Source organism: Anopheles marshallii, chromosome 2, assembly GCF_943734725.1.
Source record: "Anopheles marshallii chromosome 2, idAnoMarsDA_429_01, whole genome shotgun sequence".
Classification (NCBI taxonomy): domain Eukaryota; kingdom Metazoa; phylum Arthropoda; class Insecta; order Diptera; family Culicidae; genus Anopheles; species Anopheles marshallii.
Genome location: NC_071326.1, coordinates 80,637,409 through 80,876,919, shown reverse-complemented (window position 1 = coordinate 80,876,919; position 239,511 = coordinate 80,637,409). Strand labels below are relative to the sequence as shown.

The 239,511-nt window shown below is 43.8% G+C and overlaps 10 protein-coding genes across 10 annotated transcripts; 5 read left to right on the top strand and 5 right to left on the bottom strand.

Moving 5' to 3' along the window:
- Positions 1-2,637: 2,637 nt before the first annotated feature.
- Positions 2,638-16,983, top strand: LOC128719603 (uncharacterized). Its single transcript, XM_053813230.1, has 11 exons — positions 2,638-2,712; positions 9,692-10,163; positions 10,232-10,349; positions 10,415-10,812; positions 10,886-11,068; positions 11,140-11,373; positions 15,197-15,809; positions 15,880-16,001; positions 16,074-16,200; positions 16,273-16,496; positions 16,832-16,983. Exons 1-11 carry the CDS (start codon positions 2,683-2,685, stop codon positions 16,981-16,983), a joined length of 2,673 nt encoding a protein of 890 aa, XP_053669205.1. The 5' UTR covers positions 2,638-2,682.
- A 606-nt stretch (positions 16,984-17,589) lies between these two features.
- On the top strand, positions 17,590-19,257 carry LOC128718672 (zinc finger protein 501). The gene is made up of 5 exons (XM_053812292.1): positions 17,590-17,691; positions 17,763-17,879; positions 17,946-18,590; positions 18,660-18,900; positions 18,977-19,257. Exons 1-5 carry the CDS (start codon positions 17,590-17,592, stop codon positions 19,255-19,257), a joined length of 1,386 nt encoding a protein of 461 aa, XP_053668267.1.
- An 897-nt stretch (positions 19,258-20,154) lies between these two features.
- LOC128706907 (kinesin-like protein costa) lies at positions 20,155-23,412 on the bottom strand. Its single transcript, XM_053801850.1, has one exon. It carries the CDS (start codon positions 23,410-23,412, stop codon positions 20,155-20,157), a length of 3,258 nt encoding a protein of 1,085 aa, XP_053657825.1.
- A 1,272-nt stretch (positions 23,413-24,684) lies between these two features.
- Positions 24,685-77,868, top strand: LOC128708532 (cell adhesion molecule Dscam2). Its single transcript, XM_053803510.1, has 22 exons — positions 24,685-24,772; positions 24,982-25,311; positions 30,453-30,620; positions 39,796-39,945; positions 43,218-43,341; positions 52,271-52,707; positions 52,779-53,186; positions 53,250-53,411; positions 63,247-63,531; positions 64,117-64,401; positions 67,760-67,879; positions 67,944-70,302; positions 70,381-70,547; positions 72,851-73,048; positions 73,252-73,425; positions 74,040-74,162; positions 74,681-74,883; positions 74,972-75,073; positions 75,150-75,465; positions 75,749-75,760; positions 76,871-76,928; positions 77,784-77,868. Exons 1-22 carry the CDS (start codon positions 24,685-24,687, stop codon positions 77,866-77,868), a joined length of 6,354 nt encoding a protein of 2,117 aa, XP_053659485.1.
- A 4,680-nt stretch (positions 77,869-82,548) lies between these two features.
- LOC128719272 (uncharacterized) lies at positions 82,549-85,192 on the bottom strand. The gene is made up of 3 exons (XM_053812897.1): positions 84,654-85,192; positions 82,898-83,153; positions 82,549-82,845 (listed from the first exon to the last, which is right to left on the bottom strand). The coding sequence occupies exons 1-3, from the start codon at positions 85,190-85,192 to the stop codon at positions 82,549-82,551; spliced, it is 1,092 nt and encodes a 363-aa protein (XP_053668872.1).
- A 4,788-nt stretch (positions 85,193-89,980) lies between these two features.
- On the bottom strand, positions 89,981-195,374 carry LOC128708809 (uncharacterized). Its single transcript, XM_053803790.1, has 11 exons — positions 195,061-195,374; positions 192,343-192,540; positions 191,878-192,031; positions 106,218-106,343; positions 99,061-99,418; positions 96,984-98,984; positions 96,696-96,916; positions 96,331-96,607; positions 91,703-91,853; positions 90,252-90,371; positions 89,981-90,170 (listed from the first exon to the last, which is right to left on the bottom strand). The coding sequence occupies exons 1-11, from the start codon at positions 195,372-195,374 to the stop codon at positions 89,981-89,983; spliced, it is 4,110 nt and encodes a 1,369-aa protein (XP_053659765.1).
- Positions 174,032-176,362, top strand: LOC128708810 (pupal cuticle protein 36a-like). The gene is made up of 4 exons (XM_053803791.1): positions 174,032-174,046; positions 174,135-174,550; positions 175,717-175,929; positions 176,002-176,362. Exons 1-4 carry the CDS (start codon positions 174,032-174,034, stop codon positions 176,360-176,362), a joined length of 1,005 nt encoding a protein of 334 aa, XP_053659766.1.
- A 5,497-nt stretch (positions 195,375-200,871) lies between the features above and the next one.
- Positions 200,872-201,627, bottom strand: LOC128718671 (transcription factor Maf-like). Its single transcript, XM_053812291.1, has one exon. It carries the CDS (start codon positions 201,625-201,627, stop codon positions 200,872-200,874), a length of 756 nt encoding a protein of 251 aa, XP_053668266.1.
- Positions 201,628-201,993: 366 nt separating this feature from the next.
- LOC128719900 (uncharacterized) lies at positions 201,994-207,815 on the bottom strand. Its single transcript, XM_053813539.1, has 5 exons — positions 206,547-207,815; positions 206,357-206,452; positions 206,046-206,209; positions 202,231-203,910; positions 201,994-202,159 (listed from the first exon to the last, which is right to left on the bottom strand). Exons 1-5 carry the CDS (start codon positions 207,813-207,815, stop codon positions 201,994-201,996), a joined length of 3,375 nt encoding a protein of 1,124 aa, XP_053669514.1.
- An 18,659-nt stretch (positions 207,816-226,474) lies between these two features.
- On the top strand, positions 226,475-231,898 carry LOC128710058 (E3 ubiquitin-protein ligase ariadne-1). Its single transcript, XM_053805097.1, has 9 exons — positions 226,475-226,678; positions 227,625-227,780; positions 227,878-227,934; positions 229,515-229,730; positions 229,856-230,131; positions 230,200-230,357; positions 231,292-231,415; positions 231,493-231,719; positions 231,817-231,898. The coding sequence occupies exons 1-9, from the start codon at positions 226,475-226,477 to the stop codon at positions 231,896-231,898; spliced, it is 1,500 nt and encodes a 499-aa protein (XP_053661072.1).
- Positions 231,899-239,511: the final 7,613 nt, after the last annotated feature.

Genomic DNA, 239,511 nt, shown 5'->3' with positions numbered 1-239,511 from the left:
ACCCCCCCAAGGCCTTGAGCATTCCGGTAGTTGTAGCCCACCAGTAGAGGAATGGTTGTTTAGAACATTGTCTTTGGAACTTGAAGTTCGGGATCTTGAATTTCGGAAGATCTTCCTTTGAGTTACAAAACGTTTACATGTACGACAAACGTAAACAATTTTTTATCTAACTGTCAAAAAAGTTCCCACAGCCATTTGTCATTTTACTCTATATACATCTACCTGTATCCATCTGTTACTAACTTTGCTCTCGAGGCTCAACAAGTTATGAGCAACTGGAAATAACTAACTGGACTAAGGACATTGGGAATTTTGGGAAGTGCACTTTAATAATACACTTAAAATGCATTTAAGCATGTGATGATCGTGAACCGAAGATCGACGCATTATTTTCGCTCACTTAGACACTTTGACAATGACGAACGAGGGTATTAGAGACACTTGCTTATGTCCGAAATCTTGATGGTTCAATTCTGTTTATAATTATCGAAATAAAGCATGAAAAAAGCATTTTTGTTTAATTCTCGTTTAAGTCTTGTCGTAGACGTTATCAGTTATCTCAGTTATCGTATTGTAGACAGTTAGGTTAAGTTATTCTATAAAGGTTAATCATAATATCAACAAAGGTTTAATGATCTTTTAACTATGGTCTAATTCATCAAAAGCCGTAGATTAAAGTAAAACTGAGTTAACTACTCTTACGGTCTAGTTCCTTTAAAAGAGCACATAAGATTCTAGCTTCATCACAATACTTTCTATGAAAACTTCTCTCTAACTTAAAGATTACCGTTAATTAACTGCCGTTATCTACTATGTCAAGGTCAAGGTAAGGTCAATGACATTGGGAAGAGATAAAATAGGAGTGATAAGACATGAAGTATCTACGCGATCTCGCCGATCAGGCAAGTTCAAGAATGAGATTTTCAAGCATTTTAGAGTCTCAGAATTACTGTTGTGTAGAATGTTTGTCCCAAAGTGCTATCTTTGCCCTACACTTTCCAAAGAATTCCAAAACCTCCCACCGTGTAGCTCAACCCTGTGGTTACAAATTTTATGGTACCACGAGGACCGGACGCATCCCTGGCACTGTCAACCAGCCAACCATAAACGTTGGTGCGGAAAACATTGCCATTGCGCAAGTCCCACCCAACAAATTGTCGTCTGATAACAAATGTGCGCAGGAGTGGAAGAGAACTATCGCCGAAAGGATAAGCGCCCGGCTGTGGCGGTGTCCCGTTCTGGCCCCCGAACCGGAACGGGTGTTGCAAGTGTCGGAAAACTCGGCCTCAGAAGCAAACTCTACTTGAACGGGGGTGGTCTGTCGCTCGCTCGGAGGTCCCGTTTTTTTCCGTGCTTAGACCGCCACCTCACCACGCACGGTGCAATCAGAGCCACCCAGCAGGGGGAAGGGGTAGAGCTTTGTGTTTTGTGCGAAAGTTACTTCAGCATCAGCAAGTTATCAGTTCACGCACCAAATTTGCCCGCACCGTCCCGCGGGTGCCACAAGCATAAAAGAGGAACCCCTTTGTGTGTGTGTGTGTGTCAGTCCGTGTGTGCGTTTGTGTAGGAGAAAAAAGAGCGTCACATAACTAGAAAAGAAAAATCCCACCGATTCGGGAAGTAGGGCTTTTTCGGGCACCTTCCTTAGCGTATTTGTTTCCTGTTTTCGGTAAAGCGGTGCAGTGTAGCAGGAGGTAGTTAGATAATTGTTCTTGTCGCGGCTCTTTTCAAAACGGCCACCAGGCCCGTATCAAGGCACCCCTGCCCCGTAGAGTAAGGCGGGTGAAACGGAATAAGGAAAGGAAAGGGACTGTCCCGTTGATTCTTTCGTTCACGGAACGAATCTTTTTCGACTGTTACGTATACGGTGGACATCAACGCTAGGAGAGAACCAGCAATACCTACGGGAAGGAATAGCGTTTGCCAAAAGCAAGGAACCAGAGCGGCACAGGTCGACCGAAAGCGCAGCTTTACCTACTGGCAGTTTTTTTGTCTGTAAGACAGTTCGGTGATAGTATTACATAAACTTGTAGCACGGAGTAGCGTCACGGGAACCTTATGTCCCGAAAAAAACCCCTTTAGCAAACTTAGTTCGGTATCGGTAGCACAGAGTGACTCCACCAGTAGCGCAATTACTAGTGCAGACAGTGGCAGTATTAGCGAGCGGTAGCAAATTCTAACGACAATTCTCCCCTAAAAAAAAAAGACAACCGTGACAATACGTTGGTAGCGAGAGCAGCAGTTATAGCGATTAGGCATCTAGCGTCATAGACACTCCACCGAGCACCGACAACAAAGACGACCGCTCGAACCGTGCGGAAGCGATCCAATTTCCTGCGTTCCGAAGCGAATGCGCGGTTGGACAGGTTGAACGGCAATCCAGTTGCCATTTCCCGGGTGCATACGGTGCTCCGGACACCGGACGAACGTTGGCAGCGGGTCCTCTCAGAACCTCAGAAGTTTGACCACAAAACGGACCCGGTGGTGGGCACTGTTCCGGAGCCTCGGATCTCGGTGGCATCACACTGCAACAAGGCACCCCAACCCCCCAACAACAACAAGCACAACCGTAAGCGTATCTTTACTGCCGGCCACACGACCACAGACCACAGACCAAAACACCGTTAGTCCAATGAAACCAAGTTTCAGGAACGGAAAGTTCGCCACATCCATCTACGAAAAATGTCTCTGCCAAAAGAATGGAATCTCCAGGTAAGTGGGTGCTGTGGGGGGACTTGGCAAGAAGGGGTGGGAGAGGGGTTTTACAACCCATTAAATAGGGCGGATGTGCTGAGATGGCTTGTCCCGGGTGGGAGTGTGCTGGCATTGTTTGCAGCAGCTGCACAAGTTCGTGGAAAATCGATATCCTTCTCCACTGCCTCCCCACTGTGGGCTTCTCTGTTTGCCTGCCTGTATGCCTTATCTGCCTACCACGCGATGCCGTGGGTGAAGGTATCATTTCGCGTACGCCTGACAATGACCATGATGATAAGGATAGGGGGGGGAGGGGGGGGGAGGGGGGAGGGGTCGATGATGAAACCAGAACCGGTTAGTGTACTTAGTGCGCAGGAACGTGCTCCCGATCGTGCAGGGGGCGGGAGGGTGGTGAGACGTTGCGGTGCGGGGTTATGGCAATGCTAGACAACACCAGCAGTTGGGCAGGATGCGTTGTGTCATTCCGCATATGGGCCGCGGGACATACGAAGATGATGATTACGAAACACTGGCAGTAGAGCCAGTAGGGGTGGTTTAAGGTGTTGCTCGGCTGGCTTTAAAGGAACGGGTGGTGGTGGTTGGGTATTATTTTCACTCTCAACACCATTCGACCCAGAGATGCATGGCAAACAGCTGAATTTACAACCACACGAAATAAAAATACAAGTTGCTATTTATTAATTAAAAAACCCCACCGCCGTCGTAAACTATTCGGTTCGATACGGAGTGTGCCCTTGCCCCATTCGTTTGCCTTTCTGCTTTGTGCCTTATCGTACGTACGGTGGGATGCTGCATAAAATGTGGGTCACAGACAACAACGGGGCAAATGGCAACGAATCGAAACGCTAGCAGCGCTAACCCACACACTCGTCCCATGTGCGGTATATGTGCCCCGTTTTGCTTGTGTTTGTTAGCGAAAGGAGTCGCCAGGAATCGTTCCCTCGCGTCACCGCATGGCTTGGAGGCTGCAGTTATCAGGAGGGGGGGGGGGGGGGGGGGTTAGTTTTTGTTTTTTCTTAGCTGGCTCCTACTGCAGTTGTTTCCGCGTTGTGTACTGCCGCAGTGTCTTTGTTAATAGGGCCGTTCCATAATAAACGATCATTATTTTGTGGTATCGTTTCGAGGCATTTTTGTATGTTTTTTATGCACGGTGCCCGGAACGTGGAAGCCGTATACATCGGGAAGGCTGGCAGGCAAACCAGGAACGTAATTAAATGATGCTCGGCTTGATGCCACTTTCGGGCGCACTTCAGGATATTCATCTTCATTTGAATGTTTATTTTTAAAAGGAATTTGCACAGGCACGGTGAAAACCCCTCATACATTGAAGTAGCGTTGCCTGAAATTGATAGCAAATTGAGTTCGTTAGGCACGGTAACTCGGAAGAAAGGCTAACAAATTGTTGCTATTCTAGGAATATTACACTCCTGGTGCCTTAAAAAGAGGTAATTTTGAGGATTGTTTATACAAATAAATAAGAACTTTTTCATACAAATGAATTACTTATGTATATGTAGCCGTTTTTCGCCTGCAAATATTACTTTTTGGACTATATTGGGGGACTGCTGTGGCGTAAAAAAATGAGCTGCAGCATGGTATCTCTGGCAACAATCTGCTCATGGGGAGGGGGGGGGGGGGGAAGAAGCATTATTATTATTATTATTTATTAGTCTTTTGTCTGACTATGAAGACTGCCCCATCAAAGCTATTGAGCAAAATGAAAGTTTTTTTTTTTATTAAATTAAAACAAATGTCTTGTCGTCGTACGTTAGAGTTTTTTTTATGATAATATTAAACATTAAACATTTAGTGTGACAAAGAAACAGGTTAAATTGGCCATTAAAACATGCATCTACTTGCGACGGCATGAGAAATTGGGTTACAAATCCGCGTATAGAATCGATTTAAAGTTCTTTTAGCATTCCAAATATAGTTTCGAGATGAGCGTGTTTGATGTCGACACTACTACTGACACACTGTTTCACTTTTTAACCCCGTACGGAGTATGTCATGATGTTCCATAAACGTCCCCACAGTAATGAGCCTTGACAGAAACGATAGTTTTATTGATCGGATTATCGTTTTGCATCAAATCAAGGGCAATTAAGATACGTTTTGCACATAATGTTATGTAGTAAACACAAAATGCTGGTACTGGAATCTATTTATAAAGTTACCCAAGTATTGTTTTCCCCCCAAAAAAAAAAAATAATGTTTTCCATCTGTCGCTGCCATTCACCATTGAAGGCTTTGTTAGCAGCGTTACTTCAAATCGACTCCATCAGAGTAGCAATGTGCTTTGATACTCTTTTCGCCAGAGAGAACACAAAGAGACAACACAGGGCTGTTGGGTGGCTGTGGAACCACGCCAAGGTGAATACAGGTCAGGTGTTCGGTCACTAGGAACACAGGACACTGGGCGCCTCCATTGCACCGTTGGCGAAAATTTAAAACAGAGGCTCAGTTCGGTCAGTTCCTTCCCGCCGATCTGAGTGCTTTACGTCGACTGAACTTGAATGTGATCGTCCGATAACTCGAAGCCAATCTAAAACCTGTCCCTAGTGAGCAGGGTTTCTTTCCAAGAAATACTTCAGTAAATATTTATTTTTTGTTGTTTCAACTGATTCTCAGCACTTGAATTCCTACCCAAACTCGATCCCCCCCCCCAAGTTGTTCCAGCCGGGATTGTTTGTCCACCGCTCGATGTCCCCAAAGACCAGAAAACCGAGTGGAAAAGGTTAAATTAGACCAGGGATGTAGTATTGCATCCTTAGGTGAGAGAATTATTTCCTTCTGGTTTAATTTGAAATTACCAATTGATAAAATTATTAGTCTTATTAAATGAAGTAAATACTCGAAGGCGTATGAAAACCCTCTGAAAACATTGAAGAACGTTTAGAAAACAAACATAAAAGTAAATAATGTCGTCGTACACTTACATGGTTGGAAGAGTCTATATACAAATTTTGCTTGAATCTAATTCAGATACATGAATCTGAGTGAATCTTTGAACTGATTGCATGAATCTCTATTTCAAAGATTCCACAACCCTCAAAGATTCATGGACCCTTAGTGATTCTATAGGAATTTTCTGAGAGTGGAATAAATCATCGAAGATTACTGAGTCCTCAGAGATTCTAGAGGAATCATGAATCATCAGAGATTCATTAATCCTCAGATATGCTATAGCAATCTTCTTAAATTCAAGAATAATAAGAAATTTATAAATCTTCAGATATTCGACAGGAATCTTCTGAGACTCATGAATCATTAGAGATTTATTAATACTCAGAAATGCTATAGCAATCTTCTTAAACTCATGAATCATAAGAAATTTATAAATCTTCAGATATTCGACAGGAATCTTCTGAGACTCATGAATCATCAAAGATTCACGAATGCTCAGAGCTACATGAATCTTTAGAGACTTTTAAATGGCGGCACGATTCGAAGTTTATTTTTATTCTTTTCACTCGTGAAGTAAGAATTTTTATACACTCCGCAACATAATCAAAAGGCTAGTAAGCAAAAAAGCTCATGTTCGTAGCGAAAATGATGAATCTTGATTGATTCATTATTCTGAAAGCAGAATCGAATTCCCGCGTTATTATTATTATTATTATTATTATTATTATTATTATTATTATTATTATTATTATTATTATTATTATTATTATTATTATTATTCGTATTCTGCAACGTGCGTATAGAGCACGTAGTCTCAGAGCTCTCATGAATCTTTTGAGAGTCGTTTCCTGATTTGAATGAATCCTCACTAAAAATTAATATTAATGATTCGTCTTAAAAGATTCGTGACATACAATTCTATTGATAAACCGAATAGAGTGCAGAAAGTTTTGCTTTATCCTATTTTTTTATGTAAGGGGCTACCTTTAAAAATTGTCTTCACCCTTGAAAAGAACGAAAAATGTATCAATCGATTACCGAAGCAATGTTCGTTCCATTCCATACACTTTATGTAGAAGTAATTGCAATGGTAACGATGACATCATTATTAGTCACAGGACAATGAAATACTGTCATTGATTGACTGTTATAATCATCGCTCGTTCTGCCCATTTCCCGATAAAGAGCGGCCATTAACAATGCAACTTGGCGACCCCGTACCATCGCCACGTGTGGGCTGTGGCAGTGCATGGCTGGAACTTCTGCACCGGCACGATGAAACCAGCATGCACAAAACAACTACACTTTAATGGTTTCGTTACAGGAATGATTCCGGCATTGTCCGGGTGCTGGGTGTTCTGCCCCCCCGGCAACGATGTGCCGTACAACCATTTGTGTGCTGTGTTCCGGCATAGGGAAATCAATCAATTTATCTGCTTGCTGGTGGGTAGACGACAGCACCATGCAGCTAGGAATGTGGCCGTGGCCGTGATCGTGTCATATACCGTCCCATCGCTTCCCGGTGCATACGGTCGCTGCGCTGTTGTTTTGCAGTGACAGGTCGAAAAGACGTCAGCCACACGGCAGGCGCGCTGAGTGGCAGGCGCTCACGGGAAAGGCACCCGAGTGCCCTTGGGATGATGATTGGTTGGGGAAGAAATTATGCCATGAGCGGTGGTTGTTTGGCCAAACAAAGGGGTTTTTTTTTTACTCCGGAGCCTGGAGAAATGTGGCACGATTTGGTGTGTGTTATTTTTAATGCTATTGCTAAATTTAGCTTTAAGGAAGGATGGACGTTACAGATGACGCAAACGAGGCTTCAAATGTTGCGCATTTGTTTAGCAGAACAATAAATCATCAACAAAACAGTTGTTCTGTTTCCGTGCAGTTCGATTATGATTGCACGTGGGAGGGAGACACACCGGTTCCACCGGTTAATAGACAAAGTTCCCCCAAAAAAAAAAACGTTGGGCAAAGTTTTAATGAGTTTAACTGGTAAATTAAATCAGCGCGACCTTGCAAACCACCCGGTTGGACGATAAATAAACTCTTCTTTTATGCGCACATTCGTGGACACATCTTCGTACGTTTGGCAGCGTGCAGGGCGGTACAGTTTTAAAGTTTTATCGATAATTCCTTGTCACCGGTCAAGAAATTACATGCTGCAGGATGGTTTCGAACTGCGCATTTTCGATACCATCTTACCAGTCTGCAAGCTATCGATCGACTTTCCTTTCGTTTGTGATTTGCTAACCGTGAATTTTTCTCCGCTGTGCGGTACATGACTGGTAAGAAACTTGCAGTGAGGATAAACAACAAATCCAGTGCCGATGGAGAAGCCTGGTACTTCACGTGGTGCAAATTATTTATTGGCATTTGACATTAAGAGAACGTCCATTCATTACGTAACGCTGATAGCGTGGGATGGTGGGTTAGTATCAACGGTACGATTTATTACATGGAGGGAGGGGGGTTCAATTTTCTGTAATGTAACATACAATAAGATGAAACTGATATTCACGCATCAGGGTGTATTTATGAAAAATGAACTTATTTTAGCGATTTTCATCCAAGTTCCTTGTTATCTATCTACTTACTAGTATTTAAACTATGATCTATTTACCTTCTGATGCTCACTTAGATGTAGATTTTTACGACAGGTGTAGTGGATCCAGCTTATATTCATTATCACATGTCGATTCATAAAAGAAGTATTGCGCTTAAAGAGCTTAAAACAGTCTCAGGCCGCCTCGTCCCAGCCAGCTAAAACAGTTGATTTTAATAATGCCAAATTGCACAATGCTTATCAAGCCATTTTAATGGTATTTTTTACAAAAAAAAAGAATATTGTTTTATTAACAGACGAAATTTATGTTTTTCCATCGCGTGGTAAATGACAGAATTGGAGTCACTAAAACTACTTTAACAACAAATGTAGTTATAAAACCGTTATTTTTTTAAATCTTTAAATTTGTGAGTGTTTCGAAAAAACGTTAGTCAAAATGAGATGAATAATGTGTCACATAAAAAAAAAGATGTATAACTAGGGTAAAGCGATCGTTTCATCGTTAGATCGGTGAAACCAATGAAATATAGAAGTACTACTAGCACTAAGCAACCTGAATTTAAATATTAGCCAACTAATCAAAGGAATGACTGATAACTGCCGATCAGCGGAAGGGGAATCGATCCTACGTTTGGGATAAGTGGTGATTGGGGGTCCTTGTGGAAGATGACTTTCGCATCAAGAACCTATTCTGAGTTTAGTTAAATTTAGTGGTCCATGAATGTTATGCTAATTATATATTAATGAAATATATTTGAGACTGGTTGAAAAAAAAAACGATGTTTATGAAGAGCAATCTCGAAAATTGAGTCAAAAAATTTGTCAACTTTTCGCGTTACGTAATAATTGCGCGAGCCCTTTCGGGTGGAGGAAAAGTTTGGCAAACTTTGTAGCAAAGGAAAAAGCAACAGACAGCGCTAAATATCAAAGCGTATTGTTGGCTGCTCCATAAAAAAAGGAACCGTTCTAGCCAAGTAAAGTTGTAATGATTAATAAAACACAACCGGGCCCTACGTCAACTCCCCAACAAAACATGTTGTGCAATCACGTGCTCCAACCGACTCTCCGGCCGAAACTGTCAAAGCCACGTCGGCAAGCAAACAAATCAAATGATTTGTCTTGGCATGCTTGGATCGTACGAAGCGAAGTGAAAAAAAAACCGTCGCGTGTTAGCAACATTTTGGTTGTGGAGCTAGAGAGAGAGGGAGAGAAAAAAGAAAGAGACCCATTTCCATTAGAAGGATGTTTTAACTTGTCATGCATTGTGGTGGGTTATTGATTAAATATTTCAAACAATTCGATTGTAAAATGAATCATGCTGGTGGGAACGTGCAAAAGGCGTCACCGGGATGGAATGTTGGGTTGGGTTATTCCAAGGATTTTTGCCTTTATGGCTGCACCGCATGTCCAGAGCATGAGTAATGTTGATGGGATAATTTGCGGTAATTGTGGTCCAAGCAGCTGGTAATGCTAACGAAATTCTCCTGCCAAACGATTTTTCAGACATCGCAGGAGTGTCTTAATCAGTACCTGCGCCCACAAAGCCTCTTTTCGGAGGATATCGAAATACAACCCCACGCGGATGATAACCGACTCTTCGATGGCGTCTACCATCCATCCATACCGGAACAGCGATGCCGGGCGCCTCTCAATGCCGCCCTGCTGGCCGAGTTCGAGAACAGCGGATCCATGTTCTCGATCCAGTCCGCCCCGGTCGTTACGGCGTGCAAGGAGCCCGCCATCAACCCGGACGATACCACGGCCATACCACCTGCGCTGGCCTGCACCAAGTTTACCGGTGACGGTGACGGTGGGCGACGACCGTACGCGACCGACGGTGCAACCCTGCTCGATGACTTCGGGCCACCGCCGCAACCAGTGGCCGGGGCGGGCGTCGCTGGACGTACCGACACCTTACTCCGACCGTCATCACTGGCACTCGATACGCACTACAACCTGGTCAAGCCACCCAGCGGTAGGTGACGGGGTGGAATTTGTTGAAGAATGCCAGTAAGCGGCAAACCGTCTTGCTCTTCTCCGCAGGTGTTGAGCCCCAGCCTTCGACCGAGCTGGACGAGGATGACAACGAGAACCTGTTGACCGTCTCGAGCTTAACCGCACGGCCGCTGATCGCGAAATCCCGCGAAATAAGGAACAAAAAGTAAGTAGCCTTAGAGCACAGCAGGGAGTTAGGGTTGGAACTCATACGGACACTCTGCTGCACAGACAAAAGCTTCACATCCAGCGGCAACGAAAGCAGGTAGCATCGGATACCAGCGAGGACGACGATGACGGGCCGCCCGACGGTGGTTACGGCTGGATCATCGTGTTCGGTGCATTCTCGGTCCAGTTCTGGGTAGCCGGACTGGTCAAATCGTACGGTGTGCTGTACGTGGAGATCATGGAAAACTTCCCGAACGCATCGGCCACGACCGCATCGTGGATACCGGCTATCCTGTCCGCACTCTGCCTGGTACTGGCGCCACTCTCCAGTGCACTGTGTCAGCGCTTTTCCTGCCGCATCGTGGTCATCATCGGCGGTGTGTTCTGTGGGCTCGGACTGACCCTGAGCTACTTTGCGACCAGCATGTACCATTTGCTCTTCACCTTCGGAATTCTCACCGGTAGGTGTTGGAACTTGTTGGATGTCGCTGCAAGCTGCAAGTATTAAGTGTCTCGTCCTCTCTTCTTCCCAAGGAATCGGTGGAGGTCTCTCGACCACGCCGGGTATTGTGATAGTGTCCCAGTACTTTGAGAAGCATCGCGCCTTGGCCAATGGGATCACCATCTCCGGTACGGCGGCGGGGAGTTTCGTGTTCCCGATGCTTATCGAACGATTGATACATCTGTTCGGCTTTCACGGTACCTTGCTGATATTGGGTAAGAGTCCGCTGGAGGTATTCCGACAACATCAGCACTAACCAGTTCTTGCATTCTTCCCCCCTCGAAAGGAGGCTGTATGCTGCACGTATGTGTATCCGGCGCACTCTACAGACCGCTCGAGAAGAAGCAAGACCTCGAACCATCGAAGGAGGGCACCCAGTTCTCGTCCCGCAGCGACTTCCGCGAAAATCTGGGCCATCTCAGCTCGTCGGAAGATCACCTGAGCAAGCGCTGCTTGGAGGATCTGTTCCTGGACGATCAGCATCGCAACAACAGCGTCACGAGCGAGAGCAACAAGTTCGGTAAGTTTCGGCCGCATACCGCTTGGTTCTCGGTGCAGTTTCATGCTTTACTGCGCGAACGTGTTATCAGTTTTGGTTACCTTGAATTAAAATTCTTTCCTTTTGTGCCACACTCCAACTAAGTTTAAAAAAGAAAAGTCACATTCGCGAGACACCTTCCGACACGGGACGTGCAACACGTTCTGGGGGTGTTTGGTGTGCTGCTTGTCTGCCTTATATTGCATCCATTGCTTGGCGGGAGCATCCCGCAAGATGCAATATGCGGTGGAGATACGGCCCCCCAACACCTGCGCGTAACGTGCTCTTGTACTGGGTTTCTAAACTGTGCGCGTTGTATGAGGAACATGTTCCTACATGCAGAAGGTACATTCGTTATGCTAACATAATACTGCAGATATCAGTTTCTTCTGTTCGGTGTTTCTGTTTTATAGTTTTCGTAACATGTTCTTCAGCCTGTTCAGAGCCTTTTAGAGCAGATGGTAGGATGGACGGTAGACCTTTGTAGCCTTCTGTTCGCAAAACTTCCTCTACCGATCATCATCCGTTTGTTTTCCACTCTGTCGCTTCGTGAAGTTCCTGTCTAGTTGTGAGCTGTAACCCGGGGCTGTATAGATTGGACTGGCTTAGCCTACTTCACCTAGCTCTGGCGACTCTGGAGAACCTTAAAAAGAAGAGAGACCTTAGAAACAACTGACGGATAGAAGATACGTTGTAGGATAGGTCTTTCAAGAATCACGACCGATAGGAGATCCGCTTGGATCGGAATATTCACCTGCAGGGTAGCATGTGCTCTATCAACCGCATTGCATCTATATATAGCTGCTGAACTCCTTCCATTGCCGACGACGAATTCTCACCCAGCATGATCAGTTGCGCATACTAGTGTTTGCCCGGGAGTAGAGTTATGTTTTACGCCGCAGGTTGGGTGTTTTCACTTCGCTGAGGGGCGCTTTTTTTTTTGGTTAAATTCACTGTCCACTGTTTCGGCCAAGTTCTTTTTTCTGTTTGTTCCGGTGGTTACCGGAGATCCGACAAACAAGCATGGGCTATCGCTCGGGGTTTGCTTTCACCGGGAAGTTTCAACGGGAGATGTCCATCCGTGCCACAATCCACTGTGGCGTGTTATCGGTTGTTCTTTTCTTTTTTGTTGAATCCAAATAATGCATACTGTTTTCTTATAATTTTAGCTTAAAACCATGAGCCTTCATCTGGGTAGTGCCAATTAGCACTGGCAATACACTTAACATCTTTTGTTTTGTCGTTTGATCAGCAAAAACCTTCCCGCGGGGGTGTTAAAATCAAGCAATTCGGGCTAGCTATCGGCACATCTGCATTACTTTCGTTTTGTCCTTTTGGTTGCGATTTTAACACAAACACTTACACACAAAACCTTAAAATCACACACACACCTACACGATCTTCAAAATTAAAACAAAAAAGTTTTTCACTTGCCAATCTGAAATGGAACCTAGCTAACAGAAACCAATTCACCTCACCTGCTATACATGGGTTATATTGATGAACAGCACATAAAATCGCTTCTAATTTTTTCTAGATTTTTTGCAGATAAAGTATCTCTCATCTGTACTTTGTTAAGAGTAGCTCCATAAATCCCTCAAAAATACCCAAAAACAAACGAACCGTGCCAATCAGAAAAGAACCCCGTAACCCGTTACGTTGAGACGTTCAGTGCCAAAAACAGTACAAAAACAAAGCACAAATGTTCGAACAAAAAAAAAATTATTAGAACAGCTAATATTGCCACGGCATGGCTTAGCATCGGTAAACCGATCCACTGTGTCCTGGTTCTTTTTCGGGGGTGATGTAACGCGTCAACGTGTTCAACGTGCGTGGCCAATTTGCATTGGCCGCGGGTTGCTGTAATGATTCCGTAACTGTGCCGTTACACAGTGAGCAAAAACAAAAAAAAACATGGCGTAGCAAAGCAAGCAAGAACAAAACCCCACGGGTACAGCAAGGTATGGGGGAAGGAGGGATGTGTGCGTGTGTGTGCATGTGTCGGGGTCCGGCCCGATCATGCACACAATTGTGCCCGCTTCAGCATCATTACCGACGATCTTCACGACGCGCCTTCAGAAGCTTTTACGCGCTCGCACTTTTATTTTGACAGCTGTTGCACAATGGGAATGGATCATGATGCTTAATGGTCATAATTCGATGTTCGATGTAATTTATACTAAAATATTAAAATTCTATGATAAAAAGCTGTTCATATCAAATATGGGTAGGGAAAACCCTTGTACAAAATAATAATGATATAGAAGTCAAGTTTAATTAACATTTACAATCGTTTCAATTAAATTGTAATATTTCAAAAACGCATTCGGACACTGATGTACTTTTCAGTTGAAGCAGAAAGTGCTGCACTGCAAAAGCGCGTCGTGTAGATCGTCGGTAACCGACCAATATCCAAACAATTGAATGAATAACTCTTGTTTCTTTTTTTTTTCTTCTTCTCCGTTACGGTGTCCTAGTATGCAATAGCGCACATACTAAAGCCGTACTGAACATATCGATCGTTTTACTTTCACTCTTGCGTTATCACGTTTTGTTACTACTGTGTATTGTTGTCATTGTTGTAATAGATTGTTTTTAAACTATCACTTGTGTTGAATCATGTTGTTTTGCCACCGTTTTCCGTTGTGTACTTTTACTTCTCTGTTGTTCTATCAGCATTAGTTTATTGATTGCAGGATTTATACAAAAAAAAACACTCTCCCAAGGCTTGAAACAATATCAGCGTTGTTTGTGTGTTGAAATTGTTATACATTGCCCACTAATAGTGCAATTTGTTGCGTTCGTTTTGGGTTCTGTTTCGGAAACGGGAGCATTAAATTCGGTACTAAAAATTGCGAAGCGTTATCCTAGCGTGGTCTTACACTACCGGTCATAAATGTATGAGATGTTTCAAGCCAACAAACGTTAAGTTTTTTTTTTCTTCAAATTATAATTAAGTTTCAACATTATAGTTTACTTACGAATGATTTTGGCAATAGCAAAACTCCTTACAAGCGTATTATTTGCGGGCAAAACGTGTGGTGTTTGGAGTGGTTTTTTGGTGGAATATTCATGCCAATGGACAGTGAGTTACTAACGTTACTAACGAGTGTGTCATGATGACTGTCATGGGGTGGAAACGAACTGTGGTAAAGAGGGGCAAATGGACGATGGACGATAATTCTACACCAAGAATGTCTTACGACCTGTACTGTACACCTTAAATTATCAGACTAGGAAGGTTCTCTATCAGCATGTATTGCAACTTAGCACGTGATTGGTGTTTTTTTGGTGATCCAGCTTAACTTTTCGGTAATTAATAAGTGTGTATAGTTATTGCGCCTTAAGTTGATAGGTACCGGTACAGGAATGTTATAGGAGGAAGAAAGCCTTCTGCCTTCTGGATTTGTTTTATTTTTTTCTCTCTCATATCGTCATATTCTGCCCCCAAATTAAGGATAGTGTGAATGAGAACCAGAACGAATGGGTAACTGCCCGAATAACACTAGGGACACGAACACGCCTTGTGGCCACTAGCTGATTAGTGTGTGTGTATGAGTGTACATCGTCAAATACCTTCATATAGCAAGAACCTAAACCAAACGATTCGTCACGTGTGGTGCGACGAATGGCCACAAGCAGTAGTCCGGTGTTTGGAACTCGTTACCAGTTACCACCTTACCTACCGTTAAGCCCCCTTTGTTTCTGTGTGTTTCTCTCTCTCTCTGTGTTTGTGTGTGCCTAGCAAGAGCGGATAACCTTACATTTTTTGCCTACTATGTATGCACCCCCTACCATTTTCTAGTCAACATAACGGAAAAAACGCTCCAAGAAAGTGAAGACGAACTGAAAGATATCCTCACGAGTGCAATCTTTCTTAAGCCCATTTCGTCGATCCGTAGCTGCAGTATTCTGCACTCGGTCGAGGATCTGAGCACCGATTCGACCTGCGTCTATAAGAACCGCGCCAGTGGCTATGACTCCAAGCGGAACAGTATGCGCTACAAGCAGCAGCACCTTCACCATCGGCAGGAAACGCAACCACGCCCACCGCAGCTGCCCGAACCGGTCGGATCGCAGACGACGCTGGGTATGGCCGAAGGTGGCGCGTGTGGTGATGCACCACTGTTGGGACCACTGCTGCTGGCACCGAACGACCTGGACAAATCGACGAATGTGACGCAGGAAGCGGTAGCAGCTGTTGGGGCAGCGAAAACGATTGCTACCGGCACGATACCAACGGTAATGAGCTCGAACAACATGTGCGCGATGGTACCGACGAAGGGGCTGGCCCAGAACAACAATCGGGGATTGAGCAAGAGCATGATCATTCCAACACCGGTAGGCGATCTGGACGAGATCTTTGACGAGGATCCATACACGGCATACAACGCAACGTGTCTGGAAAAGATTAGTCAGTAAGTACCGTTTCGGTGGACTTGTGTGGAGTAGTTGCTTCAGTAAGACTCTTCATGGTACTCTTCGCAGATATCTGGACATCACGCTCCTGCAGGACATCACGTTCATACTAATGTGCCTCTCGGTAGCTTTAATGTCGGTTGGATGTCCGTACATGCTTTACTATCTGCCAGCGTACGTAATTTCTGCTGGTAAGTAATGGACTGCGTTACTGCAAAAGGTATTGGAGGGCAGATCTAAGATCACCTTCGCTCGTTTAACAGGTTACACCAAATCGGAGGCAGGATATTTGGTTGCTGTCAGTGCGGCCTTAGACTTGATCGGACGCCTTGCGTTGGGCTGGCTGTCGGATTTGGATCTGTTCGATCGGAAGAAGGCTTACATTGTCTGGTGAGTGGTGGTACTGGTCGTACCCACGAACGGCAGCAATATAACTGCGGATATTTTCGCTTCCTTCAACAGCATTCTAGGTGCTGGAACGGCTGTACTTACCATTCCAACGAGCAGTAACGCTTGGTTTGTGATTGTGATCAGCGCTGGATGCTACGGACTGTGTTTGGGCAGCTGGTACCTACTGGTTCCGGTACTGCTGGCCGATCTGTTCGGGACGGAACGTATTAGCTCCAGCTATGGCTTGGTTCGGATGTTCCAAAGTATTGGTGCAATCTCGGTGCCACCACTAGCAGGTTTTTAACCGACGGAAACCAGAATTATCGATTCCGTCGCCTTCCAAAAAACCAGCCACCAACCCGGGCTTGGTGTGGGCCAATCTTCCCACCGTTACTAACATATTTCTTGCACTGTCTTTCTTTCTTTTTTTCTTGCTTTCTTCTCTCTCTCTCTTTCTCTTTCTTTCTCGATCTTCGCTTTCGCTTCGGTCTTCGCTCCGCTTCGTTCGATCGTTCGCTCGTTCGCTTGTCGTCCACGGTACCAAATTTCCGCCACCCAAATGTTTATAACCCATTTCACCTTCAATATCTTCACACAACATATAAAAAAACTCAATCACACTGCTATACAGGTTTACTGCGCGACCTATCCGGTGGGTATGAGATCTGCTTCTACTGCATGGGGGTTTGTATGGTGATGGGTAGCGTACCGTTGATTGCCATTATACTGCGCGATTCGATCGCCCTGAAGGACAAGCGGCTCCAACTGGGCCCGACGGCATAAAGTGGGACGGCGGTGGACAGGATGGGTCACCAAACGGACGGTATTGGAATATTGTAAATCCCGGAACGGATTTACGGGACTGAACTATCCGGTGACGATCTGCAGCTATAATCGTAATTAGCGTACACGGAGTAATGCATATTAATTCTAGTACATAAGCAATCTGAACCAAAACAAACAAACAACACAGAAAAGAAGAACAATAAAGGAATAAAAGAAGTCAAAACGTTTACAATTCACGTGAACATGAATAAATTATGTGTTTTTCTCTAGCATACATTTTTTTGGGAATTTTTCACTGTTAAAATTATTTATGTTAATCAAACACTGCAACAGTTTTTGAAAACAATAGGAACATTATAGGCAAGGAAGAAGTTATTTCCAATGGAAACTTTACTTTTATTCCCAATTGATATCAAATTTGATCCACTGTGCGTTGTGCGACTTTAGACCAGTTCAAAATTGAAATGCGGTGCTCGCTTAAGGTCATATCACACACTGTACCAATGTTTTCGTTTCACAAATGTCAAAGCGGTTCCAATCAGCAGCAAAGTGTAAACAAATACAAATGAATTCATATGGAAAATTTTCATAGCTCTAGCAAAAATGCAATTTACTTGCGTTATATGTGCAGAAGTGCACAGTGAAACGCAAATTAAAAAGCTGTTGGATGTTGCGACAATATTCTATAAGCTAACATCATTGGAGGTATGTTATCGTGGCTAATAAATTACTGTATACCATAGGAAATTTTCATGAAAGTTTCGTGTTCGCCACAGGTTACCCAATTAGACGATATTCAATCATTAATTATTTGTAACGGATGCAATCAGCAGCTGTTGGATTTTGATAAATTCCGAACGCTCTGTTTGGCAGCTCACGAAAAGCTTACGCAGGTAAATTGAAATGGGTGGTTTAAGCACCAAGTGGGTTGCAGCTTTATAACGTGTTGCTCTTTGCAGGATCGTAAAGAAACGTTACAAGAATGCACTAATAACAGCGACGAAATATATGATGAGGAAGACACTGTTTATGAGGAAGATAATAAAGGCTATGGATCTGCTGAAATTGAACCACTAGAGGAAAAACGAGTGGAAGAAATAATCTCTTTAAACAGTATTACGCTGGAAAACGTATCAGTTGATGGAAACGATGATAGTATTGGGGTGAAAGATGAAACCTTTGAGGCTGCCGATCAAACCATTTCCACGGAAGACGATACCAAAAATGAAGATAGCGAAGAAAAACGATCGCCTACCAAGCGTATCGAATTAAAATGCCATGTGTGTGACCAAAGGTTTCGGTCCCAGAATCGTTTGGACGGTCACATACGGGTGCACCAGGGTTTGAAGCCCGCGTTATGTAAGATTTGTGGAAAGGATTTTTCCGACTGGAGAAACCTGAAAAGACACAATGCAGAAAAACATTTGATGCTTGATCGTGGCAACTTTCGATGTGATTATGAAGGTTGCAACCTATCGTTCACCACTGGCAAGGGGTTTAAGAACCACAAGAAGAAGCACGATCCGAATTATGTAAGACCCGTGCCGAAGAAATGTATTTGCGAAATGTGTGGTAAAACATTTTCCTCTCAGGGAGCATTGAAGGTGAGTAGAAATGGGTAAAGGCGACCAAGGCCAAGCCGTTTGCTTACAGAAGATTACTTATTTCCGCAGAAACATGCATACATTCACACGGGCGGTATGCCGTTTCATTGTGAGAAATGCAACAAAAGTTATCCTACCACGTACAAACTGAAGGTGCATATGATGCGACATCAGGGTATCAAGAATTACGAATGTTCTTACTGTGGGTTGAAAAAAACCACTTCCGACGAACTGAAAATGCACATGAACTATCACACGAAGGAGAAAATCCATACCTGCAACTATTGTGGACAAAAGTTTTTAACTTCAGGTGCTTACAAAGCTGTTAAAATGCTAACTCTAATAGAATATATATTTTTAATAACTTTTTTTTTGTTCGTTTGTAGGCAATTTTGCGAGACACATAAAACTTGTACACCGTGGCATTAAGGAATTTAAGTGTACGTACTGCGAACGAACGTTCGGTAAGGCGGAAACGTTAAAGAATCATGTCATGACACATACCGGTGAAAAGCCATATAAATGTTCCGTGTGTTCGAAACAGTTCATTCAATCGTATGCATTCCAAACACACGTCAAAACTCACGATAAACAGAAGAGGGGGAAATCTGGCGGAGCAGCAACCAGTGGAATCGTCGAAGCCACGGGGTCCACAGACCCACAGTGATTCTAAAGTCCGCTAGAAAGAGCTCCTTGAAAACAACTTATCGGATTGTTAGGCAGTTGGCTTAATGCCGGAGTGCTCTAAACCGTTCACGTTCGTGGCAGAGTATCGTCGGGTTATCCAATATCTCAGGTCTTTGCGGCATCAACGCCATCACTCCATTTAATTTTAGTGCTACCACGTCTCCTTTTCCCATGTAGACGACCTAAAACGACTTTACGAGATCGGTCATCCGTATCATTCTCATGACGCGACTAGCGCACCGGAAACTGGCGAGTGTAATTTACTGTACGACAGTGAAGCTAGTAGAGATTACCATTGCAGCGGATCCTCCATCATCCTTCCACACAAACTGTTCAGTTTTCGACAAAGGCCATGTCTCAGAGCCGTATGTGAGTACTGGAACTTTATAAGTTCCATATAGTCCCAGCTTCGTTCATCGCGACAGGTGTTTTTAGTTGAGGAGTTTCCTCAGACTGTAGAAGAGCAGTTGGCAACCAGCATCCCAGCTTATCACAACATCAATGTTACTGTCGTTGCTGACCTTTGACGCATCGGATTATTACTTTAGATCCCACCGGGTATAATCACATCACACGCCAAGACCGTATACGCTTTCACTGACTTTATTAACCACAGAACCACATACAATTAAATGCATCTCTATGTGTGGGTGAACGGCATGCAGGAAGAAATCTTGTGTGAATATATTGCAATAGCTTATAATACACCTCAGTAACTGCAATTCTAACTCTAGCACTATCATCAACATTCACATCTACACAAAACATCCAAAAACGAAACGTTAGCCATACGTTGGCTGCCTACACATCTTACAATGCACGAACAGCAGAGAGCTGAGATTGAGATTCGATGCTACTACTTCATATGTGATCTACTCTATTTGCTGCCCCCATCACTCTGGATGATGATTTTGTTCTTTTCGCGCGTCACCTTCGTAAGCGAGGGTCTCGAAGCGCCCTGGAGCTGTTTGAGATTCTGTTGCGGAATGTCGGATTGGAAGATTTTCCGCTTATCGCTACCGTGGTAGCGTGACAGGACCTGCAACTTCGAGAACAGTTTACTCTTCGGCCGATGTTCTTTCTCGGCGATCGCTACGAGTGGTGTTTGTACCGTGCCTGCACCACTGTTACGATGATGCTGCGTTAGGGCGGAATTTGAGGTATGTCCCAGCACGCCGGATGGTCCCGAAACGGGAAGTGCGTTCGGCTTGTAGTGTGCCAACTGTTTGGAAGCGCTGTGTCCGGTGAGCAGTTGAGGTTCGCCGCTTGTACCACCGTCCGACTCGTACTGTACGTGATGGTGATGGTACCGTGCCGAGCCCGACCCTAGCACAAATTCCGTCTGCGTGTGGTACGGTGGAAGCACACTGTCCGGTATGGTGCTCGAGATCGATGCGGACGTATCGGCGGCAAAGTGGCGCAACATTAGATTCAGCTTCGTTTCGTGCTGCTTCTGCAGTGCCACGATCGATCGTTCCTTCTCCAATCGCGTCTGGCGGATCGTGTTGGTGAGGATCTTTTCCTGCCACTCCCAGGCGTCCTTTTCGCGCTCGAGCGAAATGAACTGCAGTTCCAGCTTCCGGCTCGCTTCCTTCAGATCGACCACCTTCTGGAAGTATTTGTACAACAACGTGCGCATCTCGTCAAGCGACAGCTTGTTCAACCGTGCCATCAGCATCTGTTCGCCCTTCTCGCGCTGCAAACTTTCATCCGTATCGATGCTCTTCCGTCCACAGATCAGCTCGTTCTTCATCTCGATCGCTGCATCGATCGCCTCGATCGCTTCGTCACACTCGACCAGCTTGCGCTCTTCATCGAACGATGGCATCTTGTCTTCGCGTATCTTCCGATCCAACTGACACCGTTGCTCGACCAGATGGTCACGTGTCCGTCGCAGGTTGCGTATCTCGCAGCGAAGTGACTCCTTTTCGGCACTCTTCTTGTTAACGTACTTTTTCAAATTGCTCGACTTTTCCTTCAGCACGTGCTCGATGTGCGAGATACGATCGTTCATGTTGCGAATTTTGCTCTTGCTTTCGCTCATCTCTTGCAAGCCGTTGTTGTTGTTTGTTCGCCCTGCACGCGACTCTTTCTGAGCCGTTTCCAGCTCCTTTTCGAGCGATTCTTTCCGGTCGAGCTCTTTCTTCAGCATGCGCTGCAGTACGTCGAGCTGCTTCTGCGAGTCCTTGATGGATTGTTGCAGCTTTTTCTTCTTGTGTCCCGATTCGCCGGCGATGAATCCAATCGAGTCGAGATCTTTTAGCCGTTGCTCGAGCTGTGATGTTTGGCTTTTCAGTCGATTGATTTCCTCTTTGTTCGTACCGTTCACGACAGCCTTGCGGAGTTGCTTTTTCGCTTTTTCGTATTCCGCCTCGAGCTTATGCTTTTTCTTGCTAAAGCGTGATTTAGCCACCGAGCGCGTCTCACTGTTCTCGATCAGATCCGTTATGTACTTCTGCTTGAGTGCGATCGTGCGGCGTATTTCTTCGATCTGTGCATGCAACGATTCGATGCTGGTTTGGCAAATGCGAAGGTTACTGTTCAGCGTTTCCAGCTTTTTGTCCAGCACGGTCGGTGCCGCTGGCACGGATTCACTTTTCAGTGGCATCATTAGTGCCATTTCGGTACTGCTTACCGTTTCACCGTCAAAGATTGATTTCCTTCTAGCAGGATTGTGAAAATTACTTCCCCCATCGGACGGATGCAATTTCCGCTCGTGATCAGCCGATTCCAGCGCATCAACTCCGGTGGGATGCGTTTGAAAAAAGTCCTGATACTTTTCCATGATCAGATTGTTCGTTTTAGCTTGGAAGGTTTTAATGTAACTCTGGATACGATCACTAACGTCCGTTAGATGTGTACAGATGTCGGAATCACTCTCATTGTCCGAGTGGTACGGGACCTTACTGCTTCCGTGCACCGTATTGTCTTCGGCTTCGTCGATCTCCTCGATCGGCCCGAGACACGCGCGGACGGGCTGGGCACCGGTTGCAAGGCTAATGTCGGTCGAACTAAAGCAATCATCACATTCCGCCTTTAGATACAACCATTCTTCGATCTGACTCCGTTCCGTTTGGTTAAGCTCGCACGTGCTGAAAAGCTTCGTAAACAAACATTCCGCATTTTTCAACAGTTTGGCCCACTGCTGGGAGGCAAAGTACAGCCCATCGATGTTGTTGTTCGGTCCACCGAGGAGATCATGCTCGTTTAGTGCCACGATCGGAACATTATTATCCGAAAAGGTGTTCATCACAACGTGGTTCACAATTTCTTCCGCTCGTTCGCCAAACTCCAGATCAAGCACGATACTGTCCGCTTCCAGTGCGGATGATGCCACACACAGTAGCAGCAGTGTTTGAGCCCGGCCGCCGAAAGAATCCTTCAAAAAAGCGGTCAACACTGACTCATTGTACTGTTCGTTGCGTCTAACAACGATGTCTTCCAGCTTGCGCAAACCTGCATCGAGTGGAAGCAGTTCCTTTTCTACCCTTTCTCGCTCAGAACCACGCAGGTCACAAAAGCTGATGGTAGACTGGCGGTGCTGGTTCATCCCTCCAACGGACGTCCACTGTTGCTCCAGCACTAAGCTAAGAATACTGTGATTTTCTCCATTGCGTCGGTGCAGTCCCAGCCCGAGCAGTGCGTACGTATCTTCCACCGAGAAACACTGTACCATGGCGGCATTCTCCAGCACATCGATCACATCACCACTGGCGGTGATTTCACTCCACGCAATGCTGATCGAAAACATACGCTCCGGGTGTGCATTCAGGCGACAAAACAGATCCCGCACAAAGCATAACACAATGCCGTCGTCTTCATGTGTTCCCGCGATGACATTTGGGCCGCCGTACAAGGTGTACGTTTTGCCCGTGCCCTTGGCACCGTACGTGACGATGGAAAAGTCGTACCCTTCCAGCACGGATTCCATGAGACCGGCGACGGACTCAAAGTACAGCAGCTGGTTGCTGATCGGTGTACGGTATACGTGCGAAAAACGGAACGTACGCCCTCCGGCACTTTTGAGATGGTTCTCATCCTCATCCTGCAGGTCATCGCTGGCACGGTTGCACGTTTTGTTATCTGCCGACTGGTCAGACCACAGACGCACTACAACCTTGAGCGGTATGTTCATACTTTACTACGAGATAAAGGAAGTAACGACACACATTATTGGGAGTTAACGATGGGTGTAACGCAATAAAACTACCTTATGGGGCATCAGAGAAATTGATGCGCGTTGCGAATGGCGCTGAGAAATGTTTATTTTTTTCGACTGCTGGATGTTCAAACATACTGAAACTGTCAAACAGCAATCGGATGATGATGGGTTGATGGTTCAACCATGTTCAAGCGTACGCAGCCAACGAATGTTCGTCGTTTTTATTAAAAAATAGCAGAATTTTTGCAGTTTTATAAAAAATAAAGAGCACAAATAGTACAGTTTATGGAAACATATTTAGTTCCTATCAATCGCTAGTTGTTTCACCAAAAACAGCGTATAAAATACGTTCCACCTAAATGTCAAAAGAGAGCATCAAGATGGCCACCCACAGTACAAACATGGCACAATTGCGCTACCGTGATGCATTCGAACTGTCAAATGTATGTGTTTTTTGCTTCTCCTCACTACGTCTGTCCGCGGCTTAACACAGGCAGACACACAAAACATAGCATTTGGTTCGGGCGAGGAAGTGGTTTGTAATATCAACCGAGCGGATTGTCTTGTGCAAAAATATCGAATTTTCACTGTGAAATACTGCACAATTGCATCGGATTTGCATAGCCAAGGGTAAGCCACAGTGAGCGTGATAGGAATTTCACAATCAGCGCCGTAAAATCCGTCTGGAACGCATCCTTTTTGCCACGGGAAATGAGCTTCCTTTTTTCCGTCTCGATTTGCCCGTCCCTTTGGTGGCGTGCGTGAAAAATTTTGCGTTTCCTTCGCTCTCTTTTACATAGTGCCAGCTGTAAAACGTGTTGAAAGATGGAAAATTCATCAATTCGTTGGAAAAATCATGTCCATCCCCTTTGCGATTGTGAAAAATTCAACGTCCTGTAGTGCTTGTGTGTGGTACAGCAAACTTCAACTAATCGATTTTATTTTCCATGCGTCAACTCTCGTTTCCTTGTACAGGCGTATCCTTCGTCGAGAGCGGCGTGCAAGGAGCCTCCACCCACCAAGGCTCTGGAGCTCCGGGGTGGTCCAGCAAACCATCGAATCACTGGTGTAGTGCGAATTTTCCAACACGAATATCCGTGAAATCATAGTGTGCCATTGTTTTCCGTGCGGGAGTGTGACTGTGTGCGTGCGCGCGTGTGAAAAGGATTCCGTTTTTCACTCGGTGTGATTAATATCCCCTACCCGAAAGCAAGCCGTTCCAGTTGCGAAAAAAACACAGCGAAGATGGTGATGCTGGTTCGCGAGTCATCGCGTACCGTGGCAATCGCGACCGCGTTGCTCTGCTTATTGAGTGGCTTCAATTGTCTCAATGGTGAGTAACGTGCGGTTTTGCACCAACGATGCGTTCTGTTGTGTTGCTTGCTTTGATTGGGATTTGTGAACCCCGGGTTAAAAGAATGCCAAGGGTTTGTAGATTGTTGAGAAGGTGCTACTGAAGCAATTGCACGATGGGAAAATGTCCGATGGTGCTTGAAAGAATGTGTATCGCTCTAATGAATGTTTCGCTTTTCTCGCGTGCAGGAGTGCTGGGCGCTGGCAAGGTGGACGACTCGAAGGGTCCCGTCTTCCTGAAGGAACCGACCAACCGCATCGATTTTTCCAACTCGACCGGCGCCGTTGTTGAGTGTAGCGCAACCGGCAATCCGCCACCGGAAATGATCTGGATCCGCAGCGATGGTACGGCCGTTGGTGATGTGCCCGGACTGCGGCAGATTCTGCCGAACGGAAATCTGGTGTTCCCACCGTTCCGGGCCGAAGATTACCGGCAGGAGGTGCACGCCCAGGTGTACGCATGCATGGCCAAGAACCAGTTCGGATCGGTTATCTCACGCGATGTCAACGTGCGTGCCGGTAAGTTTTGGAGGCTGCTGTTGTTTGCGGTGCCTCACCGAATGTAGGAAATGTGGGCAAAGTACGAAACATCTGCTGCGGTACTACAGCGTGTTGCAGGTAGCATAGGCACCAGCATACGGGCATATTCCCGTTTGCCTTGTAAAGGAGTTACACGCACACAAAGAGCCAAGTGTGGGTGTGTGTGAGGATGCAGTAAGGATAATCCGGATCTTCCTCTCCAATGCTTCTCGTTCTGTGGTTTCTAGATGCTCTGAATCTCGTCGAAATGCCATGTGTTTTTCCATACCATATTAGAATGAGTGTGAAGAAAATCATAATGCGTTCGAGCATCAATGTATGCAGTTCGGTGTGCGTCACATGAATTGTGTGTGAAGAGAAAACAACCGACGAAAGGTTGAAGTGGCAAAAGAATGTTTAAGCAAAGTGCACGACCAAAAATCCCATTCTTGCAGTGATGGTTGAAATGAAAGAAAACGAAAAAATGGGAGGAAGAGCGCTAGAGTACGCTTAAGAATGTGTTGTGCATGTTGCGGAAGGAGTGGCAAACAAATAAGTTGGAAAGTTTTTTAATGATCGTATGTGAAAGGATGCCGCAGATGAAGTGCATTCAAGTGCATCATATGAATGTGTCTATTAAGAGAGAATGAAAGAGCAAATCGTTTGAAGTGTAAAAGCACAAAAAAAGAAGAAAATGTTTGGAAATTATGCAATTATTCCTCTTGTGTGGCATGTGTCTGGATAAAAGTAGAAAAAAATGTGCGAAAAATGAGTGCGTAATGATCGATTCTCTAGTGAAAACTGGTGCAAATTTGCCTTGAAGTGGATACGGCGGCTACTTGGATCCTTTGTAAAGCAAATATTAGTTGAATGGGATCCCTTCCGCAACTCAAGGATGGTGTGATGATGTGCTCTGTACGTGATGATAAGAATAACAAACGGATTAACAGCAGCAAACCGCCGAACCTGCCTCCACCATGCCGGCCATCAACGGACAACATAAGGAGAAGAACAAAAACAAAAAGGAATATTCCATCAGATGTTTCGTACACAAGCCCCATTTCCATATTTATTTTAAAATTTTCAGCATCATTTTACAGCTCGAAAGGATGTTCTAATGTCCCATCGTTGTGTGGTAGAAAAGGAATCTTCTCCCAGTTGATTCTTGTGGGCAGGAGTTGTTGTCTTGATTGTCGTTCGCTTAAGGCTACTTTGTTCGGTAACGCTTCACCTCGTTCACCGTGTTGATGTTGTTTGCTCTGACCGGTTCAATAGTCGTCTCCCAGTACTACGAAGTCGACGTCAACAAGGAGCATGTGATTCTGGGCAATTCTGCCATCTTCAAGTGTCTGATACCCTCGTTTGTGGCCGATTTCGTCGATGTCGTTTCATGGACCAGTGGTGACGAACAGGAAGAAACACATGTCTATTCAGCAGATTCCTACGGTTAGGGTTGGAAGCGCTCGGTTCTTACGGGATCGAGATTGTGTCAAGTCGGATAGGATTAATCCTTCAAAGTCCCGTACATTACATCCTGTTGCTGTGGTCCTTTCCCTGTACCTTATCCCTCCAACTGCACTGAAGAATGTTACATATTGATTTTCTAAATTTCCTTCAATTGATTACTACCTTAAGTCCTGTTTATCTCCACAAATAATTTCTTGCAGGTATCAGTTTAATGTTTGAATGCCATAAATTTAATGACACTAGTTCTAAATAAGTCTAAAGTTCTAAATCTAAATAACATGTTGAATCATTTCCTAGTTTAACTTTCTCTCTCTGTGTAATCTGACCCCTTTAACCATTTTGTCCGCTTATCAGTGATTGCTCAGTATTACGATGTGGATGTAAACAAGGAGTATGCCATTCGCGGCAACGCTGTTCTGATGAAGTGTCAAATACCGTCGTATGTGGCCGATTTCGTTAAGATCGTCTCATGGCACACAGACACCAACGACAGCTTCTATGCCAATTCCACCGATGAGGGTGGGTCCCGACCCGACAGGCTAATTATCTCAGCAATCCTGGAACTTCCTTTCCCATAAAAAAATGTTCATACTCTTGCAAGTTATAGTTTTTGTTTACTAAATGCTTATGAGTTTTGCGTCTAAAGAGCTTCGTGTTACTCCCATGTCTCCAGTGGTCCAGCAGTACTACGACTCGGAGGTGAACAATGCGTACGTTATTCGCGGCAATTCGGCTATCCTGAAGTGCTCCATACCATCGTTCGTGGCGGATTTTGTCGGTGTCGTCTCGTGGAACGATGATGCCGGCAACGTCTATCAACATATTGACAACCGGTCACAATCTTCCGATTTGCAAGACCTTGAAGTTGGTTCGTCTCTTTGGAGTCTTAACAGTCTAAAACATTGTTGAAATCTTTCTCCCTCAAACCCTTATCCAGTTTTGTTTTTTTTTTTTCGTAACATTTCCCACTTTCGGGTAATTCGTTTGAAATTCTTCCGTTCCTTGAGATTATTGTGGATTAAATTAAGTTTTCTAACCCCGTTTCGTACAGTCGTCAATCAGTACTACGAGGCGGAGGTAGTGTCAGAGTACGTTATTAAGGGCAATACGGCGGTGTTGAAGTGTAACATTCCCAGCTTCGTGACGGATTTCGTAAAGGTGGAATCGTGGATTGGAAGCGACGGTAGTCTGTATAATGCTTCCAGCTTCGATACCGGTACTGCTCGTTGATCGTAAAAGGGTCGTTTTCGTCCTTCCTAATCCAATCCCCTTTATAGGTTTTTGTTTCAATTTAATTTGTCTCGATGCATTTTTTTTTCGGTTGCGTGCTCAGTATATCATATGTTAATGACATGGGCTGCTCGGGTGCATCTGTTTCACAGTCATAAATCAACACTACGGTGCGGATATACTGATGGAGTATGTCATCCGCGGCAACAGTGCCATCCTGAAATGTTCGATACCTTCGTTCGTGTCCGATTTCGTTCGCGTCGAAGCGTGGATAGATGAGGACAATAATGAGCTAGTTCCATCCGAAGACTATGGTAGCGTGTACAATGTCACGAGTTGTTTTTGTTCTCTCGACTCTCGAAAACCGTCCCGAACAAATCCCAAATACTCCATTTCCTATCTGTCTGCTGCCACAAGCATTATCAAGTGGTGTATCAAATTTTATGTTCCAAATTGTTTATTAATTGTTTTATGTTTTTGTTGGCTAAATCATTTGTTGTAACCTTTATCGCTTTGTCCATCTGTTCAGTCATCAATCAACACTACCAGCCGGAAATACTTACCGAGTACGTCATACGCGGGAACTCCGCCATTCTCAAGTGCTCCATACCGTCGTTTGTGTCCGATTTTGTCCGCGTCGAGTCGTGGATCGATGAAGATGGCAACGAACTTGTCCAGTCGGAGAACTACGGTTAGAGGAGATGTCGAGATTCTGCCTTGTGGACCACCAAAATTCCCTTTCCCCTCTACCATAACATTCATCCTTATCAACCCCGTGTCACATTTTTAAACAACTTTTGTCGGTTTGCAGTTAAGTGAAGCTGTTTTTTTTGGCAAACAGTAGATTATTTTTATGTTTGATGATTATATTTTATTGTTGATCATGTTCTGTTTGCATTAATCGTCCCCCCCCCGTGCATCCCGTTTCAGTCGTCAACCAGTATTATCAAACAGGTTCCGAGGATGAGTACATCATACGGGGCAATTCGGCCATTGTGAAGTGTAAAATACCTTCGTTCATAGCGGATTTCGTGTACGTCGAAACTTGGCTCGATAGCGATGGCAATGAGTACCACTATCACGAAGATGACGATAGCACTGGTGATTGTTAATGATAGGATACAAATTCTGACCGTCTGTTCCTCTCCATTCCCAATACAAATTTAGCTGCTCGATAAAAAACATTCTTTAGTTTACTGGAAATTCAAAATTTATGTTCTTAAATCGTTTCTAATGAGTTTTCCCGTTTGTGTGCCAGTTGTAAATCAGTTCTATCAGACCGACGGTGAAACCGACTACGCCATTCGGGGCAACTCCGCCATCCTGAAATGCAAAGTACCATCGTTTATTGCCGATTTCGTGTTCGTGGAGGCGTGGATCGATAATGATGGCAACGAGTATCATACGGGAGAGCAAGACTACGGTTGTTTCAAATGCTTATTAGGGAATTGATAAGAATCTCCGAGTCTATCCAGCAACCCTTTTCCTATTTATCAGTTTTTTCCTAGTGTTCGTTTAATATTTCGTCTATAGAGTTGTCGAAATCATCAGGAGCCCTTCAATTTGCTAAGTCTGTCGAGTTGATCTTCAAGCAATTAAGTTAGACAAGAATAATTTCAAGTCCTCCGCACCTCCGTTTCTTCCTTTGCATAGTTGTAAATCAGTACTACGTGACTGAGGCCGAGAATGAGTACATTATACGGGGTAATTCGGCTATTCTCAAGTGCAAAATCCCTTCGTTCATTGCTGACTTTGTCGCGATCGATGCGTGGATCGACGATTCTGGCGAAGAGTACAGCCGGGCAACGAATAGCGACCAATTGGGTTAGCATATTGGCAACTGGCTTTCATGTTTCACCAGCTTTCCGCTCAAGGTTCATCCATGAATATTCCCTATCCGGCCCACAACTCCCAGAAGTGAACATGTTTTAAGGTGTTTTTTTTTTTTATTAACAGTTGGTTACATTTGCTTTCCAAGATATATTGCTGTCTAGTTAACCTCTTAGCATGCTTTCCGGGTTTTTTTTCCTTTCCCCCCTCGAACTCAACAGTTGTAATTCAAAGCTACGAAGCGGAAGCGGATAACGAGTACGTCATTCGGGGTAACTCGGCCATTATGAAGTGCGAGATTCCTTCGTTCGTGGCCGATTTTGTCGCCGTTGATCTGTGGTCGGATTCCGATGGGAACGAATACTATCCGGGCGAAAGTGGAGATTATGGTAGTTTGAATTCCCCACAGCTTGAAGGTTTATGTACGGCATAGTTCGTACGCTCCGCACTCCATTTGTCTCTTGTTCCATGCTCCGTTTTGGTTGTCACGTTCCTTTCAGGATTTGATGTCTTGGTGAAGATTGAATATCTCGCAACCGTAATTTGTAATGATTTCGTTCTTTTCGGGTTTCACAAATTAGCAGCTCATTTTTATTTCCCTTTTTTTTGTTCAGTTGTGCATCAGCACTATCAGATCCGCGTGAACGATGAGTTCGTGTTGAACGGCAATGCGGCCATCCTGAAGTGTCTGGTACCGTCCTTTCTGCAGGATTTCATTACCATCGAATCGTGGGACATTGACGATCAAACTGTCATGATCGATGCGGATGAATCGACGATGGGTTGGTGGTTTCTTGTGCCCACAGTGACCGTGAACCATTCACTGACAATCCCCTCCCTTCACGTGCATAGTTAGTTCCCCCCGTTTGACAGTGTTCTGTGTTGATAGTAGATAGGCGATCGAGAGGATTTCGCAAGCTGCAGTTCTATGCATACGATAGAGCAATTAAGATTAGAACTTTTATTAGTTTGGTTCGCAGCATATTTTCATTTCTCATTCGTTCTGTAGTGGTTCATCAGTACTATCAGACGCGACTGACGGATGAGTTTGTGCTGAACGGCAATGCAGCCATCTTGAAGTGTTTGATACCATCGTTTATTTCCGATTTCGTGTTCGTCGACGCTTGGCTGACGGACGACGGTGAAGAGTATCTTCCCATCACTGATGGTGATTTTGGTAATTTGATGTTTGCAAGTTTGAGATGTTTGCCGTTTTTGAGAACCTCTGAGGTTCGTAAGACTCTGGCTGTCCTCCAAAGATGTCCCGACATGCTCCCTTTGGTCCTCTACTCTTACAGTCGTAGGAAGTCTATATCTTCAAGAACAATGATAATGATGTCTTTTTTTTGGAGATATAACTCAAGAACCTTCCAGAAGGACTCATAATAAAATTTTGTTGACAAGATTACCATCCTCTTACATCGGCACGAGTTAAATCGGTTTTTTTCTTCCTTATTTTTCGTTCCTTCCTCTTTCGTTCAGTGATCCATCAATTCTATAATACCCGAGTCATCGACGAGTACGTCCTGAACGGTAATGCGGGCATTTTAAAATGTCTGATACCTTCATTTGTGTCGGACTTTATTAGCGTCACCGGCTGGCTGGCTGACGATGGTACCGAAATTGAGCTACATGAATCAACCGGTAGGCGAGAATATGGTTGTTGTGTTTGAATCCTTATCCCATCCGTCTCATTCAGTTAGACATAATTTTGCGTTTCTCAGTGTGATTGAGGATGGTTTAGCAATTAATTTAAAGTAAGTGTATTGCATTTGTCCGTAAGTGTATTGCATTTCGGTGAGTTGAGGTGAGCATGTTCTTTCAAGGTGGTGAGCTACTACCCGTGCGGTAGCTCTTTATGTGACGCGACTCTCTTCGGCACCGGTTTCTAAGTGTCTCTGTTTGAAAGTCTTCTAAAGAATCTGTCACATAGAAGAATTCCCCAATAATCTGAAGCCTAGAGCTCGCGCTCATCTGCGACGTCTAATTTTCGCTCACCTACTCACTTTCAAGCCAGTGAGCAATTCCCTTTTTTGAGAAACTATTCCAGGTGGAGATGCTCTCTTCTGTTTCGGATCGTTTGATCTTGATGTCCCAATTTATTGCCTACTTTCAGTCGTAAACCAGTACTATGAGGCTCAGGTGTACGATGAGTTTGTGATACGCGGTAATACTGCCCTGTTCAAGTGTCAGATACCGTCATTTGTGGCCGACCACGTAGAGATAGTCGAATGGACAGCAACGGACGGCACTAGTTTCAAGAAGGACGATTCGTATGGTAATTTTCGTAACTGAATGTTTACTGCACTTCAACTGCGCCTTAGCGTAACGGTTGCAAAATTTCAACCAGCTTTGTAAATTGGGTTCTCTGTTTTTCTCTCAGTTTGAGATTTTTAGTACGTCGATGGTAAAAATTTCACGAAAAAGAGCCGATTAGGAGGTTTTTTTTAGCGTATTTAATTTTTTTTATTTGTCTAAGATGTTATCACTTAATTTGTTGTTTATCCTTTTCTTCTCATTTGAGTTTTTAATGTTTTTGGTTTTCTTTATTGGCACTTTTTCGTTTTCCTTCTTCCTACTCCTTTTCCAAAGATTCCATGGGCCTCACGGCCTACCATTTCCTGGTGATCCTCCTTCCCGATAGCTTGTAAGATAGCTCGTAAGTTCGTGATCCATTTGAAATTCATTTAATCTAGCGCAGAAAATCTCCGATTCCTTACGAATTTCTGAAGAGTAAAAATAAAAAAACATCATTGTGTGAGTTTTTTTTTTAAACAGGTGGTAATGCACCTCATTTTAAAGGAAGCAAACTTAAGCATCTTCGGTTTTGTATTATGGCAGGTGTTTGCAATGTTTTTTTTTATATGAAGCTATCGCCACTGGTTGAGTTTTACTTCTCCTTCACCCATCATCATCATCGTCTTTATCGTCACCGTACACAGTGGTCCAGCTCAGGCTAATGGGTGGACATCGCATACTTATGTTTTCTTTTATATATAGGTTTAGAATTTCGTTAGTTTGGTCGGTTCGGTGGTGTATTGGTAGCGGCGCTAGTCTCCACACGAACGGACCGGACCAAAATCCTATCCGGACTAATCCTCCGTACGTAGGACTGAATATTAAGCTACAGGTAAACAAAGTCAAAAGGAAGACAGACATGGGAGGCTCTTGAGAATGTTGTGCCGATAAAGAAGAAAAGAATTTAGTTCAATCTTGGATTAAGTATTAAATAACATATGAAAACACTTCATCACAATAATGTCCGTTATAGAACATCTATGGCAGCAGTGCATGCAACTGTTATATGGTGCGGGGAGTAATAATATTCATGATGTGATACACATCTTCAAGGTTTTCCGCATAAAAACTTGAGTATAACTGATAAGAAAACGGTTTTATGCAGCAGAAGATTGCTGCAATTGCAGCTTCTCTTACCTAATCCTTTTACATATAAACTTCCAATTCGCTGATTTGAAAACCGAAGTTCAAATGCATGAAACTTGGAGAGGTTGCTGAAATTGTCACTGAAGGTACAACAAGAATTAATAAAGAAATAAAATGCGAGATCTCCATACATAAAACATATACAGTCAAGTCGCTCTAAGGTATAAGGTATGTCTCCAAGATAGCAGCAAGTCTCCCTATGATGAACATTTTTGACAGTAACTTCATTTTCAATACATTTTATGTTTCTCAAAGTTGCAAAAGTCTCTCTAACATTACTTTCTCTATACATGATGTTTGTACACCAATGTCTCTAGAAGGTAGCCGTTTTTTGGTGTTTGCCAATGACAGCTCGTGATGGTTGCGTTTACAGAGCATGGTTGAAGACTTTGGCCATATATACATGGTATACCATCCAAGTGTTTTTATTCCTGCAAAGCTGCAAGTCTCTCTAAGAGCGGTCCCTTCAGTTTGCAGGTTAGAGAGACTTTACTGTAACAATTGCAGGTTTTGTTGGAACAATTTTGGTAATTACTCTTATAATATCAAGAGAAACGTTTGTTGAAACAAAGTTTATGAAAGTAGACCGAATCCCCATTTTAACGAGGTGCAATGTTCAAATTAAATTGTTTTATAACTATAACTTAGACTAACAATTTTAAGCGTCCTAATTTATCGACGGAATGGATCCAAATGAATTTTTGTTTATTATTTATCCTTTTTCTGTCCATTGTCCGCATTTGGACCATAGTGCCGCACCGCGGCAGCATAATGTTGTGATGAAAGTTTCGTAGTCGAATTCGTACGATCGAAGGTGATCTTGAATACTTCATCCGTCCGTCCGTTCGTTCGGTTGCGTGCGGTTCGGAAAGGCGATCTTCCCACTGATGGCCCCGTTTATTCAATCTATCCAATCGTTGCAGCTGCGTTATGCTTGATGTAAACAAGTCACTACCCTACGCAAAAAAAAAACAACCAAACAGCGGCAACTCCCGGCAAGATTGTCCGTTGGGAGTTGGGAAGTAAAACAAGAAAAAACAAATCAGGAAATTTTTATCGAACGCCAACGTTGAAACTACTCTAGTGAGGTTTTGGCCGCTTGGTCGCGCTAACTTTGCGTTTGGTGAACATTTGGCAGGCATGTGTTGCTTTTTGTCGAATTAAAACTGACTCACTGTCACCCATCCCTTTAGTGGCGCCTACGGTAGAAGTCGGACGGATGGTCGGAGGGTAACAGCGAGAGATTGAAATGATAATAGGGGGTTTGGGGTGGGTTTTGTTTCATTTTTGTCCGTCATGCCGAATGACGCGAGGATGTGAATTCGTGTACACCGAAACAAGAGCGAAAGCGCTTATAATTTATGTACATTCCGCGCTCCGGCGCTAGTGTTTGTGACCCGTCCCCGGTGATCGGCGGTTATGATGAAGCGTGGCCTAATGTTTTTTTTTTTATTTTTGCTCGTAAAACCGACCGTTACATTGCAATTGGCAAATAGCGTTTTGAGAGATTTGAAAATGTTTGCCTTTGTTCGCAAATTTGTCGTTGTGTTTGAATTTCAAATTTAAGAGGGAGTTCTTTGTGTTCTTGATACGTTGGGGACATTTTTTCGTTATGATAATGATTGTTAATGTTTATGCTACCCATAAAACTACTCATAAAAGTGGTCTAAATTTGGTTCTTTTGCTATCTTTTCGATTGTTCCAAGGCTTGCTTTACATTTAGACATTAAAATTAAAAATTATTTAGTGTAACTCCTCCAGTTAGAAGCAGAGCGGATATATTGGTATATTGATAACGGAACGTGCCTTCACAAGACAGGACCGATCCGAAATCCCATTCAAATAATAAATAATAAATAAAGTCAAAGAACTACAGAAATGGCAGGCTTAGACCTCTTGAGGTTGTTGTGCCGATAGAGAAGAAGAACTCCTCCAGTTTTCGGGAGGGTTAGTGCAGTTGTTTCGTAAAAAATAATAATAAACCTATTGATTCTCATATTTGTGAGTGCAAATGGTGTCATATCAGTTGATATACTATCGTAGTATCTTTCTGCATACAGTAGAACGCCGATTATCTGGGACCTGATTAACCGGCGAACGGATTATCCGTGAGGTAAAAAAAATGACAGTTAGTAGAATAGTTTTGACTTTTTCAACCGTTTAAAGCGGTTGGCTCGAGAGGAACTTGACGGTTTTCTATAAACAATTAACCAAGTTGAACACCCTGGAAAATGTTCCGTATTGTTTATAAGCAATCACTTCTCATATTAAAAACATTTAAATGCTTATAACGTTGACTTTCGATTTTCATCTTTAACTATTGCACGTACAAAGCTGAAGGGCCTATTATCCGATTAAACGGCATGCGGCCTGTTTGAAGATTTACGAATAATCGATGTTTTACTGTAATTCAAATCTTAACATCTTTAAAGTGAAGGTAGTTAACGTCGCTGTCACTCCGCACAAAATTACTTGTTAAATTACAATAAATCAAAACAAAATAAGTAATTTATCGAGAGTACATAAATACAAAAGTACTTCTTCCAAATTTTTCATGCGCTGTTCCCTAATTTTCAATACATGCCGAACTGGTGGCCGAACAGCATATCGGACGAAAATGTTTGAACTCTCGATGAAATTGTCTATATTTCAGAAACTATCGATATAAATGCTGCGAAACTTTGTATTTGAAGCATAAATTATAGTTTCTACGTTTTAAAATAGCGTCAGGTCTCGTTTTATTACATTTGTTTACATAGTTAGACTTCAATTCCGGCCTGTCAAAACTGGGGCAGTTGCCCTATTAGAATTTCTAAATTTTGTTAACAATAGTTGTTTTCTCATTGGATTCATTTTGTTTTAGGACGTACATCTCTCTGCACTTCCATTTTTGTTTTTGTTGGTAACCTACTCAAGCCAACACACGCACACACATAGCTCGAATATTGTATACATACAATCTCATTCATGGCAACCGTGTCCCAGTTTCAGGCGGTTTATGTTTCTGGGGTGAAGAGATTCACCCATTTGCTAGTGAGGGAGGTCCTTGGGACCGTTTTCGCGCCCAAAACATCACCGAACCGGTGCGCATGCGCCATCCCCCCTCTGTGTGTTACCATAGTAGCACAGAACTAATCGATGGCCGGGACAAGGAAGACATACGGTACGGCAAGGCTCGGCATCATGGTGTTCGGGGTGTTGTCACTACGGCACTCACCACGCTTGCGGTTGCCATGGCAGTGGGTTTGGCACTCACCGTGCGAAATCAAAATACGCAACCGACGTCGCCCGATTAACCGGGGCCGCTATCAACCGGCAACAGGTTGTTAGGGTGTTTGCCCCCTACTGGAGCAGTTGAGTGGGATGACACGCTGTAGGCTGAAGTCCTGGACCCGGGTGGAAGGTTGCAAGTTTTGTACGCTGGTGTGAAACGTGGCCGCCTTTTTACTATTCGACCGGTCGACTTGCTGCACTTGCGTGTGCGGCACATGCTCAGAACCGGGTTCTGCGTTCATACCGCGAGCCAAAACGGAATCGGTTCGCGAACCATTTGTTGTCCGATTGCTGGTGCTGGTTTGGTGTGTGGCGCACAGCCGGAAAGGTTACGACACGCTCGTAAAAGCACGTGCTTTTGGGGCTGTTTGCCCACGCGGATTTTCCTGTGCTTCACCCCTCCCGCACTGGGTGCTGGGTGGTTCAATGAACCAGGTCGGGTTGTTGCTAAAACCGAACGTAGTTCAGTTGGTTTATTTTCTTTTTGATTCTGTGGGCAAACATGGGGCAAAAAAAGGTAAATAAATCCCAACAGCTGCTGTTAACGTGCGACGATTAAAAGACGATGATGGTGTTTACAAGAAATGTTTCGCGCCTTTTGTGACTTATTTATTTTATTGATTTCGCTCCTTTTAAAGAAATCTTCGGGGTAATTCGGTGGTAACTTCTGACACGTTTTATTGTTAACGTATTTTAATTTGAATTTAAACTTGTTTTTTTTTTAAAAAAGGTTAAATTTAGCTTCATGGTTTTTTTGGTCTATTTTCCTAGCTATAATAAATGAATTTCAATGGATCCGGACAACATATAGCACAATTACAACGCTGTGTAACAAATAAAGCTGTTCGCCCAAAATACGATCCCGCGACTGACCGCTTTCCGCGCAATTATGTTACGTTATTTTTAACTTCACGTGTTTCATTCTGTTACCGGATAACATAATGCGCTGGCAAACGGCGTATGTTAGTTGGGTGCTATTTTTGGAAATTAAGAAAACAGTCCTATTTGTTTCCATCAGGAGCTAGTAGGGCAATAGTGCCGATACGAATCGAAATTGGGAGAAAGCAAAGATTTGTATTGTGTATGTGTGTTGGAGTTTTTTTTTTGTAAAGCCTCCAAACATGTAAATTCGGAGAAACGAGATTCGTATCGGTACACCAGATGAGTCAGTGGTGAGTGAATTCTTTTCCTCTTGGATGCAGTTTTTAGAGTACTTAACAACTGTGAGTAATGTTCTTAAACTTTGCTTTAAATCTTTAAACTAAAGTGAATTTAAGCTAAGATTATTTTATTTAAAGACCCTCGAATCTCTACTTTATCATGACTTTACGCATGTGTGTTTTCAGAGTTGAAAGTGTTGTATAGAAGTAAACTCACTCAAGTACTGCTAGGCTTCGATTGCGAAGACTATTTCTGTTGAAATGTTTGATTTTTTAAGAGATATGTACGCTTTATAAACGTAATTAGTTGTTGAAACAACATCAAATTATCGTCTGATCATTCATGAACCCTTGGAGATCATTGAAACCTTGAAGTTCTCTGGAAAACCTCAAATATCCAAGAATTCTTCAATATTTTTGGAATGCTACTCTCGAATCAATTGAGGCTGCTCTAAAGTTTCAGTGAACTCAACAAAAATTACAACCCATATTTTGTATTTCATTTGCATTATTTAACTTTAAATTAAGCTTCATTCTGACCAAGGTTAGTTTCGATTCAGCATCGCCACTCATTTCAGGAACTCTCTAGGAATTTAGGAACTCCTCTTTTGGGCAGTACAAATTTTAAGTCCTGATGTTTATTTGGTTTATGATGCTTCTAATCAGTTGCTTTGTATACTTGTTGATACTTGAAGGCTGAAACGCTACTAGCTTTCCATAGAAACTGTGAATTTCTGAAGAATTCAGCCTGTAAACTTAAGATTAGAAGCTGTTCTTGCTTGAGTAATGTCAGTATAAGTAAATGCTTTATAGACATTTGTTTCAAAGGTTTTCTAGACAGTTTTTGAAGTTTGATAAAACTAATTGAATAAAATTAGTGGAACTTCTTGAAGTTCTGAAAATATTTGTAGAGTCTAGGCACTAGGGTCTAGGAGTTCAAGACAAGCATTTTAAGTTCGAATTATTATTAAAAAAAAAAAACAAACAGATTGCTGCATCGAAGTGGAAAAGAACAACTCATTCCCGTTTCCGAACGACGGCGAACACCCGCGATTTGATCTGACTCTGCCGACGATTCATTTGCATACGCGCAACAGAAACAAAACGCATTAGCAATACCAGCAGAACTGCGAGAAGAAGCGTACTGGTTGTATGCTGTTCTTGCTTTTGCTGGTGATGGGTAGCGACAAATTCCAGCCATAATGTGATGCTAATGTTTACTCACGCGGAGCGTTAGCGTTATGTCGGGTTGCGTGGAGTTGTATCAACGGCACGCTTGACCATCGCCCCACAACCCCAACAAGACGGCGGCCAACTGAAATAGAGATGTCGTGCGTGATGCTTCTGTTGCGATGCAGTGTTCGTCGTCCGCAGTGTTCGGATGCGGAAACGCTTTCGACGGAGGGAAACAAATGAAACTCTTCACGGTTGCCTTTCGTGCTCCGGCGTTAGTCGGAGGGAAGTCGGGGCATACATTCCATTGCCCAACATGTTGGCGGCGCACTGTCAGTGTCAAGTTGCGGTTGCGGAAGACCGTCCAAAATAGGGAGCAAACGTACGGTTGTTCCACCCGCACTAAACACCGGGGTCACACCCCGGGTTTATGTGGGTTGTCGCCGTTTAATGTTGCTTCCTCTCTTGACGAGCATAGAAATGGATGGTGGTGTGTACATGCACGGTTCGTTTTGTAGCATAAATTATCTTCTCCGCATCTTATCTTTATTAGAACACAAGCTGCTTAACACTAGCGAGAGAGGTGCGAGATGGAAAGGAGTGTGGGTTGTTGTCCCCCCGCAGGTTAATTTCGTAGAAAAATCATAACCCGAAGCTGTGGAATGAGTGTGAAAATGGGGCCGAACAAGATAAATATCGCTACAAAACGAACCAAATGTCAACCCGCTTGTCTACGGAGGAGTCTTCTTCCGTCCCCTGGTTTTGGACATCGCCAAGTGCGTCGCATTGTTGGGTTGATGGAATTGCTATGCATGTTCGTAGTTAAGATGCGGTATCTAGATGTATATTTTCTAACAAATTTCTTCCTTATCTTCCCCATCAACACATCTCCTCAACGCCGTGGTAGATGGCAAATACATGGTTCTGCCCTCCGGTGAGCTGCACATCCGTGAAGTTGGACCTGAGGATGGTTACAAGAGCTACCAGTGCCGTACGAAGCATCGCCTCACCGGGGAGACACGTCTTTCGGCCACCAAGGGACGATTGGTGATCACAGGTAATTTGAGGCAGACCAAGTTATATGCAGTCCAGCATCACTTCGGCGATGGCACACTACCAAACGATTGGGGCCAACACCGGCAAAGGAGTTGTTGAGCGTTGTTCTACCTCGCAGGATGATTCCATTTTGGAAACCTTCCGCACAGAGTTTAAAATGCAGAACACGATCATTGAAATGTCGCGATGACGTTTGCCTTTGCCGGTAGTTGTGCCTCGGTTTTTGGATGTCCGGAATAATATAAAGCATTCTCACTCGCTCACCATCGCTCACTACTAAATTTGACCGCTAGTGTTGTTGTTGCCTGTTCGGACCGGAACGGTACGGATATATTAAACATGCTTCATCCAGCGTATGATGGCACCATCATTGGTATGCATTTTATCACCCACCCGCACAGCACAGCATGGTTGATCGGCTATCTGATCGCCTCTTAAGCCAAATTGATCACCACCACCACCACTGCAGCACCGCTTTGCGCGTTCAGTAATTTAATCCTACGTGGGATATGCGATATCTCGACCCCCAAGCACTTGCATTGGGCAAGATCCTTCGGGAGATGTGGAGCAGTTTCAGCTTCAGTATTGACTGCACCAATTTCAAACTCCACTACAGCAGCAGTGTGGACGGTTTAAAGTTTACTCACGTACCAGTTGATAATGAAGGGATTTTATGTGCTATTTAATTGGGGTGGAAGGATGATTTCGGATGCCGTTCAGCAGTATCTTTTGCATCAAAATGTTTTCTAATGTATGAGCATTAGTTTAGACGTGCCGTTGTTGTGTATTACGATCGCTGTAGATCGTCAATATTGTTGATGTGCTTTTAAAGGGGTTTTCTGGCATAATGTCGTATAATTATGCAATTTATTTTTAAACATTTTTGTCCTTAAATATCTTTAATTTATATAATTCTGCGGTGAGTGATGCTTTACATTATTTTCCGATTGTTTTTTTTTTTTGCCGAAGTGAATGGAGAATTATGTCGTAAGTGTTTGGAAACGTGATCGCGTTCGTTTCCCGCCAGTTTGACCCGTCACTTCGCCTTTAAATTTGGTGACGTTGGTTGTCACTCCTCAATTCGATCACGCGCTACCTCATCATGCTTCCAATCACTTGCTAATAAATCATCCGTCATAAAAGTAATAAAACCAAATTCCATCGAACCCCTTGCGGTGTGTTTTGGAGTGTCCGGATAGCGGACACTGCATGGTTTCGGATTTTTCAACATTTGTTACTAAATCATGCCAACTAATAACGTTCATGTTCATGAGTGTTATCATGTTTTGTTTCCCTACGGTTTGTTCGTGCTGTGAATTAATCGTTTTTATCCGTTATTAAAACAAAAAGAGATCAACACATCAGTAACGCAAGCATTTTTCTTTATCTCTCCTTCGTACATGGTTTATGGAATTTTGCGCTCATTAACGATGAAGTGTTGTTTCAGCTTTCAATTAAATCAGTAACCGATCAGATCACTCATAAGCTAGTTATTTAATGCAGCTCAAGTACAGATGAATAAGGGTACACATTAATACATTGTCAGATCAGACGAGAATTCAATTGGCAGAGTAGTTTTATATTTTATTCATACAGTAAATGCTCGAAAACATTAATATTTATTTCATTTATTTCCACCAAGTGATGGGGTTAGAATTAACGTAGAGATAGACAATCTTTTTGAGACATAGTTCTGCAGCTTTGCGGTGTTAGTATAGGGCTCATATCCTCGCTAAAATGGGGAAGCCGAATGGTTTAGCTGCAGTGGCTCCAACCGTCACACGACAGGACTGGTCCAAAATCCCATTCGGTCCGTTCCTTCAGACGCAGAAATATCTTTTCTAACTCTAGCTCAAGAAATTGTATAATTATATCGTTAAAATGAACAGAATAGCATTCGTAATCAAGGATGGTTGTACTGTTGAGCCTATTTAATCTTAATAAAAGCTTAATGAATAATAAATAATGAAAGAAGAGTCACTCATATAAATCTAAAATCAGGAATCATTCAAATCAGGAGTCAATTCTAAACAGATTCATGAATCCTCAATGATTTATGACAATTTTACTCGCTAAATTTAAAATCATATTTTATTAAAAAAATCTTTGATTCTCTTTAAGATTCTTAAATCTTTGATCACTCATGACTCTATGTGGATTCATTAATCTCAGAAGATTCAGCAATCTTGACGATTTATGAATCTATGAGGATACATCCAACTATGATTCACGAATCTTTGGAATAAAGATTCATATTCATTCATTTTTTTTAGAAGATTCATTCAGATTTATGAATCTGAATCACCCAACGCTGGTTGTTTGCCATAAAATATTCCTTTTATTGAATTAATTGCAATACAATAGAAGATATCACTAGATAATTATCCCCAATCATCACAAATGTTTGCAATTACAAGGTTTGGTTTTAATAAATGCAAAAATATCAAAAAAAAAACATCACTTCCGGAACTGACAATAATCGAAAGCTGAGCAAAAGTGTCTCCATCGTTAAGTTGATGCGTGTTTTAGTTTACTTTTATGACGTCGATGATCGCTGGGTAGCAAAATAAGCGATCGAAAAATGAGAACGGAACGCTTATTTTGCTGCCATCGTAATAACACTAATAAATCAAAACAAATTGCCTGAATGTTGGGATAGGGTACCCTGTGTTGCGTGTAGAAGAAAGAGTAGTGTTTTCGCTGGTCCGGGCCGTTTTGCCCGTTTGACGAAGACTTCGAAGTAGACTGTATTATGTGTAGTCCAACTAAAAACGAATGGAAGAGATAGGTGTCTCAAATTAGATCGCTCGTGTTTTAACAGGTTTGTGTGTTGCAAAAGAGCCCCCACCCTCCCCTTATAGGTCAAAGAATGTACGCGTTGGAAAATGGAAATGGTTATATGACATTTTGTGCTACTAACCGCGCTTCAAGTCATGGTCCACCCCGGTGCATGGTGTCACGTAAAAAGAGGAGAATTAATTTCCGTTTGCAGTCCAAGGGTGTAGAGCGTTTTCCACCAACACGATGATCACTCTTGGCTCGCTGCATCTGCCACACATGTTTTTTTTTTTATTCCGCACTAATAGGTGCTTTGAGTTTAGCACAATTAATATTAACTAACATTACGCACGCCGACAAACTGCGCCGTCGAATGCTGGACGAGTGAGATAATCGTGCTGTATGAGGCTCGGCGGCGGAGTCGACAGCTCGTTTAATTCCGTACGTGCGTGGCACAATTATTTCCATCTTCTTTTTTCCTTTCCCCACTTTTAGAACCACTTGGTAGGGTGTCTCCCAAGCTAGACTCCACTTCCAAGATCGTGACGGCAGAGGCAAGGCGTAGTAATACGATCGCCTTGCTTTGCTCCGCTCAGGGCTACCCGATAGCCGTTTTTAGGTAATGTTTTCCTTAGTTTTAGTGAGCATTCGTGGTGTGGTGTATGCGCAGGGTGCGTTTTTCTCCAAAGCATTCAGCGCACGGTTAGCGAACAGATGTCGGTGCGCTAATGTCAGCTCGACTTGACACGGATGACATTAATCCGGTTTCTTGTATCCACTTTGCTACCAGAACCACTGGCGAGCGTTGCGCCACGACTAACCACCGGAGACAAAAGCCGAAATGTTGACATCAGAGTAGCGCACAACATAGCACTGCTATGTCCGGCACAGTCCTTTCCGGTGCCTGCATTTAGGTGAGCTGCTGATGAAGTGTCGTTTTCCATCTGCGTGTGGAAAAATTGTCCGGCGTAGCATTGCGTTTCGCGGTGTTAAGTTCTTCGTCAAAGGTCAGATTATGTTAGGCAATTAGTGGAGACAGTGGGTACATCTCAAGAAGAATTGGCAAGATACTGATAACATGCAGTCGATTTGACTAGGGAAGGTTCGTGGTAAATGAAGTTGTACCTTTCTCCTTCAGAACCTATTGGCAGTGTTGCACCTCGGCTAACATCTGGCGATGCGATGCGCGTACAGGTGGAACGTTCCACTGCCAACCTCACATTGCTCTGTCCGGCCCAATCGTATCCGGTACCTGCCTTTCGGTAAGCCCCCGAACTCATTCCGATAAACCAATATCCCAACATTTAGATCAGAATCCTCACAACAACAAAAAAATGACATTCAACATTCAATGTTATTCTTGATGTGCTATGGCTGTGGGGTACGCCACAGAACCGGTCGGCAGCGTTGCACCCAGACTAACATCCGGCGATGAGAGTCGGAAGCTGCTCGTCCAAAGAGATGCAAATGTGACGATGCTCTGCCCGGCACAGTCGTTTCCGGTTCCGGTATTTAGGTAAAGAGAGCAGATATCATTGTAGAATCGTCCAAGAAAGGGAAGATATTCTTATACCAACATTCTAACAGCTTGTGAGCAGGTTTACTCGAAGTGGTGGTAGTTACGCGAATCGTAAAAGCAGTAAAGTCACTCGTTTTTTGTTTGCTTCTTTATTCTGACACTTTCAGAACCGGTCTCTAGTACCGCACCCAAAACTCCCTCACTGACACAGAAACCAATTTTTGCCGATCCGAATAGTGATCTGGCACTGCTCTGTCTGGCCCAAGGCTTTCCGGCTCCTAATTTTAGGTGAGAACTACAGGGATATTGAGGAACAATTGAAAGAGATCGCTTGCTGCTTGAAGATCTTCCGACAGTTTGTTTTGATTTGTTGTACAATTAGTCGCAGCCGGGAATCGAGGTGGTTAATGTTGGTTAAACTTTCCGTTTCTTTAGAACCAATCGGTGCTAAGCCTCCGGTACTGTCGGTGGATAGTAAGAAAAATTGGATGGAACGTCGAATGGACACGAGCGTCGTGTTTTTCTGCCCTGCTCAGGCGTACCCGGTAGCTTCATTCAGGTTAGCATGCGCTGTGCACTCCGCACAGAATTAGGTGAAGTAAAGTGCTGTATCTTAATTTCCCACGTTTAGAGCCGATCGGTAGTAAATCGCCATCGTTCTCCACTGATGCCGTTACGGTTGCGGTCAAAACGGCCGGGAATAGCAGTACCGCCTTAACCTGCCAGGCCCAAGCATTCCCAGTTCCGGTGTTCAGGTAGTTAGACACGTGACGGTAGATTATCGTATTCCAACATTTAGGACTTATGCTCGCACCATATGCTCGGGCAGATGTGATTGATGTGCACGTTGTATCTCCCATCAATCAATCTCTAACAGAACCAATCGGGAGCAAAGCTCCGTCGTTTTCGTCGGAGGCGATCGCGGTTGTAAGAGCTGCTTCTAACGCCACAATGGCATTGTTGTGTCAGGCACAGGCCTTCCCAGTTCCAGTGTTCAGGTATTGTTTGGGGGAATGAAATATGTATTAACCACCCGTCTATGTAGCTTAGTGTACCTAAAAGAGGTGTGTCCGTGTTAATTTGCTCTTGTAGAACCCATCGGGAGTAAAGCTCCTTCGTTTTCCACCACCGTGATCACGATCATGATGGCACGGAGGAACAGCAGCGTTGCGTTGCTATGTCAGGCGCAGGGTTACCCGACACCCGTATTCAGGTAGGCATAAGCGCCTATAAATTTAACTAAAAAAAACCGCCGTAGCGTATCGTCTTTGCGAGAGACGCTGCATATAATTGTCCTCCGTTTTGTATGTGTATTTTTTATAAAACTTAGAGCCAATCGGAAGTAAATCGCCTTCCTTTTCGACCGATGCCATGGCATTCGTAAGAAATGCTGTTAATGGAACGGTCGCTTTGCTCTGCCAGGCGCAAGCATTTCCCGTCCCTATTTCCAAGTAAGTTGTAGATCTCTCATCAACTGGGTTTGGGTTCCTTATCCGCAAACATAAAGGCAAGATTCGAGGTTGTGATTTGTGATCAGCAATCGTAATCGATTGAGGTGCACTGTTTGAATTCTTCTCTAGAACCCATCGGTAGCAAGGCTCCTTCGTTTGGATCGAATATAATGACCTTCTTGGATGTCAGTGTGACTTCGAGCGTGGGTTTGCTATGTCAAGCCCAAGCATATCCGGTACCGATCTTCAAGTAAGTGCAGTGTATCCTATCCCAATGTTTCTGGTTGCAATCGGTTGATGATTCGGTTTCGAATAAAACATAGCCATTTTCCAATGATCGCCCATCGTAGAACCGATTGGCAGCAAGGGACCGTCGTTTGCTACCCATTCTATGAACTACGTGGACAGCTTGCTAAATCAGACTGTGGCGCTGCTGTGTCAGGCTCAGGCGTATCCTGTCCCAGTGTTTAGGTAGGCACCAAGCAGGGGTACCTTGTTAAATTGGGCAGTTTGAAGGAATTCATCACGCTTGTTCTTCAACTTTTAACTTTTAAACAATGCAGAACCGGTGGGATTTAAGCCTCCTAGCTTCAATAATGACGCATCGCAGTTTGCGCTATCGTGGGAAATTGGGACGCGTGTTACGCTGCTATGCAATGCCCAAGCTTTTCCGGTACCGATCTATAGGTAATTCTCTGTTCCGAGCAACAAAAGATAGTAGTGTCTTCACAGGGGTATCCATTTCTTTTCTGGCATAGACAACTTTATTGACCGTGTTGACGATCAATCGAATGATTGCGTCGGGTTTGCTATATTTCTTTTATAACGCAAAAAAAAACCTAGAGCCCGTCGGATTTAAGGCACCTTCCTTTAGTAACGATGCGGCCTTGTTCGTATCTCGCGTTGAAGCTGGAGAGTGGCTCACCCTACTATGCAACGCACAGGCATTTCCCGTCCCGGTGTATCGGTAAATTTCAATGTTTAATAATGTCCAAACCTATGCACCCACCATTTCTAGAGCCTATCGGATCGAAAGCACCCACATTCGCTTCCGACGAGAACAGTAGATCTTACACGAAGATGAGCAATCATAGTTTGGCCCTTTTTTGTCAGGCACAAGCATTTCCTGTTCCCATTACTAGGTAGGTCTGGGACGATTTGGGAGATGTTTTATTGCAGTTTCTGTACTAGCGAGGATATTTTGGATTAAGCTTTTCGATTTCTTGAAGATTTCGTGGAATAACTGCCAAAACTCAATCCATCTACGCCATTACTGAGCCATCTTGAACGCTACTTCCTATAATTTGGCAAGCAAGCTCAAAACGCCTAAAAGTATGCAAATTGTATATGGAGTATACTTTTTTATGTGTCTAAAAACTATTTTTATTATTTATACCTCGGGATATTGGAGGTCCTGCAAGTCTTAAGGTGATCTTCCAATCCCGGCGATTAAGTACAGAGCTATTTAATTCATAAACCGTTAAGACGTTGTCTATTGAAGACTAATCCAGTGCAGTTTGCCTTTAAAAAGAAAAGAATAACTTGAACCGGTTTCCATTCGGAATTCTATCTCAGGGTAGCCCAAATGTCAATGTTCAGGATTGTTTAAAAAATGTTGGTTAAATATTAAATATATTCGATGTTTTGCAGAGCCAATTGGTTCAAAAGCGCCAACATTTCCTTCCGACTCTCGCAGTAGTACGTATATTAAACCGAGCAGCACGAGCCTAGCGCTATTTTGCCAGGCGCAAGCATTTCCAGTACCAATCAGTAGGTACGTCCTCCTTTATCATTGTTTTTCAAACGTGGTCCTATCCTAACAAGGTGATTTAGGCAAAGGTAGTTTCAGATAGTTCACCATCACCTGGGATACTTTCTTTTTCTTCCAGAACCGATCGGCTCAAAGCCACCAACGTTCAATTTTGACTATAAGAAACTTTATTTCGTTAAGCCAAGCAACTCGAACATTGCACTGTTCTGTCAGGCACAGGCGTATCCAGTACCGGTGACCAGGTAGTAAACCCATCTGAATTCCTCTCATTCGGGCACTTTTGGTTTTGATTGTATATGCGTCAGGTGGGAAGCACCAGCAAGTACATAATATTTGATTACCTCCTCAGAACCGATCGGTTCGAAGGCACCGACGTTTTCGTTTGACTCGAAAACATTCACCTTTATGAAACCGAGCAATACGAGTGTGGCGCTGTTCTGTCAGGCCCAGGCTTATCCCGTTCCGATCACAAGGTAATCGCTCATTCCAACACACGTCAGGCAGTTCGTTGTAGATTGATCTAGGTTTTTGATCGTTACCGTACATTGTTTCTCCCTGTTTAAGAACCGATCGGGTCAAAAGCGCCCACATTCCCGTCCGATTCCGGGACAAGCTCGTTTAAAAAGCCTGCCAATTCTACGATCACCCTCTTGTGTCAGGCACAAGGGTTTCCAGTGCCGATCACCAGGTAAAACCTCCTCAGGCAATTTGTTTTGGTTTAGCATCAACAATAATATTCTTAATGTCCACAAGAATGTAAGATTGAATTTCGTTTTGCCCAGAACCGATTGGTTCCAAGGCTCCCAGTTTCTCATCTGCATCAAGGACGAGCTCGTTTGTTGAGCCTAGCAGTGCAAGTTTAGGCTCAAGCATTTCCTGTCCCAGTAACAAGGTAACCCTCAGTCTCGAATAGCTTTCAGGCAGTTTGAAAATAGCATAAGGGATAGTTTTATCTGTTATATTAATTATGCACCTCAATATGTTCTGCAGAGCCCATCGGATTGAAGGCTCCTACATTTTCTTCAGCTTCCCTAAGTAGTACGTTCAAGTTGCCGAGCAATTCCACAATTGCTCTATTCTGTCAGGCTCAGGCATTTCCAGTACCGATCACAAGGTAACACGCATAATCTGGCATCCTCACCAACATTCAGGGCTAAACGTATGCTTAGGTGGCCATTTCATTACTATTCTACTGCTTGTATTACCATTCGTTAGAACCTATCGGACTGAAGGCGCCATCTTTTGCAACAGCACTCTTGAGTGGATCGTTCAAGTACCCTAGCAATACTACCTTTGCATTATTCTGTCAAGCTCAGGCTTTTCCGGTTCCAATTACGAGGTAGGCGGGGATTAGAAGGTGGTCGTCCACTGAGGTATCTCTAATGTACAGCATAACGGGCAATTTGTGGAGAAAGTAGGTTAAATTTAAGATGTCCCATCTCTTTTAATATGCAATCCCAGAACCTATCGGATTGAAGGCACCGTCCTTTTCCACCACCGCTCGAAGCAGTTCCTTTGTGGAAGCCAGCAATAGGACTTTGGCTCTGTTTTGTCAAGCTCAAGCATATCCGGTCCCCATTACGAGGTATGTTGTGCGTTGTTGAGTTATACACCTCTTGGAGGCCTTGAAGGCCCCAAGCATCCCGAGCTTCTTGGGCTTTACGACGGGGCCCCAAGCAGTCTTACTTTACCTATCGTGACATCGTCCAGATTCCTTGAGTGACCTAGATACTGGGGCTCCTAATAACCTCGGGGCTCCAAGCACCTGTACCGGTTAATCCGCCCCTAAGCAGGGCAATCAGTCTCCTCAACGTTCAGGCAATAAAGTATTTGTGTGTCAGAGTTATCTAAATTCTGAGCCGCTTCAATGATATTGTTTTTCCCCAATTTTCCGGTGTTTGGACAGAGCCCATCGGATCGAAACCACCAACGTTTTCCACTGACTCCAAGATTAGCATGTTTGTTAAACCGAGCGACTCAATTGTGGCATTGTTTTGCCAAGCACAGGCGTACCCGGTACCGGTGACAAGGTACCGTGAAGCTTTATTCTTTGTTTCCTTAAGTTCCAACATTTAGGCAGTTGGTGAAATAAGATTAGTTTTTTTTTTCTAAATGAAGCAACAGATTAATTTGATTTTGTATATTTACCGCATCTGTTTAGAACCGATCGGGTCAAAGGCTCCCACATTTTCGTCTGATTCGATGGGAAGCATCTTTAGGCGGTTCAGAAACACAAGCTTTGCTCTGTTGTGTCAAGCACAAGCTTACCCGGTGCCGATTACTAGGTTAGTGTTTAGTAGTAATATATTCGCGAAGTACAGAACATTCGTTCGACCAGCTGCATCATCCCCTCATACGAGTCAAAATTAAAAACGGCACAGAATTGATTGAACATACCTCACGCAACACATATCGCCAACATCAAAACTACGCATACGCGCCGACCTGTCGTTTATATTGTTTATTAAACTTTTTCCCACCGGCTCCCATCGACCGCAGAACCCGTCGGTTCCAAACCGCCAACGTTCTCGTCGGAATCGAAGGGAAGCATTTTCGACAAATCGGCTAACAGCAGCTTTGCGCTGCTCTGTCAGGCCCAGGCGTTTCCGGTTCCAATAATGAGGTAAGCGTGCGTGAAACAACACACACACACACCGGACACAATCAGCAATGCTTATCACGGTCTACTCTGTTCGGTTCGGTAGCACACGAACCTTTCAAGACGGTTAAATTGAAGTGAGCCAAACTGGAACGGCGACATTGGAATATGGTCCTTTGCGTAAAACGAATTCAAATTCCTGCAATGAAATTTAACGAATATGCGAGTCATGTGGTCACGGCTCGTCGATTTCCAACACCACTATGTAGATAAGCATAGCTGTAAACATACGCTTTACCTTTGTTTTTAGTTCGTTTTGTTATCAAGCATATCGTTACGTTACAATTTTCCCATTTTTTTTTTTTGAGTTACCTGCTCGAGTCTATCTCTTACACTCTCTTCTTTCTTTCCCCGCAGAACCTGTCGGCAGTGTTGCACCGAAAATTTCCGGAGACCGCCTTCAGGAAATGCGTGTAACAAATGCGCAGGATTTAGCAATACTCTGTCTGGGGCAAGCCTTTCCAACGCCGGCCTTCAGGTGATTGCTGACGAGTGCTTTGATTTTGATTGCGTTGTGTCGTTGTTTTACGCTTTCCGTTGACGTGATTAACCCGGCCGGCGCATTCAAATGTGTGTTGTTTGAGAGATAGTTGCAGAACCCCTGTGCGCAGGCGTTTGCTTTTCCTTTTCCATCTCCGTTACTGCGTTTGTTTGATGTTGGCGATCGTTTTGATTTGAGTAACACAGTGGTTTCTTTTCCGTTTGTTAACTGTTTGGTTTTGCACTGGAGCAACTTATGCTTTTAACACCGTACTACGCTACCATTATTCCACATTCAGCCGGGTATCGGGTCTATCGTTGAGGCAGTAGAAACCAACACCGGGTCAGTTAGGGACGGATACATTAGCTGTTTGTATTTTAATCTTTTAGAACCGGTAGGCAGTGTTGGACCCAAAATATCCGGTGGACGACTACAGGAGATGATCGTGGAAAGGAATACGAACTTTGCACTGCTGTGCCTAGCGCAATCCTTTCCAGTACCGGTGTTTAGGTAATGAAGATGCTTTACGGTCGTGACTTGTTCGATTTGTGCGCGGAAGGCAATTTGTTTGGATACGCTGGATTTGATAGCGAATCTTACTGACAAAATGATGAAATGCATTCTCTTCGCTTAGAGCCTGTTGGAAGTGTTGCACCGAAGATAGCTGGACATCACTTGCAAGATTTGGTTGTTAAAGCTGAGCATGATTTTGCTATACTTTGCCTCGGACAATCTTACCCGACGCCCAATTTTAGGTACGGCCCTTTTTCAAAAACGTCTAGCAAGCAGGCTGAATATCCCAACGATAAGGTTTTAGGTTTATTCGTTCGATAGATCTAATCTGATCTCCCTGTCGTATCCGTTCCTTGAATTTGCTTGATGTGAAACATCTGTTCAGAACCGATTGGCAGCGTTCCTCCGAAAATATCCGGAGGGCTATTGCAAGAAATGAAGGTGAAAATAGGACAAGATTTTGCCATCCTCTGCTTGGGTCAATCGTTTCCAATGCCTAGCTTTAGGTAAGCTAAAACTGTAGACCATTTGGGGACAGTGGGTGTCATTATGCTGTATGACACTGGGGGAAAACGAAGCATTATGATACTGACTTAAAATTTATTTGGAGATTATTGGTAAGTATGGAGTAATGAAAGTAAGATCACCACGAAATTTTACATTTAAGCGTTATTGTTTATGTGATTTAAAAAAAAATAGTCATTGAAGATAATCAATACATCAAAACATAATTACAACATAGCTCCTAACACTTCGTCACCCTTGTGATCTTACTTTCATTCTCTTTGCAGGTAATTATGTTACTTTAAAATACAAAATGTAGGAGGGCAAGACATTGATCGTCCATTTAATTGCAAAATATGCGCCATAGACAAAAGTCCCCATGTATCACAAGCTATATTCCATAGTCATTTGAGCTTTTGTGTTAAACTTTCTTGTGTGCTACTCATTGAATGTAAATTTTGTTTAGTTTTCACTTCGTTTCAATTGTTTCTTTATTACGCTTTCGAATTTCCTTTGTTCCGTTTGTATACAATTAAATTTCAGAATTAGGTTTGTTAAACTTTTTCTTTAAGCCGGACTATGGAAAACAGCTGAGCGACTCGTAAATCACAACTTGTTCACATGGTCCCAATATCTGCTTAATTTTCCAGATGGTACAAATACATCGAAGGCACTCAGCAGAAGAAGGCCGTTGTGTTGGACGACCGTGTGAAGCAAGTGTCCGGTACACTCATCATCAAGGATGCGGTAGTAGACGACTCCGGCAAGTACCTGTGCGTGGTGAACAACTCGGTTGGCGGCGAAAGTGTGGAAACTGTCCTGACGGTGACGGCACCGCTAGCGGCAAAGATTGAACCACGCACGCAAACGGTAGACTTTGGCCGTCCGGCAGTATTTACCTGCAAGTTTTCGGGCAATCCGATCAAAACCGTTTCCTGGATGAAGGATGGCAAATCACTCGGTCACAGCGATGCGGTGTTGCGCATTGAGTCGGTGAAGAAAGAGGACAAGGGCATGTACCAGTGTTTCATTCGCAACGATCAGGAAAGTGCACAGGCTAGCGCAGAGCTCAAGCTTGGCGGACGGTGTAAGTAAAATAAACGAAGTGGAGTAGTAACGTATTTTCGCTAACATCTTTCTAATGTCCTTTTATTGCAGTTGATCCACCGATAATTCGTGAAGCATTCCCCGAGGAAACGCGTCATCCAGGACCCTCGGTATTTTTGAAGTGTGTCGCCGGTGGTAACCCGACGCCCGAAATCAGCTGGGAATTGGACGGAAAGAAAATAACGAACAGCGAACGCTATCAGGTCGGACAGTACGTGACGGTGAATGGTGACGTTGTGTCACACTTGAATATTACATCGATCCATTCGAACGACGGCGGTTTGTACAAGTGTATGGCGAGCAGTAAGGTCGGTGTTGCGGAACACTCGGCGAAGCTAAATGTGTATGGTCTACCGTACGTCCGGACGATGGAAAAGAAAGCGATAGTGGCTGGCGAAACGTTGATAGTTACCTGCCCGGTAGCGGGATATCCGATCGAATCGATTGTTTGGGAACGAGGTACATAGTACAAGATTTGTTAGTATTTATCATATGCTAATCAAGCTTGTTTTATTATTGTAGACAACCGGCAACTACCCATCAACCGCAAGCAGAAAGTATTCCCGAACGGTACTTTAATCATCGAAAATGTCGAACGAAACTCGGACCAAGCTACCTACACCTGTGTGGCGAAGAATTCGGAAGGATATACCGCGCGTGGTACGCTGGAAGTTCAAGTTATGGGTAAGTTGAACGATTCATTACTACCTGCGACTGTACGAAGTATGTGAAAATGGTACTGACAGTGAAGTTTCACTTGGTTGTAATATAATTACAGCTAATGCTGATGGTTACAGTCACTACTATATTTCATATCTTTCATTGGTAAATAACAAAATTATAAATGTTAAATGTACGTTAAATAAGCTGAAGTGCTAGCAAAACTGCGTGGTTTGTGAATGGTTTGTTACGAGTAACTAATACTATTCGTTGGTCATATGTTGAAGAGGCAGAAGGGTAAAATAACCTCTACCCTATCATATGCTTGCACACACAGTTCTACCGCAAATCGTACCTTTCGGTTTCGGTGAGGAGCAGATAAACCAGTTTGATATGGTGTCCACTATGTGCACCGTAAACAAGGGCGATATGCCGATTGAGATCGTATGGGAGTTCACACCAACGTTTCCAAGCCCAGGAAAGGCGAGAAAGCTGTACACTAATGACGGGGTACTGATCAGTCGAACAAGTACGCGTATTAGCATGTTGAGCATTGACTCGGTGCGTGATCGGCATAGTGGAAATTATACTTGTCATGCCAAAAATCAGGCAGGGATAGTAAAGTATACGGCAGTACTTTTTGTAAATGGTGAATGAGCTTAGTATAAAGCATTATATTCCTATTTGTTTTTGCTTTTTCCAATATTCACCTTATCACGATAGAATATTTTCTGTATTCTTGCATTCCATAAGTTAGCTCAGTATTTCATTCAAAACTATAAGGGATTTCCTGAGACAGATTTGAATGCACAGCGAAGGTTTTACCAGTCTCTCCACAGATAGTTCCCTTCGATTTCGGCGAGGATGCGGTTTTCGCTATGGATATGGTATCGGCAACATGTACCGTCAACAAAGGCGATCTGCCGATCGATATTGTTTGGTTACTGAATGGACATAAAATTTACTCCAATGATGGAATACTGATCAGTAGACCGAGTCCGCGGCTGAGCACGCTCAGCATCGAGTCGGTACGGGATCGGCACAGCGGCAACTACAGCTGTATTGCCATGAATCATGCCGGTAGCATGGAACATGTCACACAGCTGTTGGTGAACGGTGTGTGAAACTTTGCCAATCATGCATTTCCCTTCAAGCTTGTCGTATATACCTTAACTCCTCCAATCGCCTTCTTTAATCAGTAATGTAGCAACGCGACGTAGTTCTTCCACAGATAGTACCGTTCGATTTTGGTAGTGAAGAGATTTTCTCCCTCGACACGGTGTCGGTGTCGTGCACGGTTAGCAAGGGTGATTCTCCGGTTGACATACGTTGGCTGTTCAACGGCAACCATCTGACCACGAACAATGGTGTACTGATCTCAAGGCAAACGCAGCGCACCAGTTTTCTCACGATCGAATCCGTGCGTGATCGTCACACGGGCAATTACAGCTGCATTGCCGAAAATCCGGCCGGTCACGCGGTCCATACGGCATCACTTTTTGTGAACGGTTTGATAATAATTCTATCGTTTTGCTTCTGTTTTATGATCCCATTTTCCAAAACATATTCGAACAGTCCTTCCCCACATGCTTCCGATCGAGTTTGGTAGCGATATAATCTTTTTGAACGATATGGTAACATCATCGTGCACGGTTAATAAGGGTGACTTCCCGATTGATATCTTCTGGAAGTTTAACGATCGACGCATCGCGTCCGAAGATGGTATCACAATTAGCCGAACAAACCAACGGATGAGCGTGCTCACGATCGAGACCGTACGAGATCAGCATAGTGGTAACTACACCTGCGTTGCACAAAACCGTGCCGGACAGGTGCATCAAACGGCTGTGCTGCAAGTAAACGGTTAATAGCGAATGATTACCCTCCAAAGCATATATCTGTTAGCCTTCTTCCTTGCGTCCCGTATCACCTATCCCGGAACTAAGGTTGTGTGTTGTATTTTCAAGTCGGACCCTCGGTGTTTCCGTTCGATTTTGGCGATGAACCGGTCGACATGATGAACACGGTGTCGATAAATTGTGTTGTATCCAAGGGCGACACACCGATCATGATCGAGTGGCTCTTCAACGGCGAACGGGTAACGACGAACGATGGGATTAATATCATGAAGAGTGGTGAAAAGATTAGTATGCTCTCAATCGAATCGGTTCAATCACGCCACGCCGGAAACTATACCTGTGTCGCGAGAAATAAGGCAGGAGAGTCACAGCATGCGTCGGAACTGAAAGTTATCGGTAATAATAATGTAGGATGTAACAAGCCCGATTAATTCCTCTCCCTCATCAGGTCATCCTCTCGATCTCATAGTAGAATTTGTTGGAAGTTAGGAAGCATGCAGTTGTTCGTAGACTAAAACTACAATTTCTCTCAACAAAACCATCAGCTGTACCACAAATAATGCCCTTCGAGTTTGGAGATGAACCATTCGATTCCTCCAGCACGGTTTCGGTCCAGTGCGTCGTAACGAAAGGCGATGTCCCGATCGATATCGGGTGGATGTTTAACGGTAGACGTATAGCGAGTAACGATGGTATAACCGTATCGAAACTGGGCCAGAAAATGAGCACGCTCTACATTGAATCTATTCGTTCGCGGCACGCCGGTAACTATACCTGTCGTGCGAGCAATGCAGCTGGTAGTGTGGAGCATAGTTCGGAGTTGAAAGTGATCGGTAGGAGTAATTGATTACGTTCCACAGACGCTTGATTGTTTTCCCTGTTCCTATCCCTCCCGTTGTGTCCTTCACTATTAAAATGGTTCACACGCAAACAGTGGTGCCGATCATACTGCCGTTCGAGTTCGGCGAAGAAGCGTTTGATAGTGGCAGCACCGCGTCGGTGAGTTGCATCGTTACCAAAGGCGATACACCAATCGACATTAGCTGGATGTTCAATGGTCGGCGCATAACGCTAGATGAGGGCATTCTGATTACCAAGGGTGGTGGCAAAATTAGCATGCTTTCGATAGAGTCGGTACATTCGCGTCACGCTGGCAATTACACTTGCTCGGCAAGGAACACTGCCGGCAGTGTGCAACATACGGCAGAGTTACAGGTTATGGGTAAGAGTCTGGGAAGTCGTCCAACACTTAATTCCGTGTTTTGTTTTGTTCCCACTCCTGTCGTCTTTCTTCCACTGTGTGCGTTTTTTTGTTGCGAGCGATAGTAATACCCTTGATACTGCCATTTGAATTTGGCGAAGAAGCGTTCGATACGGGCAGTACAGCGTCCGTGAGCTGTATCATTACAAAAGGCGACGTACCGATCGATATCGGCTGGTCGTTTAATGGGCGACGTTTGGCAGCGAACGATGCCGTTATGATCACAAACAGTGGTCCAAGGATATCGATCCTGTCGATCGATGCAGTTGACTCCCGCCACGCGGGCAACTACACGTGTCACGCGAATAACCGGGCCGGTAGCACTAAGCACACGGCGGAGTTACAGGTGATGGGTAAGATCGGTTGTTATTTTTCCCACCGTTAATGATTGTCCCCCCCCCCTCGTTTTTCGCTCCTTCCTTTCGGTGTTTTCGCTGTGCCAAAGTGGTTCCGATCATTTTCCCGTTCGAGTTCGGTGATGAAGCGTACGATACTGGCAGCACGGTTTCGGTTAGTTGCATCGTAACGAAAGGTGACGCACCGATCGACATTAGTTGGATGTTCAACGGACGTCGACTGTCCTCCAGCGATGCCGTGTTGATCAATCGGAGTGGCAACAAAATTTCAATACTCTCCATTGAATCGGTGCTTTCAAAGCAGGCCGGCAACTACACGTGCAGTGCACGTAATCAGGCAGGGACAGCAGACCATACGTCGGTGCTGCGAGTGATAAGTAAAGAGATGTGCCTTAAATCGATATACGCGTTTTTTTCCTTCCCTTCTATTCCATTCTTCATCCTTCTTATTGTCCGTGTGGGGCACGCCCAGCCCTGCCCATTATACTCCCGTTTGAGTTTGGCGACGAACCTTTCGACACCGGCAGCACGGCGTCTGTAAGTTGCATCGTTACGAAAGGTGACACACCGATCGACATTAGTTGGCTGTACAACGGCCGTCGCATCGCAACGAACGATGGTGTGCTGATTATGAAAAGTGGCCATAAGGCGAGCATGTTAACGATAGAATCGGTACACTCACGGCATGCCGGTAACTATACGTGCCACGCGGCAAATAGAGCCGGAGAGGTGCAGCACACGTCGCTGTTGCAAGTGATGGGTTTGTTAGCGTCTTGTTTCGATAAATTCGCCTTTTTTTTTACCATAACCCCCCTTCCAAAATGCTTCTTCCCATTTCAACTAATTGTTTCGATTGGGGTCGTTGATCGTACGTGAAGTTCTGCCGGTAATTTTGCCGTTTGAGTTCGGCGAGGATGCGCTGGACGAGTCGAGCATGGCCACTGTGCAGTGCGCTGTCACGAAGGGTGACACACCGCTCAGCTTCAGCTGGTTGTTTGACGGGCAGGACGTGTTGGTGGGCGAATCGGGTATACTCGTGTCGAAGAGTGGTCAGCGCATAAGCATGCTAACGATCGAATCTGTGCAATCGTATCATGCGGGAAATTATACGTGCGTTGCTAAGAATGTAGCTGGACACGCGAATCACACATCCGAGCTAAAGGTGATAGGTAAATAGTGGTGGGATTTTCAGATCTTCCTTTCGATTACACTTCTTCCGTTAGTCCTATTTCCTCGTACTCTGTTTTTACCGTCAGTTAAACCCCTCATAATGCCGTTTGAGTTTGGAGACGAACCGTTCGATATGCTCACTACGTCCACTGTGAGCTGCGCGGTGATCAAGGGTGATGCACCGATCGAAATCAATTGGATGTTTAATGGTGACGTTGTTGATTCTGGCGATGGTATTACGGTTACAAAGTCGGGTCCCAAAATGAGCATACTGTACATCGATTCCGTACAACCGCGACACGCAGGAAGGTACACCTGTGTCGCACGCAACAAGGCTGGATTCGTTGAGCACAGCTCGGAGCTAAAGGTTATAGGTTAGGCTTTCTTTGAGTTTATCGTAACCCTTTTAAACCCTCGTCATCCGTTTCTCCATTCATTTCCCGTCAAAGTTCTCCCGGTGTTGCTTCCGTTCGAATTCGGCGATGAGCCGGCAGATGTATTGAGCACCACGATGGTTAGTTGCGCGGTAGCGAAGGGCGATACACCGCTAGAAATTGAGTGGTTATTCGAAGGGCGTAAGATTGCAGCGAGCAGTGAGATATCGATTACGAAGAGTGGCCAAAAGATCAGTATGCTATCGATAGAAACCGTACAGCCGAGACACGCCGGGAACTATACGTGTCTCGCTACGAATCGCGCTGGTGCAGTAGAGCATACGTCTGAGTTGAAAGTCATTGGTAATTATGGGAAGAATCGTGGAATTTAATCGTTTACCCTGTCCCCAAGCCTATGAACCCTCAGAAGCTCCCTGATATTCCCTATATTTCTTCTCACAAGTTCCGCCCATACTGTTGCCGTTCGATTTTGGAGAAGAGCCTGCGGATGTCCAGAGCACCACCTCTGTTAACTGCGCTGTAGCAAAGGGAGATCCACCGATAGAAATCAACTGGATGTTTAACGGCAGCAAGCTGTTCACATCTGACGGTATTCTGATCACGAAGAGTGGTCAGAAGATTAGTTTCCTGTCGATAGAATCGGTGCAGGCACGTCACGCCGGAAATTATACTTGTGTCGCTAAGAATCGTGCCGGGTTTGCCGAGCATACGTCAGAACTTAAAGTTATTGGTAAATTAAGTGCTCTCATGCAGTATCACGTGTTTATTATTGCTCATATCCTTCTCCCAAGTACCTTCAATTCTACCTTCGTTCGTCAGCCACTGACGTATAACTCTAATCTTCCTTTTTATGTTCACACGCCTTTTCACACAAGTTCCGCCCATATTACTTCCGTTCGATTTTGGAGAAGAGCCTGTGGATGTTCAGAGTACTACGACGGTTAGCTGTGCCGTGGCAAAGGGAGATCCACCGATAGAAATCAACTGGATGTTTAACGGCAGCAAGCTGTTCACATCTGACGGTATTCTGATCACGAAGAGTGGTCAGAAGATTAGTTTCCTGTCGATAGAATCGGTGCAGGCACGTCACGCCGGCAACTACACCTGCGTGGCTAGAAATCGTGCCGGGTTTGCTGACCATACCTCAGAGTTGAAAGTGATTGGTAAATGATCTTCTTTCGTGTTGTGTAATGTGTTTGTTGTTGTGCAAATCCCTTTCCTCCAAAGTACCTCCAATTCTGCTTCCGTTCGAGTTTGGTGATGAACCTTCGGATATGGCTAGTACAACCACGGTCAGTTGTGCCGTTGCGAAAGGCGATACACCGATCGAAATCAATTGGATGTTCAACGGTGACATGATATTCTCAAATGACGGTATATTAATAACAAAGAGTGGTCAGAAGATTAGCATCCTCTCGATAGAGTCGGTTCAACCGCGCCATGCGGGAAACTATACGTGCATCGCTAGAAACAGGGCCGGTTTAGTGGAGCATACGTCGGAACTGAAAGTGATTGGTAATGGGCTTGTTTGTTTTTTCATTTGCAAAATGTGAATCTTCTCTCCTAATTTCGTTAAAACTTCCACAAGATCCTGTATATCCCATTTCAACTGAGTGTTATACACTGTTATACATTTGAAAGTGCCCCCGATCCTTCTGCCGTTCGAGTTCGGTGACGAACCGTCGGACATACACAGCACCACGACGGTTAGCTGTGCGGTGGCGAAGGGTGACACACCGATCGAAATCAACTGGATGTTTAACGGTAGCAAAATTTTCTCCAACGACGGTATAACGATCACCAAGAGTGGACAGAAGATGAGCTTGCTGTACATCGAATCGGTACAAGCACGTCATTCTGGAAACTATACCTGCGTCGCCCGAAATAAGGCGGGCTTTGTTGAGCACACGTCGGAGCTGAAAGTGATCGGTAGGAGAGCGCGACAGCTCAACGTTGACCATTGCTTTTAAACCCATTTCTTTGCCTGCACCCTTCCTGTTAACGCTCTCCCGTCAATGTTTCTTCTCTTCTTCTGTCCTCGACTGGTGTTTTGTTCTCGTTCTCTGAAGTTACACCAATTATTATGCCGTTTGAGTTTGGGGACGAACCGTTCGATGTGTACAGCACCACCACCGTAGCGTGTGCTGTCACCAAAGGTGACTCTCCGATCGAGATCATCTGGCTGTTCAATGACTACCGGTTGCGTACTAGCGATGGGGTTCTTATAACAAGTAACGGGCAGAAAATAAGCTTCCTATCAATCGAATCCGTACAACCACGCCACGCCGGAAACTACACCTGCATTGCGAAAAATCGTGCCGGTGAAGCGCAACACTCGTCAGAACTGAAGGTTATGGGTTAGTTGGGTTTTTTGGGAGCTATTATAACCTATCTTGTTTTTTGTTGAAGTTGATTTTATTTTCGCATTGTACTTCAATCGCTTTCCTTTGCAAACGTATCCTAGTCCTTCCCATTATCATGCCATTCGACTTTGGTGAGGATCCGTTCGATATCTACTCCACCACCACCGTAACTTGTGCGGTAACGAAGGGTGACTCGCCGATAGAGATTAGTTGGTATTTCAACTCGTACCGTTTGCATACCAACGATGGTGTACTGATCACACCGGGCGGGCAGAGGGTGAGCATGCTATCGATAGAATCCGTACAGCCTAGGCACGCCGGTAACTACACCTGTATCGCTAAAAATCCTGCTGGTTCTTCGCACCATTCCGCGGAGCTGATGGTCATGGGTATGAGCGTGAGAGACGTTGAACGCCCGACGTACTTTTAGAATATCTCCCAAGCTTCCTTCCACGTCACAAACCAAACCATTCTACTCATAGGGATAAGTGTCAGGGGTGAGGGCTAGATGTTTCTTGTGATCGTCCATGTATCTCTCACCAGTGTTGCCGATTATATTGCCGTTTGAATTTGGTGAGGAACCGTTCGACATCTACAGCGCCACTACAGTCAGTTGCGCCGTAACGAAGGGTGATCTTCCAATAACGATTGCGTGGCTGTTCAACGATCGGCAAATTCATAGTGGTGATGGCGTGTTGATCACAAACAGTGGCCATAGAATCAGCATGCTGTCCATCGAATCGGTTCAGCCACGGCACGCAGGAAACTATAGTTGTGTAGCTAGCAATAAGGCTGGTACTGCCGAGTACTCGTCCATCTTAAATGTGATGGGTTGGTTTATACTGTACTCACAAACAGTGCTCTTCATACGCGTTACGGTACTCCTATTCCACAAAACCCACACCGTTATCACATACTCCATTCCATTCCAAGTTCTGCCCATCATACACCCGTTCGAGTTTGGTGAGGAACCGTTCGATATCTACAGCGCGGTGACGATCAGCTGCACTGTCACCAAAGGTGATCTACCGATCAACATCAGTTGGACGTTCAACAGGCAGGTGATGTTGGCCGGTGACAGTATTTCCATTACCAGAAGTGGTCAGCGCAGTAGTCTACTGTCGATAGAATCCGTCAATCCGTGGCACGCAGGGAACTACACATGTGCCGCCCGTAATGCAGCCGGAACGGTCGAACATAGTTCCGAGCTGGTCGTAATAGGTTGATATCTTAGCTAACTGATATACTTTCACCTCATCACGCTCTCCCTCCTGGAATCCTGGAATCCTCCTAATATTCGCAATTCGAAATTCTGGTTTCTTTCAAAAAGTGGTCCCCTACATCATGCCATTCGAGTTTGGTGATGAACCGTTTGACACCTCCGCGATGACCACGGTTAGCTGTGCGGTGACCAAGGGTGATATGCCGATTGAAATCGTTTGGTCATTTAATGGGCAACCGTTGTACACGGGCGATGACAACGGTGTTATCATAACGAAGAGTGGCCATCGGGTCAGTATGCTGACGATCGAGTCTGTTGGTTCACAGCACGCCGGGAACTACACCTGTTTGGCGCGTAATAAGGCGGGCGAAGTGCGCCACATCTCTCAGCTGCAAGTGTTAGGTTGGGTTTGGTAGATTGTTTGTTAAATGTTATTTTTGCTTCCTGTTTTTTTTGTTGTCCATTGTCACTCAGTTCCACCCGCAATAACACCGTTTTCCTTTGGAGAGGAACCACTGAATTCTGGTGAAGGTACTGCCGTGAACTGCATGGTTTTTAAGGGTGATGCTCCACTGGAGATTCGCTGGTACATGAACGGCAATCAGCTGCCTACGAATGAGAACGGTGTGATAATAGGGCGCGTTTCGGAGCGATTAAGCTCGCTGAGCATCGACCCGATAGGGTACTTCAACAGAGGCACCTACGAGTGTCGGGTGAAAAATCGTGCCGGCGAAGCATCTCAATCTGCCGAGTTGGTTATTAATGGTACATCTTTCTTGTTGGTCGTTAGCTAACTAATATCGCTTATATCTTCCCTATTCTTCCCACCTATAAACACAATTGTCCCCGGCAGTGGTTCCCACGATCATGCAGTTTAGTTTCGGCGAAGAGATCCTCAACACCGGTGATAGCGTTGCGGTCAACTGTATGGTAGTGAAGGGCGATTCGCCCCTCGAGATCCGTTGGTATTTGAACAACGTGCCGATATCGTCGGAAAACGAAGGCATTGCGGTGGTGAAGCTGTCGGAAAAGCTGAGCTCGCTCAGCATTAATGCGATCGAGCCGCAGCACCGTGGGTTTTACGAGTGTCGCGTTAAGAACAAAGCCGGCGAATCGTCCTCAAACGCGGAGTTGATCATAAACGGTTTGTCTTTGGTATCTTCGAAATTAACAGATTGTACGTTGTTTTTCCATTCTCCATTAAACCAATTCCTGTGCGGGTGTTCGGTGAAGCTCTGCCGGTAATTAATCCGTTCCACTTCGAGGATCAGGTCGATTCGGAGGAAAGCGTCCAGGTTACCTGCCATGCGTCTAAGGGCGATCTGCCGATCGAGATCACCTGGTTGTTTAATGGCAAACCCATCCGTATTAGTTCCAACATTGAGATCACCTCGATCGGCAAACGATCTAGCTCGCTGAGCATTCCGTCGGTCGGGGCGGATCATTCGGGGGTGTACACTTGCACTGCAAAGAATGTTGCCGGTAGTCGCAACCAGTCGGCCGAGCTGTTCGTTAAGGGTACGGTGTAGGTTTGCTTGTTAAGGATTTAGTGCTAACCGCATAAGCTATGTATGTGTCATGCAGTGGGTTACCCTTTCCTTTACTGTGTCCTAAAATTGCATGCGTTTATTCCATTGATATTAAACACATTCACATCATTTCTTACTCTCCGTCGCGTTGCGGGTGTTAGTGCTTCCGAAAATATTTCCGTTCTCCTTCGGCGAGGACCCGTCCTACATCGACAGCTTCGTGACGGTGCAGTGTGCGGCGACGGTTGGTGATTTGCCGATCGTCCTCGAATGGCTGCACGATGGTGAGCTCGTTGCGAAATCGAACGATTACGGCATGTCGATAGTGCACTCCGGTCGCCGCGTCAGTACGCTAACGATCGAATCGATCCGGGATCATCATGCCGGCAACTACACCTGCCGCGCCCGGAATCAGGCCGGCACGGTCGAGCAAAGCACCCAGTTGATAATAAACGGTTTGTGATGATGCTGCAACTACATATCAAGCATTTTGTTCCCCCATTCTCTTTCTCTGCACCTTCACACGATCTCTTGGGACCCTGGGTGTCTTCGGTTCCGTAACGTCTGGAGCTAGTTCCGCCCAAGATATTCCCCTTCAGTTTCGGCGATGATCCCATGAACGAGGGCGATTCTGGTTCGGTGCAGTGTAACGTACCGTCGGGCGATTTGCCGATCGGCATTAAATGGTATTTCAATGGTGCTGTCATTGAGGATCTTGCCACTACCATCACCAATATCGGGAAAAGAGCAAAGGTGCTGACGATAGACTCTGTGGTGGCACGGCACGCGGGAAACTATACCTGCGAGGCGTCAAATCTTGCGGACGTAGTACATTACAGTGCCTCCCTGGTGGTTAACGGTAAACGCAACAAAATTTCATCCCAATGTCTTCGATTTTCCATCCACATCCACGCCATCCAGTTCCGCCCAAAATAGTTCCGTTCAGTTTCGGCGAGGAGACGATGAACTCTGGCGATTCGGGATCGGTCCAGTGTAATGTGCTGTCCGGTGACTTTCCACTAGCGATTAGATGGTATTTTAATGGGTATTTAATAGACGACCATACCGTCACGATCACCAGCATTGGCAAGCGGCTGAGTGTGCTTAACATCGATTCCGTGCATGGGCGACACGCGGGCAACTACACGTGCGAGGCCCAAAACAAGGCGGATGCAGTGTCTTTTACGACGGAGTTGCTAGTGAATGGTTGGCATAGAACTTAGTTATTCGTAACTATCCTTTTTATTTGTTGCACTCATTAACCTCTCTAAAGTCTCCAACTCCCGATTCGATTCGAATGTATTCTCAAGTGTCTTGAAATGTCTACAATATGTCTCCAAGCACAACACAGCTAACGAATATACTTGTCCAATAGTTCCAATTAATATCCTTGTACAGGCGCGTTGGCTCCAACTCCATTAAAAATGTTCATTTGGCCCCAAACATTTGGCACATTTCAGTCCCTCCAAAAATAGCTCCTTTCACGTTCGGTGATGAGCCCTTGAATTATGGGGATTCGGCATTGATCTACTGCAGCATAACGTCCGGCGATTTCCCCATCAAGATCGAGTGGTATCTCAATGAGGTCGCCGTAGATCAGTTGGATCCGTTCTACAACATTAACCAGGCAGACTTCGGCAAGAAAGCGAAAGCACTTTCAATTGACGGTGTGAACGAGCGGCATGTCGGCAACTACACATGTCGCGCAACAAACCAGGCGGAGGTGGCGACCTTTTCAGCGATTCTGAACGTGAACGGTTAGGAAAAACCCTGCTGGGAAGCGTTGTGCTTAGCTCTGCTTTTTAATGTTATGGTTTAAGATCCTCCTGTCCAAGTCCTTGCTTTCTCGCTGGTAGTTAATTCTTTTCCGGTTGCGGTGTTCTTCTCTTTCACAAGCTCCTCCGAAGATAGCGCCATTTGTGTTCGGTGAAGACGCACTCAACTACGGTGATTCCGCATCCGTCCAGTGTAGCGTCATCTCCGGTGATATGCCGATAATGATAGAATGGTTGTTTAACAATGCTTCCATCTCGAAAGCACCCTTTAGCGATAGTGTTAACATAGCCGACTTCGGCAAGCGTACCAAGGCCCTTGCGATAGACGGTGTCGATGAGCGATATGCGGGCAACTACACTTGCAGAGCTACTAATAGGGCGAGCTCGGCATACCACACGGCAGAGCTTATCGTTAATGGTTTGTAGATTTCCCGATACTGACGTTGGTTTTCCGATCTTTCTTCCTCCCTTGCATCCTTTTAAATTATGCCTTCGCTTGGTAAAAGTTCCACCCAAAATACTGCCCTTCAGCTTTGGGGCTGATCCAATGAACTATGGCGAATCGGCATCGATCCAGTGCAGCGTAATATCGGGCGATTTTCCCATGATGATTGATTGGCTGTACGATGGGCGTGCGATTAGCACGATCGACAGTCTGCACGGCATTACAGCAATGGCGTTCGGGAAGCGGGCCAAAGCACTGAGCATCGAAGGTATTGCGGGTAGTCACGCTGGCAACTACACCTGCCGTGCCACCAATGCTGCCGGCGTTGCCGAACATACGGAGCAACTAATCGTGAACGGTATTTAGATGTTGATGGCTGTCTAACCTCTCGTTGTCGTTATCTCCTCTCCCTGTGCTTAGTTCCACCTAAAATATCGCTCATCAATACGGGCGACAATCCGACGTTTGTCGACGAGTTCTTTCAGCTCATCTGTACCGTGGTGCACGGTGATCTGCCCGTCGATTTTGTGTGGTTGTACAATGGTGAAGTGAATCTTCATTCGAAGCACATCCCGGGTGTGCGGATTGAGACGCGGAAACGGGGCAGTACGCTCAGCATCGAGGCGGTACGTGGTGCCCATGCGGGAAATTACACCTGTCAGGCTGTGAATGGGGCATCTGCGACGATAGCTACTGTCGAACTGATCGTGAAGGGTTAGTGGGAATGTTTACTCTACTGATGCGTGTAATGGCGGCGGTATTATGTATTAGGTGTCCTGTTTCGTCCGTTCCCTGGTATCCAATTTTCAGTACTAAAATAAATTAAAATGTTCTGGCACGTTGGTGATCCTCGTCAGTATGATAGTATTCTAGCTGTTATAATCATCAACAGCTGTACGAAAACATGTTTAATAGTCTTGAGTTTAAAGCATCTTTTGCGGTGAATCTTCATATGAATCTTTAGTGAGTAGTTACTCAAATCAGGAGGCAACTCTCAAAAGATTCATGAATCCTCAGAGCGGATTCAGATCTGTCACTCCGAGTGGCGGTTAAAGTCCCTCGTGTCCTTAAGCGAAATGGCAGTAGGGGTCCACTTTTGGCAACTGAATTCTTGAAGAGTTATGAATCTTAGAGGATTCATGGCTCTTTAAGGAGTCATGAATCTTGGACGATTCGATGGATCTTTGAGGATTGATGAGTGTTTGAGGATGCATGGATCTTTGAAATAAAGATTCAGAGTCATTCAATCAGTTCAAAGAATCATTCACTTTCCTGAATCTGACTCAGATTCAACCAACACTAGAACTTAATGTTAGGAACTTTACCCTTTACTGCATCGTTGATCTTCTTTCTTTGCTGCAATAAGTGCTTTCGACATCCCTTCAACAGATCCCAACGAATCCCTACTCCTATCCTTCACAGAAAGCACTTCCCTTCGCTGTCTACTGTCTGTTGATAGGTCGAACTTGGGGCTCTCCTTTTACCCTCAAACTGTTCCACATCCCAGTTCCCCTTTTTTGGTTGTAGAAAAGCGTGCATTTCGAATGTGTGTGTCTCCGTTATTTCGCGCCTGTAAGATACGGTAACACTCATTCGCAATGGCACCGCCTTAGTGCATGCATATTCTCAAATTTCCCTCCCAATTTTTAGTTGTCCCAATTATTGCTTTCTTACAGTTAATGCGACCCACAATGGTGTTAGTTTGGTTTGATTCATTTATGATGTCGATATGTGTCGAACGAACATATATTCGCTCGTCCGAAGTAATTTTGTTTCATTTGAATTCTTTAATGATACAAAAGTCTTTAAATAGCATTTGAATTTCTTTGCGATGGCGCATTTGCAAGGAAGGTACAAGTGGTGAAACAAAATTAGCATCGTGAATGTTCCCCGTGGACCAAACTAATAAATGTGGGATGAAAAATGGAATGTCGTCTAACTATGTTTTGTTTATCTTCCAACCGCTCTCGGCTGCTGATCTGTTTACTGTACAACAGTACCTCCGAGATGGATTCTTGAACCAACTGATAAGGCCTTTGCACAGGGTTCGAACGCCAAGGTAGAATGTAAAGCGGATGGTTTCCCCAAGCCTCAAGTCACCTGGAAGAAGGCAGTGGGTAAGTATGCGGGAAGAAGTGTCCAATCAAGCAAGCAGTGTTAACAGATCCCATTTCATTGCAGGAGACACTCCCGGCGAATATAAGGATCTGCGGTCGAATGATTCAAGCATTCGTGTGGAAGAAGGTTCCCTGTTCATTCAAAACATCCAGAAATCGAACGAAGGATACTATTTGTGCGAAGCCATTAACGGAATCGGATCGGGTTTGAGTGCGGTCACGCTGATCACCGTGCAAGCGCCACCAGAATTTGTAGAGAAGCTGCGCAACCAAACAGCCCGCCGTGGTGAACCGTCCGTGCTGCAGTGTGAGGCGAAGGGCGAGAAACCGATTGGCATCCTGTGGAACATGAACAACATTCGTCTGGACCCGAAGTCGGACAATCGGTACACGATTCGCGAGGAAATTCTGCCCAATGGTGTTACCTCAAGCCTGTCCATCAAGCGTACGGAACGAAGCGATTCGGCACTGTTCACCTGCATGGCGACGAATGCGTTCGGTAGCGATGATACGAGTATCAACATGATCATTCAGGAACCACCAGAGATGCCGTACGCGCTGAAGGTGTTGGACAAATCGGGCCGCACCGTGCAGCTGAGCTGGGCCAAACCGTACGATGGCAACTCTCCGTTGAAGCGTTATATTATTGAGTTCAAACGATCGCGAGGATCCTGGGAAAATGATATTGATCGGGTGATTGTACCCGGGGACACGAATGAGGCTCAGGTGCAGAAGCTAAGCCCGGCCACTACGTACAATATTCGCATTGTAGCGGAGAACGATATCGGTGTGTCGGATCCTTCGGATGTGGTAACGATCATAACGGCTGAAGAAGCTCCATCTGGCAAACCGCAGGCAATCAAAGTTGAAGCAATTAACCAGGCGACACTGCGTGTCAGCTGGAAAGCTCCGGCGCGCGCCGAATGGAATGGAGACATTTTGGGATACTATGTAGGATACAAACAGACATCGCTTAACACTTTGTACGTGTACGAAACCGTGAACTATTCGCCCGAGGGTGGAGAAGGCAAGGAACACAATCTGGAGATCAATAACCTGAAGACCTATACGCAGTATTCGATTGTAATTCAAGCGTTCAATAAGGTTGGTGCTGGACCAATGAGCGACGAAGAAAAGCAATACACAGCGGAAGGTACACCTGATCAGCCACCAAGTGACACGATGTGCACAACGCTGACCTCGCAGACGATCCGCGTATCTTGGGTAAGCCCACCATTGGAATCGGCGAACGGTGTCATCAAGGGTTACAAGGTGGTGTACGCACCCAGCGATCTGTGGAATAACGATAAGAACAAAGATTACAAGAAGACAGCTTCCAGTGATACGGTTTTGCATGGTTTGAAGAAATACACCAACTACACGATGCAAGTGCTGGCAACGACATCTGGCGGTGATGGAGTACGCAGTGCGCCAATTCACTGTCAAACGGAACAGGACGTCCCGGAAGCACCGACCGCAGTGAAGGCTTTGGTAATGTCCGAAGGATCAATCCTTGTTTCCTGGCAACCGCCAGCACAACCCAACGGTTTGATTTTGCAATACACCGTGTACATCAAGAGTGGAGAGCAGGAACCGAAAAGCTACAAAGTGCCATCGTTCCAAATAAACTATGAAGCATCGGGGCTGGAAAAAAATCAAAAGTACGAATTCTGGGTAACTGCTTCCACTACTATCGGTGAGGGTCAATCCTCCAAAACACTGTCGGCCATGCCGAGTGATAAGGTACCGGCCAAGATCGCTTCGTTCGATGATAAGTTTACGGCCACGTTCAAGGAGGATGCTAAACTACCGTGCTTGGCTGTGGGATCTCCAACGCCGGACATTACCTGGAAGATCAAGGGCGTAGAGTTTGTACCGAACGAACGCATCCGTCAGCTGCCCGAAGGTTCATTGTTCATCAAGGATGTTATTCGTCAGGATGCTGGTGACTATACCTGTACCGCGGAAAATTCGATCGCCAAAGATTCGATTACACATCGGCTGATTGTACTGGCACCTCCGCAATCGCCACAGCTAACACTTACGGCAACAACCACAGATTCTCTGTCGGTTAAGTTGAAGCCTCATGAATCGGATACCGCTCCTCTGCAGGGTTACACGTTGCACTACAAACCCGAGTTCGGCGAATGGGAAACAATCGATGTTGCGCTGGAAGCACCGAAATACACGATCGAAAAACTGTACTGTGGATCACGTTATCAAGTGTACGCAACGGCTTACAACACTATTGGTGCAGGAGAACCGTCCGATATTTTGAACACGCGTACAAAGGGTTCGAAACCACTCCTGCCGGAAAAGTCACGATTCATCGAAGTGTCATCGAACTCGATCACGTTGCATCTGCCCGCGTGGAAGGATGGTGGATGTCGAATGTCGCATTTTGTAGTTGAGCACAAGAAGAAGTACGTACGATATATTCTTTATTTGACTTGATATATTCCTTTATTTCCAATGTATATGAACGCATACGTTTGTTTTAGGGATCAAATTGATTGGAACCAGATTTCGAACAACGTCAAGCCGGGTGGAAACTTTGTAGTGCTGGATCTCGAACCTGCCACCTGGTACAACCTTCGCGTGACTGCGCACAACAATGCCGGTTTTACTGTTGCCGAATACGAATTCGCTACGCTCACCATGTCGGGAGGTAAGACTTTTTCGTTACAACAATAGCGCTTTGTTATGTGACGGTAATTAACTTTGTAACAGGGTTATTATTTTATATTTTCGAGAAATGCTTATCAGATCGGTCATACAATGTTCATTAAAGAAGCATTAATACAGTATTTGACAATCAAATGTATCACATTTCACGAATCGGTATCGCTTTGATTTAACCGTTTCTTTATGGTCAAAACTGTTCAACAGTTTAATTACATTATTATTTCCATTTTGTTTACTTGTGGTGTTGTATCGTTGTATAATTTGCAGAAGTTAATATACTTTCAAATGATTCTATTTTTTTTCTTTTTCATTTTATTTAAATGGCTAGGAATATTCCAAATGTATAATCTATTGGTACCTGGTCGGGTAAGGCCAGGCAGTGTAGGCAAATTTAATTTTAAATAATTTGGTTCGACTTACATTAATCATCATTTCAGTTTTATTTTTGTCAACCATTGTATTTTAGATTTAATTAATTTTAATCGTCATTTATATGAAATATCTCTGAAACAACCATCAGAAAGCAAATGGAGCAAGCCAAGATAGTTTTCTGTTCTGTCCCCAAGAGAGATAACCCATTTTACAAACATACCCATTACACTAGTTGTTTCATGATTGCATTATTACTTTTGGTAATAGAAAAAAATAGGCAAATCAATTTTGAACAATTTATTGTGTAAAAGAACCCGATTTGAACTTACGAATACGCTTCACGGCTAAGCGCATCAAACTGTATTAAAAAATTCCCTAAAAGAACCCTTAACTCTAAAATCATTGAGAAAAATCTTATTGTATTTATTTGACAATTCAATATGCTTTTGGAGAACATTATCAGAACACACACAAACACCCGTTACCTCATAGGACTTTACACAATTTTCTAACATTACACAAGTAACGTTCGTAGTAATTTCTGAACATAATTCCCTCCACCCTAGCTGAGAATTAATTTTATCCATTAACAAAATTTCGCGAGCTCTTACCTCACGACATCCTTATTAGGCCTATTAGAAACGAAAATAGTTAATGCGGACAGTAAGAGAGGATGCTAAGAAATAATTTATTTGCTAGTTTTCTTTTTTATTTATTCCGTTTGCTATCATCATCCTCATCTTATCCTATAGCAACTTAGACAACGATGTGTGCATAAGTCACATGCAAATGGTTTTTTGTTGTAGTTTTTAATCCAACTTTTTTAAAAATTCAATTACTATTCCGATAGATGCTGCTATGTATGTTACGAATAGGCACGATTTACTCGTTACATTTCCAGTTCTATGCACACGTTCCATTTAGCCTGTCATGTTTCCTTGAATGTTTTTATCTCTATTAGCTCCGTTGTAGTTGTTACTAGTGTTACGTTAGACAATGTTACTATAACTTAATATTTATTTGTTACTGTCGTTACATGTATGTCATGTTAATAGTTTTTTTTTATCTGGAAACACACGTGCCCATAATGGCGAAGTAATCTGTAGCCTTACGATCCGAGGGACTCCCAATGAATGCCCTTAATATGTTTAAAATATTTGAAAACTTTGATTCGACTCAACAAAGATTGATGGAAATTCATGTACACACAATCGTCGAATGACGACCAGGTGACCATTGTTTTCTTCCCGAATTAGTCCATTACTTATTTTCGAACGTCTGTGTAGTGTGATTGATATGATGTGTAAAACCGTTTCATAAGCCAAAAGCAATTGTGTTCAGTTTTGCCCGTCAGATCCAAGTTGTGTTTTTTTTTAAATCAGAAGAAAAACTAACTATTAATGTATCCCCTCAATCTCTCTTTCTTCTTCTCTTTCTGATTGGTTGTTTCAGGGACAATCGCACCCACACGCGATATACCCGAGCTAACGGCTGAGGACACGATCCGTATCATCCTTTCCAATTTGAACTTAGTAGTGCCAGTCGTAGCCGCTTTACTTGTTATTATAATTGCGATTATTGTTATATGTATACTGCGTAGCAAAGGCAACACTAGCAAAGGTATACTGATTTTAGACCATCTCTTTTTTTCTCTTTCTTTTCTCTTTCTCCTTTTTCTCTGCATTTATTGCATCATTATCTAAATTATCTATTTCGGGCGATTCTGTCACTGCACTTGCAATTGGGGAATGTCATTATGCGTTTATTTCGTTAAACATGGATGTTCCTTAACGGGAACCATTGTTGGATGCGCCACTTGTTTTATTTGTGAATGTTGTTGTGCTATCCTTTACTGCGCATACATTGCTCCCAATTGTAAACACCAACGAAACAAACAATAACGTACCGACGCAGGAACGGTTGCTCCCAGCTTCGGCTCGGTTCAGCCTGGTACCATCTACCCGCCGTGGATACCGCACTGGATAGACCTGAACGTCATGGTACCACTGATCGCAACCGTGATCGTGGTGGCGGTAGGTGTACTAGTTATTTGTGTAGCAATCTCCCGACGCCGAGACGACGATCCCCGATGCGGACCGAAGGATGTATACTGTAGGTTTTTTCTTAGCTATTATTGTTTGTGTCGTTGGGTGTGTTTCTGCTGTTGGTAAGGTGTTGTTGCAATTAAGGGACGTTGTTACATGCACCTTTGCCTGCCCAGCCGCACAAAAGTGACAGAATTCAACCCATGCGTAGATGTTTAGATAGGCACAACTATTGTTGAATAACGTGTATTATTTTACTTCACCATCAAGACGATGTCGTGTACAATCAGTCGATGGGACCGGCGGGAGCTGCTACACTGGACAAGAGGCGACCGGATATACGCGACGAGTTGGGTTACATTGCACCGCCGAACCGTAAGCTACCACCGGTACCGGGATCCAACTACAATACCTGTGATCGTGTGAAGCGTGGAACAGTAATAAGTGAGTATAACCCCTGTAGCTAAAGTTATACTGGGGCGCATTTGGTTGAGGTTAGGTTATGGTAATTTCATTGGTGCCTTGCATTCTAAACCTGTTCGAACGAAACGTTATCATCATCGTAATTGTAAGTATGGTACAGTGCGAAATGTAATTTAACAGTCTCTCGTAGATTATTGCCATTTTCTATGTTTAGGTGTGACGCTTGTTGCGACTTTTTCACCATTTCCACTGTCGGGTTTTTTAAGAACCGTGGCAAGTCTTTCTATTTGTTTTTGCTTTCATCGTGAATCTCAACGTCGTTTAATTGCTGCATTGTTATACTTCGTATTTATTTTACTTTAAACGATGAATCATTGTAAATGTGATGAGAATGTGCGGTTTTTTTTATCATCAAAGTCTATAAAAATGAATTCTCAATGTTATTGGATCCGGTTGCTTTTGATATGTTGTTATCCTATATCATTAAGTTGTGGTTGCATTATAGTGTTTGTTTTTTATTACTGCTGGACCCTTTTGTTATTTGGACATCCATCAACATATTATTTAACATTTCGCAATTATAAGTTTTCATCGTTCATAAATTTGAATATATAATTTGTATTGTGTCAAATTAGGCCATAATCCTTCCATAAAATCGAACCATACCACTTGGGACCCGCGACGTCCGTTGTACGAAGAACTGAAGAAGGCTCCACCACCATTGCCAAGACGTTTCAACCATCCGCCGGCGTGTTATGGTAAAGTTTTCTATGATCCTTCCGGTGTTTTATTCACGTACCCATCACCCTGACACATGTATGATTGGTTTTTTTGTAGGTGTAAAATTGGCATTTAGTTCGATTGGTTTCAATTCCATTGTTTCTACCTCCTTTATTTAACATTGCTTGTTTGCAACACTGTGACTTTATAAATCTGTATTAGATTACACGTTTTAAAGCTATCTTTCTATCTCTCTCCTAAATGTTCACTGTGTAAACACGTCTAACCGATTGGAAAAAAAAAACAAATTAACACATAAATCACTCACCGTTCGTAAACTATCCACTAACCTCCTACCGGGCGTAATAAAGACAAGGGTAAGGCGTACAAAACTATTGGTCTATTGTGTGATTTTACCAGATACTAACGATATATTGTAAGACAGTATAGTTGGGATGTTTTGTGATACTAACCACCATATGTTTAGCGAAAAGTGTTACTAAGCGTTACACGCAAAATAACGGTTCGTTTGTTTGTCGTCATTGCGTTACACTAGGCATGGAGGATGAGATTTGTCCGTACGCAACGTTCCATCTGCTTGGATTCCGGGAGGAGATGGACCCGACAAAGGCAATGAACTTCCAAACCTTCCCGCATCAGAATGGTATGGGTGGTCCCGGACACATGGGCACAATGGGATCCAGCATGGCCATGCAGGTTCCCAGCCACGTACATTCACGATCCGGTTCGCAGTCAATGGTAATGTATAACCTGCGGGTTCCAATCGATTCACCGGTTCCCATGCTAGAATAATAAGTTCCTAATGTTTTTTTTTCTGCCACGACAGAATCGCTATGCACGCAAAAATAGCCAAGGAGGCCAGAGCAGCATCTACACACCGGCACCGGAATATGACGATCCGGCCAACTGTGCTGAGGAAGATCAATATGTAAGCGCGATGTAAACCCGTCGTCTTGACGCTGAAATGTTAATGTTCGAATTGTGTTTGTTTTTTTTTTTTTTAGCGACGTTACACACGCATCAACTCTCAGGGCGGTTCGCTGTACTGTGGCCCGGGACCTGAGTACGACGATCCGGCCAATTGTGCACCGGAAGATGATCAGTACGGTTCGCAGTATGGTGGCAACTATGGCACACCGTATGAACACTATGGCTCCCGAGGATCCGTAGGCCGCCGTAGCGTTGGTTCACCGGAACCACCACCACCGCCACCACGCAACCACGATACGAGCAACTCGTCCTTTAACGATTCCAAGGAGAGCAACGAAATATCCGAAGCCGAATGTGACCGCGACAATGGTCCGCGTGGGAACTATGGAGGTAAGTAGCGAAAGGGAGTAAATTGCAGGAACCGGTTTTCATTTCATAAAGGAAACAAATATGCGGAAGCGAGTATACAACCCAATCACAACACAAATCTTCAACCGTTAGCAATCCGCTCAGCAATTGCCCCCGTCTAACGCTAGCTCTGTTTAACTTTTTTATATCTTTTTTGGCCCGGTTTTCCACTACAAAAATGACCAATGATCTCACAATTCCAAACGATTTCTAACGCTATGTGATATCGATATGCAATCCTTCATATTGGTGACACTATTGGCAGAACCATCTGAGGGTGAGTTGCCGGCGTATTAGTTGGTTTGCCTGCAATACTATTTCACCAGTTCAGTATGATGCATTTTCCCTTTCATGATGTCGACCGATCGTTCATAACATTTTGTGCTCACCCATGGTTTACATCTGTCGTCATTTAGCTCACAATCATACCTAGTAATCAATCCAATAGCAACTCATGATCGTTCGTCCTGTTATGAATCAACCGAGCATTGTCATGTCGCTACGCAATCATATTTACTTTACGAAATTTTTTTTGTTTTGCATATCAGTCGTTTGTTTAAAATGCATTTTGTTGCAAAAATATTACAAAGCATACTACAGCAACTAATTAGCTTAAAGGTATTTAAGCTATAAGTGAGTTTCTCACTTCGCTTTTCAGTGAAGTTGTGTCTTATAATCATGTTAACGTGTAACATATTGTTCATACACGTTCTAGCTAAAGAAATATTCTTTCTTATTAAAAAAATTCCACATTAATTTATAAAATTATTGAAACAGAAGCTTAGAAAAGGCTTTCAGTAAGCAGAAATGTTTATTATTCGTAATGTTTTACGGTACTATTCAAAAGAAATGTTTCATGTGAATCCATAATAACAAACAATACCCAACGAACGTTATAATTTAAAGGCGTTACTCTGTCATATTACCATCTCTTCATGTTTGTGTTCATGTTTATCTAATATCAGTGTTAACATTCCTCCAATTAGAGATTATGGTTTTAATTGCATCCCCCGTTTTTCTTGCATGCATTTGCGTTTCATGTGTAGCAATACTGCATAACAATATGTGTGTGTGTTTTTTTAGAAGATAAACTATATTCTGTAATAACTCCTATGCTGAATTTTATTAAATTAAGTTTTAGTTGTTAATGTTCCTCAGTCACACCCTTACCATAATATATGGAGTATAGTCACATCATATCGCAGAAAACATCTGCTGGTGCCGCTCATTGTCATATATATACTGTCAAACTTTAACAAACACTTATGGGTTTTTCAAATCTCTTCATATTTTATGATTTTTCTTTCTTTCTTTCTTTTGTGTTTTCTGTCCACGTCCAAATGTATCCGTCTCTTTGTAAACACGAAATGTTATTAAATCAAAACAGCTTCATCGAAATCCAACGATGCAATTAACGGTGACGAAACAGAGAAATTATTGAAAAGGTAATTATGTGTTTTATGTTTTGGGAAATGGGGTCGGGTGTATGAGTTTATGTGTAGTTAGATTATTAGTTTTAATGGTTTAAATAATGGGATGTGGATTTTGTTTCGTTTCGTGCTTTCACAGTGCATGGCCATACGGTTATTAATTTCGTTTTTTAGACTATTCTGGTAAACGCTAATGTACATATTAATGAAAGGATGTGCATTAGGCATTCATTTTTAGAGGTCCTTCATTTGTCACTAATTGCGTAAGTATTAGCTGGAAAAACTAGAGAAAAAGGCATAGGATTATTTAATTAATCTTTATATTTTTGTTTTTTATTTGCCTCTTGCTATCGTGTTTCTTGTGTTCGCCCATGTGCGTGTGTGTTTGCAATTCCATTTTATTTTCGTCGTTGTGTAAATATAAACTGTTTTATTTTAATGAATGACACACTTATGTGTAAAGTGTAAAAGAAAACTTTTTTTTGAATATTTGTTTGTGGTTTAATTAATGTTTTGCTGTGATTATTTAAAAGATTAAATACGTGCAAAGGAACAAGAAACCTTCTATAAAATGCACACAAGTGAATAATACTAGGAAAAGGTGATCAATTTTGTACAAAAATGCTGTTTTTAATACGATATAAATAACACAGCATTATGAAAAATGTATCGATCACATAAAATCGGATCGTTCCCTGAGCACATTGTAAGTTGCACACAAAGAAAAGAAATGAAGTGACAAAACATCTTAACCTCTCTTTGCAGTATGTTATTTTGGAGAATTTTAATTAATCGTTTATATGCAAGAGGTACTAACATTTATTTGTTTTCCATTTTTCATTCCCGTCTCCCGGTCGGCATCGACAACAGAAACGAAGTCAAACCCAAGTACACCAAACAAACAGCAGCCTCCGGTAGCACAGGACTCACAGCCTACGATACTATGGCAGTGTAATCTGTAAGCCACTAAGCTCCGCCGTGCTCAGCAGCACTCTTCAACCCATTCGTCAACTGGCAATTGTTGAGCGAAAGGAAAATACGATGGATGTAGCTGATGTGTGTTGTACCCAACCCAAAACCTAGAGTATGATGCTGCCATCAATATGTGAGCGGGTGATTTTGCATATAGCCCGCGGGTGAACGTCGGTGCGGTTGCGTGTAGGTTCAGCAAAACCACTTTACCATTGAGACAAACGCCAACGCGCTGACAACGCTTCTGGAAACATAATTTCTCGTCTCACTGTAGTAGCTGTGTGTCGATTGTTCAATGCGTTCATGTCGATGGTTTCAGCATGATCACCATTATACCCGTTCGTTACTGATGCTGCAGAAAGAAATCAAACTGCAGTGGTTCTTACGTTTATTGTGCATATTTTTTTCTTTAGTGATATGACTAATATTTTTTAACAAACACAACCGATTTTACTTCGCATTGATATTACTATGAATTGAATTAGGCAAGCGAACCAAACAATGGGAAGCACCATTTCGATAAGTTAGCGTTACGTAATGCAACAGTTGCGCACACTTTTTAAGTCACCAAACGATAGCAGAGGAGCTGTGTGAGTCTAACACTTTTACGACTATATATAAATATAGCAAACTAGTATTTAATCCCTTATATCTAGACTATACCCTGGTCAGCTGTGTGTGTGTGACATTGTGAAGTAATGGCAATATCAGCTATATGCGATAGACTATTATACAGATCGTTCAATTTGACTATAGTTGCAGCAGAACTTGTAATACGTTCAGCCTTACTGAGTACCAGTAATTGTCCACCAGTAATTTCATAGTAAACAAGTCAATATGAACCAAATGTTTTATTTGAATGTATGGAAAGATTTCTTCCAATGGTTTTTTTTTCTATATAAAGCTCGCGTATAAGTTAGTGCACTTTTCTAACAAAAGAAACCATAACAATGTTCTATAGTAAACAATGCTAACCAGAAGACCCGGGGAAGCTTTAATTGATGCACACTTTCTTAAAAGGTAAAGGTAAAAGACTACTCGGTACGCATGTTTAAAACTCATAGTCCGTTTTTAATACTTCACCGTAATATATGAGATGCAGCAATACATGTCAACGCATGTTGTTCCATCATTACTGTCCAGGGAAAATAGAGTATAGGCTACAGAGTAATTTGTAATGTATTAAGAGTCTGAGCACCGTGCTGTATGGCATCTGATTGGAGAAAGAAGAAACAAAGGAGTAAGCGCCAAAATGCTGAGGACGCGCGGTATTTGTCTGCGACAGTAGCGTTTGTTCTGACACGAAACCATTGTCCGGTGAAGGCTGCCAACCAATTAGTTTGTTTGTTTCAAGCGTACTGAGCGGTGTATCTACCGGGGATAAGAGCGTTTTCATGCGCGTAGTAGTAATAATTGCACCGCCAGCCGAGGAGAACCTCCAAAAACCTTAGTTTAGTGCATATGTCCACACTCTACCGCGTTCGACCACCTGTTGCGTGAATAGAAACGGAGATCAGCTTTGGATTTTTTTTTTTTCGTGGAAGCTTCGTAAAGCTTGCATAATGAGCAAAAACACACACCAACACTAAATCCAACTGGTAGCTAGGTTTTAAACAAATTAGACGCGCCACTGCCGGTGGTCATACCGGTCGCTTTCGGGATTGTTATGTTAACATTCACGAAACCCACACCAAAGGCGCCGTTGTTTGCTCAATCTATTGCGGAAAGACTTACTGGGTTTTGTTTCCTAGGCCTGTTTGCATACATTTAAAGGAAGTGTGTAGGGAGTTTTTTTTTAATGTCTCAAGTAACTAAAAACTTTTGTATATCCAGAGGTAACGAACTCGCTTTTTTTGAGCAGGTTTACGGCTAACGGCCTCACGGTTTAGCTACGGTCGCCCGGTAGAATTCTGTAACGTATTGGCCCTTTGCCATCCTATCGTCTGCGTGTATCGGTGTGTTTATGTAAAACGCCAACCCAGCATACAAATCCATTTATGGTTTGAATGGAATTTTTCAACAAATTAATATACGTTCGTTGGTACGCTTTAACGCCGTTGATGAACAGCCAATGTAAAGAAGGGGGAAAGTAACACGAAACCACCTAAACAGCCGCCTAACAATTGTTTTCCCCTCAAAATCGCGATCTAACCGCCATGGCAGCCAGACACGTTTCATTATGGTTTACAAACGGGGATCGTGTGGGGCAGGTGCGACGAGAATGTGAACGGGATCGGGCTTACATTTTTTGGTAGGAGGACAGTTTTTTAAAGGCAGAAATAAGCAAAAGAAGAAAAAAAAAACAGAACAGAACGGGCAAGAAAAGTGTAACTTACCAACTTACATGTCGTGTTTTCCTCAACTTATAAAACTACTAAACCAGTATCAGTGTGAAACGTAAATAATGCAGTTAATGAGAACAAAAATAGCCACTTAGTCATTACTATTCCACCCTCTCTAAAACCCCTCAACCACCCAAAAACAAAAAGCATAACGAAATGATAAATCGATTAAGGAAAATTAAACCAAATTAGTGGTAGTGAGTAAATTATAATCAACACAAGGTACAGGTGCATAAATGTTTTCGCAAACGAAGAAGGGAAAAAAAACACACACACGCAAACGAATGATATTGATGGATACATTGGTTTGAGCGAAATGTGTTATATATATATTTTTTTTTTACAAACCCATTTCACAATCAGTTTGCTGAACAATGAAAATGTTGAAATCAGCTTCTAGTCATTTTCTTCCACCATGGTTCAAAATTAGCCGTAACATTGTGTTTCCCGTATCGGTTTGTGCTGTGTGTATTAAGCCTCTAAGTCAAGTGCCATAATTTGTGTCTGAAGCTTTTTGCAATCCGTTCTGCATTAATATATACATGCCCCGCTTATGTATCAGTGTACGTCGACAGTGATTATGCCAATCTTCTTCAAACAAGCTGAACAAATTCAAACTGCGGACAAAGGAAAAATTAATCAAAATTATGCAACAATTGTTGTACAAACCAAATAACAGAGCATCGGTACGAAATAACTGCTTTCGTAACGTATAATAATATTTAACGGATGTAGTAGCTAGTAGGGTGAGACAAAACCAATGCATTTATTTACACTGTTTGGCAATTGAATCACAGTTAGGGTGCGGGTTATGTTTTTGTTTTTGCTTTACCGAAATGTGGATTGTGAGTTTCGTGCACGAAACCCGCAATGCCATCATTCTTTTGCGCTTTCACTCAATAAGCTTCATGCAAACGTAACCGAATAACCGATTAGACGAAAGGTCTAACACAAACACACACAAGTAATTCTTTGAAAACATCACAACAACCACAACAAAATAACAAGCTCTGTAGTATAATCCCTATGATAAGCTCGCAAAACATGTAATCAATGTAATCACTTATGGAAAAGGTGTGTGAAACTATGTTTAAGAAAATTGGTAAGCTGATTATTCAAAGCGTTGCATTCGATTTGCAAAAGATCAACACCCCCAAATCGGATGAGGAAAACAAAACCGAAGAGCAAATTAAAGGAAAAAACATACGCGAACAATCATTGTTCATTAACGAGAACGAAACACAGTTAAAGAAAGAGAGAAAGAAAGGAAAAAGAAAATAACAAATTTCAGTAAAATTACCCATTAAATGTAGTGATTGATAATTGCTTGCTTGATATTGTCAAACAGGAAAAGCTTAGATCGGAACGTGAAGTACTAATTCCACCGTCAAGGAGGGATGAAAATATGAGGGTAATGAGGGTAAAAACCAAGATGAGACGGTTCGTACAAACACCGGAACCGAATCGAACCCTTCTGGTAGCACTAGTAACTGCATATTGGCAAAGAAAGGAAAAGAAAACAAAAGAAAACAAAAACACGCAAGAACGCAAAGATGCAAACGTAATACTTCACTAATAAGCATATACTCTTTAACTTTAAATATAATATTAGACACCTAAGTAAGCTAACTAATGAAACAAAAAAGAATCAGAAACAAGGAAAGCCAAAATCAACTAACTAACACAAGCAGCATACGAAAACATTGCTAATCACGAACTATTCAAAACAGAAGCAAAAGAAAACGCAAATTAATGCAAAAACTATACAGATTTTCAGAACTACTCAAATTATTACCGGACAAAACAAAACAAGGAAAAACACATACAAAAATTGAAATAAAAATAGTAAAATAAACAAAAAAGAAGGTTTGGGTGTTGGGTAATTTGTACGCGGTTAGGAGAGATTAGCATTCGAAAAATGATAGTCGCGGTACCTCGAAGGCGTCTTGAGAAATAACTGACGATGTCCTCTAGCGCACAATGGAAAAACCACAGGAACAATGTCACAGACCTTGCCGTGGTACACATCCGGAAAATGACATCATACGACCAAGGTTTATAAAGGTCGTGCTCAAGAGAACACGAGATGTATTAAGGCATTGCCCCTGTTATTCCTCGGCGAAACCTTGAAGTCTGTAAGAAGTTGTCGGATAAACGATAGCCAGACGATGGCACTTGTCTGTGGGATGTTTCGGACATTCTTGTTGGGTAAGACTCTTTAAATATATCAATCATATTAATTGTATAAGTTTTGGCTAAACCCTTCTAATACTAGCATTTTATTGAAGTAACGTACCTTCAAGTATCTTCCCTTCCACGATTTAAAGCTTGCTGTAATAATTCTCGTGTACCACATAGTCCTTGGTGATGTCTGCGAGCGTTTTACAGCCGGCGAGAGCCATCGTCAGGTCTAGCTCGTTGCGCAATACATCCAACACGTGCTCAACACCCGCCTGCCCATTAACGGCCAATCCCCAAAGTGCTGGTCGGCCGAAGAATACCATCCGTGCGCCAAGTGCCAGCGCCTTGAACACATCCGTTCCCTGGGTAATGCCTCCGTCAAGAAATATTTCCACACGGTCTCCAACCGCCGCCACAATTTCCGGCAAAGCTTCAATCTGAAACATGACCGGATGGAATATAAATACGTCACGAACGATCGCCACTAACCGAGGCGGGAACGGAATCCAGTTGCCGGGCGCCATGGTTCGAAACGAATATACCGTGTACGCCGAGATCGGCCGCAATGATGGCGTCCTCGCGCGTCAGAATGCCTTTCACGATGACGGGCAGTTTGGTGAATCTGAGCAGCCACTTCACGTCGTCCCAGGACAGTGTGGGATCGAGCTGTTCGGCAATGTACTCGTTGATGCCCGAACCACCCTGGCTGCGAATGTTCGAGGCTTTTCCAACGAAATTCGCCATCCTGGAAGTAATCGAAGAAGGTGCATCATCAATGAAGGTGAATTGATCAAGAAGAATCAATCATTGACATGACTGTTAAGGCTTGTCAGAATTCCAAGAGAATACAATATTGGATCGGGTTCTACGCAGTTGTGAAGTGTATGAAGATATGTGCATAATGGCGGATCAAGCACCTTGAAGACCGAGCAAATTCTCATTCATTCGGCAAACAATTCTCTCCGTCGTCCAAACAAAAAATCCTCTGAAATTGACCAGATTTTTAATGTCCGATACCAAGAGAGCATCCTCTACGTAGGTAGCGTATATTCCTGTTCGTCGTTCTGCTACATAATATAGCTATTCCACTTACAAATGTTACCGTGCAATTAGACGTCTCGGAGACTATTTTTCTCCGACAGAGCTCGCGCTCATTTCGTACCTACGGACGTCGGAAAACTAAAAAGCGAGTAAGACGTACGTAATTCCACAGGTATCCGCAATTCTTATGTAAATTCCATTTTGCGCTCCCCACAGACTCGTCATCATCATCACCAACTGCTTGACAATCTGCCACATGATAAGTGTTTGATTTTCCACACTCTACGAATATGGCAAATTAATCTTAACCACCAAAAATATCTCGAGAGTGTCTTAAAGGTAATATGCAACATTGCAGTAACTCTGAAGTTAGTGCTATTCTTGTAGATGGTGGACACAATCAAATTGATGCTTTTTCATATTTCTACCACTAAATGTCATACTGACCAGGGTTGGGTGAATCATTAGCTTTGTATGAACTTGAGCGTACCGGTTCGTTCTTTTTTCTAAGGAACTGAACGAACGGTGCAGTTCTTTCGTTCTTTTGTCTATCATAAAACGGACACGCATAAATCACCCGACCTGTCTGTATAGATAGTTCAACCGGAAGACTATTCGCAGAACTGCAGCAACATAATTAGACGAACGAAGATCGTTCGTTCACTCAAAAGAACTGATCGAACTGTACGTTTTTAGTTCTTGTGACGCATCTCTAACACTGACAGCTATTTTATGACAGTGGGTCAAGAAGAATTTTTTTAAAATAACACATTTTTCACACTCCAGGACAATGTTGTATGTACAATCACTATGATGTAACGATCCAAACTCACCGGGATCCGATGGCCTAGTCATGTCATTAGAATATTACCAAACAATCTAGCTCGTTAAGCCTGTTTGGACCGTCCTTATGAACATATAAGGTCTTGAGACTCAATATTAAGATGGATGATGTCGTTGGTGAAGTCTCCAGAATATCGAAAAACTGGAAGAAAACCAACGCTTGCCAGAGAAATGGAAGTGTCAATCAACTTTTAAGCACGTTTGAAGTATTCAACTTCAAGCTCCTCTAAGAAAACCCGCTCGCGTTTCTTGTTGCAGATGAAAAAGCACCATCAACCAACGAGTTTTTCGAGTTAATCATCGAGCCATCACCCCATCCACCTTGCGCGGAAAAAAATGGCAGTACAAAAGTGAAACTTACGTCAGATGGGGCGGTAGTGAAAATTTGTTGCGCATATCGGCCCGTCGCAAGCCAAACAGCGGTGCGTCGACCGTCAGCACGATCGCCCGATAGCCGGCCTTTTCCGCCCGGCGCACCAAACTCTCCGTCAGCTGGCGATCGCGGTAGATGTACAGCTGGAACCACTTCGGTGCGTTCGGTGTCGCATCGGCCACCTCCTCGAGCGAGCTCGTGCTGATGGTGCTTAGCGTGAAGAGGACCTGCCTGTTGGCGGCCGCCTTCGCGTTCGCCACCTCACCCTCGGGATGGGCCATCCGCTGCATGGCGGTCGGGGAGATGGCGATGGGCAGTGCGAACCGTTCGCCGAACACGGTGCAGGTCAGGTCGCGCGTGGACCCACCCTGCAGCATCCGCGGCCGGATGCGCAAGCGATCGAAACCGGTTCGGTTGAGATGGAGCGACAGCTCGTCGCCGGCACCGCTCCGATAGTAGTCCAGCGCATTCCGGGGAATGATTTCGTGCGCCCGCTGCTCGTAATCACGTACCGACACCAGCGCCATTTAGTGGTTGCTGATAGGAGGTGGTTCCTCTGAGGCGATAGCGCGATAGCCACACACGTCCGGACGGTTCGGTCGACCAGTTGGAACTGCTTGTCGACTTGGCATTCATTCAAGTGACTTTGCTGTTTTTGCGTCGTCTTCGTCCGTAAGAAGCCGGTGGTGGATGATAGTGATTATTGTTTACAATCGGGTTATTAACTGATAAGCGTCGGGTGGGTACACATGCAGATGGAGAGCCACATGTTGATGCTGTGTTTGTGACAGTAAAATGAGTTGAAGAATTATAGAAATTTTTCAATTAAATATTAAAACAGTCCACTAAGACAGTCTACCGCATGAAAGGTTGAGTGATAAGCTTTGCGATTGTCGCATTAAAAGAAACGGATGGAAATAGCATTATCGATCACCTTTCTCTGATTGATAACGAACCAGTGAGTAAATCGTAGTTGCAGCATTTACCACCAGGGGGAGAGAGAACACCGTAGTAGCCAATGACATAAACATAAAAACTCTAATGCCGGAAAACCCTGCATATTGAGAAGGTCAACGAGATGTTGTTTTAATGTTGGGCATATAATTGACTCCTTCGGCGAGTTATTGAATTTTACAGAAGATGGCGTTGGCAGAATGTGGTTGCTAGCCACGCGGTTGCTATGGATTTGACTGGAGCTGCGTTGCTATTCGCTGGGCGCTTTGCTAGCAGCAGTGTTGCCAGCAACTTCATTCGACGATTGCTCAATAGTTCTGCGGAACATGGCAACGCCATCTTGCGTAAAATTCAACAACTCACTGAAGGAGTCAATTATGTGCTGGAACAAAATAACATCTCGCTGAACTTGCCTATATAAATCCTCGAAAACCCTGTATGGAGAGTGGTATGAAATGTCACTCACTAGTCCGCAGAATCTCTCGCTTAAATCATCTCTTAGCAGTGGATATTCGCAGACACGAGTTGATTCTGATAGCACTCCTTTGGTTAGCTTTTTTGGTCCGTTTGCACAGATTTGTGGCAGGCTCAGGGCTTCCAGACGTACTTGAAGGCTTGTCGAACGCAGTCCATTTATCTTTTCGTAAGTATCTCAGTGACTCTTGTATTGGCAACCAACTACCCCAGACTACGATTTTTGACGACTGTAGAATCAAACAAAGTTCCAGTACTCTCATACGCCTCTGAGACATGAACTCTGTTCAAAAGTGACGAAACCCTCTTAGCCACGTTCGAGAGGAAGATGCTGTTGTCTCGTATGTGTGAAAGAACCACTACAATGATAAACTCTATAAACTTTACCATGAACTCACTATCTTGTAGAGAATTAGACTCACCAGGTTCCGGTGGACTGATCATGTCATAGACGACACAGACTGTAAAGTTCTTGTAGGTTGTCTTCTTGGGCAAAGCAGGTTTGATAAGTCCATCCTGAGATGGAAACATGACGGTGATGCGTCCGCCAGAAAGGCAGAAAGGTCTTGCAGCAGATCTAGGCTGTAAAGCGATAGAAGCGCCGGATAAGAAATAAATTATGGCAAAGTCGGAATAAATTCCTCAAACCAAGGGTCAAAGAGTTAAGTTAACGGAGTCAACGGAATCAACGATTATTTCCAACCGTTCCGACGTACTGGAATTACTCCATGTACCATGTATTGATCGTGAGGCGTTCACCATTGGTAGTTAATGGCTGTTTGTGAAATGTTTCAAAAAGCTGTTTGGAAAATCGAGTTCCCCAATCCCCATTCGACACCTAACAGCCATTTAAAAACTGAAGTTCATAACTCCACGAATCTGGCATTTCCATTGACAAATGAACTTCCAAAGAAACATAAATCTTCAAATAATGATTACTCCTTAAGAAATCGTGAAAAAATCTTCTCATAAAAGAAGAATCATAAATCGTCAAACAATATTCAATGAAAAATAACTCTTCAAGGAATCGTCAAAGATTGCAGCGTCCCCAAAAGAACAAAAGTCCTCAAGGAATTAGCATAAAACTAGTTCGTCTCTGAACATTCACGGGCATTGTTGCATACATTCATTAAGTTAATGAAATATGTCAGAATTTTCAATGACTTGTCGAAGAATATCGTAGAATATTCGTGTTCCTTCAAAGATCCTCGCATCTTTAAAAATTGTGGTATCGAGCAAAAGCAGAATAAATAGAAAACAAAATTCTTTGAAAAAATTCATTAATCTTCATATGAGTTTTCAAAAATGGTTAAGGATTCCGGTAAAGCTTCAGAATTCTGACGAACCATTGCGATTCATGAATCCAAATCAAATTCACCCAATGCTTGTAGTTTACTTGTTCTTTCGGTGGTGAAAAATCTATATTTAGAGAAATCTGTTGTAATAATTCGACCATATTCGTCACATTTTTATCTTCACGTTTGACGCACTAGGCGCCTCCATTTTGCCACAGAACAAATGCAATTCGTCGAAAATTCTAGTTATTTATTTCAACAACAGACCGAAGCGAAATATAAGAAAAAACTACAATTGTATTTACAAACTGTTTTTGTTTTCGGACAGACAAGTAACTATACGCACCATTCGTGTTTGTTTAAATGTTTAAATATTTTCATAATATATTTTATCAATGTCTATAATAGCCTTTTTTCATCACTACGTGATTTGTTAATATGTGAAATGAGAGAGTGTGTATGTGTCTGTCTGTGTGTGTTTGTGTATGTTCATGAGAGACTTCCGTGTAATGGGAACATTGCGGCAATTGTTTGTTTTCTTTTTTCCCTTGCATTGGCTGCAGCACTAACGAACCTAATGCATATTAAAGGTAGGTAAATTATATTACTGTTTTACCTTACGATAATGTCTATTTTACGGTAGGAATACATTCTTTTACGGCATCTAGAAGAGTACTGAGGGTTGCTTTATTTTCTCTCTCTTTCTCTCGTTTTTTTTGGTTTGTTACGAAGGAAAGAAACTATTCATTACCGACAATCATTTAACAGAAGTGTAGACGGAACCCTACAACAGTTTCGTGTTGCTTTTGTGCTTTGATTACCAAGAATGAAATCTAAATGAATGATTGGCTGGCCCGCTCTATTGGCCCTCCCATTAGAGTGTCGATTGCTAGGGTCGAACTAACGAACTTCCACACTACAAGTAGGGATGGCTTTACTCTACCGGACTAATACACAAATCGCATCGTTCCTATCGCTACCAGCTATATAGTCGTCCAGCAAAGCCCACCCGTTCCGGCGGCCATTTTGTGCCGTGCTGGGGGGTTTTGTTTTTAGGTTCGGTATTGCACTCGATTTATTGCGTACCTAACACGATACAGACTAACCAACGTTAAAAATTATATTGCACCACAAAATTTAAAAGAGAAAAACACAAAAAAACGCCCAGAGAATGTTTGCTTTGTATTTGCGATTATTAGTACACAACAGCATGATGGAAGAAATGTGTTTACTTTACCCACCCTAAACCCACCTGGACAGTGGGTCACACGCGAGTTCCACCGTCAGTTTTGGCATTCTGTTTTTTTTTTGTTTTTGTTTTGTTTTTTTCCACCCTTCGTCATCCCACCTTCTACATGCAAATGTGCTATTAAAAAGGTTTTGTCTGACTGACCCGACCTGTGTACCTTCCGAAGCGGAAGGAACTTTCGGCTTACAATGTACATTTACAGCATTCATTAATGGTTAGTTAGATTAAATCTTTACCCTTTTCGTTTACTGCTATCTTCCCAATCAGCGCATTTCTTTTCTTTTTCGCTTACACATTTATATGGAACCGATATGAGGGCGGGGGAAAGATAAGGAAAGAAGACCCTCTATACCTATTAACGGAGAAAGTGAAGGAAACCAGTGAGTTTTTCTTTTTAAATCCATTTTTTGTGTTTTTTTTTTCATTTTTGTCAACAAAACGAGTACCGCGCTCATTGTATCACAACATTTGAAACGACATTTCTACACTGCTGTCTCTACATCGTTTATACCACACGTGGTATCACTAACCCACGCACCGAACTTCCCTACGCTATATAATGCCCCGCAAAATGCAACTAGTGCTGCAACCGTTTCTCTTTCCGTTCCGTTTGTTTTGCGCGAACAAAACAATTATTGTCACCAATGGAGGAGGAAAAAAAAACAACAGAAGGAAACAAATCAAACAGCCAACCAAACCATGCGCATCCCTAATGCCCACCGTAATGAAGTGCTAGTGAGAGAGCTGTATTTCTGCGGTTAGTGCCCAAAAAGTGTGCTACCGTTTCCTGTTGCCAGTTACTCCGTGTGTTAACTTCTGCATGAACGTGCTAAATGATGCCCAAATTATGTGTGTTCGCCACCTTATCAATGGAAAAGTTATAAAAAGGGGAAGGGGAGCAGAAAATTGGTTTGAGGTTTCACGCGTCTATTTTTCTTGCATTTAGCGATTAAGGCCGCTACCTGTGCTACCGGATGGGCAAAAGTGTTGTGTGTTAAAAATGTGTCCTTGTTCAATGGCAAATCCCAATTTAAAAACCGAAATGCGCTACCAGTTGCATACATTCGGGCGGGCAATCTTCCATTTGCGCGCCTACATCTTTGCAATCGCGTAAACACCTTTGTGCGCCTGCATCTATGCAATCGCTCCGAACAAATGGTTGCTTTTTCTTGTTCTACGATTTCATTGACTTGTTGGTTTGCTTAATTTCTAACAAGACTCTGTTTTACTCATTGTGTGTATTTGCGTGTGTGTGTGTGTGTGTGGGTTCTCGCACAAACTTTAAGTTTCTGTCACGTACTGTCCAAAAAAAAGAGCACACCTGTTCCTTATAGGAACGCCGCTCAGAGGATTTGCGCAATGACCGGTTCGAGAAGACACATGTGCTCGGCACCACGGACCGGCAAGCGGTTCAAACAGAAGTGCCGTATCATGTCCGGTATCGTTGGAAACGGGCGGCTAAACTGGCCGAGTATGAACTGGCCCGTGTCGGTGTCGCGCTGTATCCGCATGTGCATGAAGCCTTTGGCGCTCCTAAAAAAAAGATGGACATGGAAGTAACGGTTAGTACAATGCGGTTTATAGCTGCAGTATTTCACCTGTGGCAGTACGTACTTCAGTGTGAGAGAGTAATCCTGACGGGTTGATTCACTGTTGCGCACCAGGAAGCTTCCCTCCGACAGTGGTCGAAGGATCTTTTCGGCATCGATCCGGCTGATGGAACCATGGTACCAGCTGAAACGATTGGAAAGAGAGAGAGAGAGATAAAGTAATTTTAGAGTTAGTTACAAAGGCCTCAAAGATTTTTTCTGAATTTAAGTCGGAATTTAATGGTCATAATGGTTATGTTTAGTTAATTATATCAAATAATTTCTGTAATACTGAAGTTATCTGATTTGTTTGTCTCGTACCACAATTATTTAAACAAAAAACCTTAACAATATTAATCTTTTGGTAACAGGAACTCAAAGATAACTGGATAGCAAGGAAACTGATATAAAACTGTTTGACTACAGGAAAGATGGATCCAAACATCCAAAGATGCACGCTGGAGTTCGAAACTACAGTTAACAATTGAAAATGTCAATAAAAGAGTTACTGTAGTTAAATGTGTTCTAAAACACAATAATTATTAAAAATAGTAAACAAAATAAATTACTAAAATTACCCTTCATTATCACTGACGATCTAATAAAGGATTATACTTTCCCTAGAATGTATTCCTTCCAACAAACTCATCGAATCTTCGAAAAGTATTTTTAGGTGCAACTGTGTGGTGGGACCAATTGGAAAATCTTCTACTATGAGCCACGTACAAAAAAACCAATATCAACAGTTACAATAGAGGTAAGCAAAAGACAAATCAAGAAAACCAAAATAGCCCAAGATAGATGGATGGATTATATTACCAGAAATATAAAATTATTTTCTAAATTGTACACAAAATTGACATATTGCGCTTTAGGTTGCAATTTAACTTATTTGTACCAGAAAGTAACGTTAAATCAATAAGATTGAAAATAAAACTACTTATTGTTAAAGCTTTGCTATCGTATCAGCTTATAATTTTCAAGGCGTATATAAATTTTAACATGAGTTCTAAGCAAAATGTTCAACTGGTTTGCTGAAATTCATTCTCGGTACGTTTGACGTTTGCTTCAAAATGATGATATGCGGTACGGACACGAAAAATTAACAACTAAATTTAAAAATATTCAACATAATATTACATCTCTTTGAGGTCGAATAATCCAATTGTATTGAAATTTAATCGGTTTTCGGTTAAAAGTTTACTAAAAAAAACAATAACAATTAGCATTAGCATTGAAATAACTAGCAAATTCCGTAAATAATCGTCAACAAATATCTAATTTGAAATTTAGAAATGAATCGAAAATGAACATTAATGAACACCGTTGACAACTGCAACGAACGTTCCCGGAACGAACAGAACCAATCAAAACGCTTGTTTTCAATCTGTTGAATTCTAATTATTGAAAATTGACAATATTCTACTGAATTCTAAATAAATTCTAAGGAAGTGAACATCATTCAACTTTACTTACCCTTGCCGATCGAGTGGAATGGATGCATCGATGAGGTCCACATTTGGCCGATTCGAGCCCAGATTAAGACCCAGATCGAGTGTGCCAAACTTCTTCGGTGGCCGACTGCCACACTCGTTTAGGTTAAGCGTTAAGCTTTGCTTGAAGAAACCTAAAAGAAACAAAGGCAACACAACACAGGAGAATTAGTAAACTGACATTGGAAAACGAAACTTTCATTGCGAATTGGTGGTTCGGTGGACACTCATTACACGCCTGATTGGGTCGCAAAACTTGTGTTCACTTTCCAATTAGAATACAATGCATCTTTTCCGCGCGGCTGTATGAAATGTCCTACAACTCATCGTTGATTGGCATCGCACAGACGGTTGGGCGCCGGATGAAAACGTACCCATTGTCTCGTTAATGCTTCGGTTAGCATAATCCGTGCAATTGTCTATTGGGCCCCCCGAACCCGTGCTGGCTAGCTGGAACCCCCCTTTCCATCAACTCGTTATCAACCCGACGGCTCAATGCTATCGACCAGCAGCACCAGCTGTGGACGCAAGATCGCATCGTTGCTATTATCGGTGCTAATGCTGATTGTTATTGTTTGACATCCAGTACACCCCCTCTCCGGGGGGGGAGGGTTTTGAAATATTTCAACCGTTGTTGTTGTCGTGTTGAGGAAGCAAACAAACAGCAAGCAAAAAAAAAAACGAGCCACACGGAACGTGCCTGGAATGCACAAACGCTTTCCCAAACAACACACCGTCGTCGTCGTCGTGTGCAGTTTTCCATCGGCCCCGGGAGTTTTGTGGTACCACCGCCAATTACTTTCTAACTGATTAATTCATTATTTATTCCCCGCACATATGCGGCCGACGTGCGGCTCGATGGTATGATTTAAATATCTCACACTGTGGCCCAGTGCGCCGCCGGTTCGCGAAACCTGGTAACGACTAGCTCACCCTTGGGTCTCTCCGAGCGACGGTGACCGTGGCAATACATTAAACATTAACAATTGCTTGTTTCGTGGAGCGGTAATTACTTGCTCGCTCGCTGGGGCTTGCAAATGGGCAGCGGTCAGTCGCTAGCTTCGCGCCGGGGAGGTTTTTTGTCTAGCTCATCTCTAGCACACGTGCGACATGTTGTAACATCCAGTGCAGTGCGGCTTCTTATTCGAAAACGGTCCCCCAAAATACGTCAGCATAGCAAAAACCTGAAAGTCTACAATAAATGGAAGAGAATTGGAAAAAACAGAACCACCCCGCTAAATACATCACGTCAGCCGACTCACTCCCGCGTGGAACAATTACTTCCAACAGCAATATATCCCCTGGCTGCTGCGCCGGATGTCCGGCATGTTCTGGTGACGAGAGGGCGAACAGCGATAATGTTTTACAACACTTTCCACTCACAACCGGTGTCCACTTGGTACGCCCCAGCGTCACCAGCACCGGTGTGGTATAAAAACACACCGAAACTTGTGTGCAGTGGCTGTCGTGGAATACGAAATCGTACGACCGTTTCCGTACCAAGGTGCGTATCAAACACCAGAAGGGGTCAGCTTAAACATGGCCTGCAAACAACGTGCTAAACGATTGTTTACCCGCAAAACGTGGGATGTAGGAATGGTGGAACTTGCGACTTCTCTGTGGACATCCACGAGTTTGGACGACTAAACCCTCCGACTGCTACGAAGTTGGACGCGAGGATCCCCAGCGTGTATTGGTCATTTTCAAAGCAACTGTCAAATCTTTGTCAACTTCGCGACAAAAGCGCACAGTTTAGGGGAGGGGGAAAAAAACTTTCCTCCCCCACGATGTTACGTTGCGTACGTTGAATTAATTCCTTTTACCATCACCAAGCCTGTGTCCGAGACGAGCTGCGAGTACCAACACGGATACAGGCGGTTCGATGCATAATTTATAGCATCCCTTCTCTGCCACGGTGTGGGCCAGGATCTCCGTCCGGGATGTTGTACACAATCGCGTTTCCATTGTGCTCGCACCCGTTTGTTGCCATTGCGGACCGCACACATCGCATCGATGATGCGCTACCATGTTTGGGCACCGCCAAAAGCCAAGCGAAAACTCTCCCGCAATTCCAAAGTACCGGCCTGCCGTTTCCTGCTGTGCAGCGCTTAATTAAGTTGTTGCCTTTCTCTGTTCTGCTTGCGTCAGGGCTTTCCGTCAGGGGAATCGGAATCGTAATCGGAATACATTCCCCATCGAGCTGTCTGTGGGTGCGGTAGAATTCTATTTACTACTGCGTGATCAGCGGTATTGCTTAGTTTATAGCGAAATAAAAAGCACTTATCAGCAAAGGGCTTTGCGGAAAAAGTATAATAAATTGCACATTATTAAAGTAGACTGGAGTGCGGAGTAGGAATGGAGTGATTTCAGTGGTTGGATTGTTGGAATGTTGCCTGTCTTCTGCCTGATTATTTACGTCTATGTTCCTCAAGGTCGAATGGATCTAACATCCTGAGTCCAATATGTTCTTTACTGACTATTCAGGCCTACAACTTGATCAGTAAATTTGAATACAAGTTCAAAACAAAAACAGTAGATAATCCTTTTTGTTACTGACTTTTGCTATTGGAAGCTATTGTTATGTAGAAAGTTTGCAACATATCTTTAGAAAACACCCGTTCTTCGTAATACTTCACGAGCTTCACATGTTGCTCAAGTCAGAAGTAAGCGGCACCCACGACTTGCATGGGAAATTCGGCCGAGATTTGAGAATTACCGTCGTGAGCTGGTCCAACATCGATGTTCTTGTACTCGTTGAGACTCGACATCTTACATAACCAAACAAAAAGTCGTTATGATTCAGATCCGGGGAGCTGGGAGTCCACAAAGTAGTGCCTAAAAAGTCAATTAAACAGCTCAGAAACCAGGGTTGCACTGAATTCCGACTGGAGGCAATAACCTGCACGAATAACTAAGTGTTAAAATGTTAAAGAAGGAAGAAAGGGAAGTGTCCACATTTGTGGACTGCCCTGGAAATGGTAACGGACGATGCATTTGTGGAGCGTGGGATGTTCATATTGGATTCAGGAATGCTGTCGCAGGCTTCACCCGGTCATGATGGACATCGTGTATCTACTGTAACACGAACATCATCTTGTACGAAAAAAATAAATTCTTGACCCTCGGACCACACAAGGCCCAATCTATGCCCGATTCAACCACCTTAGTGTTGATCCTTTCGAAAAAAAAACAACTGACAGAAAGTAAACACACATTAACATTTTAAAGTAAACATTTTAAAGCGAATCTGTGTTATTAAAACTGGCATCTATATCAGAAACAGTAACAAAAGTAGTCAACCACTGGGTTTAGTTGACGATGCAATTTTGTATTCGAATCTCCGGATGCTGACTGACGCTGAAACTTCTTTTTTCACAGTTAAATTCTTTTACCAAAATATATTAATTAGCTTCAAAATTAAAGAGCGGTTCTTGAAACAAAAATATTTTATTAGTCCCTCGTCTTAAAACGCTCCTTTACTTCATATTGTTCAGCGTTTTTAGCTACAGCTCTAACATATTACTAGTTTGTCTTTTGTTTGCCTACCTTCAGGCGCATTCAATTAATCAGAATTGCGATGCCGATGCCTAACAACAAGTCTATTTGACTACACCAAAAATATTGAAATTTCTTCTCAATTCGTGTAAGATTTTCCATTTAATTTTTAGGTTTTAAATGTTGTGGTTTGGGGCGGCCCGGTGGCATGATGGTAGCGGCGCCGGTCTTCACACGAACGGACCGGACCAAAATCCCATCCGGGCCAATCCCCCGTAGCAAGGACTGACTATCCGGCTACGTGGTAAAATAAGTCGATACGGCCAGGCCGTTCTAACGAAAAAAAAAAAAAAAAAAAAAAAAAAAATGTTGTGGTGCATCCAAGTATGGTTTAAAATACTTTTGGTAACTTGGTACATTTTCTAACGATTTCCAAACACTCGATAATAAAGCAATGTCAGTTCGTTCCGAGCACAAATCTCATGTGAACATTTGAAATTACATTTTCCCTGGTGTAACCCATCAACCAACGTCGTTCACTTGTATATCATACAAATTAGGCAGTGTTTCCTTCCCATTAAATATTCCACCAGCACGTTTTTAATCCGTTAGCATGGTCTTTATCTGCTAATGGAGCCCCCCCCCCTCCCCGTTTTTTCCTGATACCTTCCCCTATTTAAAACCGCATCATATGCCGGCAGGTGTGTCCTTCTGCACCATAAATCAATTACCGTTCTGGCGGTATGCAACTCCCCGTCCCGAATCCTTTACAACAGCGAAACGCAAAACGGACGTGACGAATGTTCCAAGTAAACATACATCATCCATTTATCTAGCTAGCAATGAAATGGTCATTACAAAGATTCGACCGGACCCCTTTGCGCACAGCAGTGCCGTTCGTGCAATGTCCGCTCAAGCTCAGCAACAACGACACGTACTCAATCCCAAGTGTTACAAGATGAAATCGATGTTACCCGATATCCCTCGGCTGGAAATTAATTATTAAAATGAATGTACACGATGCGTACGGCATGCGATGTGTGCGTGGGGTGATTGAAACATCACTAGCCTAACCGCAATCGGATAGGCGGTGTTGGGACTGGGTTTGAGACTTACCACCAGCCAGTGCCAGCTTGCTGTCGGAGTCTCGCATCGACAGGCTGGACGACGCCTGTGACAGGCCGCTCGATTCGGTGCTCGTCTGCAGCAGCATACCGCCCGATGTAGACGCCACCGTGCCGGGGTATGGGTGCTGCAACTGATGCTGCAGCAGCTGCTGCTGCTGCTGATGTTGCTGATTTTGCGACATTCGCAAACGACGCCTCAGCTTCGGCATATCGAAGGGTAGCTCACCCACGTCCACCGACGTGACACTGCCAGATGTGCACGGTTCCTGGTCGGTAAAGAGGACGAACAAACGAATGCATCAAAACAGTATCCAGCGGACGGTGAATGTTTGAGCCGGAGTTGCTCCCACCTACCTGCTGCAGGTGTGCCCTTCTTCGCCGCAGCTTTGGCATATCGAACGGAAGATCGTTGAGGTCCTGCGGCAGTCCTGCCTGTCCCTTGCCATGGTCGCTTTGCTTTTCCTGCCCGCTGAGCGATGCACGCTGGATGCCCATGTTTAAAAAGTTCGTTCGCGACTTCAGGTCCTCGCGCGAGTGAAGTGAAATTCCACTGTCGGAACCTTGGATTTCGGGACCTGCAAGAGGCGGAGATGTGTTACGACACTGTTCCACAGAAAAAAGCTGATCCACACACACACTTACCGGTTATTAGCAACAACGCCTTGTTCGGTGCGGAACGTCTCTTTGTGACGCTCGTTTTCACAGCCTCCGTACCAGCGCTCTCATCGCCCTCCTTCTTGGTGGTCAGCGTGCCTCCAGCAGTGGTAGTGCTCACCACATTCACACCCGTACCGTCCACCGGGGACTGCTTCTGCGAGTTGTTGTTCCGGTTGTTAATGTCCGACGTCTCCGAGCCCGGCTCCTGGGACGATTTGTCCGATATTGGACTGAGAATGTTCAGCTTGTTGTGCACCGCCACCGGCACACGCAGCGGGAACGCCAGCGATGGTCCCGAATCGGAACTGTGCGAACTCAGCGACGAGGAATGGCGCGAATCCGAACTGGACGTGCTTCGGTTACCCTCGCTGGTGCTGGACTTCAACGACTCCATGCTGCCGCCGCTGCTGGACGTGGCCATGCTTTCCGTGGACGAAAAGTTCCGCCCACGTTGCGGATGGGCCGGCTGCTTGCCGTGATGATGGTGCGACGTCCGGTGGCCACGCTTCAGCTCGAGCACCCGCTCCGGTTCCAGGCACAGCGTCGATCGGGGCCGTTCGCCCACCTTACCGCCACGGCTGAACGGGGCACCATCGTTACCGATGCTACCGTCGCAGCTGCCCGATGGAACCTCATTGTTGCGCACGTTCTGTATGTCCAGCCGGAGGTCCTTGAGCCGCGGATGCTGGGCAACCGCGTTCGAGGAGGGCAGGTTCGGCGCACTCTTGATGCTGTTGATGAAGAACCGCTCGTGCTTGCCGGGGAACTTCATGGGCAGGGGCGCAGTTGACGGAGGGGACGGTGTGTATCCCCGCAGGGGAAGCTGGGAGGAAGACGTTGAGTTTGCGTTCGCGATATTGTCCATTTGTTTGTCGATCTGCAGCTTCTCCTGGAGGTCCTGCGCCAACAGCTGGTCCGCCTTGGCAACCTCATCCGTACCTTCAGCATCTGGCCCACCGATCGCTGCCGGCTGGTGGCTGGCGGAAGGCGTTTTACTGGAGGCCGCTTTGCTTCGCTTCGACTCTAACCGCTTGCTGCGGCTCTGGCCGGAAACCATATTGCTCGCGCTGCTACTGTTGCTCTTGGTCAGCTGCAACAGCACGCTCTGGTTCGTGATACGATCCACCTCGTCCAGATCATCGTCCGAACGGGTGATCTTCGAATCGAACGCCGTCTCGTAGATCTGGCGCGTCCGCACATTCGCCATCTCGTCCGGTACGGCGGCACTCGGGGCTAGGGCGGCAGGGTCGCTCAGGGCACAGTCAGCGCAATCTTCGGCGCCCGGCTGGTGCACGTAGAAGATGCTGCGCGGACGGAAGAGCTCATCGTTGTCATCGCCGAAGGCCGGCGTCGCACAGGCACAGACTGCCGCTGGTCCGAGCAAACGGTGCGGTGGCATCGAACTAGCATCGACCGGTGGACCGAGGTTACAGCTTGCCCGTGTAATGGCTAATGCTTGCGCATGCCAGGCCCGACGCTTGCAACATTCGGAACAGTCCGAATCGTCCGAGGTAGTGGTGGACGGTGAGTCGCACCGGATGATACGCACGCCCTCCTCTGTGATGGAGTAACGCTTCGGTAGGCAAACTTCCTTCTCCGCTCCGGGTGTGTCGAGGCTGCTACTCTTCTTGTACCGCACCCCAACTTCGCGCCCTTGACGTACGCTACTCCCCCCGTCGCCGGGTGTTTGCGATGTGGCGGGCTTTGGAGCTACTTCTTCCCGATCTCCAACTTCCTGACGGACTTCACGATCCGTTCCGTCCTTTTCTCGTTGCTTATTCTTCAGTAAATCGGAGTAGTAGTAGGGTGAAGGATTCCTTTTCGCCGTATCCGGCCCAGTTGTCTTTACTGGACTCTGGCGTACTGGAAGTGCTTGGACCAAATCGTCCGAGATACTATCCGGCGAGTTGAGCTCCGGTATCTTACTTAGCTCGTCCTCCTCTTCGTCGTTGTCTTCCTCCTCAGAAGAAACCGGTGCGGATGAACCTTTAAATTGAGAAATTCACAAAGAATAACGGGTTTGTCAAATATCCTTCCTCCGTAAAACCTTCCACTCACTTACCGGAACTAAAATTTTGATTTATATACTTCACCTCCGAACAACTGTCCGGACGACGGGTACGGCTTCTCGCACGATGGCGCCCGGTTGCCTTGTAGCTCCGATGTGTATCGAAGATCTCTTCGAGCGTCTTGATGGCGACAGTGTTTGCCGCCGCGGTAGCCGCTGCGTCCGGTGCTGGCTGCGGCTGGCACAGCGACGGACCGGAAGCGGATGGCACTAAGGGAAGCGATGGGCGACCGATGGTACCGGCTGTCGGAATGCCGGATGTTATTGTTGCACTCGCCGGTAGATTATTGTTGACGATGGTCGGAACCGCTGACAAGGGTTGTTGCAGTATTAATGGTTCTAGGAATGAAACCTAACGAGAGAGAGAGAGTGGACAAAACGTTGAGAAAGGTAAGCACATGTTAGTGTTTTTATAGCACTTTTATAGCAACTTTCATTCATATACAGGCAGTTCCCAAGATACTCGGTTCCCTTTTATACGCGGATTCGGAAACACGCGATTTTTGGAAATTTGACAGCTGAGTTAGTTTATAATACAAAATCTAAGCGAAAAGGTGTTAAATTTATCTAAAATAGCTGTCTTTGTCATATAAAACATTTGTTTTTAATTAATTTTAATGTATTCTATCAAAAAGTAGCCTGGTTTGTTAAATAAATTAAGTGCAGAGAAGTAAGTCAACTATCTAACTTTGAAGTATAAACGATTTTACTCCCGGATTCGAGTTACGCGGAAATTTGAAATACGCGGATTTTTCCCGGGTTATAGCGATCCGCAATAATAGCGTATCTCTGGGACTGCCTGTACATGCAGTCCCCAAATACTCGGTTCCCTTTTATACGTGGATTCGATTATACGCCGTTTGTTTTAAGGATTTGACCGCTACATAAGTTTATAGCACATAATATAAACAAAAAGGTGAAAAATTGGACGGTAAATGTCTTCCTTTGAATATAAAACATTTGTATTAACTTTTGGTAATATTTTCTTTCAAAAAGTAGCCTGAATTACTGAATGATAAATAAATAATAAAAATAAATAAATAAACCATATTGCAAAAGGACTCGACATACGCGGAAATTCAAGATTGGCAGGTGTTACGCGGATTATAGCAGTCTACTATAATAGTGTATCTTGGGTACTCCTTTTACGCAGGTCTTTAGCAACTTATAGCAGTCCGCTTTAATAGTGTATCTCGGGGATTACCTTAGTTTTTATTCAATTTTTATGCTTGAGTTTTGTGCTGCAAAGTATCTCTGCTGTCAAATAAAAAAAAAACTTCCATCTCTAAAACTATCCTAGCTACGGGTAAATAAAATCAAAGAAAGCCAAAAATGGCAGGCCTCTCGACCTACTGACGTTGTTGGCACAACGGGTAAAGCCGAAGAAGAATGGTATCTCCAAATCCTCGTATCGAAAGTACCGAGTCGATCTCGAGCATTACCTGTATGCGCGAAGAAGAATTTATCAAAAAATCTATTTCAAAGTTATTTCCAAAAGGGCTCGGCAGTAAAAACACTGTTCATCCCCAAAAGGTACGTTACGGACGCACTTACCCTCCTCGTATTGAATCCCAGCTTACCCAACCATAAACATTTCAAAAATCGATTATCTCCTCGAAGCCCCTGGAAACGGGACACAGACGATACGGTATCTCCCCCGGGGCGGGGGAACCGTTTAGGGAGGTGTTCGGAGGAATATCTCTCGCTCATAATCCCTACCCACCCTTTCGTCGATATCTACCCTCAACACGAGATTGCGAGGACGGGGAGGTAGACGGACACGGTCGTGCAGTACACAACACACCCGGAGGCCTCGTGGCGTTATAGACAACCCGTACCGTGGTCGTGGTCCCACATGTGTGAATTGATGGATCCGTTGGGGGCTTCATTCACGCGAACCGTCAACTCCGTGCTCCGTGTAATGCCAATAGTGCAAAACCTACAGCCCCGAGATGTGTTGTGCCACAAAGCACAAGGTGACAGGGCATGGAATTGCATGCACCTTCTGTTAAAGTCCCAATGCTTTCGATGTGTTCCGGTGGGAAGTGTCTCTGGGAGTGTATGTTTTTTTTTCTCCATACTTTCCACACGACTTGAAAGCACGCCAAGCGTACCTGAAGGTGACATCTTGATCCCATCGGCGTGAGAGGGTGGTGGCCCCGAAAAACGGGACCGGGGTGGGTAATTTATGACAATTTTAATTTATGGTGTAAACAGAAACATGCAATCCGCCAAAAACACACCACCACCCTAGGCGAGTCACTTGTGGAAGCACCCGATCCCATGCCGTGATAGCGTGCGCACTGCACGCGGCGAAACGGGTGAATTTGCCAAAAGCTTGCAATTTTTAAACTCCATCACCATCAGGTTGGGTGATCTCGCCCTCCGTACGGCTGTGCCTTCCACGATCGGCACTGTGTGCACTGTGTTGTGCACAAGGGAAATTGAATAAATTTCCTCACGTTACATCGGGTTAATTCGATTAGGCTCATGAATATTTAGACACCGATCACAAACACCGGCAAGACGCGGACAGAGGGCTACAATATTTTAACACCGAGACCAAAAGTTTTCCGATATTATCACCCGATCACCGAGAGCAATGGTGCTGTAGAAGCGCCAAAAAAAAACCCGCTCACAGTCGTAAGCCTGCCGCTCAAATCCGAAACACTGTCACCAACACAATTTACATAAATTTAAATTGAAACTCGGGCGCAAAGTTAATCCCTGTACCGAGACCTGTCCCCATTTGCCGACGCCGAAGATAGACGCGGTGTGTATTATTTGGCGCTAAAAATTTCCCCAACGGTCAGGGCAGAGCACACGCACATATGGGTAGAATTATTTAATCTTTTATTTAATTAAATTTCTCCCCATTTGCGATTTCTGTGACCAAAATTCTTTAAAAAAAAACCTTTGTCGGAATGTGTCGGAAAGTGTCGGATGGTGTGGTGTGGGGAAGGTACTGAAGCGACTCATTCAAATTAGCTTCCCACATTTTCCAGCAGCGAACGAAGGAATGCAAAACCTCGAGTTCTCATTATGAAATATTTATCGAACATTATTTCGGATGACTTTTCCCATACCCACCCCTGAGGGTCGTGGTGGTGAGCAGTCTCAAAGGCGCATCTCCTATTTAATATTCAGCGTCTGTATCACAACACACAGCAGCCGGATGAAAGGGAGGACAGAAAGAAAAAAGTATACACTACATCTCGATAAGGGGACAAATTTTAACAAAAAAACAGAATTGCCCTTCGGCCGGCTAATGGCAACCGAGAGTGGAGAATGGGTTTTATTTCCGAAAAATTCTCCCTTAGCCATTGTAACGAATCTAGCCGATTCGTTTCGATTGGATTTCGGCCGGCGGGACATGGGACCGGCCGTGTGTAAAATATTTAAAACCCAATATTGAACGATTATAAATTTTTGCGCTAACAAAATTCACCATCCAAATACCGAAAATTCATCGAAAGTCGAAAGCCTCTGCCTGTTGTTTCGGTGAAACGACGTCTAAACGGTTGGTAGTGCTTCTGTACGGTCGGAATAAAGCGGAAAAATCGAAATGGGACTTCAGGTCCCATTTAGCAAACAGCAACAATGTGCACATCGGGGCCCCATCTCCGGATGGGGATTTCGATTCTACGATATCAGCCCGAACATCAGACGCAAACCAATAACAATGAGGAGAAGAAAAAAACGCAGAAATTACTTCTCCACCATCGGGTGGTCCCTCGACTCATGCTGAATGTGGCTTCTTCATAGCCATACAGTCAAGTCAGGCAGGCAGGCAGAACAAAACAAAAAATCGCTTCGTAGCACATTCCAAACGAGAAATACCTTTTGTTGGTGCTTCCGGGCCGATTCGATTTGGTTCGCAATGGTTGCGTTCGCGAATAGCAGACTGAACCGTCATTAGCGACTTCGATTGCACGCGGAAGCCACTGGAAAAGTTGATTCGCTCGGTGCGCGCTTCGGAAATGCCAACGTCTAGTGCAGTACCGAAACACTCCTGCACAGTCTCCTGCCATCGACGGTCGGTTGCCTAGGCTTTCCAATCTAATCGGGGTGGAGTGAAGTGCTACTACCGGATAGCATCCAATACCTGGCCAGCAGACACAGACTGTACCGACAACAATTTTTCTCGCCCATATTCACAAACAACGAACGGAACGGAACAATTTCTTCGACGAGGAGAACACATATTACCAGTGGAGAGAAAAAAGGGAGACTGCATATGGTTATGCTACTTGGCCATGTTGATTATTTCTAGCAGCAACAAAAAACTCCACTTCACTGCAACCGTAACAGCACAAGTTGGACATGAGACACTCCAAGGACTCTCTGCAACTTCTGGTCGCTATATTTAACCGTCGAAAAAAAATCAACAACAAATGGATTGTGAGGCACAACCTAACAATGGTGGGAAACATTGTGAAGTCCGCTGATGATGTGCATAACGATCGAGCAAGTGCAGGGTTGATAAGGGCATTTTAGACACTTTGCCCACTTACCTGCATGTGTTGTCTTTCAAATTTCAATCGATTTCGCTAAACGAATGCACACAAAAACACATTTGCGTCATAAGAAAATATGCGCACTCTTACGTTTTGGGCCGAGACCCTGTCAGGGAGTTTACCTTGCTTGTTTTCGGAAACGTTATATTTCGGTGGCATGCATCGAAGACTAAATGCAATATAGGTTATCTGCAATATATACACATTTAGTGTCACAACAATATTCACTCAAAGCTATGAAATCTATCTGGATGTATCTGCAGGATTACCTGACTTATGACTAAATTAACGCCTAAAGATATGCAATTGCGACCAAAAACTGCTTGGTAGACTCCATACCATCACTGTGTTTCGCACAGATGAAACATCCATTTAAATTGTCCTTCAGCTTCATCATGGCTTAACGACCTGCAAGGTCATAGCCGAGTACTAAAGTCATGGCTTAGTAGCCTAATTTTTAACTTCGTTTACTCTACGCGACGACTTTTACGCCTAAAGGTATGCTTTTTTATTACTCTTTCCATTCCAAGGCATGCATAGGTCAGTATTTTCATGAATGTTTGGACAATTTTCGAAAAATGACCAAAATATTATATTTGCCTACATTTGGGCGCTTTGGATTTGAAATACATCCAGAAAGAATGTATCACTAACGTTTAAAATGAAAGTGTTATGCATGTGAAACTTAAAACCAGAATTAACCCCATAAAAGTCCACAGGAAAATCAATCGAATCAATGGAATTCATTAAAAAAAAAGAACTCAATTCAATAATCCAGCAAAACCGCGAATCGTGTTAATCTCACACAGCTTATCAAAGCTTATAATACGAACCTTTCACCGACTCGACATAAAAACAAATCCATTCCCCATTCCATTAACGTTGCATCATTGGCAACTAACGAAATACAATGAATATTGATTTTTACGATTATTAGCGGGATTTGGCTGGCCACCTTTTTTTTTTTTTGCAAACCCAACCTACACCGACCGTCCATTTACCGAGCAAGGCGCAACAAAATTATCAACCCCGATCTCTAATGAGTTTCGCCTTTGAGTGGCGGAAAAAAACTTTTCCCTAACCGCTAATTCCGAGAGTACTGGGTGTAATAGAGTGTTGCACGGTGGCATCGAGTCTGTCGGAAGCGATTAACACGGACCGTGTGCTCATCGTTGTCATTGGGGCAACGTACACGTTCACCAGGTGACACGGGCTTAATCTAGCTGACATCCAATTAAGGGCTTTAATTTCTTCACTGTGCGCTGCCCGTGTGGGTTGGTGGATTGCAGTAAAGCCGCGAAGAAAATCACCGGTTTTATCGGGTTGGATGGGAAAAGTTGTGCTCATACTTTAACGTATCCTTATTGCTTGTTCAAGTTGAAACCATTCCAAGCCACTCGAACGATTACGTTGTTCCGTTGCTTGAGAGCTTTCCGGCGTCGAGTAGTATTTTAGGAACGCATTTGTTGTTGAGTGCTGTCAGTAGCGTTGCTCGCACAACTTTGTATCTTTAGTAAAGCAGTTTTTAAAGAAAACTACTATGAATAAAACCTTCCCTTTTAGATCTTGCTTTAACTCACATTCAAATGCATTAGGTTCCCGCTTTTCGTGAATAATTCAACCATCCCATGCTGTACCTTCGTGTTACTGCTCTGCACAATCGACATTCCAACGCTGCTAGACCTCCATCGTCTCATAATTTATTTACAATCACCTTCCTCGTCCAATGCGTATTTGCCCGCAACGCACCACCAGCCCAAGAAGTGTTTCAACTTGCCCCAAACCAAATGGTCGAATCTGGACGGAACCATGTACCAAAAAAACATCACCAACCAACATCGACTACAGTCGAACGTAGCGTATAGCCTTCAGGTGTACATACATCTCTCCGGTGTACGTATATATCTCACCTAGCCACAACAAACGACGACGCAACGCGCAACAATAACACAGCGGCCGGTCTCGCATCCGACTGGGAAAGTAATTTATTTGCGTTTTAATTAAATTCTAATTCAATTAAATTATGGTAGTTCAATTTTTTGTCCATTTAAAAAGTAATTATTTGCACCACGGGCGATCTCGGGCCCCGGATGCATGGATCGTGCTGCTGCACGAAGCAATCAGCAACGCCGAAAGACTTGTTCAAAGTGCGGCGAACGATAAAATGTGGAGTGTTTATGATTAAATGGTGTCTTCTGCCTTTACAAGTGGTTCGAGGCAATCGGGACATGGGCGAAAAAAAACTTGTTTAACCAACCAGGCAATGATTACATTTTCAACAGGCAGCTAGACAAGCTACCATTCATGAGTTGCATGCGCTACGTTTTGCATAATTTTTTTAGTGCATTATGGAGCATGAATGAAGATGCTATTTCGATGTTAATTTAATCAATGGAAAGTTATTCAACTAATTTTAGTTCTTACTATTAGTAAATAAACTAATTAAAGATGTATCTTTAATATCTTTTGAACCTACTGGGCTCTTATGAACTGTGAGCGCCTAACAGTATGCAATTTCATGTTTCCAATGGTTATTAACTACACAGCCAAAAATAATAAGCGATTTATACATTGAATTGCATACTTTCCGGCGTATAAAAATAAAATCTTTCCAATTTTACACCGAATACTTACGTGGTCTGATTGTGGACTTGGAGAGGCCCAATTGGTTGGTATATGCTGTACGAGGCAGGGATCAAAACTGGACGGTCGTTTCTTTACAAAGTCAATCGGTAAGCTGTAGTCATCACAGACGGATATCTGAAACAGAGTTAGGAAAAGCACAATAAATGGTTAAATTGCATACAATACACTATACATTTACAGCAATAAGTTCATAATAGTGAAATGGTTTGTAGCTTCTTCTTCTAGTGGGATCTAACTCTACTCTTTCTCTGCTTTTCAGCACAACATAAATAATCCTTTCCGGTGGGGTTCTTTGGAACTGCCGTAAAAGATTTTCCCGCCTACAACAATTTCCATATTGTAACAGCGCTGTCAACGGAAATTCCACGGCTTATAGCGCTCGCTACCCAAGCTTACTGCGGGCTGCAACACGTACGCCGTTTTAAGTTTGTCACCCCGTTCACGAATATATTCGGACCGTCTTCAAGTATGCATAAATTTCAAAATTCTATTGTTTTCGTTACATAATTCATATCGTACCAGCACGTAACAGAAACAGATACGCAGACAGGCTCGGCTATTGGAGAGGGCAATCGCGTTCAACCTGAGCGAACCTCCCACCATCCCGGAGTTCCCAGATTTCCCAGAATGCCTCCAGCGCTTGTGTAGTCGATCTGGGGCTGGGGCTTCCTCCGTTTCATTTCAACGTTTACATTAAATTCAATTTTGCTGCATGGCGCTAGGCTGTGACCACACATTACGGCAGTTGGGCACGGGGATTCAAACCCCAACCGTGCGCCTGGATTGCTGCAATCCGGTTTCACCCTTTTAACGCTGGGGGAAAACTGTTTGCCAAAGGGGACCGTAGTGGTAATGATACGACGATTAATACCACGGCCGGGGCAAAAACACCAGATCGACGACGTATCGACAAGTGTTTGCGTCGGTGCGTTTTGTTTAAATACTCACATGCATCCACTTCAAAATCAACCCTTATTTATGGACCTGCCTGACTCCATCCGATCGGTCATTTGCGTGGAGCATTTGCAGGGAATGTGGTCAACAATGTGGTTGAAAAATAATCAATTATTTACAGGATTTTTATGTGCACCTCGCAATGTTTTCATGTAACATTTAATGCCATCAGTTTGATTTTAGTAATTTGAATAGTAAAGATCTCTTCATGTCCTAATTTTAATAAATGGCAACAAATAGATTTTTATTACTTAAATATTCTTTACCTACCATCTTCCACAACTCATAGTGCAATCACACATTGGGAGCAAAAATCAAACCCCTGGAAGTTCCCTTTTTGCTTCGGGACAGTGAACCCCTCGGGTACCGGAAGTGACTGGTGCCGGCCCAACAAAACGCCGGCTATCGTATGCACAAGTTTTGTCCGCACAACCACCCGTCACATATTATTCATATTCATGATTTACGGTCGCATTAACCTTAAATACGTACGGATGCGCCGAACACGTTCAGGTTCACCGTCATGTTCCCTCTTTCGGCAAAGGGCTAGCCCCCAACACCGAACAAGGGTGGGTGTTCACATATTGGAATGCCGGCTAACCCATCCCAATGAGGTGAAATTTATTAAGCCGTAATCATTGCAAACAATACACCAACGCCACTCGCAAACCCATTCACTTGCCGTGCCGTGTGTGGCACGGGACACGGAGTGAGAAGCCATCGACGTACAACAGGGGTATCATAATGTTTGGTTTTCATTTCCCGGACAGCTTTTTCGGACCCTACGGTACTGAGGGTGGCTGAGGCGGGCATGTTTTTCTTCTCGTGAAAAGCAACGACAACGACAACAACAAAAAAACGCCACTGAAAATGAAATGTTGGTCATCGTTCAGGGGTGGCTTATTGAAAGAATAATTCATTCCAAATGATTTCGTATCAATTTCAATTATGCCTGTATTTGTTGCTTTTGATGATGGCTGCATTTTATTACCCGCCCATTAATTACAAGGATGCGATAATTATCGCTAGAAGATCTGTGGAGCAAATGACAGTTTTTTTTTAAGTTTTTCAGTATGAAGTTCACTCTTTTTTACGGAATAAAAATATAAAAATGAATTATTTAAATATTTACGGTACAGTAATACAAGGCCGGATACTTCAAATATTTAATGTACTGGCAAACATTTTTACAATGTACGGTTTGAATAAAAAGGTTGGTATGTGGTAGTTTATTTTCAGTGGACGGAATGCAGAGCTCTACAAGCTGTACGATGAACCCACTGTCGTACAGCGAAATAGATTAACAAAACCCCGTTGGGCTGGTCATGTCATGAGAATGACACCGGACGACCCAGCCCGTAAACTCCTCTTAAGTCGTCCACATGGACAGAAGAGGCGTGGTAGGCCCAAATTGAGATGGAGTGATGGCGTTGACGTGTCCGCCAGAAGGGCGAGATAATGGATTGACAAACGACGGCGCTTGATCGTGAGCGGTTTAGAGGACTCCTGCAGCAGGCCAAGTTCACGAATCAAATGTAGCACAGGATAAGCAATTAAGTAAGCATAATGACGAATGGAAATTAATGTTGTACTAGTGTGGTGGATGATCTATAGAGTCAAAAATGGTTAGTTCATCCGTATTTCGAGCATGTTATATCGCTAGACTTAACCAAATAATACGGTTAAGTATAGTAGAAATATCTGCAAACCTAATCCACATTTTTACATGCTTGAAATATTAGGATAAAATCATCAATAAATCTAGACAGAAAAACCCCATAATTTCCACATAGTGCATGGATGAAATGCAACAGATACTAAAACTAAATTTATTCTAAACAAATGCGGTCTATTTCTCCACAACACAAAGAGAAAACAACATAAAAATGTTCGCATCCGTTAAAACTCATCAAGCTGGAAGCGTTTGGCGTGATTTATTCCCATCTCCCCCCTCCCCCTTCCCCCCCCACGTGTGCTGATCTATGAAGATTCCTCCAACAATGCAATACAATCAGCCCCATCCCAGCAATGCCGGCATGCCATTAAATTTTCATACATAACACTGATATATTGTATCTTTACTGTTTGAGCAACGCTCGAGCAAAAACTCCGAAAAGCAAAGCAATGTTCAAATAAAAATATTCACACCTTTACACAACCGTCCCAGAACGAGCGGACATAGATTTCACTTACGTGGGTGGGTTTCCTAAGGTAACTCCCGGCCACACCAAAGCGCCTGGCAATGTAAAGTCGTCGGATTCTTCGAGCGTGGCAGGGAGCAAAAAAAAACTCAACAGTGCAACATCCAATTCGTAACGGGGACCGGGTGAAAATTCAATAGAAACCGCACACGAGCCGTTTCGAACAGGTACTACAATTTGTTTCGCCACCCTTTCGCTACACCATGGCGCATAAATTCGACAAATTACGGTAGCCTAAATGGAAGCGGGAAGAAGCGACATTGCGCGAGAAGAAAAAAAAACGATCCAACCAAGCCACCATACAACGTCTTGACACATGAGACTCGTTGAAGATTTGTGTTGAAGAAAATCCTTCCACCCGGTGTACTACTCCAAATCTTACTGGATGCTGCAAGACTCGCTCACACACGCGGTGGATAGCAACGAAAAGAAGGAAACCGGAAGAACCAAATCAAATCAATTTCCGGCTATAAATCAAAGGTACGGTCGGGAGAGATGATTCCAATATCTTTTCTTGCCTTCCCCACAGGTCGGCCTCCGATGTCGCATCGGGGCTTATGTCGCATCGGAGCACCGTTTCTGGCTGATCGGCGTAATGGCCACCGTTGCCATTTGCACGGATCGTTCCATCGCGTGTCCCCAGAGGCCCCCGGAACGTAGCGTTTGGAGAATCGTGCCGTAGAGAATCCTAAACCACCCACTAGACGAGCCGGCGAGCGTCAAGACCGGACGCCACTCCGTGTAACAGTTACGCTAAATCCGGTTCAACCATAAAGACACAGGCTTCCACACACGAGCTACACAATTGCGCACTGTACGCTACTGTCTTCTGGCAGGAAATTGCTCGTTTCATCTGGCACACGCAGTGAGCGCAGGATTCCGTCCGTCCCATCCGTTGATCTTTCACCGGCGCGACATTCGCCATCAGCCTGCCAAACGATCGATGCTTTCACTTTTTTGCCCAACCAAACACGGATACGGTGTTGAGACGGTGAAGATTTATGGCATCTCATTTGAATGCTAGTGTAAATGCCTCGATATCTGGTGGGGAAGGAAAGAACGCATCTCGCCAAATGTCTAATACGGACAAACCATTCCCTTTTGTTGTGTGTGTGGGGAATGTAAAGAGGGTTTTATTTATTGAAAACACTATTTACATTTTATATTTATAACATCTAATATGCATGACTCTTGTAGTGAAGAATTTGGTTGTTTTTTTTTTATTTATCCTCCCCTTCTAGACAACCAGGACGCAGATGGAGCTTATTCACACACGGCCAAGGTTGGTGACGGATTGCGGACAATGTATTCAAGACGTAGCAAAACCCGTCTTCTACTACGATAAAGCATTCTCCCTTCCCGGGCATGTAGGTAAGAGCCTCCGGTATCCACTGATTAGATTTTCCACGTCTTCCTTTTGATTTCTGATGCGAAATGCGGAAGTGCCGCAAGGTTGATGAAAGGCGCACCGGCAATCACGGCTCCATCTTGCGGCAAAAGCTAGCCGCATGTGCCGTACGCGCCTCATGTGTGTCTGCCGCAAGCAACAAATGGCTGCTCATTTCCTTGGCATCTGTATATCGCCCCCCCCGAACGCTAACGGCTATTCATCGATCTGCTTGTCCGCGGGAATGCAATATATACCGTACCGAAATTGATTCCATTTACACGGGCTTGTGCCGTTATTGCGCGCCATTTGTAACGCTCCAGTCCAATCGCCCGACTTGGGTGGATTCTGTGAGAAGTAAGGCATAATGTGGAGCCATCCCATTCCAGGGTGTTCCCAGGGAAACTCGTGCTGCAGAAACACCGCGAACTCCACCCGGAATGGCACAACTTTAATTAAACCACTGTCGAAATGGAGAAAATTTGCATTTTACACCCAATCAGTGGCAACATGTTGCTATAAGCAGATTCAATTACTTCTCCATTAGTGAGCAATGACGGGAGGTTAAGTGTAAAAAAAAAACCCAATTCAAACACACAAATAGATACTTCAAAACCCTCCCTTCGGTGTAATCGTAACGTAGCAGCGTGCCGAGATTAATAGTGGGACATAAAATTTAATTCACTTCCCATTGTGCAGGACGAGATTGTTATCCTCTTCCCATTCTTTCGATTTCGCTTCCTATATTTCATCTGTAATGGTGACGATCCGAACCACCGGTGTTCCGAAAGGATGTACCGACTAGCAGCCGGATGTCGTTACTGTAAGGTGTAAAACTGCAGCTACTACCCAACGCTCTCCGTCCGCCTTCACACAGCACAAACGTCCACTGGGTGCCCCGTTGCAGACAGTAAAAATTCATTAAAATAGACTTTTATAGACGATCAATTTAACGCACTGACAGTCATTAACATATTTGTCCCGACGATAACTGCCCTCTTGCGGTTCATTGCGCTGTCGTATGTGTTGGACGTGGTCGAACAGTCGCTCGGCGATGGCCAACCGCCCACTAAGCGGGGCAGCGAAATCCCATTCACGCCACCTTCGGGTAATGGTGATTCTGCGGTGAGCTTTTATTTCTTCCAAGGTGCGTGCCGGTCGTACGGCCCCGGGGATCGAAAAGGGGTTAACTTTTATTGTCACCTGGTTGGGGCCCTGGTCGTTGCGAGTCGCCGGGACCTGACAAATGGTTATTTTATCGTGGGAATGTGTCTGTGTGTGATATCAATAGGATGTTGGTGGCATTGCACCGTGTAGTTTGACCGGTGTCTGGTACGTGCAAAGTGCTGCGTCGGTTTTTCGGGTGATTATTTGCTCTTTTTGTTTTGTAAGCTGTAAACACACCCCTATTACACTGGAAGAAGGGCAGACTTGAGTTGAAGCAGTATTAGAAACCATGCATACAAGCAGTCAGCAATAACATTTTACTGAAAGAAAGCTATTTTGATGGTACTGTTGGTTCATGGTACTAAAAATCCTTACTTCAATCAGTAGATAAATATCACCTAAAATCTTAGTCTGACCCATAATACCAAGGTTTTTTCTAATTTGTTTAAAAATACAAATTTGTTTGCAATAAATAAATCGAATTCGACAAAAACTCGTTTATTCTCTGTTTGTTTGTGTGTTTATGCAACGCCTACAAGTATGCAATCATTATTTTTCTAATAACGATTCTAATAACGATAACCCTATGATTCTATTGATATAATTACTCTTCGATCATAATTAGTTTATTGTATAGGACTTTTACAAAGCAGAACACACAAACAATGAAAACCTGTCAGTAATCCTGGAAGTCAAAACGTCCTTGTCAAATAACTGACAAATTCGAAAATATATTACATAACTTTAGGCGCGAATTAATAGAACTCATTGGGCACTTGCAAATCATTTAGGTTGTTGTAAGTTAATTTTTAAATAAACTATATAATAAACACTAAACTATAAACGCTATAAAGTTTAGCAGCAGCGCCATACAACAGCCTGCTGTTGTAGGGTTTCAGTATCAGAATAATAGAGCCCGAAACAGTGCCAACCATCATTATAGCAACGACTGCAATGGCGAAAACGGATTAGTAGGCATAAATAGAGCCGCCTTCGCCCTTTTTTATCGCGAACCATCAAATAAACACACTAACGCTGTGGTTTTTCTAAGTAGAAATTTCAATGCTAGAACAACCATAACGTTAAGCAAACCTTAACAGTATGGGATGCTATTCGAAGTGAACACATTTGCACACCTTAAATAAATATTAAATTCCAGCGAATCGAATTTCGACATATTTCCTACATCGACAAAAAATGCAGACAAACTGCAGACTTTTCACGTATTTAGCATGGTTTCAGTAAACCTCGTCACGTAAAGACGGTAAATCTGCCGACGAAACGAGTCGTGATTTCGACAAACATGGCCCTGCTTTCCTCCGTATTTTTTGCTTCGATTTATCACATTTCGCATAGCTGAGTATATTTTCCTTCCTTGTCGAACATCGCCAAACACTCACATAAGGAGAAAATAATTTTCTTGCTTAAATGCCTGATTGCTACTTGAAACGAAGTAGCTAGACAACCGAATTCCTGCGCGCACACCATGGCCCAGCTGTTCAGTTCGTCACATCTGGCGTGGCAGAAGGTAGCAACTAAAAAATGTATACATCGCTTTCGACATTCGTTCCATTACATACGCACCGGAAAATCAATGTGCTGAAAAATGGTGCATCATTACTCGCTCGCACCGAAACAATCGTTGTCACGATACGAAACAGGCCGCCACTCATAATTCCATCCCTGCGCACCACCCGGGGTTGTCGGAGAAATAAAGAACTGTCTACGCGTCTTCTACCCGCCAGCATGGCCAGATAAATCTCAGACGCGACAGGTTCTGCAAGTTATTGCTCTTATTATTACATAAATTGCTCCTTCACTTTAGCCAACCGTGCGAATAAAAGGCAAGAAAGAGCTGGCCGCGATCTGGGAAAACGTTTTGAAATCACTCAACTTTTCACCACACCCCACACGTTGGGAAGGTTGGCTTTCGAGTGCACCCTCGCAACCGCCTCTGACCAGAAGCGATAAATTATGCTTAATGTATCTCCGGAACTCCAGGGCTCCAAAATCCACGGTGCTGCCAAATAAAGGCAGAGTTGCTTTTCGCATTACACCGCCCCAGTCCCAGTGAAGTTTGTTGCTGCTGGAACGCTGGCGAAGAATAACAAGGAGGGGGGGGGGGGGGGGGGGCACAAAGTTTCCGGGCGGAGAGAGACGTTAACCACAAAAGCAGACACCGTGACGCCATTCTTATCACCTCGATTATCGCGCCAGCCCAAAACAAACGGGCGGGTTGTCCGGCTGGCAGTGTTTTTATCAAGCGGCCCAACCAATATAAGTATGGTAAAATCTTTTCCTCTTTCTATTTACATAAATCCTAGCGCACACCCTGAACGCTTCAAGGCCGTTTGCCGTTGGTGGTTTCTACTGCCGCCGAAACTGCCGAACGCAGGAATGGAAAGAGTCCGCAGCGAAAGAAAGCGTAGGGCGACACCAAATCGAATCAACATAAACACTGCCCAAAAGGATTTACTATCCAATCTTCTCCCAGCGGGAAGGACATTCCTAGCGAGAGAGAATGATTCAATAATAATCATAATTTTCTTTGTCATCAGACGATTTTGTCTCTTGGTTCTGCATTAGCTTGGTAGGGTTTTTTTTCTGTGGGGAAAATGGATGGGTTCCAAATATTTAGCTTTCGCCGACGATGTGCCTGACAGAACGGTGCGCGAAAAACACCGAGAAGAATAACAGAAAACGGGAAATGGAGTTATCTTCAAGGACGTTTCCTTACCGAACATATTGGACCACACCACACCCCTAAAACGCTGGCTCTGGTCCAATAGATCCACGATACGCTACGGTTACCTCCAACCGAAACTACTTCTCCCATTTCCGAAAACTACAATCGTAACTATTTATTGAAGTCGCTTACCAGCTCGGACATCTCTTGCGCACACACACACATACACCCCCAACTACCTGCCAGTGTCAGCATCTCGAGCATATTTCGTTTGAGTTTTTGGTTATGACAGTTGTTCCCCGTCCTTCTACCTCTGCTATCTCCAAACATACTTCTTTATCCCCAGGAAAATGTGAGGTTTTTTTCTTTTCCATGCTGGACCATTTCCGTTGATCCTTGCAAAGCTCAAGTTGTTGTCGGAACGGAAAACATGAAGACCCCCTGTCGATGTGATACTGATACGATGGATACAGGACGGTATGTCCATCCGTTCACGTTATGAGATTGACGGTGCAGCATTACGGACAAAATGGGATATTTCATAGGCCCATGACGCGCCAGACGAATTTTTGCTCCAAAACCCCAAGAAAGGCACATGACTATGCCGTGGTTTTGATTACCTTTTTCCCCCGGCACCCCCTGGTAGGTGGCCACGAGCGCCATATCGGTAGTAATAGCCGAGAACAAGACCCGGTAATGTTATTGACAAAACGTACACACCCGGCCACATGCTCCCACGTCGAGATGTCTGGTAAGTACCTGAGCATACGCAGCCTAGCATGACCGGTTTTCGGTACATGATTCTAATCCGAGCAGGATTTGTACCACAACCACGAGCGGCTCGACTCCGTTTGAAGTTTTTCTCCCGCAAGTTCTCGCCGACCGGTTGCACGATAAGATTTATTGGGCGGCTTATCTGTTGACGCAGTGATATGGTCCGAAGTTTTGGCAGATTTGTTGAGCGGAAGTCGTAATAGGCAGAGGCATAATCTGATCCCCTTGCTAAACCACTGAAACCGGTCCCGCCTTAGCGTTCCCATTATCCGTTTTTTTTTTGTTGGGTTTACTCCCCCGGGGGAGATAGGCTCTCGGTTTCCGGGTAAGGTTCTTCTAGAGTCACTGATTTTCCTGGACAGGCAACACACAAAAAAAACACACACACACACAGCTTTTCTTTTCAACTCACAACTTTGATGAAGTGTGCCCAACGAAAATTTCGTATTCATAGAATAGCGTAAATCCCAACCGCAGTTCATGTGATATGAGCCTACATTCTAGCATCGGATGGTTTGAAGATACTGCATAATTTTTCTCTACGCCATCTTCAGCGAATGGATCGATACTGGAGTGCCTTCGGATGCAAAGGAAGGCATACTCGATGTTCAAAAGTGTGGAGCGCATGTGAAGAAAAAATAAAGAAATTCCTCAACATTGCACTTTAGGACGTGGATATAAATGACATCCAACACCTGCAACACTTCAAATCATCTCACCATCGCATCGCCACACCTGTACCCTGTCACCCCCAAATGGTTCAAATTTCTCGGGTAAAAGCCTCGCTCTCAAATTCGTCCTACCACATCCTGACGTCCTATCGTAGCACTGCACTTGCCACGATTCGTCAAATATTCATGAACCTCTCCAGCTTTCACAGCCCAAAAACAATAGACCATGGTTCCAAGCCACTGCCAGTGAATGCCTGAAGCAATCGCAAGAGAAGAGAAGGGGGGAGAAAAATACAATACGTATACGCATATCCTTTGTCGGGCAAAAAGTCGCCCACGTCAAGACCTCCTCCATCCAACACACTCTCCACCAGCAAAAACCAAAAAAATACAGCTACGTTCTAGTAGCTCACATACTCACAAAAAGAGCAAACACCTTCATCATTCCAAGGCACCATAAGCACCATAGACACCGGAGAGGGGGAGGAGTGGGTAAGGATTCGGTTTCATTTAGTCCCCCATCGCGCATAATTCGTCCGCTCTCAATCAAGGAAATGGAAAAGGACACTTTTGTTGTGAGGCTGCGAGTGGTGAGCGGATACCAGCAACCGGGGTGTGATAAATTAAGATGTGTACGAAGTGAAACTTTATATCCTTCTGTGCCAGAAGATGGATAGGGAGCTAACAAACAGCCATTCCCCCCCAACCCCCCCAAAAAACAAGGAAAAGGATGCATAAAGTCCAGCGAGACGTAAATGTCAATAGAGGTGATTGTTGTTCGCGTGATGGAAGCGGGACGGCATAATGATGAGATGTTTTGACAGCTGCGGTTCAGTTAGCATCAATTAGGATCAGGTTCGGCGTAGGATGGTGTACCATCTCAATTTACCCCCTGCTCATCCCGCTCAAATTTTACCTCATCGAACTCTCCGGCGGTACATCATAAATATTAAATTCTCGAACAATTCACACCACGCTCCGGACGGTTTTGTTTGGACTTCTGGTTTTTTTTCGTGGTTTGCGCTACGGTTCCCGTGGCGAATATATGGAGCACAATTTTGCTGACAAATTGAAACTAATGATTCATCTATCGGCGTTCCGTGGTTAGTGCCGGGATGCGAACACCTTTCGTGACCGCAATCAACGCTAATGAAGCATCGGGCAAGGCGGCGTTCGACACTAGTGGTCCGGGGAACCGTATCTACACCGTCCTGTTTCACCTTCCCGGCGAGTGATACTAACCTGAAACGAAGCGGAGGAAAAAAAAGCACAATATTAAAAATCAATATTTCACCAAAATGGATGTCGGTCAGCGAGAGAATGGAGACCCCAAAACCGGCAGTACTCCTAACAACAAAATGTATATATATGAGCTCCCCAGAGTTAGACCAATCCAACTTTGTTTGCTTCCGTGCCAACAAAAAAAAAAACCTTTGCGAAATTCTAACCTCAATTGCCAAATTCCTTGGGGAGGTAAACAGAGGGGAGAGAGAGCAAGAGAGCTATAGAGGAAGATTCAGGAAAAAATGTAAAATTCATAAGCTACCTCGAATACACCTTTCCAACTATCCTGAGGTTGGTAGTCCTCGTTCAAGGTATCCCAAAGCCGAAGACCCCTTTTGGGACTCCACACCACCACCGGGAACATTTTGGTTTGCGTGTTAGATTTTTTTGCCCCCCCTTTTTTTTGCACGGATGTCCTTTTTGGCAGTGAAACTATTTCCACCCCGAGGTATATATCCCTTTGACTTCTGCTCCCAGTAACGCCCCTATCTCAAGGGCCTTTAGTGAGTCATTTTTTACCATCTTTATGTGGGCGCCTCTTTACGGTTTGCGGGTGGAAGACTGCCGACTGCCGGCCAAAGTCACCCGGTGTAGATGTGAAGACATTCGAAACATAAACAATTTTATGGGCAAACTTTCCTTTCACCGCAGATAAACAATCTGTTACGGGCCCGTGTTGTTGCGAGGCAAGCCAGTGGAGTTGCCCGCTTGTGTTTTTTTTTTTTTTTTTTGTTTCTTGTGCATTTTTTGTATCTTGTTATTTTTTTTTCGTTTCTTCATGTTTCACACTCTTGTAGCTCGGTCTATTTCGGGGTTTCTTTTCGCCCTTTTCACAGGTGTACCACCGTCTGCGGAAGGTAAGTGGTTTCCGGTGGCACAATCATATGGGCCGAATGTATCGGCTACCGTCAGTACGAACCAGTCCTGAGACTTCTTTAACGTTCCTTACAACCACCATGCCACCCTTCGGCAGTGGGGGTAAGTTTAGCAAAGCGATCCATAAAGGAATGAACGAACGCCGGTTATTTTTCCTGAAAAACAACATTCCTGCTGCGCATATGTTACATAACCATAAAAATCAAAATGAAGGTACGTTGGAATTTGAGGAATTTCCGGCACTTATCCGTAAGGCATTTCGCGAACGGTCCCTCCTTTGCGTAGTCGGGGCCTTTTGGTACTGTGGAAGTGGTTTTGCTAGGCGAAAAGAAAATTAACATTGTTTCCCCCAAAAAACCCGTTTCTGTGGTTGCAACGAACCTCAAATCCGCTTGGGTTGCTCAAGCACTCCTTCGGCAAGGACGAACTCCTTAACGCCTCCTCCAAACAAAACCACAAACACTGTTGCACTTCGAATCGTTACTATCGCACGCAGCTTAAATTGGCCGTTCGGGTTAAATTATTTTACAAACATTCCTTACTCGAAATATGAAGCATTCCTGTTCGAAATCCCTTAAAGTAACAATGCTCCGGCTTTCACTGGAACAAAAAGCGCAACAATATTCATTCCTTATTTATTCTCCCAACTTACAGTAACCGAAACGCGGTGTGAAAAAGCGTGTTAGAACAATAAATCAACCACAACAAAAGCGTAATACTCCACTGACGCACGGTAGGCAGCGTTGGGTTTGGGCTTTTTTTTCTGTATCATAAGATCTCGGAAGAGTCCTCGCTTTGTGATTTTTAACCTTATCGCTACATAAACGGGCGCCGTATCGCGGATTGAACAACCATCAGTGCCGTGGAATGGATTTTTATTGTTTCCAAAAGCAAAAACCTCTCTTTTTTTCCTCTTGGAACGCCCCCAGCGGAGTTTGCCTACGGAGGTACAGATGGTTGTGATAGCGCACTGAAAGCACATCCGCACGCAGGTTTTTTTGCAATAAAAATATAATTTTACAACTCACTCTCGGTTGGGTGGATCTCCTGCTTTATGGCGGTAGGGATGCGAAAGTTTTGTGCAAAGGAGAGTATGGGACGTTGGTGTATTGAATGTTTCCAGCAGCGAAAGTGTAACGTGTAAAGGCAAACGATTTCAGCTGAGGCGCCCAAATGTGTGTGTGTTCTGTTTGGAAAGTTTTTTTCTCAGTGATTTTCAAACAATCTTTGATCAACAACAACAAAGGGTACGTTGGACGGGGAGTATTTTACAACCTAAAAAATATGATTTTAGTACAAAGCACAAGTTTGAAATTTAAGACTTTGATAAGCAAAGATAAATACTTGATCTATTTGTCCAATCGTCAAATATTATCATTAATTATTATTATTATCATTTCCTAAGAGTGAATTAAATCAGTAAAACAACTTGGACTTAACTCTGCACGCCGATCATCATGCCGAGTTGTGTACCACTCGAGTGAGTCATTTTGGGAATTTGTTTTTTTATGAGTGAGTTAAAGAGTTAGATCTTTATTCTAACTTATTGACTCAAAATTAAATCCTTTAAATGACTCCACAATCAGCAATCATAGTTAGTGTTTGGTATGCAGATTCAGATTAATTAACCTGAATGAAACTGTAAGCTAAAGTAATTAATTAATCGTTCGGTTCAGAATTCGAATGATTCATGATTCCTCAAAGATTCATGAATTCTCAGAGAATCTGAATGCCCATGGATCTCAAATTAAATGCTGGGTTATTTCTTCTTCTAGACTGATATTCTTATATGAGGAGCAAATATATGAAGTAAAACGTAAAACCAACCATTTTTAGCGATTCATCAAGAAAATTTTATGATTCATGAATCATTCAAGAATCATGATTCTTTGAGGAGTTATGAATCTTAAAAGAATCATGCATATTTTACGAGCTGGCTTAAGCTTTCATGAGAGTCATAACGAGTCACGATGAAATTTCATTAAAATCGAGTCATAATAAGTCATCTTGAACTAAAATTTATAAGAATAACTCTTCTCAAAACATTTTTTTTTTTTTTTTTTTCGTTAGAACGGCCTGGCCGTATCGACTTATTTTACCACGTAGCCGGTTAGTCAGTCCTTGCTACGGGGGATTGGTCCGGATGGGATTTTGGTCCGGTCCGTTCGTGTGAAGACCGGCGCCGCTACCATCATGCCACCGGGCCGCCCCATTCTCAAAACATTAATTAGACATAAAACTTGAAATAGTCATAGCCCTGTCGGATTTTTAACTCAAATGACATAAAAAAATCAACTTTAACTCAAATTTAAATATCTTTAATTCAAGTATTTTAGTTTTTCCTGGAAGTGGATTGAGGCATTAACATATTTTGAAAATTGTGTCCCGATAGTTTTTTAAAATCTGGAGCCACTGATAGAAACATTACGCAACCGAAAAAAAACTCCTCCGTGTGCTTTTCGTGACTTTGATCCGCCTGATTCGTCCATTCCAGTCACACTTTCAACCAAATTTCACCCATATGGAGAGTAAACTGTCGCGATAAAATAAAATTTAACAATCTTCAAGCACCATTTACTTTCATTCCTATTCCGCGCTTAACACCGTTGCTAATGGCATGCGCGGATATGACGTTTGGAAAGGCTTCCACCAGATGGTAAGCCATCCCGAAAATCGCGCTCGCTTCGATGGAGCCCAATTCGCGTGCTGTTCAAATTGCAATTGCCATAACATACGCAAAATGAAGCGTTTTACATCAAATCATGGCCGTAGCACGAAGCGGCAAACGATCGTCCCCCGCTGGGCGATGAGCGGCGGGCATTAAATCTGAAAAATGGAATATTTAACACCTTCGGGCGTTCAGGTGGAAACAGTTTCCACGATTTCCACAACCGGCACAAAGAGCGGTCGGTGATTTCTGTGCGCAGTTAAAATCGTCCAAAAATCACAACTGAACAGAGCGAACGTAATTATCATTAATCTTTCGGCCATTGCGGCATCCTTCGCGGGGCCGCTGTTGGTTTACGAGCATTTTGGGTGAAATTTTCCCGGACAAGATTAAAATATCTCACCCCCCTCTTCCCCCCCTTCCCATTCCGTGCCATAATTTACGCGCTAATTCGCGGGGTTTTTCCTTCAAGTTTCGCACCCATAAAGATTTACGGTAGTGGCGCAACTGGCAAGAAACACACACTCACGCAACAAGCCGGACCCCTACCCCGCGGGGGGGGATGAAAAGCTACTCGGAACCTCGTACGCGATGTGCATAAATACGATTATGGGCGGATAAGGGCTCGGAAAAATGAATGATTAATGACTCCATCATCCCGCAGACAGACACGTCAACTTGAGATGAACCCCATTAAATCCCATTTCCGTCCCTCTTTTTCCGAGGGTAACACCCTCGTTGCTGCTCAAAAATCGAATTAAGACGATATTTATTTCCATCCCACCACGCAGAATCGTGCAGAAGTAGCGCGATGAGTTGAAAGGTAAATATTACACATCACCCAAATGAGGTACTAAAACCGGAGGGAGTCTTTGTGGCACTAAACACTGCACTCTGATCTTCCCTGTTTACCCATCCACAGTGTGGTATCATGTGCACCCGGATGGAATAGTGCTCGTAGAAGTAGGAATTTAAACTTCATTCGTACACGTTCAAGCGTATATGGCTGCAACCGCACACGCGTTCGAACCGAACCTTCTGGCTCTGCAAGTGATCCACATCATCCATTCAGCCACCATCACAGTGCCAGTGCGAAATACCGAACGGAAAAACAGGCCCATTGTCCGGCGCGGTACTGAATATCTAAGAGCGGGGAAAAAACCCCCATTATGCACCGGTGCCATAGCAATGTCGATGGACTTTCCACCAAAGCGAGTTTCGGCCACTGGTCCGATGCCGGGCTCCGGGCCGCAGATGGGAGTGTTTCACCGCTCAGCAGCTGGGCCCAATTTTAATATCCTTTTTCCTCGAATCCCTTACAAACGGAGCCCCACCGTCAGCATTGTCTTCCTGTTGGTGTAATTTGAGCTGCGCTACACCGGCGTGAAGCGTGCTCTTTCGCCAGTTACATAAATTCTGCACAACATATTTTATAAATTTCCAACCAGCAGTGAAATTGTCTGCACTTAAGCGTCCATCGTTGCTGGGACCCTTCTTCCTATCCTTCTTTGGGATGGGCTCAGCGGATGAGCTCGTGTGTGTGTGTCCGGCTAAATGAACGATACAGGAAAAAAGGCATCGCCACTACCTGTCTTCGCCGCTTGCACCACATAATGAATTGCAGGTGGTTTTTTTGTTGTTTCGGGCAGGATTTACCGTACACCGGGAACGATTAGTCGAGTCGCGTTAAAGCGAATCGTTGTTTTGGACATTTGCATAACATTATGAGATAATATTTGCATAAAAATTACCAACTGATGCAGTTTCTTTTGCCGGTTTTTTGCTATCTTGGTTTTGGGGGATTGAAGATGCAGGTGTTTTATCCACTGGTGGTGATAGATAATCTAATATGTAAGTCAAACAAACAAGTTAAAGCCAATTAATCGTTATTGTAAAAAAAATCTAATGTAATATACTTATCATTATCTAACTTACGAATCCCATTAAAACCCAATTCTCCATCACAACTCTTGAAATGTTCGAAGTAGCTCATAGGACATCACACTCAACTAGCCCTAACGAACACACTGACATGGTCATTTACTGAAGAATGTGTGCGCAAGTTAACAATGAACGGCCAATACTAATAATTCCATTCGAGAAGAGGTTTCCTCTTGGAATACCATTTTTATGCAGCGCCCTCTACTGGATTCGCTCAGAAGTGCTCTGACAGCTAGAAAACATTCAATTTGACAATAACACTTCAAGATGGCAGTGTTGCCAACCGAAAAACTAAACGAATAATAAGCTAGTAGCCACAGCCGGTATCAAAACCGTTCGGAATGACAGATATTACGGAGAGTTTAATATCAAGGACACTTCAAAATCATACTTGTAGTGTTATAAAAGGGACACTACAAGCAAAAAAATGTATTTTTGTTTTGAACTAATAATTGGAATTATGGAACATATTGATGATCTTATCAAACACCAACTTATGTTTTATGTCACAGTTTTAGCCAAATTACTACCAAATTAAAACATTCATTCATTCCTTGCCCACTAGTTTAATGGTGCGACTAACTGCCAATCACTTTTACTCTCGCCATGCCTTACTAACAATACTAATCGACAATGACAACCGTTAACACTATTCAAATAATGGTACACGCTCGTACGCGTGTACATTTCGTGCAGTTTACAGGCAAACATAACGAGGCGTGACCGTAAACGATGTGGAAACATCGTTAAACATACAACAAAAAAACAACAACAACAGCCGGCAGGAAAGCAACAGATTTCGTGCGGCCCTAAACACCATCGCTCACCAAACTACTTCACGCTATTACATCGTTTCAGAATAGCAGTACGGTTCTGATTACTATTTCCTGCGCCACGTCACCACACGCGTCGGCGGTGTGCTTCGTCTCCCATTACCATGCAAAATTGAACACGTGAAACAGGCTTCTTCTACACAGCGCGTTGCATTAGTTTGTGGTTCCCACCGTCACAAAAAGAAACCCGTCGCTGCTCGGCTCATAACCGTTGGATGGATGGAGCAGCGCGCCAGGAGATTGGTGCAACGGTTGGCCAACTATTATTATCTTATTTCACGCACCACTGACCAGACGAGTTCGCCAGACTGCCTCCATTACGGGCCTTGATTTTCTGGCCAACTGGCATTGGTCAGTTACGAGCGTTTCGGAGCTGCTAGTAGGATATTACAATGGAATACACAAAGCAGCTTCACTATTCTAACAAAAAAATAAGCTGAATTAAACCCCACCCATACGACACACGTGCATGTACCGGGCCAAGCATAACTAGCGCACCAGTACCGGAACCCCAAACCTGGTATGGGGCCGCAGTTTACACAGATTGAGATAATTAACCGGTAGATGGATGATTTACCACACTCAATCCACACCACCAGGCGTGCCCCGTGTACTCTATTAAACTGCCAGTTAGCCAATCCGGGGACTAAGATTCATTACGCTCGCATTACGCAGAGGTCTTTGAGGTTAGGAGGAAAAAGGAACGCTCCAACGCACCGCACGGGACGGTTGGGACAGCAATCTGTGGGTGATGTCGAACATTGCCAACACATGCTGCCAGAGAAGATGATAAAGACATCCCCCTGCCCTGTTGTCTTTTGTTTATGTGGGTTCCATCCACGGTGGTGACTTTTACCGAATCACCTTTTCGCAACCAGTCCACTCAGTGCACATTGTTTCACCGGATGTGAAGAAACATTGTCATCTAATTCGGATAAACTGCGGAGACTCTGGGAGATGTCTGGAGAGACAACAGCAAAAAAAAAACAAGGCGAAACACTTTCTCTAAGCCGAATTTACATAATCCACCCATATGTAAGTGGCGCTGATGTTCATTAAAATCACTTTCGGTGCGAATCTTTTTCTCCTGCCTTAGATTCATTGGAAGCCCACACACCCATAGGAACGCGCACGCGAACAGGGTACGTTGTATACGTCCAGACGAAAAAGTTTATCGCAAGATAGATCCCATTTGTAGACGACTCCATCCGGAACTTCCGGCGTTGTCCCACAACCATACAACACACGTACACATACACGACCTGGCTGGAACAAAGACTTCGCCGGGGGATGGGTATAATTGACGAAAAATGGTAATCAGCCAAAGGTTCCCAGACAATAAACGAGACTAAAACTTCCGGGTGAGGGTAGTTGACACTGTGTGTCGTGTGTCGTCTAACTCTTTCGCCCATAGTTAGACGACATACCGCAACCGGGAATGCGATGGGTTGTATTTAAATGAGATTATTATTAATTTCAGTAAGCCATTTTTAACTGCTTAAGGAAAAAGTGATGTGAAATTAGTCCCTTGTTTGTTGCCAACTCCACTTACCCCGGTCCTGGCAGCATGAGCTTAACGAAATTGAAGATTATCCTATTTTTGGTGGTGCGAAAAACTCTCTTCAATGAGGGAATTTTTGCATTTCATTTTCTTGCGGTTCTCCAGTACATATTGTATAACACTTTTAGAACAGTTTTCGTGCTACATATAACAAAATAAATGACATGTATCCCCTAGGCGACATTTACCCTTTGGTTGCACATGTATTTTTTCATTAATAATAAATAAGCTCGGTTGGGCCTTGAGCAAACTTATTTGCCAACCCAGTTACAGATTGTTGAACATGTATCCATGAACGAGGCTTGTGTACTCAGCCGACGGTACTCATCCGGACCTGGCTGGGTGATGATTCAGCGACAGAAAGCGCCAACTTTTTCCACCACATACTATCACAGCCTAACATCAAAGCCATAATCAAGTCATAAAAAGTGGATGATAACGTCACTGGGATGCTTTTGTTCGTTAGGGATAACAGTTTTCCCTCGCAATAGCACAGGCACCGTCCCATGTTGATAGTATCGTCCCCTCATCTTCCTTGCATCGTTAGTACTTTTTCCATGCTTTCCCTCGACTTTTTTTTTGTTGCGGTTCGGTTTGCTTCATTCAAACCGGACGTAGGCTCGAATGTGGAATTGACGACATAAACGGGTAACCGGGCCCAGGACCGAGGTAGGTAATGCTGGGCCGGGAAAGTTCAACGCTCGTTTGCTGCTGTTGGATTTCAATCCTTCACAGCATCGGGTCCACTCTTATCTTTCCCGGTGGATCGCAAAAAAACACCAACACCACCACCACCTGGAGGAACTTATTTTTAGAACCTTTCACGTTACATTAGGCCCAGACCACCAAACACCATGTTTGACCTCAAAAATGTGTCTCCTTCCCCCTTCCTGTCACTCACAGTGTAACACCCATGAGGAGTCTCCAATGGCGACGTTTCGCCAACCACTCGCTCAGCATAATGTGGCCGCCAACAGGCCATGGGCTGGTTGGAAACATCAAACCCATCCCGTGACAACTTTGGTAGCAACGAAAGCCGCATCCATTTTCACGGCTTGTCAATTTTTCGCCCGTCCTGTCACTCGATGCGTCAGTGGCAGATGGAGCGGAAACGGTCTTGAAACAATTAAGACATCTTTATCCGAACAAACTGCTTACGCTCTGCCCGCACGGGGCCTTGAGCAGCAACATTGATGTTTTCCTAAATGTTTCGGAACTAAAGCTTCTTACCGCGTGTACCACCAATCAGGTACTTAAAGCATCAGCACTCTGCACTCCATCAGGCTATCGATCGATCCATGGTTAACGAAGCAGAACTGGAACACAAATTCTCTACCGTTGTCTAACAATCTCTCAAACTTTGTACATGGTGGAATGAGTTAAAACAAAAAATTAACATCACCATCCCTCCCCCCCATGCCTCCACTCCATGCCAGCATAATGAACGAACATGGAAATTCGAGAAACGACCTCCGAGGGTTGGTCATTTGATAGAACGGTTTGTAAATCAAATTCCAAACTTTGCCCAAATTTCTGGAACATTGAGTGCCCCGCGGCGCTTACGATGATGCTGATGCTGATGTCGTTGCCTTGGATACGCGATGATGGCGCTATCACCATCAGGAACATAATCCTTTGTCAGACTTCATATGGACGTCACTAAAACGGCACATCGTGCACGTTTCCCACCGGTTTCTACACTGTCGGTGTAATGTGATTTTTGCTGATTTGATTTACACTCTAGGTTAATATGTAGCTCTCTGTTTAAGCTACTCATAACCGAACCCCATCGAGCAATTTCTATAAACATTTTGAATATCAAGTTAAAGTTCTCGTTTTTAAATAATGTTACCCTCGCAACATCCACAATCATAAAGACCCGAGATCTTGCTTCAGACAAAAAAAAAAATCCGGGGACTAAACATTGGAAGCTGTAGTGCCTCCAGGGCTGGAAACAAAAACCCCCTTTTCAATCCGTACCATACAATTCCATCAAAGTTGTCTATTGATACAAACAAACGGTGATGAAGAGAAGAAAAAAATCCATCGCTTCCTCCGACTTTCTTCAACTCTAACTTCCCAATTACAAAGATTAACGATGTCACGGCGGGAACCGGTACAGATGCTTCTCTTACCCAAAAACGGAGTTACTATATCGACCGGAATTATCTCTCCGTCCCGGGCAAGAACGACAGGAATCTTTTGAGTGAAGTGAAACTTTTTTTCCGCTTTGATCCTTTCTCTTCTTTTATTTTCCTTCCATCACTCGAATCATAGGCTGATTCAACTTCAGGTTGTATTATGCAAGAATAAGACGATGAAAATGGTGATAGACAACAAACACACTGAAGTTTTTTTAGACAATACAAATACAATCTATCGCTTCATTCTAATAGCGTTCTTTGTGGCGGATGAAACGAACTTAGTAGCAAAGACTGATTGGAAATGATTGTCAAATACGTAACTATTTCTAAAATTTGAAAACAAATGTTTTAACTTCACCATATTATTATGCTGTGCCTGTGTATCTATCAACAAATAGAACTTCTTCCTGGGAAAATACATAATTTTTTTTAATATTTCTAAACAAAGCACATCATACCGCCGTTACTTACGGAAACACAAGTCAAGCGTGCTGACCGCACTCCCTTAAGGGAAAAGACAGAACCATAAATCATACTTTCCCATACGCTAATTGTGAAGCGTTCGTTCGGCCGTTGAAAACTCCACTTGACATAGGTTGACTACGGCGCTGAAAATGGGCTGCAGGAACGGTACAGGTCCGCTCCTCTCGCATGAAGTGTTATCAAAACGATGAAAAGCGGTTAAATAAACAAATAAACAACCGACCCGGATAAACTTCCAGCCTTACGGTACAGCTTTCCAAGGGGTGATTAGAACCCCGCCAGCAGTTGGTCCGGCAGCAACTGGTGTTTGGTGGAGACGTGGAATCGTATCGAACAGTTTGATAAGGCAGGAATTCCACTAAAGGGCTTTACTCTAACCTATCGTTCATGCAGGAATTCAATATCAAAACCCGAATTGCCTGATTTATTGATTTGTAATGCACTTCACATGTCCGTTTGTGGCGCCTGGATGCAAATCCCTTCTCCGAATGGCATTTAGCATATAAAGCATCCTTTTCCATTCGCTTCATCCCTCAACTTTAGAATCCAGCAGGAATTCTAATTTTGCTCAAAACCTCCTCTGTCACACTCGCCTCTATCCATCTCGTCCCGTTTGGGGACTAAAATGGCGTACCAAACAGGCGTCCCCAGTTGCTTCAAAGCATTTCCGCTCGAGCCGGTATCACTTCACCCGATGGCGGGAATTTCCAGCCGGACATTTCGTTGTCCTGGAAACGGTTAGGGTAGCCTCCACAACCCGGAACGGAGGGATCGATGAAAAAGGCATTCTACGTATACACTTCACGCAGCTCATGAACCAATCGGGAACCTTCGACAGAAGGATGCGCCAGTTCGCACCGAAAAGTTAATGATACTAAGTGATGCTTTATGCTTTGCTTTTTGGGTGGAAATTTGAAGTGCCGGTGAACCTTTTAATCATTAAATCACGAAAATGTTGATAGCCGGGAGGAGGTAATTGGACCAAGCATAGTTTTCCTATGGATAGACAAGGCTTCAATTTCATCGTTTCCAATTCATGAAGGGCAATGAATTTGGGAATTTTTGACAGCAATTAGTGAAACAGGCATATAATTACAGAGTTTTAGCAGTGACGAGAACAATTTGTACAAAATAGAACGGAATTGATTTCTTTGTTAAGCTGAAACGGAATATGTAGAGTCGTTCTTATTGATTATCTTTTGTTTCTATGTGTTATATAATTGAACTCTTGTCCATTAATTTCCATTCCTTTTACGTGAATTTTACATTCTCTTTCGTTCCTTCTCCGTTTTTCCCGTGCTTCTTCGTTCTGTTTCGTTTTTTACTGTTTTTATCACGTTTTCTTTGGTCTTTTACATTCTTTTTCGGCATTTCTCGTTCTTTTCCGTTCTTTTTCATTATTTCTTTAAATCTGTTTCTTTTATTTTTGGGACATAAATCCATAAATCTTCTTTGTTTTTTAGGGACTTATTTTTACTTTTCTTTTCATCCTTATCGTTGCTATAACGTTGATTTCGTTGCATTTCTTTTTCATTTATTTTTGTTTCTTATCAAACAAAAGACCTTGCGCAACCTTCTTCTTACTCTTGTTCTGTCGTTAGTTTTCTCATCACTAGAATAACATTTTTTCAATGGTAGTGTAAACTCAACTGTCTTGATTTTTAAAACAACAAACAATTGTAAGGTATAATCTAATTAACTACAGCATAAACAACACGTTTACAAACGGAACTTCAATTTACGAGTACTCAAATTTACATGTGGTTCTAAGTATTTAGAAATCAACATAAAGTACTTATTTATTTCAAAAAGAACGGCCTACACACTAACATTTTTGAAGCTTTAAATTCTGTGCTTAAGCATTCAAACATTACAGCTCAACGACCATCGCTTTTTAGACCATGTTTTATACACATCAAATTCGCTTCCCTTCGCGTCAAAAAAAGATTAGGTACTGCATTTTCTACACCGAAACTCTATTTTAAACTTTTACCCTCATCCATCTCAGCTTTAATGCCGTAAACGTAAAACAAAACATAATACCTCTTATGTGCATTAAACATCTTCTTCACGGGTCGGTTTTTGCAATCTCCTATCCTCACCACCTTCAAACGTCAGATGAAAAATGGCAATTGCCTTTCTCCCTTCCAGAAAAAAAAATAAACATGAAAGCAAGTGTGGCCTTCGGATGACATTTCATGTCACCACTCCTGTATGTGTGTATTTGCAACAACAAAAAATCCAGCATCCCCCTTCCAACACCAAGGAGGCTTGAAGAACCCTTTTCTTTATAAATTCAGCCTTCAACCCACATGTGCCAAAGGTCGAAATCAAGAGGCTGTCGTACGGTTTTCGCTCCGTTTGCCATAAGCCACAAAAACCACTCAAAACCCATAAGGAACCAGCTTACCTTTGGCAGCCGGCCCGTGATGGTATGGCGAATGTGCGCAGTCCGGATCCGACCCCATCCGTTTCAGCCATTCCAGACGTCAAAACTCTTTCTCTTTTGCCACACACACACACACCCGTGCGCACACAGTTCGTACAGATTGTGCCACGAATCTTTATGCATTTTGCAGAAAATTAACAGGAAACATTACCGGGCACTTTAGTGCACCGGGTGGTAAATGTCTTTACGCTCGGTACCGCACTTGACGACCCCTGCAGTGGCAAAGTGAAATGCTGTTCTTTACATCCCAAAATTTCCATTTCGCTCTGTCGGGAACTAAAAGCTGCAGGAAACATAAATACCACATAAGCTTGAATTAAGATGGCCAGAAAAATATCTTCTATAGGATATAATTGCGGACTTGTTTCGTAAATTAAACAAAGCGTAAAGTTTTCGATATTAAAACAAAATTCACAAAGGAAAAATTAGAAACTTTCCGTCCATAGTATTTGCTCACCCTCGTTATCAACTCCATCCAACGCACGGGTTTTACTTTTGTTTATCCTTCATTCGTCCATGCGCTCCCAATTTTGGGGGGGATTTTACTGTCTTTTTTTTTTTGTTTCTTTTTGTCTCCTCTTTTGGGACACACGTAACGAAATGATAAAGGAATGAATGTGCCAAAGAATCCCGAGAGCCGGCTTTAATTATTTTTCATAATTTTTCATTCTATCGAGTGCACTGAGAGGCTGTGAGGCAGACGGTATGAAGAGCTCCGATTATCTGCCCATCTTTCCCTCAGTCTCTTCACGACTGCAAAACAAAAAAACATAAAATAGAAACTTTTGGTCGTCTTTAGGAGATGCTTTTTTTTTGTTATTTCCCCATCACCTCACGCCAAGGGAAACATTAGGAAGGAAGTAGAAAATGGAGGGTGCAGAAAAGAATATTCAATTTACAGTGTGTGTCTATGCTTCTCGCAAACTTTCGTCGGCTCTCATTTTCGGGTTTCAATAATCATAGAAATAAATGTTTGTCTAGCGCTGAGCGAACCAGAGAACAGCATGAAGATTTTGGATGAGATTGGAAAAAAACCCCACGATTATCGGGGTAAAACGATCGCACTTATCGATTGACCTGCGGGAAGGGGGGCCTGTGTGTGTGTGTGCACCATCAACAACCACAAACACAGGAAAGATTTTAATGTATCAATTAACTTTTACGGTAAAACTCAACTGCCGAGCTTGCAACGTGGCCATCATGCTTCACAGGAAAGCAGAACATAAACGAAGCGAACAAAGTTCCATCGCCAAAAGATGTGTACGGTCGATTACGATCGTTCCTGCAAAACAACTGTGCAACGGCAAAACAACTTTAACTTTTCTATCAATTTTCAGCATGAAGTGTTAACAAAGCAAAAGCAAACGGTAGCGCAAATCACTTGCGAACGGCAAAGAGCGAACTTTGTTTTAGGGTATGGCAAAAAAAGGCTAACAGCTGCAGCTAAAAGCTGCTTTCACGTTGAGCAATCTGTTTATTTAGTTCTTTTAAAGCTTGTTTTTGCAGGGAATCAATTGCAGTCAGAATTAGCTACACATACAAAGAGATCTTGCACTAACGTAGCTTAATACGCATGGTGAGAAAATTATGTTAATCAGAAGTATGCTGGAATTCGTTCGTTTCGGGCACGTTCGTCTCTTACTTCAATATGACAGTATAACAGTTTTGTCATACAATAAAATTTTTCCTTTAAATTACCAATTTTTGCCCGCATCTGTTTTCCGTTATCTCTTCTCTATAACTTTCTAAAATTCTATAAATTAGAGTGATACTCTCACAATGAAATTTTACTTATTGTTTGTTATACTGCAAAGGTGAAAGGGCCCATGTTTGACCACTTCTAACTGACAAGCTCCTTAGAGATAATTAATCTTGGATGATGCACAAATCTTATCTTACAATCGCTTATACTGATTGTTCCTGTTCCCGTCAGCTCATTTTACAAATAAACTTATAACAGATTTCTGCCAACGTATAACAGATTTCTAAAATTGACAGACAAATGAATAAAAATGAATACTATACCCTTCTTGAATACCATTACGTACGAAAGTGGAACGAACGAATTCAAGCATAACATGAAATTTCTTTTTCAAACATTTACTTACAGGAAACTAGTCTCATGTTTCGGTTTGATTTATTTAAAAAATGTTCATACAAATCGGCAACAAACATAGATAGGATGTCGTCAAGAGAACGATTAAGAATATGACCCAAAAGCACATTATTCGGTATTTTTTTACTTACAATACCTTTGGAAACAACGCACGCGTTTCGTTTTGTTGGAAGCACATTAAAATCATGACATAATTCCTTAACTGTACTAAAAGAACACATTCCAAAAATGCTGATAAACTCAAAAATACTGGTAATTTTAATAGCAGTTATCAAAAAGTCGTAAACAATCAACCCTCGCTGTCGAAGTACTGTCCCGAAGGCTCCAATGACGGTAACAAACGCTGGACAAAAAACGCACACACGCCTGGAATGCTCTGGGCTATCTGGGCAGGCGAGGAAAAAAAGGGATATGGTGATTGCTTTTGTTCAATAGCACCCCGGTGGATTTTCCACTGATTTTTCAACCAGCTCGGCTGATGACCGTTCTGCTGCATACCGTAAGGGGACACGGTAGCACGACAAAAGGTGTAAATCATCACAGTGTCTGTAGAAACGCTGGTCAAACAGCTGTAACCCTTACCCGGTTTCAAACAAGCAAACAATTAATTGAGGAAATTGAATGTGGTTTTAGTGTATGAAACATAAGAGACCGCACCGGATCGGAAATGCACGCACCCACACCCATGCCCTTCAAATTTGATAGAAATGAATGTTAAAAGCCCCATTCGCTCGGTTGCTAAAGCGAAGCGTGAGGCAAAAGCCGACTGGTCAATTTATTATCCCGCCTCATATCACCGGCTATTATCCGGCATTGGGTGGCTACCGCAGCGAGCCTACGTGCGTACCGCGTTGGGCCATAATTTGCGTCGCACCAACTGGCCGAAAACATAATCCACTAAATTAAAATAGCGGATTATAGTTAATTTTTACGACTAACGGCTGCTCATAACATTCGCCCCCACCGGGTGGTGGATGGTGAGTTTTCCCACCATCGGCCGTGGTTTATCGCGTGGTGCAAAACATGAATGTACGGTTGAGGTGGGAAATTCATTTTAAAATCAAGCACCTACCATACCGGTACAAGCGAGAAGCGTGTTATAGTCGGCGTAATTAATTACGCATCGCACTAGTAACGTGGCGTGGAAGTGGAATTTGTCTGTCCAACTCCGAGCTATGAGATGAAAGGAAAACATTGCCAGGATGCGACTGCAAGGCCATATTTCGTAACGAACTTTTATTCGTCACCATATGTGGGGCCTCTGTGCGTTTGCGGGAATGTTTGGCGAGAAGTACAAATATTAACTTTCTATCATCATGACGTCTTCCCGCACCACGTCATACGACTCTTCTAGACCACTACGGGGAAACCAATGGCACCACTTGGCGAAAGTTAATGCGTTCCACTCGCCTGGAAGCCATCAATCAATTTTGGGCCGAAGGAAAATATTTTTCCAACCCCCAGCCCGAAGCACCTTTACTAATGCGCACACAACACTCGCATCCTTCCAGCCAGCCCCAGCGGGGTCGTCGTCATCTGTTGATGACAGGAAATACTAGTCGCATTGGGGTGTAACGTTACCCGGAGTGGCGAAAGAAGCTACTTTCCTACGCTATTTCCCTTTGGCGTCCTTTTCATCTTTTTACCCGAGCAGCGCACAAGAAGTAGATGTGTCGCGTGACGGGCGTATGTTTGCATTGGAGCTCGCACCAAAAAAAAACGCAAGTGCGAACGATAAATCGAGGGTAAATGCAGCGCAAATACAGAAGAACCTTGTGTTCCACGGGTTGGGCAAGCAATGAACCAGCTGCTCCAACGCGCCATCGTCAGCCGGTTGGCGGAATAGATAATAAAGTAGATTCCAGAAAAATTCATCCCTATCTTCATCTTCGGATGTTCGGAACATTTGTACACGTTGCGTCAAATGGTCGGTGCGATGAAGTACAAACGCTATGGAAATATGATTTTTGGATGAATAAATAAATAGCAGGAATATTACAATCTCTTAGCGATTATGTACCCAGTGTTCAACACGTCCCGCACCATTGACGATTCACCGCGCTACTTCCGCTTTTCGCAATCAAAGTTCGATCGATTGGAAAGTGAGTGGCGCTGGGAAAGGAAATTCAAATCCGATCAATACGCGGGACCGGTCGGTTTGCGAACGAGAATATAACCGATAAGCCGCGAAGCGGAAGACATGATGATGCTGCATGGCACCATGGGGAGGACAGCAGGCCAGAGTTTTTCGGTCTTCAATGTGGATACAACAGCTTATTAATCTCATCGTTACTTTGTTTGCCCACCGTCATACAGGCTTTGTTTGATTTGACGCGGAACAAATTTAGTCCGGTGCTTAGGGGTGCCCACCAAATCATTGTGATGAATTATGATGGATGACCTATCGCTTCCTGTTGTTTTCAGCGAATAAAGGGGATACTATTTAGTGAGTAGCAACTATGGCAAGAATAGTAAATATTGTGTCTAAAGATCTTAGGGGCATACAAATAAACGTGCTACGGTCATTAAACAGTGATATTTTCATCCCTCAAAGCGGATCTTGATAAAATGAAATAAAAAGTACAATTTTCTTCCACAAAAACAAGCACTGGCGAGGTTCGATACTTAATTAAAAGCATTAAATGACAGCAATTCGCTCACGCGAGATGCAATTATTTCTAATATGTTTGGCTTGCTTCTTCCATTCGTCTACCTGTAAGTAATTGATTTTATTTTCTGTTTCTTTTTTCCCAATCAATGCACTAACGAAATTGATTCATATAGCTTACAGTGGTCGGCAAGCATACACATATATAAATTTCAGATGGCCTAAGCTTAACACGTTCGACGCCCATATTATCAATTATCATTAACAACGTGCGTCCAAAACGTAAAAAAATATTATTTTATTGCAAAATACAATATTTATCTAAATAAGGTGAAAATTACGGTTCTATTGTTTATTCTTATTTCACACTTGTTTGTTTTTGTTTGCTTGTTTCTTTTTGTTTCCATATCAAAAATTTCTAACGAATTTTTGAAGAACTTCCACGTTTTAAATGGAAAGTGAAATCTAAAACTGATCCATAAAACGATTTATGCCAAAAAGCTGATGTGTTGTTGATGAACAGGGAGAAAAATCAATGGCGGATCCCTTCAAATACCAACATGTTCCTTTTTAGATGTCACCTGCACTAACTGCAGTTCCTTGACTCGACTGGGCGTACTGCTATGACATCAGTACATTGGTCTTAAACGAACCTCTAGCAAAGATTTTAGAACATTATTTGTATCGCCTTATTAGAAAGCATGCATATTCTATTCCCCAAAGGATACTCTACTTTTCGAGCTTGTTCTAGTAAAATCAATCAATTGAATTGAAGAAATCACTCATCTTGACATCATTCCAAAATCTGCTTGTATTAAATTATAGTACCTCAGTCTTGATATTAGCGCCTAAATTTATTTTTTATGTAATATTTAATCTCTTTAGAACAATTTCATATTGCTCAAATCCATTTTAATCTTCTACGTTCAGCACTCCCAACAAAGGAAAGAAATTATCCATTTCTCTATTATGTCTATGTTTGTCCACCCCTGACATGTTGAATGCTATTTTTAAACGATTTCCACGACTAATCTCAAAAGCACCGGTTGAAGTCGAATAATGAAGGACACAATTTAGACGTACAATTGATTCATCTAGTAAGCACATCTCCCTCTCTAATGGGGCTTGCAGCTGGTCATTTCATTAAGCCGATGATGATTACTTATGTTCATCATTTTGCGCTCTTTTATTTGTTTTGCGTCATCGTCTATACAATATGGTTGTTGTTTTTTACTACCCTCCACCATAATGGTTTTGTTTCCTTTACTCTAAAAAAAAGCTACCAAACATTATGAAGACGCACCGAAAAAAGGCCACCCAAACCTTTGCACCATTATTTTTCCTCCTTAAGTGGGTGCTCCATGCGTTTCGCCGAGGCGCACCTGTTAAATTATTTCTCCCTCGGGAGATGCTCGCGAAAGTGGGTGTTGCCTCCCGCTGGGAAAGTTGCCCATTACCGTAACTCATTAAAACATTTAACGCCATAAACAGAGCACGTCATTGTCAAAGTTTTCAGCTGTGGCCGAACACTTACCCGGCACCTCACACCCCTAGCGGCCCGCGTCTTAAGAGCCGCCGCCTCACCAACGCACGCTAATACGACGCACAGCATTATGAGCCAATAATTATGATTAAAATTAATATTTAAACAGACATTAGGCCACGAAAGTACATCGGTGAGGTAATAATAGCCGATGTTTCGCCGTTCGTCGTGCTGTGCCGAAAACGTGGCACTCGGAAAGGATTGCATCGGTGACATCAACCGGTGACGCTATGCCAGGCCTTCAACGTAATGGCATTAGCCCGTTAAGCCTCGGGAAACACATTGTAATTAGATCGCGAACGTTTCAACGGGCAGCAAAACATATCGGCAGGGCTTTGGGACGCTCCGACTGTGGTCCGGACCGAAAGTTGCCCCGCGCTGCAATGCGCCACCAATCGTGACGACGGCCAACGGGCCACATCTTTACACCCATATTTTGCCCATCGTAGAGCGGAACGTCACCGGGCGCGGTTTAATTCAATTAGAAACCATTCTGCCAGAATGGGTAGAGAAATTTTAAGGTTTCTAATGCACTGCAACTAACCATTCCCAGCGGTGCGACCATGTTGTTTCCCTCCGTCCTGTGCTCCGAAAGATCCAACGCGAAAGGAGTATAGCAAGCACCACGGCACAGCAATGGTTTGTGCACGCTACGAGACAACATTTACGATGGCCCTCCCGAGACCATCGGCAGCGTTAAGTGTTAAGCATTATCCGAATGTCAGGTTTTTATTGTTATTGAATGAAGACGGAAGCATGCGCTTTCGGTACCGTCGACAGGTCGAATCCTTTTCGGATTTTATAGTCGAAACAAACCAAAAAAAAAACCTTTCGTTAAACGCCTTGATTGCTGACGCTCTCCAACCCCAAACGGACCTTCTCCCAACCTTCCGCATCCATACTGTCGCATCTTTATTTACCATTCCGCACGAAAAACCACGCTTTACACCAAATCGTGCAGGGAAAATATTATTTATGGCTAGCTTTATTTGTCTAGCCCGCTGGAACGATCCTTTCTGCCCCGTTGCATGCATAGCGAGCAAGTGCCACTTTTACTAATAGACAGAGCAAAGCGATTCTTTCGCTGGCAAAAACCATCATCCCATCCAATCACACTCAGCGCGGGACACACGCCGGGCCGTGGAAAACGCGCCTTCCAGTACGTAATCCCGGGCACAATTTCGCATAATAGTTTTATGCTTCAGCCTTCGAAATACCAGCAATCCTCATATCCGGGATGAAATGTCTTTTCCTCCCCCATCGCTGCCGAAGATGCCTGCTTCAATCGGGACACCAAAGGGAGATGCAATAATCTTACACACTTTGTGCCTTTGCCGACACACACCGACATGTGGTGAAGCGCGGTGGTTCATTCAATTCCAATGGCATGCTACATTACGAACCCGGCCGGCATATAGTTTTCCTGCCGAGAATTCAACCACGTTGAATATTGTTTGCAGCAAACTGGTCACGCTGTCCATTTACGAGTATCAATCCATTTTCCCAGGCGATTTTCCCCCTTTTCCTTTTTTTTTTGTTTTGTTGCCCAAGCAAAGCAACTTTCCACGCCATCCTCATGGCACGTGCACGAAGCGTGTTTGTGTGTGGAAGGAGACGAGAGTGAATTTTTGCTGTTCGTCAGCAGGCAGCGCAAGAGGCATGTCTTTCTTCGGTTTTGTAAGAAATTGCCTGCATGTGTCGCACATTAGTGAGGCCCATTTGATTATCTTCTATTTAGATAATTGCATTCATTTGTCTGGATTATTGTGCTAAACTACTGTCGGCTACTGTCAGCTGCATCTTAACGAAAATGAGCTCGTAACCTTGTGCTGACGGCTGTACAAATGCAGCTTAAATATACCTTTTGTGGAAGCAATATTCGGGATGGTCAAGTGGATTACGAAGAGTGATGTAGGTCTTCGATGAGACTGGACAGGTAACAGATCTCATTCGCACCATTGCTTCCCATGAAGGAAGACGCCACCTGGATGAGTTCTCGTATCTTTTACTAGAGCCTAACATAATGTAACATATCTCTAGTCGGTATTTAATACGTGTTTGATCTTTTGCGGACTCTTTTGGAGAACACTGCCACACAAAGTCTAGTCTGTGAATAGAAGTTCAAAATAGTTCTCTCCCAAAACTATCGTTTGTTCTGGTTTAACGAAAATCAGAACAAAAGTTCAATTTTGGAGTGTTGGAATGAAAATTTTCCACGACTTTGCTACAGCACGTTTTGCACTTAGTACTTACTTATCGGGCGCTACAACCATTACGCAATCTTGGCCTTCTGCAGATAATCTCAATTTGGGTCTACCACTCCTACTCTGTTCATGAGGACCCTCCAAAATGACTTTACAGGCTGGGTCGTCCGGTGTCATTTTCATGACATGGCTAACCCAACTGACCAAGTTTGGCGAGTCTAACGGGTGCTGTACGATAGGGAGTTCGTCGTACATCTCGTACAGTTAATCATTAAAACGGCTCCCTCATAACCCTTGCACATATACTTTCAGCCAAAAATCCTTCTGAACATCTTCCTATCGAACGCGGCTTAGAGAGTCAGTATTGGACAAGGTCGTTGTCACACAGACGTGTGTGAGTATTTCGTTCGTCGCGAAAATTGTTTTGAGTAGAGAAGTTTCCTAACACTGTTCCATCCTTTGACTAAAGATGGGTGAAATTTGAGACGACATTATAGTTGCAGTATCTGTATCTCCTTCATTTAGTTTAATTTTTGTCAATGATGCCTATAACATCATCATATGCCAAGATCTGGACTGAATTACAGAAGTCCTGGAGTTTGCCACCTGCAAATCGCAAATGGCCCTAGCTAGCGCTAGGTCGCAGAGCAGACATAATAGCGCATCAAAAATTGATTGATCTAAGCAAAACAAATCCTTCAGGATTCGAATTCTTAATACTTTAACGCCCATTTAATTTAAACGCCCAAAGACGTCATTATTTTCTTTTGGAAACTTGTCAATAAAGAGTAATCGAGGTACGCTTTCTTATAAATCATGTTAAAAGCTTTAAGACATATAGTTAAAGCGTCTAAAGAGAAAGCCACCCACCCCAGTCCCATTTCTCGACCAATTCGTTGGACATTCTTACGTATATTGTCCATCGTGTAATTTATCGAATGCAATTAATTTTCTTGCCACTACCATGGTCACTAATTAATTTTGAAACCTGGCTCGCAAGCACCAACCACAAGACGATAAAAGTTTGGTGAACGATTAAACCTTACTGCTGCAGAACTCTTCACGGAAATTCACTCAGTACCCCCTTTCCTGGCCGCTCGAGGCTGTTTTATCATGTACTCCAGTGTGCAAAGATGAACTTTGCCAGGCGGGCGGTGATCACCAATAATTCTTTCCAGCTTTCCAATCGGTTCTCCACCCAACACACCAGTACACATCGATACTGACTCGAAGTCCCGGGCGAAAGAGTTATGCGATGAGCGAAAAAGACATCGCCAAAGGTCCGGGAGAGTGGGCAAAAATTACGATCCCATTAGTTACGTGACCGAGACGACATTTTCACGCAGCAGTCGGAGTTGTTGGACACTGGAGAACAAATTAGTTTGATGTCCAAAGTGTCCAAATGCTGGGTAGAGATGTGAAGAACTTCCCGAATCTCGCAAGATCAAACTAGACGATATGCTTGATTTTAGTTCACTTGCATATTTTATGACTTTATTCACTTACATCCGAACCCCAGCGAACGTTGGCAGGCATCGGAAAAGTTACGGCACGGTATTTTTCCGGAATTTAGAAATCAAATCTACCACACTGACACACCGGTTACCCGAGATGCCTGGGTACGTCAAGATCTAACTTTTCGCAAAAACATACACTATTGTAGTAATTTGCGACTCCGAATTCTATTTCGCCCTAATGGATTTGCCAATCCTACCTTACCCACCTGCACGGTTCATCTTCCCCGTGTCTACGCGTGTCTATTTTATTTCGCCTAAAGGTAATTTTACGATTATGCGTCTTATCTGCAGGGATCACGTTTGTATATTTCTGTTTTTTTTTTCTTCGTGAATCTTTTACACACGCCACAGCAGGGTATTGGTTTTAGGATATCCCTTTGGTGGTTTCGAGCGTACCGCGTTCGGTGGCTTTTTACATTATTGTTACGGGTTTTTGGCAAACCGCACAACCCATCGTTGGCCCCCCCCCCCATACACATCCTGCTGTACTGCTCCAGCAATAGGACCGGTCTGGACGAACTCCATTTTCCTACCAACTCGTAAACAAACCCGGTCCTAATCCCGCGCGAAGAGGGTGTAATGGTGTCTTTTATGGTGTCCCGGTAAACGTTTCACCCAAGCCGGGCGCAGTGCTCTTATTCAATATTTATATGCAATTTATAAGTTATCATAAATAAAAGCCCAAGCTTGCGTAAGGGAGCCTGCATATCGGTGAAGAATCTTCACATCCACACCCTGGCTGCAGATGGGGGCTGAACTGACTGATTTCGTTCTGGCACAACGAGATAACAGGGCTGGTACAGCATGGATGGAAAGAATTTCCACAGCAGCGCGCAGGGTGTGATGCATGAATAATGAAAACATGTTCCACCGCAGCACGAGACCAGCCCCGGAGAGACGGAAATGTCTTCGGGGTTTCCTTCTTCTTTTTTTTTGCGTTGAAACCAGGAAAAGGCGTAACACGCAAGACACTCCGACATCGCACAGACAACGCCTGGAGCTTAGCCCCTGATGGGGACAGTTGAAATGTCAGCAAAACTGACGACCGGTCGGTTAAAGCGGAGAACCCGGAAAAGCTGCACGTCAACACTCGAAAATCTACACCCCGAACGCAAGGGATCGAGTGCTATCGTCGCAATTTTACGCTTCCGCTCGAGTGAATGTCCTCTTCAAAAAGTCTTACACACATTTCGTCTTTGCATCATTTTTTTTTTTTTGGGGAGGACTCGGCTCCCCGTCCGTCCTCCTGTTTTCGTTGCGAGCTATTTTTTAATGATCGAATCATTCGACGAAAGCCGGAAAGGGACGAGTTCGGTGGAGGCGAAATCAAATGACATTGGACCTTTCGGTGGGTGGGTGCGGTCCATTGTAGACGAAGACGAAAACCTTTATCCGCTCTCCGGGACTAAGAAACTTTCGGGCGCACATTCGTCACCCTGTAAAAGAGGAATTGAAAAATTCCAACAAGCTCCACCGACGGGTTCGCTCTTTATTCCATTCAATAATGTTGAAGTACTTGACGGTAGCGTGCACGGCACGCTGTCGCTGGATGGAGTTTCAGATCGAACCAACGCTGAAGTTTTTATTTACAACTTCGCTAGAAGCTAGGATGGGCCTCACCAGCAAACAAATTCAACCGTGACTATAGCATTAAAAACTTTTCTCTTACACCACCCTGATGTTCGACGGAAAGAATTGTTTCCTAAAACATTGTTAAGGTTACTTTAGCCAATCTTGGGAGGCGAGAGGCCCGAATGGCCCAGAAAGTTAATTATCCTCTTCATAAGCGCTCATCAATATCAAATATTTACAAACCAGACCAGCTGTCCCTGCAGTACAGCGCCGATCGATAATTGCTGCTAATCCAAGCTTTTCAACCGGTTTTAAGACGGAAGGTAGGAAAACAAAGCGCAAAGTCTAATAAAATTAAGAACGCTGCAGTGTATTTTCGTGAGCCTTTTGCCCTATGCCTGCAATATCTATGGCGCAAATCCCGTACTATGTTGGCCCCCACCCAACGCTTGGTAAGTATCCGTCTCAAACGCTACTAAAATTGTGCTTCATGTGCACAAGGCAAGAAATTGCCCCAAAAAACCCCCCCTCATGTTTGACCGAGATTTATCAAGCGAAATCTTTTCCATTAGTGAAATAGGCGAATCGGCAATCGTTTGCAGCATGCACAATCAGGTCGAACACAGTTTTTGATACCTTTTTTTGGGCACTGCGATTTTCTTCTGTCCCTCCCGAAAATAAATGACAAAAAACTTTTATCTGCTGACACTCATCACTCATCTGCGGGCGAGGATGTGTTGCTGCCGCATACAACCTTCGGGACCAATTGCTAGGGCAAATTCATTTATCAAATGCCGTTTTAGAATTATTAAACGGCTTCACCTACTTTCCACCGGAGCGCCTCAATCGAATCAGCCCCGAAAAAATGAGGATGAAAAAGAAACCTCATAATTGAATGACATTTGTCATATTTTATACTGCTCGTCCGAGCAGTAGCACGAAGCAGTAAGAAAACGAAGCCTACAAGGCTGACAAGCTACACCTTCGACCAGCCCTGCTCGAAACACGAGCGAATGGGGAAGCGCACGGAAGTCTATTAGAACGGTACCAGGGACGGAAAACCTATAGCTAGTAGACAAATCTTTCACGACCCTTCGTGAAAAATTGAGCGAAAAATGTTCTTATGCAATTTCCCATCCAACGATGATTTTCGGTTTCTTTTGTTTCACGACCGGTAAGCTGAACGTCCAGGGAAGACGCAAGGGAGAGCGCTTAGTAGATTGTGTTTCTGCTTGCGGAGAAATCAAAATAATCCCCCAATTTGTTGGACACATCAAATCATCTTGCAATTTTTATTATTTGATAAATCCCTAAATTATATTACTCACTGGACCGATACGGCCATTTCGATGATTTGAGGATAAAATTTGGGAAGGAAGAACAAAGAACAAATCATGATGCTTTCTTGTTGACACCAGCAACATAAACATTCACAGTCTATCAATATATTTTTCATTCATTGTTAAAATGTTGACTATTCTGATTGATGATGATGATTGCTCGCATTTGAACTGTAACTAACTGTACTAATTATTCGAACTTTTTAAAATACAGAATTGATGATTGAATTCTATTGAAAACTTATTAATACGTAAAAAAATATTAAAATCTTCAATTAGCGTAATAATTAAATAATCTATTTAGTTCTATTCTTTAAATTTATATATGAAAACCCAAACTAAAACAAAATATTTTTAACGTAAAAGGCGAAGAAATTTGTCATAATTTCTCACATATTCTCACATATTTGCATAACATATTGATTGCTACTATTTCATCGTGCTATAACTAAATTGCTATAAATTATGGAAAGTCCATTTGTAGCTATATTCATAGTGTCTGTTTTACGTGTTATACACTATCATTTTAGCTATTTGTACTAAAACTTTGATCCTTCCCATATTTCCCATTTTTCCTCCTCCTTTTAGGAAACATAGAAACCAAGTAGGTTATTTAAAATTTTGATAAGAATTAGAGTTAGAACCCAAAGAAATTTGTTTAATTTTTGAGTTAGTTGATGAACATTCGAACATTCTATTCGTCTATGACTATCTCCTCCCAAGGTTGGATATCTGAGACTTGAATTGTCCCTAGTGGTATTTTAATTCTATGTAAGGATAAGTTGTGTTGTTGTGTAATGCTATGTTTGTGTAATGGAAAGAAGTCTAATTGAGATTTAAACTTTTACTAGAAATTTAGATGAATGTTGTATTACGGTCCCCACAAGCCCCAAACATTGTGTCTGAACTAAATGCCAATTTCTGAGACAATTTTAAGTTTTTAACTCAAATAAGCAGAAATATATGGAGGAAGATATATTACATCTGAGACATAATTTCCAAAAGAACTCTTAATTTAACAAAAAAGCTAAACAATCATTCTTTTACAACAACTTTTCAAAAAGAACCATAAAATTGTGGTCTACGGTTGAAAGGCATTGCAAGAATAACAAAGCAAACGCTGCACAAACCAGACCGTGTCTTTTCTTTGCCAAAATAAGCAACAAGAACCATTCCATCACAAGACCCAAAACAAACGAGTTAAATTAGCTTCATGCTTCGTAATTCGCCAAAACGGAGCTGACTTCCTGCAGGCGGACTACAAAATCAACTTAAACGAACCCAATTTAAGCGGGAGAGCGTGTGTTTCGGTTTATCCAGTAGGAATGAAATACAAAAAAACGCTTCCAACCAGCGCTGTCCTGTGATCGCCGTTTGCCGTTTCGGAATAAAGAATTCTCACCACCACGGGTTTCACCGCAACGAAACATAACCGTCAAGTGCACACAAAGCCGCCCCCAAACGGGCACACAATGCCGAAAGCGGACAAACAAACCGTGAAACTACCCGGACACGGTACGTCGCGTGAGTGGACAGCGGGCCGGGAGCAAAAGCTAAGTTTGTAAATAAACCATAAATTTATAACACTCATAAAACTCTCACGCTCAACTTGAACGTTAAAGTGAATTGCACTTGAATGGTTTTACTACCAGTTTTCCAGTGGAGTTTTCTGTGTTTTTTCTCTCTCTCTGTCAGTTTTTTCGTACATCATCAAACGACTGAGCAAATGCTGTTGTCGATCGTAGTTACATTATCGTAACCACATTATGAAGGCCACATTACATAAAGATGAAATGTACCATGATCTTAGTGCTTTTTTGTTCCACAGCGACCAGCATGTATTGGGGCGGATTGGAAAGCGCTACTATGATTTCTATTGGGGAGTTAAAACGAGTTTGGGTATAATAGAATGGAGCCAACTGTGGTGTTATTGAACGATACTACTATGTTATGTTTATTACTAGACACAATTTTAAACACTTTTATAAAACATATAGATGATCATTTTCCAATAACTCGTAACGTATAACACGTATAACAGATCCCAAAATATTGAATTGCTATTTGAAGTCCTTCCGTATTGAGGTAAATTCACATAAATGAACATCGGTATCTATCGCTGTTGCTGGAACGATTCTGGAATACGAATTCCAGATTCTGATGGAACGAATTCTGACGTTTCTCCTGTTGTCTCTTCCTCATTAAATGGCTTATCTAGTACTACTTGTATCAGCATACATCGTATGATTAAATTTTGATACTAATCTATCAATCATTGATTAGAAATAAATCACTGCTTTCATCTCGAAAGAAAACACAAGCTTATCCTTTCATTCCCTGTACAACCCTTTATTCTCATCAAACGTATCCTGCATTAGGCGGACTTTTCGGTTTCCAAATTGCTTCTTTCGGACCAACCATGCGTGCTTCTTTTTCCCGTCTCCAAAAATCTATTTGTCCTTTATTGACTTAATGCTTTATCAGAAATCCCATCAACGTACACATATCGGCAGCAACATTTCGCTTCATCCGAACCATAGCCAGACTGCAGGAAGCAACAACGGCAGCTAAAAAAAAATGCGTCGAGCCAACCTTAATACCAATCTTACTCCGTAACCCCCAAGAGGACATTTCCCGCTGTTTGACTAAGACGAACATAAATTTTCCCTTCCGGCGATGGGGTTCTGCCCTGTATTGGCTCGTAATTAAAATCCTATCGATCCTTTCCGGAGCTACCAACGCTTCACTGCGCCGGTGGAAGCAAAAATCAGTTCCACTTTCCCTCCTGTGTTGTGCCGATGACTTTCGGTCGTCTGACGATGCCCTTGCAAAACTCCCTCAGCGGTGGTGCTAATCGCAAAGGAGGAAAAAAAACGCATGTTTACTGTCAAACCAACGTCGCTTTATGTAGCAATTGTGAGAGAACTGATTAAATATTGAACAACGGCCACTGCCACCCCTAAAATCCCGGTGCGCTCTGCTTTAGCCCTGTTGCTCTTCACCGCTGTTTGTTGGTTTTGGAAGGTTTACCGTTCAAGAGCATACTTTTTCGCCGAAGATAACGCCGTAACGTTTACACGCAAATGGGCGCACTCTGCAGGATAAGCAAGCAGATTTCTCGTCGAGACAAAACAAAAAAAACAGTCATTCATCAAATCACCCCTACAGCGATGTGTGGAACCGCCCCGAAAGGACTGTCGGATGACATCTTCCAGATGGCCGGAATGGTCGCAATTCCCTCAAGCCGCCGATGGTACGTCTAGTGAGTAAACAAACTTGCGGTGCATTCACGGTGACAGAAGTACCTTTCGGACGGTCTCAACAACGGGCCGACATGATGACAGGACTTGGATACAAGGATGAGGCAGTCGTAACACGTGTTGTGTTCCATTCGTGCAGAGGCCGGCCAGAGCTCCAGAAAGGCTCCCGAGAGAAAACCCTAACATGCGTACGTGTTGAGACGAATCGCAGAATGCAGAGATGGCGAAGTCCTTCAAGCACAAACCATGGAGCTACTTCTTGAGACCCTATTTCTTTCGTCTACTCCCACTATATTAAGATATTTCAATTTCCACTTTTGAACGAGGGAACCCGCTTTCCCGGCCATAAAGCACCAAACTTTGCCCTTACACCAACGCTAAACTTTGCACCTTTCGCACAACATCAAAATCTTCAAGTGCAATCTCACTAATGGTCGGTGGTACTTCCGCAAAAAACAAGCACAAGTACAAGTGGTACACCTGCACCTGTCCTCCGGTCCACTTCAAACGCCCTGTGTCTCTTTATTGACTTGCTTTTTTTAGCGAATTCTTCCTCCCCCCCGGCCAATGCTACTTAACTAACAGAATAAAATGATGAGGATTTTCTAAATATCTGCAACTTTATGAAAAATACACCCACGTGCCAGGTTCGCTGCTCTGTCTCGCCCACTGCTCAAAAATCCCAACCAGCTGGCAGGAAGTGCACATTATTATTTATAATGAATTTTAGCACCAAAACCACACAACCTTCTTCCGGATTCTTTCCAACCTTCATCATCATCCAGATCATCATCCACGCCCAGAGGAGCACTCGTCATCACTTCGTCAGGTTGGGAGTATATATGTCCTAGCAGAGGGAGAGTGTCTTGGTGGAGTAGCTGCTGCTGCTGTGTTGCGGTATTAAAGTTTTAACATAACAGCTACATACAACCGACCAAAAAAAAAAAAACACCCCAACGATTGACGCAGTTTCCAGAGACAAAGTCATCTCTTACTGTTCTGGGTTGTCCAACAAAAAATGGGAAGGTTTTTCTAGTCATTTTTTTTTTGGTCGGTTCCCTCCTTCTCGCCGTGTCAAAGCCGTACAAAAGAAGCTTCAAGAAATTTTCAACTAATTTGCATGTTTTTTACCCAATCCCTAGTTTGCTGGTGTACTCCACCCACCGGAAGGACAGTTCCTACACGGCTCCAAACAGGCAAGTGCCGCGGTCGCATATTAAGTGGAATGAGTTTTATTTCTTTTCCCATTAACAAACACGTCTTCCGCACCAGTCGGCTCGGGAGTTTTACCGGCCTGGGTAAGACACCCTTAGACGAGACCGGTAACCGAAGCAAATGGGAACAATCGCGCCATCATCCAGTACAAGTTGAGTGAATTCTTTGGACGAAACTTATTCTTTTTTTATCATCGCTCCACCCATTCTGCAACACTCCGGTTTTGCGTTAACTGGCTCCGGCTGGTGGAATTGCCTGATTTGTTTCGGCTTTTCTTAACGTTGCTTATTTTTACAAACTTTATACCAACGAGCTTTCATCCCCCGAGGAGTCTACCCGAATAATGGCCGTTGCGGAATGTGCCAAACGGGGAGCGAGAACACAGACTGTGTTCGTATTTCTGCTGCTGCCAGCAAAACAGCGAGTGCCTGCCCTGGAAATCCCAAGAGATCCAGCAAGATTGGGAAGAATAGTCGAATGGGATTATTTCAATTATATTCAACGACAAATGACAATGACAAATGGTCGCTTTGAAGTTTGCCAGCGCATGCAAAACTACTTGGCAAAACATTAGCTCCAGCCAAAAACCCTGCAAAGAAGCGCTGGAAAATAATAAATCCCAAATTTCCACCAACCAAGATCCCTTGCGGTCATCGTGTACAAACCCAACCCGTGCAACAGCATAAGTACACCAGCGTCTTCCGGGATGTCTTTCGCTTTTGTTGGTAAAAATATTCCTTTCATCAGGAAAGTTTTGCGAGCAGCAAACAACCTCCCATCCAGAGGTTGATGGGATGAGCACATTTGACAGCACGTACCATACAAGACAAAGTACCTGAAGCCCAAGCTTTCATACGTACTGAAGAATTTCCTTCCGTTGCGAATAAACAACAGTATGCTTGACGATTTCGGCAGCCCCAAAACTTCATCCCACAGACACATCCCGCAATGGAAAGTTTTCTTATCCCGATTCGGCAGCGTGTTCTGAGTCGGCAAGCGAAAAACGATCATTATCATTAGGTTAATGGATTTCGTATCTTTTCGACGCACGGTCGTGCACAAGAAGAAAGGTCAGCTGACAGTTGTCGGAACAATCATTAGGAGCAATTTGGTGGAGAAACATCTGAATTTGATGAAGCAAACAGGGAAAGGATGCGCATTGCAGAGGATTTCAACGCCTCTGCCCTACGGTGGCTAATTGTTTGTTGATATCTACCATTCGGAAGATAATGATGATGTGCACGGAAATAAAGACCCCCTGAGCAGCTGAAGATACGGAGAAGCTTTACATTTACATCGGAGCCGTTCTCCCCTGAGGAGCGGCACAACGATGAACGGTTCTGACAAAACGTCCAACAGTAGTAGTTTCTGTTTGTGGTTAAACTAGTACACCTTCTCCAATCACTCTGCACAAACTGTTGCGCACAGAGTTCGGGTACGCTGCTCCGTGGTTTGAAGGGTACTTCGATTTCCTTACCAGGTTGTAAAGGTTAACGCAACATTTCGCTCCGGTAGTTTCTTTTTATTTCCTCGTGATGATCACAAACCGGCGAATCTTCCGTTCCGCTTCGTTTGGGGTTGTGCATCGAGATCTTCTTAACGCGATACAAACGACCACGTTACCGCACCAGCTATCGGTTCGTTGATCGGTCACAGATAAGCGTGAAGGCATGATTGATGAAGGGCACTCATGCCCGCCTGAAACACCGTAATCTGAAGAACGATTCCTACCGCCAAGGGCTTTTGATCCTACCCGACCGTCACCCGTTCTCTTCGGCGGGAGAGTTCCTCGACAAAACCCCCATTCGCCCACCAAGGTCGTGGGCAAAAACGTGAAATTGTACGGCAATGCTCCTAGCGCCTCGACTAAGTACCCGAAATCATTCAACAACAGCCGAGGCGCGTGAGCAAATTCGCACAATAAGAAGATGATTGATCCGCGCGGAACCATCTTCGTGGGAGATCGTGTGAAGAATAGGAACTCCAGAACTCCGGCAACGACCGTTATGCATCAAACCCCGAGCTCACAAAAAGTGAGCGTCAGCTCGAAGGGACCAGCCGACCTTCGCCAGTCACTGTCTCCAAGCGTGTTTTTTTGAAACAATTACACCGATGACATCATGCCCAACCGACGACACGAACCGCCACGAGATATTTGCGATCTGCCCAAAAACTGTTGAAATGTCGCTCTGCCCCAGAGTGAAGGGCTCCAAAAAGGGAGCAGCAACGGAGCAGCATCGTGTGGTTCATTAAATGTAATGCTTATGTTGCGCATCCTTGCGCAACGCCTGACCCGTTTCCTGTCCGGCGGCGAACAGATTTAGCACTCCCGCGTGCTTCCCTTGTGGCGAATGTTGCCGGGGCTAATTAATTCCTGCCCTGGCTGCGGATCTTGCCCTGGCCAGTCTAAATCGCACGAATTGTTTCCTGTTCGCTGCCGGTACGCAGCCCAGTAGCTCCGCGACGCGACTAATGATTCAATCGGTCGGCACATCATTACGCCTCACAGACACTACACCCGGCGCTTCCCGAAAACCGTGTGCCGTTCCGACGTCACGAAGTTCGACCGCTAAAGCTAATGATATCAATAGTTGACCCCAAGCGAAATGGATCTTTGTACCAGTGATGGGCACCGGTACCAAAAGGCACGGCAGCGCCGAAGCGGCTGTGGTGCTTCACGGGTTTAATTTTACACCCCCGCCTAATCTCACCCAACCACCCCGCGATGGACATGCTCTTGATGATGGGTTTTTGTTGAAAATTGAAAACCTTAGCATCAAATCAATCAATTGCGACTGGTATGGCTAAATATGGTACAGAAATCGAAATGCCCGAATGCTTCCTGAAATCGATTATTTACGAACTAACCTTGAGCGGGGGTTTGGTTCAGTGCTGTTGCCGATGGTTTGCATAACCCCGCTATTGGTTGTTGTTGTTTTCGGTACACATCGTCGTTTGGGGTGCTTACCTGCAAAAGGAATAAACATGAACGCAAACAACATTATAAACGGTTGTCATATTACTATTTCAAAATTTTTGATAAATGTGGCAGATAGGTCCAAAGCTGTTCATAAACTTCATTAAGATCATTATTGACTTCTAGATTATTTTCTTCTACAACGAACCGATTATTACGCAGTGTTTATTAGAATGCGTATGCAAATAAATATTACAGATTCTATATTAAAATTTTCCACATCTGCAGTAGACACACGTCATTTGATTAAACATTCAAGGTGCGTCTCGATTTAAACACCCATTGCTGCAAAAAGGAAACCTTTTTCCAGAGAGGTCAATGGCCAAGTCACAGTCTGCAATGACCGTTAAAAAGGGGGTCACCCCATGTTGTCAATACGTCAATCATCGTCGCCATCATTTTCATACCCAGTAATCAAAATCGTCCCCGACAGCATCCGGACTGTGCTGTGACTCACAGACCCAATCAAGGGAGATGCAATTTATTCATGATTTATGCATCAATGGATTTTATTTCACGCCCATAGCCCACAACTCCAACGGGTATTATGGGCAAAGGCGAAAATTATGCTCGTTCGGACAGAGTTTGACAAGAAGTTTCTACGGTGAACGGATTTTATTTCACATTTAACGAGAAGAAGGCGAATAAATGGAGTGCCGTATGCATGAGTGACATATCACAATGTGTGATGGTGTTAGTTTAGATTATAATTGTCATGTGAACGAACATTAAACAACAAAGGACAGAAACCAATTTAGCTCAATTCCATCCATTCCAGCTGTATAAGTTCCACAAAATTCCTTCCGACTTCTTCCCAACCTGCAAGCAACACACTTCCAAACGCAATTTCACCACCAATTGACCTTGTTCTCGCCTTAAACTCTCACATTCCCATTTAAATAAAGGAGGATAAAGTGTTTATCATTTGTTTTGATTATGTAACAATATATTATGCAAATTCGTCACCATCATCGCCTGAAAAACCACAACCCACGGACGGTGGGTATTTGTGTCCGCTACACAGAAGAAGTCCTTACCGAGCACCCGTTACTCCGTTTTGCCGTTGACCTTTCGCCAAAGGGAATGAAAATTACCTGTAAAGCAACAGAACGGTTGCCGCTTTTATTCTGGTTTTATGCAAATGAATAACACCGTTTTTACTGTATCGAAATGTTTTTTTTTTTCCTTGTAGGACTTACTTGGACATTCTGAACGGTACGACACTGATGACGGCAAAGGGTGACTCAAACGTTAACAACCCAAAAAAAAAACCCCCGATGTCGAACAACTCCCCAGCTCGTTTGCCAAATGGTCAGACTTTTCCAAATTACTGGCTACTCAACCGAACTCTTATACATCCTGATCTACACCAAAAGCGAGAACAAATGTGTGTGTGTGTAATTTATCCACCCGGAATAGGAGTTTCTGGTGTCCATTTCTCGTCCGACCATTCGGACGACTCTCCAAGTGCCAATCTCAATTCGAGTGTTGCTCATCAAGACCCATCGAGCTGGTTGGAGTATCAATTTCAATTAAAAATAGAACACACGCCCCATACTCCGGTCCCCACTCGGAACCGACTAACTTCAATCCAACAAATTGACACCTGTACCTGTTAGCACGGCTACCACTAGTGAGGTTTTTTGGGGTAGTTTCGCCCTCGCCCTGTTAGATTATCCCGCAATACACTTCTTCGCCAGCATTCAAATTGAACAACAAAGACACCTAAAGCTGTGTCAAACTCTCGTTCACATGTGAACAGCAACAAAAAAAAAAACAGTATCCTCACACTCCCGTGTTTTTCGAATGGTTCCACCAACACTCGTCTAACCAACGCTTGGTAAAAAGGGATGCACGAAAGGTCCTTCGCTAGTTAAAGCTAACGATAGAAACTTTCACTTGCTGCGTGACCCTTTGCGTGACATTTACAAAACCGTCGTTCAGCCATGGACGGCAACACCACTTACCGCCAAATATGCTGAAGTTCATTGTTCTCGCGTTGCAGAATAATTTAATGAATTCATAACGTATCACCCAAGACGGCCGCTGTCTATCCCGATGTTAATTAAATATGATATTTACAAATTTGTTCCACACCCTTGGCCCTTGGATGAGTATTCGATTTTTTCCACAAAGACTTCTACACCTCTTTTGCCCATTCTAATCCTTTTATCGGTCGCCACCGTGTTTTGGACGTAAGCGAGTGAGTAGTTCCATCTCGTTGGGATGGTCCACTTGAAAACCACACGAACACGGAAATAATTTTCTTCCCAGACACTAACATCCCTGGGCGTTGTGATGGCGTTTGAACGCTACATCAACACCGGTCCTGCGAGCAGAAAGTACCACCGAAGAAATTGAATTTCCGTCAATTTAATGATCCTAATAGAGATTTATAGACAGACACTGGGGTAGTTTGTTGCCTGCTGTCTGTGTGCAGCGGCCACACTAGTCCTGTAGTGGGGTTTGCACAAAAAAAATACAACCCTAAACATAGACGACCTTTTTTAAGTGGAACTCAACGACGAGTGGAACTCAAACTGCTATCTGTCTAGAGTTTATTTTTTACTTTCCAAACGATAGCCATTATTTCTACTTGTTTAAGGTTCCTGACAGGATTACAGAGGTGTCGCTATGAAATACTTTCAAGGCAAACGAAATATGCTCACTTAAATCTGATCCCTTTGATGTTTTAGGCGCTTTTGTATGGCTTTTTAAGAGTATTTGCGGTGGATTAAGCACTCGTAGGTGTTTGTTAACGTAACGGACAAAAATTATTAGGTATTTCGGTTAGTTTCCTCCGTTTTATAATAGATGGCGCTAGTATAGGGTATTAGAAATCAATGTCCAGATCAACCCGCTTCAATACTGATTCGAAAATCTGTTCGAAATCTGCTGAGATGTTTGCTAATCACTTACCATTCGAAGAAATACTACTGCTTCAGCTCTTTGTTAAGCAGTAAGATTAACTACGTTTTCCTCCAACATAATATTCTTCTTCAGCTATCAACTCCAAAAACCGATAAAATTATAAACATCGGAAGGATGTACCACTAATTTACATTTACATTTGGCCATTAAACATAAAAAAAAAACATCAACAGCACACATTTGAACATTCGATAGCATTTTCCCCAACTCTACCGGAAGCACCTGTCCGTTTCGGTGGTGTTTCCAGTACAACACAACCATTCGTTACAAGAAACTTCCTCAAATAATCCCCACAACCACCGTTCGTGTATACGTTCGGTAATTATGCTAAGACCATCGTTAGGCGTTTTTCTCAAAACCGAGAGGCAAAAAACAATAAGAACATCTAAGCCGCCACACTCACTCGGAGGCGCGCTGTTTTCCCGATGTTACCATAGGCATTCTAATTTTCCACATTAGCCATTCCAGCCCCGCCACGGTTGCTAGGCTCGCCGTACTGACAGTTTGGCAGGTTGGGAGCATTTTTCCAAACCGTACAAAACTTGCCATGGCACCTCCACCCACCATCGTGTTGCTGTCTTCGACATAATTAATTAACCCCACGAGAGCAATGGGAAAAGAAAACCGTGGCAAAATATGCGCACGGACAACATCTTGTGCTTGCGGGAATGCTGCTTAGGAATAGAAAATGGGATAATGTTTTCCTTTTTTTTTTTGAAAAGCGACGCTAGACACAGAGCCATGTTTCTTTGTGCCGTTCGATGAGCGCTGTACGCGTTTCAGGCTAATGATTTGACGAAACCATGCTTTCGCATAATCCGTGCATTCATGATAATGGTTCGCCTTTTTTTTTGTATAACAACGAAGAACATCCTTTATAAGCTGTACTCGCGCGAACCTTAATAATCCTGAGCTGGGAACTCTGTATGCATGTGGGGTTCGTTGTAAAGAAGCATCTTACTTTTTGATGTTTTAAGCATCCGGATCATCCTGAACAAGTTGCTTCATTTCAATGGAGATTGTCGATAGACATCTTGAGTAGCGTGCCTCGGCATTCGGTCTAATACACTGAAGGTCGTTGTACGAATCTTATCTGATAGTATGGCCGGATAACATAACCTTAGCAAATCGTTATGCTAAGCAGTGTGTACAACATATCTTCAATGAAGGTCCTCAATGGCTAAAACTTATTCAAGAAAATGATACTTTGTAACTCTGTCTTTAATTTATCGTCTATTATTTCGCACGATTCAACAGACATTGAAGTCAATTTCTTAGAATATCATTACCACACAACTGAACATCTTCATCATTTGTCGCAAGCCTCGCCTGCGAGTCATCTCCAATCGGGTCCTTAACGAACGCCGTCATGTCTATCGTGAGTCCAACCACCATTAGGCAACCCCTAAAGGAACTAAAGGAACCCTTATCCCCTCCCCGCAAGTGTGTCAACGTATCGTCTTACACTTTAGTCACGCATCGCCAACCACATCAAACGAGTTCATCAATCCACTTCGTTGGTCACCCAAGATCAAATGGGCAATCTCATTTCGCGACGCTCACCGATCCGATGCGAAACGCGCCTGTTGTATCTCCCGCTGGAGGAGCAATTTGGTCGCATTGCACACGCATTACCCTCGTGTTCTGGCGCACTGGTGCCGCATCCGTACGCAAACCCGCTCCGCATCTACAACATCAAATTACATCATTAGGAACCGATCATGCTGTTGCATTAGGTTGATTATAACTCGTCCTTGAAAGTGGGTAGTTTATTGAATTTTTCACACCGGACGTGTCTCAATAATTAATCTGAAGGACAATTTTACACGCAGGAACTCTGATGTTACATGTTTTGAGGAACATTTTTGATTCGTCTTGGTGTAACGACCACGCGCATAGCTAGATAATTTGAGATCACTAAGGGTTTATAGCTGCCAATTCAACCATGCAAGAATGGAATAATATAGTGTGCAACTTTCTTCTCATATTAAGATTTTCTTCACGTGCACTACATCAAACCTATTCCAGTGTCTTCTTATTAACATAATAGTTCATGTGTGAACATCCCTGATAATCCTCACATCTACGATACGTCTATAATTTAAATTGTGCCCTGATAATCCTCACATCCTACGATACGTCTAAAGTCTAAGTTGTGCTACGCTTTCCACACTAATCTATGCTACACCTGTAATTTGTAATCCTCCACCAGATACGGGCACAAGTTCTGCGTGAAAAACAGTTCCCTTTAGACAGTTTTCCAGCTCCAAAACACACATTAACGCATTACACTATCTGTATCTCCCGGACGACGTGTTTATCAAGACCATCTACTGCACGGGACGACAGTGGAGTGGAGTCGCTATCTCTCCCTCTCCAGCTCTTATCAGATTTTTCTCGTCTGAATAGGCGAACGTGCTACGCAATAAATAGGCCAACGCGGACGATACACGCAAGATGCGGGCGGTGGATGTCTACCGGCAGGTTGAAGAAGAAGGATGCCGGCGATAGCATGTCTTGCCAACATTAACCCAGAAACCATGGCCAAAAATCTTGCGACTCCCCACGACCACGTGCGTACGTCGATTTGTCGTATTCACAAGGTACGTGAGCCATCGGCAAATGATAATGATGCTGATAGTACCCGAACGAGTTCATAGATATCCCAAACTTCTCCTCCCATTAGGGAGGGTTTTTGCAACAAAAAAAAACGGGGGTTCCATTGCTGTCAATCATTAGGCAAATAGTAATGGCGAATGGTGATACAGGGGGGCGAAAAGGAAAATTTTGACATTTCCCAAAGTCATGAAACGATGTTACGAAAGAGGATACAGTGCCAGGGTTGTGAGAGTTATCTCGCAAACGACCTCACACACATTTACGCTCCAAAGATAGACTCTCTGCGTACGAGATGAGATGTGTTTTTGGAACAGGGCTCTCCAAACGCATTGAGAGTGTTAAGGAGATGTTTCACTTCCTTCAAGGATAATGGATGTACAGGAATTCTTGATGTTCGTGCACCTCCAGGTAGACCAATGTTGTCCACGAATTGCGTCTTGCCTTCATCGCCCAGCAAAGTAATGCGATGTCGTTGGCCTTGCGGAGCACGCCACTTTCGGCCGGGAGAACGACCCGAGAGAATGCTCCCTTTTGCGCTGATACGCAATCACACGGGAGTGAATTTTCCCTCCAATAATAGCGGGAGAATAACAACAAAAAAAAAGCTACAACAACAACAAACAGGCCCACTTCGGGAAAGCCCCATCGATGGCCCCAAAAATACGACGTGACGATGACTCATAGGTCGGTAGGTCAACACGGGTAGCTATATACATACCTTGTGTTATTTTTATGATTTTCACCTTCTCATGGCACGTCGCGGCTCGGTGTGCCCCGGTTTGAAGCACCCACGTGAAAACCCGGTACCGATCGTTACCGGATAAGCTGGCCCGGGTGAACCCCCCCGTAGTGGATGACACTAATTCTACACCGACGTGGCACAACTCCAACGGCACACACACACACACCGCGATGGAGCGGGTAACCAGCACAGCTACAGGCAAACGGTCCGTTTTAATGACCCACAACGACTATTCTGCCCGTGAGTCACACGACAACTTTTCCAGCTGCACTGCTGGCCGGGCGCGATGGGACAATTTTCCTACGCGCGAAACCGTTTGGCCCGGTCTCTTAACTCACAATTTAGCCGCACGCCACACAGTTTTGGGCCCGGGCGAACGGTACGCACCGAAGCGTGTCCTTTTGCCCTGTGCACTTTCACCGATTTTCCTCCCGTCCACGTGCTACGGGGGGAGAGAGATAGCTTTTCCACCAGCGTTTTTTTTTTTTGTTATTCAACCCAGTCCCGTGCAACGCCCCGTGGTTGTTTTGCCGTGCTGCTGTTGTGACTAGTAGCACTGACGGCACGAGGGTTGATGATTCATCCTTGCAACATCGCACTCGGAAGGATATCCCGAGAACGTTAGCGTGTCCCACCTTGCCCTCCACACACTCACCCTTGTTTGTTTCCTCAGCTCGTCAGCTGCTGGGTGGCTCGCCTGGCTCACAACGTTACTGTGCCGTTCGTTCGCATGCTCAGTGTTGTCGGCTGCCTCATGCTCGATTTTTCACTCTCGCACGCTCGCGGCCCGTGCGAGAAACATTTCCCTTCGCAGGCTAAGGAAAACGCCGGACGGGAAAACCGGTGGACGGGAATGGAAGCTGGTGACAGCGATGTCCTGTGCGAGTCGCTCTCGCGTTTTAGAGCAAATCTCGGAGAGATGGAAGATTTTCTTTGGTTTGTTTTGCCTGCGGCCGACACTTCGGTGCGACGGAGGCTGAATGCGGACAAGTTTTTCGATTTTACAAACACTAAACACACACTTTACATATCTCCTTATCGGGACACGGTTTGTTAGGCTACAAATTCAGCGCGTTAATACATCCCCAAAACTTCATCACAAACAACCCACTATCTACACGACTCTAAAAAACACCTCTCTAGCAAACGGTTGTCTCCCGCAAGGTCGTATCTTTGGCGAATTCTATGTCACTTTTGCGTCACCGTTTGGTGAGAGTAATACCTTTTTTCACGCACCTCTGGGAAAATTTTCCAATAGGACACTTTATAATTAGACACACTAGAATTTTCCTTCTAAAGATGTACTCTGGGTGTACACACACCCGCCAACAGCGTTCAAGATGTCGTACGCGAGATGCTTTACAGTCCTCCCTGGAAGCCCGTACTCCAGGACGGCCCTTAGGACATGACCAGCGCGGTGAAAATGTTGCGAGCAACTAAATGATGTCATAGGAGCGGCTGGAGTTTTTAAAAAAACAGCACCATACCCCCCTCCCAGCCAGTCATCTCCTGGTCGTTCGTATCTTTTCGCCTTCGTCGAACGGCAAGGATAAACGAGTGGCAGTTATCTCTTCTTCCACTGCCCATGAGTCCCCGAATCACTCGCCGGATCTCAACAACCGCTTTTACCACTCGGGGAAGCGTGTGGAAAATGCTGGCACTCAGCCGAAATATTTCCGGATTACTCATCGGAACCGCTAAAACACCAGCGAGCGCCGAAGTCTGAGTGTCTACCGAAGCGAAATACCGTGTGCTTGATGTGACGTAAATCGGAGAACTTGTTTTGGGGGGGTTAAAAAAAAAACCACCCGACCAAAGGCGACCGTCAGGATTCTGCGCACTGCGTGGAAAACTCGCCGTGCGGCACTACGCTCATACAGTGCCGCATCCGTACAGTGGCTAGTGGGCATACAAAAGCGCCTAGCATGGTTTATGTTTCGAGTGCGACATCAACACGATTGCTTGGGTTTCAGCTATCGATTTGCTTATCGGGCAAACATATCGCGCCGATGCTGTCAGTTTCAGCATCCGCTTCTGCTTCGCATAGAAGCGGAAGAGCGAGCGGTTTGTCGGTAGTGGCTTGTCGAATCTCTTGGCTGATTACGTAAATGGTGCTGTCAGTTGTGGCTGCTGACAGTTTTGTTGGGATGGCAATTGCCGCTGGAACGCGCAGCACTGCTGTACGATGGGACGATACTGTCACCGTACGCTGTGTGAGATTTGTAGATAACAGAAATTTTAATTGTTTTAAGTTGAAATTACATCAAGGGATTTTAATTTATACCACGAATTTATTGAATTTTTAAAAAGTATGTTATGCACTGTATAAGTATTTTTTCGTCAAAATATTAAATTTGTATCATCTTGTCAAACAAAGCAGTTAGAGAGTCGAGTCTAGTAACGTATATTTAAAAGGCAATAAACAAAAGGAATTAAATGAATTAGATCAATATTTTTTTTAATTATTTAACCACAAATAATTAATATTACTTTTTCTTGGCGTTACCGTTGCACCGCATGAATTAAATCTGTACAGTTTGAACAGTTCTTTTAAATGAACGATCGAACTTCGTTCTTCAAATTATGTTACTGCTAGATCACGAATAATCCCCCTATTGAACTATCTTTATATAAAGGTCGGTAAACGTTAAATATTTACATAATAAAACGGGGATGCTCAAGCCCAAACTGTGTACCAGGTTGAATGACGCACGTTGAACGACTTGTAACGCAGGTTTAACTGCTCGTAACGCAGGTTGAACGGAATGTAACACAAATGGAGCGAACTAAAACTGCAGGTTGAGCGAACTGACCGTCGAAGAAAGCAACACTATAACGAGCGACCTAGAACGACATGTGAAACTAACTGCCCGTCCAATGAAGGGACATTTGATGAACGACCTGGAACGGCAGGTTGAGCGAACTGCCCGTCGAATATAGGAACAATATGACGAGCGATCTGGAGCGGTTGATCAAGAGAATATAAGAGCATTTAATGAATGACCTAGAGCGGCAGGTTAAGCGTACTATATGAACGAGAGAAATGACGAAAAATACATTTGTATGAGAGACAAAAGAACGAAAGACCTGTACCGTTTCGTTCAGTTCTTCACAACGAACGATCCAGTTCGCTCAAGATTGATAGAACCTGATGATTATGATTTTCCCAACTATAATTACTAGAACTTATTTTACCACGTAGACAAATAGTCTGCCCTGGGATGGGATGTTGGATGGGATGTTGGACCAGTCATGTCGTGTGACGACCAGTACCGCTAACAATACATCACCGGGCCACTCCGAAATTTAATACGAAATTATTAATACTGATACCATGAAACGACGCCTATTGGCAGTCTAATGTACTTCAATAACTTCGCCAGACTTCGGCGGGTTTGTCAGACACCATAAAATGACCACAGAAACATCAAACGACTAGGGCTATAAAGTTGTATTAGGCCATGTTCAAGGACATAAGAATGGATCCCTTGCAATGCTTCGACGTTATTAATAGGTTCACTATACCATCCGCACTAACTACGCACTAACTACTAACTAATCCGCACTCAATATATCGTTTTTGGTGTTTTAGGTACATACTAGTGACATTTGATTGCAGGATTGAATTAATGATGTCCAAACTCAGTGCATGCAGTGTCAGTAAACTGATCTTTAACTAACTCCAAGAGAATTTAGTAATGAGTATATTTTGCTTTGCACTCTACTCTAAATGCTAGTGCTCAAAGGTATGAAAGTTCTCAAAAGATCTAATACAGGACATAAGTGAAGCTGCTGTTAATGATAAAATCCTCGAAACATTTTGAGTATGTTGTTACAAAAGTTTCAAGTACTTTAACCATCATCGGTGGTAAATCACGTCCGACTGCTGCAGGACATTCAAGCTTCCTGCGCTCTAATTGTTTACCAGTTGTTCCAATAGAAACCCCACCCCGCAGGCGTCTAAAGTAAACAACCCACTGCCTGCTGCCGAAGTATTCCCAACGGGCAATCGAAAGACTATTTTTGGATCCATCGCACAGCGCTACTCTCCGGTTGCCCGGTTCAAGTGTGTAGTACACGGTAGCAAGGACAAGCATGACTTCTACACGCCTTTCCGGGCATGTTTCGCACCATCACAACCGTTACCCGGCACGTGGGCTCACTGCGGCTCACAACCAGGCCAAGGGTACCGCCGGCAATCGTTTACTTTGTAGCGAGATATCAACCTCAACGGATGAGTTCGCACCTAACTTTAAGGCGATACCTTTCACCGTATCACCGTCGGCGGGTTTAGTTTTCTCGTCCATTTTCTCCCCATTCCCGGTGTTTTTTGTATCTTATTCAACGCCAAAATACACACACACCAACACGACACGGTACGGTGAAGGTGGATAAAAAAAAGAAAACCATTACTACCTCCTTTCGCCCTTTCCAAACATCCAGCTCAAACCGTGCACGCCGACGGTCCAATCTCTTATCAAATATTTACACTAAATTTATTTGCTTGCAGTGAATTATTAAAAGCACACAAAACAGAAACTCATTTACAACTGTGGTGCGGCCGAGCGATTCCGTCAAACTGCCAGGTGAAACGCACCGTAACCAGATAAAGCCCGGAGCCACTCCGGGTGATTGCATTTTCTGCGGATGATTTACATTTGAATCCTGCTATCAAACTGCCACCCTGCCACGCGTGATGACTTCCTGTTTGTAAAGTAAAATATCGAGATCGTCCCATCAGCCCGGAGCCTGGTGGACACACGGGATGCTAAAATGGAGTTGTTCTACATCAAGCTGCCTTGCACGCTGGAGGTTGCGTTTATTCGCACCATAATGATAGCTATTAAGAAATATTTGTATGCAGATGCGGCTCGTGCCGTTTTGTTTTTATTAATGTTTCTATTTTGCCTTTTTTTTCCACTGCGCGCTAATGTGCCCGCCGGTGCATATGAGGTCTCGCGGCCGCGTGACGCATTTGAGTGGCTCTCGCGTATGAAGAATGCCAACCTAACCGACCAGTTTTATGACCACTTTCAAAATACCGCACACAACCAAGTGTGGGGCAGTTGGAACGTTTTGCTAAAATCTGCCTGCCACACCGTACCACAGTGGTGCGTGGTGTGCGGTGCTTAAAAAATGCATTCGGTGCATCTACGGTCTTTGGAGCGGTTGTCATAAAAATGCTGCTTATTACGATGCACTTGAAAAACGTCCGGTATGTACCGAGAGCAGGTCGCTCTCGTATGCGGTGGAACGATTTTCTGTTGTGGTGATTATTTATTCGTCTCACGCAATCTGTGATGTCATGGTTATTCTTTTGAGGTGATGTAAGACAACAATGTTAGAAGATGGTTCACCGGTTCACAAGGAAAACGTTTTGTGCATCGTGCCATAAATATTGAATGTAGAATATACCTTCCCAATATGCAATTCAAAGAGACTTTATATACGAGAACAATATTTGTCATTATTATCACAATAATATCATAGCTCACAAAGGTTGTTAATGGAAAGATATGAAACAAAGACGATCATAAAATCTATATTTGAGACAATAAATAAATTGTGTTACACTATACGCATAGTCAATGCCATAATTAAGATGTAGAACCAGAACCTGAGGTCTTTATGAAGTACTTTACTCCGCATGTAGCCATAACGACGGTGCGAAGGCTTCGTCTCTTGTAAACATAATTTATTTAGTACGAGCCATCAACTGTAGGTTGTTCTTTTCATTATTATTAGCAATGAGGTCTGAAATGCCAGGAAAACATATGCTATAAAACAAGACAGGAACATGCGTTAATTTTAATTGCGATTTATTAGTGCAAAGGCACCATACGTTGCAAGGAAAACTTCAAGGTGCTCTTCGTTTATTCGTTTACGGACATTTTTTGGAGGTATGATTGAAGTAATAAATTTAATTCATGTTTATGAGGACTTCTATCTGTGATGTTTAATAAACTTCGTCAAGAATCTCTTAAATTAGGTGTTTAAAAAAGTCGTGTGGATTTGATAATCTATAGTAAAAAGGGAAATAAATACCGTACGAACTAAAGCCAAGGGATTTTGAAGAAGAAGGGGATTTATTCCGACAATATAAAGCGTATGCATAACAATCAACAGCCAAGCCGAATATTCATGGTGAGTAGATCGTGCCTTACATTTGGTGGGACCATCCTGTCGTGTTCTATTATGAGCTGCAATAACCAAACAAAACAATCAAACGAAAGACCTATACGACCAAGACTTAATAATTGGCTGATGATTAGTTGTTGATTAAGACGTATTAGCTTAATAATGGACACATATTAGGGCGACCCAGTGGTGTATTTGGTAGCAGCGCCGATCCCACACGACAGGACCGAGATAAAGTCCCATCCTGACCTTTCCCACGTAGCAAGTGCTGACTATCCGAATACATGGTAAAATAAGGTCCAGTAAACCAGAATTGACACACATCACCTAGTACGTCGCACGCATTAAAACTTAGGCAGAAATCAATTCTTAAAAATATATCCCCTTCTCCAAAGTGACAATAATACTTATTTAAATTCAAGAGCATAGTTCTGTTAAATCCTAAAGTTTCTTAAGCTAAATATTGAGCTAATATTGAAACATGAAATTTCAACACTTCTACCTAAATTAAAAAATGTTACTTCATGTCCAAAACCCTATCCAAACCTTGATGTCTAAACCATCGGCAATTGTTGGCTAATAGATTTAAAGCTTATGTAACTATCAGCCTATTTTACGAGTTTTTCTCTCAAACAATGCTATCAAAACTACACACATCACGCTATATAACATTTTTGCACCACACAATACCAACAGCAAAAAAATGTATCTCATCACTTATTATTACACGTTCGGCACCATATCGACACCCAGCACATCATCATCGATACAGAGCCCGGGGGTTCGGTTGCTAAGAAAACAATTATTTTGGACCACAACAAAAAAAACAACCACACGGCCAACTAATCAACCCATTTCCTTTTCGTGACTTGCAGCACGAAAAGACGTCACCCATTCATGTGCCCGTATGGTGTTGCTTGTCTTCCGAAAAACCTAACATCTTCCCGCACACGATACACTCCGTCTGCGTTGGAATTTCCTACCGCCATCGGAAACCCCTTTTCCCTGTTCTGTCGCAAACACCACCGCTGGATCCGGGTTATATCGGGCTGCAAATAACCGGAATAACCCCAAAAACTTAGCACGATCCAGGATCTGGCCGGGCGCTGTACAGATATGCCACCTCACGACCTCACGCTCGACACCCGATGGGGCTGGGAACGCATCCGATGTGGCAAAGCTCACGATTTGCTTTTGGCCGGCGCGTTTTACTGCCCTGCATTCATCTCACTCGCTGTGTATTCTTTGTGCAGTTCGTTCCTTGTTCAAAAACCCGAACACTATCGTCGAATCTTGCGATTCTGGCAGCATCCCAGCAGTGGGAGTCGTAAGAGCGGCGAAACAACAACACCACCAAGCTCTCGCACTACGTAAGCGGCCATTTATTAATAACATCCGGAATGTAATTCAACCTGCCAACACACTTGTCTCCCTCCCTCCCCCGCAGGGGCTATCTATCTACAGTCTCGCATCGCTTGTGAGCTTCAAACCCGTCGACTAATTTCATTTATGAGTGAGGCACTGCACCGTAGACAGCATGATTACACTAATCACTCGCCAACTTTATTGGTACCACTTTTCATTAGCATCGAGCAAAGCCGTACCACGGCGATGCAACTTCGCCATACTCGAGGGTTGAAGGTGACTTGCATGTCAATTGAGCACCTCTCAACATGGATCTCGCCGGGACTCTTACGAGAATACCTAACGAGACGATGGAAGACATTGCTGCTCAAATCCTGGAGACTTCCCGGAGAATGGAGACACCAAGAATTCCTGTGAGGTGTGAGAACAAGTCACTCCACCTTCCAGAGTTAACTGAAAGTCTGATTATCTGCATCTCCTCTAACTTCCACTTCCATTCCTCGGCTTTCTCTCGTTCCCTACCCGCCTTCAGCTCTCATGATATAATTTGAAAAAAGGGGTTTATCTCGTTCAGATTCACTTTCAGCATAAAAGAACTCTTGCAAGAATCGTGGGTGCAGAAGAAAGAACACACACACAAAAAAGCACACACCTCGCAAATGATTATTGCTCAATCATCTTCCTTCATTTATACACATTTCCTCCATTTAACGCTTTTTGGCTTCCTAAAGCATCATGGACCGCATCATCATCATCGTTTCCATCATCCAAACCATTCATCCGCTTTTTTCTTTTACCCTTTTAGTTTTTTTTCTTTGCGCACCGCTAAAACCCATTTCAATCGCAGGTGGACGGAGCGTGATTATCTACTTGAGATTGTACACCCTCGCTGATCCTATTTTGCGTGTATTTTATAATTTTTGTTTTGTTATTGCACCCTGCCAGCGCTCTATTCCCGCCGTCAGCTTGTTCTCGTCTGCTTTACAGCTTCAACTGCGAACTTCATCGCACAACAATGGGAGCTCTTTGTTTAGCCACGAAGTGACGCGCACGACGACGCCACATTGATTAATCAATTCGTTTGTTTCCGTACCGAGCACCACTCTGCTGCAAATGCAATTTGCGTGTGGTGCTGAAACATGATCACATATAGCAAGTGTATATTCCTGCAACCCTAAACTGTACGAAGGGAGCATCGCAAATGGAGTGGTTACAGCAGTTTTATTTTGGAAACAACAAAACAATGGGTTTAATCCAGCCCCGATTTTACCCTTCACAGCATCCTGTGACTACTCCTGTCTCCAAACCATATGGATCATCCCTAACAGCTTTCAACCCCCTCCCGAAATAGCTCCTGTTTACGATTGCAGCACGACGGCAGGGAACGGGTTCTTCCGGGGCAACAAGCAGTCGGATTATTTCCAACGCTATTTCATAGACATAAAGACGCCCGAATGGGGGACGGTTGTTGCCATGTGCTTAGCCCCGTTCCGTCCACGGTCAGGCTGGTGGATCACTGGTGGGTAATGATTTACGCTCGAGCGTTGAATGATCCCCACAGCCGTACGAGCCTTCAATTAGGTACCAGATTATGACGCTTCCCCGGTACGACCTCCGGGGCTTAAGCGCCTGCGAATCCGGCGAAACGACGCGCATCTTCGGCGTACGAGAAGAAAGGTGCTTATGTTCAACCGACCATTGCAGTGACGCTGTTTTACAACGGGCAAACCCTCGATGCTGTGCTGCCGTGCGGAAACGGAACATGCTGCTAGAGTTTGTGTAATGGTCTCCCAGAAATGTTCCATTTCAGCGATGGAAAGTGCCTGCAGGATATGAAAATGCCTGCTCCAGGACACATCCGCACAGCGGTGGAAACACTCCATTAGCAAAAAATTATGGACAGTAAAAAAAAAACCGGGGGCTCACTACAAATTTTAATGGCCTTAAAGATTATCGTTTTTTGCAGTCCGATGTCACGAGGGTTCGTTGCTTGCGTGTTGAGAGTCTTGTTGGAGGTGTCGGAGATCCCGACCATATGGGGTTATGACAAAGTATTCAAATTAAATGACGGTCCTGGTTTTGATATCATTCGAGGTCGTTTCTACTTTATATCATATGTTTGTTTTTAAGTGCCTGTTTGTAATCTGGGAGTTTGGATCCCTGTTCACTTCCGCACTAAACTCACACATATTGACGCAGTTTGACGTGCTGCAATACGTCCAGCTACCTTTGTTGTGGCTAATTGTTTCAACCTTTAATCATCGTTGCGCTAAAGACATCAAACACATTCCCTTATGCTAATGAGAAGAAACTCAACGGTTCAACTCTTTCGCAACATTAAATCATGTCTCCCGCATACATCAAAGGGCGCATAAAAAAGGGTTCGTCGTTTGTTGCAAAAGCGATGCAAACGATTGAACGAGGGCGCTAGAGATGTTAGGTGTCATTGAAAAACTTTTCGAATCTTAATTTCGGCTGACCGTACCGGCCTCCCCGATTCGGTCAATTCCGGGCCATTCGTTTTGACGTCGGTACCCAGTTTGGCCATTTTTCGACAATAAACTTACCCTTTTACACAATTTGCATATTGTGCCACAAGCAGTGAACCTATCCATCGCTCATGAGTGAGGGGTTTTTTTTAGTGTGCAATTTTGTGCAAAACCCTCGTCCATGTTGATGTTTTGTTTGTTACAGAGTTTAGAATTTGCCAAATGTTCTCCTGCCCCTTTTTCGGGAACGTTTGTATACAGAAGGACAATTTATCATCACTTTTGGTGTGTGAGTTTTGGCGGAAGATGTTCCTGATACAGTGTGAAACGTTACTATAAGAGCAAATGAGTTCGTAGCAAGGACAATTTGAAAAATCCTTGAAGAATTAGTTCAAAATGCCAGCTCACTCTCTTCTTGAAGTAACGACTTTCTAAGGTCATGCCTACCATTTCCGGCTTACTAGACTTAATTTTATCACGTAGCCGAATAGTCGGTCTTTGCTACATGTGCTACAATACGACCATGCACCCAATTATCCTCCGAACTAAAGTGGTTCAACTTAGTTTACTGGCCAATTTCTCCAAGGTTTATGGTATTTAGCATTCAAATTGATTAAAATTAGTGTTTAAGCCAATTGCCCTCTAAGTTTTATCTAGTTCTGGCACTTTGAAGAATTTAATTTTGACTATAAACCGATTACTCTATAAATTTGGAACTTCATATTGCTTTATGGGCTTTTAACGCCGATGTATAAACGTATTTGGACCTATTTGGATTAACAATGTTTATTTTTTTAAGACTATTTCTTTGTCATTACACATTATTGGTCCTGTCGAGTGACGACTGACGCCGCTGTCAAATACACCACCGGAACGCCCCAATTTCTCTTCCATTTTAAATTACCACACAAAATTGTTCAAAAATTAATATAAAATTAAGCCAATATTGGAGAAGAAGAAGCAGAAGTAGTATAAGGCTGACAGTACTCCTGTTTTCTAATTGAAATGCAATGTGATTGATAGTCCCTAAAAACAACACAGGCTAGGATTCCTATTCCAATTCCTATAGCATTTCTAAACAAATGTATTCTCAAAAAAATGACAACAAAACAGAATATTATTGATATCTTTCCCAAATAGCAATTGATTTATTAACATTACGCAACATTTTATAAATTTTTTACCATCAAATACTCTTACTGTTAAGTAACCCACTGTAGCAATGCTGAGAGCGGAAGAGAGCACACACTAAACACACAACCCAAACCAAGTCAATCAGCCGGAAAATAGTCTCATCCGAGCAGTGCTTACGATTAACTTCAGTCCACTCTGCCGAAAAAGGTCAGAAAAACCCTTCAGTATCGGTAAGATGAAATGTTTCATTTCACCACCCCCACCCCCCCCCCCCCCCCCCCCCTCGTCCGGTGCCCAATTGTCCGGAACTAACATAGCCCATCCTGCAAGTGGTTTCAGAAAGCCTTCAAATTAGCCAAAACACGGCACACCGCAAATTCGCCGACGCATGCCACACAGCCGTAACACACTTTCAGCCCACCGAGTGCACTCGACCAATGATACTTCAGGCACCATCTAGCACCACCCGCCAGTGCCATCCACCGGTGGGTTTCGTGACGATTGTGACTGATCGATGCAGATCAGTCATCGCTTTTGTGAAGGCCCACGCGCATTGAAAGTTGCTTTTCATATGATAAACGCATCGCACGCCAGAGTGCAGGCAATGGGTGGACAGCACACACAAAAAATGGATTCCCTTTTACCTCCTTGGGGTGCTTCCCCCCCTCCCCCCTCTTAGTACGGGCCTTTGGGAGACGACTTTTGCTTACCATTTGCATATTGGGGATGCGCACTTTCAAGGCAATGCGTTGCGCACACCGATTATTCGGCACGGCCTTGACATTTTGCACCGCTTCAAACGGATCAGTACAGTTCTCCGATCTAGATGCGACGCACTTTTTCATCCGCTTCGGGTGATAGTTGCAAACGGGGGAGGGGGGATGTACATTCCCAGCATCCGACCGGTGCGTTTCAATCGCGCATGGTGAATGTTGTTGCCTTTTCCCACCAGCCTGATGAGCCCGTCGGAAACACGAGCTCACTATCGAGAAGCGCCTTCCAAAACCGTAATGCACTCTGGTATGTTTTAATCGTCCGCTGGCGTACCCATCAAATGTGCATCATTGGCATCATCATCCTTCTCGATCTAGATCGCAGGATGGCGTGCACCAGGCCCGGTAAATTATAATTACTCGCCTCGCGAAAGGTGAAGCGGGTTTTAGTGCCGATCCTACCGCTCACATACGCCATATGCCTAAGGTTACGTTTGAAAGTCCGCACGGCAAAACAGTAATCCAAGATCGATTTTATTTATAGAATGTCCACTAAAACTCCACGCCACGTCGCAAAATGTCAACGGCAAAAATTTATTTTTCGGATAAACCTCAATCATCCGATGATATCGGCAACACTGGACGGGCAGTGAATGGAATTCCATTACATTGTACGGTGTAGGCAGGGGGGTGGTTCCTAGCGTCACTCTAGTGGCAGTGACGGATCGGTGTATCGCTTTACGACGATCCCCCGGAGGTAATGATTAAACTACTTACCGACAGCTGCAACTGCTCACCACCGTCCCATAAAATGTCCACACGCAAGGAACAAAAAAACACGCAAAACCTCAAACACCAGTTAACCGTCGGGTGCCGGTCCAGAAATAGAACCCTGGAGACATTAATCTTACGCGCGCACAATCTATAAAAACCGATCACCAGCGCGTCGTGCGTCCGGTAGATTATTGATGGCTAGAATACAGACTCCCCACGCTCGCAGATGTTTTCTCGTGTAGCAACAAACAGATTTCAATTTGTTTTGCGATTAGAACTTCATGAACACATTTCCTTCTGCTTGAGGTGCCGTTCAGAACCTAACTGGCAATAGCAGGTCTTTGCGAATCGAGAGCGTTCGCTGTGATATTGATATCACCTCACACTGACCGCTTCGAATGATAAAGTCTCAGCAAATCGATTCCAGGAGGGAATATTGTTATAATTCAACCGACCGTGTTTTACGTTTTTGCGAGCTGATCTTGAAGTTCTCGCCAGACTGAATTCCTCCTCCTCACGAGACATTCACCTTCACGATTACACTTCACTTCTGCCTCTTGCTAAAGCACTTGTGTGCTTTATGAATTCATAACTCATACATAAATTATTACTTTCTTCATCACGAATTTTATCCCGACGTTTCACTCGTCGAGTGATTTTCCCCCGCGACTAACGCACCGTCCGGAATAGGACGGCGATGGGCACAGACAACGAGCAGAAGAAACAATTTCTGTACGAGCCACATGTTCACCGGTGCTGTTGATCCACCGGGAGGGAAAAACGGATCCACTACGGATTGTGTCCCGTCTCTGCGCTGCGCGCCAAACACAATTCGTTCTAAGACGATTCTTTGCAGGGCGTTGTGCCATAAATTTCCCTGTATTATATCGTACACGCTCACGATTTTCCTTCCTCGCACACACACGCACACAAACAAAAATATGGCAAAATGGGTGTGGAAAAACTGTGCAAAGTATTCACACCGCATTTTCGGATGGTACCGCCCGGTGCTGCAGGTGTGCCGATGGTTTGTAAATTCTCATCCGTACGCCGATCTTGGAATGGTTGTCGGCCACCGCAAACACACGGACACCGCTGAACCGCTTAAAAGAAAATGCCACGAAATAAGTTTAAAATATTCCCGCTCCACGCGAACGGTTACGATTTTATAAATATTTATCGGCCATTCGATACTTGGCGAAGGATCACGTCTGCTGTTGGGCGGAATTTGTTTTCCACCCGGCGCGGAACCAGAAGCCGGCCCCGGACCGATGTGCAATATGTTGTGCGGATTTTCACCACGCTCCAGCATCGGGACCAAACGCCAAACACGCAAAACAACAGCATCCCGATTTCGTGGAGTGTATCAATGGAATCCTTGCATCCGGCCGGGCGTTGTCTTTCCCGATCGGGTTGGGAAAAAAGCAGTCGAATTTATGACCACTATCGGTCCCGGGTGCAACATCGCTCTGCACACCTTTGCCCGGCATCGAAAGGTTACAACGTTTGATTCGTTCGTAGCAACCCGTAGCGAATGGAAATTTATTCACACTAACCGGGCTTTGATTTACTTTATGCCCGCATTCGGCGCGGAACGCGATACAGAAGCAACAGTTTGGCAATTGATACCTCGTTAAGGGAAACTGTTGTGCTGCATTTATTCCTGTCGGTTACAAATTTAAAATTGTACTTTACATGACAGTTCGATTAGTTGTTTATTTGAAATTTATACAATTGATCGTATTTATAGGTAACGCGTCCTAATGTTTCCTTCTTTTCCATTCCAGTGTTTTGAACATGATGGATAATTTGATTTCCCATTTTATTAGAACAATAAAAGGAAAACATCAAATTACGTTTAATAAGTAAAATAAAGAAAGCCACTATAAAAATTATTATTAATAAAATTATTAAAATTATTATTTATAAAATTGTTATAAATTATTATAAACAAAACTAAAACCGAAGACAAAATAACAATAACGAACAAATATATTAAAAAGTGATTAGTATCGACAAATTTAACCAAAAAATAAGGCTTAAAAATGTAAATAAAAAATGAGTATAAAAATGAAGAAAATTCAAATGGAATTTATTTTTAATTTATTATAATGAATTCTTTCAAAAATTCGAAATGGCTTGGCTGAAAAAATTAGGGGCAGAGAAGGAAATCCACTTTGTAACTTACAAGTATAAACGTGATTTCCGTGTTTTTTCGGAGTAATACAAATCAGCTCAGTGAAATATAATCGAGCAGTATGAAATAAAAATTGATGAAAATATTATTTTACACAATTCTGAATAAATCAAACACAAAACAAAACAATTGCACAATTTTGTAACTTATCATGTGCACATTTAAAAAATTGTGGTTTTAGCATACAAATATAATATATTAATTTTTAAAATCTATGAAATCAGTAAAAATAATATTAAATACTTAATATGATAAATGTAAGAAAATGACATCGAAATGAAGAAATATCATTAAGAAATCTCATGGAAAACGAAACATCTTCCGTACAAAATGGAGCTATTGTTTGATATTTATTTACACCATAATAGAACCTTAAGTATGAAGCTCTCTTAATCTACACGGCTCTTACACCAAAATAAAAGGGCAAACGCTTCAAAAAATATATCTATTTTATGAATTTGAATATAAACACTATTTTCCATAATTCCATAAAGAAAGATAAAACATTAAGCCAATTATCAAGTTAAATTAAAAAATTTACACGTTTCAATATGGATCGTGTTTAAAAACTAAGTTATAGTCAGGAACAAACATAACAATTGTACAAAAAATGCAAAACTGATTAGCTTCTATTATGTTACAGGAAAAGAAGCAATTAATTACTCTGTTCATTCCCTCTTTAGTTCCCAGACAGTAGACCTCCAACATAGGGAACAAAAAAAAAGTGTAACATTGAACTACAAATACCACTGATTATGTCAAATCAGCAGGTATACATCAGCATTGGCCTTGACATTCACCTACCGAGGAGTGAAAGTGTTTCATGAACAATTGCGATAATACGAAGATAATGAGACTGAAAAGCAATAAAATGCCTCAGGACGTTATATCCTTTTACAATAAAGCCCACTTTAAGTACACAGACGTGCTTCACGAAGAAAAAAAACCATACGACCTCATCGATTAGTACTTTTTGGGAATATTACGTTTGCAAAACTGCGAGCTTCAGCAAACCTTCACCGCGTCCACTAATGGAATCAATAACCTCAAAAACGTTACCACTTCCCCAGGGGGTGCGCCAGTGCCCCTATTGCCCAAGACCAAATCCCATCCGATCGACGCACAGATTCACCTGCTTTATTTGATCAGGTAATTTTTTCACTTAATTTCACCACACTGCCCACTCCTCCTCGGGCATGGTCCCACACTCTCCCCAAAGAGACCCATCTCGAAAGGCGGATCGAATTGAACGAACGAAACAGCTCGGCTCGGCCGCAAAACAAAAACCTAATTCCGCAAGGGCGCAGTTTCACAGCCGGAGCGGTTCAATCACACACACACACACACACAAAACAACAGCAACAAAAAAAAGTGACATGAAATTGAACGCGGTCCGGTATCATCTTCGGCAAAAGTGAATGTACTCGCATCGGGCGCTGCCATCCCGCGTACGCAAACAGGGCTAAAATCGCACGCAGCGAATGCTTTTGGCTGGTGCGACGGCACAAAAGGGGTTCCGGTGGTTTGGTGATCGAACTAAATTTCTAGCCGCCAGCTGCCGCACAATACCGCTCCGGTCCTCCGGTCGGACCGATTACCACGGACGACGCTCAACCGGAACGATCACTACGCGAACGATCGTCGGTGGCCGTACCAGATCCTACCGAGTGGGCCACCGATCCAACACAATCGATAATGACGTCTTGAGAATCAACCTGCCATTGTTAGCGGTGTGGGGGTTGTGCACCACCACCACGCAGAAGACACACGAACGCACGGACACCGACTGGCGGTGGGGCTCGGTAGAACGCGTTCATCTCCATGCTGGGCTCTTCACCTTCGCGTCACCCGAACCGGCCCCGAGCGGTGGCGACGACGCACGGCACTGTGGCGGTTTTGGGCCATTCGATTATGACGGGGGAGTCTTCAACATTGGCAATGGCAACACGACACGGCGCGTACGACGGCACTCGAACCGAGCAGCCGCTGCCTTCTACCAAACCGGCCGAACACCGGCACCATCATCATCATCATCATCGTCCGCAGTACCATCGTCACCGTGTACATCACCACCATCCGGGTGTTAGAATCGATGACGCGCGATGCTTGTGCTTATATAAAACCGCAACTCATCTTCTACAGCATTAGTTCAGTTCGACCATTCCACGAAGCTTGAAGCTTCTCCCGCACTCCGCAGCAAGACAGGTGCAACAGAAACACTGCTCACTACACCTTCTTGTGGTATTCTCGAACCTCCACCGCTCTAATTATGGTGCACAAGACGGTAATGTCTCGTCGGCGCGTCGGGAAACATATCAAAACCCCCCAGAAATTCCAGCAATTCTAACAATTTCTCCACCTCCGTTGCGCAGGTCCTGCTCTGTGCGTTCCTGGGGTTGGCGAACGCTGCCCGACTCGATAATCTCTACGGTGCTCCGGCACCAGTCGCGTCCTACCAGGGCGGTGCCGGTGACGGAAACCTGCTCAGTGCACCACGGCGCGATGGTCAGTTTGGTGCGCCCGCCAACCAATACCTTCCGCCCACGGCTGGCGGTCCCCAAGGATCCCAGGGTGGCTACCCATCGGTAGCTCCCCTAAGGCAGGGACAGCCGGGCTTTAACGCGTACAACCCGCAACCGTCGGGAGCTTCGTACGGGGGCTCAAGTAACGCGCTCCAACCGAGTGGACCAGCAGGCGGAAGCTTCCAGGGCAACTTCCAGCAAACCACCCCCATCCCGATACTGCGCTACGAAAACATCAACAACGGCGATGGCAGCTATCGATTCGAGTGAGTATTGCATGGACGTGCTCAGTGCTTACCCGACTACGTGTGTGTGTGTGTGTGTGTGTGTGTGTGTGTGTGTGTGTGTTATGGATGGAGTTCCTATCGCTGATCGATCGGCAGGTTAAAGGGTTAAGACTTATCAGCACGAGTATCTACTGATTATGACTAATTAATCACCTCATGAGCTCATCGCTCATGATTCCAGTGTGTACAACGTGTTACACTAGAAGTTGGTACGGTGTTACACAGTGCGCTATCGGTTTAAGTGTTTCACAATGTCAGGCGGTACTTGGATCAACGTGCTACGGATGTGGAATGGATTGCCAATAGCTGGTGCAATTAGTGATTTGTGATGAATAAAAAATCGTATAAAAATACGATCACGTACAGTGTGAGCCAATCTTCCAGCACCATCCAGGTCGTGTTGATACGTGGACAGCTGTGATGCGAAATGGCTCCAGGAAATAATGTTACGACTGCAACCTATACCGCACGATAAGAAGGGTTTAAAACATAACGTAATGAATGCTCTTTTTAATGGAACTCTAACAGAGTTTGTTAAGCCAATTTATGCTCCGTGAAGGTTCTACCATGAGAAGTGAATATTTTAAAGACATTTTTAACTTTGAAAAACTACTTCATAGTAGACTTGATTGTTGTTACCACTAAAAGAGTTGGTAAAGCTTTCAAATTCAAAATTAACTAGGTAGTTCAAACGATCGAATATTATTCCGAGAGTCCTCAATTCTTATGTGGAAGTATGTATTGAATTCGTATGGAGATGATATTGAAGATGTCAAACTAAATGCCTTAAGGGACGATCGTGTTATTGAATATTTTAAGTGATTTAAACTTAAACCTGAAGCATGACCAACTAGGTCATTCAAATTAACCGAAATACTGAAGAGCCCATTAAGAGAGAAGATCCTTAGGAGACTGTCATACATTTTCATTCAAACAACTGTTTTGATTACCAACTATTTTTCGTATTTTAATTTATTATTTATTATTTATAAAATTATTTATAAAACTATTAAGTTTCCATGGACTTTATTTCATCGTTTCAATCATTGACTCTGCTGAAATATGTTGGAGATGTTAGATGTCTACTGTTATAAACTCTCTGCTCTGTGAATAATATACATCCAATGGTTACATTTGCTTTATAGTTACGCCACTGGTAATGGTATTCAGCATCAGGAGGAAGGATTCCTGCGTAATCTTGGCCCAGAGAAATCGGAACAGGTTGTCTCGGGCGGTTACTCCTACACCGCTCCCGACGGTCAGCTCTACAGCGTACAGTACAAGGCGGACGCCAACGGATTCCAGCCCGTCGGAGATCATCTGCCAACCCCACCACCACTGCCACCAGCACTGCAAGAGTAAGTATACGCTGGTGCACGTTCCCTTTTCCGCGACTCTTACGGACATTTGTGTTCCAACTTACAAAACAGAGCTTACGACCTGCATGCCCGTCTTCATGCCGAAGCCGCCGCAAGACCGCAGAACCCCGCGTACCAGGAACCCCAAACGCCAAACCGTCAGTACGGAGCACCGCAGCAGGGAGGACCCCAGCAGGGTTCGTACTATCCTCAGCCCCAGCAGCAGCAGCAGCAACCGCAGCCCCAGTATCAGCAGCCCCAGCCCCAGTATCAGCAACCGCAGCAACCACAGTACAACCAGCAGCAGGCGCCCCAGTTCCATTCGAGCTCCCCGAACGCCATCCAAGGCTATCCCTCGGCACCGGCAAACCAATATCTGCCACCGAACAAGCGGCAACAGGGTTTCAACCCCAACACCGGCTACACTTACTAGGGCCGCGCTACTAGGGAGTACTTTTATCGATTTCAGTATTTATTTGCGCCCACAAAACGAAACACGCTAATAAACCAGAGTGCTAACACACCCTCAGACAGGCGAAACTCTTCCACCACCCTCCGGGTCTGGTTCTAACTGTCCTACTTTGACGAATAGGTTCCGAAATGGTAAGGTCTTGAGGGTCCCGCACTTGGACGACCTTGTCAAGGAATTGTATCACAACGAGTTGAAGTTGGTCAACTCAAGAACTCCTCCTTTCTTTCGATTAGTTGGACATTGATACTATCTCCAGTTCGCACGCGTACTCGTGTAGGTGTATGCACTTCTGGCGGGACCTTACCTTCACCTGCGCTACTAACGGATCGTCGGATCGGAGTCATGAAAGTAACCAAAAGCCAAGACCATGACCCTGACATTCGTCACACTTTTTGCACTGTACTATGCGATCCGTGCGGTGTCGCATTTCCACCAGAAACCAAAACTCCCCCCAAAACCCCCAGCTATTGGTTGGTTGTTTTTTCGCGAAAAGTGGCACACACAGTGGCCTGTCACAAATCTTCTTGCAAAATCCAAACGCTACTACATCACGGTAATGAGCTTTTGTGCCGGCCCGGCCCGGGGCATAAAAAGCAGGGAACGGTGGCCCTTTACCTCGCCGATGGGCGGCGTGTTGCCTACTTTTCACGCTCACGCTACTACTCACTGGTCGCATCAGGAAAAAAAAACCCGCATCAGATGCATTATGCAAACACCCGAAGCTTCCCTTCCAAAAGCATGCCCTTTCGACCTCTTGGCAACAGAGGTTTTTGCATGGAGAATTGTTGTCATAGCTACTGTGTCGCTTCAGTGCGTTATGATGACCCCAAGCAGACACACGGACACCAACCGACAGCAAGCCAGCCGGTGCGCGAACTGTCGAAGCGCTTCTTTATGCACTTCCTAAAAACGCAGCCAACGCGTGCCGAAGCGAGCGGCCAGAGCGAGCGCACCGCACGACCACAGACGCAAGACAAATACAAATCAGTCACCTAGCTCCCGCGGGGCGATAAATCAAAGCACGGCCCATAATTATCATAATTTATGTTGTGAAAAAAATTTACGACCCTGCACGCTAATCCCAAGCGTTCGGGGGCGCGCGCGCGCACTCGCTCCCGTCCAGCCGGTCGGAGTTGGATTTGGACCGATAAGATTGGCTTCTTCTGAAGCACTGTGGCAATTCGTACTTCGCCCACTTCGTTGACAATAGTGGTGCGTTTTTTTTTTTGCCGATGCTGCTGCCGGTTGCATTCTCCTTCAAGCAGTCCGCCGGGAGATTGATGCGGCGCGGCGAAAGGCACTGGTCCCTCACTTTGTTCGTCATTACTTCTTCGGTGGTGATACTCGGGGCGCGATTGTGCCGCGATAATAATGGTGGCACTGATGAGTGATAAAATCCGCCAGCACTCGAATACATCAAACGCAAGGTGCGAGAAACAAAGCGGTTGGAATTGTTTGGGTTGATACAAAAGCGATGTTGTAGACCGCTCCGGAGATCACGCTCGGAAGATACCTTCAAAGCACGGAACAGAGTTCCACACGACCATACCGAGGTTAATTAATTTAATTGACTCTCGGCGATGGGCGGCTCAGGCGATATCAACGCCACACACTCAATCACAATGCGACGCAAATGCAATGTATCAATCCGAGGCACAGTTTTTATCATCTTAAATAATGGCGCTAAATATTTCACTTCAAAACCACCAGCGACGATCAACAATGATAGTACGACCTAACCATACTGTTGCATCCAGCACGTCAATCTGTTTGCGGAAATCGTATCAAAGTCCGCACCGTTTCTGCACACGATTTATGATGTGACCGTCGGAAACATTGTTGCTGTAAGTAGCTTTATCTGGTGTCATCATCTTAGCATCAAAGGTTTGTATACGTGAAATATGCACTGTGTTCAAGACAGCAGATGTAACACATCATTATTCACCACTCCATTAGAAAAATAGAACTCCAAATTTCGTTCTCATCCCCTTTACTTAATATATTTGGAGCAATTTAAAACTAACGCATACTTGAAAGTTATGCCACATACATCCTGAACATCTGAGCTGAATACTTTTTTCCAACAAAATGGACAAGTGCATGACTTCTTTTATGCCTAACATAGCTATTGATGTAGGATTAATACCTAGAACTGCAAAGAACTTATATTCGTATAGTTCCAGTATTCATGTACGCCTCTGAGGCATGAATCTTGTCCAAAACTGACGAAACTCTCTTAACTCGCCGAATAATTTTTACGATTGGAAGCTTTAATGAGGAGTCGCTACAATGACGAACTATATGAACTGTACGGCGAACATACTGTTGTACGGATTAGACTCGTCAGGTTCCGGTGGGCTGGTCACGTCATGAGAATAACACCGGACGAACCAGCCCGTAAAGTCCTTTTAGATCGTCCACATGAACAGATAGGCGAACAAATAGGCCCAAATCGAGAAAGAGTGATGGCGTTGATGCGTCAGCTATGGGTAAATAAGGTCACACAAGGCCAGAAATGGCAGGCCTAGACCTCTAGAGGTTGTCGAAACCGTGATCGGTTTAGTGAACTCCTGCAGCAGGTCAAGACCGCGAAACGGATTTAGCGTCTGATAATTAAGTAAGTTAGTAGCAATCTCTGCAGTTAGCCATTAGTATATTACATAGCTCAGTCTAGACTAGGGTGTCTACGATTAGTTGGAATATAATTGGGAGCTTATACACGAAGATCTTCTAAGGTAGACGGAAATATAATATTTCGATTTGGAACAAAGATTTATTCTTCAATTTTTACTTTTTTGGGGGCGGTGGCATGATGGTAGCGGCGCCGGTCTTCACACGAACGGACCGGACAAAAATCTCATCCAAACCAATCTTTCTTACGCAGGACTGACTATCCAGCTACGGATATATAAAGCCAAATAATAGCAGGTCTAGACTTCTTGAGGTTGTTGTGTCGATAAAAAAAAATTTCTTGGTAACCCAAAATTGTGGTTCGTTGTATGAATAACTTTATCGCGGATGTCCAACATAAGGAGACGTCAGGTATTAATAAGTTATCAGTAAGCATTTCCGTCAAAGTGGAATTTCACTTATGCGATTACTGAAATATCCATAACACAAACCATATTAGAGCTGCACTATGAACTGTTATTTCAGGATGGAATGGAAGGTAAGGATGAAAATATTCTTTTAACATGCAAAATGTTCATAATCTTGAAGTTGACCATCAAATTCCATCTTTAAAAGTTCAGGAATGATTTAAAAGTTCAGGAATCTAAAGGCCTGAATCCAAATTCTTACAATTATGACTGTAAATCAGGCTGATGTTGATGGGACAAAAGTTATTATGTTGAATTCGTAGAATTTATTATATTATATTATATTTTATTATTTATAATTACATTTAATAAACATTCTACTCAACCATTGTTTTATTCATTAACTAGTTCTGTGAGCGACACATTTTTCATTTGATATAAAGTCTTAAATATTGGCAATTTCTGAAGGTCACTTTTAAAATATTGTTTATTAGAGCTTCAAAGATCCAGACAACATAACTTCAGAGTATCTTTATAGCATTGAAATGCAGTAAATATGACAGTTTAAAAAAATATAATAGTTAAGGCAATTTGCAATAAAACCAATCTTTTCTGAATAATATTAATAAAACAATAATATGGTTACCATAAACAAACAAATTTATACTTCAAAAGCACTCTAATCCAAACTCCATTTTCCGCACAATTTGGCACCTAACGATTAGTTAGTAAATCAACTTACAGTTAGCACCAGAAGGCAATTTTTCTTGTCAAAAACGATCTTCCAGTCGAAGCAAATGATACCGTTGCCTAAATTCCGACGCAAAATAGACTACCGCAGTCCTATCGCACTGACCCAATCTGAAAACCACACGTTTACTGACAATTTAAATTGGACTTCACAGGACCTATGCTCGATCGGCCAACCAATAGTTGGTTGCGTTGGCTAGCTTTTCACTCACCCAGGCAAGGGAAGCTTAATTTATAACCGACCAGCGCGAAGGTACGCTCACCTTCAGGACAGGACCAGGAACAAAGTAATCACATTTGCGTGATACATCCATATCAATTACCGCCGGTTTCGCATCCGACACTTGGCATCGGTTGAGAGCTTTTGGGGGGGGGTGGCGGTGAGAATGTTCCCCGTGCCCGATTTTTCCCCGATCGGAACGGAATGAAAGTTCAATTGCTTAGCACCCCCGCGACTGGTGGCACTCGGAGGTAGTGAGCCAAAGGCACCCAAAAAAAAATTACAAAACAAAGTACTAAAACTCACTCGCAGCAGAGCTCGTGGGAAAGAAATTACAAAACTCCCATTGAGCGGCAGAACTAACCGACGTGGTTTGGGGCCTTTGCGGTTCCGCACACGGGTGCACCGTTGTGCCTGACAAGTCGTCGGACAAAGCATATAACTCAACATCGTACGTGTACAAGTGGCCACCGGTTAAGAGAGTAATGATCTGGGAAAAGCTCGCCTGATGGATTTATTATGGACACTGCCGGCGTGTCCTGGTGACGTGGCTGGGTGGGGGTGGTGAAAACGCCACCGGGGGTTAGAGGTGAAGGGCTCAAACGGCCACACCGCTTCACCAAGCACCTAGAGCTAAGTTCCTGCCAAGACGTCGGGAATAGAGCCGCACACCAACGCACGCAAGCTGGCATGATTTATGGTAGTCTTGTTGCAGGGACTTACTTTTCCATTAGCGAATATTGCGAGAAAGAGTTTTCCCTCCTTTGAAGGAAACCCACCGAAAACGACTGCCCGCCCAGTTTCACAATTTCGGTACCAATGAGGTTAAGTTTGCTCGGTAAACGATTGTTTTAAGGGTATGAAATAAACTCCCCGATGGGCATTAGCACGCATACGGTGCATCTACAAATAACACATGTTCCAACCACCGATGGCAGGACCGTCCGGGCAAAGAATCAATTGCTCAAACTTTCCACTTCAATTGACCATCTCCCGTGATTTGTGGCCAACTGTCTTTTACGCGCAGATTAGAAAGCGGTTCACCCCCGGTGTGGTCTGGCAACAAAAGGATGCATTATTCATATTGGAAACTAGAAAACTTTTCCACACCGTTCGATCTTCGGGAGCGCTTTCGCTTCCGCCATCTTCGCCGGGAACAAAGTTGCATCGTAAAATGACGAAAAAAAGGCACCTCTCTCTCTACATCTACTATTTTTACGCGAATATTCTCCACCTGATAGATGATTCGCAGCGAGATTGCAACACAGCAGGAAATGTGAAATGGAATCAAGAAGGAAACTTTTTCAATACAATCCAACCACACGGAATTTTTTGTTCTTGGTTGAGCAAGTTCTGCCCTAAAGGCGTACGTGGCAAAAGGTGCACAACCTTCGCTGTTGAATCCAATTTGATGTCACAGCGGCTTACTTATGCTCCTGAGACTTGCGTCTTGCCTTTGTGATTGCATTTTCGGTTAATATCGGCTAGGTGTGTATGTGTGTGTGTGTGTGTGTGTGTTTCAATGTTGTTTCTACGTTTGACTCCTGGCAGTAGAGGTTCCTTTAGAACTTCCTTCTTTGCTTCATGGATGAATGGAAGGATACCGTCCGCACAAACGTATAACCCTGTCAGATTTTCTTTGTCTGTACCTTCAGTATGTTTTTTTTTTAATTTTGTGACACCTTACTCTTTTGCGGTACAATCAATCGCTTGAAATTATTTTAATGATAACCACTAGTTTACAGTTTTACCATTAGATAGCGCTAGCAAATACAGTCGTTTCCCGATCATTGCAGAATTGAATTTTTTTATTCATCAAATTTCATATTTTCCCAAAAATACGTAATTTTTTTAACATTAATTTTGGTAAAAATTTACTCTAATTGTCGTAATAAACGTAAAAGTATCAATTATAAATATCCTTCATAACATAAAAAAATGAAATCGATCACTGAATACTAAATATAAACAATATTATAAAGGGAATTTGAGTTACACGTATGTCTCTGACACGTATTATTCACGTAAGTTGGGAAAAGACTGTACGTCACTTACATTAAACGAGTTGAAACTCGTATCATCGATCAATTAAACAACTTTTTTGTTATTAAATAAAATACAAATTACTATAATCAACAATTTTAAGTACATAAAAGCTTCGTTTTTGCTTACAAAATTCAGTAAAAATGCAAAAGTGTCAAACGTCTTACGTTTAAAACACTTAGAATTGTCCTAAATGGCCTTATAAAATAGATTTTTCTTCAATCATTTATTGTATGTATTTACTTCCATTGACGATCGGCAACTTTTACAAATCAATAAGTTTGATATAAATTTTATTTTTCAGCTAATAGCGGACACACGCTGTCGTTATATCATTAAAACACAAAAAAAATCACTATAAAATGACAAACTTCAAAATAGCGCCATCTTTCGTTTGATATTTGTACTACCCAGGACAAGTAAACGTCAACATAAGTAAACATTATTATTAGTAAAGTAAAATGTAAAAAGATGTTAGTTTTTATTAAAAAAAAAACTTAACTTCTCGTTTGATTTGTTTTAATTTATGCACATCGCTATCGCATCTTTGGAAAAAATACAATCAAAAATAAAATTTTTAGCCAAAAAAACTAAAAGGATCGAACGGCTAGTGCCTTAGGGTGTAAATTAATATGCAGACAACGCATCCACCTTACACATCTACGGTGGTTCATGCGTCTTTTATATATTTCGAACTTCGTTTCTGTTCACATTGCACTGAAAGAATTGGAGACTTCAGGTGACTTGCAGATGATCTATTATGCCCTCGACGGCGAACGAAAACTGCACCGTAAAATATCGCTTAACAGTGCAATAATAGGAAGCAACAGCAGCAGCAGCAAAAAAATGGCTATCAAGTACGGTTCAACCGAACGTAATAAACATTCGCTGACAAAACCAACTCCATCCCCCACCCAAACTCATTCACAATTCACCGTTTTAGCTTCCGAAACCCCCGGAATGGTCGGAAATTCTCTGCATTTCCTGCAACACCCGGCATGAATATGCAATGAGCTTCGGTGACCGTGCAGCACTGAAACAGCATTCATCCCGGCTCAGCATCATCGTCCCAGCAGCTTGGAGTGTTTTTCTATAAAAACAAACATCTAAATTTCTAACACCACCAGACTACAGGAACGGAGAAACCCGGCACGATATCCTCGCACTCGCACGTTTCGGTAGAAAAATGATACTTGAGACCTGAGCGGCTACCCATTTGCCAGCTAAACATTTCGTGTTAAGAATACGGCTAACCGTTCGCCCAACGGTAATCGTTTGAGCCAGTAGCGACAAGTGTCGAATCTGTTCGCGAGACGGTCATCGACATCGCGCCAAAGGTATGGTACCGTATGCCCACCCATGGAGCACTAATTAAACGGAATGGAATCGTATAACTCACCCGATTCGAGCATACGAGTAATGAATAAATCCGTCAGGTTTGGTAGCAAGGGCAAGCGTCTCTCGAACAAACAACACATACGATCTGTTTCATTTTAATCCATTGTCGAAACATGCGGTAGCATATTTGTGAAACCAATATTGAACGTTAAAATTGGAAATATATTTCTTACTCCCTAAACAAACCACAACAGTGTATAACTACCTTTATGGGCAGAAATCTAGCTTAAAATTTTTTATTTAAAATATTTTTTTTTATAAACAACCTATAGATTGACATTCTTTTGTCTGTAGTCAAATTTATGTACTTCAATATCCTATTAAAAGATTCAAACATTATTTAAATAGTTTAGAGTTTTTCTGGAGTAACTCTATCAATTGTGACACATTCAAAGCAAAACAAAATATTAATATGTTATTAAAAATTTCACCTACTTCACTCTATTTTAATTTGGACAAGCCATTTTAACAATTTCAATATTGCCTAGGTATTTGTTCAAACTTCGACACATTTGGTTCCCCATCCAGCTTCTTGTAATTCTTTTGTTTGCTGAACCAATAAATCGACCAAACGAGATTAAATTCCATCCCACGTCAATCTATTTGCCATTCGGCTGGAAAAGTTCGCCTAATTTCAATCAAAACCCTTTTTTCGATAAGTTCCTATTGCTTATGTACTTCCACTGCTTCGTATCACAATTCGTCACGTCTGGCAAATTGATTGAACCTTTTTCTGCCACAATTCGCTTGCCTCAATTAAAGGACAGTACAAATAACAGCCTCAGTAAATATCGTATTCACGATCTATGGCAAATAGCGAGAAAATTAACATTTACCTCAAAACTCATCATTTCAACTGTGGAAGAACTCCCCAAACCCATGATCCTGTTGCTTGATATGACTTGACACACACGCACACACCCAAACCTCGCACATCCCGATAAGCGTGGAACTGAGCAGTAACGAAAGGAAAGCCAATGAAAAGAAAAAAAAAATCTCATAAAAATGTAAATTTTCAATAAAAATCCGGAGTCTTAATCCTATTGCCCCGACATTGCGCTGATTAGGACCCGAACCGAAATTGAGCCAATCGTTATGCGAATAACAACGGAGACAGCGGTACCTTTCTTTGAACGGTTTTTTTTCTCGTCTCCATCTTTTGCCGTTTTTGTCCTTCCTGCACCACGATTCGGTTTCGGCGAAGTTTATCACCCCGTCGAATGAAAACGGCGGCCAGGAAATGCCGTCAGCGTTACAGGCTGACAAAGCAGACATAAAAATCTCATTTATACCAGGCAATTTTATTACCAACGTTACTGGTAAAGCAATGTTATTGATTCATCATTGATCTTTCATGTTATAGAAGTTGTTTTGTTTTCAATTTCATTAATCCATAGCCTTGCCAGCAATTTGTCTTCTCTTCGGTGGCAGACACAGACACCAAAAAACAGGCGAAATGAAATCGAACATAACGACCAAAAATGTGTTATACTGTTATACTACCGTAACGCTGGTATTGAAGAGCGTTACACACATGACGTCACGTACAGTGCGTTCAAAATTAACTTTTCTAGTGTTGAGCTTGGGGCGAAACGGTGGTGTATTGGTAGCGGCGCCGATCTCCACACGACAGGACCGGCCCAAAATCCCATCCAAACCAATCTTTCGTACGCAGGACTGACTATCCAATTACGGGTAAATAAAGTCCAAGAAAGCCAGAAATGGCAGCCATAGACCGCTTGAGGTTGTTGTGCTGATAAAGAAGAAGTGTTGAGCTTAATGATTATTGCAATAAGAGTCATTCATACGAACCTTTAGTGAGGAGTCATTCAAATCTGAATTCGACTCTTAAAAGATTTATGAATCCTCAGAGCGTCATGGCGGATCATGCTCCATCGGAGGACTTAAGCGGAATGGTAGTTGAGTCCTAGTTTGGCAACTGATAACGGACTAGCCTATACTTGGAGGTCATAAATCTTAGGCAACTTATTAATGTTAGAGAATTAAGGAATCTTAGAAATAGAGATTCAGTTTCATATATTCAGTTCAATGATACATTTAGATTCGTGAATCTAAATCAAATTCACATAAATTGAAATTGCTTACTCGTAGACAAAAACTTAGAATTATTAGATCATTTTAAAATATCTTTAAAATTGTAAAAAAAAAATTGTTTATAACTAGGATTTATATTATCCAATATCCGAAATCATATCCATGTTAAGCAAAATTGTATCCAACAGATTCATCCAAAAAGCCTAAGACATTTCTATTCCACATGGAATACAATATTATCCCCAATAAATGACAAGCCGTACAACGTTGATCGTCTACTCAAAGTGTGTATCGCATATGCTCTCAGTACTGGATGAGTAAATGGAAAACAGAAACCTAATCGCAATACCTAAACGATTGCCCGAGTGGAAATTCCCAGACACGCACGTACGCAGCAGTGTCGTGGTTACGCTCACCCTGGAACCCACTGTAGACGACCGTACCATCCGACAGCCCACCGACCGATCCGGGATGCGGTGAAAAGCTTCCGGAAATCCTGTCCGTTTACTTTTTGCTGCACCAAACTGTCAACGGGTAGATCATTCTGGTTTTTTTCCCCCAGCTCGCAAAATAACTCGCAAAACACGGCATTCGTGATGCAATCCAATTCACCCGACCGCCGGTGGGACAGGGCCCGGATAAATTGTTGCCCACCGTACGCGCCACCGTAGATACGCGGCCGCTGCATCCATCGGAAGCAAAAATCCGTGGTCGGGCTCAATGGCTGACTTACGGCTTAAGGGACGCAGAAGTTTATTTACTGCAGCAGAGTACTCATACTGCTCTGCTCCAGGCTGCGGTAGTCCCAAAGCGTATCTTGTCGTACATCGTTTCGGAGTGGGTATTCCTAGCTAGCGAAACAAAAGCACAAAAAAAACCGCCAGACAGCAAACGTTTTCGCGTACAAATACGTATCTGTTGCACCATTCGAATTTTAAATGGGTCCAGAGGATGCCTTGTTGCGTCGTTCAGCTTCCAGCTGTATAACAGTTTGATTAGTTAGGGGGGTGGGGGGTGGGGGGGTTAAAGATCATGTAAAAAATATGTTTTAAAAACATTCTAAACATCTATGCCCCTCGTTAGAGATAAAAATCATCTAATGTGCAATATAGACATCCCACTCAATCCTAAACACTCACAGTCCTCCCTCAAAATATCCTTATCATACCAGCAGTTGCACTGCTTCACACCTCATCTTCGACCGGTGTTTTGAAAAGCTGATGATGTTTCCAGACATCAGCCCGATGATGATCCCCTCTTCCCCTCAAAAAAGCCACAAACCACACGACGTTATGCACATGCTGTTCCGAGCGTTTCCCAACATAATTTCTGCTCTCCAGATGTCCAGAGGCTATCCCTGTGCCGTACAAGCGAAATCGACAAATGGTGTCCTTTGTCGCATGCGTCTTTGCGAAGATGACTCCATGCAACCCAGAAACAGCGGCAATACACAGACCGGGACAGGAATGGAAGTGACACATGAAACATTTCCATATTTCATCCCTCGCACCAAAGGACCCCCGTCCGGAAGTCACCCAAACCTCCCCCGTTCGAGTGGAGAAGAAACGCACCCGGAGTTAAAAATAAGGGGGAAATAACACCCAAAAGGTCCACCCCCGGGGGGGGGTAGGGCATCCAACATCGTCGGGAGGGACAGAAATTGAGAGCATAAATAAAATAAATAAAATTATTATGCAGGCGAATATTTGATGTTTTGCTGTCGAACTCTATTCCCTGCCAGGAGCAAAAAAAACCAAAACCGACCACCAACGTTCGGGTAAAGGAAAACGGACATTTCGGGACGGGTTGTTTGGTTTTGAATATTAAATGGTTTCTCCCATGCCATCCAGCCATACACTGTGTGTGGTTTTTCACATTTTAACTTTTGTGATCACGGGTCCGACCGATCAGCGGAGAATCTGTTTTAGACAGTTTAGAGTTTTCTCTTTCTGCTTTGCGGTACATGACGGTTTCGCTAAACGTTTACTATTCGTGTATGCCGTGTATGCATCACATGGAGTTGGTTGGTTTGTAATATTTCTGACGTGTCTGTTTGTGTTTAATTGTTCATAAATAAATCAACATTAACAACAGTCAGCATAATTCACCACTTTAAAACGTTGTTGGGCAGTTTAATGTTCGCGCGAAGGGTTCGAGTCGCTTTTGTATCTCGTTTATCGCATGTGTTTGGGAGCGGCACGTTAGTGTAGTGATAGCATTGCCAACTTCCACACAACAGCACCGCTGTAAAGTCCCATCCGGAACCTTCCCCCAATAATAGACCAAAATATCTCCTGAAGTTGGCTGCTATTTCTTTATCTGCTTAATAACTACAAGAAGTCTAGGCCTGACATATCTGGCTTTCTTTGACTTTATTCAACCGTTGCTGGACAACCCGACCTGTGATTGATCTTCTTCTTCTTCTTGGCCCTCTAAAGGTTAAGCACGCTGTGCTGACATGGCCAGGTCCCCAATTCGTTTCCAGGAAATTCGTTTCAGGGCTGCTCTTCGACATGGTTCTGCTCTACTTGATCCAGCAAAGGAACTCGCAGCGCTTCTCTACGCTTCGTGTCGAATGGGTCGCTGTGAGGATGACCTTCCTAGGAGGGGATGCCATCATATCCTTACGGCCTTGGCCATCGTCAGGATGGCTGTTCCGCCAAACAGCCTTGCTAGCTCGTGGTTCATTCTCCTTCTTTACACGCTCTGCTCACAAATACCTCCAAAGTCGAGAGTGTTGGCGTCCTCCGCCCCCTATCGTCCAAGACATTTGACTTGTAGAGGAATACCGGACGTATGAGGGTACATTACATGCTGCATTTCGTGTCTTTTTGGATTCTTCTGGATGTTGGGAATTTCTAAGATTCCGCTTCCGGATTTCGTTGTTTAGATTGTTATACAAAGTTACGATCGTACCAAGGTAGCAGAACTCCTCTACAACCTCAAGATCGTCACCGGCAACTGATACTCTGCTCCCCAGATGGGCTCTATCGTGATCACAGTCTCTGGCAAGCAGGTACTTTGTGTTAGTCGCATTGATTCTCAATCCAAACCTTAAGTCTTCACGTTTCAGTTGGGTTTACGCTTGGCACACCGCAGTTATTCGTCCGATGATGTCGATGTCATCCGCAAAACCAAGGACTCGAGACGACCGAGTGAAAATCATGTCCTCTATGTAGAAACCCGCGCTTCTCTTGAATATCAGACAGGAGAGAATCGAACGGAATCCGACTGGATTTTGGAGAATCTCACCCTGCACTGCGCTCAGGACGAACCTACGTCGGATGGGATTTTCGACCGCATCTCTCGTGTGAAGAACTTGACAACGAGGGTTGCTTGCTTTTATGGAATTTGAATTATTTGAGGATTTATTTCAAAAATCATTTTAAACCCGTCGAGAAATGCCTCAACACGATGCACTTTACATTGCGCACTACGGTAACACTCAATTGTCAAAAGCACTCAAACTCAAAGCACAAGCTGCGTTGTTCTTTCAATACAATTTTCTTTAAGATCGCAAAAAAGCTACACCCGAACAGAGAAGGAAAGACACTTCAGCCAAACAACTTACACCTTTTCTTTTCATCAACTGCACACGAACTGCAAACATCATCAACTAGCCTTCTTTGATACACCTTCTACGACCACCATCTTCAAGATGTCTGAAGCTTATTGTTCTATAAATAATGTAAATTCTCGAGAGATACACCGGATCCACGCGAGATCCAACACTAACCCAGCGTGTTCCACCAACGACTGTCGTTGCACCCGTTCCAATCAACTCCCTTTCTTACAAGATGAAGCTGATGTAACAGAAAAAAAACCCCAGCTTACCTCAACAAGGAAAAAGGGACACTGCGAAACGAGATCAAACACACAATTTGTTCCCCGCAACCGGAAGTACACTAGTCGCTCGCCCACGCAATCACTATTTCCGCTATGCGAGCGCGAAAATGCTATCGACATTAATAATGCATCCACTAATATTCTTTTGTTGCGTTTTGTACGTTAGCGGTGTGTGTGTGTGTGTTTGTTTCACGTCCTTTCGGCGAGTACTTCCACGGACTTGAAGGAAGACTTTGGTAGCTTCAATGTTTCGCTTCGCCTTTCCGAAACTCCCAACCGTTAAAGACAAACACTAAAGTGGGCGATACACGGGCCCAATATCGTTCCGCAATGTTTCGACGAAAGAAAATGAGTTTTGCTCAATGTTTTAGCGTGGCAAGTGCAAACAACACGGTGAAGCAGCTGTGGATGTGGATGGAGTAAAAATAACGATGGCGAGAAATAGTTACGCGTTGCCTTTTACATCACGCTTTGTGCCGTAGGATGCAGCGACGGAATGGGGGAGCGGTTCGGGAAAATTTTCTTCAAGACGATAAGCGATTGTGTCGAAGTTTATTTTCGTAAATGAAAAGCTGCTTCTTGCTGCTACACGTCACCCAAAGTGTTGCCAACAACAACCACTGCAACAAAAAAAAAACGATACAAAAATAACGTGGGAAGGATGAAGAAAAGCACTACCAAAGCCTTTTGCCCTTTTGGCGAGTCATCCTAAATGTGTGTGTGTGTTAGTGGTGGAGCGTTAAAGAAGGTGTTGTCATTTATCAAAAAAATAAAATAAAGCACGACAGCAGCAGCACTTTGCCATATTAAAATATTGTCCAAGTTTTCCAAATCTAGGTTCCACTGCGATAAGGAAAAGGCCTACCACTTCAATATTAACCGAGAGCCGAGGGATTCCTTCAGGGATTCCTCGGTACAAGCAATTCGCGCGAGTGATAAACCCAGTCGCTCCTAATTTGACCTCGCGTCAGTTCGAGTGCAATCTTATGAATTCTGACAATATCTTCTGTAACGAGCTTGAATATGATATGATACGAACTGTGACCTGCTAACGAATGGCGTTATACCTCGTCTACATCAACTGTTAGGCTTTTAGGATCTCAACCATCCTGGTGGTCGGCTAATTTCTACGCAAACCATCATTTTGCTATGGTCAGTAGCAAATTAGCAATAACATGTTTGTGGCTGTTGTAGAGTTTCATTATCTAGACAAGATATTGGAACTCCTCAGGGAATTCTCAAACCTTTCACAACTGAATGTGATTTGAAATGAAATGATGTTTCACTGTAATGGAGGTTGATGGATTGATAATGAGTGTAGTTTAAGGGTAAATTCTAACTATATAATATAAATGCAACCCTGTTTCTTCTGATCTTTTGTTTCTAGGTCCAGTGTCAACTCTCGGTCTAAATAGCTGGCTAAATCAAATTATGCAGAATATGTAAACATACCAATAAGAGACACTTCCAACTTGAAACATTAATCACTTTACAGTAACTTCATATTTGATATAAAATTAGCAAACTGGTTAGCACACTAGTTGCTTGTGAACATATCGTGATTCCAGCATAATAAATGTATCGTGTGAGAAAAACGAAGGTTTACACCTTGAGATGTAGATGGCGCTAGCACTGTGGATTTCATTAAGCCCTGGTTGTATGCAATTCGCACAACATTCCGCCGAAGAGCACGTCCGCGCAATACGAGGCCATGTTTGATATTTAAAAAAAATAAATTCAAATTTGTTTTTTTAAACTTTGAATTTAATTAACTATTTTTAGATAAATTCATATTATAACAGATTGTCAATAGAATACAAGCCGAAGTCCTCATATAAGTAATAAATTAAGTGTCATTTGTCAACAATTTTCTTTTTGTTTTAAGTGAAAATATGGAGAAAGCGTATAGAAATGCATTATAAATTTAATCAATGTAGAATAAACTTTTTCTGAAGTTTACGCTTCCCAACACAAACCAAATCAGTGTATCAATTCTTACTATCTAGACTTTATCAGCCATTGGGCTATGAAATTAATACAAAAAAGGCGACAGCTTTAAAAGTTTCCCGTCGGATAAGTAAATATTCAAGCTTTGTATTTAGCTAATAAACCGTGGAGCAACATACCTGTTTTCGCAGCATTGTCCTGGCTCCCGTTTCCATCGGATCCTTTCGTTCGAACCGCTCGAACTTGAAGCTGTTCGAGCGGTAGAGTTCGTTGTCCTCGCCGCGCCGATTACGGCACAGCCTGCGAGTGATAATGTTGCCACTGCTCTTAGGCCTACGAGCACACGAGCGGCAGCGAGAGTGGTCCAAGTGAAGAACGAGCCCGAAGAAAAAGAGAAAGAAAAAGTCACACACACACACAAAAGCTTGCTCGTGAAAACATGAAGGCGTCAGGTTGGAAAAAATAGGTCAGCCCATTACGGAAATTGCAGCCACGGGCAAAAACTAGACAGAACCACTCTAAGGTAAAGGGCTTCGAGAAAAAAAAAAACAGGTGGCCAGCTTTCGTTTGCCTGCAAGTTTGCAAGAAAATTTCGGCCCACCCAAACACCCAGAGGGAGGAGGAAAGCGAAAGGGAAATCTTACCCGCACGGTTTGCACTGCGTCATGTGAAGGTCCCAGTTGAGGTTGAAGTTGAACATCTTCAGCCGGGCCACGGCTCGTTGTCGAAGCGACTGTTCGTTGGACTGTTGCGCGATAGTGACGGTTTGGTTGTTGACCCGGCGTCCATTCGAGGAATGGCCCTTGTGGTGACCTCCCGACCCATGGCCACTTTGTGATGCGCTGCAAAACGGGAAGAATTTGAACGGGGACATTTTGTGAACATTGCTGTGGTGAGTTATGCGCGGCACTGTACTGTCGACAACGATTTGACGGTGTCTCTTCCGGGCGAGTTTGGATGTCTTTCATGCGATGATGAAACTAGGCGATGATGAACCAAGAATTTCAAAATATTCCGAAATAGTTCCCAAAATTCAAGATAGCGCTAGATAAAGCGTGAATATTTTATGCAATTGTTAATGCAAATTTTACACGTGATTAAGGTTGGTTACTTCGAACAAAATAGTTTCTGGACACCGCATGTGGTGCTTAGACCGTCATTTGGGGACTTTTGGTGTAGAGATTATTGGGTTTATGGTTCTCCAACGCAGTAGCTGCTTGCCGAAAGATTTATTAGACGGTAGAGATTTTCCCTATGTATGGCGTCGTGAAATGTAGGAGATTAAGGTGGTCATCCCATGTCAGTCGTCCTAAGCTCTGGTACTACCGTTTACCTATACGTGTGTGTGTGTTTTTAGCAGACCTTGTTCCGCTGTTACCAGAGCTCCTTGTAAGGGTATATAAGACGTACGTACCCATGACTCACATACGTTCTTACATCAAGGACCAAGTTCGAAATTGTTGGAATGTTCTTTCCCAAAAATTAGATTCTCTTTAGATTTTTTTCCAAGCACCTGAGAAGTATTATGACAAGACCTCAGTAAACAATAGTCTGTGCTGTACAATATTTCCTATATTAAGGAAACATATTGACGTCATGAGACTGACATCGGTACTTCAGATGACTCACAGTGGCCATCGCTAACGATTCAATACAATGCCATAGTACAGGGGTCGGCAAACTGTTCAACTAAAGGGCAAGGTGACCTTTTGATGCTGCTCTGAAATTAAAATTCATACAAAGTTTAAGAAGGTATAATATGTTGTACTCAAATAATTAATTTATATTTACGTTTGTATTCTTTTATTACTGACTGAGAAATAGCTACATAGCTACAGTGCCGACTTTCTTCTCTGGTCTCTATTTATTTCAGCATTTCGGGCATTTTTTTTAATAACAACATTAACAAAAAAAAATACGAGAAAGGAAGGCACTCTAGCCCAATTGTCCACCTTATTGACTGAATTTTGGGCTATAAATCAGCTATGAAATTTACAAAATCCGCGTATAACCGGAACCGTATATCTCGGGGATTGCCTATATATCAAATGTGCTCGTCTGCTCAAATGCTCACCATAAAAGTCCTTAAATCCTATCCTATTCTACAACAATAAATTGGATTGGTTAAATTGGTTAAATTAAATTGGTTAAATTAAAATAAAATTAAATTTGGTTAAAAGTAATTTATTTGCAAATGTACTACCGAGTATCGTACTAAATCAATACATAGCTCTTTTAAGGTTATTAGTTTAAGTCATTAGTTATTGAAATTTATATTTCACATATTTTTATGTATATAACTGAATTTCTAATTAACAAATTTTTAATAACCCCAAAACCACGTTACATTTTATTATTATAAAAAAATTACTTTAAAAAACATATGATAAATTTCGAAAATAAACATAGAAATATATATGTTTAATAATGCTTTGTAGCATGTAAATAAGTATAAGGTATCGTATACTTATTCTACGACATATAAACGATGAATTAAAGGAAATTCGAGATACACGTTTCTCTTTTAATGAATGTTTCCTTGCAATGAAGTTTAAACATATTTTTGGTAGTGAATGTTTTAAAAAAAACCCTTTAAAGTTAAAGTTAGTGTTGGTTTTGGCTTTACGTAAACTGTACCACAAAACCCTAACTCGCCGGCCATAAAAAAAAAAACAATTATATTAAGAGACCTAAACATCTTCCGGAGAGCCAGAATTTGCCCACCCCTGTGGTGTTGAGGTGTCCACCAGAGAGGCAGAGATAAACGATTGTCAGGTGACGGAGTTTGGGCAACTTCCGACATTGTTGAGGCAGTCCGAAAACCACCAAATGATTGCAGTATTTAAGGTGTAAAGTGAGGGAAACTCGTACTTACAGCAGCTTTTGTAATCTAAACCAAATGTTAGACCAACGATTTAACGTTTGTTTAACTCACATTGTAAAAGAACAATTTCTACCCTATCGGGTATAGACTTTTAAGTTGTGCAATCTCCAGAGGTTTAAATTGTATCATAAATATCTTACTTTTCGTGTAATATTACATAAGAAGAAATATTGTTAACACTTATTTTAGAACGATTTTCATATTATAAGTACAAAAAAAATTCTTAAAATGCAAAGCTATAAATATTAAACTATTTAATTATCGCTCAAGTAATTAAAACAATGTAAATAATATTCAAAACAATCGAATTGTACAAAAAAAAAGCCAAAAACAAACGAAACGAGTGACAAAAACAACAACCAAAACAAACACGAAAATCATAAAAAAGAACTGTTGATTCATCGCCTTACAGCAAAGTGTGTTCGTGCGTGGGGAGAGAGGAAAAATGATGAAAAATTCAACAAACCGGTTCACTTACCCTTCCCTGCTCGGCCGGCTGCGTCGTCGCCGGCGCCTTCGCTTTTCCGACGAGGCCGTACTTGCCTGCGGTACCACCGAGCGGCGCCTCTGTACGGCCACCACCTGCGATTCGCCGAAACCGGCCGAACTTGTCGTATCCGTCGAGTGGGGCACACCGGAAGGACCGGCCGTACCCGTGCCGCCCGACGGTCCTGCTGGTCCAGTGGCCGTGGCAGCATTTGGCACCGTTGGTCCACCCGCGACGGTGGCACTTTTCGACGAGGAGGATCGTAACGTGAGGCCCTGGTTTACTTTACGCCAAACCCGTTCCATTCTGCTCGATTTCGCTTCTCCACTGACAGGAGTGGGTTCCTTTGTATCGTACGAAGAACGCTTTACCAACGCTAAGCGTTGCGAACCATAACGGTGCGGTAGATTTCACTGCATGAAAAGCAACACAACCACGGCTCAACACATTTTCTAAACACTGCTCGTACACGTATTACTTCACAAACATCCACACACACCTCCAAGAAGGTCTTCAAGAAGTCACCAGCATCAGCAGTGACGGATCCAGTGCGGCAATCGCATGGGAAAATTTTCATTCAACATCACTCACTCATATCATTTCACCCACTTTCTTGCAATAGGCCATGCTTTTTCTTTCACCATCAGTAGGACGAGGACATTCGCGTATGTATGTATGTGTGAGTGTGTGTTATCAAGAAGTTTCCGCGAGCTTCAAAACGTACCAGTCGTTCTGACACACCAAGGCGCCTCCATTGTCTTGGGGGTATTTTAGCGCATCTGCCACTAGATTCGCGGTTATCCTTCTTATCCAACCGACCAAACCAAAGAAATCACAAGCGTTATTCTTCGCGTCAGAAAACAAAGCAACCGTACCATACACACTCACACACGCACACACCAAAACACGGGCACGTTCTTCCTCATTCTTCTGCCTGTGGGTACGTGCTAAATGCTACCACCGTTGCTGGATCATGATTCCTCTTTGCAGGATTCTTGACAACGGCAGCTTCCGCGACGACTATTCCGCACCAATTTGACACATCTCATTGCACACACATTCTCACCAGCGAGCGGGGACGGGGGAAGATCATACCGTCACCGATTGCTTCGATTAGTTCACGGTTTGACGTACGCACACACGCCCACACGGGCTGCACAATACACAACTAATCGCCTGCTTCGATATTCCCACGCGCGTTATCTCCGCCGCGTTTGACGGTTCTAACTAATTTCCCCCATACACACGGCAAACGCAACGGTTCGGATTTCGAGATTTTACCCAAACACCGTTCTTCGCCCCCGTCGGTGCCATCCATATCTTTGCGCTCTCGCGCACAGTGCGTGTGTGTCGTGCTCGTGCTTGATAATTGTATCCAGAAACGATCAACCAACATCCATATGCTATCGCCACCAAATGCACTCGTCAACGACGGCGAATCTTCTCACTCCTACACCGAACACGATGCACACACAAAAGGTGCAGTGGAAAACGTTATGCCTCACGGTACCAACGAAACAAAAAAACACGACGACCCCACACAAGATACGCGGACCCACAGGGATAGAGCTCCCCGAAAACTGGAAACGTCATGAAGGGAAAATTTTTGACAATAATCAAATCCATTTTGCTTGGCGTGAGAGATGAACGTGTGCGTGCGAGAGAGCGAGAGCGTGTGTATGCGTGAGAGACAGTTTAGTGCATCTCTCTTCAAAGGTAGTAGTATATACATCTCGCTGTACGGAGAAGCTGAGAGATGTTCCTTTTTATTCTGCTGCTACTAAACTATCTGTGCTTGCTGCGATTTTGGTACCTCCGGGTTGTTGAACCTCCTGTTGCCGATACACTGTTTCGGCGTGTTTCGATGTCAGTTGTATAACCATGTGAATTAGTACACGAACGCACGTTGACAGTAGCAGAAGCGTGCGTGTAACAGCCCACAGTGTAAACAATTTTCATTTACAACACTGGCAAGAGCACTACTCTCAGCAGATTTTCTATCCTAGCGCAGAGCACAGATTTAAACGCGCCTGCTACGGGGAACCAAAACCCATGACTCAGGATACCGCGGGGGGGAGGGGGGTGGGGGGGTCGTCTCTTTATACGCTCAGACTCCACCGTTGCTTGGTTCCGGATGGGAGTGACGGTTTCCGTGAGATGGAAAATGAGAGCGCGTGAGAGCACATTTTCCGTGCGAGAGGCAAAACGACCACGTGTGTAACGACGCAACGGACCAAATGCCAACACTTCCTGGAAACGCGAGTCGAGTGACCCATCACTACCGGTACACCGATGGAGTGCGCAGCTGATACCAAAACAACACCGAACGGTGCGCTTGGCTGTGTGAGTGGCGAAGTTTGTTCAAGAAGGTTTTGTTGGCAATTTTTTAAAATAACGATTTAAGTGCAAAAGAATTTGTTAATTGTTGTTTTGTAAAGACCGGCAAAGACAATTACATTGGAAAAATATACTAAAATCCATTTAGAATACAACATACGAAATGTGATTATAATTGTTTTTTAAAATATAAAGTACCATTCAAGAACTTTAACACATTTTAAAGTGTTCTTTAAACAAAAGGAAGAGCTGAAATACAAAAATTGTTACGAAAGCAACGATTTTAGATGTTATTACTCGTTATATTCTATAAACTTACCAAGCTTTTGCACACTAACTTTTAATAATGAAACAAAATTTAACATGTTGAAAGAGTTTTTAAGTAATTTAGTATCTTTGCTTAAGTAATCGGGTCATGCCAGCGTCTGACGACTGAGGGGGTTTAATTCAGACAAAGAAACCCAGAAATGGCAGGCATAGACATCTTCATGTTGTTGTGCCGGTAAAGAAAAAGAATAGCTAAAATAATCGAGATTGTTTGAAAAAAAAACTGTGTAAATTTTTGGGGTAAACTTTCTTTTCTTTGGAGAATTATCAGTTGCCAACAGAAAATATATGTTCCTCGTAGTTTTATATGTTTAATTTATTCTAATTTCGCAGTTTAACTTTGCTACGCTTTTCCAACGAAACAGTTTTAAGATTGTGTAGGACATTCGTTAATATGTGTTAATTAATTGATACATTTACAAAACTTTAATCCATCCAGTTAAGGATGTAACATACTTATAAACTAAATACAAGAAACCATTTAATTTCCAGAATTCCAGTCAAATTGTTGAAAATATCTGAAGCTACAAAGTATGTAAAGTACAGGAACTACAAATATGTAGTGTTTTGCAGTGTCCAAAGTTTGGGAAAAATTTGGCTAAATTGTGATAGATAGCTAAATAGATTAAATTTGTGATAAAAAAAATTAAGGCAAGCTTTAAAATATATGTTTTTGAAAAAAGGCCAAAGATAACATGAAAAAATTAAAAAAATGTATGAAAACATTTGAATTTCCGGTTTTCAGATACCTCGAGCTCTGAAGATGGCCAAGGGAAAATAATGCCCTAGCCTCCCATTTTGGCCCATTTCCAATTGGATTCAGATTTCATAACCCTGCAATGTAATGGATTAAATACAAGAATAGATGAAACAAAGTTGTAGACGTATTAATTTAAAAATTGTTGAAGTTATATCTCGCACCAAAAAATAATCAAATTAACCCATGTAAAACAAAAAAAACCTAAAGTGAAAAGACCTCAATGAAACGTAGAAGATGAACCGAAAAATCTATCTCTTTGAAGAAAAACTTAAACTACATTTCTTTCCCATTGAAACAATATTTAAGCCATAAGTAGTAAATTTGCAAGGGACTGCTGCTGCTGCTGCGGCTGCATTAGAGGTTATTCTCCCCCGTTCTTCTCTTGTTCAAAGCGTTTACTTTATTGTTTGCTTCAGTTTTGTGTAATAATTCTCAAAAACTGTTCACTCCGCCTTCAACTTTGCTGATTCAAAGACTAACTAGTTCGAACGTTTACAGACTGACTGACTTTTGCCGGTCTCTGAGCGTGAGTTCCTTTGCCTAGGACTGCGATTCCGAGCGTTTTCTCTACCCTTCTTTGTATTCTGTTCGTTTAACTTATACTTTCCCGGCGAGCTTATGATTTGTATGCATGGTATGTTTGTATTATGGATGAGTTTTAATGAAGTGAGGAAAAACAGATAAACAATAAACAAAAACAACTGTAATGCCACCATCATCAGCAAAAGTGCACTATGCATAGAATAGCGCGGATTTTTACGAATCTATCAAAACATGAAAAACATGAAGTTCCTACAAATGATTCGTACAAGGTGCTAACTTATATTGCTAAAACGGGAGTTTTTTGTTCGCAAACGCTCGTAAACGCTAGATGATGATAATCACCCCTTCCAAAAGTTTTCATAACATTCCGTGTGAAAAATAAATAATCGATAATGATAAAAGTAACACCTAACCTAACCGTACCTTAGTCTAAACAAAGAAACGAAAATACACAATAACCGTCCAACTTCCTAACCGGTGTATGGTGGTTTTTGCTCTTAAATACGCAATACGCAGTTCCAATATTACTTTTTACAATTCGGTGGTTAACACAGATTCGGAAGGGGTGCGCGGATTGTTCGGTTTGGCTTGATTTTGCCTTGACAACAAACCCAATCTTAACTCCCGATACGTTGTATTGCTTACACTCCATTACGGTGATACGGTGTGTACCACGCTCTCGGGTCTTAAATTTCACCAACAATTTCCATTCCATATTTCGGATAAACCCAGATTCATAGGTTAACCTTCAGGCAGGAGTTATTATTTCAAGTACCTCTCGTTTCGACCTCTTTTCAATTGGAATCTCATTTTCTTCTCGCCGTTCTGTCATAATCGCTCAATCAGTCTAATGTTTTGCTTCGAAGTTTCTAATATTCACATCCATGTTTATGCAAATTCACACACCAACTTGCATCCTCAAGTCCATCCTCTACACGCGATATTGGATGCTGTTTTTTTTTTACGCTGTCCTGTGTTTTAATATTTATCCAGCTGAAAGTACGCACTCAGCTCACACTGCCTCCTGCGCTGGTGCCGCTCTCGTCAGTCATATTTCATATGCGCTAAATATATATGATGTTCGTTTGTTCCGATTAGCGAAAGAAGTTTTGCGAGACAATGTTTTAAAAGGTTCTCGAGTCCCTTACAGTTTGAAGTGAATTTTAAAACACCTAATTAATTCATTACTAAGAAATAGTTCATTATGACGCTACTTATCTTCACTAGGGGTTTTTTTTCTGCTGTTTTTGTTCTTCGTGCTGCGTGCAAACACCACGACTCGCTCGGAACCTTTCTTTTATGCCTGTTTTTCGTTTGAGCATCCAATTGCAAGCAAAATTACGAAAACCAGCACTTGCAGCACTAAACGCTAATGGTGGTTCGAGCTCCTGGTTTGGAGGAACGCGCTCCTATTAAGAATAAGTTAGTTCTATGTAAAGGTCGCCTAAGAGCGATAGTAACTTTTGTTTCACATGCTGCCTCTGCCTGCCTGCTGTTGAATGTTCCCTTCCCCTTACGAAATAATGTTAATGTAATCTGCAATATTACAGTAAGAGATTTGTGTTCTCATTGTGCTCGTTGCTTTTCCTTCGACAGAAAAGCATTTAACACAAAATATTGGAAATACAGCAAATTTCTTCTCACAATAATTACATTCCACTTTATATGTTAACCTGCTGAACGCTAAGGGTAGCGGACAGAGAGCGTTTGATTTGATCTTTCGTACGCATACCATCGCCGCCGCTAAACGTGTGCAGTTCGCTCCGATGAATAGCAGTGCGTCCCGAACCAAAGACTACGACGCACACCTGCACAACAAGGAACTAGAGCGTTGACTAAAACGTATCTCCTCCATACCAAGGATGGATCCAGGGGGCCGATGGTGGTGGGGTCGGTGGGTAAATGGTAGGCGAAGGTAGCGCGCACGATCGGGCAGCTGTGCTCGTTTCGTACGCACTGATACTGCTGCCACTGCCGCCCGCACCACTCGCACCAACCTGCATCGACGGGTGGTGGTACGGTGACCCCGTTGCGAAATGTGGCGAAAATAGGCTGTTGTTAATTGCTACCTGCTGCGACGGCAGATGGTTCTGCTGTGGTTGCGCTTGCTGGTGGTGGTGATGATGCGCATGGTGCGTGTGATGTTGGTGCTGTGCCGCGGCGGCAGCCGCCACCAGCGCCGACTCTTGGAATGACGAATATACGGAGGGGGGTACTATGGACGATCCGTGGCCTAACATGCGGCCGGCTGCAGCGGCAGCTGCTGCAGCTGCCGCAACAGCAGCGGCCGTGCTTCCTCCCACGCCCGATCCACTATCTGAGTAATAGTCGGCGATCGAGGAAGAGCTTATCTGGGGTGTTGTGGCGGACTTTTCTTGCTGATATCGGCAGGAGGACAAGGCCTTCTTGTCGTACATACTTCCACCGGAGCTAGAGCCACCAGCCGCACCAAGGCCGCTGGAACTGGCGTTGCTAAGGGCGGATCCAAGTCCTCCACCTAGCGTAGGTGTATTGAAAGCTCCGCCGGAAAACAACGCTGCTGCTGCACCCGTCGGAGAAACTGCCGAGGACGCGGTGGTGGTTGAAGACATGCCTGCCATTGCTAAGGCAGCAGCTGCTGCTGCCGCCGCAGCTGCTGCAGACGATGTACCGGATGATGACGAGGATAAGGATGACTTTCTTGCACCGGTGTTGCTCGAACCAGCACCGGATCCTCCGCCGTTACTGTTACTATTACTGCTGCTGCTCACCAATGAAAACGATGAAGATGACGGTGATGGTGTCAGGTTGCTCCAACCAGCAGCTGCAGCCGCCGCTATACCACCACTACCAATGCCGCCGGTAAACGAATCGCCAATGCCACCGCCAGTGCCAACACGACTCGACGTAGATGATGATATTAAATCCGGTACGATCGTGCTCTGAGGGCACTGCTGCTGTACCCCCCACCCCAATTCCTAGCTGATACGGGCCCGCTTGTTCGCCTGCGTTTCCTGATTCAGGTTGCTGCTGCGGATCATGTACTGCAGCTGCGGCATGTACGTCATCACGTCCGTCACCTGTATCATCGGCATTTTGTCCACGTTCGTGCGGCCCGCTTCCTGCAGTGCCTGATATTGCAAGCTGAAAAGAAAAGCGCATGCGTTCAATGGCTGGCCCGTCTTCCCAGAGACCCAACGACCACGACCACTTACCTATTGCCTTGGAAAAGACTGATATCTAAAGCGTTCAGCACTCGCCGGCACACATCCAAACTGATGTACGGGAAGAACACATCCTTCAGGTCGAATATGGTCATCAGATACTCCGTGTTCCGGTATGGCGCTTTGTTCACACAGTAGATGATCTTGTTTTCGACCGGTTTTTTCACCACCTCGTACGGTTTGTACTGCGTCACGCCAACATTCATCTCCGGCAGGACGATCATGTTGCCGTGCCTGGTTTCCGCCGCCAGACTGTTGATAGCGGCCGCTGCCGCAGCAGTTGCCGCCGCATGCTGCTGATGCTGCACTTGCTGCTGCTGGGCCTGCTGCTGCTGGGCTTGCTGTAGCTGCTGCTGTATCGCGGCAACGCTAGAGTTGCGGTAACTGTTTGCACTTGCTCCATTGCCGCTGCCACCGGCACCGCTCGCCGAGCTGATCGAGATAGATCGGTTACCGGACAGGGCAGCCGATGCGGATGCTGCCGCCGTTCGACGGCCGGATTGTGATTGCTGTTGCTGTTGTTGCTGTTGGGCAACTGCTGCCGCTGCTGCCTGCTGAACCAAATGCTGCGGCAATGATGCACCTGCCATGGTAGACCTTGGGGTAGAAGATAGATCGATTACATCCCACGATCCCGCACCGAGCAGTAAATTCAGGTAGGGAGATCTTCCGTCACTGGCACCGTTGCCAATCGCAAACTCACTGTCACCAACGGCTGGCCGGCCGCCAGCAGCACTAGTGATAACGCTCTGATTTCTCGTATACTCAACCCTACTATTACTACTACTACCCGGTCTACTTCTATCGTGTACAATAACACTCTGTGGAACTACTACTGAGCCAGTGTTACTGCTGCTACTGCCGGTGGTGGTGCTTTCCCGGTACGATGGTAAATGTTTGCTGCTGTTACTGCTCTTCCCGTGCCGGTGGTCACTGTCCCCGCTACCACGACCCGTCGTTTCCAACAACCGTTCGTTTATAATCTCGATATCCTTACTTAGACGCAGATGGGCCAACAGATCGACACCGTTGGTAACGTAGCCATCCAGCAGCTCGTTACCACCACCGACCGGTATCAGGGCCGGTGGCGGTTGCCTTGCCTGGCCACCCTTCGGTGAGGCACGCGTCGGCGAACCAACCGGTACCGCGGTGATTGAGATCGGATTCTTCGGGTACGCTACCGATTGCTGCCTGCCATTCGCAGCACTGCCATACCCGGCTAGCGATGCAGCGACATTTGTGCGCGCAGCAAACTCTTCAAGCGCACTGGAATTTCGCTTAGATGCCGGCGTGATGGTTACGTTACGTCCTAAGGAAAATCCATCCAGATTGGTGGTGGTGTTCGGCCTGCTGCCACATGACATCGCGGCAGTAAGGGAAGCAATAGCTGCCGCAGTACTAGCGGCGGTTCGATTCGTGCTAGTCTTTGCGGGTGCTGTACGGCCGTTACTGACGCCGCCACCGTTCACCATACCGGGCGCACTGGCCATCGTAAGTTCGCTTATCTGTTGCTGATTCAAGCGGGATAGGTTAACAGTGCCGTTGGGACTACTGGTGGTTGCGAATATGGACAGAGCGGGGTTTAGGTTCGGTAAGGTATTGCCATTGCCACTACTACCGGAGTTCGTGCTCGAGCGAAGGACTGAGGATGCGCCACTGCCACCACTCGACCTGTAGGAAAGGCACATTACACAATCGGAGTACTTTATATGCAGTTTCTTTGACTCATGGGAGCAATAGGAAAAAGAGAGAGGGAGAGAAATTATATGAAACGTTCACTAACAAACACACTGAACTCTATTCGCTTGGCTCAACTATGACGTTCGCATCAGAGCTGTAACTGTTTAAAGCTTGTTTCCCAATGCTTATTCGCTTAAATTGTTAAAGTTAGTTTAACAGATGTTTCATTCGCAACAAGAACAACACACTCTGCAACTGTCCACTGCTGTTTACTGTCTCCACGAGGGCCATTGAACGTGACGCATCTCTGAGAGCTATAAACGACACACGCACTAAAGAAACCAAGTAATTCGACATTTCAATTTTACTCTACACTCAACTGCATTTTCTTCCAAACAACAAGGTGTAAAATGGGATCTTTCCCATCGAAGAAAACTAAAACTCTGCCACTCATAATTAATATTAGTACCAAATGTTGGCCAATCTAAACCAGGTCGAATGAGGCAAAAGAAGGGGGAAAGGTGACGGACGAGTGGGGGCGAGTGGGGAAGGTAAAGGAGTGATTATGTTTCGAGATTCTTCCTCCGGGTGGTAAATAACGCAAGCAACAGCAACATTTGACCATGTCCATCGCAGGGAGGGGGGGAAAGCACACACCACACAACAACGCCACTGAATCTTTGCTCTGTTCGTTCTGCAAAACGGAGGAGAAAGCTAGCTCTGAATGGGAAAACTAAGAAATAGTTCATATGTTAGGCACGGCTTTTGTTTTTTGTTTCTATAAGATGGATAAAAGGACCGTGTGGGGATAGGTCCACAATGAAATGAAATAGTTCTACCAAATAAAGGGAAACATAATCCATATGTTTTGTGCAAGATTGTTTGCAACGAACAAAAATCTTTAATACTAATAAAAAAGTACGTTGCTGAGCGATTTGCGAAGAAAGGAAGCAGACGGCAAAGAGATAAACAAAACAAAACAGTAAAATAATCAAAAATAACGAGATGTTATTCATACTTTTGAGAATATCTAACAGTTATAATACAAACAACGAAAGTTACTTTCCGTTTTTCATAAAGTTGTCAAAACTATGTTTGTGTTTCGTTATCTCTAGTCTTTGCGTAATTCGTAGCGTTTCCCGGTAGATGGCGTTTCAGCTTTGACAGATGATGAACTGTCTACAAATTTTGAGCTCAATTACAAATGTTGCAACACACCGATCCAGATCAATTCTGGGCAATAGGAAAAATGTGATAAAACGACATTTAAGACCCATAACATAGATCGGTTCTGATGAAAACATAACTATATCTTAGAGATGCATCATTTTATATATCTTCCAAAAGGGAAATGGTAAAGAATTTTACTTGGAACAAATTCCATTTTCACTACATTCACGCATTTAGTTGATATTTTGCTTGTGTTGAATGAAAAGAAAACGCCACGAATTAAGTGAAAGACCCAAACAGTAATAACATGACGGGTTTTTGTTTAAATTCCCTTACTCTTCTTCTCAATTTTAATTTTCTATTGCTACATTCGCTTAGCAGCAACGGGCTCAACAAGAATTCCTTACGTTTAGCTACTTCACCAACAATCAAGATCTTTTTTTGTTTTCACACCAAAAACAATTCAAAACAACAGGAAAAAAAAACCCCTACGAATAGGAACTTTAGCACGTCCCAAACCGTCAGTTTTAGAACATTTCAAAAGCAAAAAAAAACAACGAATGGCATTTAAAGGAAACAAACTAAACATTACAACAGAATTAAATGAACAAAATGCTACTCACACGTATAATTCAACTACTGAATAGTGTACGCAAAACCCGGTCGTCTATAGGGGTCTCCAAAGTGAGGGCCGTTTATCAAACGGTGTGACTAGATACATTTGGAGAACCCTATGACTAATGGCCATAGTAGGCCAGTGTGTGTGTGTGTGTGTGTCTGACGGAAGAAATCCCTCATGATCATTTCTCAGGAATGCTGGCTGTTTGGTAATTTGCCAACTTGCGACACATCCCCAAAACACACAACATTCCAGAGCGATCTGGCTATGGAAGCGCGAGGACACTCTCATCCTCTCGCCTCCATTTTTGCGTGTCCTTCCACGCGAAGGTACTTACAGATGAGCTTGAACCTGTGCCGATCGCACCAGCGGTGGCGGAACCTGTTGATTTTGGGACGACCGGGACGTCAGTGACATGGCGGCATTGTACAGGGAAGAGTTGTACTGCTGCATCGAGTGCATATTTTGGATGTTGCGTATCTGTGCCTGCGCCTGGGCCGCCTGAAATAGGGAAAGAAACTGTAATTGTTTAACCCCCGTTTTAAATGGAATGTATTTTTTTTTGGGGCAAGTGATACTACGTCTGTTTGGGCATAGCACAGCACCAGAACACACAAAAGCTGTCCGGTGTACCTGTGTAACTCGTACCTGTTGGGCTTGACTAAGTCGTAACAGCTGCTCCTGTTGGGCGGATAGCAGGTTGGGATGGTTCGATGGCACCATGTTCCAGTTGTTGGTAAGGGCCTGGATGTAATTGTAAAGCAAAAAACAAAAAAAAAGTGTTAGGGGAGCTTTGTCACGCAGAGTTCCAACACACGCTTACGCTAGAGGAACGAACCTGTACAGCGGCAGTAATACTGTTCATTTGGTTGTTGGTTTTGGCAAGATTCTGTTGCGTTTGCAGCGTCTGGTAGACGTTGTTGCTGGTGCCTTTCCGTGCCGGCGCACTGTTCATCATGGTCGGTGCCTTAGGTGGTGGCTGTGCAGGTTGCCGCGTCCAGTGGATGGTGTTCGTTTTGGGACCGGACAGCAGCTGCGAATCGACGACCTTGCTCGGCCAGTAATCCTCAAACTCTGTCCCGGGCGGAAAGTAGCCCTTGATGTCGGTCAGACTAATTACCGCGACCGAATCGCTGGCGAACAGCTCATTCCGAATGCCCTGCACCTTGCAGCAGAACTTCAGGTACGACAGATCCCACCCGGACAGATTGTCCGCCTTCAGCTTCAGGTTATCGGTTTCGCCCTCGAAGTAGAACAGCGGCACCATCTTCTGGTAGTCGCGCACCGTGTACGGTACCACCGATTCCTTGTTGATCCGGATGAAGCCACACTTGTCGTTCGGTGTGCTGCATCCCATCAGCAGCTTCTTGTAGCACACCTCCAGGAACTGGTAGAATTTGTACGCATCCGACACGCGCACGACGAGATCCTTCAGCGTGAACAGCTCCCGGCCGAACTGCATGTCGCTGTGCTTCTGGTTGATCTCGTTCAGCAGCTTACACTCCGCATCGGTGATGTAGTACGACCGGACACACGTGCACGTGTAGATGTCCTGATGCAGGTAGTTGAGATATTTGTTCAGCAGCTTCATCTCCACCATGCGCACCGCACAGTACCGTTCCTGCTGGCGCAAGATGAACGGTATGTGCACCTTGGCCGGGAACACCTCCCAGCCGAAGTGGCCCTTCTGGCTTTCCTCGTCGTTCGCCTTCTTCTCCCCGCTACCATTCACCTCCGATCCGCCCCCATCGTACGCTTTCCCACTGCCGTTGGATGCGACACTTTGCCCACTGCCCAGTGGCAGGGCCACGGTGGTTGCTCCGCCAGCCGCTGCCGCCATAACATTCGCTGTTGCGTTCACCGGTGCGTTGGTCGGTTTGCGCGTCAAATAGTTCAGTATGTTCGTCTGGCCGGGTGTGACACCGTTGACCGTCACTGTTGTGGTCACGGCCGTCGGTCGGGCCGGCACCTGTTGCTGCTGTACTGCGGCCGCTGCCGCCTTTGCCGATTGTTGCTTGTGTGCCTCCACTATCTTTGCCGCCATCTCCTTGATTTCGGCTTCATCATGCCTCTCCTGTTTAACCGTTACCGGTGCCGCGGATGACATTTCTCAATTGCGTCCACGTGCGCGCAGGCCTTAAAACAGACACCTACTGCCCACGGGCGGTGTGTCTCCTCTACGCACACACAGGACAGGGGTTGTCGTCTGTCGAGGTTATTTCTTCACAGAGTCCAGCAAAAAAAAGGGGAGGGGGTCGGCGTGCCCCGGTCTACTTTGTTGCTTTGTTTGGGGAGATTCACTTCCAAAAACTGCACCGATGAACTGATGATCTTCATGTAATCATAATAACTTGCATATCACCTTGCAGTAGAGGTACACTACGGCGTTTGATAACACAAACATACAAACGAGGAACTCTTCACCGGAAGAATACACTGGGGATTGTTTTCACCAAGAAAAAACACACGCAGAAAGTAAACAGCACTCGCCGCTCCTAAATTTTGTGGCAAAAGATGCTGTTGCACTGGATCTTATGGAAGACACCACAGCTAACGACACAATATTAACACGAGACTCACGTTGCTTTTGCTTCAAAAAACAATAACACTCGTCTCTTCTGCTTCGGATATATGACAAATTTTGTTTCAATAAAACCACCCCACGGTGGAGTTCAAAGCTTATCGCACGAAAATTCCAAAGGATGCTGCGTGGGGGCACAGCATGCAGTAGCTCCTAATACAGCAGATGATGAAGTACTGACGGTTTGTGCTGTATATCTTCCTGCCAACACTTCACCTCTTATTATTGCTTTAGTGTACACACTCACACACAGTCGCGCACGTACACTATTCGCAATCCGCGTGCACACAACACACACACACACATCAACACACAACACCAAGGTTGTTTTCTTCTGGTTTTGCGTTATTATTTACCCGTGCCAACTTCTATCTTCACCGCTGTGTGTATCGGACAGACGCACACATCTACACGCAAATGCACGGGTACAGCTTATTCGCACACGCACGCACACCACTGCTCACGGGGAATGCTGGAATCTCACGATCTCTCTGCCAAATGTTGCCCGCTACGGGCACACACACGCACACTCACACACACACGTGCGCTCGCTTGTACACTACACAAAGCACACTATGGCAAGAAAATGGTGCAAAACTTTCCACCGCACACCGTTGTGTTGTTGTTGTTGCTGTGTTTGCTGGCTGGTCACAGCAATGTACACTTCCAGCACGCACTTAAAAATATTAATAATCAAAGCATTAAAGCACTGCCGCCATATCGTTCGAACCGTGGTGAAACAACACGAGATTATATGCTAAGATCGTTGGTAGTCACTGTATATTATCCGTTTCAACTGCTACCACCACACCACCACTGTGCGCGTTTCGTCGTCACAGGCTGACACACTGCTGGCTTTTAGCGCTGCTGCGTGCTGCGTGGTATTTCGTTCCTCTCGCATCTACACGTCGTTATTTTGTGTGGCGACGGATGAACGTAAAACACCGAAAAACCCCCGGATCGAAATCCCAACCGTGCCACCGCGGTGCGACAGGGAGAGGGCATCCGAGCGCGCACACACACGCACCGCTGGGCCGAGCGAGACGGCCCGACAGCGCCCGACGTCGCTGCTCGGCCGTTCGGCGAAAAGACCGTGAAGCGGTAGTCTCGCATCACCCGTAGCAGGCTCCTCTACTGTCTGCCATTGCTTCGGTTTGTGGTCGTAACCATGGTGTTTGGTTGTTCAATCTAGTGGCGTTTGTTTCCCGCTGTACGGGGTTGTGTGAAACGTACGAAATAAGTCATTGAAGGAGGGGGTTTTCGGTTGGGCAGGGGATGCGGGAGCGGGTGATGAAGATTGGAACGAGAGATAAAAGAAGCAACAACAAAAACTACACACACACAGCATGTACATACACGTTTGTTCGAAAAAGCCAGTAGTACGCCCTCATTTCTCTTCTTCGTGTGTTTTTTTTTTCTTCTACCCCGTTGCTCCACGTCCTCAACACCCTTCAGACCCGTACGCTTTCCCCCTCCCCACCCTGGCCGGATCAGTATATCAACCCGGCTAGAGGCTAAACGGAGAAGCGAGAAGAAATAATAGCGTGAAGAAAAAAACTAATATAAACGAAAACATACTTTGGCGCCTTCGGCCGTATCGGAAGTCTCTCTTTCCCGTTCGCTTTCTTTTATCTTCTCACTCTCGCTGCGGCACCATGGCCGTGTGCGGGCCAGTATGCTGCACCCGCTTACCAACCGCCCCTGCCCCCTTTCGAGCTCCTGTCTTTCCTTGAACCTTTTACGATCCGTCTGAACCACCCGGCGCAGCCCTTCCTCGCTTCTCCGCGCGCGCTCTTCCACACTCTTCGCTAAAACACCGCTGCTGCGTGCATTTGCGTATGTGCTGCGTTCGTGCGCTTCTTGTTTTTGTCTCTTCTTTTCCTTCCCTCCCCGGACACTCCTTCACCCCACCCGGCAACCCTCTTCTGGGCCATATGTGTATTAAAAAAAAATATATATATTTTCGCTGTTCGTTCGATTGGCCAAACCCCACCATCATACGGCGATGCTTGGGGCTTTTGCTTTTGCCGAGGGAAGGGATATGCATTTTGGGGCTTTTGTGCATATGTCTCGTCGGAATTGTTGCTGCACAGCGTCACCGGGTGTTTCTAAACCGTGCAGAGACCGTGCAAGGTCATCCACAATACAATGGTAATGGCGAGTACATCGAAGTGTAGCCACCCAAACGGTTTGGATTTGCCAACCAATTTCCAAAGATTTCACCCACAAGAAGGTTCTCAGTGTATGACACATGAAAGATTGTGCTTGTAGTTGTTATCGTTCAAAGAATTCCAGCTTGAGATATTACAAAGAATCGTAATTGTTTAGATATTTTGCAATAACACCGAAGCGTTACATCAAAGTAGGCAATTATCGCTATACGCAATCGAAAGAAGTTCCCAGCTGCTTACCCAATCATTGGCATTGTCCCGACAGCGATCACGCATACTTCGATTCCGAAATAGTTGATTGTCTCGCCACATACAGCAGTGTGCGCCGTGTAGAGTTGTTAAATAAACACCATTTTCTAAAGGCATCGGCACACAACTACCAACGAATAAACAATACCATCAACGCTATATACACCGCACGTTCCGATGGGCAAGGCTGAGGCGAAAACGGAACCAACCGAATCCAGCAGAGACAGAGACGGTCGGATGGCAAACAAATTTCATCGCTCTTCGCACGCTCGCACTGCCGCACTACTACTGCTGCGTGCAGCCAACGTATACACCGTAGCCTCTGTACGCGAGGGAGACTATACACTGGGCGCTCTCGGTGGTATGCGGCGCGATAGCCTCACGGAAGTTTATTTTCTTTTATTACACAAAAAAAAACCCTCCTCTTTCAGTGAATAATTTGTGCAAAGTGCGGCTCCTTTCTTCGGGCAAATAAATCCTACTAGACAGCACGCGCACGCTACTTCACTGATCATTCGCGACGTAGTGTACGCATCCCTGGCGTTGGAGTCTTGTTGTGTTTTTTTTGTTGCCTCCACCAAACGCAACTACTTTCTCCGCATGCGGTTGAGGAGTAAAAGAAACAAATTGCTCGTATCAGCGATAATGCAATGCATGCATGTGTGCGTCGGAAGTACGCTGTGGTTATAGGATGTACATTCCACCCACTTGATGGCGCCAACAATTACTTCTAGTAGTCTCGAATTCAACACATCCATAGTGGTTATGCTTCATCCTTCAGCGCTCCAACACCGTTCCCATGCCCATAAAGCGTAATTGCATCCCAATTTGTTCTGCTAGTGCAGGAAGAATTTTAACCACTCTCAGCAATAATTTTATAGTCATCTTTAAAAACATTTATGGGCGCCTGCGGACGAGACTACCGACCAATAATACGGTTTCGCCTTGGTTTATTTACGTTGCTAAGGGGTTTTCTTTCTATCTGCCTTTTGTTTCTTATTTTCCTTCCTACCTTTTCCACAACTTTAATCGCGCACTGTTGGTCTCTTTCTTTCCTCTACCCCATACGAAGGTTGTTATTCTTCCACACAGCTTTATCTGTGATCTCTTGCCATCTCGCTCGCGTGCGGGCTGTCTCTCTCTCTCCCTTCGTTAGAATCGGGTAGACCGGCTTGTCGGTGTGTCTGTTTATTGTATAAAGTTTATACGGGGGTTATTTACCAAATACCTTAAATACGTCTTTCGTACCCGTTTATTTTTTTCTGTGCCCGAAGCAGAGAACAATAAAGATGGGTAAAAAAGAGACTATTATAGATTATGGATACTTAGGACATGCGTGGTAGTCGTGGCTCTACGGTAGTTGACATACCTGCTAGCCGTTTTCCAGGCGGTACATACAGGTAGTCAATATGTGTTGATGTCATGGCGACCTTGTTGTAGAAAGAATTCGAAGGTTATGTTTCTTTTTAGCAAAAAAAAAAGGTTAACACAATCATCTACGAGAAAATTTTCAATTTAAACTAACATGTTAGTGCTCTCTCTTTCTTTATCTATAAATCCTTGTTCGGGTCTTCTTCATACTCTAGTAGATCATGGTCTACTAGTTATATTTTTGACCCACAGGAAGAATAGATTCGATCCACGACCTACCAGTATATCGGTTCAAATGCAGATTTAACCGGACCATAGCGATTAAATGTGGGTCTTTAGCACTACGAGTGAGTCTGAGTTGGACTCATGAATCGGAATGAATCTTTGAACTGATTGAATGAATCTGAATCTCTTTTTCAAAGATTCATGAATCCTCTAAGATCCTCCAATCTCCAATATCTTCTATCAGATCCTTTATCAGTTGCCAAAACTGGGCCCAACTACCATTCCGCATAAGGTCTCCAAGACCTCCAAGATTAAGTCTCCAAGTGGCATGATTCACGCTGAAAAGTGATGAATCTTTTGCGAGTCGATTTCTGATTTGAATGATTCCTCACTAAAGATGCATATAAGAATGACTCTTCTCAAAAGATTCTTTAAAGATAACACTCGTTTTGACACTTTATCGTTATAATACTCAGAGCAACGGTAATAGTTGACTAAAGCACTGCCATTTAAGCGTCCACACCGCCAATAGTTGGTGTATTTAGTTTCAAAGCGACCTTTAAACCTCATAATGTCTATACATGTTGTAATAGGTTTCTGAATTTGTGAATACAGGTAGGAAGAAGGAAGTTTAAATAGATCGATCGAATTGGGGTAAGAGAACAATATCAATATATGGGAATACACAACGGCAGGTAGTAAGCATTTATACCTGTGCCATAAGTTCATGCCACGTCGTCGAAGGGATGTGGCGCGTAGGATAATTTTTACACGTCTTCGAACAATCCGGTAGCAAATTATCCTACGGTTTCGACTCATTGTCCTCATATTCAGGTATAATTACCAAACTCATTTGCCTGCACGCGCCAGGGTAATAAACAATCTGAAGTACAGCAAAACAGCAAACGAAGTACAGCAAATATTCGGCGGTAGTGATGCACGAACTGTTATGGCCGGGTAGCCAATGGTATTGCACATCATTCCAGATAATAGATAGTCTCACATGTTGTAACGTGCGTCGTCAGTTCGAAGAAATCCATAATCTTGTGATGAGCAGTGAATTATTTTTTTTGGTTCCTGTTCTGGGTGATGGCTGTCACTTAATTCTACTTAATTCTAATCTAATTCTAATTCTAATTCTAATCTATACTTAATTCTACCACGAAGATTTCGTTTCGGTGGAACGGTGTACATATCAAGGTCGTTTGCATCTACAGGTAAAAGGTCGATGTATATAGAGTAAAATGACAAGTAGCCAAGGGGACTTTTTTGACATTTAGATGAAACATTTTTTACGTTTATCGTCCATGTCAAAGTATTGCTACGCAGATACGGAACTTCCGAGGAACGAACTAAGCGACATCAAGGGACCCCCAGCGCCAACAACCATTGGTGCTAGAGATGAGAATAATCACTCTTTTCAATGATTTGAATCGGAGTCAAAGAGTGGGTTTAAAGATTTGAAACCTTTACTCACTCTTTTGAGATTCATTAAAAAATATTACACTGCATTTATGTTTTTACCACTCTTTTGCGTTTATACTCACTCTTACTCTTTGTGCCGACTAGAAACTCACTCAGGAGTGAGTGAGTAAAACTGTTTTATCACTCTTTGGATTATAATCACTCTGTAAGAGTGAGTAAAAGAGTATTATCACTCTTTGGATTATAATCACTCTGTAAGAGTGAGTAAAAGAGTATCATCACTCTTTTGGGATTTTAAGCACCGAGGATGAGTGAATGATGAGGATGAGGATGAGAAAACGTGTTTTATCACTCTCTTTGGATTTTATTCATCGCCCGCCAGGGGATCCCCTGTCGTTTCCTGGACGTTTTCTCACTCATCCTCGGTGCTTACAATCCCAAAAGAGTGATGATACTCTTTTACTCACTCTTACAGAGTGATTATAATCCAAAGAGTGATAAAACAGTTTTACTCACTCCTGAGTGAGTTTCTAGTCGGCACAGAGAGTAAGAGTGAGTATAAACGCAAAAGAGTGGTTAAAGGAGTCATAAAAACTCTTCGTGCTGATTTATATTCATTCACTCTCTCGAAGGTTTCAAATCACTCACTCACTCTTACTCAGCGTGCACATCTCTAATTGGTGGATCCTACGGCATTCGATGTAGGAGTCCGCTTAAGTCCCCCCGTCTTCAATGGAGGCTCTAAAGTAAGCTAGAATGTAAAAAGTATTTTTTATCCGTCTCAGTTTGTGCGAAGCGAACCCTGCAAGTAGTTAAATCCACCACAGGTGCTACGTATTGTGCGTACTTTATTACGTATTTGTTTACAAACACTTCTTCGGCTAAACGTCAGAATGTCAAACGTCAAATGTCAATGTCAAAAGATTCACCCAACACTACTTATTACTCAGTCAGACCTGAGTGCGGATGGGACTTGGTACCAGCATAGTATTGTAAAAGACCCTTTGGATTCCTGAGGGATTGTTATATTTTGACATTTGTTATTTTCCACATCAATTCTACTTAACACAAAGCCACTAATATTGATCTCTATTTGTGTGTGTTTTTTTCTGTATTCCAGAAGAACTGCCAAGTCATATTGCTTCTGGTTATGTGGCATAAACAATAATAATTAGTTCGAATAATAATAAGCACCCAGAATTGGCTTTGATGAAAACGTATTAGGTGGATTTAATCTCTGCTAAAGCGTCACACAAAAAGGGAGGGTCCAGGGTCACGGGATCCCCATATAGTTCGGCCCTCGTCGACCTTCCTTACGCGCCCAGTATTTCTGTGTGCTTCCTGAGTGTAGTATATACACTTTTTTGTTGGTAAGAAAAACAGTCACCGTTCGGGTAGGGTTTTAATCTCCTCCTCCTCCTCCTCCTTGAACCCCATCGGTCGCCCCGGCCCGATTGGCGTTTGCATGAGCACGCACCGCACGCGTTGGTCCCCGGTTTTGGAGGTTTGCTAGTGTTCGTTAGCTAGGTTCGCTAGTATTCCAATCGGGTTATCGGGTGCTTCTTTGCCGTGCGTGTGGACCTTAGGTCCTCCATGGTCACCCGGGGGTGGTCCGCCCCCCCTTCCAATCGAAAAGCGTTCGCTCACTCCCTCACCAGCACACACACGCACGTGCAGCCACGCACATGGGAAAGGCGAGATTCGCCAAACTCCCGCGACAGGATGGTTTTCGCATCGCATTTCGTTGTTTCGTACCGCAATGTTTGGTGAAGTTTTGAAGGAGGAAGGGAGGGGGGGGAGGGTTAGTGAAGGGAAGGGATGAGGCATGAGGAGATGGCAGTGTTTGCTGATGATGGCATTGATTGCTGCGATCACAAACGATGGATACCACCAAGCATGGTGGGTGGGTGGACCAAGCTTTCCTTCAACCTCCCGCCCTATAATTTAGCACGTAAAAGCGACCCTTACCTCCTCCCATCTAACGCGTGCCCTTCGCTCGGTGCTCATCAGGCTCCCTCCCTACGCCGGCCCGGTAGATAGGGGGGGGGTAATGCTTTAAAACAACGAAATTTCGTCATCGTGTGCTTGTGTTCCATCGCATGTGTGTGTGTGTGGGTCGTAGTCTAGCAACATTCGCTGCGAGTCGTTCATCTTTCATCGCAGCAGCCCTCGCTTTTCCATCCTATCTATCTCGCTCTCTCGCTCTCTCATCTCACCCTCAACTAGCCTCTTTTCGCTTCTATTGTCGTTATGCCGCCCTATCGTTCACTGTTCAGCTGTGCTTCCCCTTTCCTTCCCTCCCTCAGCAGCTCGTGCATCCTGCTTCTCATTCACCACACCAACTCCCACCCGTGCATGCGTGCGCGCCTGTGTGTGTGTGCAGTGCAGAAGAGAGCCGTCTGCGCTAGCCAAATAGCTTCGCACCAAACGTCTCTCCGCCATTCCGTCTCATTTGCACGCGCTAAGCCTGGGGCAGCTTTGGATAGAGCAAACAGATGCGCAGGCTATAGTGTAGTAACCAACGCAAGCAAGCGGTGCCGAAGCGCAAGAGGAAGGAGCCGCAGGGCACGTTGGTGTGTGTGCGGCCGACGCGCTGCCGATTCGGTAGGTCCGTTGCCTGTGCACGCGCGCTAAGTGGTTGGTGTGTTGGCGTTGGAATGGAAGCACGGCTGAATTTTTCCGGTGCCTTCGGTGAGTATGCGAGACTATTTCAGGTTTCGGCCACCGGACGGACGGTTTTTAGATGGGGGGGTTTTTTTCGTTCGTACAGCATTCGTTCGACGCTTCGCCCGATGCTGCCGTTCACACCGTACTGCTGTGAATACGTGTGTATGTGTGTGCATGCGTGTGCAGGGTTTCGCTGCTGTCATTTCTTCCCACCGTCCGCTACATCTGCCTCCTCCACCGCACACCCGCATGCTCCAAGCAGCGCGATTCGTTGTTCTCAAACGTTCCGTTCTCCGCATCCTGCCCGCTCTCCGCCGTACGCCTTTTTTTTTGCTGCATTTATCATCACTTCATCGCAGATGTTTTCCTTGTTTTATGGTGTTTCATGGTAACGCCCCTCCGCGCCGTGCCGCTTCACCTTCCCTTCAGCCAATTTTCATACTGGTATTGCAAAGATCGACGCTGTTGTGCGCATTGTGCAACTGTGTTGGTACGTATTTGCGTTTGTGCGAGAGTATTTGTGTGTACATGTCATTTTGCGAAGCTTTGTCCACTTAGACCTTAGCGCGCAGACATGTTACAGGACCCCGCGACATTCGTTCATTTGTTGTTGCACCAATTCTAACACAATCAAGATATGGGGAACATTTTCCTTCTGTTTCCAATCTATCTCATGCAATCGTGTGCGTAATGCAATTCGCTGCGCTGGCAATGGTGGGCTGAATGCAGCGCCAGAACTATGCGTGTGACCAAAGCTATATTGTTGGACACATTTTCCTTTTTTGTTTGCTTGAAACTTGAACTTTTTGTGTGATAGTTTGGGGCCGATTGCTGCGATCGCACAAATATCACCTCCCTCCCCTACTCGCCATCGCCTAGCAACGAGAGCAAAGTTCCTTTCTATTTTTCCATCGATTTTACCCAACACTCTCTGCCACCGCCGGCTTCTAATCCCACATTTTTCACAGCGCCCACCTCTCCCTTTCTACCCGCCGTTGTCTTATAGTGTAGTTTTTTTTCTCCCTACCGTAATCAAGCCAGTTTTGTGGGACCATCCGCCTTCCCTGCCCACCGTTTCGCAGCTGCCGAAACACACAGGTACGCAAACACCTATGTATCGCAGGCTGTATAGCGCGAACGTACGACAAAACGCTGCCCAGCGTGTGTGCCCTTCACCTGGTTTCCCATCGTAGTTACCCGGCAGTGTGCGCTGCTCGCAGCGGAACACGGTATCGTGATGAGGTTTTTATGGCATCTTGTTTATTTTGTTGTTGATGTCGTTGTTGTTGCTTTCATAAACTATCCCGATCATTGGCATCCCTAGTGCATCAGTGTGTGCGTATGTGTTTGTTTCCAAATTGTGCAAATTTTTGCACACAGTCAAAATATGCTGTTTGTTAACTGAAGTCGTCAAAGTGTTAACTAATTTATTAACTTAATGTTAAGTTATAAAGACATAGAGGTTCGAGATGTATGCATTACTTTGTTGTACATTATATAGCATAGGAATAGGTTTAACTACTTTAAGCTTATTATGGTTATTTCTAAATCAAAAAGAGCAACAAGGACCCAACATGCCGGCACTTCTCAAAAGTGGTCTAAATCATGCAATATCCGAAGTCTATGGATTAGTCTTCAAACTAGGTAAGGCACAAGAATTGCAGGGAGTTTTTATATATTAAGATATCTTAGAACAGTTTAAAGAATATTGTATTAAGCCGATTCAATAATACATTATTAGTACATAAATTAGATTAGATTAGCTTAGATAAATTAGATCACTTTACACAATACAACTTTAATAAGAGTAAAACACCTAGGTTAAACAGCTCCAAAATTCCTTGTATGTCACTTAAAATGTTAAAGAGGGCAAAAATACGAAGCACGAGGAAATTTTCCAACCTACCGACAAACAAGGACAAGGATCTTCTGGAATGCAACTAGGCTGACACCGTTGGGAAAAGCTAAAATATGTGTACACTGCAAAGTCCTCAACTCGCCATGAGTGCAATGTTTTAATCGTGTGCTAGGAAGAACATTGACTATTCTTGCAGCCAGGTATTTCCCATGTCCCTAAAACAGATTTCACACATTGCATCATCCATCAATACACTGGCAGAGTTCCTGAAGCTTCATGCGCATACTAAACGAAAACATAGTCCTGTCGAGTTGAGCAAATTATTCACGAAAATCAAGACTCCAATGTAGTATTGTGCTGTATGAATCTTTTGAGATGAGTCATTCATATGAACCTTCACCGAAGAATCATTCGTCGTTCGAGGAGGAGGGTTTTAATTTTAGATGATCCGTGAATCTTTGGGGATTCATACAGATGCAGATTGAGATTGAGATTCATTCAATCAGTTCAAAGATTCACTGAGATTCATGAATATGAATCAGATGTACCCAACACTACTGCAGCATGATGTCTACTTCACTTTCAAATACCCGAAAATATCATAACAGAAGAAAGACCAAAGCTATCACTAACACAAATGTTAACTTAACTATTGTCCATGAGTTAGTGAAACGTTTCAACTTGAAAATGGCACTGCTCATGGACATGATCATGCTCATTTACAGTCTGAGCAAACTTCTCCAATTCTCGAAGCTGGGATTGTTATGGAGCTATATAGTTCCAGTACTCGCATACGCTTCTGAGACGAGAACTTTGTCCAAAACAGACGAAATTCTCTGAGACGCGGACTTTGTCCAAAACTGACGATACCCTCTGAGATGTGAACTTTGTTCAAAGCTGACAAAACCCCCTTAGTTGCGTTCGACAGGAAGATGCTCAGAAGATCTTTTAGCCCCGGGTGTGTGGTAGGAAGATGGAGTGATGACGTTGATGCGTCCGCCAGAAAGGCCGGGATAATGGATTGAAGACGAAGACGAAGGCGCTCGACCGCGAGCGGTTTAGAGGACTCCTGCCGCAGGCCAACACCACGAAGCGTTTGTAGCGCCGGATAAGTAATTTAGTAAGTTTGGTAGGACAATGGAGAAACCTCTACATTGAAGAATTCTATATGGCTACTGCGATTGTCGTGTCATCTGTGACATCTTTAGATGTTATGTGCTGCGAATGTTGTATTTGCTTGCGGTGTTCTATTACTAAAGAACTCTGTAAAGGACTGGTCACAGATCTGTCGCATGCGACTTATAGCAAACTTGTTTAATATTGCCGCACGGCAACGTGAGAGCTGCTGTCATGAACGTCATGAACTCCACACAAAAGCAAGCATGCGGCTGCGACAGAGCTGTGACCAGTCTCTTAGAAAGATCTCATTTACTGCTCTGTCGCACGCATTTGTACAGACTATGACGTTGATGACAGTCAATGCTAATTCACCGTGCGGCAATATGTGTCAAATCCCATACAAATGCGGATGGTGGTCTGCACACGACAAGACCGGTAGAAAATCCTATTCGGACCAATCGCCTGTACGCGCGACTTGCTATCTAGCTGTGGGTAAATAATGTCAAATGAAGGCAGTAATAGCAGAATTAGACCTCTTGAGGTTGTAGTGCCATCAATAAAGGCCGGAATCATACTCTAAGCCAGTTTTTTTTTGTATGCGTTTTGACGTTTCCAAGCTTATCCGCTCGCCATACAAATGACGAGGCAAGCTAAGCCTAGGAATCATGGATTGGATTGATGTCCCAATGAAAGCAGTTGACCGAAGCTCGACAAATGTCAAAACAAACAAATCTGAACCAGATTAGGCCATGTTTTCCGTGTGCGAAAAATGTAACTAACAATTTTGAACGAAAACAACTGAAAAAGGATGATTTTAATAATCATACATATTTATATTGTTTCAAATTAATTCAATTAAAGCTAAAGCCTTTTCTCAAATTGTCATTCCGCAAAAATGATCCCTTGCGCTATGTCCTTTGCGAATCTGAACATAATGACACAGGTCGGTGCCTGTATTATTTGCCAGATACAGGCCACAAGCTCAAGTTTTAAAATTTTAGTAAATCCTTCCAATCTCCGGATGACCGGATGACGTCTTATGCAGACAATTGATCCAGATTACTGTTTGATGTTCTCGCGAACACACAATTAAATTGCTGTCAAAAACACATTTGACCCATTGCGGGTTAAATTGAGTCTGTCCGTTGCATTGAAGGGTTAAACCATGCTCAGTACAACCTTTCTGCATCCATATAGCCACAACGGCTTGCAGCTTTCGCAGAAACTCCCGGCTGGGTTCTTTCTCCGCCTTCGTAACATCGCACGCCGCCTGCTTCTCCTGTTCATGTACAACCCACCTCCCCCTCTCCTTCAACATTCTGATGTTCAGGTCCCGGATGATCGAGATGACTGACAGCACCGTGCAAGGGCGCAGCAGGGTTTTCGACTAACAGCCAACGCACTCGGACGGGCTCGAACGTGTCAGCGATGTCGGCTGTGGGTGCGGGGAGTAACACCGAATGTGCTGGTAAATAATAGCCGCACGACACACAACAGAAGTAGTCTCGCACGGTACCGAAGGGCTCCCGTGTGCTGCGCTCTGCTCGCATGCGGTGGTTTCGGTTTCGGAGAACACAGCACACAACACAACATACACCACGTACCACGAAGCACCGATTTGGCAGCCCGGAGTAGGTGGTGGCGGTGGGGTTTATATGCCGTGTTGGTGGATGTCGGTCGGGGCGATGCGGCGTGTGCAGACTGGATGCGCCGAGAAGGGTCGGCTTCGGTGGGGGCGGGGGGGTTTTGGGGCTTTCATTTTAGTTTGGCGGTCACTGGGTAGCACCGGACGCGCCAAATGTCCCCCCGTCTCCCCCCCCCCCCCCCCCCCCCCCCGTCCTCCATCCAGCCCTGCAACTCCACCAGAAGTTGTAAGGTGCCCTTTTTTGTGGTGCACAACCGGGTACGGCGAGTGACAAAAAGGCGTGCTCTGGGCCCCGGGACCCAAAAAGCAATGGGGCTACGTCAGTTCGCTCTCGCCAAAATGCCCTCCCCCCCACACTTTGCACCTTCCTCCACCACAACACAACACCCCGGCTGGCTGTGGTTGTGCTGTTGTTTGCTAATGTTTGAAAGGTTTTTTTTTGTTAGTGCGTGTTTGCTTACGCTCGCAAACATTGCTAAATAATGCCGGTGGTGGTGGTAGTGTGATGTTTTATTTCCAGCCTCCTCTTTCGTGTGTATGTTTTTTTTTTCTCAAACACAAAGTCGACCGCTACACTTCACTTAAGTTATGTTTTTTTTTGTCGTTGTTGTTGCGTTCGTCTTCTCTTTCTAACGTTCGTTATCTTGCCTTCGTTTAGTTGCCATCAGGTTCGGTTCAATATTTCCAACACATATATATATATACAACACCTCAACACACACTCTTTCTCTCTCACTCTTGCTCACACACATACACACCTTTCTCCCTGTTATAAATCGCGTGTTAAACCGCGTCCCGTTAACATCGTCTCCCTCGATCCACACCCTGCCGGGCTGCGGGGTTGGGTTCTATGTTTCAAATATTACCATCACCCACATCCGTACCCGTCGCCCTCGCTCCCTCGCTCCCTCTTCGTTCATTACTGGTCTCTTCTTATTATTCTTCCCTCTTCGCACCGCACCTTCAATCTTCCTATCGTTTGATCTTGTAAAATCGAAGGTATACAACCTTCCGCCCTATACGTACCTCAGCGACACCATCACCCTAACCAGCTGAACTCGTCTCGCCCCGTCCCGGGCTGGCTCGATTTTTCATGCATCCCATGTTATTTGCTACCCCGCCCCTTCACACCCCTCCCATTGGTCTAAATTGTGTAGTATTGAATTTTACTTGCCCATCGCCCTCCCTTCCCCCCCACCCCCCTCGCGCTACTACACTTGTTCTCCTGCTCTAGTCGCTGAAAAGGATCCATTAGCTTTCCATCTCTTTCCCACAGTGTAGGTTCTGTCCCTCTTCGTCACACATTCCTCACCTTCGCGTGCGCTCCTTGTGGAGAGATCCTCGTTCGAGTATTTTTTGTTTTGTCGTTTTTTTTTTTTAGTACAAAGTCTACCGTGTTGGTGTGTACATAACGCACTCACACATACACGTGCGAAACCAAATAATACGGCAGATATGAATTTTTTGGTAAGCACACATACATACAACGGTACCACCCCGTTTTTGGGTCCGTATCGTCATCGTACCGTCATCATCATCATCGGCGTCCAAAAAACCACCGCAACACAACAGGATAAAATTAAACCATTCCTGCTTTTGTTTTGCTCTAGAATTTTCGTCCCCACGGTCTCCGCTGCCGCTGGGTACGGGCGGATCGAAAGTGTTGTTGGGGCAGGGTGCGTGGGTGGAGGGAGGATTGGGGTTATACCGGGCAAAAGTAGGGATGGGGGAGGGGGGGGGGGGGGGTTTTTCCTGAACCGGTCCCCACACCCTTCCGGTTATAAATACCGATAGTAACCCGTGGAAATATTGATCATCCGATGTACAGCCCGCTACCGGGTCGTTTTTGCAATGGAATCTTTATTAAATTTAAGGTGTGTGATTGCATTTTGAACATAAATAAGATGAAAAGATATCAAATATTGTTATAATTTACTATAAAAACATAAAAACAACAGGTGAATCCACAAAAAATAAAAAGACAAATAATACAAACATGTTAATAAATAATAATAAATAATAATGACGTAACAATTAAGTGAAAATGATGGAACTTAATTTTTAAAACATTAATTAATATTAAGAAACATTCCTTAACATACAGTTACTCATCTGTTTGTATGTATTATACCGAAGAAATAAGACATATTACTTAGTACATAAAGTGTTAAGTTTAGTACATTGGTTTTGTGTGCTAAACAAGTGCTGATGCAATGACGTCATGGGTTTTTGGTGCAAGTAACTGTAGTTTTCCTTCTTTGTAGTCGCACGAGGAACGAATGCGAAACAAATTCCTTATTACTCATCGGCACTTGCAGCATCGTGTAGAAAATGTCCGTCAGTTTCATTATACACACACGCATTAACAAATATGACGCAATGGAAGTTATAGCAGGGCGCTTATCAATCGATGATAACACATATTTGCACGAAAAAAATCTGTTTTGTACTGCAATCAACGGTACAATATGCACTGCCCGACGTAAAGTAAACACAGAATTTCCTGTTCGAAATCCTTGATGATTTTGGAGTTAGTAAGGTGTTTTTGAGAAGTCGTTATTTTTTAAATAAACCTCACACGAAACAACAGGAATGTGTACGAAATTCAAGCAAAGAAAGATGTGTGTACAACATCGCCGTGGGGGAAAAAAAACAGTGACGATGAAACGGATAGTCTCGCACTGGGCGCACAAAATTTGTCGCTTTTGAATCATGCGGCCGACGTCGATGAATAAGCACCAAACCGGATTCGATGTGCTGTGGAAGGTTACCCGCACTGCTGCCGGCGGCATTTCCTTCCTTATTACGGCCCCGTTGCCAGTTTCCTCCGTTTACGCGAGATTCCTCTGCCGGAATGCATTACGTCGCGGTGGATGAGGAGACGAACTTGCAGCAAATTGCAGGAGATTGTTGCTAGTTTTAAGTCGTTTTGTTTAAAGTTGATTTTGTGCAATAATATTTATAACCTCCTCTAAATGTGCGCAAAATGCAGCTGAATACGTTTATTTCAGCGATGGTGATTGCGTTTTAATTCGATAAAAAGTTGGGTCCTTGGCATGAAAAAAACCCTTCCCGTGAATATTTTGCAGTAACGCTACCGTCCAACAGGTGGCGCTGTTTTGAATGTTGCTAGCAGGTTTCGCATTGCCTTACGGGATGATACTAAAACGAGCATAGAATCTTTCCTTCAGAAACGTTTGATGCATTGGCGTAAAATTAACAGAAAATCGAGTACAAATAATGACTGGAATTAATCTGAGTGTGAGATGAGATATGATTTACTTCTTGATTGTTGTTGTTTTTAAAGGATTTTAGAGATTTTGAAACATTAAAGTTTCTTTAATCTCTAACTTCTTAATTAAATTAGCTGCTAAACCATGCCAATCTATGTTAAAATGCTTATATTCTGATACCTATTACACGTGTTGCTCGTACAAGGTTTTGCAGCGAAAGAGCTGTATCTGGCTGTACTGACACTTTTGTTATTCTAACGCTATTCATGTTAGTGTCGTATTTTCACTACTCACGCGTTGTATATATTTAAAAGTCATTTCTTGAGTTACTTTGCTATCACTGATTGGATATTAAATAAGCACGCTTACGAAACTATCAGGAGTTATTTGGTAAAAATTGGTAGGACACAACTTAAAAAAAATCTTTTAATAAGTACTTTATTATAAAAATTTTTACATAATATTTTTATTCAAATGCTTCGAAAATATCTCTCTTATTGAGAAAAAAACTCGTTTCCTTTAAACTCAGGTGACTGTTCACATCGATGTCACCTGTTGCAAACGTTCGGATTTTTTGGCGCAATATCTTTAACAACTCCGAGTAAGGTGAGAGCAGATATTACCAAAAAATCCGAACGTTTACCACATTTCAACCAAAGATTCAACTATTAATGAATTAGTAACTTGGATTGAAGAGTTGAGAACTGAAAATGCTAAGATGGAAGGGCTTCTAACAAACTTGGAATTTGGAAGGCTCTTTCACCGAAAAAAAAATGGAATTACTCACGGAAAAAATGTAGTAAAATATAACGCAAATCCTCAATCAATTCCTTTCTGCGAACCCAATCGCAATGCGAAATAGTTAGAATCAAGTCGAATTCATCATTCAAATGAATACACCATAAATGTAAATTAATGTATTGTAAATTAGAACGTTAAAAAAAATTGACCTTCCATCGTATTAAACAAACCTTCAAGTAGAAAACAGCCTTTATTTCATATTCAAAATTCGATTCATCGTTCATGTTCGAACACCGAAAAAATTCTGATGTTCGAAAACCACACTTCGGCTCCACTTCGGCAGGCGTGCGTTTACACGCGATTTGAAGGGTTGAAATCTTTCCATTAGATTTTCATCAGCAGTACGAGAACAAGAGTGCGAAATAAATTGCATTCGCATGAGGTTTGCGGGTGTGAAATCTTTGGTGGCGATACGCACAAATTCCAAAGTGGTCAGTGGTTGTGGTTTTTGTTTCGGTTCTTGGCAGCAACATCCCTATCAGCAGCAGCAGCAGCAAGTACGGAAAGGAAAACAAAAACCCAACATTTCGTAGGCTGCTGCTGGCAAAGTAGTGTGTGGGTAAGCCTGCTGTGTGTGTGCGTGCCCTACATGCGCCTGTGCTGCTGTATGTAGTGGTTTGGTGCGGGAACGTTTCTAGAGCCTGTGTTTTATATTGTCGTTTTTCGTATTGCCGTTTCGTATCTCCCCCTCAACTTGCAGATCTCGTGCGTTCCGTGAATGTTCGATCGTTGGTTCGTGCGACGGTGAGCTTCGAATTGCTACAAATCGTCATTTTCCGTGTACGTGCGGACGTGTGTGTGCAAGAGAGAGAGAGAGAGGGGGTTTCGAAATGTCACGTCGTCGTTGTTTTATTTGCGTTTTTGTTTTTTCTGCTTAATCCCCTCGTTAGTGTCTGGATGAGGGTGGGGAGCAGCACGGAGGGGGAAAATCACAAGTGATTCTCCACTTTGCAGCAGTGCAGCACCTTGGGAGCAGCCAAGCAACAACCGATCGCCCAACGTATATTGGAAAATTGAAGTGAAAAAAGGTGTAGTGTGCGAGTGCAGTGAGTGAGCACTTGTGTGTGTGTGTGTGTGGGCACTGTATGCAAGGGGTGTCTCGTAAGATTTTTCGTCGTGGTCGTCGTCCCCCCACAACAAGTCGTGAATCGTGAGAAGCAATTCTGCAATTAGAGGAATCAGTTGCTAGCTCCACTTCCGCGAGTTTCGAAGTGTGTCATTCAAGTGGCGCGGCAAAGCTTGTGTCCCTTCGAATCGGGACGTTCGCTGAGTGTGTGAGTGGCTCAAGTTCGCGTACGCTACACGTAAACAGATCATCAACCTGAGTAGGCAGTAACAGCAGTATTAGCAACAACAGCAGCAGCAGCAGTCCGTGCGTGAAGGCCTCGTCGTCGTCGTTGTTGTTTGCCCCGGAAGTGAGAATGGATTCCGATGACGAAAGCTTCGAGGAGCACGATTCGGGCAACGTGTCCAGCGGAGATGACGACTTTGCGATGGACGTGGACATCAACAATCCGCGGGACCGTGGCCAAGAGACGGACGAGTACCCGTACGATGTACTTACGACCGACGAAATCGTACAGCATATGGTCGACTGCATCAAGGACGTGAACAGTGTCGTGGAGGTGAGTGCTGTTGGCCACCCTATTTCCCAGTGGAAGAAAAACCTACACACAGACACACGCATAAGAGGGACGATTTTTCCATCCTTTCTTTATAGTGTGCCACTTCTGTAATGAGGTCTCTCTTCCAAATGCTCATAACGAATGCGGATTGGATTTTGGAAAAGCAGATATTCGAGGTCACTAGTGTATGACTAGTGAGGTGTGGAACCATTGTTCTACATTCTATCGTGGAGCGCGCGCTATTGTCGTTTTGCGCTGCTGCTTTGTAATGCCTCGGTGACGATATTTGTTCTCTTTCCTGCATTTCACCAACTGGTGTTGTGGTCTCTTTGTTTTGGCCGTTTTGGCTGACGGAGGAACTGTCAAATTGTTGGTACGGAATGGGGTTATATCTAGGTCACCGTGTGTATAACGCCTTTATATGCTTTTGGACGAGCATATCATTTGCATGTTGCTAGCCTACTTTAATCAAAGCCCTCTTAAGCTCTGTGCTCCGTAAGTCGAAATTAACGTATTTTCGTCGTCGCGATATGATGATTGCGTTATGATTTTTTCCGCACCTACTGCTCTTCCTCCCCTAAGCCCCTTGGGCCTGTCCTTCAATGTTTTCTCGACTCCCCCCACCCAGGCAATTTGCGTATCATTTTGGTGCGTGTGTGTGTGTATGTCTTATTACGTTGGTTTTGTGAGCTGGCTGGCTGGCTGGATTGGTTGAAAATGCGTGTGTGCCTGTGGGTGGTTGTGTGCGTGAGCAGACAACTGACTGACGGTCAAGGTGTTTGTAAACGAGGGTGTTACCCGAACTGTCAAAGTTGCAATGTTTTGTTGTGAGAGGGAAGTGAAAAATAAATAGAATTCAACATGCATCTACAGAGGGAACGAAGAGCGTTAAAGGGCTTTTACGGTAGTTAAATAAACTTTTCTTATTTCGTTGTTTTTTTTACAGATCCCTGCCACCATCACACGTATTCTGTTAAACTATTTCAAATGGGACAAGGAAAAGCTGATGGAACGGTTCTACGACGGTGATCAAGATAAGCTATTTAAGGATGCGCACGTTATCAATCCGTTTCGGAAGCCAAGTTTAGTACTCAAGCCAAAGGTAGGTTCGGTAGAACGTTGGTACCGAATACCAGCATAATTCCAAGACTCAGTCACACAGAACTATAATATCCTTTTCTCTGCTTTCCCACTTCCAGATCAAAAAGTCCAGAACGGAGGATTGTGAAATATGCTACTCGACGTTTCCTCCCAGTGTAAGACCCGCTTGCCGTTTTAGTTCTTTGTCTGTTGAACGTCATCAGTTTATACGGCGCATTGAGATTGTACAACACACCGTTTTGACATTGGCCTTTGAAAGTGAATCTTTCTCCTTTTAGAGATTGGTGGCGTAGATTTCTGTTCTACCGTTCCGTTTGCGTCTCTTCTGTGGTGTTATTTTGAACACAGCGCTCCGTCCCGTGCACATCGGGGCAGTTTAAATTTAAAAGCGTTTCAGTTAGTTTGCCAAACGTTTTTTTTTTTGTTTTCCCGGATACATACTGTGATGTTAACCGCCGTGTGGTGTATCAAAACAAAAACACACTTCGGCGAATGTAGCCAAAAGTCTGGCCGTTCGTTTCTGGTGTTCGTATCACACACAAGCAGCTTTGTCGCACGGTTTACGACGAGTGACTTTCAAGGCCATTCAGAGTTGCATTCGGTTGGGAACACTCAAGTCGATGCTTTTTTTTCGTATGTGTCGTATCAAATTGTTCCAATTGATTATGTATTAGCTTGTGAGCGATTAATTGTGTGTTTTTATTTTCGTTGTTGTGTGATATTACAGGGTTTTCGAGTAAAAGTGAATAAGTTGGGACAGGATCCTTCTAAAGTTGAAATGGAATATATCGAGGGGGTAGGTTGCCCAAATGTGATGCGCTCTACGGCATTCAGTGGGTTTAATTGTTTAATGTCAATTGTTAAACATTACCCGTATGTTGTATTTGTGAATCCAAAGCTGAACACTTTCATGTGTAAAATAATTCAGTTTTCAAATATGTCAACAAGTGTCTGACAATTCTTGAAGCAACACAACAATCATCATTAGTACCCAAATACGGTGCATTTTACAGCTTCATTGTAAAATTTGCCGGTATTTAATCGAATGATCCAATCCTTGTAGCATGTGATATTTTTATTTTATGAAATGTGTTTTTTTTTATATGTTGTGCCGTTTGTTTTGCAACCACAAACACTTTCCACAACAACCTATGTTCACTTCATTTCACGGATCGACGATTTGCTATAAAGATATACGACTTACAGTCTATAGTATATAGTACAGGCTAATAGTATAGCCATGCCAGAATCATTTTAGCGGAATGATGAAAACCCCAAACAACACAGATGTTCCTGTTGTACAGACTTCAGGATTCGAGAAAAACATATTGCACCGCACTATATTTTTGAACATTAAATCTTAAATTAGTTAAATATTAAAAGACACATTAAGTTAATAGTATGAGATGAGCTTGTTAGTTGCATATAAACGATTTCAGTTTGCATTAGTTCTTAAAAGATGGAAAGATTTTACTTCTATCTCAACATATTATACTTCAACTTGAAACAATTCCAAACATTACTTTAACTTTTACACTTAAACTCGAAACCTCTTTAATTTATGCCACACTAATCCGCAAGCTTGTGGCAGCTTGATGATGGAATACACCAAGACTCAAACCAATACCTGTTGCATTTGCATGTAGAGTTCTCTGACGAGATAGACGAGACATCCCGTACATCAAACGATCGTTCCAGTTGACATTTGATCCCGTTTTTCCCCCATTCTCTACAGATGATGACCGGTTTGGAATGCGGACACCGTTTCTGTACGCAATGCTGGCAAGAGTACCTGACCACAAAGATCGTCGAGGAGGGGCTCGGTCAGTCGATAGCGTGTGCGGCTCATGGATGTGATATACTGGTCGATGATGTAACGGTGATGCGATTGGTGCAGGATTCGCGAGTCAGACTCAAATACCAGCACCTTATCACCAATAGTTTTGTCGAGGTAAGCGCAATCAGCAATCACTTTGGCATCGCAAACATCGCACGAGAAATTGTTTACTAGTTCGATTGTTTAATGTCTATGACCCGTTTCGTTCTCTCTCTCTCTCTCTCTCTCTCGCTGTTTAGTGTAATCGGTTGTTACGGTGGTGTCCATCGGCCGACTGCACGTATGCGATTAAGGTGCAGTACGTCGATCCGCGACCGGTTGTCTGCAAGTGCAACCACGTGTTCTGCTTCGAGTGTGGTGAAAATTGGCACGATCCGGTACAGTGCCGGTTGCTGAAGAAATGGATCAAAAAGTGTGATGATGATTCAGAAACTTCCAACTGGATTGCCGCCAACACGAAGGAGTGTCCGAAGTGTAATGTAACAATAGAGAAGGATGGTGGCTGTAACCATATGGTGAGAAGCATGCGATTGCGATATAGTTAATGAAGGCAGGTTAATAAACATCCGTTAAATTGTTACAGGTGTGCAAAAATCAAAACTGTAAACATGACTTCTGCTGGGTATGTCTCGGATCTTGGGAACCGCATGGTTCTTCCTGGTACAACTGCAACCGATACGACGAGGACGAAGCGCGTGCGGCACGTGATGCTCAGGAAAGGTTGCGTTCAACGTTGGCAAGGTATGCATTAGTGCCTGGATGAATCAGATTCTCTGAAGACTCATGAATAGATTCAGAATTTTTGAAGATTAATGTATCGTTTAGGAAGCTTTTAAGATTCTTGAGTTATTTCACAATCGTTGAAGTTGTTTAAGATTCATGAATAGCTTAAGAATCTTTGAAGATCAATGAAAAGCTTTTGAATTTTGTGAATTTTTACGGATAGCTTAAAAATCTCTGATGTTTTATGAATTGCTTTTAAATCTCTGAGGATTCATATTATAGTCTCTGAAAGTTCACTAAAAGCTCAAGAATATTTTATGATTAATGAGTCGTTTTAGAATCTCAGAAGATTAATGAATCGCTTAAGAATATCTTAATATACATGAACAGATTACGAGTTTTTGAAGATTAATGAATGATTCAAGAATCTCTGACGGTTTTTGAGTTGCTTCAAAATCTTTGGAGATTCATGAAAAAATTAAGAATCTGTCTTGATTCATCAATTGGTTTAGAATCTGTGAAACTTTCTGAAAAGCTCAGGAATATTTTAAGATTAATGAATTGTTTTAGAATCTCTGAAGATTCAAGGATAGCTTAAGAATCTTTGAAGATTAATGAATCGTTAAAAATTCTTTGAATATTCAATAATAGCATATGATTCTTTGAAGATTCATGATTCATTCGCTTAAGAATCGTTGAAGAATCATCAAGCTTGAACTATCAATAAACCTTCAGCAACTCATGAAGCTTGAGAAATAAAGGAATCTTCAGCGATTCCTGAACTTAGTCAGTGAATACGGTGCTGAACGGCTCATGATTCGACTGATTCTTCACTAAGATAAGAATGATTCTTCACGAAAGATTCACAAAGCCCATTACTAGTGTTTAGTACTATTTGTGTCAATTGGTTCAACATTAACACTAAAACATTGTTTCTCTTTCTGTTACACAGATATCTACATTACTACAATCGCTACATTAACCACATGCAGTCGCTTAAATTTGAACACAAGCTGTATGCAGCTGTAAAGGAAAAGATGGAAGAAATGCAGCAGCATAACATGTCTTGGATTGAGGTAAAGCAAACAACCACAGCACTCTGGTCAATGTCAAGATGCATCCGTTAACACGATTCTTCATCCAAATTGTCTAGGTCCAATTTCTGAAGAAAGCTGTCGATATTCTCTGCCAGTGTCGTCAGACACTCATGTGCACTTACGTGTTTGCCTACTACCTTAAAAAGAATAATCAGTCACAGATCTTTGAGGAGAATCAAAAAGATTTGGAAACGGCCACAGAAACGCTATCCGAGTACTTGGAGCGTGATATCACGTCGGAAAATTTGGCGGACATTAAACAGAAAGTACAGGATAAATACAGGTAAGTATTGTGGGCGCAATCGGGTGAATGGAGCCACCGCACGAAAGGCATAAAATGCATGTTTGTTCTTCTTTCTCGTCTATTGCCCATTTTCCAGATACTGCGAAAAGCGCCGGAAAGCGTTGCTGGATCACGTACACGAAGGCTATGAGAAGGATTGGTGGGAATACACCAACTGATGATGATGTTTGTTAGCAAATGGTGTATGAGTGCGGATTGTGAAACACGTTCTGATCTGAAGCGTTCGAACTTAATATGTAGGAGGACATCTAATAATTTATAGCTTTGTTTGGGTAGTTCCGGTCGGCGTCGGCGGTACCTAGGGTTTGATGCGGTGGTACGCAACATAAATCCTTTCGCGATAGAAAAATGCCGGCTTGAGCTCGCGGTCTCTTTGTCGGTAATGGTCTGTGGACTCCCCGTGTCCCCGTTGAGCTACGTGAGCCCTTTATATCAAGACCAATTTCAACTGTACCGTTCCGTGTGCCCCACAACCCAAAACAACAACGCCCCCCAAACAAGCCTTCACTCAGTAACAACGCTATGTTTAAATTATAACCGAACAGATAGCCAAAGTAGGTTTTGTTATCTACCGCTAAATTAGAGAGGGAGAAAGAAAGTAAGAGAAGAGGATAAGGGAGAGGAAATTAGCATATCGTGCAGTTTGCAAAATTGTATCAGACCGACCACACACAGAACATGATGCTAGAGCTCTGATCCATTCCTTTGGAGCTGCTAAGACGAGTTTTATTTCCGTTTGCGTTTCTCGATTGATGTGGGGTTCAAAAGATCTTGTTTAAACGAAATTAAATTGTTTGTTTTTGCCCCTGAATTTGTTGTTTCGTTTTCTCGTAAAATGCACCTACACACGTAATTATGATAGGAACTGTGTAAGCCCTAGGCTAGTTTTATAACACGTATTGCTCTTGTGTTACATCGGCAAAAAAACACATATACACACGAGCCCAGCTGGAACCGTAGCATGAAGTTACGAAAATGAACTAAACAAAAAAAAAAAAAATGTTAACAAAGGTATGATTCACGAAAAGTTGTGTTATTAAGTTTAAAATTCATGGACAAATTGCTTTCCAGAGGCCCCCTCCAGTATGAAAAACATACTACTTTTTGAGGTTATAATGTCAACAGTTGTGTCCGTTGAGTATTTTGGGCAATTTGAACTTTTGTGCTGGTGGTTGTTAGCGAACCAAAAACAAAGCAAATAGAAAAAACAGTTCTATCGATGCTTTCTTTGTTGCATGTGCTTTAATTTAAACCCTTACTGATAACATAGAAAATCGTACAGTTAGATACGGTAAACAAACATACACACATCTGGTGCCTGGTGCGTTAGATTATGTGTGTTTGGTTATTGTTTTCAAATTTTCAAATACGAATACACCACCATAAGCACCGACCCATCTCTACCCATTTACCGCTTCCGGATCCGTTGTTGGAAAGCCATCTTGCCATCTAGCTGTTTTGTGTTTGTGCTGCAAACAGACCGACACCGACTGTTTTTCGCGCGTACTTTCGTAGTGTGTGGATCTTTCAAGTGTGATAATAATAAAACTACAGGTGGTACAAATTGGAGAGAAAAAAAAAACATTAATTTGTTTTTTGTTTTTGATTTCGTTGTTTTTTGTTTTGTGGGAGTATTGTTTCAACGGGGGTTTAAACGCGATTGCTTGATGAACATGCCCACTATCGATCGAGATCAAGCGCGGATTAGTTAGCAAAGAAAAAAAAAACATGTATCTGTGCTTTGCTTTTGATAAAGTAGCAGCAATTTTATTTCGTTGTCTCTTCATTTGTACCAGCATAGCTGAACACTTAATTCTACGTACGATCAGTTTTTGCTTATGTTTATGTTGTGCTGTCGTAACTTTGTTTCAAAAAGTGTATTTCTTTCGTTTTGTTAAAGGTTTAGAGGAATTTTAATGCTGATACATCGGTAGATCGGCTAACGGAGCAAACTTTTGCAACGGTATAGAGGAGTCGGGACAGTTTTTCCATCGGAAAATAGAGATGAACGGAAGATAGATTTACACAAACACACTCTGTACATAGTGACTACCGTTTGTTGTGTCCCCCCGCCCCTCCCCAAAGAAGAAGCAGAGTCCGCAAAACTTGGTAGCAGCACGGGGGGGTGCGTGTGTGTCTGCGCCATGTGTAAAAATATATTTCAAAGATGATGATATATTAATTGACGTGAAAGTTAATTGCATGTTGTAAGCGGTTTAATGCATTCGGCTTAACAGCGGACACCGCGGGGTAACGCGTGTAGCCCTGCAGACAGGAATGCCGAATGTGTGTTGCCGAAGTATATGTACCGTTGTTGATTGTGTGTTGTTTGCGACAGAAACAAGAAAAAAAACGCGCTCTAAAAAGAAAGAAAGGCAAAACCAGGCAACAGAAAAGAGGACGACAAGAAAATAAAAGGCGTCTGTACTAGGTGTGCTGTAGTGTATGGAGTGTGCGTTTGCGACCCACGAATAAACGACCTTGTTAGCGGTGAACCAAGTGAAAGATAAGCAAACAACACTAAAACAAACAAACAAATGAAAAGAACAAACATAAGAAAAAAAACAAGTTTAATGAGGACGAGCTAAAGAGAGAGAAACAAAAAGAAAATATACATAATGACAGATGAATATATATACATTTAGGGAAGAGAGTGAAGAGAAAAGTGCATCCCCTCCTCTTTGCATAAAACGTTAGGTAAGCGAAGAGAAGATACGTGAATTTACTTTAGAAAAACAAAAAACGCAAAAAGTGATCAAATATATTGCGATAGAATGAAAAACAAGCGAAATAAGAGAAAAAAAAACAATAAAACTAATAAATACAAGCAACCAAAACAGAAAACCAAAAACAAAAAACAGGGTTCGTTTCCTGATAAGCGATGATGAGAGAATAATTAATTCGTTTTGTAGTAACACATTCCGGTTAGGTGCCGGTGCAGTTAAGGGGAGACATAATCACCGTCGGCCACACCACCGTAGCGGGCACATAATGCGGTGGCGACAAAAAAAAAACACAGGGTTCGCTGTCTGCTTTACCAACACCACAGCCAGCGCAACAAAGGCGGGCGCACAGCTGTACGGGTTTGCGGTGCTTTTGTGCATCCTCCAGCGTGGTTGGGGAGCCAGCGTTCAACACCACAACACAGGGTTGAACGTGCGCGCACCGATTGGGCATTGTTATTGGATTACTCGGTCGGTTTGTGCGCGCGCCGGAGCCCCCTGTCCAGGTTCGGCGTTATTGTATGAGAACCGTGTGTGAAATGGGGACCCCAGTGGGGGGGATGCTGCGGTGGGAAGGGTAGTTTTGATAGAACACAACCGTGTGCCGACCTGCTGCGACATAAGTTGTACAAGCGGCATTTGTGCCGTACACATGTGTATGCGTGGCATAAAGCAGTTCCAGGTTCGATGATCGTCACACCGTGCCGTTTGCGTGCAGTTTAGAACAGTCAGCGTAACCCGAATCAGTGCAGGTTTTTTTTTGTTTTTGGTGGGCCGTGTTTAGGGAACTGTTTGTACCAGCCGAATGGATACTGGTGGATTGTTGCATCCTGCGGCAATAGGGAAGGAATCGGTGTGGAGTCACTCGGACACATCATCAGGATCGCTCGCACGATAATCACCAAGATTTCTGTGGACTATGTGCCTATGTATGTTGCACCGACGCTGTGTGCTGATCTGAGCCGTTGCGTGATCCAAAGGTATGGCATCCTGCTAGGGGCGGAAGTGTGTGTTACCTGAAACAGTGAGCAAATTGTTTACCATGTTAAGTGGCATTACGATTATCCTGACCGACCGCTTGCGGTGTGTGTGTACCTTTTTGCGCAAGTATTGTTTACCATCCTGGCTGTTGTTGCGCCCGTCGGGTTACCACCGAAGCAAGCAAACCTTTTTTTTGGGTCAAACCCCTACGCGACTACCGGTGATAATGGGCAACGGTAGTAAAACTTCGCGTACTGCATGTGCCGGGTTGCGCGAACACAAAGGCGACAAAGGGAGGCACGCGTCAAATCGACGGTGTTGACACATTAGCACCAAAGTCGCCCCCCCCTCCCCCCCCAACCCCTTTACCAAATTTTCACGGCAGAGTAGCGGCGTGCAACACCGATAATTGGGCGGACAAATATCGCCAAAAAGGTTGCGTCGTCGCGCTCCGTCCTCGGGCACGTCGATCGTATTTTGCGGGGATTTTTCGTTCCCTGACTCATCACCAAATGGAATCGACCGGAACTCCACGCTCGGGGGGAGAACAGGGGTGAACTGTTTACCGTGGAAGACTCATCTCTGATCCACAAACATGTGATCACCCAAAGAGCATCACCTGGGTTTTTGGTTTTGTTTTGTTTAGAGTGTTTAGAAACAATCAATTAATAGTGTGGTTGCGCGATGTACACAAGGCGCCAAACGTTGTGCGCACACCTTGAGCGAAGTAAGTGTTTTACAGGGTGAACATTAGGAAATACAAACCTTCCCCCCCCCCCCCCCCCCCCCCACTTTAAAACGGGGTAAATATTTTGGAGCTTTTTTGCCAGAGGCGAAGGCGTGCGAGTTATGTTCCGTGCGGGAAAATGTACAGAAATTTGTCACCTTCGCATCTCGCGGTGTGTTTTTTTTTGCTTTGCTTAAACGACAAAGTTGCTAACGCTGGTGGCATATTGTGGCCACATATGTTGGGTGCCGTTTGCATTCTTTCGTGACACACGGCTATGCCAAGTGATGGGTTTTAGTGCATTGTTTGAAGCATTTTTCAACAACAAATGGAGCAACAATTTGTTAAGAGTGCTTAATTTTATCGGCTTTTTTTTATACCCACATTCTGGACGATTCTGTATCGTGCATCTTTGTCCGATTGGGAGAAATCTCAAACACACACACACACACACACACTTGAAACCAGGTGATGATAGCGGCGCAACGAGCGTGCGGAGGTAAAAAATCAACAAACTGTCACTCAAAGTCGCGGCCACTCCAACCACCCGCACCCCCACCTCCCCACCCCCTCACTGCCGGGTTTTATACGATCACGTGGAAACGTGATCGTGGCCATGAATCACTTTGCGCCTGCACCGCACAACGCAACGCGTAAAGCGCGTAATGGGCTCTGTGTGAAGATGATTTGTTTTTCTTTAGCGCTTTTACTTAAACCCCGAAACGAACGGCTGATGGGGAAGAGGTAGGGGGGTGAGGGGGGGTTGAGTTTGAGTCCAGATAATCTCTTTCGGTCCGCTTTAGCCTTTATCGGCCAACACACACACACACACACACACACGCATGTGTGGCTGTGTGGTGCTGAAACCCCATAGACGGAGAAACCCTGTCGCATCAAAGTGGACGTCCAATTGAGCCAAATTGAATTAGATGGGATGACAAATTTAGATGGCGAATAATTTGATTATCCTCCCCATTGCCTTAGTCCGGTCAGCCGTTTCGGATTTACGCGCACGCACATCCCCCTTACGTCGTTACGCTGCTGTGTGGGAGCTGTTGTAGTGCTCCGGTTTTTAAGGGTCGAATGATTGTGAGTGATCACCTGGGGGAAAGAGGGGGGGGGGGGGGGGGGGTAGATGTTTTGAAAATTTTAAGGTTAATCTAATAGACCGTACCGCATGCAACACGTTGAACGTATTAACGTGTGCATTAATATAAAGATGTATATATATTGCGATATTTCTAGTAATACAAAATGATCTCCGGTCTTCTACGGATCGTCCACCACTGATCAGATCTTCACTATGTGGCAGAATTTGGGGAAGATGGCGGAGCACTCAGCTACACTCCTTCAATCTCTTCATCGACTTGAAGGCCGCATACGACAGCATAGCCAGGGAAAAGCTTTACGACGCAATGAGTTCTTTTGGAATCGCTTGCCAAACTATCAGACTAGTACAATGACCAACGTCACAATGCAGGTGATGGTGGAACACTCTCAGGGTCCTTTGGGGTCTTCGCCAAGGGGATGGGCTAGCTTGTAAACTCCTCAACCTAGCGCTAGAGAGGACTATTCGCGATTCGGGAGTGGAAACTTCCGTGACCATCTTCTATAAGTCAGTCCAGATCTTGCCATACGCTAATGACATAGACATCATTGGTTTACGGCTCTCCTACGTGGCTGATGCCTATCAAAGGACTGAGCAGGCGGCAGAAAACCTCGGTTTGGAGATCATCAAGGCAAAAACCAAGTTTTTTTTTTTCGTTAGAACGGCCTGGCCGTATCGACTTATTTTTCCACGTAGCCGGATAGTCAGTCCTTGCTACGGGGATTCGTCCGGATGGGATTTTGGTCCGGTCCGTTCGTGTGAAGACCGGCGCCGCTACCATCATACCACCGGGCCACCCTAAAACCGGGCCGCCGCAAGAACCAAGTTGATGGTGGCGCACTTTCGAAGTCGTCCAAAATTTATTCTATTTTGGGTAATAAGTCAGCACCGACAACAGCATTGATGTTGAGATACTCGCTAAAATGCTGGCTTCCAACCGGGCATACTACAGGATAAGGTAGTCTGAAGAAGTCTGAGAAGTCTGAGGTAACTTCTCCACTCAAAACACCTGTCGCGACAAACGAAGCTGAGACTGTATAGAACCTACTAAGTTCCAGTACTCACATACGCCTCTGAGACATGGACTTTGTCCAAAACTGACGAAACTCTCATGTCGCGTTTGAGAGAAAGACGCTCAGATGCTTGGCCCAGTATGTGCGGAAGGACAATGGAGGAGCCGCTAAAATGATGAGCTCTAAGAGCTGTAAGGCTTTCGTACAGCGGATTAGACTCGCCAGGCTCCGGAGTGCTGGTCACGTCATGAAAATGACATTGAACACTGAAATGACACTGGTCGGCTCAGCCTATAAAGTCCTCTTGGGTCGTCCACATGGGCAGAGCAGGCGTGGCAAATTGAGATGGAATGATGGTGTTGTGGAGATGTCGTTGGAGTAATCGTGTTGAAAACTCCTGTCAAACATAATGAAGGGACGAATTTAGGCTACTATGATTGAACAAAATAAACAAATCAGTGAACGGCAGAAGATTTACCCGATGATATATTTTGAAACTTGATTGGAAAAGTGCTGGGATGATGTTGATACACTAACCTCACACATCAGTATTTAAATTCTTAAGTGCGTTGTGGTAGTTTCGATTAATTGCAGTATAGAGTACACATTTTACAGACTCAATTCGCTGTCGTTACAGTTCAATATTATGGCAAGTCTGGAATGACTTGTTGGCAGGATTACCCACCGTTAAGTTCTGGGTCACTCAAGCCACTCAGCCAAACTAGGATCAACAGCAAGGTACCCCAGAGATGTTGATAGAGGACAAGAATTGATCAAGGATTCCTTCAATATTCGGTCAAAACAACATAATTTGAGTTTTGCAATGAAGATGTTGATACAGTTGCTTTTCATAGCCTTACCAGTCCTGTCTCGACAGTACTACGCAGTACAGACGCTTAAAGCACCTACCATGGAACTTAACGCAACAGAACGAGAGAAGCGTCACGATTCTTTATACCATGTTGGAAATTAAGTAAAATTAAGGTACAACAGGCAGACCAAGTGTAATGTCAGACTTATCCAAAAAAGAAAAAAACCGTTCGTTGGACAGTTGGACACCCACGGGTTCTATTTAATCGTTTCATTTTCACATTCACCTCAACGGCTCAACGTTGCCCAAGAGCTACCAACTGTACCGTCATCATCAAAACAACAGCAATGTTTGCACGTACAGATTGTACCAGTTTTCGGCGGTTTGTGTGTGTAGCTTTTGGCCATG

What these genes read in the sequence shown, in the direction of transcription:
- LOC128719272 (XM_053812897.1), bottom strand. Translation starts at nt 85,192, where the DNA reads ATGGCGCTGGTGTCGGTACGTGATTACGAGCAGCGGGCGCACGAAATC. An exon ending in TCACTACCGCCCCATCTGAC is followed by an intron (nt 83,154 to 84,653) that starts GTAAGTTTCACT and finishes GATTACTTCCAG; the next exon opens with GATGGCGAATTTCGTTGGAA. An exon ending in TGGATTCCGTTCCCGCCTCG is followed by an intron (nt 82,846 to 82,897) that starts GTTAGTGGCGAT and finishes GTCATGTTTCAG; the next exon opens with ATTGAAGCTTTGCCGGAAAT.
- LOC128708532 (XM_053803510.1), top strand. Translation starts at nt 24,685, where the DNA reads ATGGTGATGCTGGTTCGCGAGTCATCGCGTACCGTGGCAATCGCGACC. An exon ending in CGATGTCAACGTGCGTGCCG is followed by an intron (nt 25,312 to 30,452) that starts GTAAGTTTTGGA and finishes TTTTTTGTTCAG; the next exon opens with TTGTGCATCAGCACTATCAG. An exon ending in CCATCCGCCGGCGTGTTATG is followed by an intron (nt 74,163 to 74,680) that starts GTAAAGTTTTCT and finishes GCGTTACACTAG; the next exon opens with GCATGGAGGATGAGATTTGT.
- LOC128719900 (XM_053813539.1), bottom strand. Translation starts at nt 207,815, where the DNA reads ATGTCATCCGCGGCACCGGTAACGGTTAAACAGGAGAGGCATGATGAA. An exon ending in GACTTAGTCAAGCCCAACAG is followed by an intron (nt 206,210 to 206,356) that starts GTACGAGTTACA and finishes TCCCTATTTCAG; the next exon opens with GCGGCCCAGGCGCAGGCACA. An exon ending in GCACAGGTTCAAGCTCATCT is followed by an intron (nt 203,911 to 206,045) that starts GTAAGTACCTTC and finishes CCTTTCCTACAG; the next exon opens with GTCGAGTGGTGGCAGTGGCG.
- LOC128708809 (XM_053803790.1), bottom strand. Translation starts at nt 195,374, where the DNA reads ATGGAACGGGTTTGGCGTAAAGTAAACCAGGGCCTCACGTTACGATCC. An exon ending in AGCCGGCCGAGCAGGGAAGG is followed by an intron (nt 192,541 to 195,060) that starts GTAAGTGAACCG and finishes CCCGTTTTGCAG; the next exon opens with CGCATCACAAAGTGGCCATG. An exon ending in GGCGTTGTTGCTAATAACCG is followed by an intron (nt 96,917 to 96,983) that starts GTAAGTGTGTGT and finishes CGCCTCTTGCAG; the next exon opens with GTCCCGAAATCCAAGGTTCC.
- LOC128719603 (XM_053813230.1), top strand. Translation starts at nt 2,683, where the DNA reads ATGTCTCTGCCAAAAGAATGGAATCTCCAG. An exon ending in CACCTTCGGAATTCTCACCG is followed by an intron (nt 10,813 to 10,885) that starts GTAGGTGTTGGA and finishes CTTCTTCCCAAG; the next exon opens with GAATCGGTGGAGGTCTCTCG. An exon ending in AAGAAGGCTTACATTGTCTG is followed by an intron (nt 16,201 to 16,272) that starts GTGAGTGGTGGT and finishes TTCCTTCAACAG; the next exon opens with CATTCTAGGTGCTGGAACGG.
- LOC128708810 (XM_053803791.1), top strand. An exon ending in GATGGCAGCTATCGATTCGA is followed by an intron (nt 174,551 to 175,716) that starts GTGAGTATTGCA and finishes TTTGCTTTATAG; the next exon opens with TTACGCCACTGGTAATGGTA. An exon ending in CTGCCACCAGCACTGCAAGA is followed by an intron (nt 175,930 to 176,001) that starts GTAAGTATACGC and finishes CTTACAAAACAG; the next exon opens with AGCTTACGACCTGCATGCCC.
- LOC128706907 (XM_053801850.1), bottom strand. Translation starts at nt 23,412, where the DNA reads ATGAACATACCGCTCAAGGTTGTAGTGCGTCTGTGGTCTGACCAGTCG.
- LOC128710058 (XM_053805097.1), top strand. Translation starts at nt 226,475, where the DNA reads ATGGATTCCGATGACGAAAGCTTCGAGGAGCACGATTCGGGCAACGTG. An exon ending in TCACCAATAGTTTTGTCGAG is followed by an intron (nt 229,731 to 229,855) that starts GTAAGCGCAATC and finishes CTCGCTGTTTAG; the next exon opens with TGTAATCGGTTGTTACGGTG. An exon ending in ATGGTGGCTGTAACCATATG is followed by an intron (nt 230,132 to 230,199) that starts GTGAGAAGCATG and finishes AAATTGTTACAG; the next exon opens with GTGTGCAAAAATCAAAACTG.
- LOC128718672 (XM_053812292.1), top strand. Translation starts at nt 17,590, where the DNA reads ATGCAATTTACTTGCGTTATATGTGCAGAAGTGCACAGTGAAACGCAA. An exon ending in ATAAGCTAACATCATTGGAG is followed by an intron (nt 17,692 to 17,762) that starts GTATGTTATCGT and finishes TGTTCGCCACAG; the next exon opens with GTTACCCAATTAGACGATAT. An exon ending in CCTCTCAGGGAGCATTGAAG is followed by an intron (nt 18,591 to 18,659) that starts GTGAGTAGAAAT and finishes TTATTTCCGCAG; the next exon opens with AAACATGCATACATTCACAC.
- LOC128718671 (XM_053812291.1), bottom strand. Translation starts at nt 201,627, where the DNA reads ATGTCTTCAACCACCACCGCGTCCTCGGCAGTTTCTCCGACGGGTGCA.